Source organism: Cetorhinus maximus, chromosome 6 (assembly GCF_964194155.1).
Source record: "Cetorhinus maximus chromosome 6, sCetMax3.hap1.1, whole genome shotgun sequence".
Taxonomy (NCBI): domain Eukaryota; kingdom Metazoa; phylum Chordata; class Chondrichthyes; order Lamniformes; family Cetorhinidae; genus Cetorhinus; species Cetorhinus maximus.
Window position 1 is genome coordinate 104,191,361 of NC_135884.1, and position 239,877 is coordinate 104,431,237.

The following is a 239,877-nucleotide window of genomic DNA, read 5'->3' on the forward strand; positions in this document are numbered from 1 at the left end:
GATTTTACAGGGCTCCAGGGAGCTGGGAGGCTGTAGGGGAGAGAAAAGAAATCAGTTGGGATATTGGGGTGTAGCACACCCCGCTCCTTCCCACTGCCATTGTTACTTTACCAGCAGTCGGTAAGGTGGCAGGTGTCCCTCCTGCCCGGAGGCCAATTGAGAACCTTAAGTGGCCAATTAAGGGCGACTTTCTGTTTTTATTAGTATGTTACCAGTGGTGAGGGGGCCCTTCGGCACTTGGGAGACTGCCAGGTAAACTGTGGCATTCTCCTCACGAGCTTGGTCGTTGCCCCCAGATCCTGTGACACTCGGAGGACCTTCCGCAATGGCAAGGGCCTTCTCTTCAGTAGCACTCACCCCTATCTGGGGCCCCTTTATCCGAGTGCTGCAGCCTCCTCCATTGCTGCTGCTGCTGCCAGACTGCAGACCCAGCAGTGGCCACTGTTCCCAGCAGTGCTGCTGGGGCTAAAGAACTGCTGATCATCCAGTTCGCCAGCAGCTCTTGGGGAAAGACCTCATCCCTTAAAGAGATGGGAGCCCCGATGGAAGGCAGCCAATGCAGGGTTGCCGCTGGCTTTCCACCTGGGGACAGAGCCACCACTACCCTGTAAAATCCTGGCGCTTGAACTCAATACATCTGGAGATCAATTAGAGGGCAATTGTCTCTGTGTAAACTGGTAGCTGCTTCAAAATCTCCATCTCTTCCAGAAGAGAGTAGAAAAAGATAGGTTTAAAACTGGGGTCGGTGGATAGTTGAAGGAAGGGGTGAGGGGGATGAATCTGGGCTATTAAAGGGAAATAATAGGATGTGAAAACATTTTTTAACAAAGTTTGACTTTTACATGGATACAGATATCTGCTTGAGAATGGAGATTACTGCTGGAGCATGGGGTTGCTGCTCTTTAAAGAGAAAATTACATAGAGTGACAGACTTTTTAACTTAAAAATATAGCATGAACCCCTGAAATACTCAAGAAGGGAAAGTTATCTTAAACTATCCCCTATTGGCATTTCAAATGTAATATGGGTTGGATGTTACCTTGAATCATTCATAGCAGTGTTGACAGACAAGGCCAGCCTTAATATTATATAAATATCTCTCGCTATCTGCTGACTCACTAGCACCATATTTATCCTGCTGTGCTCTACACCATTTTATTTTGAGTAGCTGACACTGTCTTTCAGATCTTGGGAGTGGAAGTGTGGTATTATGTCCAGAGGTCCCAAAAAAGTGTTCCAATAGTCTCAGGGACTGCCACATAAGACTATAGGAAATAGGAGCAGGAGTAGGCCATTCGACCTGTCGAGCCTGCTTCGTCATTCAGCAAGATCATAGCTGATCTGATTGTGGGCTTAACTCCACTTTCCTGCCCGCTCCTCATAACCCTTGACTCCCTTTGTCAATCAAAAATCTGTCTAACTCAGCCTTGAATATTTTTAATGACCCAGCCTCCACTGCTTGCTGTGGAAGAGAACTCCAAGCTAACGACCCTCTCAAAAGAAATTCCTCCTCATTTCCACCTTAAATATGGAGACCACTTATTTTTAAACTGTGCCCCTTAGTTCTAGATTCCCCATTAGGAGGAACATCCTCTCAGCATCTACCCTGTCAAGCCCCTTCAGAATCATAGATGTTTTTATAAGATCACCTCTAATTCTCTTGAACTCCAATGATTATAGACCCAACCTGGTCAACGTTTAGCATAAAACAATCCCTTCATCCCAGGAACATAGTGAACCTTCTCTGAACTGCTTCCGATAGAAATATGTTCCTCCTTAAGTGACCAGAACTGTATACAGCACTCTATTTGTAGTCTCACCAATGCCTGACAGTTATAGAAAGACTTTCCTACTTTTATACTCCATCCCCCTTGTAATAAAGGCCAACATTCTATTTCCTCCCTAATGACTTACTGTACCCGCATGCTGACTTTTTGTGAATCATGTACAAGGACATCTCGGTTCTTCTGTACTGCAGCATTCTGCAGTCTCTCTCCATTCAAATAGTATTTTGCTTTTCTATTATTCTTGCCAAAGTGGGCAACCTCACATTTTCCCACATGATACTTTATCTATCAATTTTTTGCCCATTCACTTAACCTATCTTTATCCCTCTGCAATCTCGTTGTACCCTCTTCAATCACAACTTGCTTTCCAACTGATATTTGGATCATCAGCAAGCTTGGCTACAATATAGTCGGTTACTTAGTCCAAGTCATTAATATGGACCGTAAATAGTTGCGGCGCAGCACTGATCCCTATGGCACTCCACTAGTTACATTTTGCCATCTTGAAAATTATATTTTTATCCCGACTCTCCCTTTCCTGTTGGTTAGCCAGTCCTCTATCCATACTAATATATCACACTCAACACCATAAGCTCTTACCTTGTGTTGTAACCCACCTTATCGAATAAGGTTTTTGTACTGAAACAAAGAGCACAATCATCCGAGATTTATACTAAGAGCGTTAGCTGGCTGGTAAAGCGATGTTTTACCCGTCAGCTGCAGTGGTGGCTTTTCACATCATATTGTCCCAAACCTGCCGCATTATTTATGCATTCCCAGGAAACATGCAGTTTCCCTGATGGGCAGGATCTCATTTTCCTGCCATACCATTGTCTCACTGCTTCATCATGCCGAGTACCGTATTTAAAGTGCAGCCGTGCGCAAACCTCTCAATCCTTCCAGCCCACGACGGCTGCAAAGGAGACATGGCCCCGAAAGGCAAAAAAACTGCATCCCCCAGGTTCAATGACATGTCCCTTTTGGATGCTGTGGAGGCTCGCCGTGATGTTCTCTACCTCCCTCTGGCTGCAGGAAGGGCAGCAACATCACTAATCCAGCTTGGGAAGCAGTGGTCAGCGCCAACACCCTGCAAAAGAGGACAGCCACCCAGTTCCGCGAGGATGAATGATCTCCTCTGTTCTACCAGGGTAAGTCACTCTTCTCATCACTCTCAACTCACACACTCACAAACCCATCACACATCCACAGGGATCTCACTCACTGCCAGTGCAAGGGACATCACCATTCACTCTCTCACACACACCTTCATTGTCCTCATCCCGTCCGTGGGACTACTCACCACCCACACATGCCAGGCATACTTATCATCTGGCCTGGCCAGGTATCCTGCTTACGCTTTCTCCTTCTCTATCCGTGCAGGACAAGCTAGCACACAACAACAGGGAGAGGTCGCAGACCACTGGAGGAATGTCTGAAATCAAGGTCCTCATGGACTTTGAAAACAGAGCCATCCAGCTGTCCAGCAAGGATCTGGACCAGTCCTGTGCTGGCAGTGCTCAACCAGCAGTGCAACATCCATCAGACAGCCATGCTGTGAGTAACGTGTCCTCTTTCACAGGCCACTGCCATGCACTTTTTATCTCCCCTTGCTTTTGCAGGTACATCTGCCAAACAGCTGACAGAGTCCATGACCCAGGGCCTCCAATCAAGCCTCGAAGAAGCCTCTGAAGAGGAATTTGAAGGCACCCTCCTTGAAGTCCCATCACAACGCTCACCCACACCCTCCACCAGCCCAAAGAGACACACCTCAGTGAGGACCGAGCTTTAGAATAGCCTTGGGATCACAATCTGGTGAGCACATCACACTGTCTGATCCACAGCAGGCGGCGGCAGGGACTTCCCTGGTGTCCAGCACTTGGAGAGCTGCTGGGGGCCAGGAATTTGCTGAGTCAGAGTCATGTGATGAGCCTCTGGACTTGGTCATGTCTCAGTTGCTGCAGCTGCAAAGGCAAGCTCGGGAATATCAAGAAGGGATGTTCGCTGCACTCTTCAGATTGCAAGGCACGATGGAGGACCCCATCCGCCTTCAGGCTGTGGTGATAGCATTGACATACCAATGCACTGAGGTCAACTCTGGTAGGAATGCAGCCACCATGGACACCTTGGTCCAGGATATTGGTCCTGCACTACTCCACAGGCCGAACTCCATCGTGATGCCATAATTGGTCTCCAACAGTGTTTACGCAAGAGGAACATGGGGCAGCTCGATCTCACTCCATTTACCCTTTCTCCTCAAGGAATCAGCCAGGGGCCCGGGGAGGAGGATCAGCAGATGGACACCTGGGGGCATTCACCCATGTGACTCCGGGAGTGTCCGGCCCATCTGAATCCCCTCTTCCTGTGGCCCAAGCAGCTCCGGCTCTACAGGCCGAGGAGGGTGCCACTGCCACACAGCCGGACCCCAAGAGCAGGCTAGGGCCCTCCAGCTCGCGGCCCTTCAGAGGATGCTGGTCAAGGCCATCACTGATAGGCCGTAGCAGTCAGCAGGCTGCCTCCACCCCTGCTGTGGATATCCGGGGAGCACCAAGACATAGTGGCAGGTTTAGGAAGCTTAAGAAGATGTAACTCTTTTGAGTCAAAACAAATAAACTAAATTAACAAATCAAGGGACAAATTAAAAGGCAGCCCCTTAAAGGGAAACTGCAAAAACAAAAGACAAAATTTAAAGGAAACTTGCAAACATTAAACCAAAATGTGATTAAGAGGGTCAATAAAACACTGCAGTCCCTGTGGTGCTCACTGAGCATAGAAGGCCTCGACAGTGCCAGTGGACACTGTGTGCTCCCTTTCCAGGGACACCCGGCTGCGAACGTAGCTGCAGAAAAGGGGCAGACAGTCGGGTCGGACGACCCCCTCGATCACCCACTACCTGGATCTGTTAATAGCAACTTGCCCAGGTCCAGGAGCAGGTTCAAGAGGAGGTTCTCCTCCATCCTGGCCCCCTCCATATCGGGTACCCGTAGTTCAGGAGCGTGGGGCTGAAGTGCAAACAAAATAACAGTAAAAGATTTTTCAAATAACTAAAATGGGAGTGCAGCCTAGGACACCCTGTATAAACGTGGTCCATGGACTCCACAAGGCCGCAAAAACACAGGCATCTTGGGAGTCCGTGAACTGACACATCCTATGGTTGTATGGGACTACTGCGTGCAACACCTTCCATCCCAGGTCCCCAACGGAAAATGGGAGGAGGTCACACCCCCGTAGAACGCCATCGACAGGGCTGAGTGGACGATTGCAAATCGGTTTCACAACGTTATGAAAGCGATTTTTGTCCTTTTCACCATATTATCCGCTCACGCCAAAAAAACACGCCCGACGCCAGTGGGACCGGACATCAGTGACATGTTTTTGTACCAGGTATACCCAGAACCTATGATTGTATACATGTGCACTTTCTCATGAATTATAACTTCTCTAAGCTGCAGTTTAAATTCCATAGCCCATCCATCAATTGTGCTCTCCTCAATTCTTCATTGACTCTTCAAGATCACTGCTCATAATGGATATGGCCCCATTGGTGTTGGAAAACTATAGGTACCTGGTGGAATTCTCCACCCTTTATAGACAAATCCCAACCATAAGTTTAACAATTACTTGATCATTAGAGCAGTGAAATCTAGTTTATTCTATCATCGCTTGAAATCTGCAAATCATAACAGTTTCCAGCAGTTGGCGATCAGGAGCAAGAGCCCTGCTTGTGAAGGGCACTCGGGTCAATGGAACAACCCAAGCTGCCACCTGACCTCAGATCAGAAAATTTGGGGCAGAGTTAGTTCAATCCAGAGACCTTTTTAATCAACATGGGTCATTCCCACTATGGGCAGTGCACTTGTCAAACCAGGGAGATTCTTGTTCTGAAATTCTATGTGCAATTAAAAAATAAAGGTGCAAGAGAGAAACTGTCTTTGAGTGCTTTTTTAAAAATTCATTCATGGGATGTGGCTCTCGCTGGCTAGGCCAGCATTTATTGCCCATCCCTAACTGCCTTCGTTCAAAGGATTAAGAGTCAACCACATTGCTGTGGGTCACATGTAGGCCAGACCAGATGGGGACAGCAGATTTCCTTCCCAAAAGGACATTAGCGCACATGATAATCGACAATGGTTTTCTGGTCATTATCAGACTTTTATTGAATTTAAATTTCACCATTTGCCATGGTGGGACTTGAAGCCAGGCCCCCAGAGCATTACCCTGGCAATATAGATTATGAGTCCAGCAACAATACCACTTTGCCACCACCTCAGCAACACTTAAACGTTAATTTGAAAGTGATAGCAGGGAAGCTGGAAGTAGTTTTAAAGTAGGCACTAAGGCGGCAGAGATAATGGAAGCATTGGCTCAACGACTGAACCTTGAGGAAGAAGAAAAGTAATCCTGATAAAACACAGGTTGAGTTAGCCAGGATTCAGTTGCAAATGAAGCAACTTGAATTGGCAGGAGAAATACAAAAGAATCAAGTTTGAGAAAGAAGTGAAAAATTTTGAACTGGAAAGACAGGAAAAAGATAAAGAAAGAGAACAAGGAAGGGAAATGGCAAGACTTGAATTAGAATTCCAAGGAGCTTGAGAAAAGGAAAGCCTTGAACTGCAGAAAGGGAAGCCAGAAAATTTGAACTGGACAGAGCTTCAATTATGTGAACAGAGAGTAGCAGGCAGACATGATTGAGTCAGTTTTAACTCTTGGTTCTAATTCAATGAGGATTATTCACTTGGTGCCTAAATTCAATAAAGAAGTGATTCAATGGGCTGAAATATATTTTGTCTCATTTGAGAAAATTGCTACAAAGTTACAATGGTCTGGAGAAATTTGCACAATTTTATTACAAAGTATTTTGGTAGGGAATATGTTGGAGGTTTATTCGAGCCTTTCGGATGGACTGTCTGCAGATTACAATACAGTTAAAACTGCTGGGCTTAATGTGTACGAGTTAGTTCCAGAAGTTTACAGACAAAAATTTAGAAACCTGAGGAAGGGACCGAATCAGACTTTTGTGGAATTTGCTAGAGGAAAAATAAATGATATTTGATAGATAGTATAGAGCTATGAAGCTTGAGCAAGGTTTTGCAAACTGTTTAGGTATCAATGTTTATAAATTCTTCACACAGTTATTTCACCATATCCAAAGGAGAATCAATATATGCTACAGGCTGAGGTAACCAAGGTATACTTACTGAAACTCTTTGTATGCAGAAGTCTGTGTATGTCAGGACAATTTCCATCTCCACTTTCAGACAGGAACAGAACAGTAGTATCATTCCACTCACCACCATTTTGATTGAGGTCTAGATATGGGCAGCCAGAGTTGCTGCCTGTTTCAGATGAGAGCCTCATTAAAATATGTAAATCAGGGTTCCAAGATATCAGTAGGTTCCCAGTGCTATTTTCATTAACTTTTGCATGGGTGAATGTTCAGTCTAGTCACACCCAAGGAAATGGCAATTTCATATACCACTTAAAGAAATACTTTTCTGTAAGTGTGCAGGCCATTAGTTAAATAGGGCATTTTTGAGAAAACATTTATTGTTGAAATTGTGTATTTCTGCGCATTGTGTTATCACAAAGAGGGGTTTACTTTATTGGAAGATTGGGGTGACATCAGCCACCCTTTACTGGATGCATGGAAAGGAAGAACAAGAATGGAACAGCAACTGATAGCGGAGATTCAGAGAACAGCACTGGACCTGCATGGAGTCCAGGAAGGGGGAGGGCTACTCGTAGGTGACCTCCCCCATAGGATCAACTGGCCCAAACTGAGTTAGTGGAATCTGCATGACAAGCAGGATAGAAAGAGATTGCTCTTCTCACCAAAGGCCATCACAGAAATCTACAGAATGCTCTCTCTGGAGCTGCAGTTCACTACTACAGCTGGTACTGTATTGCCTGTTGCATTTATAGGGAGTATACAGTCCTGAATTTTAAAGCAGTCTGTAGCTGGAAACACACACATGGTAAATCAGGCTGCATAAAGCTGGACACAGACTCACTGTTTGCCAAGACTAATGAATTCATCTCATTACCATGCAGCCCAGGTGGAGGCGGAAGGGGCTCTGGGGTTTGCAGCCATTGGAGGATAACTTTGACTGCACACACGTAGCCATCAGGACTCCTGCCAACAACACTGTGACCTTCATGAACCATAAAGTGTTTAATTCCCTTAATGATCAGCTGGTCTTTATCACTAACAGATGTAAGTGTGCACCCGCTTTCTCAGCAGCCCTCATGAAGCCTACATTCTACAGCAGAGCAGCCCTCCCCCTCATTTTGATGATGAGTAACATGTTACATACTGGCTACCAGGAGAGCAGGGATATCCCCTCCAGACTTTATTCTAAAACACCAGGACATCTGTATATAATAAATACCATGGTAACCAGTACCATTATTGAGCAGTCATTAGGGTCCTTAATGTCTGGGCTAATCTGAAGGGAATGTAGAGAATCTTGGACGCAAGAGGGCCTGCCTGCTGATTGCAACAACTTGCTGCCGGGGCAGTCTGGCCCAGTTTACTGATGGGCGAGTAGGTGCGTGTTGGTTGAGGGGATGGGAATAGGCAATAAGTGTCACTGCTACTACTCTGGTGATGTGGCCCAACAGTCTCACTGATCTGCATGAGTGCAGACTGCAGGAGATCCATCTTGTGATTGAAGCCCCTACCAAAGTGTTGCCTTAGCCTTTCCAAGGCAGAGGAGGTGGTGGGTCCCAGTGCCGAAATGGCATCAGTTTGAGCTTAAATCAAAAACGCGAGAGCTGTTGGCACAGATTAAAGGCTGCAGCACTTGCCTAACATTCAGTGGGTTGAAATATATTTTGTCTCAGTTGAGAAAATTGCTGTAAAGTTACAATGGTCTGGAGAAATTTAGGCGGCTCCAGAGTTGAAATGGCATCAGTTCATGAATGAGAACCGTTTACTCTCTGTGGGGTAGAGGACCTGTTTCCAAATTCCCTCCTGCTATACTAGGACCTCCATCCCAATAAATATTCTAAAAGCAACTAACTAAAGGCACTCCTGCTTTAAATTGTTATCAGGTTGGGAGAGGGGAGAGTGATAAAGCAATAGGGAGTAATAATGGATCAAAAGCAGTCCACAGTATTTTTGTGAAGCCAGGAAGATTTAAACATGACCTCACCTTTTCAGAGTGGCCTCCCAGGGTACCTTTATGAACTGCGGGTTAGGCCGGTGACGGCCTGTAACAACCGAACATAGCGTGTGTGACACAAGCTCCGCCCATTGGATGACCAATTAGGACAGGCTTTAGGGGCACAGTTTGCAAATTGAGGGACCTGACACCCACGCCTGTTTCAGGTGGTCACCCTGTACACCTAAAAGTCATCAGCTTTCAATCTGACAGACAGTGGACCTTCTTTGGGAAATTTGGTACAGGTGATCGGGACCAAAACTTTCTCCCAAACCTCAAGATGTGAACAGTTTTGAAAAGGATAAACGGATTCACAAACTCAAGCGAGACAACAGGGGAGAATTAATAGATAATGAAAGCAAAAATTGTCAGAGCTATTTAAGATTTTTTGATGCCTAAAATATCGGAGCAGCAGTGTTCAATTTCTTCCCACAATCATTTAAAAAATTTAGTGGCTCTGATGAAGTGTAAAATTGTAGAAATATAGGATTTCCAACCAAATTTTCCTTCAGTCAATCAATACTCCTACCCTCATTTACTCTCCAGCATTCCATCACTCCAAGCATTGTGGATGGCTGCAATACCACGGTATTTTTAACATCTGGCGTTTCTGTAGCTGCAAATGATACATGAAATCATTCCATCATTACCGCTGTTATGCATGCAATATTTTGTAAGATAGTTGTGTTTCAAACTGCCTCCTTCAATTCAAGGTGAAATGGAATAATAGAGGGGCATGTGACCTCATACGATGTCTGACTGGAGACAAGCCCTTGTAACCTGGTTGCCATGGGGACTGGGGATCAGGTCTAAACCTTTTTAAGTTATAACACCTGAACACAAAGGAGAATGCAGCTTTTCTTGCTGCTTGCAGTCTTACATACTCTCAGAGACAGTCAGACTGAGAGTTTAGGGGAAGACGACCTACAATAGATGCTGCTATGCCAGGTAGAAGAAAAGGTCTGCTTTTGGGTTAGCCATCAAATGGGGGTTGGAGAGGATGGAACCCATGTTCGAGGAAATAAGCATTGTGGAGAATTAAAGATCGTGGAATCACCAGAGTGTACCTTGCGATAGGAAGCCCACTAAATTATGTTCAAAGGATTGAGTGAAGGGGACTGTTTAAAAAGGACACCAGAAGATTCACTCTGGTGAAGCAGGGAGAAGAAATCCTGTTAGAGCCAGGAGGAACTTTGGACTTTAATCTCAAGACTACATGTCTATGGAGAGTGCATGTAATGTATAAATGCGGTGTGGGTTTTCAGTAATTTTAAATAGCTAATTGGGGATACCTTTTCTGTAGTTTAGTCCATTAGTTGCTTATTAAATATAGTCTATGTTGATTTTTAATGTGTGTTACAATAAGAATCTTGAAATGTGAAATCTTGCGTGTTTCCTTGAGTCAGTCACTGGAAAATTCATATTTCTTTTTTAAAAGATCCTAACACCACCATATTAGGATACATCTGCCTATGTTTTCTCTGGTAGGGGTATTCTCTGCCACTTCTGCCTGAAAATATGGAGAATGCAAAATGAATAGAGGGCAGGCATAATGGCTTCAATATTTACAGGGAAGTGGGGAAAGAGAATGGGAATGCAGTTACAGGGGAAACCCAGGCAATTCGAGGGCCACAGAGGTCCTGCCAGATTTAATGGCAGGACCTCATTGTTATTTGATCAGATTATCAGATTGACCAGCTGGCCAGCTGCCAGGTGCGAAAACCAGTGGCAGGAGGGCACAGCCGGGAGCTGTTGGAATCATGGCGATGTGTTCAGACCAGCAATTGGGAAGGAGAGAGAGATGACAGCTGGGGTCAGGGCAGAAGGCTTGGGATCACTGGTTTTGATAGGGTCAGATGTTCACGGGAGGAGCTTTCGTTTTGGGATCAAGGGAAACTCTCCTGAGGCTCCTGGCTCATGAGCAGTGCTGTAAAAACCTGCTGGATCCAGTGGCTTGTGCCACCCATTCACTTGTGGCTTTCGCAAGCCCCAGGAAATCCAACCCACTGTCATTAGAGTTAAATCTAGCTCCCAGTTGTGGGGGCCTAATATAAATACTATAAGGAAGTATCCTGTGTATGTGGCTTGGTGTCATTTTTTGTTCCATAATGCTCCTGTGAAATGCTTCAGGATGTTTTATTACACTATAGGCATTGTAAAAATACAAGTTGTCATTGGGTGGAATTGTCCCAGATTTGCACTAAGTGCAGTAGTGGGCGGGTAAAACAATGTTTTACCTGCTAGCCACAATGGCAGGTTTTCATGCTGTATCATCCCAAACCTGCCGCATTAGCTATGCATTCCTGGGAAACACACCATTTCGGAGGCAGGCAGGCTCTCATTCACCCACCACACCATCACCTTGCCATTTCATCACGCTGGGCGCCATATTTAAAGTCCAGCCACGTGCTTCCACTCCATGACTACTACAGAGAAGATGTCCACGAAAGGCAAAAAGACCACAGTCCCCAGGTTTAGTGACGCATCACTGGAATGCCTTTTGAACACCGTGGGAGGTCTGCCACAATGCCCTCTACTCCCGCTCTGGCCGCAGGATGGGCCATGATGTGACCAACCAGACTTGGGAGGCGGTGGCAGTGGTGATCAGTGCCAATGCTGCACAGAAGAGGTTGGCCATCCAATACAGATAGAGGATGAATGATCTCAACCATGCAGCCAGGGTATGGCAACCATCTCATCACTCTGAACTCGCACACTCAAGCCCATCACACATTCATTGCATCTCACTCACTGCCAGCTCAAGGGGCATCACCACCCATTCTCACACACACCCTCACATGTCCATCTAGCCTCATCTCCTCTGGAGACTGCCTCCTCAGCCCTCACCATCTTGAGGCCACTTGCACAGATCAACATGTGCCCCCACACACACCCTGGGTTACCCTCTTTCCTCAGTAAAACCCCTGTCCTGCAGCCTCTTCCCTTGTCCGAGTCCACTTCTCCCATTTCGCCAAGCAAGACCTTTCCCTGCAGCAATTGAAAAGCCACCCACATATGGCTGACCTGGTAGGTAGAGACCTGCCGTGAGCCCCCCTAAAAGTAATGTGATGTTGCCTGTGAAGCCTGGCGCTGATGACTGAGAGCGCTACCCAATGCAAGGCAGTCAAACAAACTTTGTAGCCTCGAGCGAAGTGCAGGGGGGCACGATTCCAGCTGTAAGACCTAATAATGATATGCTGATGTATAACAATGAGGTTCCCGACGTCCGATGGGGGAGAACGCAGCCTGCCATAGGCAGGCTGAGTGGACAGTCGCGGACTAGTTTCACACTGTCATGAAACTGATCACGCCATATTGTCCACTCACACCACCAAACATACCTGACACCAGCGGGCATGGAAATTCCTGGCCCTTGTTTATCCAAGATGATGCTCAAGCACACCTCACAGTGAAAACGGCAGCAGGCGCATATGCAGCAAGTTGAGGCTGCCTTGTCCAATTTCTCATTTTTAATCTCCTCAACCCTCCACCACCCATTTGTAAGGGGATTAATATCAACTCCTGAGAGTTCCACCTGCTTTTGCACCATTGCCTGTTCCAGTATTGCTGCAAAATCAGAACTGCAAGAGAGAAATCCAGTCTTAGAAATCAGTCTCATGGCTCTTATACACATCAACACTCCCACCCACTAATTGCCATGGTGACCAGAACTGAGTACAGTACTCAGGATATGGTCTGACCATTGTATAGTTTAAATGTAACTTTAATCTGGTTTGCATCCCATATGTAAACAGAATTGTTAATTCTCTATTTGATTTAATAGTTGTGATACTCCTATGAATGGATGTATCACGTGCTAATTTCTTCAATCTTAACAAACCTAAACTCTTCATGTTGCAAGGTTTTCTTTAAGACAGCAATCCTGGGGTAAATAAAATGTTGAGATGCTATACTTTAAACATGAGATTATGCTAAGGACAGTAATACAAAGTGACAACATAATTGTTAGCACATTGCAGTGAGACCTATGTCACAGCTGGACAGAATGAAAAGCAATACAGCAATTGAGAATTGCAGGATGCAAACCATTTATTTTCAATGGTTTACATCCTTTGTTAAAACAACAGACAAAGGAACTTCATGCAAACCCATTCAGGGTTAGAAATTTGTCCACGCTGTTTTTCTCTTGGACATGGGTGTCACAGTTTACAACCTGCCCATGCTCGTTACAGTGGAGGTAGGCAGCACACAAGTTCCATGCTACCTCTTCAATTAAGTGATTGTAGCATCGGTTTGAGTGGGGCTCATGCTGCTGGCTGTCTGACTGCTCAGCAGGTGGGCCGAGCAACATTCGCAGACAACACATGATGCAGATAACACCCTCTTAAAGGCCCTCTTAAAGGGAAGCTGCACTGAATCAGAGGAGGTTGCTGCTAAATGCCATTGCTGCAATTAAAAACCAGGAAAATGGAGCATCTGGGCAGAGAGAAGGCTCCCATGGCCCATCAGTGTGGTGCTGTATGCCTTAGTGGTGGAGATGGGTAGGAGGAAGGAGGCCACAATTCTAGTGGGGAGTTGCGGGGTGGGGTCAGAAGTTCCTCAAGGACTACCCTCAGAAGGGACTAGGAGTAGGTGGCCAGGGAGACCAATTCACAAAATCTGGCCCAGAGAACTTGGCAACTACACAAAAGTGTAAAGACCTTCTGTAGGTGGTCAATTCAGTGGATACATCTTCAGATGACATCTCCTCCCTACTGCCACCACCAACCTCCCAAGCAGCTTAATGCACCACACACCCTCACCCACTCTACAGCACTGCCTGGCACTCAGCACTCATGCCTAACATCTAGATTCTCCACCTCACCCTCACACACATTGTAATCATGCCAATCTTACACTCAACACCTGATGCTCCATGTACCTTCAGCTTTTCAGCTGAAATGACGAGGTTTCATATTCCAGGAACCCAGGAGACTTTTAACTGAACTTCAAAGATAAAAAAACAAGCTTGGAGCTGAAATCACCCAAATACAGTGTAACAGAATCACTGATATTCTCGCCAGAACAGAACCAGCAGGTAATAAGGCCTGAGCCCTATGGAAGAGATTGTTTCCTGTATCATGAGTCCAGCAGCAAAAGTGTCCACAGCATCCGACATCACTGAGAAAATGAAAAATGACGGTATGATACTGCCATATTGCCCTCAACTCTGCAGTTCACCCTTATCTTGCTGTCTGGCATGCTGAACAAGTCACAGATGGTGTGACCACTTGTTTCCTCCCTACACTCCCCTTCCCACATCTCAATCCTCCCCTTCTGATTTCCTGCTTTCAGACACCCAAAAACTGCCACCTACAGCAGCCCAAGGAGGAATAGAGAGAGCAATGGCACAGCACTGATGAAGAGGCCTCGTCACTTGATGAGACGTCCGTAGCCACCAGCTCAGATACTAGCATATTGTACTTACCTTGGAAGCTAGTACAGAGTTGGGATCTGCACATGGGTGAGTGATCTGGGCATTAGTGGACAGCAGCAAGGTCAGGAGCCAGCTCACCGAAGATGAGGTTGAAGATGAGTTCAGTTATTCTGGGACGCAGATGAGGACTTCCATGGGGTGGCCTACAGAAGAAAGTTGATGGGGATACACACTGAGATGCTGGTCCCTGCACACAGCCTCCTGTCACTGTCAAGAGGTATGGAGGAGTGCAGCTGTAACTTGGCAGAGGACATGGCTTAGAGCATGGCCTTTCCACAGCCTCTGCTCCATCTCCTGGCTGTGCTGCAGACCCAGAGGCACTGCAGCTGCAGCCCCAATACATGTTGCAGCCTTCATGTGGATAGATTACTAAATCCTCTGCCCTCCCCTTGTGGAAGCAGCAGCATTTCTGCAAAAACCAAAACAACTCACCACAACACTTCCAAAAACACTCCACAGCACTTCAAGATTTTGCAGTAGTCTACCTGCAGGTTAGGTGCCTGGCCCTTTAAAAAATGGTAATTGCTGGATCCCTTTTGTAGCTGAATACTTGTTCCTTGGCACGTGACAAGCGAATACATCGAATGGACCTGCTTGGCCCAAGTGTGCAAATAGAGCATCCAATCAGCCAGTAGATCTATTTGACATCATGACAGCATCAGCTGGGAGGTTTCCAGCACATGCCTGGACCCCCACCCCCACCCCCATCCCCCATTCCTCCCCCCCCACCCCCCCAAGCCCCAAGTGCCCTTCTCAGCATTGGGCCACCACACGATCCATGCCAGAAGCAGCTAGAGGTGTATTCTGCCCCACTTAAAGGACTTCTGGCTTCCGTAGTGCCCTCTTCAATTGCACTACTGATCTGAGTTTTGCACCCTAGGCTTATGAAAGGACAAGTCCAGCAGTTACAGATAAAGAATAAAAACCAGAAGTTGGATCACACAGCTTGAAGGGAATCTGCTGGTAGCCAGTCCTTCAGCAAGAACGCATTAAATTTAAAGGGTTAGGGAACCGACATTAAAGGCCAAATGACTATACTGCAAAGGCAGTGTGTAAATGGACAATCATCAGAAATGGGCCAAATTTCAAATTCTAGGAACCCACAAGGCTTTTAACTGAACTTTTAATTAAAAAACCAGGCCAGGAGCTGAAATTAAATCAGAGGCACAGACATGATGATGTGACTTCATGAATATGTTAACCAAGAGATAGCTGATGCAATCAGAACTTGCAATAGCACCTGTTTCTCCAGGTTTAAGTGACTGTCTTGATCATTGAACTCCTGTGGCCAAGCGGTAAACCACACTTACAAGCTAACAGCTATAGTTCCAGCCTGGGTTGGCACCCACATCCCTTGGATGTGCTAATTCCAAAACTGCTTCAGAGGGTAAAACTTATTCACCAATCCAATGATACTGATAAACCCAGGATATTCCTCATTGAAATACCTTTATATGTTAATGGGCTATTTACCAACCCAGGATATGGAATGGATAAAAGATTTAAGATGTTGTGTTAGTCATTGGCACTGTTAGGGGGAAGGAAGTAAGTAAGAATTTATGGTAAGGGAGAATTTATTGAAAAGGAATGAATTACTTAAAATCTCCAGGCAACCAGGGCTACCAAGCACATTAACAGTTAACGGTTACCAGATGAACCTTGCACAGCCTTAGGGCCTGCAAACAACAGAAAGGCCTTGGGAGCCGGACTGCAGTCAGAGCATTGGCAATAACAACTAAGATTAAGTGTGCTCTTCAACAGATAGGGGAAGAACAGATGGTCCCAACTTAGATAGGAGGGAAGGTCTCTGCCTGGGTGAAAAATAGGGACATACGATGCATGTACCTGTTACGAGATGTCTGTTTAATGTAAACCTATATGTTGACGAGATCGGAATCTGGAAACTGTTCTTGTACATGACCAATAATGTATAAATATGTTGAACATTTGTAATTTAGCAGAGTGCTATCTCAAGCTGCATTGAGATGGTTCTCCCCTTGCAATTGCTCGAATAAACGATTGTGACCTGTACCTGAGACTCCTGTGGTCCGTTTGTCAAAGTGTCCGCAACAGCATGGGTGTGGTTTCTTTGTACTCTAAGGTGATTGTGTTTAGGGACAAGGGAGTGCCTTGCAAGGATAACTATGGGCAGGATTGAAATGGAAACATATGTCCCTGAGTGGCTCCTGTTTGAGATTAAGGAGAGTAAGAGAGAACAGTGTTTGCACGTATTGATTTGAAATTGAAGAGAGAAGGGTGCTGACATTTGTGTGTTACCAGTTAAAAGAATACACCGAGTTGGGAGCCTTGACCATTTTACCCAACCCAAACAGGCTCAGGTCGGACTCTGAAATTAGAGTGTAACAAGGGAGGTGCAGGTTCCTACAAGCCTTATCAATTAAGAATTTGCTGTGACCTTTATTGACAGAGTAGCTCAGTATTGACAATATAATTTGGGCTGAATGCCTTAAAACATTTAGCAGAATATAATATTGTCAAATATTGCAGAATCTCATTTTATATTTTAACTTGTCAACAAGCAAGCTAAATTGGTTGAGTCTAAAACTAACCATTGATTTGCACTGAGTTTTGGTATAGACAGAAATAACTTCAGTAATGAATGACTTTGATTCACCTACTTGTGTAATTACAGTGGTAAGCTCACTTCTTCCTTTTGACTGAGCTAGGTGATCATGATGATTTTGCACCTATGATTTAGAAACCTTTCACTGACATTTCTAAATGATGTAGTGAAAAAACAAAACATTGTTTTAACATGTGAGGCAGGGATAAGAGAATGACTGGCCAGAATTATTTTATTGGCACTATGGTTATAAGGAAGGAAATGTAATCTAACAGCCATCAAACAGGAGAAATAAAGTGTGTGGCACTCTGTGCTGTTGGAGGAATCATATGCAGCTTTCTGTCAAGAAATACGTCAAATCTTCACTCGTGAGTGAATATTTTCAGTTGGTCATATTTTTAATGACAGTAAATGTAGGTAATACTGCTTGAACCATATTCATCTGGGAAATAGAAGTCTAGTATCAGTATAAGAAGATATACTTTATTATTACAGTGTGCATATTGAACTACATCAGAGGTCCTTACTCACTTTAAACAGAACTTTGGAATGTACACAATAATATCTTAATATTCTATAATTCTGTATGATACAGTTCTAAACAGCTGATATTTACACTAAGCACAAAAACCAAATTTAACAGGTGTACATTAAAATAGATTTTACAAGCACATGTTTTATAAACACTCTTGATAAATACATTTGATTATTTAACATGAGAACATTTAACACAGAAACAAATCCAATGATCTTTTTAGAAAAGAGCATTGCTGTTACTTGAATATTACCAATTTTGATACAGGTAGATTAATATATCTTTTTAATATACTCTCAGACTTCATACAGCTGATTACAATTTAGAAACAATTATATACAAGATGTTTAAAAAATCTTAATGCTAATATTTTAATGATAAAGACCATCTAACCCAAATAAATCAAAGAATTATTTTAAAAATATACATCAACAGAGGAAGAAAACAGCTCAGTAATTTTTATCCTTGTGGCTTTTTGGTCATCAGTTTCCTTTGGAAAACATTTTGCTTACTGTATTTTTGTAACAGTCTCAAAGACAATGTTTAATTATGGGACAAAATGTATCTGTTAAGGATATTTGATGGGCTAAAGACTTCAAATACTTAATGAAGATTTCCATTGCTTAAGTAGGTGGTAAGTCGGCCATAGTGAAAGTGCAGTAATGGCTGCTCAGCAAATGTTGGTTGAGGCATTCTTGGACAAACAGTCATCACGAGTTATATAGGGTGGCCAAAAAAGCAACCAAGAGCCCATTACTGCTATTTCAATACAGTTAGGTGGACTGCTAGTGAATCCCAATTCTGGCCAATTATTGTCAGTTCTGATTTACTGTGAAAATTCCAACTTTTAATTCAATGCACTTTTTTTTTAAGGCAACACAATGAAGAACCCAATGCACCATTTTGAAAGCCACCATGCAGGGAGATTGCAAGCAGCGAATAACTAAAGTATACACACTGGAAATCTCCTCAGCATTCTATTGTAAATTTGATGGAAACACTAGCCAGGCTATGCAAATGGAATTTCCGCCAAAGTTATGGCGGCCGTTCCAGGAGAAACCCTCTGTCACCAACCCCACCCAAGCAAATTTCTGGATTTTTAGCAAATATGTAAGGCTAAATAGACGGATGGCAAATTTGCAGAGGGAAAACCTTTGTCCATTTATGTATCTTTAATATCTAATTCGATGGAGAAAACTGGTTTTCACGAGTGTTGCTCTTTAGTTTAATAACAGCTAAACAGTTCATTATTGACTAAGCACCTTTGATTGAATGTTTTCTGTGTGATTAATCACTACAGTGGCTGTAAATGATAAAAGTAGAAATCGCCTTTCCTTTCGTTTTTGGCCTGAGGTGTTGAATGGGAGCATTTTACAGTGATGCTAATCTACAAATTATAGATGGACTAGTTCTTGGGCTCTATTAATGGCATAGCTTTTGTTCAAGTTTGGGAAAAAAGGACAGCTCACTTCTCATTATTAAATGGCAAATTAAATTTAAATATTTTAATTTTGTTGATAATCTGCTACAAGTTAAGTACAATGGCCCAAATCTTCCAATCAAGGTTGGAATCCTTGTATCCAACCCTGATCAGACAAAAAAAAACTACCCACTTATCTTCCTCCAATTTTGCTGGTTAATCTTCCAATGGAGGATCCAGGAAAACTCACTCAGCACAGGAAACCACAGAGGGAGCACGGAGAGATTTTGCCACGCCCCTTTTTATGGCACTAGCTGCCGTATTCTGGTAAGTAAAGAGTCAAAATGTCCCAAAGCATCTCAATGCGTTAGTGAATGAATGTATGAGTGCACGGGTGAATGTGTAGGTGTGTAAGCAGGTAGCATGGGTGAGGTAAGTGGGTAAGGGAGTGGGGCGGCAGCTGGATAGGGTGGCAGCTGGGTAGGGTGGCGAGATCAGGTTAGGTTGCATGGGGGGGGTGTGTCGCGGAGGGAGTTGGGTGGTGGGGGCTCGTCAGGTTGGGCTGGGAGATCAGAGGGGTGGAGTTGGTGGTGAGGGCTGTTCAGATCAGGTTAGGGAAGAGTCAGGGGATCGGTGGGGGAGTGGTGGAAGTTGGATGGTTAGTTGGGGAGTCAGTTATATAGCTACCCATGAGTTAGATTAGGATTTTGCTGCCTAACATTTCCTGGGTAACTATCCAGGTAAGTAAGTTGGAACTGTCCGAAGTCTCTGACTCTAACTCCGAGTCAGAGACTTTTTCAGAGGGTCCTGATGAGCACGGGAATTGCCCATCAGAAGTTCAAACTTCCCAGGCAATTCCCAAGAAGCCAGTGCTTTAGAATTTCAGAGGGGTCCCGAAGTGCATCTTGAGGGCACGCCTGGTCTGCAAAAATCCAGTGGCTGGAAGATCTGGGCCAATACAATATTATACCTTGTAAATGATGCATTCAATATGGACTCATATTCAGTGGATAAATAATAATCACATTGTGAAAACCATTACACACATGCATTTGTTTTAAATAGCATGTTAAAATTGGGACAGTGAAACATAATGTGTAAAGAGGAAGTTTTCACTCTGACCATATAGGTGGCTTCACAGAATTTCCATTATTATTTATGACTTAGCAAGCCACTCAGTTCAGGAGCAATTAGGGATGGGTGACAAATGCTGGTCTTGCCAGCAACGTCCACATCCCTTGAAAGAATGAAAAAAAGAAACAAGATGGTAGAACTTTCAACTGGCAAAGTTCACTTGAATGTTTATTTTTGAACTATATCCTCTTGTACACTATTTTGACAGGATTTAAACGGGTGAACAGAGGCATAAAAGTGGTGCAAACAGCAATGGTTTAACATTTCAACATGAACTTTGCCAAAGGAAACCCTATTCTTAGAGGTGGAATTCTCTTCTCTCTGGTTATTAATGACGGAAATTATGGCCAAAATGTCTAATCAAAATGTTTATGTTGAAATGGCAGTAATTTATGGCTTTATAAGCAGTAGAAATTATGAAGAGACAAAATTCCAAGAGAAGTTTACATTTTACAAATGTATAAATTCAAAGCAAATGCGGGTATACTTATTGTTGAAAACAAGATTGATAAAAAAAGATTGATGCCTTTCTGTTAGTTAAGAGATGGGATGTGCAGTTTGCAGTATCGAATTTTTAAAAAAAATAGCATCATGCAGATTGTTTACTCTCTTCATTTTGGCATTGACAAGAAATTAGTCAGAAAACACTGCTGAATGATTTCAAATATCTAAGTGTTTTTTTTAAATGTATGCCTGTGGTGACAATAAAGGAAATAGTGATATTCCAGATTAAATAATCAATGCTATGTAGACAGCTGTAATTTGTCAAACCCAGTGAATGAAAAAAGTTGTTACAAAATAAATAATTTGCCTTTGCTGTTACCCAAAGGTCAGGAGTTCAGCCAGCCACATCATAGCATGATGGATATGGCACTGAACTTGAGCTGTAATGGAATCTGACATTTCTGAAACTTTCATAGAAATAACTTTCAAAGTCCAGGAATTTATTATTTCCACTGCACCTCGTATTGTATTGTAGTTGTTTTGGAAGTTTTCATATTGCAAGCCAGTGCTTGAGCTGTGAAGTGATCAAATGACAGTTCAAAAAGTTACAGATATAATATTCACTTGGCTCTTGGCCATGGCAAAATGCAGCATTTTAATGGATTTAGTAAGGATTGTTTTACTTACCTTAAACTGTTGCACTTTTCCTTGCTCCACAAGATAATGTTCATTTTCGGGGGTGATGCAGTATGCTATTCTCTAGAGAGGTACAAATATTGTACATAATCATTTGTAAAGTTACCCTCTAAAAATGTAACCACTTCACACTTCTAACCAATTCTGCTCTCCCCTCATTTTAGTTACGCTGTCCAGGTTTTCTCTGGACAACCTCTCTTTCAGATGGAAAGGTTTAGGATTTTGCTGCATATTCTGAATACCAACATCAATCCTTTTTAAAAAAGCAAAACATCTTCTCAGAAAAAACGCTATGTACCATAGCGTTCCAGTTCTAGGAACCATAACTTAAAAAAAGGGAACATCTTAAAAGTTAATATGCAAATTTTGTTCTCACTAACTAAACTTTCAAAATCCCACAGGTGACAGGGGTCTCGACCCTCAGTTGGAGACCTGTTGAGCGCTCCATATCATCTCCGTTGGGGAAGGCCGCTCTACAAGACACTTGACGGGCCAGCGGTGAGCTTCCCATGGGATTTAGGACCACAGGGCAGAAATTCTGCCCCCGAGTGTGGCTGGCCAATCAGGGGGCAGCAGCTCTCCATTCTTGTCAGTGCCACCGAGAGCAGTGCAATGCACCCGCCAGAGGTCTAGGGTCGTCCAGCGATCCAGCCCACAGCTGAGTTTTTTTTTATTCGTTCATGGGTTGTGGGCATCGCTGGCTCGGCCAGCATTTATTGCCCATCTCGAACTGCCCTTGAGAAGATGGTGGTGAGGTGCCTTCTTGAACCGCTGCAGCCCATGTGGTGTAGGTACATCCATTGTGATGTTAGGAAGGTGTGTTGCTTGGAGGGGAACTTGCAGAGGTTGGTGTTGCCATGCATTTGCTGCCCTTGTCCTTCTAGGTGGTAGAGGTCACGGGTTTGGAAGATGCCGTTGACGGAGCCTTGGTAAGTTGCTGCAATGCATCTGATATATATAGTGCATACTGCTGCCACCACTGTTCGTTGATGGGGGACGGAATGAATGTTTAAATTGCTGGATGGGGTGCTGATCAAGCGGGTTGCTTTGCCCTGGATGGTGTTGTGCTTCTAGAGTGTTGCTGAAGCTGCACTCATCCAGACAAGTGCAGAGTATTCCATCACACTTTTGACTTGTGCCTTGTAGATGGTGGACAGACTTTGGGAGTCAGGAGGTGAGCTACTTGCCTCAGAATTTCCAGCCTCTGATCTGCTTTTGTAGCCACAGCTCAGTTTCTGGTCAATGGTAACGTCCGGGACGCAGATATTGGTGGAATTCAGCAATGGTAATGTCATTGAATATCAAGGGGTGATGGTTAGATTCTCTCTTGTTGGAGATGGATATTGACTGGCGCAAATGTTACTTGCCACTTATCAGCCCAAGCCTGGATATTGTCCAGGACTTGCTGCATTTGGACATGGATTGCGTCAGTATCCGAGGAGTTGCGAATAGTGCTGAACATGTTCGCTGATGATTACACAATCTCCACTTCTGACCTTATGATGGAGAGAAGGTCATTGAAGCTGTTAAAGATGGTTGGGCACAGGACATCACCTGGTGGAACTCCTGCAGCAATGATTGGCCTCCAACAACCACAACCATATTCCTTTATGCTAGGTATGATTCGTACCAGTGGCAAGTTTTCCACTGACTCCCATTGACTTCAATTTTGCCAGGGCTCCTGACAATATGTCAAATGTTCCCTTGATGTCAAGGACAGACACTCTCACTTCCCCTCTTGGGTGCAGCTCTTTTGTCCATGTTTGGACCAAGACTGAAATGAGGTCAGGAGTCGAATGGCTCTGGAGAACTCAAATTGAGCACAGTGAGAAAGTTATTGCTGTGTAAGTGCCACTTGATAGCACTGTCAATTAGTGAGGGTAGGATGGGGGGGGTGGGGGGGCAGGGGAGGGGGGGGTTGCTGGCTGGATAAGGGATGAGGGTCAGAAGAAAGGGCAGGAGGAGTGGCTCTCAATGGGCCTGACCCCTCCTGAATGCCTTTGAATGAGGGGCTCCCTGGGCTTCCTGGACTTCCCACGTGGCAAGTTGAATACCAGCATTGCTGGGCAAGGCCCTAAAGTGAGCATTAATTTCCCACTTAATGGCCTCAATTAGCGTCCTGGTGAGAATGCCAACCCTGAGACTTCCCATCCTGGGCTTAATCAGGTGGAGGCGTGAAGGTGGTGGATGAAGAATCCTGCTTTGGACACCATAAAGCAGGCTTCGTAGTCTTGAGTATATTAACAGCAAGTCTTTATCAACAACTCATAACTATGTAAATATACGCAGTAGAGGTTACAGGTAAGGAGCTGATTCAATCCTAGGTCTATACACATCTGTGTCCATTTCTAGACTGACCCTGGCTCTGGGTCATGTGCTTTCTTATATCACCAGGTGGGCAGTATTATACTCAGTCCCACATTAACCCTATATATACAACAGGCCCTACAACTACAGTGCAGTATCCATCCCGCGCTGTGCTGCCTGATTAAGTGTTCCCCACCTCCAAACTAGCCTTCTGCGGCGGTGGGGTGGGGGCATCTGATTTTCACCTAAACTACCTATGGTTGATTATAGTTTATTAAATTAGGAGGCAATTCATCAAAAATATTTCAAGGTGAATTCCCCATTGCCGCAGGCAGAGCACCATCTTGATTCACTGGTGCCTCCTTCAATGTTTTTGAAATGTCAAAAATCAAAAATGGTTAGCGGATGCATATCACAGGAAAAAAAAAGTGGAAAACCACACCAAAATGCAGGAACATTCTCAGAACTTTTAAAGGATTGTTGTTTGACATTTGACAACGAACAGATGCTTTTATGATTCACAGCAAAAAGTACATGGCTTATGACCATCTTGAGTGCAGTTCCACAACTGCATTTCAAGTTAGTGAGCCTTCCTAAATAAACTGCATCAAAAACTCAACAACTGGAATCATAGTATAAGCTTCAAATTGAAACACTCAAATTGAGTGATTGGTAATTTGTTATATTATTAGAGACTTATTATGGGCCTTGTTATTGTCTAAAAATGGTAGACACTGTCATATCCAACAACAATGTGCATTTATATTGTGCCTTTAATGTAGTAAACTGTCCTAAGCTGCTGTTTAAGAGCAGAAATTGATAGTGAATCAAAGGAGGAGACATTAGGACAGGTGACCAAAAGCTTGATCAAAAAAATGGGTCAATTATTTTAACATTCTGTGCTCATGTAGGCTTAAGTGGACTTTAAGATAAAGATGCCTACATGAATAACAGCAGCAATTCCATTGCAAAAAACATTGCATCATAATGTGCTGTAACATCATCTGTCTTCAGTTGGAGTTTCCATTGCACATTTAGATTTATAAATTTTTGTGCGGCAACTTGCCGGAAGTATGAGCTAATAATGTCTCAGTGAGAGAGCTGAGCATCTGAGACCTGAGTGAGCAGAGAAAACAACTGCATATTTTACTTAACCAATCAGATTGAAGAATTGTGGAATTAACAGCACAAGGACTGAGAATAACGTGTAATTTAAAGGGGTGAGATCAATGCCAAACCAGATATAGAAAGGGAAAGGTGGAGAGAATAATTGCATTGAGAGAGAGAGAGAGGGGATGTAAAAGTAAAAAATAAAATTTGAATTTTATATTTGAAAGTTTTAAAATCTTTAATATCAAATAAAACCTGAAGGAATGAGCCTCCACACTTAATAAGTGCCAGAGAGATTTGTTGGCAATGACTAAGTTATCATATTGTTAAAAGGGTACTTGTGCTTGAAATGACAAGACATAACTTTCTGTAGTGAGTTTAATTTGTATCATGCCCATGCAAATAAAGCAATGTCACATCATTCAATGCATTTCAATGATGAGGCAGACAATGAGATTCTGTTTTCAAAAAGCTAACAGTGGAGTGGCACAAATTGGGTAGCAACTTCTGGAATTTCACATTTACCCCTCATCTGAAATTGCTGGGCCTCTATGCATAGGTTACAGCAAGCACCATTAGATTCATTGTAATTTTAACAGCAAAAGGTCCCAATCTTTCTGTAATCCAGTCAACTTCCTAAACTTCCTTTCATTTATTTTGCATGTCAGGAACATTTGTCTTAATCAGCAACAAGTGGAGGTTGGTGGACTCAAATTTATATTAACATGTCAACTGGAATTAATTTGCTACATGCACTATGCTGGGAGACTGTATTTATGCTGTTGTGCTGGTATGTATGCTCTGATATGGTGCATAAAGTAACATAATCACAGCACTGAAGATAAAAATCAACATAGCTCCAGCTCCTTCCAGGGATGCTGCAATACTGAGCTATGGGAATGGCAATATGGAGTAGCAAAAAGGGCCACCCTCCTTGCAACCACTTCATGTAACATCAGCTGCCATCAAACAACAGATGGATGTTGGCTTGAACATCACGTGCCTGCAACCTCATGTCTGCATCTTGCTAACTTCATTTTTGCCAGTCACTTCTCAGTCCTCTCACCCTACCAATTCAGCAAAGGCTGCCAATGGGTTCAGATGCCTTTTCAAAAGGCTTTCAGAACATTTTTCAGCCTATTGTGACACTGCCTCATTCATTGTTCTGATCCCTTTAAATTTCACTTGCATTTTCCTGATCCCCTAACAGTGTATTTCCTGTGTATGGCTGAATCCTTGCTGATGAGCTGACTTTGGAAGGTTTTGGGCAGACCCCATGGTTTGAAGTAGATTTTAGTCCAGAGATTTGGGCAGGTATAGCCAGCTCATGGTCAGCCTGACAGAGGCCACCTTCTTTAGCATTGGGCCAGCAGTCTGCGAGTGGGAAATGAATGCCTTAGAACAGCTCGCTCGTTCCAAGGCCATTGCAATATTCGGTGGCCTCAATAGTCTCAGGGCTGGAAGAAAGTGGATCTGGCAAAGGGAGGAGAATCCATTTTATGGAGGTGGGGAAATCAGGCCGTTTTATTTTTCATGGAACACAGAAGAGTGCTCTTGGCCCTTCAGACATAATTGAAAATGTATCTGCTGAGCTGCTGCTTGGCAGGACTACGCTCCTTTTTTGAGTTTTGTTAATGTTGACGCAGCTTTCAGTTCCAAAGAAGAAGTGCCAGGGGCTGGGTAACAGGTAAATTTGGTGGGAGGGGGCTTCTCAATGGAACCAGGGTAGGAGGCTCTGAGGGGTTTGAGGTGACTAGGGTGGGGACCAGGGTACACAGGCCATGGACGTGGAGTGGGGTGGTGCAGGGGACACCGGGATGGAGTTTCCAGTCAGAAAAGGGGGCCTGTGAAGGAGACCCCACCACTTTCTTTCCCATCCGAGTCCCAAGCAGGCTTAATTGCCGGCCTTCCAGCCTGTTGCCAACCTCCTCCCGCTGGCCAGGATACTGAATGGAGTGTGCATGGTACAGTAACATCTAGTACAGTTGGATGATGATAATTGGGGCTTTATGTAAATCTTTTTTTTCACATTAATAGGGCTGAGGCGAGTGCTTCAACTTTCTAGGTATAGGCCTCGAGGTGTGGAAGTTTCAATCTTCCATTAGGCAGGAGCAGGTTGGTAAATCATTCCCTGCCCTTTCAGGGTTCCACCAGGCAGGAGACCTTAGAATCTCCCACTTTAATCTGAGTCATTTAAATTCTACTCTGAACCACTTGGGTGCAAACGACACCCAGGCCACAAAAATCAAAGCTCTAGTCTCCTTACAAAACATATCCTTCCATTTTAATCCTTCATATGGTCCAAATGTTTTTAAAAATGATGAAAATAAACCAATACTAACCTCTTTTAAGGTCCCACGAATGGTAAAGAGTTTGTAGATGGCGTAGATTGGTACTAGTGACATTGAAGACACTGCTATTCCCCATCCGACAAGATTTGCCCAGTTTGGAAATACATATTCATCGTAGGTTAGAGGCTTGAACTTCACAATACTGACAATCACTACAAACTAATAGAAGAAAAGGAAACGCGTTATTTGAAACAGTAAAGATTCCCATGAAGGAGGGTAATGCAAAGAGCAGAAATTGATTCAATATGACGATTTTTTTTTAATAAATAAATATTCACTTTAAAGCTAAAGTAAAAGCTCGTAAATATTTCCAAGCCAATGTTAAAATAATTCAAAATTTCACATATTAAAACAAATATTTAAATAAATAAATAAACAAATAATTAAAACACACATTTTAAAAACCTTATTACTGTATCTTACCGACGGAGGTCACAACTTTCTACATCTAACCTAAAGCCAGGATACAAGGAAGACAGGTGAAAACAACATGGAGGCAAATATCAACTAAACAAATGAAGTGGTGGCATGAGGTGAAGTGGCTCAGGTGATTGAAGGGCAGGACGGATCTACACATGGCTTAAAAATGGAGGACTTATTACTCAGCCATCTGGATAATGAGTTGAGAGTAGATGCTTTAAGAAATTGTTTTGAGAGACAAAAGCAAAGCATATGTACCATAGAAGTGTCTAATTGGGTAATTTTGGGGAAGGTGTTTAGCACTCAGCCAGCTTTGATATTTCAAGGAGGGAAAAGGTTCATCATGGGGTGAAGGTTTGAGAAACTGACAAAACAACTTAAAGGTGTGGTGTCCAAAATAAAAATTAAAGAATGGAAAGGGATGTTAAACGTGTTGCTTTTGTACATGGAGAAACAAACAGGATAAGTATCAGAAAATTCTGGAAAAACTCAGCAGGTCCAGTGGCACCCATGAAGAGAGAAACAGAGTTAACATTTCACATCCATGTGACTCTTCTTCAGAGCTTTCGGACTCAAAACGTTAGCTCTGTTTCTCTCTTCACGGATGCTGCCGGACCTGCTGAGTTTTTCAACATTTTCTGTTTTTGGTTCAGATTTCCAGCTTTTGCAGTATTTTGCTTTCATCTGAGGATAAATATCAGCCTTGGCTCTGTTCTAGCACTCTTGCATCTAAGCTGGAACGTTGTGGATTCAAGAGACTCCAGAGACCCAAGCACATAAACTAGGCTGATACTTCAGTGCATTACCGAGGTGTTATTGCTGTTCACGGTGCCATCTTTCAGATAAGCTGTTAAACTAAGACCCTCAGCTGGACATAAAAGATCTTGCGGTATTATTTCAAAGAGCAGGAGACCTCCTGAACTGCGGCCAATATTTATCCCTCAGCTAACATCATTAAAACTTATTATCTGGTCATTTTCTTGTTGTTTGTGGACCTTGCTGTTCACAAATTGTCTATCATGTTACTCTACATTACAACTTTGACTACACTCCAAAAAAAAGACTTTATTGGCTACAAAGTGCTTTGGGCCATTCTGAGGTATTTTTTAAATAGCTTAATAGTTGTTTAGTAAACTATTTTACTAAAGTGGTAAAATTTAGTACTTTTACAAGGGAAAATTGCTTTTGTAAAAAATTGGAAAGCTTTCACAAGTGGAAAAATTTACACATTGCAGCTGGTCTCCACAGAACTAGATGGAAAACAAAGGTACTGTTACAAAGAGCGTGGGGTTCAATTGAACTAGATGTGAAGTGTGGCTAATATGGTGATCAGATATGAATAAATTTTGCACTTGATCAAAGCATGGTAAGAAATGATAGGGAAGGTTTTTTCCTTGGTCCGTACCAAGAAACACTGGGTCACCTGGATGCAGTAAATATTAAAAAAGTGAGTGGCTCGGAGCGACTTAGAAAGGAATCTACTCAATTATCATAGGTAGGCTACCTAACTTGAACTGTGTTCAATGAGCATGTGATTAACAAACCTCAACTGATTAACAAATCTCCTGCTCCCATGTCTTATGGTCTTACCTATGGGGAAAAGGCAGGAAACTGGAGTTGAGGATTATCAGATCAGCCATGATCTCATTTGAATGGCAGAGCAGACTCGATGGGCCAAATGGCCTACTTCTGCTCCTACATCTTATGGTCTCAATAAGAATTAGAAATGATTTTCCTCCCACATACATGGGACAAACACTGGGGAGAAACAATTACTGTTGTGTTGATGAATGAAAGAGAGTGATAAATATCTGCTTGGGAATGGGATTGAAGCTTCCAAGTGTAATCATTGAGATGAAGAAATACTGTCAATTGCACAGTATTTCCTGAGTTCCTCTGGCCCAAGAAAATGTGCATTGGAAAGAAACCCAAGGTGAACAAGTTAGTTAAATGTTCTGTAGTTTTTCCTGATTCACCTCTAGACACGAGAAGAAAGTTAGTGAAATCATCTTTTAGGAGATTAACAAATTATTTTGATTCCATGATAGGGAAAACTATTTTTGGTGAAATAGCCAAGTTGTCATTTCCTGTGTTATGATATCTTGCGTCACTTCAAAATCATTTTTATGGTCACCATCGCCTATCATTTCTTCAAATCCGATTTCCAGTCTGCACTCTCCCGACGCACAGCAGCAACTCACCCAGGCTTCTTCAACAGCATCTTCCAAACCCACGACCTCTACCACCTAGAAGGACAAGGGCAGCAGATGCATGGGAACACCACTACCTTCAAGGTCCCCTCCAAGTCACTCACCATCCTGACTTGAAACTACATCGCTGTTCCTTACCATCACTGGGTCAAAATCCTGGAACGCCCTCCCTAACAGCACTGTGGGTGTACCTACACTACATGGACTGCAGCAGTTCAAGGCAGCAGCTAACCATCACCTTCACAAGGACAATTAGGGATGGGCAATGAATGCTGGCCTAGCTAGTGACTTGCACGTCCTGTGAAAGAATATAAAAAAACTTTTATCCTTTTCTTTCTTCAACTGAAACTTTTAAATTTTCACAGGTTGTTTCCAAGAGTGCAGGATAGATGGTGTCTGTAATTACAGACTTCACTGTAACTGACAATTTATATTATATTGTTGTCCAGTAAGTGAGAGAGACAATTGAGTTGTCCTCTTGTGGGCTTATTTATCCCTCCCACTACAGCAGTTCACTTCAATGTGGAACTGCATTTAGAAGTCACGTGAAACACGGGTAGATTTATCAAATTGATAACCATGGTCCTCAAATCTACAACCTTCCAGTAGAGAGGTGAGTATTCTACTAGATAGTATGGGCAACATGATTTAAGGAGAATGGTCTATCTGGGGACTGATTTGCAACATCTGTTTAACAGCACATATTGTTTGCCAACTTTTCACAATGGCCACAACATCATTTCTGGTCCTGTCACATAAAATCTGTTACCTAACAGAAGACTTGCAGAACTGAATGTCAAAGGCTGCACGTATTCTCCTGCAAAGAGGCAAGGTGTAGCCAGGGAAATGCCAGTGCAGCTAAATTCAATAAGACACATGTTACCTTGTTTTACAATTTGTTTCTGACAACTACCAGCTGCACGCCCAGAGACCTGCCAAAAGCATACTACTGCTCCTAAAGTAAATGTGACTAATTGTATAACCTTAGGGAAAGGTCTTTGTAAGCTAGTTCTACTCGGCATACACTTTCCATTTGTTGTAGAGTGCAAATGTTTGGCCTAAAGTGTTCTGCTGATTTAATTAGATGTAATTGAATATCTCTCTTTATGTACTATACTTAATTAAGAATTCATTTACTTTCTGGAATAAAGCTGTTTCAAATATTTTATTATAGTGCCCTTTGACTCTGTTCAGTATTTCAACAACTGCTGGTCACTTTATGTCTTGTATTACATATTTTTTTCAATAAACACTAATTAGCACCTAATCTGCAACAACCTTTTATTTTGCCCTGAATATGAGCTGAAAAAAATTACATTTACTAAATCCGTGTCCAAGGAAGTAATTCTAACTTAATTAGTGAACTGTATGCAGCCACTACCGGAATTCTGTCCCATTAATAAGTCGCATGTCTCATAAAAGTAAAGTATATGCGATTGGTCATATTCCTACACATAACAATCATGTTAGGACTTTGAGGAGTTACTGCTCCTTCCTGCTAATTTTACACTCATAATTAACGGCCATTAAAAAGTAAAATTATTACTTTTTTTTAAAGCATCATTCTAAAATGTTCCAAATTGTTTTGTTCATCTTTTCCATTGTATTTTCTGTAGAATCATATGGCCCATTTAACACTGTGTAAGTGGATGGGTTTTGAGTGAGTTAGAATCTCACCCATTGAATCTTACAGAATAGAAGGTGATGATTTGGAGCATCATGTCGGCGCTTACACTTTGAAAGAGCTATCCAATTAATCCCATGCTCCTGCTTCCCCCCACCACCCCTCTCCTCGGTGTCTTTAAAGAAAACTAAAGCGATTCTTTTTTCACTGAAGAACAGGAATCTAAACCTTGAACCTTGATCAGATCACAAACTTAAGAGTGCTTTGTATAGTCCTGGTGACTATATTATGTAAAGGATAAATATGTGCTGGAAAGAGTGCAAGAAGATTTACAGTGGAGATACTATTGTATGGTTATACCTGTGAGATTATACCTATGAGATACCTGTGAGATTATACCTGTCTGGAAGGGATGAGCAGGCTGGGTCCCTTTTTTCCGGAAAAGAGAAGGCTAAGGGAGTGAGGTCTTTAAAATTATGGAAATTTCCATTTATGGGGATGAGTGAAACTAGAGGCCTTCAATATAAGATAGTCACCTAAAAACCCAAAACAGAGTTCAGAAGAAATTTCTTTCCCAAAGAGTGGTTAGAATGTGGAATTCGTTACCACAGGAAATAGTTGAGGTGAATAATATAGATGCATTTAAAGGGAGGCTGGATAAACACCCAAGGGAAAAGGGAATAGAGATTATGTTAATAGAGTTAGAAAAGGAAGGATTGAGGAGGTTTAGGTGCTGCATAAAGGCCAGTATGGACTGGTTGTGTGGAATGCCCTGTTTCTATGATATATATTCTACGTAATCATATGCATTCAGTTTGACTTATCAGGATCCATGTACCAAAGATATTCTATCATCTCAATGATTAGATGGAAATCAATGTCAGACAAACTTGTGGTGAGACTAAATTCCAGTTAACATACTGAAGGCAGTATTTGTTCCTTGAAGTTAAATTTCCACTGCGCACAAGTTCTGAACCCCTGCACATTGACAAATGCTAGGGTACTTGGCACAGAATTCTAGTGACTATTTGAAACAGAGGAAGATGCAAGATTATGGCGAGGGATGGAGCAGTGGGATTAGTTTTGGGTTGCTCTATTAAAGAGTCGGTGCAGCTATGATGGCCTCTTTCTGTGTAAAATTATTTTGCCCCTTGGTTCTATGAATAGATTGTTACTAAGTTGATTAACTCATGGCAAGGAGAAACCATCAAATGTTAGGATTTTTAGACATTGGAAAATTTGTAAATACTACAAGACTTGTATTTCAAACAAGGCTTCCCTCCCCCATATAAAAATATCCCTGAAACTTTCCCTAAAATATCCCAATTTTGAACTATGATGTTTAGCTTATGGCCCAATGCGCACTCTCTCTTAGGTCCTTACTCATAAAATGAGACAAAGGAACAGCTCCACAATCATAACTCATGATTGATAAGAGGTGCAATTATAGTGAAATGGGACAGGTATGTAAATGTCTTCTATTATCCCACTGTGATGACTTCTGTAGGAAATGTGGGAACTTCATCTGGGACTCCAGTAATTGGTAGGTGGGCATGAGGGGCAGGCACATCTGAGATTTAAACCATTTCCTGCACCACACCTTCTTATTATGCCATCTAAAATACAAAAATGACCATTAGTAAAGAAGCAAATAGTCTGCCATCTGGATTGACAGACTGTCTTAATGAAGTATCACAATTTATTAAGACATTGGGCCAACTTTACTACTGCTTGCTTACCAGTAAAAAGGCTGGGCTAACAAACTTCCAGCAGAGCCTCCAGTAGAGACCTGGTTTGAAGCCGGTCATTCGCTTGATATCTTCACTGAATCTGTCAACTCCTAGAGCAGAAGCAATTCCAAAACACATTAGAACATCAGCTAAATCGTGGGTGGGACACTTCACCATCCTTTTCAATTTAGTTGCCAAAGAAACAATGCCATTTTATTTCAAGTCACAAAAGAAATAGCAATCTAATTGCCCACTAGCAAGCGAACATTATAATTTCTGAACAGATTCTCTACATGTGAGAAACCAGTTTTACAAAGGATATATACTCTAAGCGAGAGCTGAGTTTCCTTGACTTCAAGACTGACTCAAGGACCAATTCAGGAAAAAAAACATGATATGTTGAAGGCAGCTTGGCAATTTAAAAAAAAATTTGCCACGAATAACCCTTAATGTCCCTCAGGGTACTTGCTTGAATTAAATAAAAGAGATAATTCATGTCAAGGAGATAGATTATTGAACTGCAATAAAGCAAAATGGTTCTTAAATTCAAACCAGATAGATACAACTAACAAGCAACATGACTAGCCCTTTGGCAAAGCGAGCGATGCATTTCAAACGAGAAATGAGTGGACAAATAATTTATGTAAACCCAACTCCACACTCCAAAACCAATGAGTTAGAGCCCCAATTATCAAAATGGCGAGAAAAAAATTGACCAACACTACTAGAACACTCAAGCAGAATAAATATTTGCAAAATGCACCTGCAAAGGTTAATATTTTACATGGCAGAACAAAAGGGTGTAAGGCAGTGACAACTTTTGAGAACTTCTGTCTCATTAATTTGAATTACACTCATGTTTAGAACTCAACTCATGGCATTGGTGACAACTATGAGAACTTCTGTCTCATTAATTTGAATTACGCTCATGTTTAGAACTCAACTCATGGCATTGGAATCAAATATCTAATTTTCACAAGAAATAACAGAAAAGTCAATTCACTGCTGAGATGAGACAGTTTACAAACCCATTGGAAAATGTTTGCTTTGCACCCGTTGTGATCATAGTGCAGTGCAGTAGTTGTAAAGCCAAAGCATTGTCAGACTGTCTCCTTTGGGTTTCATACCACTTGTCAAAATGTGTGATTAGCTTGAGGACTTCAATCCCCAGTTACATACAAAAAAGTATCAGCTTCAGATGCAGCAATTACACTGCAGTTTTTTCACTGATGTGAAGGAGCAGAAACAAGAGCATAACTAAGCCATTAAAATAAACGATGCAGCTGTGCACAATCCTATTAGTTCCTCATTAAAACAAGATTTTCTCTTCTGGGTTAGTTATGCAATACAATTAAATTAATTCAACTGGTTTAGCCTACTGCACATTAATTTATCACAAATGTGACAACTCCAGTTGACGAGAAATAATCGAATCCACAAATATGAAATTCAGGTAAGTGAAAAATCCATTGATGCAAATTCTTTAAAAGTATAACTTTCTGCCATTCAACAAACTTTAATCCATTATAATCTGAGGCTCCCTGAGCAGACATTTAGAAGGAATGAACTATACAAATCAGATAAGCAATCCAATTTTAACTGTAACTAAAGCAAGCTGCCATAGTGATCCTAAACTGACTCTTAAAACCCAGAAGCAAAATAGTAGAACTTATACCAAGACTGGTAATTATTTAAGCTTTTTAAATTCTAAATGGGATTGTATTGGGTCTATTCATTTAAGTAGATTTGAAAAACTTACCTTGCAGGTTGCTATGGTCCCAAGATCTGGTACTGGCTGCAGCTGCTTCAGGACAAACCTATCCTGAAGCGAGATGTCCAACAAGAGCTCAGCCTCTTTGTTAATGCAAGGATAACTAATGCCTCTTTCAGGCAAGGGCTCTGGACGTCTTTTATTTCCCATACCAGTATGGTTGGTGGTGCATTTCTGGCCAGAAATGTGCACACAGCTCCTGCCCAGCATATTGAAGGCATAGTAGGCTACGTTATTTAACTTCTAGTAAATACTAATGTTAACAGTACCACCGTCAGTTGGTCTCTAATCAGGTTTTAAAAACCCAATTCATTATATACCATTTTTCTATAAAAGAGGATTTCAAAGCTTTTTTTTAATAATCATTTATGGAGTTACAGTCTTATATTTTGCGATACAACAATTTATCATCATGGCACTCAAATAAAGAAAAGTATTTTAAAAGGCATTTTATTTACAATGGAATGGTAAAAGTTTATGAAACAGTAAGATTTATGATATTTACATTGGCTAGGCTAATAATGAATCGTGAATGATAAATTGGTATTTAGAAGACTAGGGACTGGATTATCATTTGTCAGACTGAGAATACAAACCTTAATCTGTTGCTTCAGCTGGTTCAGTGCAAATGAACTTCTAAAATATTTCAGTTAGATTAATATTCCCTTATTAAGGCAAGCCACAGGAAACAAGGTTCTGCAGCAATTAATAACACGTTTTGACTTTCAGAAAACTATTAATTTGAACAGGGTATAAAGTTGGAATAAACTATGCCCCAAAAGTGTAGCATCCAAACACTTAATGCTTTCATCTGTAATTCCACTCAATACTATTTTAACTTAGATCATAGTCTATTTATTTTAAGCCTATAAGATCAGAGATGGTTTTCGTGCAGTGAAGCCAGCACCCAGTAAGTATCGTGTAGAGCAATGAGACCTATGGAGCCTTAATGTGCTGTCTAGTGCATGTGGGTCCCAAATGCATTCTGCATTTTCAGCCTGCACATCAACTGCATAAGGGTCATTAAGGCATCAGACTTTATTGTAATTAGTGCAAAGTCCCCTTGTATTGCTGGACTGTCCAATGAAGTGCTCCAATCGCTTAGTGTATGTTTCCAGAGTGCACATCAAGAGAAACAAGAAATGCCCATTGAGTTTCCCGCTCCTGAGGTTACTATTCATTGCTAAATTTCCATTTTCTTGGCTTCCAAAGGGCGTTTTACACATTGGATCATTTTGTTCCAATCACTGAAGTCCTGCATAAACTGGCTGAATTTTGCTGCCAGACAGCAGCCCTCCTCCTGGTGCTCATTAATGTTACCTTGAACCCCTGGCACTCCTAATGCATCAAGCACCTAGCTCTTAAAAATTTAAAATTGGCTGACCTTGCATTATAGTGAAAAGTCATCTGCTTGACCCATTGCACAGTGATTGCAAGGTCTGCACTGTAACTGCATTATCAGCCCCAATCTTTATATATACCAATAGCTCAACTTACTATTCCAAGGTCTCCTTCACTCTATCAGCCTTTAAGACATTTCTCATCATAGGTATGACTGCTGCATTATCTCACAGCCTATTCCTTCCCACGCAGCTCAATTCCAACTGTAGTGGTGTCCGTCTTTTGTGCCAAAGCCAGTGGAAGTAAAAATCAGGAGAGATGTAAAATGGGCTGCAAACTTGTTTTATACCATAATGAAAAGTCCAAATTTCCCTGAAAAGTGAAGAATGTAACTCAAATGAAAATTGTCCCCTAAATTCTGGCCTCAAAGTCATTTTGTGCTCAAGTTGAGGAATATATTCGGCAATGGGACACTTTGAAGGGAATACCCTGGATCACCATCAAGCTCTTCTATACTACATATAGTATTACTAGATAAGTTCCTCTTCTGCCCAGCAATTTTCCCCAGTATAAAGCTCATAAGTGCATCTCCGAGACAGCCAGTATGACATTTTCCCATTTCCCACACCTGCCATCCTGTGGACACTGCAAGTCACTTAACTTGTAGGGAATGCTGTGCTTTAGTCACATCCACTAGGATCTGAACCATAAAAAGTACAAATGTATAGCCAGTATCACTGAGTTGGATATGAATCCAGGTTAATATTTGTATCTACTGATACCAATTCGGCATCCAATTAATTTCACAAAATGTCAACTACTACATTCCTTAATTATGATCTAACATTTCCCTTTAATTGTTCTGCTCTGTGAAAGGTGGTTGCAGTTAAATTAATTTCCTGGGTAGAAGTTGTAAATAATTTTGGTAATTTGGCACCATGGGATTTCTCTATTTAGCATTGATATGCTCCATATCAATTTAATGTTTGCACAGTTTGTGCTACAAACATGGTGATGTGACAGGAATAAAGACCTTTGTGACTGAACCTAATGAATCTTTGTTTGGGTGAGCATCTGAAACTGTTCTTTAGTATTTCTATAGTTTGTTTATAGGGGAGATTGTGCAAACTAAATTAAGTGCAAGCAGGTGCCAACAATATTATAAAGCTCCATTGTTAACCTAGTTTCCAGTTGTTTCCTGACTCCACAAAAGACCCAAATCTACACTGTAGATCTGGTTTGGTTAAAAAATATCTCGGGCTGAATTTGAAGATGGGGTGGAGCAGGGTGGCGGCGGGGTGGGGGTGTGGTGGGGGGGGTGTCGGGGGGGGTGGTGGGTGATTTTGCTCACCTCCCTCCCCACCCCACCACATTAGCAAAATCGGTCTTTGAACAAGGCTGCACTGCAGAAATATGTTGCCGGTGGCTTTAAAGAGCAGAGGGTGAGACTTCCGCCCCTCAGTGGATGGCCGGCAGCTCTTGCAGTCCCAACAGCGCCAGTGCTGCTGGAACTGCAAGAAGGCACATGAAGAAGATCATGGCTAGGATTTTTCAGTCGGCATTCGGGGGTGGGCCCGAGACGTTGGCACGTAAAACGACGCGCGTGGGACCTGACATCATCGCGACGTTTTGTTCGGCAGGCGCGTGCCAGAGTCGGCTGCATGCCCGCTGATACTTAAAAGGCCTATTAAGGCCATTAAGGAACTAATTAAGGTCAACTTTACACTGCCCGTCCAACCTTACGGTTGACGGGCAGGCGAAAAGGCCAAGCGGCCTTTACATTTTTTAGGAAACCTCATCCATGAGCGGGATGAGGTTTCCTAAAGCTTTTATGAATCCAATAAAAAATTTCTCTGAAATATAAAAACATGTCCCATCTCATGTGACATAGTAACATAAGGGGACATGTTTAATTAAATTTTCATGCCATTTATTTATTTATTTCCAAACACTTCAATCTCCCTGAGGCATCTCCATGCCTCAAGAAGATTGAAGCGCGCTTTTGTGCACATGTGCGAAAGATCGCTGGCCCCGACTCTCCCTCCTCCCCCCCCGCGCTCACATGTAGTGCTGAGCGCTACCACTCGCGTCTTACGCTGGGTGGGCCTTACGTGGCCCGCCTGCGTAAAATGACGGTGCAGAGCCGATCGCAGGTTGTGGTCTGCTCTGCGAGTGCCTCCGCCCGTGCAGGAAAAATTCTGGCCCATGGCAACTGGAACCAGATCTTTGCTTTTTGGGTAGGGGGGGGATCAGATAGAGGCACAAAGGTGAGGTACAATTTTAGGGGGGTGTCCCCGGGCGTCACCAACTTTGGTAAAAAAACAGCCTTCCCACTCTCGTCTACCTTCCTCTGCCCAGTGCATAATGGCAGTGGAGGCAGATTGAGGTCCTTAAATGTCCTTTAATTGGGATGCTTAAGGGCCTCAATAGGCCTAAGGGTGAGCGAGTTAGTAGGCGCCTTATCCACCTCTTGTATTATGGGGAATGGGTTGGAGTGGTTGGGAAGGCGGCGGGCTAGTCATCTGTCATATTTTACATGCCTCAGCCCACCAAAAACACACCCGGCAGGGGGCTGTAAAACCCAGCCATGGTATCATTCTTGTAGTGATTAGGTCACATGCAAGTGGTATGATTTACATTTTGATGATGGTTACATTCTGTGTTTGTGAAGAAACAAAAAGTGCTTAATCTTGCACTGTGTTCGTTTATATTTCATAGCTGGTTCCTGAAACAATTGTTATGTTACAATGATTTACTAAACTAAAGCAGTTAATAAAATAAAATGAAAGAGATCCAAACTGCTATTGACATGAGTTCTTCACAGGAATGAAGGCACCTTTCAAGCAATGGTCTTTCATAAAAAAATCTATGTAGTTTTTCTTTTCATCCTTTCTTCCACTAGTACTATGCTAGACAATGCATGTACTAATTAACAAATGGCAGTCATATAAATAAATAAATGCTGTAAAAGTGGGTAAAAATTCTACATATAGGTGCAGGGAGTATTTAATGAGAGAAAGCTATGGCTGAACAATCAATGTTTCAAATATTAAGCTTAACAAATTTTATGCGATGTTAATCATGGCCATTCCCGAAGTTATAACAACATCCTGTTGGGGCAACTGAAAAAAACACTGCATTGGGCTCACAATCTCTGCCTCTCTGTACACCAAAGTAACTTTCACTTTTGAAGAAGGGATGCATGCCTTTTCCGATATGTTAAATCATTTCAGAACTGCAACTACAAAGACTGGTTTCACAAGTAGAGGTGAAAATCTGCTTGCTGGACACAGAATGAAGATTAGACTGATTGCTAAAGTTCTTTTTTGGCTAATGTTCAACAAAGCAGTGGTTCATGTACAAGTGTTACATTGGTTATATACACATCATGCCCATACCTCACAAGCTACTGTACATTTGAAAATGTGCTGAGGGGGTGAACTTGAGGCAAAACTCCAACAAAGCTACTCAGAAGTAGGCCGAATACATAGAAATTAAACTGTTCTCAGTTATTAACATTTTAAATAAATAGAAAGAAAGAATGATTTGAAGAATATGTGCAGAGTTATGAATTTTTCAGAGTACTTGCTTGGATGAGCAGAAAATGTAAGCAAATTGAACTGTTAACATGTTTTCTATGAGTGTTTGGATGAATTTTCATTGACTATTGAACTTATGAGCTGTTTTTTAAGTTGAACTTCAAACAAGCTAAAAAGTATATTTGTTCAAGTGTTTTCATGGTGAAATGGAATACTATAAATTCTTCCCAACAATTTGTTTTAAAACTGTCAGGATTAAGATTTTACCCCAAATAACTTGAAACATGCATAAACATTACAAATATCTTGATGAATATAAATATATATTTGAACTTTATGGAGTATGAGCTTGTTTTCAAAGGACGTTGACAACACAGTTAATCATTTTCTTCTATGTTACAAAGACCAAGTTAGTGAATGTTCATAGTTATTGACTGTTTTAAACATGCATTAATCACTAATAACTATCAACTTTGTTTGGTGTAGGCGGCAGATAATTTATTCAGTGGAAAGAGCAAACTTCTGTTAAAGCACAAAATTAAGTTATTCTGATTATTTTACACACATTTGTTCAGATTTGCAAAAGGTAACATTGACACTTGTAATTGTATTGTGGTGGCATGAAATGCCACCACAATGCAATTATGTGACTTTTGTGATTATTCTCAAATCCAAATGCCTCAACAAAATTCACTTTCCTTAAATGTCATGAATGCCTTGAGGGACTTGACAATGATCCCATTGGGTCATTTGGACTACTGGAATCTTTTTCCAGTCCAGAGGTAGAGGATAAAATGCCAGATCACATTATCAGCAGACTTTAATTAAGGCTAAGGTCTACAATACGCTATCATCTTCCAAACATCAGGTCATCATTTTTCATTTGAAACATTAACCAACAACCTCAACTGGCCCTGGTACCCAACAGACAGCTACATGGCTACAAATGCAGTAAGCCTACTGGCATATGGAAACAGATCTAAATTTCAGGAACATCATTATAAACATTGGAATATTTATATAAATGGTCGAGTCCATTTTAATGAAAAATAGTTAACAGAATCAGTCTTGTTAAAAAAAAGGAAAAGAAAAAGCATCAATATTAATTATCAAAATCATCATAATCTATTTAAAAGCATCAGGATAATTATACAAATGGGTGATAATGCCCTGCTGTGAAAATCCCTGATGAAGACTCTGATTTTGGCAATATGTTTTGGATTTTTGGATGATGTATTACTGCATTGGTTTCAGCATGCACCAAATTATTTTTTTAATTTCGAAAGCCATCAATTTTTCTGTGATGATAAAAAATATAATTTTCTGCAACTAATTGAGGGAGTATTAAGATGTATGAACATTCCACATAAGACCACCAACAATAAGAAAAACACAAACCAGGAAAACTAGTTCTCCCACTTCAAGAATGACCAGTTAATGTTTAACACAGATTCCGGATACCAAAATCAATCAGTTAAAGAATAATATTGGTTTTACTTTTTATCGCTGTGTTATGCAATATTCTTACATTAGTATAAGCATATTGTGAATTATAGGAAATTCTACAATCTTCAGCAATGAAAAATTGTAATTATGAAGCCTTGATTATTCTCTTCACAGTGATTAAGATTGAGTTTTACCTTAATCCTATGGTTAGATTTGACAGTTTAATCAGTTTATCACAGCAAAATTAATTACAACACATAACAGTAGAAAGGTTACCTTCTCCAGATAGTGTTCACTTTTCACACAGAAGCCACTACCTAATGCAAGCTTGCTATGCAGAAGGAATTCAGAAAGTATGAGTAATTACAGCAAGGTATGGTTTTGCGCACTCTTTGATTCCGAATTATAATTGTATCCTTTACTTTTGATGGTGGAGAATTATTTCCAAGCTGAATTCTCTCTCATCAGGTGAGGAGAGGAAATCTTTATCTCTTCTGTAATACTGCAGAGCCGTGGAAAAGTGTTTACACTCCCTTTATAGATGGGAGTGGTTACGTTTTACTGGGATACAGGACAATCACATCATTTTCTACAGTTCTGGTTTATTCAGCAGGTAATAATGCGTAACTTTCACTCTGCAAGGGTGGAAAGGTGTGGTTGTAGGCTTCTCTAAGGGATGGACAACAAATGCTGACCTAGTCAGCGATGCCCACATCCTGTGAAAGAATTAAAAACTATTCAATAATAGAGTATTGGTGTTGTGTATTTTCAAAAAAATCATTGTGCCACTATATTAAAATGCATATTGCAGCATAAAAATTATATGTTATGAACACTAATGCAAAAGCAAAACACCGCAGCTGAAAATCAGATGGAAAGTCACAGATCTGAAATTTTAGCTCGCTTTCTTTGTCCACAGATGCTGCCAGGCCTGCTGATTATTTCAAGCATTTTCTGTTTTCACCTTATTTTTCAAATTTGATTTAAACCCTATAAGTGATAAAAGGTTAATGGACAACAATTACTGTACATACAAAGGGATAAGTGTTAGTGCTGCCCACTGCTGTCCTTGTGTTATATGTACATTAATATTATACCTATGCCAAACAGATGTCTAACACAATAGAATTAACTTAAGTCACATAACTGTCTACCATAAGCCTTTTAGATTGTATTCAGGTAGTTTCAAACTGAAAAGTGAAACTTACCATAAAACCAAGATACTCCAATGGCTTCTATTAATACCCCAAAGAGGATTGCTGTCCCTGCTGCAAATTGGTCTAGTAATGTGAGCACATAAATTCCACCCTACAAGAGGTTAAAAAAAATATAATTTACACAATTCATGTTTTCATTAGGTTGTTCGTGATAACAAATATTAAAAAATGCAAAGTCCAAGACAAAAGCTATTTTGACAATTTCCAGGATTATGAAAAAAACATTAGGATTGAAAACCTCTCAATTCATTCACCAACAAATACCATGTGTAATCTATAAGGCACTGGATTGATAGGCTAGGTTTATATAATGGGAATGTTTATATTTCGGGTTCTTTTATGTTATTATTGGCCTCCCTTCCACACAAGTCCTGAGCATTCCATGGGATTGATTTTTGTCGTTGTATGACAAATGTGTGATTTTATTTAAATTTTATTATTGTGCAGATAAGCTAAAATTATGTAACAAATAGATTTTCCTCAAGTGTGAAATGGGGAACTGTATTAGTCCACCAATCTGCAATGAAACATGGGGCAGGATTTCCAGGTCATTGGGTGGGCGCGCTGGGCGGGGCTGGGAAGCGGTCTACCACCCGCGATTGGCCCCGGACTGCGATTTCACGTTGGCTGGCCGATTAACGGCCAGCCTGCGTGAAACGTACGCTGAAAGGCTCAGCTCTGCCAGGGTGAGGGCGGGAGGAGGATGAGCGCTGAAGTCAGCGTAGCCATCGGGGACCGTGGAATGAAAGCTCCCTGAAGGCAGAGGGAGCTGAAGAATATAAAACCATCAAATAAAGATTTATAAATGCAGGAAAAAATGTCCACAATTTGGACTCACTCACCTAAGCTATGAATTATAAAAATTCAGCCTAAACATTTTTATTTTTTTAAATTTAATTACGGAAACCTCATCCCACCCTTGGATGAGGTTTCCTGAAAAATGCAAAGGCTGCCTGGCCGATTCACCCGCCCGCCAAACGTAAGGTTGGACAGGCAGCAAAAAAAAAAATTGCCGTTAATTAATACTTTGATGGCCTTAATCAGCCTCTTAATTGTCGGCGGGTGTGCTGCCAAATCTCGTGCACGCCCACTTATCACGCAAGAGCGCAATGACATGGGGATGCTCACCCAACACCATTGTACGCTATTTTATGCCCAATCGGGTCGGTCGCGCGTCTGCCCGCCCACAGAACGTAAAATTCTGCCCATAGACAAAAAGCCATGTGTATACAATCTTTTCACATATGGCTAGAAAACTCATGGTATGAAATGATCTTGTCTCAAAGAACTAGGTGGAATGAGGCTGAAGATTTAAGTAGTTTTAAGAGGTACCGATTTATGCATCAAGTAGGAAGATTTCCTTTTTAAAAAAAATGCTGATCACTTTATAACTTCAATACTAAGATGTGGGCACCAAATACTGACAGATGAATGCTGGCTTCATGCCAAAGCTCCTTGACAGATACATTGGTCAGTCATTGTAGTCCCACAGATTCTCCTCTGTTTGAACAAAGTGGAGTTGAGGATTATCAGATCAGCCATGATCTCATTGAATGGCAGAGCAGACTCGATGGGCTGAATGGCCTACTTCTGCTCCTATGTCTTATGATCTGCTCCATTATTTACCACATCATATCAGTCCATTGGAGACAATTTACCAAGTAAACTTTCAGGTTGAATGGTGCTCAAAGTGTAATTAGAAGTTAAATGTGTTCATTTACTCAGCCTTGTTGTATAGGGATGTAACAAAGGATGAACTTGCATTTGTATAGAGTGCTACAAATTGGAGGGGGGTGGTAAATATTAACCCCCACAATGGGTGAGACAAGGGTTGGGGGTGTTGAATTTAAAATCACAAAAGGCAACCACAATCTGCTGCCATTTTTACAATGGCAGGATGGTTGGCGTGGCTGTGTCCTGTCTTGAAGAGGCAGGATTCTTCATTATAATTAAATCAGGATCTCAATGTTCAATTTGGAGCATGATTTAAATTTAATAGTTGCTAGCTGGGTTTCCGAGTGTTTGGGAAAACTGGTGGCAAAATGGAGACATAGGTAATTGACTGGAAAAGGCAAGTGCTTTTTAAGCACTCCTTGCTTCCCCCAGCCCCTCAATGACCTTCTGTCATTCAAAGCATCTCCTTTCTTCCATTATCAGCCGATCTCCCTCCAACATCTGGACACGAGCCGCCTGCTCCTTGATTGGCTCACCACCCTTCCCCCAATCTCTGATCTTTCAGTCCTTTCCCATTGCCAGGCTCCAATAATCACACAACCCTCCTTTCATCAACCCCTAATCTCGAGCCACTTGCCCCTCAAAGCATTGAGAATGAGAGGGCACAGATTTAAAGTAGTTGAGAAAAGAAACAAAAGCAATATGAGAAAAAACTTTTTCACGTAGCATGGTTAAGATCTAGAATGCACTGTCTGAGAGTGTGGAGGAGGCCGGTTCAATCGAATCATTCAGAAGGGAATTAGACTACTGTCTGAAAAGGAAGAATGTGCAGCGTTATGGGGAGAAGGCAGGAAGATGGCACTAAGGGAATTGCTTAGAGAACCAGTGCAGACAGGATAGGCCTAATGGCCTCCTTCTGCACTGTACCAATACTGTGATTCAATCAGCTGCACCCTCACCCTCCACTCCCACCACCAATATTTGATTTTCCTTCCCTTCTAGTGGGAAATGGAAAAAAAATGAAGATATCCTACCCTTAACTTTGTTAAAATCTCCACATTCAGGTATCCTCCCCAATTTACATGCTCCCTGCTCTCCCATACATATTTGGTCTTTAATCTCAACAAGATTAGATATATAACATTGACTCAGTAACAGGATGAAACTACTTAATTAATAAAAGTTAGTGAGATTAGTGCAAATTTTGAACTGTCTACAATCTGTTTTTTCAACTGGAAATGGTGCCTCAACAGAAACATTTATTTATTTGGGAATACCTGAAAAATATAAAAATTATTTTTCAATATGGTGTTTGTCACTGACTGTGAAAATCAGAATATACTCTGGGACAACATCTGCTTTAAATATATCTCAATTATATATACAGTGTAGTTCAAAGCAAACTGAAAATATTCTTCAGTAATTAACTTTGATCAAGTTTCCAGGGGATGCCAAAACTGTTTCAAAGTAATTAAGAAATTGATGTTTGTCAAACAAACACTTTATTGCAGTTTAGGAATGTCTGACTTATGTTAGACCTGCAGAGTTGAATTGAACTATTGCATCTACCCTTGTTACTATTTAAAGATCTCATTTAGTTTCTTGGTTAGACGCCAACCTTTTGTTTGTTTAGTTGGACAGCTATTATATTCATTCCACTAATAGCAATCATAAATATGTTTTCAGAAGCAATCATTTAAAAGAGCTATGTGACTTATGGCTTTATTTTTAAAAATGTGATTGTTTAACATCCTGGTACTCCCTGAACACAGTTTGCTTAATTTAATATTTATGGATTCAGTCAGCCAGCTCTAGTCTCCATCCTTTCCATTTCCAAGTCATTTGGTGTGGCAGACATGATGTTCAGCCTTTTGTGTCAAGGATATGGGCCAAAGGCTGCAAGTGCGTGAAAGTGTGCAGCTGTAGACTGCTCATTATCCATATTGAATACAGCAGTCCTGGCAAACCTTGTGAAACTTTCACTAGACACTCCCTTGGGCTTTCTCCCAATTGGCTGCCGTACATCTCCTTCAGCAGAAACCATGGATACATGCATAAATGGGATTTCCATTGATCTTTTATTGAAGTTGAGAAACACAAAGGAAATTCCGAGTGTAGTTTTTTAAAAAAAAAAATTAGTTCTGTTAGTAATATTGACAAGCTTAAAATTTTATTTTCATCATTTGTCCTTGCTGGATTAAAGATAGCAAAATTGCAATATTAGAAATCGTATCACCAATGTTAATTTCTTCTTCCCTACATCAAATCACTGCTCATCTACTTTAACTCATTCTTTCCCAGAATTTCAAATCTATAGAATTCCTTACCTCCTTCAGTTTTTCTTTTCTCCTATAATCTTCAGTCTGTTAAAATCTAAATTTGGTATCATCTCATTACTACTTCCAGATTTATCTAATCTATTTTGCACTTTCCAACTTTGGGAGTAAGGCCTTATATGAGCCTTAGCTCTTTGATTTCTCGATGAAAGCAACATCACAAGCTGTGACTCGGTTGGTACCACTCGCAACTCTGAAGGTTGTGGGTTCAAGTCCCACGCCAGGACTTGAGTGCAAAAATCTAGGCTGACACTTCACTGCAATACCAAAGCACTACGTTGCTGTACTGTCGGAGGTGCGACCTTTCAGATGAGATGTTAAATCAAGGCTCCTTCTGCCTTCTCAGGTGAACGTAAGAGATCCTATGGCATCATTTTGAAAAACTGTGGAGGAGTTATCCCTGGTGTCTTGGCCAGTATATCTCCCTCAGTCGACATTATAAAAATGGATTATATGGTCATTATTTCATTGCTGTTTGTGGGACCTTGCTGGGAAATATTGGCTGCTGTATTTCCAACATTACAAGAGTAACGACATTTCAGAAGCACTTCATTGGCTGGAAATCACTTTGGGATGTCCTGAGGTTATGAAAGGCGCGATATAAAAGCAAGTCTGTCGTTCTTTTTGGGAATGCAGTTGTTATTATACATTTGGAGCTATCTGCAACTGATGGCATATGATAACCCTGATGTTAATAACATCCAATATTAAAATTACACAACTGTTACAGATCTGTTAATGCTAGATATTGTATTTTGTTGGTAAATTCTCCTGAAAGGACAGTTTCATCTTCCAACTTTTTACTATGTTCTCCCTCTCCTGCTGTGAGGCAACTGCTGCCAAAACAAACATTACACCCAGATGAAATATTGCTGCTGCTTGTTAATGTGGCTGATTTTAGTTTCCTTCCACCCACTGTTGGGCAGGGGCAGGTGGTAACACAATGAAAATTGCAGCATTTATCATGTTGTTCCCATTGACATCAGGGTGACCAACTTCACGGGGCCTTGATAAGGCACACTATGGGCTGCTCTAAGGAAACTTGATTTAACATCTCATCTGAAAGATTGCACCTCCGATAGTACAGCAATGTAGTGCTTTGGTACTGTAATGTAGTGTCAGTCAATTGGTGAAGGATAGAACTGGAGCCAATCTTTACTCAGTCTTATATTTATATACAAAATGAAACACAACAAGCCTATACCTCTTAACTCAACCACACCTCAGTTTAAATAAGAATATCTTTACATGTCCTCAAGTGAAACCCCAATTAATAACCTCCATCTGCATATAATTAAACACAATTGACATACAATTAACATGAGTCATAGAATCATATAGTCATGACACATCTGCAGGAGTCCATATTGGAGTCTCATTAGCCAATGCAAATTTGAACCCAATGAAGTTATTAGGACCCCAATGCAATTTTGAAAAATCAATGTGGGCAGAATGCTCTACCCACTTAGGCTTTGCATAGAACAACCTTTTAGGGGCTCCTGCAAGCCATTCATAAAAATTGAAAGTATTAATCTTCCTGTTACCCCATAAAATAATCCACCAACCTGATACATGAGCCTCCACAGCTCTTCTTCGTGATCACCTTCCCTGCTTTCATCTGCCAAGACTGGCTGGGCTCCAGAGAGGAGACACCAGACTTCCCACCCTCCACAATGAACAAGCTACTCCAAAAGCACTGGCACAGCTTACTGACAGAATTGAAAGTAGATGCAAACATGAAGTAGTTGGGGACGCTGGCTATTTTCATCACTGTACCCACCATCCTCCTGATGGAAGTGGTCATTTAAAAAAATGTGCAAATAGCGTTTTAAACTAATGCAATCTAAGTCATAGCCCACGTGTAACAATGCTGTTATTAGGTGTACAAATTGGCTTATTAGCTTACGTCAGCCAGATGCATCACTTAATAATTGGTTTAGATTTGTTTTTAATTTTTGTTGTTGACCAATAATCCATTACCACTTTAATTCATGAACTGTGAGCTTCACGCAAACAGAATTAACACCAATATATCCATGCTATACAACTAGTAGGATAACTCAGTGGTATATTCTCAACTTGCCACCTGGTTGAAAAACTGCTGTTGTGAATCAATCACCCATTATAGATATCAATAGAAATGAAAACCCAGTAGTTTATGGAACTGATTCCATACTGATTACGGCTGATTCACAATGTCAGTTTTGCATCCAGCTAACAAATTGACAATTTACTGGGTAGCCTTTTAACTGCTATTTTCCAAACCAATTTACACCACTTACATTGGTGATGCAGAACAGTGCAACCAGGAAAGTTCCACCTGCGGTTGCAAATGTGAAAAGCTTTCGGTGTTTCTTCAAAAATTTGAAGTCATCTGTAATTCCAGTAACAACGGCCTCCATACCACCCATCTGAGATAAAGAAACCGCATGAGTATAAATTAAAACTAGAACAAATGCGAAGACATTATGGCCTCAAAATAATTCAGATTTTTAAACAAAAAGGATCATAGATGATAAAAACCAATAATAACCACAGAAAATTCTGGAAATATACCGGATGTTCAAAAGCATCTTAAAGGGAAAGGATAGATTCATGTCTTGCCGAGGACCCTACATTAAAACTGCCCTTGCCTTGACGTCCCATGGGGGTAACTTGTAGTGATACTCTTCGTATCTCTGAGGATTAATTTTCTAGGTATTCCTAAAACTTGAATTTCTGATTAAAATTGTGCACTGAAGTGCTCCTGGCGCACTCTGGAAAAGTCCTCATGACCAGCACATTTTTGTGAGCGACATTGGCAAGACTCCATTTATTGCCCAGCTCTGGTTAGCCTGAGAAGAGAGGCTCAAAATGTTGCAACGCAGGGGAGTTAAGCTGTTTGAATCAAGCAAGGCAACTCAGTGAAGAGGAGCAGTGTATTCATGCTCATTATTGTTAAATTGTTACATGATGACAAGTTATGTTGGTGGAAACAATCAAATCCAATCAGAACCGTTGCTCTGTGCATTTCTCTTGCTGTGCAGTAAAGTAGCTTAACAATTTAACTAAGTCTTCCCTCATCTCATGTTAACTTAACCTGCCTTCGAAGAGCCTGAAGAAATTTTGTAAGGGTACATCCCTGGGCTATGTCATCATATGAGTAAATATAGGGGAGTAAATATAGGGCAGTGTGAGTAAACTGTTTTAAACACAAGACACTCGGACTGCTTAAGAGAGCGAATAATGCCATTGAACCCTAGGAGGTATTCATGGTAGACACAAACTTGTAACAAGGGTCAAGGAAAGCACAATTTTCTGAACACAACAGTCATTCTGTATTAGAACATGATGCAAATTGGCTATCAATGATTAATACATGTACCTTCCTCTTGGTGGTTACTTTATCAACCAGCTTCAAACAACAACTTATATTTATATAGCACCTTTGACATAATGAAACATCCCAAGACGCTTGACAGGAGCTTTATAAAACAAAATATGGCACCAAGCCACATAAGGAGATTACTAGGTCAGATGACTAAAAGTTTGGTCAAAGAGGCAGGTTTTAAGGACTGTCTTAAAGGGGGACAGCTAGAAGGAGAGAATTCCTGAACTTAGGACCTAGGGGCTGAAGGCACAGTCACCAATGAATGGCTTTGAAAACAAAGGTGAGAACTTTAAAATCCAATGTAGGTCAGGAATCAAAAGGGTGATAGGACATGGTGTGAGTTAAAACATAGGTAGCCAAGTTTTGGATGACCTCAAATTTAGAAAGGATAGAATGTGGGAGACCAGCCAGGACTGCATTGGAATAGTCAAGTCTAGAGTTAACCAAAGCATGAATGAGGATTTCAGCAGCAGATGAACTGAGGCAAGGGCAAAGTAAGGAAGTGTTATGGCAATGGAAATAGGTGTTCTTAGTGATTGTGAAGATGTGTAATTGGAAGCTTATCTTGGAGCCAAATATAACACCAAGGTTGCGAACAGTCCAATCTATTCTCAGACAGTTACTAAGGAGAGGGTTGGAGTTGGTAGCTAGGGAACAGAGTTAGGAGAAGGGGCTGAAAACAATGGCTTTGGTCTTCCTAATGTGTAATTGGGGGGAATTTCTGCTATTCTAGTACTGGATTTCATATAAACCGTCTGATTATTTAACAAGCATGGAGAATCGACAGAGGTGGTTGTGAGGTAAAGCTGGGTGTTGTCAGTGTACATCTAAGAACTAGCCCAGTGTTTTTGGATGATGTTGCTGAGAGCAGTATGTAAATGAGAAACAGGAAGGGGGTTCAAGGACAGATCCTTGGAGGATGCCAGAGGTAACAATGTGGGAGTAGGAAGAGAAGCCATTGCAAATGATACACTGGCTATGATTAGATAGATAAGAATTGAAGCCATGTAGGCAAGAGCATTCCCACCCAGCTGGATGTTAGTGGAGAGGTGTTTGATGAGGATGGCATGGTCAATCATCACAAAGGCTGCCGACAGATCAAAACGCTTGAGGAGAGATAATTTACTTTTATTACAGTCGCAATGGATGTCATCTGTGACTTTGATAAAGCTGTTTTGGTACAGTACCAGGGCAGAAACTTGTTTGGAGGGATTCAAACATCGAGTTCCAGGAAAGATGGCACAAATTTGGGAGGAAAGGGCTTCAGGTTCGGAAAGGAAAGGGCTGTAATTTGCATGATGGCAGTTTGCAAGGACGGAGGGGTCAAGGGTTTTGTTTTAAGGAGTGGGGTTGACATCAGGTTTAAAGTGGGGGTGACATCAGATTTAAAATGGGAGTGACATCAGATTTAAAGGAGAGATGGACAACACCTAAAGGGAGAAATAAAAACAGAAACTGTGGAGCATGAAACTGAGTTAATGTTTCAGGTCTGTGACCTTACATCAGAACTGGGTAAAGTTAGAAATGAAGAGAGAGAACCATTAACATTATCAATTAATGTGGAGAGCAGGAGGGAGAATTAAAATAAAAACAGAAAATACTAGGAAAACTCAGCAGGTCTGGCTGTATCTGTGGAGAGAGAAACAGGGTTAACATTTCGAGTCTGTTTGACTCTTCAGAGCTCTGAAGTCATACGGACTCGAAATGTTAACCCTGTTTCTCTCTCCGCAGATACAGCTAGACCTGCTGAGTTTTTCTAGCATTTTTTGTTTTTATTTCATATTTCCAGCATCAGCAATATTTTGCTTTTATTACTGGAGGGAAAGTTGTGCGGTCAGCAGTTTAGTGAGAATAGGGTCGAGGGAGGAGGAGATGGGTCTCATGAACAAAATGAACTCAGAGAGGGCATGAGGGAGATAGGAGAGAAACTAGAGAACAATACGTGTTCAGGGCCAAGGCAGGGCGGAAATTTGGAGGGCATTTGTCCAGGTGGGCTAGTGGAAGGGAAGGACGTGACAGAGGCAGCAGAGGCAGTGGGCGGACTCGATCTTAGTGAGAAGGAAGTCCATGAGCTTCTCTCATTTTTATTGGATGTGAGGATAGAAGAAACAAGGAGAGGGGTTTAAGAAGACGGTTATAACTGGGAATTATCTTTGCATTCCAGGATGATCCTGGAATAATGAGCAGTGTTAGCAGAGAAGAGCAGGATCTGATGGTGCTTTATGTAGTCCAGACAGATCTGGCAGTGGATGCTATATCCTTTCAAGCAAGCATAATAAGTGCAATAATTTCTCTGTTAGCTTTAATGAGTCACTGCTGAATGGGTGGAATCAGGTGATTGAGTGGGCAAATTTATACTCTAAAATTACTACCTAATTTTGCATTTCCAAATACTTGTACTCATCATTTTTCTCTGTAACTAGCCTGCCAAATCTAGGATGGAGTCCTGACCAGGGCAAGAAAGAAAACCAGTCATGCATTGAAATAACATTGGAAGGGAGTGAGTATAAGGGGTTGCAACAAAAAATGTAACTTGCTGCAAGCTTGTATCTTTATATTTGCTCAGCTGAACCCTCTCATCCCACTATTTCTTTACAGATTGCTAGAGAATGTCAACAGCAAGAGCAATCATTTCAACAAATTCGTCTGCTACAGGGCGGGTGCAAGACTATTCAGTGCCCTCAGCGAACCTTCAGCCTTGTGCCACCCACCACCATCCCCCATCCCACAATTAACTTTCAAAAATGAATACAGTAAAATAACGGCAAACACTTACTCTTGTAGTCCCATTCTCACACAACTGCTAAAAATTGAGAAACTCATGGGTAGTTGTTATTCACGGCCTGCCCTCGCCCCGACCTCAGCCTCCCACTGTTCTGCAGCATCATATTCCTTCACTAGATTTGTTCACTCCCACAACTCTTGTGAGACCTCAACACCCACATCACTTGTGAGACCACCCAAGAGCTTTTTGACTGGTTGAAAATGTGGAACTACATCGGACTTAGGAGCAAGTTTAGGCCATTCAGACCCTTGAGCTTGCTTCACCATTTGATAAGATCATGGCTGATCTGGTTGTGGTCTCAACTCCACTTTCCCGTCTGCCCCCATAACCCTTGACTCCATTGTCAATCAAAAATCTATCTAACAGCCTTGAATATATTCAATGGCCCAGTCTACACTTTTTCTTCTGGGGAAGAGAATTCCACAGACTAACAACCCTCAGAGAAAAAAATTCCACCCATCTTGGTCTTAAAAGGGAGACCTCTTATTTTTAAATTGTGTCCCCAAGTTCTAGTCTCTCCCATGAGGGGAAACATTTTCCTAGTATGCACCCTATCAAACCCCCTCAGGATCTTATGGGCAGGATTTTCCTGTCGGCGAGCAGGAGGCAGGGCCCGCTCGCCGACGTGTAAAATGACGCGCGGTGGCTCCAGGTGGAACTCTCGACGTCACCCCGCTCCATTTAAATTTTCAGATAGGAGGGGGCTCAGCAGAATCAGCTATGTGCCCGCCAACCTGTCAATGGCCAATTGAGGCCATTGACTGAGTCACTGAAGCAATTAATGGACCTGCCCGTCCAACCTTAAGGTTGGCGGGCAGGCCAGGAGCCCAGGCGGGCTTCGGAAGAACCATGAAACCTCATCCACGGGCTGGATGAGGTTTCATGTAGGTTTTTAAAATTTTAATTAAAGTTTTATAAAAAGTTATGGACATGTCCCAAGTCATGTGACAGTGTCACGCAAGGGGACATGTCAGGGATTTTTTGTTTTTCTATTTTTAATATTTTTAATTGTATAACCAATCTCCCTGAGGCAGCATTTAGCCTCAGGGAGATGAGTGCACTCTTTTGTGCGCATGCGTGACAGAGCGCACTCTCGAGTTTAGGGATTCCCCCCGCCCGCACAGGGAGCGGATAGCGCCTCCGTGCGGACATCACGCTGGGCAGGCCTTAATTGGCCCGCCCATGTAAAATGGCAGCGCGCCCCCAATCGGGAGCGCCGATCAGAGGCTTCAACTCCCCCTCCCGACGGGGGGATAATCCTGCCCTATGTGTTTCAATAAGATCACCTCTCATTCTTATAAACTTCAACGGGTATAGGCCCAACCTGTTCAACCTTTCTTCATAAGATAAGCCCTTCATCTCAGGAATGAGTCGAGTGAACCTGCTTTGAACTGCTTCAAATACAATTGTATCTTTTTTTAAATAAGGAGGCCAAAACTGTACCTAGTAGTCCAGATGTGGTCTCACCAGGGCCCTGTACAACTGCAGTAAAACTCCCATACTTGTATATTCCATTCCTCTTACAATAAACACCAATGGCCAAGACTTTCCAGCCCCACCAGGGGCGAGGCGGCGCCCCAGCCAGAAGCCCATTGGCTTGCGGCGGGACCAGAAGAGTATGGTGGGGATGGGGCCGGACAATCCTGCCCTACATTCCATTTGCCTTCCTAAACACTTGCTGTACCTACATCCTAAATTTGTGTGATTCATGTACCAGAACACCCAGATCCCTCTGTACCACCAAATTCTGCAATCTGTCTCCATTTAAATAGTATACTGCTTTTCTATTCTTCTTGCCAAAATGGGCCAGTTCACATTTTCCCACATTATAACCCAATTTTTTTCTCACTCACTTAACCTATTTATATCCCTTTGTAGACTCTTTACCTCCTGCTGACAATTTACTTCCCTACATATCTTGGTGTCATCAGTAAATTTAGCTACCATATATTTGGTCCCTTCATCTAAGTCATTGATATAGATTGTAAATAGTTGAGGCCCCAGCACTTATCCCTGTGGCACTCTGCTCTTGCCAACCAGAAAATAACCCATTTATCCCTGCTGTCTGCTTCCTCTTAGCTAACAAAACCTCTATCCATGTTAATATATTACCCCTTACACCATGAGCTCTTATTTTGTGTGGTTACTTATCAAATTCCTCTTTGAAATCCAAGTACACCACATCTATAGGTTCCCTTTTATCCACTTTGCTTGTGACTTCCTCAAAGAGCTCCAGCAAATTATTGAAACATGGTTTCCCTTTCACAAAACCATGTTGACATGTCTGATCCCATTATGATTTTCTAAATATCCTGCTATAATCTCCTTTAATAATGGATTCTAACAATTTCCCTATGACAGATGTTAAGCTAACTGACCTATAGTTTCCTGCTTTCTGTCTCCCTCCTTTCTTGAATAAAGGTGTTACATTTACTATTTTCCAATCCATTGGGATCCTTCCAGAATCTAAGGAATTTTGGAAGATTATAACCAGTTGCTCTATTATCTCTGCAGCCACTTCTTTTAAGACCCTAGGATGCAGGCCATCAGGCCCTGGGGACTTGTCAGCTTTTAGGTCTAATAGTTTTCCCAATATCTTTTCCCTGGTGGTATTGATTGTTCTGAGTTCCTTCCTCCCTTTCACTTCTTGATTTTCAAGTATCTTAGGGGAATTTTCAAAGTCTTCTGCAATGAAGACAGACACAAAATATCTGTTCAATGCTTCAGCCATATCCTTGTTTTCCATTATTAATTCCCCAGCCTCATCCTCTAGAGGACCAAAACTTGCTTTAGTTACTCTTTTCCTTTTTAAATACTTGTAGAAACTCTCACTATCTATTTTATATTTCTAGCTAGCTTTCTCTCATGCTCTAATTTCTCCCTCTTTATTATTTTTAGTCATTCTCTGCTGATCTTAAAATCTGTCCAATCTTCTGATCAACTACTAATTTTTGCAGAATTGTACAGAGTTCCTTTCAATATGAAACTATCTACAACTGCCTTATTTAGCCACAGGTGATGCACCCTCCTCTTTCTCACTAGGATAAATCTTTGCTGAGAATTATTTAATATCTCCATAAAAGTCTGCCACTGCATCTCTGTTTTCTTATCTTTAAAACTAGTTTCCCAGTTCAATTTAGCCAACTCTGACTTCATTCCCTTATAATTACCTTTATTTAGATCTAAAACACTAGTCTTTTACCCACATTTCTCACCTTCAAACTGAATGAGAAATGCTATCATGTTATGATCGCTGTCACCTAGAGGCTCCTTCACTATGAGCTTATCGATTAATCCTGTCTCATTGCACATTACCAGGTCTAGAATGGTTGGTGCTAGAATGTACTGCTCTAAGAAATTGTCCTGAAACATTCTATAAACTCATGTTCCAGCTTACCTTTGCCAATCTGATTGGGCCAATCTACATGTAGATTAAAGTCACTCATGATTACTGCATTACTTTTCTTACACACCCCATTTATTTCGTCCTCTAAAGTAAATCTTTGGGCAGAATTTTGCCCTTGATGGGCAGGCAGGCCCCACCGGCTTGGCGGCAGGCAGGCAGCCGATCGCCGTCGCCGAAACGGGCCCCGCCGACATTTTAAGTGGGCAAGCCAATTAAGGCCTGCCCAGCGGGCCACCCGACAGGAAGCGCTATGTGGTTCCTGTGTGCAGGGGGGGGGGGGGGGGGAATTCCCCATCTGTCAGATTGCACTCTTTCGCGCATGCGCACGAAAGACTAAGTGCTGCCTCAGGGAGATCGCTGACAGTGTTTGTAACATTAAAAATAGAAAAATAAAAAAATGATTAACATGTCCTCCTGATATGACAATGTCACACGAGATGGGACATGTTAATAAATATCACATAAACTTTATTAAAGTTTTTTAAAACAGACATGAAACCTCATCCCGCCGGTGGATGAGGTTTCATGTTTGTTCAGAAGCCTGCTGGGGCTCCTGGCCTGCCCGCCAGCCTTAAGGTTGGACGGGCAGGGCCTTTAATTGGCTTAATTATCCTGTCAATGGCCTCAATTGGCCATTGACAGGTCAGCGGGCGGACAGCTGATCGCGCTGTCCTCCCGCCTTCCTGAATATTTAAATGGGGCGGGATGACGTCGGGGGTTGCCCCCGATGTCATTCCGCATCATTTTCACGTCAGCGAGTGGGCCCCGCCCCCAACTCGATGACAGAAAAATTCTGCCCTTTGTAACTCTTAGGTAACCCGCATGAGCGAGTGCGGAGCCAGGAAAGGGGGAGCTGTCATTGGTAGATCGGCAAGCACAAAGGGGAGGTTGTGATTTGTGGGTCAGTGAGCATGGAGAAGGGGAGGTTGTGATTAATGGATCAGTGAGCATGGAGGAGATGGGGTTTCTGTCATTGAAGGTTTAACGAGCTTGAGCGAGGTTGGGTGTGACTGGGAAAGAGCTGCTTCAGAAAATTCCAGGGTTCTGTGGAAACTTATGGCACCCGTGGAAAGTTGCTCATATAATTTTCAAACTCTATGTCATTTCCGTTCAGTTTTTTTGCACCCCCACCATCCCCCCATCCCCAAAATTTTGCTGCCCTAGGCGAACACTTAGTTTGATTATTAGTTTAGTGGCTGCCCTGAACTGTTGGTTACCAGCAATAGTGCAAACGTTTGCAGGTGAAAGACCTGTGGGTTTGTTTCTATTGTATTCATTTTTGTACTGGAGGCATTGCTGGCAAAGGCCAGCAATTAGTGCCCACCCCTGCCATTGAGAAGGTGCTGGTGGATCTTCTCCATGAACAGTTAGGGATGTAATCTGTAATCATGTGGCGAAGGTGCTTTCACAATGTTGTTAGGTGGGGAGTTCTAGGATTTTGAGTCTGCAACAGTGGCTGATCAAAAAACCTATTCTGTTTCTGTCAAAATCCCACATCTACCCTCTGTGGTGTTGTTTCCTTGCTTCAAAATGTGAAGATCCTTTTCAGCACTCCCATCTAATGGTGCTGGTTACTGCAGGGCTTAAGAGACATTTCCCTTAGTTCTAAACCTTTCAAACTTGAACTCAATAAAATGAGTAACTCTGTGGTGTGGAAAGTGACCTAGTTGCACCCACCCAATTTCAGGGATCTTTGTCCTGTGCCCGAAATGATATCTGACCTGCTATTGAATTGGGACATTTTGGAGGTGTCCTGGTGTGTGCCTCAAGCATGCATTAGATCCCTACACATGTAGATGGCCGTCTCTGCCAAATTGGACATCATTCAAGTCACATCTGCTCCACTGAGGATACCTCAGTGGTTGCAGTGTCTTAAGCAGTGAACGCCACCAAAAAGCTAGTTTGTCAAGCTTTCCTGTGGAGCAGAGGCACTCCACCAACAGTACTCACAATGGACCCATCCCTAACTGTCATTGCTGCTACACTTTCCCATATCTTTTAAAAATGTGCACGCTGCCTCTGTAGGTCCAACAGATGCCAGGAACGCATCCTAATAATACTAATGAGGCCCGAGGTCCAATTTTGGGCCAATCTCAGCCTTTCTGGTAGGAGGATGGCTTCCACGTCAGACTCAAAATGGACCAAAAGCAATTTACAACCCTTCATGTCCAACAAGTCACTGTGTTCTGGATACATGAACGAGGAAGTTACTTTTTAGTGTTGGATTTAATTGTTACCCATTAAATTTGGTATACAGTCTAAAACATCAAACGGATGATGTGGTGGGTAATCTTCTGAGTTTGGTATTGAATTACATGGTTGGAGCATTGAAGGGTCTGACCTAGGAATATTTGACACTGATACTGGGTGACAAGAATAGTTCCATTCCCTAAAACTGACATCTTTAGCCTAGATAAGCACTTAAAATATAAATTAGAAAAAAATATTTATTACTATGTTCATAGTTTTCCATTTGAATTTCAGCTGGAGTGGCAACAGAATTGCCAAAGAGCATTTCATGGGTTTAAGCAAGCAGAAGTGAATAACAAATTACTTTGGATCTTATTCCAATAACTCCACTAACACATAGGTATGACATTGGATGAATTTAGCTGTGATAGTTTTCAAAACTAAATCGGTTTTCATTCGAGACCTATGAGGAAAAAGGGAATAGATGGTTACGATGGTAGATTTAGATGAGAAAAGATGGGAGGATGCTCAAGTGGAGCATAAACACCAGCATGGATTGGCTGGGTTGAAGGACCTGTTTCTATAGATCTTATGTAAAACTATGTAAGAAAGAAGAAAATTCAGGGAAAACATAATCCAGGGTTCGAAAATCATGGCCAGAATTCGACATCCCACAGGCGGGCGCGTGGTCGACCTGAACGGATGTGAACTAGCACGAGAAAACGTCAGGTGAGTGTCCCAACTAGGAAGTTACTTTTTAGTGTCAGATTTAATTGTTACCCATTAAATTTGGTAATCAATCTAAAACATCACACGGATGATGTGGTGGGTAATCTGAGTTTGGTATTGAATTACGTGGTTGGAGCAATGAAGGGTGTGACCTAGGAATATTTGATCCTGATACAAGGTCGCGCATTTGCACAATATTTCACTCGGCGGGCGCGCGCGGCAGTTGGGAGCGTGCCCACCGGCAACTAAGTGGGCAATTACGCCCATTAACGATGCAATCAACAGCAATTTCACGTGGCTCATCCACATTTACGGTTGGCAGATAGGCCATTCTCCCAGGCGGCATTCGCATTTTTGCTCGAACCTTGATCCAGGGCGAGATGAAATCTCCGTGGGGAAATAAAATAAAAAGCGATATCTGGGGACTGGCGTTTTATGAGGTATGCTTTCAGGTGCTTGTTTGTGCTGAGTGGACATACTTTGCAGCTTTTTTGTTTGTGTTCTTTATTCTGTGGAGGTCTGCAGCTCCCTGGGGCAGCTGTCTGCCTTCAGGGAGCTCATTGGAAGCGCTCGCCAGCACCTGCAGTGACATTGGTGCCCGCCCCCACCCCAGCAGCACTGAGCACTTCAGCGCGTGCTTCACACTGGTTGGCCATTCATTTCCCGTCTGCTCCCGGGCCCGTCGATCGCACGCACCAGATGACCGAAAAATTCAGGCCCATGAGTGGAATGTATCATGCAAATATAAACAGACTATTTGACAAATTGCAACACTGACACAGAACTAAAAAGAAACCTGAGTATAAAATTTAACAAGCTTTAATCAAGATTCGAGATTAGAAGTGGTCAATACGTGAAGAAAACTTCACTTTCCTAGGTGTACTTCTGGGATCTTTGCTGCTTTCTCAGTTACTAAACTACATCTCAGTTCATAATTCTAATTAATCTCAACCTAAATTGATGTTGGTCATGCACTGAATTATTCCAGGTTCTAGTTAATCAGCTTCATGAATATCTCATTAAAATGATATGGAGTTATGGGGATATATAGGGGTTAAAGTGATTCAATAAAATATGAAATATATGATTGCTGGACTCTGGAGTAGTGTTGCCAAGGAAGGCAATTAGTCATGGATAATGAATGTAGCTACAATACATACCCAGTGAGGGAATTCCTTTCCTTTATCTTTTATGACAGAAAAACTTTGCATTTTTCTCTAGGAGATGAAATGGCATGGGCAAAGTCAATGGATAAAAGTGGATTTCACATGGTCCATGGCTGAAGTGTGTTTGAAGAAGGAGTTGTTATTGCTTCATTTAACTTATGTTTTATGACTATGACTGCAATATGTAAGCTCGCACATAAAGAGCTATCACTTTGTCAAGACACTTATCATGAAACCTTCAAGACATTAGAAGTCAGGGGAGTTTAAATTGAGCAAATGGTTTTTCTAGTTTACGCTCATGTCACTGCGATAGTTGGACAGTACGTATTACAGATTGGAAACCTGGTGTAAAATTCTCCTCTTAGGTTTTAATATCACTAAAAGTGAACACCATTAAAACCAACAGGAGTTGAAGTATATTGCTGCAGTTCACAGTCACCATCTTTCAGGAGTGTTATGAAGAAATTGTCATGAGATGCACATTTCTTTTGCATCCCAACATTTTGTCTCTAAATATTCAAGTTGTACTCAGTTGCTCTTAAGAGAAGTGTTGTACTTGAATGGAACATAAACATGAGCACAGACTAGTTGGGCTGAATGGCCTGTTTCTTGCCGTACATTCCAAGGTTTGGATTTAATGCTGGTGATGAGGTGCTTACCCAAAGGTTGGAGAATGGTTGGGAAAACTGCGTTGCTTCCATGGGGGAGGCACAAGCAAATTAAATGCCAGAAACTTAAATAGCCAGCCTCGGGCCTTCCCCAGGATTTAGAACTCCAGGCAACGGAAAACCCACCAGCCAATCAGTGGCCAGCAGCTCTCCATTGCTGGAAGCAGTTACTGATGCTGGTTGTGCTTCAGGGACTTCACCAGGGATTGTTGTTGGATCCCTGGACTCAAATAAATGAGGGCGGGATGGGGGTTGCAATTGAGGGTCATGGGAGTGGGGGGGAAGGGAGGGTTGTAGGCAAGGGAAGTGGGGTAGCACCCTCCCTTCCCCATTTCAGGGTCCCTCGATTGAGCACTGAGTGCCTAGCAATGAGGCACACCTTAGGTAGGCCGCTGGAAAACCCAATAGGGTTTGCTGGGCAGCCTTTGGGAGGCACAGGAAAGCTGTGTGACTCCCATTTAATCCCTGAGCCACCACTAAATTCTGGTGGGCTCAGGGATAATTGGTGTCAATTGGCTTATTAATGAGCCAAATTGAAATCCCACAGCAAGCGGACTAGTTTCTCATATCAACACCTTCCTACCTCTAGCTTAACCGTGGGAGGATTCTCCCACCACCCCACCCCACCCCATCGGGAGACTAATTCGTGACCTGTCCCACGATTAAGTGGGCACAGCCGCCATGTGTTCTGCCAAGATGGGCTGCACTAAATTCCACCCTATGTAATTCTATGAGCTACTAATGTTTAGGATAATGAAAAACTAAAGATAACATCGTGCTTTACTTACTGAGCTGTCAATCCCCAATGTCAGCAGCATTATGAAGAACATAATTGCCCAAAATGTTGACCCTGGAAGTGTTGAGATTGCTTCAGGGTAGATAACAAAGACTAAGCCTGGACCTGAAAACAGAATAGCACATGGTGAATTAGCTTTTAAAATTACACAGGTTACACAAATTTGTCATCTATAAAGAACAAAGTGCCACATAATTTTAAAATAGTTCTAGGATAATTCTTAAATAATAATTGTATTCTATGATTTTAGGATTTATGCAAATAATTCTAGGAATTATGCTTTATTAGCCTTGCCAGAAGTTCCTGTATATAAATACAGACAGTTTGAATGATTGAAGATAGCACTGCTCTCTGAATGACTAGTTTGGAACTAGGTAATCTGGTTTCTGAGTGGTTTCTGAGTGGGCTGTCTGGAAATTCCTAAAACAGAAACCTGACAGCAACTTACTGTGTTTCATAAATAGAAGTCCAGTTTTCTTTCCCCTCGTCCCCACTAATTGCCAAACAATAGCTATTAAGGTGACTAAGGTTTTCGATTAATTTTCATCAATCTCAAAACAAACATCAAAACTTGACCCAAGATTCCATCTTCTGCTTAGTCTTTATCCTGGTTGCTGTCCAGGTTTGGGCTTGCCAAAAGGTGGCAACACTGACTGAAGTTTGAAATGAGAAACTCTAGTAAGTTTTACGATAACAAAGAAAGTTAAGGGAAATTCTGAAGTACAATCTCAAAAGAAAAGAAAACCTGATTTTCTTTTTAAATTGCAAATTATTCCTAATGTCTTTCTTGAACAATTGTTCCAATTTCATATTTCTGTTGCCCACACCATTACCTCAGATGTCTCCCAAAGATCCATCCTTGGCCAACTCCTCTTTCTTATTGGCATGCTGCCCCTTGGCAATATCATCTGGGGACATGGGGTCAGCCTTCATATGTATGTTCATATCTACACAGACGACACCACTTCTCTTAGCCCTTCAGCTGCATTTGGGTTGTCATACTGCTTATCCAACATTCAGTTTTGGATGAGCTATAACTTCCTCCGGTTAAACATTGGGAACACTAAAGTCCTGGCCTTCAGCCTCCTAGCCACCGATTGCATCCCTTTCCCAGGCCACCATCTCATGCTGAACTAGATGGTTTGCAACCTCAGTGGTCTGTTCAACCCTGAACTGTATTTCCAACCCCATGTCTTCTCCAACACTGTTCCCTACTTCCACTTTTGTACTGGTTCTGTCCCTGCCTCAGCCCATTTGCTGCTAACTACGACTTTTGTTATATGCAGCCCCAATTTTTCCAATGCTTCCCTCTCCAGCTGCCCATCTTCCACCTTCCATGAACTTCAGCTTTTCCAAAACATTGCTGCCCATATCCTATCCTACAGCAATTCCATTCCTCTGACTCAGGTCTCTTTTGCACCCCACATCTTCCACTCCATTATTGATTTTGCCTTTAGCTGCCTTGACCCACGGTTTGGAGTTCTCTCCCGAAACTCCACCTTCTGACCATTTTTAAGATGCTCCTTAAGAACCTAGCTCTGACCAAGCTTTCAGCCAACCTTCTAAAATCTCCTTCTTTAGCTCGCCATTCATTTTTTTGATTACACCATTGTGATGTACCTTGGGGAATTTTTCTACATTAAAGGTCCTGTCTAAGTAGAAGCTGTCAGGGCAGTAACATGAATGGATAATATCTAATTTGCCTGCAGCATTTTTATAGAAGATTTTTTTTTCTCTATTTGTTCGTGGGAAGTGAGTGCCGCTGGCAAGGGCAGCATTTATTGCTAATCTCTAAATGCCTTTGAGAAGGTGGTGGTGAGCTGCCTTCTTGAACCGCTGCAGTCCATTTGTTTCTACTTTTCAAGCTAAAGTGTGATTTTACCTGAAAATAAAATTACAAGCTGGATATAGAGTTGATCAGAAGACAAGATTCTAAAATCGCTTATTTTGTCTGTACAAAGTTGGCCAATTCCCATAATTTAAAAATCCAAAAGGTGTTCCCCAGATGAAGGGATCAGCAATGATGAATGAGACATGAATACACATTCGACAAGTAGGGGGAGCCAAGGCAAAGCTTTATTTCACTGAATTTACATCTTTTCACTCAAGCTGTGAAAAATAACTGTCAACGTCAACTGTTATAATAGATCGTATTCAGTCAAAGTGACCTTATTTGCATAAAGGCTGGTGTGATCAAACGCTGAGAAGGTATTAATACCTAAAATGGAGGGGAGGATGGTTAATTTTATGGTCTGATGACTGGACCTGCCACTTTTGATGAACAGATTGCTCCCATTTACACAGTAAACCAATTACCAAAGGCTTGAGCTAACTTAATTATTTTGTTCCAGGAGCCTATTAAATGATATTTGATATGAGCACTTTTGGAGAAACTGATAAAGAATTTAAAATTATAAATATCTTATCAAAGCCCATATTGCATCACATTGGTTTATTCTAACATCAAGAGGTCTGAACATTTTATCTGGTCTTTTATCACTGTGAGGAGAGGGGGTCATTTTGTGAGCTAAGATTTCCACTATAGAATCGCACTAGACAAAAGCATGGGTCGCGGCACAGATGCTGTAGAGTCCTTGTCCTCCTCGCAACCAGGGGACCCAGTTAGCAAGTTCTACTTAGAAAGCATATGGCTGGATTTTCATCCTAGAGGTGAATAATGGGAGTTGGGAAATTTCCTGGCTCGGCACGCCCACATCAGGAGAAAGTTCCTGCAAAGGCGGGATTTTCATTCCAGGGGAGGGGCTAGTAGGGCAGATGCATGGATTTGCACCCACCACCCTGGAAACAGTGCAGACGCAGTCATAGGGGCTGCTGGGTGTGGAGGCCGACTGTTTAGAAGGCCCATCTCGGTGCCCTGGGACTTTGTCCCAGTTGTAATAAAAACAATAAAACAGAAAATAGTCCTCTATCCCTCACCCTTCACATCCTGCCAACACCCCCTCACCCACCACATACACTCCCCATGGCCCCTATGGGGTTGGCATGGATGGGGCCATGGGGAGTGTGTGTGGGGTTGGGATTGAGGGGGTGTGGAGGGAATTTCCAGTATTCACACACCCACCCATGGCACCTCAAATGCTCCATGCCAACCAATGACCCTTTACTCACCCCCATGGCCCCTCAGATCCCCATGCCAACCTATATCTTTTCACCCACCCCATGGCCCCTCATGCCCCCATACCAATATATGCCCTGTCACCCAACCCCCGTGGCCCCTCATACCCTCTCTATAAACCTATGTCACTCTACCCACTCACCATGGTCCCTTACACACACCCCCATGCAAATCTATGGAACTTCCATTCCCATTCACCCAGTGCACACATTCTACAGAACCAATTAACCCTATAGGAACAACGTCATGTCTGGAAAAAGCTTTCTAAAAAGTTACTAATTCATTACTTTCTTTAAAAACTGCTTAATTACAACCCTATAAAAGCAGAAACGGCAAGCACTTGACACCTCTTTATCCTGTGTAAATAAACATTGAGCTATTGAGAAATTGATCTAAGAGAAGAAGCTATCAATCAAGCAATGTTTTCCTTTGGACTCAGCTGTTTCAACAGACTAATGGATGTCTGGGCTCCCAGCCAATAATGCATAATGAGACTTGCCTATCCCTGCAATAGAGCCAGCCAGGTCAGGAGTGGGACGCAATCTGCACCAGCCCACACCCTTATCCCACCTTGACAAAAACTGGGGGCACCGGAAATGGAGCTGGGAACACAGATTTGGGCCCCGAGTGCCATTTTTAAAGGTCCTGGAGTCAGCAAGAAACCACGAACATCCAGCCCATGGCCTCAATGGAATTAAAATGGGGCATTTTTTCCATGGTGTTTATGCCATTTTCACCGGGTTTTTGCTGCTCTTCCAGTCCATTTACAGTAGACTTGGCACACAATAAGATTTTAGATTCAAAATTCCAGCATTCACAGCTTTCTTTTTACTCTCACCAGTGATTGATCCTTATTCAGCTGTGAACTCATCTGTGATTTGCAATGGAACTTCATTCCAAAACATCTATACACTACATTAAAAATATGATATCTGTGCACACCATTATCTACAAACCCTACTTCCATTTGTCATGATTTTTGGCCATACATTTGTGTCAAGTTTTCCTAGTTTAAATTCTTATACATCCCATTTTTCCTTCGACTTTCTTTTGTCACTTTCACTGCCACAATTTGTTGCTGAAGAAATCAGACCATTTAAAATACATTTTCAATCTTTTTTCCATCATTCCAGCTCAAAATAAAGTTTTAAGAAAAACTCAAGTAGAAAATATTTCTCAATACCATGACAAAATATATTTGTTATTCAAAATCATTTGGAAAAGGGCTGGAAGACAAATTTGAAAAGTACAATTGTGGTCGCAGTTATACTGACTGGGCGCAATTTTCACTCCATTTTCAGGTACAAGGTGGTAGCAAGTTGAAAATGGCACCACTTATCACTTCATCCCCAACCCATGTGGTTTTGAAGTGAGCTGGAAAAGAGGCAAGTTACACTCCCATCCGGAAGGTGGTGGAAGACAACTTACATTTGCAAATTGGGGCCCTACACCTTTTGCAGATTTTCAATTATGAATGGATGGAGCGTACATGAATCAAATACTGGGATGAAGCTCAAAGGCATTCGACTGCAAGTTATTCTTGACCTATGGTAAAAGGCATTTATAACAGTGTGCGCAGCTTTGGATATCGAGGTGGTAATTTAAAAATTATTAATTTCTATGATGTAGCAACAGAAGCACATCCCTACAGTACACATCTCCTATTCAGAAAATATCCAGGTAAGAGCAAGGAAATTTTGGGGAAGTAGATTTTCTTTTTCTTTGCAAGAAGAGTCATCCTTTCCACTCACATTTTGCAGTAAGCGTTGTGTAACTTTACAGGAGTAACAAATATGCACTTTTTATTCAAAGTGCTGCATTTTTATACAGTGTTCCCGAGAAACTAATGTTGACTTGGGACCCTGTCCCATTGGATTAAAATACTGACATAGACGTTTTTCCTAAAATCCACAGTTCATTAAGCATGTTAGCTGCTTTCTCTCATTTTTTTTTCACATGGTTTGATAAAGGTTGTATTATTTGAATACACATCATAAACTGTATTCTAACCTTTATCATCACTTAAAAAAATATCTATTCTGAGCCCCTGAGCAGCTTATGTATTTTCAGTGGCCTGTAGGCTGACAATAGGACATGTTGAAAATGTAATGAAAACAGAAAATATTGGTAAAACTCTGGCAACATCCGTGAAGAGAGAAATGGGGTTAAGGTTTTACATCGTGGCCTCTCACCAGAACTGGTTCTGCTGAGCATTTCCAGTATTTCCTGTTTTTATTTCAGATTTTCAGAATCTGCAGTATTTTGCTTTTGCGGCTGAAAATGTATATTGAAATCCATATAAAGTGCTCACCATCTGTTGCCACTTCTGAAATATCAACTCCATGCTTGAATGCCATATAGCCCAACACAGAGAAAATCGCAAATCCTGAGAAGAAGCTCGTTACACAGTTGATGGAGCTAGTGAGAATAGCATCGCTGGGCAACAAAAGAGAAATCACATTTTAATATGAAACTCCATAGAAACTTCTTGTTACAATTTTTCAGATATTTACCCCCTGAAAAATAAAATTACAGAAACTCAATTCTATTTAGTCTGAACGACCAAATGCTTTTTTTTCCCATAATCATGAAGCACAATGGCTAATAGATAACAAGAAAGCAGGGGCGTGTACTGTGCCAGTACACTGACAATATATTACAAATAGGTCTGGGCATACTCCTTTTGTCAATGTTTTCCACCGTCAACTTCTTTGTCTGCATTTATAATGCTCAAATACCTTGTGAACTTGTCAAAATTATAATTATCTCACCTGTCAGTGGTGGCACCACAGTCCCTTCACATAGGGTAAAGGCAGTTTCTATTATAAGTTTGCAAATAGTAATTTGTAATGGAAATATGAAAAAAAGAACAGAATGTGGAGTGATCCTTCAACCCCACTTCACCTGCACTTGGGGATCTGCATTTCAAATTAGCACTAAGTGTGTCAAACTGGAGATGTAGATCAGCCATCAATTAGAGAAACTGACTACTTTTTTCCCTTTCCATTGAAATCAACTGAAATGAAGATCAAGCAGTTTCTATGATGGGTGGCCAATTGCAATGCCAGTTTTAACCCCGAGTGCCCAGTTGAAAACCGAACCATGATCAGGACGTTACGTGTGCAATGTCAGGGGTCATCATCTGGGAAGATGTTAAATTTGCCAACTTATTTTATCATTGCCATCCTGTGAGACAAATCACACCCATAATACATGCTCCTACCAATATACAAAATCTTCATATGCTCCATAAGCTGTTGCTTCTCATACCTATGTGTACAGCATCACTAATACATTTGCTTCCATGTGGGAAAAGCCAAAGGGACTCCACTAGTATTCAAAATATATTAGCAATCTTATGTCAATGTGGACTTCCTGTCGATTATTTCCTCCACTATCAATTCCTATGCCCCTATCTATTACATATTAGGAGTGGAGAGTAGGTCATACATTCCATCTTAAAATGCACTGAAATTTCCTGGGTCAGCCTTTGTCAGTGAGAAAACCCATTTTACAAATATAAACATTCACTTATAGCATCAATTGCACCTGTAAGTGACATTATGATTAGTCTTAGCAATGTTAACATTTCTGTCACATAACGTTAGCTTTAGCTTCTCACTTGGCCAGTATTGAGGTCCTGAAAGTCTGCATGTATATTTACCACTGAGGCACAGGGTGGCAGCACAGTTATGTCTAAGCTCTGATTACGAAGAGCAGAGTTAAGTGTTTGCTTGACGCTGTGAAAATGTTTTGTAAAAATTAAAATTTGAATGTAAGCATCTGTGTCAGAATTACCCCTTACTGCTTTCTGAAAGTGTAATTTAACCTGCCCACCCATCAATTTTGTATGTCATCTTGATGTTTGTCTTAATTACTACATAGTAGATATCCTAACCAAAGCTGCAGTTTTTAATCCCATGGATGTCGGCTCATTGGCATCTGAATTTCTCACCTGTTCAAGACATGTTGTCCATGTTGTCTCCCACTTGAGAAAAACAAACAATCCCTGTCCTCTCCAAAACATAATCCAGTGGGAAAAATCTGTTTTCTCCAGGTTGAGTTAGTTTACTAACTTATCAACATTCCAATTGATGATAGCTGTATTTATCGCAGTTTGTGGACTTATTTCCCTGCCCCAAGTAAGCATTTCCACAATGGTGCTCTGAAACTTTGATATTATTCATCCTGACACTAAGGGAAAGAATCCTAGAACACTATGCAGATATTTAAGGCCTCAGCTAAGGATACCAAATCCTGCCTCCCAATCACAACATAATTCTCTAGCCAGACAGAGAGATGAGTGAAAGCTGGACTATAAATCTTAATATCTTGACAAGCCCTGGTTGATTGGCCAATTACGTGTGGAGCTGTTGGAGATGTGGTACAGTGTTAATGAGAACTGGTAATGGAATCAAGTTAATCACTGCAACTGCATCATAAACGTTCATCCCCTTCCCATACTAAACAAAACATTGACAACAAAATTGACCACACTATAGTTCCCCCTCCCTTCCACGTAGCACAAAAATGAGACATTTCATTGACCAAAGTATCGGCCTTTCTCTCATCATCCAACCAAGGATAAAATCAGGGCCTTCACAACAACCTTGGGGAGAATTTTTCCTATGGCGGTCAGGTTGGGCGGGAGCGGGCAGGGGCAGGCGCGAAGCCGATTGCCGCCCGCGATTGGTTGCGCGCCGCCATTTTACGTTGGTGGGCCAATTAAGGCCCGCCCAGCATAACACACAGCCGGTAGCGCTCAGTGCTACCTGTGTGGGCGGGGGGAGGAGGGAGAGTCGGGGCCTGGCTCAGGAGTTGCCTCAGGAAGATTAAGTAGATAATAAACCTTCTTAATAAATAAAGTAAAAAGTTATTTAAATATGTCCTCTCATGTGACAGTGTCACATGAGCTGGGACATGTTTGTGAAGTTTGCAAAATTTATTTAATTATTTTATAAAACCTTCAGGAAACCTCATCCCTCCCATGGATGATGTTTCCTGAATAATGCGAAGGTCACTTGGACTCTTCGCCTGCCCGCTAACCTTAAGGTTGGACGGGCAGCATTCTTAACAAGGCTAATTGCTCTTTTAATGGCCTTGATAGGCCATTGACTGTTCGGCGTCAATTATTGAGGGCTCAATTTCCCAGGTGGAGTAAGGCAGTGGGGAGGGGGAAGATTTCTCCTGATCGTCTGTTGTTTATACCAGTTCTCTAGGATTTTCTTGGGTTCTTTATTGAAGTTAGAGCAGACAAATGAGAGAAACCCCAACTAAAATTAATAGCATTGGTTTTTGCCCCCCCTCCCCATGCAATGTCATTGGAAATCGTCAAGTATTTTTAAAATTATAGACAGCCTATTTTATAGAAAAGGAGTTTTTAACATTGTGAGATAACATTTCACAAAATCTGTTTAAGGTTATAATGGTTTTCTTATTCCACCTAATAATATCACACCAATGTTACTCTTTAATTACATCTGGCATTACTGTAGCACAGTCATTGCAACCATCTTATTTTAGATGATAGTTCTAAGCAGTGAAGAAGTTAATGACATTTATTAACCTAAAGGCTAAACGTATAAAAACGGATGGATTAAATTAGCTAATTAACCAGCAGTAATTTCTCCCATTTTTAGTACCCTTTCTGCATATTGTTTAGACAAAAAGTATTTGGGAAATCAACAAACTGAAAATGTGCAGCAATTGTATTTACTTCAGATGGCTCGATTTCTCAATGGAGCCTCGACAAGAAGATTAGGTGAATCAATGAAAGACAAGGGGAAATGTTCAATCCATCTTTCACTGTTCCATTTGTAAAACCTGTTGCAATTTTAACTATTTCTAAAACTGGTCAACATCTCTAACCATTTTTAAAACCTGTTCATAACTGGAGCAGAAAATGGCCAGACCAGAGTTATTCTGTAAAATTAACCTTTGTGAGGCTCAGACAGTTTACTGCTTCATTGGTTTAAAGTTACATTTTTGCTGAAAACTTTGGATGTCTCCAATTTCGTTTTGTTGGAAAATTACATTAAACTTCCTACACAAAGAGAAAACTTCCAGATTATGTTTCTTTAAATAGTCACGCTTGGCTTTTGCGCAGGAATGTGCAAGACTTGGTGTTACATTAGTTAAACTTTAACTTTCAGATTCATACTTTGCTCAGATGGTTCAATTAATTCGGAATAAATTTCATAACGCACATACCACCAACCGAGATGATTTGAAGATCAAAGTCTACAGAAGAGGGAACAACTCATGTAAATTCACTTCTATTACAAAATATATTTGCCATAGGCAAATGATTTATTAGAAATATAGTTAAAATGATAACAATGACAAACAAAAGTGTGTGATATATATTCATAACAGGGTACCCCAGTTACTTAATAAAATCTGAACCAGGATACATTCAAAATAAATTAAATTTCAATATACAACAAATTAAATGCAGTAAAATGTGCCAAGGTGCTTCACAGAAGTGCTTACAAACAAAATTTGACATCGAGCCACATAAGGAGATACTGTGGCAGATGAGCTAAAGCTTGGTCAAAGAGATAGATTTTAAGGTGTATCTTAAAGAAGGAGAGAGGTAAAGAGGTTTAGGAAGGGGACTTCAGAGCTTAGGGCCTTGGCAGGTGAAGGCATAGCCGCCAATTGTGGAGTGATTAAAATTAGGGATACTCAAACACCTAGAATTGTAGGAATGCAGATAACCTGGGAGGGTTGTAGCGCTGGAGGAGTTACTAAGATAGAGGGGGCCAGGCCATGGAGGGATTTTAAAACTCAGATGGAAATTTAAAAATTGAGGCATTATTTAACCAGGAGCCAGTATAAGTCAGCGAGCACATGGGTGATGGATGAATGAAGCCTGGTGTGAATTAAGACACAGACAGCAGTTTTAGATGACCTCAAGTCTACAGGGGCAGATCGAGGGAGGTCAGCCATGATTGCACTGAATGTCAAGTTTAGAGGTAGCAAAGGCACAGATGAGGGTTTCAACAGTAGATAGGCTCAGTCAGGCATGGAATCAGCAATGTTTTGGAGATGGAACTAGGTGGTGTTAGTGATGATATGTGGTCAGAAGCTCATCTTGGGGTCAAATGTGATACCATGGTTGTGAACACTTTGCTTCAGCTTCAGACTGTTGCCAGGGAGAGGGATAGAATTGGGTCTTGGAAACGGGGTTTGTGGTGAGGACCAAAAACGATGGCTTCAGAAATCCCAGTAATTTAGTTGGAAGTAATTTCTGCTCATCTAGCACTGGTTGTCAGCCAAGCAGCCTGGGAACTTAGAAACAGTGGAAGCACCGAGAGAGCTGGTGGAGAGGTAGAACTGGGGGTTGTCAGCATACATGTTGAAATGGATGATGATGAGAAACAGGAGGGGGTCAAGGGTAGATCCTCAGGGGACACAGGAGTTAATGGTGCAGGATCGGTAGTACTGAGGCAAACCAGATGATGTTTAGGTTACCTGGAACTGCAGTGTTACCGTGATGTAAAAAAGAAATTTTTCATTTCATGTTATAGTATGATGGAATCATGCAAAATATTCATAGCTGCCAGGATAAGCACCATTGTCCTGTATCACCTGTTGGTTTGGATGTGCATTTGACTATAATGTCATTAAGGCAAATTTGGAGCTAGAGCTCCAGCATACAGCTGATACTACAAGTTGTTGCCAAAAAGCACATTACAGGTTACACTTAAATAAAAAACATGGATTTTCTTAGATGGGCAGCTTCTGAAGCTCTATGTATGTTCATTAAAAGGCATAGAATGAAATGAATGAAAAATATTAGGTGCTTAGAATTCAATTTACAAATTTGTTGAAATAAAGGCCATGAAAAAAGGTCATTGTACACATTACCCTTCAAGCCTAGGTTACAAAGGCATAATAAGTTGGATTTTCCATTTGTTGCAAGGTAGCCTTTCAACTCGGTGCCCCCATAAATTTAATTTAGTATAATGAATGAACTCTGTGCAGCAATTTTTGCACAAGATTATTTTGCAGAGTGTAGAAATGAAACAGAAATGGAGTACTGATATTCGCCAGGGACACTGTACGCCTCAATCAGCTAACAGTGACAGCCAAAGATCCTGCACCAGGCACAATCAGATTGAATTCAACTGTCTGGATCATTTGCAAATCAACAGTGAACAAGTAAATTTTGAACAAAAAACAAAGCTAAAGTATTTACACATTAAACGTATTTAAGTTTTTGACCTAAAACTATGTTAGTATGATCCTTTCATTGTTAAGTGAACTAAAATGTCACAAAACAGTCACCATAACAAATACGGTGACCATGCTTTAAGGATTATGAACAAACTAACTTTTGAAGGTGGGGAGGGGATAGTATCTGGTACATGTTAATATGCACATACATATGAACACATATGAACTGATGCAAGTGTGAAGGAGAAACTAAACCTGACCTGCTACTGTTGTATTCATATTCAAACACATACACAAACTCTTACTGATATTCCACTGTGTTTTCTTCACAGTTGTAATGATTTATGTGTTTTTATTTTGAGTTTCACAAACTGAATAAGAGAAATTTCACAATTCTTCAAAATGATTAATGTGCACGATTTAACAGTTGAGTAGTTAAAGTGGAAAAAATAAACACACTTTGGACATACCAGCATGTGTCCACAGATTGGTATTCATTCAGTTTTCAAACCTTGGCTGAGTGGCCAGTATGTTATAAATTCAGATTATGCAAGTGAAAAATAAAGAAAGAACCAAAAAGGAAGAAATATACTGTGCACACATCAAGGAGAAACTGGAAACTTTATTCATGGAGCAAGTATTTTGAGAGCCTTACCGAAAGCAGTTGTTATCAAACTTGTTATAACTGGCAAATGCAATTATAACTCCAAAACCAGCACCGAGGGAATAAAAGATCTGAGTTGCTGCATCAATCCAGACCTACAGAAACAGGGAAAATATACTCATCATTCAACAAGCACATAAGATAGCCACATACAAAGAAAACTGTATATTCTTTTTTCAGGGATTTCTAAATCTTTTCATATCAACCTTGTTTCAAAAACATTTCCCTAGTTGTCAATGTTCACATATATTTATCAGTCCAATTCTGTTTGAGATGACAAGATTATTGTTGATCAACATTGCCAATTGCTTCATTTCTGTTGAAAGTTTAATTGAATTCTGGTAATGTGTAAAACAATTACTCATACTTAATGTGGTAAAATATGTCAAGGAATAAAAGATGACGCAGTGAGTTGGAAATTTGTCTTTCACATCTGGACCTGCATTTAATTCCGCCCCCTCCCCACCACACACACACACACACACAACCCCCCCTCCCCCCCTTCCCAACTTCCTTCCATCTCAGTGCGATGATGATAAGGGCCCTATGGGCAAAATTAGTTAGAGATGGTGGAAAGCTGGTTGATTTAGGAAATGAGAAAATGTCATATTGCTACTGTAGAGGGTGCTGTTCTGTCATGGGGCTGAGGCATACTCTTGGGGTATAAGCTTGATTCTGAATCTGGCTGTGGTATATATGATGTCATTGCTTGACATGTAAAGTGTGTTATTTCCCCCTTACCTTGATGGACACTCAAAAGAAAGATTAAACATCTCAAGGGACTTTCCATAAATTAATTGTCATTTCAGAGCTGTGGGAAAAGAGTTAGGATAGGTGACTGAGAGTGTGCTTGAAGAGGTAGGTTTCAATGAGGCTTTTGAAGAGAGAATGAGAGACAGCAAAATAAAGGGGAAGAGTTCTGGAACATGAGAGAGCTTTTAGATAGATGGAGGCTGTAGCACCAAAGGTGGAGTAGACGGAAGGGAGATGCAAAGAGGGCAAATGTTAGGAAAGCAGATGATGCATACAACATGGTTGAAGTAGTAAGGGGGGCAATGCCATCAAGGCATTTATAAACAAGGATGAGGATTTGGAATTTGATACATTTTGATGCATGGAGCCAATGGAGGTTGGTGAGGCAGACATGATAAGGGAATGGAACTTAATGCAGAATAGGATGCAGAGTTTTAGACAAGTTCTAATTTACATAGTATGGGGTTAGCTAAATGAGTTTGAGTTTGGAAGTGGAGAAAAGTCAGGGTGGGGTAAGGGTGGAAGCAGGCAGAATTGTGACATGAAAGTATAATAATTCTCATAATTTTGTGATTTAGTGTAAAACTAGGTTAATATTGGGGTTTAGATAGGTTCTCGGTGTGTGTGGGGGATTTAATTGAATTGGAGACAGCTGATCTGATTCATCAAAAGAAGCTAAGTTTGAAATGATAAATACGTAAACATGGCTGAAGCCTTAGAACGTAAAGTGAGGAGAATTTGCATTTTTAGATAAATCAGGGTAGTTTGAATTTTAAAGAGAAGCTAGGCCAAGCAGTGTGTTTATTTTTCCCAAAGATTACTGACAATATTAGCACCATGAAAAGATTTATATTATGAGAAAGGTAAAGTTTCAAAGACATGTGGGGTTAATGGAATTTACATTAAAAGGGGGAAACATGTATAAAGGAAAATGAGGCTGTGTGTCAGGGAGGCATTGTAAGGAGTGTGAAATGCCTCCAGTTTTTGTGCATTAAGCTGCTGTCTACAGAAACCAAAGCTGGGAAAAGCCACTTTTAATTCTACTGTCCAGGGTATTATGTTGATTTGCCTGGATCTGTTTAAAATTTATTTTGTTCACTGTTGCCTTAATGGGGGTGTAACTGGAAGTCAGGTTAATTAGGGGTTCTAGAAGTCATTATAGTAGTAATTTGTAGACCTATGTATGTGTTTGAAGTCTTTTCTTTTGTTAATAAATGTTTAATTTAGTTTTCTAAAAAATCCCTGAAGTCTTGGTGGACTTATTGCTTCTGAATTCAGGGTACGCACCTCGAAATAAATACAAATTGCAAAACCGTTGTGATAGCGCGACCAAGTTTCCCCTGTGGATTTGATCTGCCTGGCACACATCATCTGCCACGTCATTACAATTGCACAACTAGAATTCAACAGGCATGGCGATGAATAGGATACCAGAATCAAAGCTCAGCTCAGGACTAAAACAGAACACCAAGGTTGCACACCACTGGATTCTGTCTGAATGAGCACCAAAGGAGGATACTGACTAATCCATGAGTTGAGGTCTGAGAAACATTCAGAAAAGCTCAAAGTTGGTTGTACAGTGGAGGGTGCAGGTGTAGAAATATAACTGGATGTCATTAGCATTGACTGCTCTGGGGAAAATCACAATGAGTGACTGCTTCCCACATAGTGTGGGCTTCTGTCATTTGAGCCTGAATGTAGGGTTCAGGAGCCATTCAGGGAATGCCCATGTTTTCTAGATTATTAGTCCAGGCTTCTGGATTACCAGTCCAGTAACAAAACTACTACATTGCTGTACTCCAAGATGATCTGAGGCTGCATGATTCCGTTTACTGAAGAGATAGAAAGCAAACAACTTCCTTAATGCCAATATTCTATCTGTCCAGAGGAAATACTGCAACAGATTGAGGTTACAGACTTGTACTTGTCATCAGTCATATAAACTCCCTCCCACCACCTTAATATCTAAAACCAAATGCTTCAAGATAGAGGTGGATGCTGGAGGCAGAATTTTTATCTGGGTGCCGAGGCACACTTCGGTATGCAAATGGTCACATTTTGAATTTTTTTTGAGAGGGGGAATCAGTTTTCCACTGCATTCCCAACTCCACGCCATTTTCCTTAGGTATTCCTGATCCACAAAAAAGCCAAGGCCAGGATTCGGCTCTCATCGGTCGGGTGCAGGAGAGGCCGCGAAACCCATCCCCATCCACGATCGGGCCCCCGACTGCGATTTCACACTGGCGGGCCAATTACAGTCCACCCAGCGTGAAACGCAGCTCATAACTGGCCAGGGAGGGCCGAGCAGCACCTTCCTCCAGTGGGTCCCCGCTCAAGAGTGCCAGATTGTGGAGAGCATAGCATGCAACCACTATCAGTGACACCCGCTCTGGAGGGTATTGTCGTGCTCCCCCTGAATGGTCCAGGCATCGGAAGTGCATCTTGAGAAGACCTATGAGAAGACCTATGTCCTCTTTACCACTGCCCTTGTGCAGCCATGATTCGTATTGTAATGCTTCTTTGCCTCTGTTATTGGGTAACAGAGAGGCGTCATGAGCGACCTCTTCAACTGATAGCCCATGTCACCCAGCAGCCATCCATCCAGTCGGACTGGAGCACTGAAGAGCCTCAGCACCTGGGAGTGTCTGAGGATGTAAGCGTCATGGGAGCTGCCAGGGTACCTTGCACAAATTTGCAGAATCTGCATCCTGTGGACACACACTGCCTGCCCACTTTTGGAGTGGAATCCCTTCCTGTTGACAAAGGCACCCAGCTAACCTGCTGGTGACTTGATGGCCACGTGTGCAGTCGATTGCACCCTGGACGTGAGGAAAACCAGCATTCGCTGCAAAGCCTCTGGCTCACTCAGCTTGGCTGGCCTCGTCTGTACTGTAAAGAATAAAGGTCAGTACCTGCCTGCACAGAGCTTCTGTCACCTGCTTGATGCAACTGTGGACAGCTGATTGGGAGACTCCACACAGATCCCCCACTGACCCCTGGAAAGAGCCGGAGGCATAGAAGTTGAGGGCCACTGTGACCTTCAGAGCCACTGGCATGGGGTGTCCACCCACACAGTTGAAGCTGATCTCAGGCCCAATCATCTGGCAAATGGAGGTCATGGTCTCCCTTGAGAGGTGGAGCCTCCTTCGGCATTGCACCTCAGACATATTGAGGTAGCTGCATCGCCGCCTATAAACTCTGACAGCAGGATAGTATCTTCTGCGGCCCCTTCCACCTTGGACTTCCTGCTGGCCATGTGCCCCTTGTGCCTGTGCCTCTCCTCCCACAGGTCGCCCCCCCGGAAGCTGTATTGTGACACCTGACCAGCTCTCCATTCTGCCCCTCTCTTCCCCCTCAGAGGAGGTGCCTCCAGCGGAAACCATAGTCCCCATTGTCAGGGTAAGGGAAGTTCTGTCTGATACCTGGAAGGGTCCACACAGTCTGAATCCTGGCAGGCAGCAATGAGTCCAGAAATGAAGCCTAGAAATGCTAAGAATGAAGCTGCCACATACCAGTAAGCAGCCAGCTGCATACTATCTCCAAAACTCCTCATTACTCACATTGGCAATGCTGCTGAGCCTTTTTAGCTCACACTTGGATGAGGTTTGTGAGAATGTTGGCTGGCAGCCTGTCCATTTTGCCCATGCGATGTGCAGAAAAATTGCATGGGCAAGGAAATATCAGTCAATTGGATTGCTAATGGCCTTAAGTGGCCCGTTAATTAATGGTGGGCGCCGCTCCGGCACCCGCCGTGCGAAATATCGTGCGAGTGCGCGATGACATCAGGACGCTCACCTGACGTTATATGTTCTGCTGAAGGGTCATGAGGACTCGAAACGTCAACTCTTTTCTTCTCCGCCAATGCTGCCAGACCTGCTGAGTTTTTCCAGGTAATTCTGTTTTTGTTTTGACGTTATCATGCACTATTTTACTCCCATTCGGGTCGGGCGCGTGCCCACCCATGGGACGAAAAGTTCTGCCTCAAGTGTGCAAAACGGACACCCAACCCGCTGAGGTTGGTATTGTGATATTGTTTTGTAGTGCATGTAGTTTAACATGCTGATTGACATACTGCTGAATATGCAAGTTAACATTAGATATAGTAGTTGGAGCAGTATTGAGCAGCAGAAGAGTTCTCCTGGAATCCTGCTGTTCTTCAAGAAAAAAAACTCTTCATTTAGCTTACCAGTCATTGTCATAGTGGTTGGCATGTTTGTGTTAAGAACCAATAACACAACAGTCTGGTTTCCTGTTTTAAATGAGGGACGAAAATCATATTTCCTCCCTCACACTATTTTCACCTGGTAGTGCAGGCTTTTGAAAGCGCACTAAAACAGGTCAGGCTTCAGAGTTCGTGATGAAAATGGAAAGCCTGCTGAGGAGTCTGGGACATTCTGAAAGGTAAGTGTAAAATGTTTTCACACCATCAAATGTCACTATTAGGTGTTGCATTGTAATGTAGATGTACTTTAATGCAGTGATTCATCATAGGGTTCTATTCTACAAAGGTAAGTTGATCTTTACATTGACCAGAATTGTGTAATTGTTCACATGCATTACAGTTTTTTCCCATTGGAGAAAGTACCATAATGCAGTGAAAAAATGTTACAAAATGTCCTGTCAGCTTGTGCTGTGATTTTAATGGAGTTAGAGCTCTGGCTGATTAAAAAAGCACTGCTTTGACAGTTAAAATAATCAAACCACCCGCTCCTGTCCATTGATTGAGGGCACTCTGTTTTCAAATTGAAATGAGCACCTTCTGTTCTTTTGCTGTGGCTATTATGAATGCTTGACTGAATTTCAAGCATTAATTAATTTCAGCACAGTAGGTGTTGCATTCATTTGAGAATGGGTGACTGTTTTAAGAGGTTGTAATAACAGATTACCCCTTGAATTGGTTTCTAGTTTGTTGATAGGATTATTATAAGGAATTTCGTATGACAGAATGCAATTTTTCACAACATCAATGGTGTGTTTGATGGAGGCCTTTATTAGATGGTGAAAGGTTTATTTTTTCCTCAAAGAATGTAAAATATTTTCTATTGATATTGCATGGAATCTGAGGACTGTACATAGTGAATACAGTGTGAGTGGCTATGGAAGATACATGGCTTGGCAGCATGGAGTGAGGGGAGTGAGGAGTGTTAGGAGACATGCTGCTGATGCAGAGAACCCAGGCGAGCCTTCACAGCAGCCCGCCTCAGCACCAGCACTTCTCCTGCACTGGTTCGCTGCTCACAAAACTGCAGTGCAAACCCAAACCCTACAAGGAAAGAGATAAATCCCAGGCAAAGTAGCACATCAGTCAAGTATAGTACGTGAGCCACGAAGTGGTCTGACTCACGAAACGCTCTCCCAAGAGGAAAATCCAGTCCGAGATTTTTGCTATAAATATTCATAGTAGTTGATGACATGGACCTATCTTTTAACTTAATTAATCAGACAGATGGATTACATTACAAGTTCTGTGCACATGGTGAACAGGTTATATATTAGGGGCTATGCAAAGCTTTTAGCTGAAGTAGCCAAGCAAGTGTTTAAATTGAAATCATTGTGTATGAAAGGCCAGATAATACCCTGTTGCCTTCAAGTTTAATGAAACAAATAGGATGATTTATGTTTAAAATCCTGTGTGCCATGGATTACTGAACCTCTGAAGAACATTACCTTTACAGGCGGAGAGCATCAAAGATCTATGTTACAAAGACCAGATGCTCAGGAGCTATTCCATAACAAGTTGTTGTCATATTCATTCTTCTCTTTCATCAAAGTATTACTATTATGGCCGGAGCCTTTCGGTCATGATATTCCCCAAATGAGGCAATTTTCAATGTGCTGCCAAGAAACAAACCATCAAAGACAATCACAGCCAATTTGGTCAACCTCTGCAGAACAACCTCCTGGCCATCAAACAGTGACCATTATTGTCTAGCACATCGCTTATCATGGAAGCGGTTAGTGCCTTTTCCTCAATTCATGGTAAGAATTGTACTGCAGGACACAACCTCAGCGAACAGTTGAGCCAATGCCAAAGTTCACAAAGTCAAACTGAGTGAAAAAGTTAACAGATCCAACAATAACAGACAACAATAGATAACAGAATTACTCTGGCAGAGGCAATCATTACATTGGTGCAACATGGATTATGGACCAAGTACAGCAGTCTGCCTAATTAATTTCTCCACCCATCATATATGTGAAAATGTATTGGTCAAGAGGTTCTTTTGGTTTGTGTTGATTTCCCCAGTGCAAATCAAGGAAGTTTAAATACAATTTACCACAAGCATAAATTGTGTTTCACAATCTTTAACATTGATTTAAAAACATGGTTCTGGATACAAGCCACATCCACAAAACTGGTCACACCCCCAGAACAAATTAATGAACAAAAAAAAAAAACAGCTTTTCATTTACAAAGCACCTTTCTTTACCACCTGATATCCCAAAACGCTTTACAGCCAACGAAATACTTCACGAAGCGTAATTACTGTTTCAATGTAGGAAACATGACAGCCAATATGTGCACAGCAAGTTCCCAGAAACAGAAATGTGATAATGACCAGGTAATCTGTTTCTTGTGATGTTGATTGAGGGTATAAAAATTGGCCAGGACACCAGGGATAATGTCCTGCTCTTCTTTGGAATAGTGCTATAAGATCTTTTGCATCCACCTGAGAGGGCAGACCTTTTAAAATCTTATCCGAAAGTACAGCATTCCCTCGGAGTGTCAGCTTTGATTTTTATGCTCAAGTCTTGGAGTGAGACTCAAATCAACAACTTTCTGACTCAGATGCAAGATGCTACCAACTGAGCCAATGCTGAGACTGACTGAATGGTGAGTATCTGACAACTGTACCATATTTGAGGATATGGTTCTTCAAATTAAGTTTGTTTTTTTTTTAGGCACTAATCAGCACATTTTAAAAGACTTTTAACTTATGAAGAATCTGACCACAGTACACCAGTGAAATGGGTAAATGGTTTAGTATAGTTTTTTTAAAGTCACCTTTGGTAATTTAAAATTAGGTCACTCACAGTTTGTGAACAAGAGCCAGCATGGACAAGATGGGCTGAATGGCCTTCTTCTGTGCTGTAACAATTCTATCATTCTAAAAGACTCTTAATAAAAATATTTTTTGTGATTAACCATTTTAACTGTATCAATAAAACTGCACTAGGTTACTATTCTTAATCACATCAATGAATAACTTTTAATACAAGGGGGAAAAGAAACAATTGTGTTTCCCGATAGTGCTGGCTGACATTGCAGATTCAATGAGCCAAGCGGTCTCATTTTGTGCTGTGCTAAATATTGAGAAGACCAAAACCATTACCTTTAGTCCTTGCCACAATTTTTGTTCTTTGATCACGATTTCCACCTCTTTGCCTAGCAACTGGCTGAAGCTGAACTAAGTATTGTGTACCTTTCATCTGTTTGATCCGAAGACAAGCTTTCAACTACATATCCACTCCACCACCAAGATTGCGTACTTCCACGCCTTTAACACTGCCCAACTCTGACCCTCCCTCAACGCATTTGCATGAAACACTCATCCATGCTTTTGTGACCTCTCTGCTTGACTAAACCAATGCTCTCCTAACCGTTCTCCCATTTTTCATCCTACACGAACTTTTGCTCATCTAAAGCTGCTGCCCATATCTCAACTCACTCCTGCATTTGCTGTTTTACACTGGTTTACAATCCCACAATGCTTCAATTTTAAAATCCTCATCCTTGTTTTCAAATCTCTCCGTGTCCTCATCCCATCTCTGTAACATCCTACAAGGCTTTGAGATCTCTGTGCTCCTTCAATTCTGGTCTCTTGAGCATCTCATTTTAATTGCTCCCCTATATATGCCTTCGGCTGCCATGGTCCTCAGTTCTGGAATTCCCTCCCTAAACTCCTCTGCCTTTCCTCCTTTGAGATGCTCCTTAAAACCTCTCTCTTTTATCTTTGTTTTTCTGGCTTGATCCCCCCTTCGCGGTTTGGTCTCAAATCCTTTTCTCGATACCGCTCCTGTAATGCTTTTTGGGATGCTTGGCTGCATTAGATGAGCTATATAAATCTAAGTTGCTGCTGTTTTGTACTATTCAATAATTTTACATGTCATTATGCAAATTAATTTGAGTTGAAACTTGAACGTTAACTTCACTTTGGAAGAACAATGCAAAAACAAATGCCAATTGCGCCCAAAACACAAACATTATACCCCAGTTGCAGTCATTCAGCCTTCCCCATCACAGGCTGCATCAGAACATAGTGGGCCCACACCTAGCAGGTACTGGAAAAGGCTGGGTCTAGTCTCAATTTACACCCACTTTTTATATTTCATTGCAGTAAGTCACATGCAACACCAGCCTTAGAAGGGAAGGAATGTCACAGTATCCTCCACTGCATAGTGCTCCAAAACTATCACGTCTTGCAGTGCCTTCAGCCAAATGTGCACTGCACGATGCCATTCTACAATGTAGCTCAGCCAATGCTGGCTGTCCCCTTCCCTTGTCTTGCTAACCTATGGAAGTACAATTTAATACCAACTTGTGCAGCTCTGTACAATTGATTTTCTGGCAGGTCAGAAAGTTTCATTCCATGTGGGATCACTGAATTCTGCAGAAAAGATTTGGTGCATCTTCCTGGCATACATGCAACACATGTTCTAGCTAAGTGGAGAAAAATATGGAGATTCCAGTTTAATGATGTCATCTTATTGCCCCCTAAATACTCTGACGTGTGCAGCATTGTGACTAATGCCATCAACTCAAAATCATAAAAGGCTATGAAGTTAGGCAAATCATGTGATGTATGGAGTACTGAACTTTGGTTTTCACAATACATGTAGGAATAGGACTAGACCACTCAGCCTACTGAATCCCTTCCATCATTCAGTTAGATCATGGCTGATCTGTCTCTTAACTCTATTTACCCACCTTGGTCCCAGATCCCTTAATACCCTTAGTTAACAAAAATCTATCAGTCTCTTTTTTGAAGTTTTCAATTTATCTAGCCTCAACAGCTTTTATGGAGACTGTTCCAGATTTCCATGACCTTTTGTTCAAAGAAATACTTCTGACATCACCCCCTGAGCAGCCCAGCTTTCATTTTAAGCCTATGCCTCATATATCAATATAACCCATAGGCAACACAAGACTTATTGAGGTATATAAGTCTTATCAAGCCCACAGCAACAAAAAGCAGAGGATGGACAGAAAGTGTATGAAGGCTATTTTTAAGGTTACTTCCTTGCTAATTAGCCACAATTTCTAATGCAGAAGGACAACCACAGCTGCATCACCAAATTGCATGCAGTGTGTAGACTATGAACTAACCTAGCCACTTAAAATGCTGCTGTCCCTTCAACAAGAATTAATGTAAGCATAAATATTGCAGTTACGTTAATGCTCACTGACTTTCAGCATAGAAAGTGCCACCAGGTACATCTCATTTGCACATATTGCTCTGTTTTTGTATATCATCCTTAGTAAGTGAGGTGAATGTTCAGGTGTTCAAAAAACTTTACTAAAATATTGATAATTTGTAAAAGAATATGCCTTAGATCATTGACAGCACACAGAAACAAAGGATGTTCATCCAGACCTAGTCAGTCCACAATTCAACCAGTGAAAACCATTCACTTGGGCTTGAGCGTCTAAGTGCCCACTAGGTTATTAGTCCAGATTTTACATTAAGAATAATGGTGAAGCTATCGGTGTTTACCTTTATTATTGAGTAAATGGGACAGCAATTTTCACCATTCACACAAGCACATTCGAATGAGGAAATATGGAAGTTGCTGCCTGATTTGCTCTGCTCCTCTGGAAGCTGTGCTACACCAGTATTGAAATGCATGTAAGGGTGTGGAGTTGTTCTACTTACAAATTAGTTACATGCTAAAATGTCAGAAAAATATAATGTTGGTCCATTTGAGTGCAAATGGATTTTCAACAACGTGGTAAGCTATTATTGCCGCAATACAACCTCTCTGGCCCTGAAAATTTAATTTTAGAAGTGTCAAGTCTCATTCTTTTGGAATGTAATTATTGTTGGAGACTTTTTGAAAGGTGAATTTTTCTTTTAAACTTAATCTGCCTTTCTCTTGTATTTTTCTCTCTTTCTCACAACATCTCATCTTCTTTTCCTCTTTTTATTTTTCTGTACATGATTTCACAAATTAAAATTCTAATTCTAATACTTCCAGGTTTACACTCTGCATGTCGATGAGGATTCATCAATCTGATTGGTTGAAAAGCCACGCCATTGTTATCCCTGCTGTCATATGCCACAGATCCACTGTAGAGGGTGCTGCACAGGAAATGCTCTTGCATAATTGTAAATTGCAACTCAAAAGCCCATGGAAAGTCTGTAAGGCTATCAGTTTAATGAATGGCGAACACTGTTCATTCACTTCTGATCACAACTATCTGGGTTATTATAGTGAATATTATCAAAGTTATTGAAAGACTAACAACACAAAAGTGGGACTTTGTTCTTCAGCATTTTTGTCCAAGCTGTTTTTTTCTTTCACTTTATATAAATTATTAGATTAATGGAAGTCACTATGCTTTGATTTATATCAACTAGAAAAATGTTAAACTTGCATAGAATCTTGGTTAGACCACATTGTGAACAGTTTTAGTCTCCTTATTGTAAAAATATAGAAGCACTGGAGAAGGTGCAAAAACATTTACTAAAATGCTATAAGAACTGAGAGATTACAATTATTGGGAAAGATTGAACAGGCTGGGGATTTTCCCTCTTGAAAAAAGACTGAGGATTACCCAATAGATGTCTTCAGGATTATGAAAGGGTTTGATTGAGTGGATGAAGAGAAGATTTTTCCAAAAGGTAATTGAATGGGCACTTGAAGGAGATAAACTATATGAATACAGCAGAGGAATAGGCACTTCCTCTGCTGTATTCGTATAGTTTATCTCCTTCAAGTGCCCATTCAATTACCTTTTGGAAAAATCTTCTCTTCATCCACTCAATCAAACCCTTTCATAATCCTGAAGACATCTATTGGGTAATCCTCAGTCTTTTTTCAAGAGGGAAAATCCCCAGCCTGTTCAATCTTTCCCAATAATTGTAATCTCTCAGTTCTTATAGCATAAACTATACGAATACAGCAGAGGAATGGAACTGACTGGACTGCTCTATGGAGAGCCAGCATAGACTCAATGGACTGAATGACCTCCTTTTGTGGTGTAAATCACTCTATGATTTACGGGCAAAATGAGAACTAGAAGCCATAAATATACAATCGTCACTAATAAACCTAATAGAGAATTAAGGAGAAACATATTTGCCCAGGGACTGGTTAAAATGTGGAACTTGCCACCTCAGAAAGTTAAGATAAATAGCACTGATGCATTCAAGGGCAAGTTAGGTAAATGCATAGAGAGAAACGAATAGAAGGATTGGGTAATGGTGTTAGATGAAGAAGGATGGAAGGAGATTTGACTGCAGTATTAACACTGATATAGACCTGTTTGGCTAAATGGCGTGTTTCTATGTTACAAGTACTTTGAAATCCTGACTGGAACTATATCACCATTCCTTCACTGTCACTGGGTCAACATCCTGACACTCCCTTCCTAACAGCACTGTGGGTGTAGCTACATCTCATGGACTGCAGCGGTTCAAGAAGGCAGCTCACCACCACCTTCTCAAGAGCAATTAGGGATGGTCAATAAATGCTGGCCCAGCCAGCGAAGCCCACATCATGTGAAAGAATAATAATTAAAAAGTTAAAGCTTAATTCCTATTTGAAAAATAGACCTCTTGAAATAGCTTTATTTGGTATGGCAAATGCACATCCAAATAAACACTCCCTCCCCCCAAATAACTCCTGCCTGTGCCACTGACCACACTCAACTAAGTGGCAACAATGCATTGTCCAATTGCACAAGTTAACAGGACGCAGGGGACAAGTCACAAAGTAATAACAGCATCGATCGCTGTATTGTCCAGTGCCAGAATTATTAGAAGAATGAATCCTCACCATGGAGACAATAAATATTAATGGAGAATGTGGCATAATCTCAAAACACAACCAAAAATACATTGGAACTAGTACCAACTCCGCTAATAAATCAGCCCTGGGGAGGACGCTGATCAGTTTTACGCCAAAAGGTAAGAAGGCACAAGCTCCTCCATGGTAAATTCTCTCTTCTATTTCTGAAGTGAATATCATAGAGTTATGTTTTATTATGCTGAATTTTGTTATATGAAGCTGGATGATCTCAAACCACTATTACTTGGTAGTAAATTAAAATGCTGTAAGTGTACTAGATCATAATTGGATTGTTATGCAGATTTCAGAGTTCATTAAGACCTGACACATATAATGATTCTAATTAAAAATTAGCATTTCAAATAAAATCTATGTGTGGCACAATCAGAATTGTACATTAATGATGTATAGTTTGTAGACATTCCCACAAATGAGATCTGTGTTATTATAGAGTGGAAACTCATTTACATTGAAATGAGTCCTGTTTCCATTGGTGTAAATTTGTTATCTCTTACTGAAATATGCTGGGGATAATTTTTTCCAGCTGTTTCTTACCAAATTGATCTTTTCAAGAGATTACCTGAAGGCAGATTCTGTCATTCCCCTTTTCATGGTCTAGTTATAGACAGGGTGCTTTACAAAACTGTTGACAGTAAAATTGATAGAATAGGTACAAAAGCCACACCTGTCTTCAGAATGGTTCTCTGCTTAAAGAACAAAAACAGAATTACCTGGAAAAACTCAGCAGGTCTGGCAGCATCGGTGGAGAAGAAATCAGTTAACGTTTCGAGTCTTCATGACCCTTCGGCAGAACTGAGTATAGTTAGGAGAAAGGTGAAATATAAGCTGGTCTAAGGTGGGGGGGCGGGGGGAGAGAGAAGTTGAGGGTGTGGTGATTGTGGAGATAAGCAAGCAGTGATAGGAGCAGATAATCAAAAGATGTCACAGATAAAAGGATCAAAGAGGTGTTGAAGGTGGTGATATTGTCTAAGAAAAGTGCTAGTTAAGAATGGAAGACAGGATACTCAAGGTACAACTCTAGTGGGGGTGGGGTCACCATCATTTTCACATGGTCCATCTCTGACACTTCTCTTCCCTTCCTTGACCTCTCTGTCTCAATTTCTGATGATAGACTGTCCACCAATATCCATTACAAGCCTACCGACTCCCACAGCTACCTCGACTACAGCTCCTCACACCCCGCTTCCTGTAAGGACTCCATCCCATTCCCTCAGTTCCTTCGCCTCCGTCGCATCTGTTCTGATGACGCTACCTTCAAAAACAGCTCCTCTGACATGTCCTCCTTCTTCCTTAACCGAGGTTTTCCACCCACGGTCATTGACAGGGCCCTCAACTGTGTCCGGCCCATATCCCGCGCATCCTCCCTCACGCCTTCTCCTCCTTCCCAGAAACATGATAGGGTCCCCCTTGTCCTCACTTATCACCCCACCAGCCTCCGCATTCAAAGGATCATCCTCCGCCATTTCCACCAACTCCACCATGATGCCACCACCAAACACATCTTCCCTTCACCCCCCCTGACGGCATTCCGTAGGGATCGTTCCCTCCGGGACACCCTGGTCCACTCCTCCCTCACCCCCTACTCCTCAACCCCCACCTATGGCACCTCCCCATTCCCACGCAGAAGATGCAACACCTGCCCCTTCACTTCCTCTCTCCTCACCGTCCAAGGGCCCAAACACTCCTTTCAAGTGAAGCAGCATTTCACTTGCATTTCCCCTAACTTAGTCTACTGCATTCATTGCTCCCAATGCGGTCTCCTCTACATTGGAGAGACCAAACGCAAACTGGGCGACCGCTTTGCAGAACACCTGCGGTCTGTCCGCAAGAAAGACCCAAACCTCCCTGTCGCTTGCCATTTTAACACTCCACCCTGTTCTCTTGCCCACATGTCTGTCCTTGGCTTGCTGCATTGTTCCAGTGAAGCCCAACGCAAACTGGAGGAACAGCACCTCATCTTACGATTAGGCACTTTACAGCCTTCTGGGCTGAATATTGAATTCAACAACTTTAGATCTTAAACTCCCCCTCCCCCCATCCCCACCCCGTTTCTCCCCCTCCCTTTTTTTCAATAATTTATATAGATTCTTCTTTTCCCACCTATTTCCATTATTTTTAAATCTAAAACTAAAACTTTGTTAGTCTTTCCACCCCACCCCCACTAGAGCTGTACCTTGAGTATCCTGTCTTCCATTCTTAATTAGCACTTTTCTTAGACAATATCACCACCTTCAACACCTCTTTGATCCTTTTGTCTGTGACATCTTTTGATTATCTGCTCCTATCACTGCTTGCTTATCTGCACAATCACCACACCCTCAACTTCTCTCTCCCCCCGCCCCCCCACCTTAGACCAGCTTATATTTCACCTTTCTCCTAACTATACTCAGTCTCAGACTCGAAACGTTAACTGATTTCTTCTCCTCCGATGCTGCCAGACCTGCTGAGTTTTTCCAGGTAATTCTGTTTTTGTTTTGGATTTCCAGCATCCGTAGTAGCTTTTAGCTTTTTGTTTTTATCTCTGCTTAAAGAGCTACTTCCAGTGTAGGATCCTTACATTTAACAGAAAGCTTAAAATATAAGTCCAACATAAAAACAGAAATTATTGGAAATATGCAGCAATTTCACTAAAAGCGAACGAGTGGATAATTTTCCTAAGATTCGTCTCATTAAAGGTTTCACCTAAATTATAAGCTTTCGGATCCTGAATGGCCTAATGTGCACTTTATGTTTATTTAAGGTTTAAACGTATACTTGCTGATGATTCTAATGAGCATTAAGAGGACCAGAATGTAAGGTCATCTTCCTGTAATGGAATTCTGTGCAAGCCAGCAAACTTTCTCACTTGGTAGAGCTCAATTTAAATATCTTGTTCCCTCTCTGAACAGCAGGAACTGGTTTCCAAATGTAAACTGTGTACAGTACAAGGTGTTACAATATTTTATTAATGCAGAGTTGTCTTAGTGAGCCATTTGTAATTTGAGTTCTATGCTGGCTGGAAAAACTATCCTTTTTTCTTATGACTTTAGTTAAATAGATATTGCTCTGTCTGAAAACAGTTAAGGAATCTGCTTTAGGGACATTTGGAACACTGGCAAAGCAGAACCAGCCCCATTCTTGGAAGTGCCAGCAAATTATTTATTTTCTTAACTACATACTCACAGTTATGAAAATTTAATGAAACATCAAATGACAATGCAACTAAAGTCATGTGTATAACTATTAATAGGATGGGCAATGAAATATAACGGTAACATCCCAAATCTGAAGCAGGTAATCTTTCAGTTGCTGTTCATCTTCCACAAATTTTCCTAACAAAACATATAGGGCCAGGATTTGTTGACATAATAACGGCAAAGTTAATAGTGCTCATCATTTTTTATGGTAAATGGGACAGCAATGCCAGGCGAGGAGCAGATACACAGTGAAATGGAAATATCCAAGTTGCTTCAACTTTGTGAAAGCAGTATCTTACCCTTAGCTTCCACAGTTTTTTTAAGAACTTGCTGTATTTGTCTATTAATTGCCCATTAAACTGGTCATAGACAGTACGTCCTGTCTTACAAATGCAAGCACCAATTTAATGACATGGTAATTGCTAATTGCTGCCAATCTACCTCTGGTACTGAAAATTAACTATTACAAGTGTGGATCTCAGGGCTGGATTTGCTTGGTAGACTCAGGAATTGCAAATCAGATTCGAAGACGGTACCTTTCAAAGCAGGCCTGAGGTAAGAACCGAGGTGGGTAGATGTTGAGGCCAGCAGGTTAGAAGGCTCGCCTTTATTCACTGGGACATCGACCCAGTTCTATGGTTGACTGTTAGGTTCCCTAGCCCTCATCCCTCATACCCCCACCCATGCCCCCTTCATACCACCGATACTCTTCCATAGCCCCCATGCCCCCTCCATACCCAACATACATTCTCCATATCCCCCTCCATATCATCTCATCCAGTATCATGAGCCCTGTATTAACACTGGGAAGTCTTTGAAATGCTCATGAAATACGGAAATAATTATCCATTCAAACTCCACTTGAAAAAACCTCTCCAGGGAGCTCAAACACACTGCTATTCAAACACCCCTTGAAGAAAGCTCACACTTATTAAGTGCTCAGAAATCTGTCAAAACAAACAGTCATTCAAAAACCTTTCCAAAACACTTCAATCCTATTAACTGCTCATAAAACTGTGAAACAAAACTCACAGTCCCTTTCACAGCTGCGTCAACAAATCCTGGTGAGCTAAATCCCTTTGTGGGGTTTGGAACTCAACCAAGCATTTAGAATGGGATTCCATTACACAACTGTATAAACAAATCCTCCAGGGTTCAATACAATAGTACCTTTAAAGTTGCCTAAACAAATGGCCATCTGTTCACTTTTTCAAAGGCTGAACAGATAGGCTTCCAGCCAAAGAAGTCAGGCATTTGTTCAGTTTTTTCAAAGGCTCGGCAGATGTCTAGACTTTAAATCAATGTAAAAATTAAAGTTCAGGGTGCATATGACACATTAATATCTTTTCTTAATACAGTTGAATGCAGAAGAGCATTTTATCCACTATTCTAATGCAGCTGGACACTTACACAATACTGGTCAATTTAGTGGTCACTTACCTTCCAAGGACAGAGCCCTATGATCACTGTATTAAAAATATACTTAACTTTCATAAGTGTCAAATACTGTTCGTTAACAGTAGCTACATTAAAAACCAGCTGAAATGCAACATGAAGGGATAAAGAAAGAAATAATGTCAGACCAACCCAACAAAAAAAACACACAGAACACGATGAAGGCTACGATATGATCTAAAGCTGTTAAACTCGATGTTGAGCCAAAAGGCTGCATAGTGCCAAGTTGAGAGATAAAGCGCTGTTCCTCGAGCTTGCATTAAGCTTCACTGGAACATTGTAGCAGTAGAAAGAGAAAGAGAGAGGGACAAAGAGAGAGAGAGAGGGCCAGAGAGAGACACACAGAGAGAGGACAGAGAGAGGGGCAGAGAGAGAGAGACAGAGACAGACAGACAGAGAGAGTGAGGCAGACAGAGAAAAAAAGTGAGGGAGGGAATTAGAATTTACTTTTGCATGCCTCTATTTGTAAGACCCAAAATTCGGTAGGCTTTTTGAGGTCTTCATCTACCTGCACTCACATTTTCAGTTAATTATGTACTTAAACCCATAGGTCTCTCCCTTCACATACACATCCTTCAGCATACTATAATTGAGTGTATATTGTCATTCCTTGTTTTTCTTCCCAAATTGTATTCTCTTACTTATCTCCATTAAATTGTATCTTTTACTTGTGTGCACATTCTGTCTATGTCTTCCTTAAGTCTTCTTCAGTCATCCTTGTGATTTTCAAAACTTCCTACTATTATATCACCAGCAAGTTTTGAAATGTTATTCCTATAAGCAAGTCCAAATTGTCTTTACATATTGAGACTGAAAGCAGCTTACAACCATTACCCTCGGGCGTACACCAATTACAACCCTTCTGCATCCTGAGCAAAACCAACTTACCAAACTAATTTTTTCAGTCCAATCTTCCAACAATACTGTTACATGCCCTCTTATAATATATGTTGGAAATTTTTCTAAGCAATTTATGAGGCATCTTGTCAAACTACTTCTGGAAATCCATATAAAATACACCTAATAGATTTTCTTTATTATTTAATCAGAAAGCTCTATTTTACTGGACAAACAATTTGTTTTTAACAAACACGTAATGACTGAACCTTGACTGACCCATACATTTCTGAATGTTCATTACTGTTATCTCAATTTAAGAATTTTAAGAGTTTATGGATTCCGCTGTTCTTGGCCATTCTTGAACAAAAGCATGACATTGGCTACTCTCTACCCATTGGTGTAGCATGCATATTTAAAGAGGATATTAAAATTATGCCTACATCCACAGCTATACCTTCATCAATTTCTTTTAACTAGGGTACATACCATTGGGGCCCAGTTAATTATCCACCTCGAGTTCTCTGCTACTTTTTTCAAAACATTTTTTCTATAGTTATCTGTCACAGTTGTTCCATCTCCTCCTGCCATTAATCAATATTCTCACTCCCATGATCATTTGTACAAGAACTAAAAGTATTTAATACCTCTTCATCCTCCATCAGATTCTCCTTCATCCCAGCCACATTCCACTCTGACTGGTCTTTTATGTTTTATGTAAATTATAAAAGTCCTTGTTTTCTTTTTACATTCTCTGTTAGCCTTTTTCAAATTCCAATTTATTTCCTTTTTCAGTCCTCTACTACACTTTCCATATTTTGCATAATTATCTTCAGTAGTTTATATTCTGTCTTCTATTCAGTTTATTTGAACTGTATTTATCCACAAAATTCTGTTCTTGAAGCACTCCTTTTTGTTTTAAAGGGATATATTTGCTTTTCCTTTCTTCATTCCACATTTGTGAAGATTACCCACTGTTGATCTGTTAATTTATTTTCTAGTTTTCTTGCCCAGTTAATTTGGGCTAAATCACTTCTTGCCTCACTCCAGTCCAATCACCTTATTGTGACTCTTCACTATCCTTTTCTATTCCTAAATAGCATCCCATTATCGTGTTGTTGCTATTCCCCATTGTTTCTTACTCTTGCACCAATTATTTGCCTCACTTAATTTCCCAGAGCTAAGTTGTGCAATCCTTCCGCCCTTGTTTAACCATAAATATGGCATCTTGGATGAAGTCCTAACTGCATTCTATAAAGAGCTCTTTAGTTTGGCCACATACATTACCTCATTCCAGACAGTTAAGCCACCCAGCATTATCTTACTGTTCTTTCTTGTCTCTCCAAACTAACTGTAGATCTCCACTGCTACCTCAATGCCATTGTTTTGTTGCTACAATGCAAATCAAGAATTCTACCATTTCCCATATAATTTCTTAACTTGCTCCATATGGATTCCATCTTAATGTGACCTTCTTGTTCATCTTTAAATTCTTGCATTGTAATACAAATCTTTCATGAATGTGCCATGCCCCCACTTTCGCTCTTGAAAATGTTGCAACCGGAACATTAACTGGCTAGACCTTTTCAAGTTCAGCTATATCTCTGTTACAATTGTACATTAAAATGTAGCTTTTTTGCTCTAACTGTTTTTCCTTTTTGGAAACTGTTCCTGCCTCTTTAGGTCTCCTGCCAGGCTCCATTTCTCAATTGAGTGTGCAGGTGGCCAAGATGACAACCTGTTCCTAGGCATCTGCTGCTCTTCAAGTAAATACCTAAGAGATGTGCAAGACCACAACAGGTTCTGACTTCCATGGTCCCCAATGTTGATAATTTTTACTTGGCGCTTCTTCCAGATGGTCCCAATTAAACTGAAACATTACCAAGATGAAATCAATATCTGGTGTACCAAATTAATATCCTACATCTGTATCATATTAGTATTTCAAATATTTTAGAACATATGGCAGCTGCCTGGAGGTAGCCTCCTGGCAGCGGACATGGGGTGGGGGTGGAGGGGTGGGCCAATGTTCCAGGATCACCTTGAAGCCACCCCACCCCCCACCCCTACCATCTCCCTGCAGGCTGCCCTATGGAAAGCCTTTCCCCTTCACAATGGCGGCCCGGGAGCCGTGGACATTTTAAAATTTCAAGTTTGTTAAAATTGTTCAGCGTGCAATTCAAAATGGAGTTTCCCACTCTCTCCCTTACCTGCATTAGCAGGCCGAAGCTCCTCCCATGCTAGCAGGTTTCCTATTGGCCCTACAGCTTTGAAAACCCATTGGACGGTAATTAGCTAATTCAGGCGAAATCACTATTGGGTGATTGCCCCCAACACAGTGTGGGATGGGCAACCCCATTTGATCTCAACATCAGGGTCCTAATCCAAAATGCAAAATCCTACCCAAGGATACTGTCTGATCACTGTTCTACTTTGTAATCAAAAACATAGAATGGGAGAGTTTCACATTTAAGTGAGACGCCGTTCATGATTATATTGTGTATAATGAAGGTTCACAGAGCTCGCCAAATGGCAGTCCAAGTTGATCTGGATTCTTTAATGTATTTTTTTGAGTGATTCAGACCTCGATGGACCAAAATGCAGAGCTCCCTTGGTTTGTTTAAAATGGTTACATCTGTTGTGTATTGAAGGACTTGCAGAAACAGAAACTGCCAAGTGTTCAAGCATCAGTCTTTTCTCCTATTTTTTAAAAATAAACACATAATGCTACTGAAGGGATTCTGAGTCATCTGGAACTATTTGAATAGGACAAAAGGGAATATAGTTGATTACAGGGGAAATCTAGTGACAGTACCAATGTTAACTTAACATTATTATTAAGCCTGTCTAGGAAAAAGCGAATGATATATTTTGTTTTTAACTAACTAGCACAGTTACTGCAGCAACAAAATACAGTGCTCATCACTGCAGAGCTGCCAATTTCTAAAAATGCATTTCACCGAGACTAGCAAGCAGAGAACTAAAGACCGGCTTTCAGTTCTCCACCCAGCAATATCCTGTTCGGCCAACAAAACATTATCACCATTTCCATTTACTTATCAAGAACATTTTATTTCCAGTACAATTACATTTTATCTGAAATATTTTTGTTCTTCTCCAATGGATTGATGGATTGTTGTGACACTGAGCACTCTCGTCCTTAGCCTCTAGTCCTCTCACAGTTGCCCTTCAGCTTGATTTCCTCCATGCCCTCCATTGAGGTAATGAAGGTCTTATTTTAACAGAGAAAGTTTTAGGCAACTCCTAAATCCCCGTTCTTATTTACATCCCATCAGCTCAAAATATGCAATCCTACATGTTCTTCTGTAGGACATCTTGTGGCACAGTGGGTAACTCCAGACTACAACATGCGAGTAAAAGTTGTATGTTGCCGCAGCAACTCGGACTCCCTGAGCAAACTGTCACCTCATTATGTTTACATTAAATTGGATCCAGATTTGATGGCTTTTACCCTGTCTGGAGGCTGGCACAAAGAATAGTCACTTCAGTAGGTTATTAGAAGGCTGCCAATGCCCATGAGCCTGTGATCCAGCAAATGTTCTGCCTTTGGAAGTGATCGAATGAAGAGGAAAAAATTGGGGAAGAGTGAGAGAATTATTTTAATTTAAGATGTGGAAGTATAACTATGAGATGAGCTTGAAGGAACCATCTGAGCCTTGCGATGATCTGAATGAGATTTTGAGGACAATTCAAAATGATAAGATTGTCAGGTCTGCCAATGTAAAGCAGTTCAGCATGCAGAGACACACATACAATCAAATCAATCAGTGTACACAGGGCACAAGAATATCAGCCAAAACGATGACAGGGATCTGGAATCCCTTGAGTGTTTGTTGTGTCTCGAATGATTCTGTAAATCATCCACCCCTTAAAATCTTAAAGTAAGAATTGTAAAAGATGATTGAAGTAGCACGAGTGAAATAATTTTAATGGTTATTCAAATATACACAGAATACTAACCCATTTGTCCTTGTGCTGTATGTCCTCATATCCTTCACAGATCTGAGATTTTGTACCGAATTGAATCCAAAATCAGATATATAGAATTGTAGGGCATTGAATTAAATGAAAACGGGCAGAATTTTCCGTGCCCGCAGGCATCATGGTGGGCATGAGCGGACAACATGGCAAGAAGGCCAAAAATTGGTTTCACGATGTGTGAAACCAGTTTGCAATCGTCCCCTCCACCCATCAATGGCGGCCGCGCTTGCCGCTGCCGCTCGGGAACTTCATTGTAATATATCTGCATATCATTATAAGCCCAGCTCGCTAGAATCATCTCCCCACACTGAATCATTTCAGCACGTCAGTGTGAACAGCATTTATAAGGCGTGCATTTGGCAAGCTGCACTTTGAGGGGAACTCGGACGTGAGTGTACAGTAACATTACACAGTACTCGCCTGTTGGACCTCAAGGTTGAGGTGCTGTGCATTCAGGTGAGGGCATAGGCAAATCGCATTTTCCAGGCTGATAACGTGGTGCTGGGGCAAGGGCTGCACTGTGGTCGAGGCAGGTTGTGTGTATGGGGTGGGAGGGGAGGGGGCGGGGAGGAGCGTGCAAGGGCTCCATAGCTGTTGATGGCAGTGCACAAGCAGGTGCCAGGGGTGGCAATGCGGGGCAGTAGTGGGAGGAAAGCGGCCACGAATTAGGGAAATTTTGTATAAAGTGACGATTCTTCCACAGCTGAGACAGTTCAGGTGCAGCCACATTGACGGGCTTGGAATCAGGTCCCTAGCTTATCTGCCCACTCAAGCAACACAGAGGCTTGAAAGTACCACCAAATGCTCTGGAGCTTTTCACCGCTCAGGCACAGACTCCAAAATAATGAGCATTTTAGTGGACTGCAGGACAATTGGATGATTGGGCACGTTGCACAATCTCCTTGCGAGAGGTGGCCATGGAGCAGTCACTGGTGGAGGCTTTCACAGCCCCTTGCAATGTCAGCATCTCAGTTTGGACCAGCCTCCCCCATGGTTCAAGCTAACAGTGTAGCCTTGCAGTGTGGGTAAGGAGAATGCCTGAGAGCACAGCATGCAGTCCAATGGGCAAAGCTGCCGCCAATCGGTCAGGTGGAATGGGACGGAGGATGGTGGGGTTTCAGGTGGCTATGCAATGCACTAAACTCTGGCCATCCAAGTGCTGGCCAGCACTCTCGGGAATGTGTTAAGGGGCCTTCAGACTTAACCAAGAGAGGTTCTCAGTACACCCAAACATCTCTCTCTTTCATCCTGCAGGAGGAGTACACCGGGAGCATGGTGACCTAGATGTGTGCTGCATGGCATACAGAGAGCGGAGACAAAGGAGAAGAGAGTGAAGGAGGTGCCTGGCTGGGCAGAGGGAGGAGCAGCACCCTTAGAGAAAGGGGTAGCTGGGGCTCCCATGCATGCTCCTGAAGAGCCAGAGCGAGCTGTCGCTGGTTGGCGCCCAGCTAGACCCAAGGTCTATAGATGGTGCTTGTCATTTCTGCAGATGACCGAGAACCAGTGTCGCCGAAGACTGCAAATGTCCAGGGAATTGATCAATTGCATTTGCCACCTGCTGCAGGATTTCGGACCATGAGGATATGGATGGCATCCACTGCCAGTGGTCGTGAAAGTGACTGCCAGGCTCAATTTCTATGCCAGTGGCTCCTTTCAGGGCTCCACAGGTGACTTATGTGGGATATCACAAGCCTCCAGGCACAAATGCATCCACGAGGTCATAGGCGCCATCTTCACGAGGGCACACAACTTTGTGCATTTCGCCCCGGATCAGGAAAGCCAGGATGCAAGAGCGGTTGGATTTGCCCAGATCTCAGGTTTTCCATAGGGTGCCATCGACTGCACTCATGTGGCGTTCAGATCTCCATCGCAGTTGACGTAGTGGAACGTGTGTCGCAAGGGCTTCCATTCGCTGAATGTTCAGCTGGTGTGTGACCACCACAAACACATCCTGTAGGTCTGCACATGGTTTCCAGGGAGCGTCCACGACTGATACATTCTCAGTTGGTCACAGATCCCTGACATCTTCCAGGACCCACTGAGGCTGTAGGGTTAGCTCCTTGGGGACAAGGAGGCCGTGGCTGATGACACCTGTGTGTTGCCCTCAGACTGCAGCAGAGCGATGCTATAATGAGACTCATGCTGCAACTTGCAACTTGGTGGAGCAAACCATCAGGATGCTGAAAGTGAGGTTCCAGTGCTTGGTCGGGTCTGCTGGAGCCCTGTAATATAGCCCACAGAGGGTGTCACGCATCGTTGTCGCCTGTTGCGCCCTTTGCAACCTGGCACTGCAACAGGGAGAGGAGCTGGCTGGAGGAGGAGATTGAGAAGCGGCACATCCCCTCCAATGAGGAGGACGCCGACAGGGATGAAGGTGAGGTGGTCCTCGAACGCAAGGATAATGGCGATGAGAGCATTGCACGGGCCAGGTGAGGCAGGTGCGTTTGTGAGGCCCTCATAGCTGCTAGATTTGTGGAGGATGATGACAACATGCGGTGAGGAGACACCATAGATCCTCACATTGCATCTGTGAACATATGGTTCCTGTCTGGCTGATGGCAGCACACATACCCTCTGTAATAATGCTCCTGTCATGGAGACACAGCGGATGCCCGCGGTCCTGACGTTCAGGAGGATGATAACAACCTGCAGTGGGAACTCTCCACAGATCCTCACATAGCTTATGTGAATGTCTGACTCCTGTCTGGCTGATGGCACCTCACTTGTGCTCTGTAAATTGGTCATATCATGGAGATGCAGTGGAAAACATTACCTTGTCCTTATCTTATGGCATCCTTCATGTGGTCCCGAAGAGTTCAGCTCATGGTCACAGATGCTGCTGAGATGGGGGGCCAGCCGCACCTCAAAGGTGCTGGGAGCATGCAGAGAGAATGATGGCACCCTGTGCCATCGACCCAGGCCATTCCAGCAGCAATGATAAACCCCATCGAGGTGTAAGTATGAATGACATGTCCAGTGACAGTGAAAGCACACCATCAGTGTGCTGGGAAGGTTCCACAAAGCACAAGAGGCCCTGGACTGAGACACCTGCCTTTATCTTGTGCAGGGACCAAGGTTTCACATCTGAGTGACACGAACATTGCTCATCAGAACAAGGAGCCATAGACAAGAGGGTATTCTTGGGAGTTCTTTAACATTAATTAACGTTATGTACAAGTGATTAACTCTCTTGCTCACGCTGTGCAACTACATCTTCTTAACCTTCCTAACCTTGCCACTACATCTTGGTGCTCCCCCAACACCCACAGCGGAGGTGGAGGCAGCCTCCTGACTGCTATACCCTATCTGTGATGACCTTGATAGGTGTCCTCTAGAGGGTCGAGACCTGAAGGGCCTCGGCCTGCTTTCAGTGTCCTGCTGTGTGGCAGTGGCACCCTCCTTGGCCTGTGGAACTGGATTGCCTGAGGGTCCCTGGCTGACTCTTTAAGGAGCAGGGGAAGCTGGAGTGAGATCGAGATGCTATGCACCCCTCTCGTGTTGACACTGTTGGAGACCAACTATGACATCAGCAATGGAGTTCAGCCCATGTAGCAGTGCAGGATCGACGTCCTGGACCAAGGTCTCCATGGCAGCGCCATCCTACCAGTGTTGACCACGGTGCATTGGCATGCCATGTTATCACCTCAGACTGAAGACGACGGACTCCTCCATTGTCCCTTACAATCTGAGGAGGGCAGCGGTCATCCATTCCTGATGTTCCCAAGCTTGCCTTTGCAGCTCCAGCAACTGAGATATGACTAACTCCAGAGGATTGTCATCTGACTCAGCATATTTCCAGTTTCCAGCAGTCCTCTGAGTCCCTGCCTCCGCCTGCTGTGGATCAGACAGCGCAATGTGCTTACCAGATTGTGACCCCGAGGCTACTCTAAAGCTTAGTCCCACTAAGGTGTGTGTCTCTGCACTGGTGGAGGGTGTGGGCGAGCGCTGTGACAGATCTTCAATGAGGGTTTCAGCAAATTCCTCTTCTAAGGTTTATTCGGGGCTTGAGTCGAGGACTTGGGTTGTGGACAACCTCGGCTATTTCCCAGATGTGCCTGCGAAAGCAAGGAGAGATAATTAGTGCATGGCAGTGGCCTGTGAAACAGGACACATCACTCACAGAATGGTTGCCTGATGGATGTTGCACTGCTGGATCCTCACTTGGCTGAGCACCAGCTTCACCGTCAGCACAAGAACGGTCCAGGTCTTTGCCAGCCAGCTGGATGGCTCTGTTTTCAAAGTTGGTGAGGACCTTGATTTCAGGAATTCCTCCACCAGTCTGTGGCCTCTCCCTGTTGTTGTGTGCCAGCTTGTCGTGCATGAATAGAGATGGAGAGAGTGTGTAAGCAGACCCAGATGATAAGTATGTCTGGCATGTGTGGGTAGTGAGTGGTACCATGGATGGGATGAGAACAATGAAGGTGTGTGTGAGACATTGAATGGTGATGTGCCTTGAACTGGCAGTGAGTGAGGACCCTGTGGATGTGTGATGGGTTTGTGAGTGAGAGAGTTGGGAGTGACGAGAAGAGTGACTTACCTTGGCAGAACGGAAATCATCATTCATCCTCTTTCGGTACTGGGTGGCTGTCCTCTTTTCCAGGGCACTGACACCACCTCCCAAGCTGGATTGGTGATGTTGCTCCCCTCATGCGGACAGAGCGGGGGTAGAGAACATCATGGCGGGCCTCCACGGCCTCCATGGCGTTCCAGGGACACGTCACTGAATCGGGGTGTTGCAGTCTTCTTGCCTTTTGAGGCCATGACTTCTGTGCAGCAGTCTGGGCTGGAAGCACTGAGAGTTGTGCGCAGCTACACTTTAAATATGGCGCCCAGCGTGAGGAACCTGCGAGGTGATGGCGTGGCTGGCGACTGAGAGCCCGCCCGCCAGCAAAACCGCTTTTCCCGGGAATGCATGATTAATGAGGTGGGATTGGGATGATACAGCGTGAAGAGCCACCATCGTGGCCAACGGGTAAATCATTCTTGTTCAAGCCCGCTACCGCACTTAATGTGAATCTGGGACGATTCTGCCCAACATTAACGCAAGATCCTACTTAAAAATGAATTAATCACAAATCTAACCATTCTTTCAATCTACCCACTAAAAAAATGAACAGCAATCTACCTGAGCTTCCTTCAGGCGTTCAAAGTCAATGCTGAGGTAGGCCTTGATCCCATCTATTGCACCTGGCAGTGTGATCCCATGGATCAGCAGTACAAGTAGCACCATATAGGGCATGGTCGCTGTGATCCACACCACCTGCCAAAGAAACAGAAACAACAGATGTACTTTCATCCACATTCATCCCTGATCTAGCTTTGCAAAAACAGAAAAACTGAGCTAAAGCCATGACATTTCAAGCCTCCAGCTGTCCAGCCCTTCACAGAGATATTGTGAACCGAATATTTATTTTAAATTTGAAAATGGCTAGTTGAATCCAGACTATAACAACACTCCATATGTTACTCATCTTCTGATGAAGGCAGCCAAATACAATAAAAAATGATTAATAAATTGCTATTCAGCCGTCAGTTAAATAAGATGCATTGTTCATTCAGTAGTGCTGGTGACAAAATTATATCCAAACTTCAGAGCAACCTGGTGCAAAAGGGCTGCTGTACTGCAGCAACATAATAGTGACAACATACACTTGATTAGCATCAGAAGTTGTGTGTATGTCACAATGTGCATATACCTATTTTAACTTTATCACCATCATTTATTAGTTTCATGTACATTTGCTCTCCTCTTAAAGGTACAAAGTCATTAATAGTCATTGTGGTACTGGCTTAGAGTTCATCATTCCAGATAACAGGGACCTGGATTTTCTTTCACCATCTCACCCAATTCCGGTGGGATAGTGGAGTCTCATATCAGCATTTTCCACCACTGCTCCCAACAACCCCAGGGAGTGCCAGTGATGGAAGGCCTAGCAGAGGGAAAGGAGTCAGTAATGGGCCTTTCTTAGTCTGTTCAGTCTCTCAAAACTCATCAGATCGAGGCCTCAGCAGCACTGCCTATACTTTCCTTCCCTGTCAGTGGCCTGCACGCACTTGGTGATGGGGATCCTGATGGGAACTCATCCGACATAAATGACAACCTCCAACCAGTAAAATGGACTGGGTCACTGTCGATCAGTCAAAGAGGGTGAAGTTCCATCCAGACCCTCCACGGGTAGGCTGAGGAATATCCAAACCTATGTCTGCCAGACTTTTTAATGCAGATGTTTAGGAATACAACTGGAGGTTTATGAAAGTACTTTGCACATTGTCATTGCAAACAACTACAATGAGCGGGAATTTGATGATCTCTATTTGTTAGATTGCTTTTCAAATCAAGTTGACCAAATAGATCGAAAACACCATGTTCTTTAATTTGGTTCTTGTCTGCTATGGAATGGTTCGGAGTATTCTGCAACAATTTGAATGTTGACATCGTTCTCAAACAAGGAACAGGCGATACAGGCAGGGAGCGCTGTTGTTGATGATGAGTTTTCTTTATTCATTCATGGGATGGCGGTGTCGCTGGCTGGGCCAGCATTTATTGCCCATTCCTAATTGCCCTTGAGAAGGCAGTGGTGAACTGCCTTCTTGAACCGCTGCAGTCCCTGTGGTGTAGGTACACCCAAAGGGCTGTTCGGGGAGGGAGTTCCAGGGTTTTGACCCAGCGACAGTAAAGGAACAGCGATATATTTCCAAGTCAGGATGGTGAGTGGCTTGGAGGGGAACTTCCAGGTGGTGGTTTTCCTGTGTATCTGCTGCCCTTGTTCTTCTAGATAATAGAGGTCGTGGGTTTGGAAGGTGGTGTCTAAGGAGCCTTACTGAGTTCGGGCAGTGCATCTTGTAGTTGGTACACACTGTTGCTACAGTGCATTGGTGGTGGAGGGAGCGAATGTTTGTGAATGTGGTGCCAATCAAGCGGGCTGCTTTGTCCTGGATGGTGTCAAGCTTCTTCAGTGTTTTTGGAGCTGCACTCATCCAGGCAAGTGAATTCCTCACTCTGCTGACTTGTGACTTGTAGGTGTTGGGCAGACTTTGGGAAGTCAGGAGGTGAGTTACTCACCACAGGATTCCTAGCCTTTGACTTCCTCTTGTTGACACAGTATTTATATGGCTAGTTCAGCTCAGTTTCTAGTCAATGGTAACCCCCAGGACGTTGATAGTGGGGGATTCAGTGACAGTAATGCCAGTGAATATCAATTGGCAATGGTTAGATTCTCTCTTGTTGGAGATGGTCATTGTCTGGCACTTGTGTGATGTCAATATTACTTGCCACTTGTCACCCCAAGCTTGCACTTTACCCAGGTCTTTCTGCATTTGGACATGCACTGCTTCAGTGTCTGAGGAGTCGCGAATGGTGCTGAACATTGTGCAATCATCAGCGAATATCCTCACTTCTGACCTTACGATGGAAGGAAGGTCATTGATGAAGCAGCTGAAGATGGTTGGGCCTAGGACACTACCCTGAGGAACTCCTGCAGAGATGTCCTGGATCAGAGATGATTGACCTCCAACAACCACAACCATCTTCCTTTGTGCTAGGAATGACTCCAACGTGCGGAGAATTTTACCCTTGATTCCAGTTTTGCGAGGGCTCCTTGATGCCACACTCAGTCAAATGCTGCCTTGATGTCAAGGACAGTCACTCTCACCTCACCTCTAGAGTTCAGCTCTTTTGTCCATGTCTGAACCAAGGCTGTAATGAGGTCAGGAGCTGAGTGGCCCTGGTGAAACCCAAACTGAGTGTCAGTGAGCAGGTTATGGCTAAGCAAGTGCCGCTTGATAGCACTGTTGATGACCCTTTCCATTGAAAATAGATTAACTTTTAATTTCTTTTTAAAATAACAAAATTTGGCAGTGAAATTCAGCTCTCATTCTGAATTTCCCACTGAATTTGCAACAGGAGATCTGGAATTTGCTGGTGAAATTTAAGGGCCAATACTCCTATGCAGTGGACAAGCCAATGCAAGATACTCAGTGCCAGCTTTGTACTGTGGCAACCACAACAGTTTTGGAGAGATTTTGGAGCATTAGGTAAACATGGATTAAAAGTGCAGGTTCTGTTGGGACAATGACAAATAGTTTAGTTGTTTATTTGTTTCATGTGATTCTCTGATTCAAGGGGCCGAATTTTGAATTGGGGTTAAAGGTCCGGATTGAAGGTGGGTGGACATGCAATTTGGCACTGCTGGACATTGTGCTGATTCCCTACCACAATCCTGACCTTGAGCCATTTTCAAAGAGGCCAGCTCAAGGTCAGATTGGCTACCCTCCGCATGTAGCAGTTAGCCAATGATCTGCAAACTGATTTAATTAAAGGGCCTATTAAGGCTCCATTCCCATGCAGGCAACTCACATTGGCAATGTGGTGGGCTCAGGCTGGGAAGGGTAGGGGGCTGTGATTGTTCATGTGGGGGATCCGCAGTTGCCGCTAGGCCACAAAGGGGTTGCCCCTTTAGGATCACAGCCAGGCCACTGAGGTCATTTCAAAAATTAAAAATACTTTACTTGGTCTGCTCCCATGCTGCCTCCATCTTCAAATCAAAAACTCCCACCTCGGCTGGCAAGATTGCCGATCTGCAATTGCTGGAGGGCCTCCCATTGGCCCTCCAGTTCTGGGAGCCGGGAAGGAATCCCTGATTGAGCCCACTATGTGGCCTTTAATTGGCTCCCTATTTTAAAATAGCAGTGGGTGTGCCAAAACACACTGTGTAGAGTTGAGAACTGTAAATAACTCCCCTCGTCAGGCTCCTGGCCCTCGAATGAAAATTCATCCCAAGTCCATTCATTTTGGGCTTTAGACAAAGCCTTTCCCTGGGCCAACTTCAAAGGAACTTAAACCGGATCGCAAGCAAAGTTTTGGCCATATTGTAAAGAAAATTAGGCCTGGAAGTTTGATTATGCAGTGCCCATGTTTCAGGCACAAAACAACCTCCAATATGAAGAGCAGGAAGCACTCACTTTTGGGCAAAAGTAACGTTGATGTGTTTACTGCACGATAGCTGACTGACTTACACTGAGCCTTTCACTCTCTAGAAAACAGCATAAATATATTGACTGTAAAACTATTTCAAAGTAAACATACCTAGTTTCTTATTCCAGTTTTGAATATCTCCTTAACAGTCCCATTTAAATACCTGCACTGTTTCTGTTCTGCTTTTGTAAACAGAGCATGAAGTACACATTGTGTCAAACAGTGAATGACATACAAATGCCAGGGATATTGGATCTGTTTTGGCTTAATAAAATTATGAATTGCAGGGCATCTCATATGAAAATAGGTTACAATGGACCCTCTCACTGGGAACCAATTAGTTAACTACCGTTAGTATTGTCAGACTAAAGCAGATAATTCATTTGCCATTATTATTGTTTACAAATCAAAAGTGAAGCTATTCAGAAAGTTATTTCCCCACAATGCCAATCAGAATTCTTTTTTCTGCATGTTCTTCCCCAATTTGCTCAGGAACATAAGCATAGGCCATTTAGCCCACTGAGCCTATAGCCCCTATCAATTAGATCATAGCTGATCTGTATCTTAACTCCATTTAGCCACCATATTTTCCTATTCCTTAATACTCTTACCTAACAAAAACCTATGGATCTAAGCTGTGAAAGTTTAAGGCCAACTAATGACATTGACTCAGAATTAAATTTGAGACCCTTCTGGCTTGGAGATATCAATACCATAAGGGGTGGTGCATGTACCCACTGAGGCTCCATTGCTAACGTTAACTGTACTTCTTTTTTTTTATGTAGGGTAAAAAGTCAAAGAGCTTTCTGCTGAGCCACTACTAAATTAGCTCAGTCTGAATTGCAAACTCCTTTAAACTACAAACAATAGTTAAAAATACAGGTACAGTCATACTAATGACTGCAATCAATGTAGAAACAAAGCAATAGAACTGGGCTAAGTTGAGGAGGGGGATTATTGCAGTGGTGGTGAGGGGGGAATTGTTGTCACAAGTTTAGGCAGATCCGGTATTGGGTGGGTTCCCACTCTTCTTAATTCCTACCAACAAGCTGGGCTCTCCTGCAAATGTTTGACCAGAACAAGACTCATCTCAATAACAAGAGAAAAAAATTGATCTGGCACATTGTTCATCTGGTTATGGAGTCAAAAATAAAATTAAACAAATAACTTCCAATAGTGGTGAATTGTTAATTCCAATTGGATTTATAATGAAATGTTTCAGAACAGTATGATTCTTCGTGTGCTTGACGGTATCTATTTACCTGGTTCTGTCTGGAAAAAAAATAGTTTTCTCAATTAACACATTCTTGATCATGAGAAAAAGGACATTATACCTTTCCTGAAGTCTTTACCCCTTTCCAGAGACTGAAGTAGAGAATGATTACCACAACAAGCAGGCAGAGGGAAAGTTGCCACCTCGGCAATCCCAAGTTATGAATTCCAGTACTTTCATGGAGATGGAGAACTCCACGCCTACAGAAATAAAATAACAAATATGAGTAAGAGACAATAGAGAAATATGTCTATTTAAGTGGTACATTCAGCTGAAAATATCGTATTGAAATGACTGTTTATTTCAATCCAATTTCAATTGTAATCATTTCACTTATTTCAAACCCACTGATCATCTGCAGGAATATAATGGTAGAAATAAAACAGAACTAGATAATGCATCGAAATCTGAGTCTAAGGATGGGTGACATAGGAAGTGGAAGTCCCACTCCAATCAGGACCAATGTTCAGGGTTTGGGAGCGAGGCATGTTACCAGGGTGTGTAACTTTACTCTATGCCTAGCTGTGCTGTAGCTCTGTCAGTACTGCTTCATGCAGTAAATAAATGCCTGAAAAAAGCTTTATATATAAACATCCATGCACAATTTTAACTGTTCATACAATAACATCTCCAGCATCTTTGATCCTATGTTTAACATTTTCGTTTAACCTCAAGATTTTTATTACGGAAATAGGCTCCTAGCCAAGCTGTTCCAGTACAGCTACAGCACTGGCACCTTCCTGGCAATGTGGAAAATTGCCCAGGTATATCCTGTACACAAAAGCAGGACAAACCCAACAAAGCCAAATAGCGCCCCATCAGACTACTCTCAATCATCAGTAAAGCGATGGAAGGGGTCTTCAACAGTGCTATCAAGCAGCACTTGCTTAGTAATAACCTGCTCACTGACATTCAGTTTGGGCTCCGCCAGGGCAACTCAGATTCTGACCTCATTACAGCCTTGGTTCAAACATGGACATAAGAACTGAACACCAGAAGCGAGATGTGTGACTGCCCTTCACATAAAGGCAGCATTTGACTGAGTGTGGCATCAAACAGCCCTAGCAAAACTGGAGTCAATGGGAATCAGAGGTAAAATTCTCTGCTAGTTAGTCACACCTAGCAGAAAGGAAGATGGTTGTGGTTGAAGGAGGTCAATCATCTCAGTTCGAGGACATCACTGCAGGAGTTCCTCAGGGTAGTGTCCTTGGCCTAACCATCTTCAGCTGCTTCATCAATTACCTTCCTTCCATCATAAGGTCAGAAGTGGGAATGTTTGCTGATGATTGCACAATGTTCAGCACCATTCGTGACTCTTCAGATAGTGAAGCAGTCCATGTCCAAATGCAGCAAAGACCTGGACAATTTCCAGGCTTGAGCAGACAAGTGGCAAGTAACATTCATGCCACACAAGTGCCGGGCAATGACTATCTCCGGGAGAGAATTTAACCATTGCCCCTTGACATTCAATGGCTTTACCATCACTGAATCCCCCACTATCAACGTCCTGTGGGTTACCATTGACTAGAAACTGAAATGGACTAGCAATATAAATACTGTGGCTACAAGAGCAGGTCAGAGGCTAGGAATCCTGTGGCGGGTAATCCACCACTCAAGTCCCCAAAACCTGTCCACCATCTACAAGGCCAGGAGTGTGATGGAAAACTTCCCTCTTGCCTGGATGAGTGCAGCTCCAAAAACACTCATGAAGCTCAACACCATCCAGGACAAAGCAGCCTGCTTGATTGGCACCACATCCACAAACATTCACTCCCTCCACCACCGACACACAGTAGCAGCAGTGTGTACCATTTACAAGATGCACCGCAAGACCTCGGCAAGCCTCCTTAGGCAACACTTTCCAAGCCCATGACTGCTACTATCTAGAAAGACAAGGACAGCAGATAGATGGAAACACCACCACCTCAAAGCTCCCTTCAAACCCACCCACCATCCTGACTTGGAAATATATTGTCGTTCCTTTACTGTCGCTGGTGAAAATCCTGGAACTCCCTCCCTAAAAGCACTGTGGGTGTACCTACACCACATGGACTGCAGCCATTCAAGAAGGCCATCACCTTCATCACCATCAGCTTCTCAGCTGCAATTAGGAATGGGCAATAACTGATGGCCTAGCCAGCGATGCCCACACCCCATGAATAAAATAAAAGTGTGCACAGCTGTAAATGGAACACCCCAAAATTTGGGAAGATAGTTTACCTAAAAATATAAACCAAATCCTTTCCATACCATGCGCTCTTTCAAACTCTCAGAATAGATATTTCTTTGAAATGTAAATGGAACAAAGTTAAGTTTTCTGTTCAACTGCTCTCTTCAAGTTAGAATATTTCGTAAAATATGTTCAAGTTTGCTGAAAGCATTAACTAATAGCCACCGCTGCTGCACAGTCCCTTTAAATCCCATTTTATAATGTTGCTGACACATGGCCCTCGAATTAACCTCAGTGACAACAGTAAAGTAAATTCACAGGCAGCTCAGCACTGCTGCAAACCTTGAAATGGTGTTTAGGAGTAAATTGCTGCTTCAGCCTGCTACCTATGGCAGTGCAGTGCTCTTGCGATAATACACTGGTTTCAGTATCACCATTACAATATTCAGTTGGCAGTACTGAAAGCCTCCATGAGCCCCAAATAAAACAGACTTTCAAAATCATGGTGCAAAGATTCTACAAAGGGTAGAATTGTGCCATTTAAAAACAAAACCCAGGACTCAAAAAGTTCACTGGTAGTGATTTCATTCCAGTCTGCAGGATCTGACAATAGAGGAGACGGAGGAGGAGGAGGATAGTGGCAATATTATTGGACTAGTAACCTAGGGACAAGGCTAATGCTCTAGGGTCATGTGTTCAAATCCCACCAGAATAGCTGATGGAATTTAAATTCAGTTAATAAAAAATCTGGAATCAAAAACTAGTCTCAGTGATGGTGACCACAATGACAATCATTGTTTGTTGTAAAAACTAGTCTGGTTCACTAATGTCCTTTAGGAAAGGAAATTTGCCATCCTTACCTGGTCTGGCCTACATGTGATTCCAAACCCACAGTAATGTGGTTGGCTCTTAATTGCCCTCAAATGGTATAGCAAGCCACTCAGTTCAAGGGCAATTGGGGTTGGGCAACAAACGCTGGTCTTCCTAGTGATGCCCACCTCCCGTGAAAGAGTAAAGAAAAATAAATATTGTGTTATTTAAATGCAGAACCCCTGCATCATTTACATGATTGTTCTAATAGTAACTCAATGACTTAAATTTTGAGGCTTCCCACCTGGCAAGAAATGGACAGAAGCATCACATGTGTAGACAAAATGGACTTATCCTCCCCATTCCTGCTGTGGCCGAGCTATTATGACATCAGGAACAGATAGCAATTTTAACTCTGGCCTGAATGACAGTTATCCAGCCAGGCTGAAGTCAGTCAGAAGAGGGTTAGGATATGAGGAAGCCCTAAAAGGTAAGTTCTCAGGAGTGGTCCTCAGGTCACCACAAAGAAAGTTTAGGCTTTCCCAGTCATTCCTATTCCCTCCTGTCAGATTCTTCCAGAACTCCCTTCCCCACAACTACCAGCATGGCAGCAGAAAGCCTCTAATTAGAGCCAACTCAAATGAGTGTCAGCTAGCTATCTGACCATATGGGAATTGGTTAGATGGAGGAGTAGCATCACAGCTGATGCCAACCATGTCTTTACCCAGTCATGGAATGACATCACAGAAGGAGGCCATTAGGCCCATTGTGTCTATGCTGGACAATATACTCACCATGAACACTTATCAGGAGTAAATTGTTTATAGAGAGGAATAATTACTCAGGCTCTCTATAGACCAGGAACATTGACACCAATTGTAATTACATCTGGGATCTGCTACCTCTCATTACATAGAGAACAATCCAGAAATTTGTGGTTTTTTTATGACTACGTACCGTATCAGGTGGAGAGGTTATCTGCTGAAAGATTGGGAGAACTCGAGTTAAGATTCCTCCTCTCTGCATTCATTGATAGCTTAAATAATTCAAATCAGTTTAAATAATGCCTATGTAAATTCAATGTAGTATATATAGTATAGAATATCTGAATTTAACTACAATCCAGTTATATCACTTCCAAGGCCCCAAAAGGTGACATAATAGCTGATCAATATGTTGGCAGCAGTGAAGCAGCTCGAGCTAACCAGGTACAATGTGGTTATGACACACATCGAAACTGCTCGAACATAAGTTCTAACTTTCAGGCAAATAGAGAAGTACCAGTAAGTTTAACATGCATGTGACTGGGAGAGACAGCAGGGCACACTTATTGGAATGCTCTCAGGACCTTGCAACATTACTGCTCATCTACAGGTAGACACGCATGATCCTGAATATATAATACCCATGTACATAGTTTTGAAGGCAACTGGGTCGGATGGTATTCTGGCCAATGGAAATGAGCTTATCACCTAGTGGATCTCACCCAAACCAGCCAGGTAAGTGAAAGGAGGGCACTGGCTTCACTTTTAGAACTGATACCAATAACATGCCTGAAATCACACCGAACAGCAGTACAATATTTCCATTTCTATTTCTCACATTTGTTTTATGTCTCAGCCCAGTTGCCTTTGGGTTTTGAAATGAAAAAAAAATTGTCCCGTGATTTCCACTCCTGATTGCTACCCACTAACGACTAGAAAATGTATTGTACAGGTTCAAGATTTTGCCAAACCATTACACACATACAGAAACCAGATAAGGAGAATTGCAGACACTGTGGTGATGCCTTCCTTGATTGGATTACCATCCAATATTCACTCATCAGGGTTCACACATGGATAATGAAGAGTGTACCTGAGGGCTGCTGACTCCAAAACCAATCCAGCTGTCAAAAATGCTCAGGTGAAGAGGAGGGAGAAGGTTGGTGGAGAAGGGCGAAGAACAATCAGAGCTCTAGGGTTATCCCAGACTCTCAGTGGATAAAATGCACTATGTGGTATTCTATTGGCCCATAGAGGCAGGGTAATCTGTATACACAGGGAAGGGCATAGGTTTAGAATCTGGTTCACATCATGTTAGCTGATTTAAAAGGTGGGGAATTTATTAAAAAAGGAGAGTTTAATCTAGAAATAAAGAGAAAACTTATGATGCACACCAAAAGGAATAAAATTATTCTAAGAAGAACGCTGAGAAAAAGAGCACATTTTCCACTGCTGCATCCATTTTTTCAATGACATATTTTTGAAAGTTGACTTGTCCACCAGCATTATCAGCCCTTTGAAGATAACTCTTCAGTAGCTCAAAATCACATAGCATTGCTTACCAGACACATAATGAGGCATTTCTCAAACAGACTACAAATAGTATGTTCAGTACATCAACTCCGCTAATTAGCGCTTAGATATTATCAGAACAGCTTGGCGCTAGAAAATGTTAGAATGTTAAACGAGTTTAAAATATCAGAAAGAGAACACAAGTAATTTTTTTTTTTCTTGTGTTGCATGAGATTCCACCAAACTCTCACTGAAAAAATACCACAGGGAAGAAAAAGAACAGTGTGTATCTAAATAAAAACAGAACAAAATTCTTTTATGGAACGTCAAATAAGCAACAGATAGCATGCTTTGCACTTTTTTGGTCTCCTTGGGTACAATAAAGTTGTTAATAAATATTCAGTTAAGTACTTAAAACAAACAATTCACTAAATGGAATTTATTAGCATACTTTCAGAACTGACACATTTAAGTAGACTTTGGTCACGCATTGATGCTGGAACCAGTGTACTATTGTTGGAGTACTGGCAAAGGGTGGCCATAGGTCGCAGGCAGAAAACAGCACTGAACCTTTTGGGGTTGTGAGGGGGCATAGTTCCTATTTATACAAAGTGGGGGAGAAGATAGACTCCAGTCTGGATTCTGCCCTATACGGATCAAACCTTTAAATTCCAGCCAGGGGACCATGAGCCTGTCTACTACCTACCCCAACCCATTTCAAGCGCATGTAATGGAGGGAGTTTCTGGCTTCCTCAGGAATTTCCTCTCTTTAGGCCCTTGAAAGGCCTAAAGGGCAGAATCCACAACAATTGAAATCAGACAGCCAAATTGTTTTAAAAAGATGCTTTTCATTTTTGACTACCTTAGGCTTCCGAAAGACTCGGAGAAGCTGGTATGGCTGCTGCACCTTTACAGATGCCAGCAACCTGCTCCAGCATTGCCTATAGCCCTGCCCCAGAATGTAGGTTCCACTACCCTTCACTTGTAGGCTGCAACCTTTAAGACATGTTTCTTTGTATTACATTGGATAAGGGTAACTTCTCAAAACTTGATTTACAGCCATACAGCAACGTACATTTTCAACAGCCACTGAATGGATTAACTATGCTCACTGGCACATTGCCAAACCATTGGTTTATTTCAAGGAAAAGAATCCGTTTTCATTGTTGATGAATTTCGTATACATCTGTACACCATAGTGCTCTGAATTATACTGACTTTCTATTTTTATTCCTCAGATTTTTGTTGGCAACCCACCAGTTTCTAAGAAAAATTGTTCCAGAGATTTGTCTTAACCCATGCCCTTGGTGATTTGACACTTAAATTGTATAATTAATCTTTGACATGCACAATACCATTTCACGTATTTAATCATTATCTACTGAAGTCAGATACAAAAGTATTGGGGTTTGTACAGAAAGGTTGCTCCCCGATGGTATATTGGAAAACGGCTATGACTATGCGAACAGTTTTTATGCAGCTGTGTAAGATTACAAGGTATCCTCCATCAGGGTTACAAGAAGTGCAGGCGAGGTCGACTCAGAGTCACCTTGCAGCCCAAAATGCTTAGGGAAGCTATTCATCTGAACTGCAACACAATTCAAAAAGTTGCAAAGGCAAATATTTATGCACACAATGAGGCTTGTCAGTCTACACTGAATCCTCTCTTTTCTACTTTAGAATTCATTTAGGCTTCCTTTGCAGCTTGGAAGTACCTGGACAATACAGTGCCACTCATTTAAGAACAGCATTAATTTGCTAGTGTAATTCAGTATTTATTAATAATTGGTTTCTTCCCATCTCCTGACATCAAGCACCTCTGCTTCTGTGCTATTACTTCAGGTTGTGGGGGGCAGGAGGGTAATTAATGACCACTGCCTCCCCCTTCATGGAGGTACTGGAATATCCGTCTGCCTCAGCTCCACAACATCAAGATTCTTCTGTCCTGCACCATAACATTGCCCATACAAAAGGAGCGAGAAAGAGAAGGAACATAGGGATGTTGAACAAGAGAGCTCAGTAAAACTAAAGGGAAGAAGGTGAAGAAGGTAAAGAGACAGGTGCATCAATGCTGTGTAATACTGTTCCTTGCCTGCTCCCTTGAAGTCAGTGCTTCCAAAGTTTTTCCCGGTGATCCCATTATAATGCCTCAGACTTCATGTCACCCTAGGGTGAAAATTGAGGGGTTGGAAGAGTTGTTGACCAGGGGGAGGGTTGGTTAGGGGGTTAGAGGCTGTGGTTGCAGCAGCAATCGAGCCCCAGAAAGCAGACAATTAAGCCACGACAATGGCCTTGCAGCTGTCAATACTCAGTCTGAGCTCCACGACACCATTGCTGCCTCAGAGCTCATGACCCCAAAATCTCATCCTGCCACCCCACTGGTATTCATGGCCCACATTTTGGGAACGTCTGCCTTAAGTGCCTGTATACTTAACAGTGGCATGTAGTTAGTTAAGATTACTGAGTAATAACTAACACATCAAGTCTTTTCTCCTTCTAAGGGCAGGCAGTGGTGTAGTGGTACTGTCACTATGCTAATGATCCAAAGGCCCAGGCTAAAGCACTGAAGTCATGGGTTCAAATCCCACACAGCAGCTAGTGGAACATCAAGCTAACCAGAGTAATGATGACCATGGCAATTATCGTTGATTGTTGTAAACTAATGCCCCTCAGAGAAGGAAATCTGACATCCTTACCTGGGCTGGCCTGTATGTGGTTGACTCTTAACTGCTCTCCGAAATGGTAAGTATGGGCATCAAATGCTGGTGATACCAGCAATGCCTACATCCCATGAAAGAATAAAAAATACTTGACAAATGTTTCCTGCATTAGAATTGGAAGTAATTCACTAAAATATTTTAAAAAGAGACACAAAATGGAAAAAATGTAATTTAAATTTAGATTCCTATAACTTTACTTTTCAGCTAATTATTAAAAATTAATTCTAACCTCTTAACTAGACCAGCCATATAAATACTGTGGCTACAAGAACAGATCAGAGGTTAGAAGTTCTGCAGTGCGTGTTTTTCTTCCTGATTCCCCATCTGCTAGACACAAGTCAGGAGTGTGAAAGAATACTCCCCACTTGCCTCAAAAAGCTCTAAACCATCCAGGATGACACAGCTTAACTGATTGGTACCCCATCCACCATCTTAAACCTTTACTCCATCCACCACCAATACCCAGTGGCAGCAGTGTGTACCATATACAAGGTGCACTGCAGCAAATCGCCAAGGCTCCTTCAACAGCTCCTTCCAAACCTGCGACCTCTACCACCTAGAAGGACAAGGGCAGCAGGCACCTGTAAGTTCCCCTCCAAGCCACACACCAACCTGACTTGAAATATATCGCCGTTCCTCCAATGTCGCTGGGTCAAAATCCTGGGACTCCCTTCTTAACAGCACTATGGGCGTACCTACACCACATGGACTGCAATGTTTCAAGAAGGTGGCTCACCACCACCTTCTCAAGGGCAATTAGGGATGGGCAACTAATGCTGGCCCAAATTCCCCAAAATACTACTGATCCAATGCTGTTTATCTAGAGTGAAATTTTGGAAAGTTTTGGATAGGCCATATTTAACTTGTTGCATGGTTCAGTTGTTCCATTTTGCTGAAAATAAGAGATATACTTTTGAATAAATGTAAATTGCAGTATAAATTGTTGTTCCCTTTAGCGTTGGTTTATCTTGTGAGCTGTCCTGACAAATGCAGGGCGAAAAGCTTCAATAGCATGTTTCTTTTTTCAGCAATACTTACGTTCTGTACTACCAAATGACTATTTGTTCCATTTTCACTCCGTATTTATCAAATATAGTGTGGAGACCAAACACTCCATTTGAGGTTTTTATGTCAAAACGATGTGAAATGTTTTGAATAAGAATTAGTAACTGAAAGAATCGTATATAGAGAAAGAACTGAACAATTTCTCAGAAAGGAGAAATATAGAGTTAGATCATGGCTCAGCTGAATGGTGGATCAGGCTCCAGGAATGAAATGGCATATTCCTGTTCCTATGTTCTTATATTCTTCCGAGGACAAAGACAAATAACAGCCATATCTTTAAATGAAGCCAATGAAGCCACTTGTCACTCATATTAAGGTCACATTTTGAGGGTGAGTTGTTGGATCCCATTACAGAGTTTCTAGCCAGAAACGTGCCTCTAGGTATAAGGGACTTTGTCAAGAAATACATTGAAAAGTTGGTTGAGATGAATGTTCCCACACCAAGCAGTGTTCTAGCTGGCTGATTCTCTTCAAAAGAAAGGCAAAGAGACATTTCTTGTGGATGCAACAGAAAACACCTACTTCCTATGAGCAGAAAGGTTGAGAATAAAAAATTGATTTAATTTCAGAACAGGAAAGGAGATCAAAATTATCATACACTTTAATACTGATCCCATTTAAGAATGAAATTGGGTTAAGAAAGCTACTGGAAATGAAGATCTGAAATTGTTGAGAATGACAATTAGAGAGCAATTCTGGCCTGACACAAGTGACAAATAAGATCACATGATTGCTCTGTATTTTTAACACTGAAGATGAATAGCAAAACCAAGAAGCTATGCCTTTTTTTTGAGAGAAAAGATGAAGCACATAGTTCACTCAGGCACTTCAGAATCCAAGACGATCTTTGAAGTACTAGAGAACAGATTTACTAGCCTCTAAGAAACAAGACAGATCAGGGTGTGATATAAGCAGTTCCAATCAAAGGGCAAAAGAATGGCCATTCAATAGTCATCAAATATTAGAAAGGCCCTGAGAGAAAACAGGGTGTGGTCTGCTTGAATTGAATGGAAGAAATCCATATGTATTGCCGATTACTTTGATTTTTCTAAATAAATGAAAAAAGCAACATTTAAGATGAAGAAAGCTCATTTTCCATACCATGGTATTTCAAATTAGATTCTCACAGACAATGGATCACCATTTAACTCAAATCAATTCCAAAACTCTGTACAAATATTAATTCAGTTATGTCAACGAGTTGAGAAAGGGATCCACAGTCAAATGTCAAGGCAGGTGGCCAGGTCACAATCACGAAGGATTCCTAGAAAAAATATACACAAATCTGGCACAGACTCTTATCTCTCTCTTGTTGACTGGAAGAATAAACCAAGCAAGACGCCAGATTGCTGACCAGCTCAAAGAACATTTGGCACATGAGCCAAGACAATTGTGCTTACAGGAAAGCTGACTTTTGAAAATGAAGATAGGAGCTAAAGTAAAAGAGAAACTATATTTCATAAAACCAAAACAGGCCCAGTTCTTTAATAAAGGTAACAAAGTGCTTAGTAAGTGGCCGGAATTCAGCCAGCAGGAAAAAAGAAATGAATGGCATGAACAAAAAAAATAAACTTTTAACTTTACTGTACAAGTACTAAAGGTATTTAGGAAAAACTTGAGGTATCTGAGTGTTCAGTTGCACAACTCCAGAACATAAATTGAGTCATCCCACTCAGCTACAAAACAGAGCACTACAAATGAAAGGACGATAACCTATGACCAAAGAGGTGGTCTCCACACAAATTGAAAACAATGCTGATGCATGTGCCTATTAACAGTACAAATACAAAAGCCCAGACTTTTCACCATGATGGAGAGTCTCTCTGTTGTGGTGAAAACAGCGGACGTGCCTGGAAATTCTAAGTCCTGCCCACGAAGTCCTATTTTCGTGGGGGCGGGACTGGAGCCAGGCCAGGGTTTGCACACAGTTGGTTTACAGAGGCAGCTGGTCATTTAAATCATCAGCTGCCTTCACTGACGTGGGATTTTGGTAGGCCAGTGTGTGAAACCCAGAGTGTGCAGATTTGACTGGGCAAGAGCTGGCCTGAACTTAGTGGAATTGTTTGGGTAGCCATGGTGCCCCTTTGGATATGGTCCCAGGACATCTTTGTAAAAAGGTTAGGCACCCTTTGAGAGAGGTAAGGCACCCTTTGGGGTTATTAAAAATAAACATGATTGTGCGTAAAAAGTGCATAAACTCATTGCAACTATCAAAGTTCTCCAAGAACTGCCAAAGCTGTCAAAGAACTGTCAAAGCACTATCAAATGACCAACTACTAGGTGAGTTGGCATGGGGGGTAAGGAACAAGAGTGACAAGTGGGATGTAGGGGGGATAGGAAGTATGAGGGCCCTTGGGGGGGCCGAGTAGAGGGGCATAGGTTGACACAGGATGAATGAGCGGCCATGGGGAGTGGGTAGAGGGGCATGGGTTAGCATAGGGGTATGAGGGGGCATGGGGTTGTCAGGGAGGGGTGGCAAGAGAGGGATGAAGGCTGGTGGGCTACCTTTTGTTCACCAAAAAAAAATTTAAACTAAAGTGCCAGAGCACAGGGGCAGGCCCTCTGTCCAGCCAGCCTCTGCCCTTGTTCTGGGATGGTAGGTCTAATTTCCAGTCCAGCCTTCCACCTCACCACACCAATCCACACGCCACCGCCCCAGAATGAAAAGCAGAACTGCCGGTGGCCATTTTTAAGAGGCAGGCTCACAGTCCCAGGAATTCTCCCATCTCTGCTCACCTGACCAGGGAGCGAAAATCTGGGTCTAAGTTTGTCAGTCTGATAAAAAGTAGCAATTCGTTGCATGACCATGTGACAATTTTGAGGGAAGGCTTAATACTGGAATGTTTAATGTTATAACTAAGATATCAATTTTGTGGTAACATTATATGCATAGTTAAGCACAGGAAATCCCTTGTCCTTTTAAGAGTTTACATATTTGACAACAGTATATGGGTAGTCAAGATTTCTAAGCTATAAAGAGCAATTGTTTAAGCTCCATGGTCTTTTCTAGCTTGTGATGTAGTGACTTAAAAAAACTAATGCTGCAAGAAGGAGAAAAGCATTTGCATCCTGTCCTGGCAACCTGTGATTCCAAATCACACTGAGACAACTGTGTTGAGACCTATCATCATACAAAATCAAATGGGCTCATTTAAAGCTGCACCTCCACCGATGAGTCAAATGGATATCAGTTTGTAGAGGTCTGTCCGATTCCTAGCAGCAAGAATTCAATTGGATTAAACGAGTCCTTCATGAAAAGGGTCTAGAGCATGTCATGGTTTACCCTATGTGATGCAGGTTATCCATGTTCATGTAATCCCTTGATTCTCTCCAAACTCTGCAAAATATTTCTTGATCATGAGTGCCATCCCCCTTAGTCAGCTTTACTTTCCACTATATATGCTCTGGACGAACAACCACTTGCAACAGGCAAAGCACTCACAACATTTCCATCTGCAATGCCCCATTTTAGGTTCCTGTGACAATTAAAGCTCCAATGGGAAACTCCAAGAGTCACAAATGTGTTCACACAATGGACACCTTTCAGGAAAACCGAGTCAACTTAGCATGGAGCTTTATTTAGACTTATACACGGAAAACTCATGTATCAACACTTCCAGTGAGGAGCTATCCCAGAAGGAGCATGGATGGGAGATACGTCTGGAAAATTGCCACACAACTCCCAGCTCGAAGTGTGAATGCAACTTGATGTTTCTGAAAATATCTGGCTGCTCAGTTACAATAAGATTCAGGAATCAGAGCCCAAACGTTTCAGAGCCATGGGGCAGAATTTTGCCGTCGACAAGCAGGGGGCGGGTCCCGCTCACCAACGCATAAAATGACGCGGGATGATGTCAGGCGGAACCCCCGACGTCATCCCAGTCCATTTAAATTTTCAGGAAAGCGGGGACGCAGCAAAATCAGCTGCGGGCCCGCCGACCTGTCAATGGCCAATTGAGGCCATTGACAGGATCATTAAAACAATTAAAGGACCTGCCCGTCCAACCTTAAGGTTGGTGGGCAGGCCAGGAGCCCCAGCGGCAAATAGATAAAACATGAAACCTCATCCACTGGCGGGATGAGGTTTCATGCAGGGTTTTAAATGTTTTAATAAAGTTAGTTTGTAAATTATGAACATGTCCCATCTCATGTGACAAGGGGGACATGTTAGGGGTTTTTTTTTCTATTTTTAATATTTTTATAAGTGTCAGCGATCTCCCTGTGGCAGCACTTTGCCTCAGGGAGATGTGTGCTCTTTCGTGCGCATGCGTGAAAGAGCGCACTCTTGCTTTTGGGGAATCCCCCTGCCCTCACAGGAAATGCATAGTGCTTCCTAGCGGAAGTCACGCTTTGCGGGCCTTAATTGGCCCGCCCACGTAAAATGGCGGCAGAGCCCGCTTCTCCGGCGGGGATCAGCTCCCCGCCTGCCGGAGATTGGGCCGGGCCTGTCCACCTGACAGGCAGAAAATTCTGCCCATGGTAACCTCAATCACACCAAAAACCTCAATCCATTATTCATTTGAAAAGTTATACTTACCATATTGCCTCCAGGTCCTACTTGTCAATTAGGACAGGAAGCATGTAGATCAATTTAGATTTTTGGGGAGAAACTGGTAGATCGGAGAAAAGTAATCATCAACACACATGGAAACAAGATGCAGGGACTAACTTCCAGAGTGAACTTTAAATAACCAGACGCCTGAGTCTTGTATTCTCAATCATCACCCTCAGTGTACCTGGAGGGGAGGCTCAGGCCTTGCCAATTGGGTCCTTGCGAATGCTGATTCAATGCAATCCCCCTGCATCAAGGCCTAGCCAAGGGCTGGAGGCCATCAGTGTGACATTTTCTAATAGTTCAGCCTTTTCCTCTCCTTCCCCTGGCCAACGAGCAGCATTTAAACTGGAGGTCCAGCCAATGCTGTAGAGTAATGAGTTACCTCTAAGGATAGCTACTGAGCATGTGTGTAGGCAGCTCTGTCACAGTGATGTCACTCACTGAGAGATGACAACTGAGAAGCATCATGCAGAGTAGCTCCAGCCAGGTCTTGTTCTTGGTCTTGTTTAACCTTTGTAAATAGTTAGTATGTAAACAGACATCTTTTCAACAAAAGGCCATTGCCTCCAGCAAGATCTCTTCTAGAGTAAGAAGTTAATAAATCTTGAGATAAACCCACAATGACAGATGGTGGCAACAGTGACTACACCCACAGAGAAACAGTAGAAAATGGCAGGAAAAAGCCTCAAGTGAAACCCAGCAACAGTGCAGCTCAGCAGGCCACAGACTTCGAGGCCAACCCAGCAGCCACATCAGAGATGACAAAATATCAAGGGCAGCCCAGCGACTGGCGAGACAAGCAGTGCGGGAAAAGATAACCTCGAATCAGGGTGTGAAATGACTAGTACTTTGCCCCTACCAGAATCATTTCAAAATATTGAGGACTCCAGACAGGCTGAGCAATGGCAAAATTGGTGAAGATGTTTTATCTAGTGCCGCAGTGCCTCAGGTCTTGAGAGTAAGGAGAACAAATATCAAGTTAGCACTTTGATATATGCTGTTGGGAAGATAGCAGACAATGTACTGGCCGGACAGGGTGTGAACAAAGAGACAGCCTCCTACGAGAATATCATCGGAGCCTTTGACTCATACTTCAGTCCTCGTAAAAATATTTTCATTGAGAGGGCGAAATTTAATTGGCGCAGTCAAAAAACAGGGTGAAGAGATTGACCCATTCATCAATGAATTATACATGAGTATAGAACACTAAAAAACAGTGATCAGTGATAGAATAGTCATTGGCGTTTTACCTGACTTCTTACAATCTCGAAGATTTAAATTTAAGTAAAACTGTACAACTGGCCAGGATGGCCGAAGACCAGAGGCAGAATAAAGCTTTTGTCAGAGATGCAAGGGAAATTTCCCAAGAACAGCCCAATGAAGTCATTCAGTTTGTGGGTTGTACAACCAAAAAGGTAGCAAGACACCAACCGCCATTTTCCAATGTCCCCGCTGTGGCGGGAAGGAGGTCCGCAGGAGGGAAGGATGCCCACCTCCTCATCCTCCTACCCTCGAGTTGCACAATGCCATAGTGTGGTAAGTTAGGCTATTTTAAAGTGGTCTGCCATTCCAGGAAATCTGTATTTACAAGACAGAAGGAGAACCCTGCTAAAGGAAACGCTTGCAGCGACTTGGGCATGTGAGAAATTCTCTGATTATGTACTGAGCCTGCACCTTAAAATGAAGACCAATCACAATCCATTAGTAACATTGTTGAACACAAAGGAAATTGCAAAGATGCCACCCAGGACTCAGCGAGACTGATTTCAACTCGTGCGATACGAAGCCACTATGCCATATGTGCAGGGTCAATATCAGACTACGGCTAATACACTGTCCAGGATACCCGCCATTTACCCAGTACAGGGAGACAAAACCTTCATTGTGGCAGTTGAAGCTTTTGCAGCTTTTACTACCAAATGTTTGCCAGCAACAGACCAGAAGTTGTCTGAATTTCGTATAGCCCAAAGACAAGATGAAAAGGACATCCAGATTCGCATGTGCTGCCTGGACAGATGGCCACAGTACATCCCAAACAACCCTGTCGAGGCAATATTTCAAACAGTGGCACCACTGTAACATCACAGACGACTTTCTGCTATACGATGCAAGGGTGGTGGTACCAGGGCGATCTCCACCTGGATGTCCTCCAGAACAGCCACCAACAGCATCTTGGCATAACAAAGTATTGAGTCAGGGCACAGCAGTCTGTATGGTGGCCAGGGATTTCAGACTCAATTGGACAGATGGTCTCCAGCTGTGTTACCTGATCCCTTGATAGGCAGGAGCAGAAAGAGCCACTTCTGCCCTCTTCTTTCCCATCAAGGCCTTGGAAGCACCTGGGGTGGATTGTAATTAGAAAGGGAAATAATTTCTTAAAGTGGTACACTATTATTCCCATCAGATAGAAGTACAAAAAGCTACATGGCCTCACTTCTGAAGCTGTTATTACCTCCTTGAAGACAACGTTCTCTACATGTGGCATTCCTGACATTGTCATCTCCGATAATCTCCAACGAGTGCTTTCAATCCTTTGTATAGTCATATGGATTTGTACATGCCACAAGCTCCCCAAAATACCCACAGTCTAACAGAGAGCCTGAGCGAGTCAAAGACCATTTGAAGAAGAATGATGACTTTGAGCTCGCTCTGCTTATTTATCATTCAACACTATTACATAATGAGCTTGTCCCATGCGAGCTTCTGATGGGCCCCAAGCTAAAGACCCAACTTCCTTTCCTGCCCCACGCCTTACTACCAAATATCACAGTGGAAGACCATCGTCAAGCTAGGAAGAAGGAAGAAGCCTACAGAATGAGTCAAGCTTGTACATTTAACCAGAGACATAGGGCTCAAGACCTTCCAATTCTTGGAAGGGGAGAGAGGATATGAACCAGGGACCAGAGCTGTGCTGGAACAGTAAATGAGAAACCACAACAATCAAGATCTTATCTGGTAAAGATACAGTCATGCAATTCAAAGGAATAGATATGCCCTAATCTTAATGGATAGAACACCATTAACAGCATGGACAGAGTACCCTGAACCTCAAGAGAGCAACACACCTACTGAACTACAAGTGTGGGAAACCAGGAGTGACAACCCCCACAAACTGACCTCAGAGCAACAGGATTCCCATCTACCTCAGAAAGAGCCCCACATCTGTTCAGGATGACTGGTGGAACCATCAAAGAGACTTTCCCTTTTAAGAGAGGAGACTTTGGGAGGAGATGTAGGGGAATGTGTGCATAATAATGTGGGGATAAAGACTCAGGGGAAATGTACAGCTAAAGGTTAAATATAATGATAGCTCCTTATGCACATGCTCAGTAGCTATGTCACAGTGCTGTCACTCACTGAGAGATGCCTGTGAATCTTAGAGAGTAGCTCCAGCTAGGTCTTGGTCTTGTTTAACCATTGTAAATAGTTAGTATGTAAATAAATGTGTTTTCAACAAAAGACCATTGTCTCCAGTGAGATCTCTTCTAGCTTAAGAAGTTAACAAATCCTGAGATGAAACCACAATAACAGAAATGTGGCCACTTCATCTCCCAGGGGATGAGCCAGAATGGCTCGTGAATGACCTTCCCACCCCGCCGCCAATTGAGACCCTTAAGTGGGCAATTAATGTGAACTTAAGGGCATCATTCCTGCCACCACTGGTACTCACCCAGTGGCAGATGGGGAAGCCCCAAAAGCAAACCATGTCAAGGTTGTTTATGGGCTTTTGGGCTGCGCGGGGTAAGGGGTGGGGGGGGGGGGGCGGAAGAGGGGGGTGCGGTCTCCCTTGTTCAAAGGGGTGATCGAGACCCCCAACATTGGTAAGGGGGTGGAGGTGGGGGCCTGCTGAGGGCCACCCCCTTAACTCTGCCAACCACCCCCCACAACTCCCACCCTGTGACCGCCCCCCCCCCACCCCACCCAGTCATCTGTGGCCAGGAGATCCTGGGCCTTGAGTGGATGCATTCCCAGCAGCAGCCACCACTTCCCAGATGGAGCTGTCTGCTTGCACAGTTGACAGCCTCTGATTTGCTGACAGCTCTGGGGAGGTGGGATTTCCACTCCCAGGGTCCTTGATCCCAAGAAAGGCCTGCAAATACCCAGGTAAGTGCTTGATTGACACTTAATTTAGCAGGTCTTCCCAAAAGGAGAGGACACGTGCTCTCACCGGCTCTTCAGTCAGCAGGCAAGACCCCGGTTCCCTCCATTAAATACCTCCTTGTGTCTTCAGTCAGGATAGTTATTTGCCTCTGAAAGAGTAGGACCAGCATTATAGAGGATGGATCACTCTCAGTGCCTTTCTGAAGGAGCAGGGACTCAGTTTAGCGAGGTCTTACCAGATTTATTTGAGAATACCTTTGAGGATGAAAAGGACTGGTTACTGACTGGTGTCTGTCCATGCAGCTGGTGCACCAAAAGCTTTAGAGCCCCAACACTGAGTCTCATACTATCTACCACAATTATAGTCAGAAATTTCAACTGTATTCATTGGCTTCAAGTGCACCTTATGTCATAGAAAGTAAAATTTTCAGCTGCTGAGTTAGTCTCATCATTGCAAGTCCTACTCAAAGATCAAATTACCTCTATTATTGAGCTACTGAAGGCTGAACTATATAGTTATAAAATTGACTTGATCCACCTTTTAGATGACACTTTAGTGATTCTAACCATGAAAGTGTCAGGTGTGTCGGAAATGTTGAACGCTATCTCCATGACTTTCTGCAGTAGCTTTCCATCCCTTCTCAGTTACAGAACTGTTTGAAAAAAAATCACACCATCACACTGCCCAGAACAAAGTGTACTCTGCTCCGACAGGTAGTCAGGGCAATTTCTAATTTTATTAAGTGGTGATGATGATAATGGTAAGTTCAGCCAGTTTTATTTCAGGTTTACTCATAACCCCTTTAATGTATGTAAATGAAGCGGTTTATACAGTTTTTGAATGAACCCATCATTATGAATGAAGTAATCTAAGCTACAAGTGTTCTTCAAGTTACCTGGCCCAGATGATTAGGAAAACCATGGGATTGGCTCCCCTACTCTTGGCAATGTTTCATGAAATTGCTAATACTGATCCCACCCAAAAATTTGGAGTACCACTTCAATCCCTCCCATACTCAAAAAGGCCTTCAATCCCTCCCAAAATTCTTACAGCAATCTGGAATAATCTGGTTTCTAAATTAATTCATCCTGATTGCACAAATATTATTTTATTTATGTGGAAGTCACCTTTACTGTATTGTCTAGGGACTTTAAACATAAAATACTCTGCAACTGTATCCAATGAATTTAGTCTCTCTCTTTAGGTGCTGAGAAGGCCTTTGGCAGTTGGAATGGTCCTTCTTCAAGGGGTGTAAGAGGTAATGAAGTTTGGAAAAATCTTTACCTGATGGATGATCTTGTTATTGTCTTACCCTTGCTCATTAGATGGCCCTAATGGGATTGTATCTTCTTCATTTGAACTGTTCTGAGAAACTCCATGAGCATGTCCTCCATCACTCCTGTTATTTTTGCCTTGACTGTTGAACTGCTGATGGGTAACATTCATATCACTCTGGACATTCAAGAGCTTTGAGTAATGAATAAAAAAACATATGAGGGTGATGTTCTTTTGTACACCTCTAACCCCAGCTCTCCCTGCCCTGTGTAACGAAGGGTGTCCAACACAATCACAGAAATTTCCTTTCATGAGTGCTCTGCCTGAAGGCAGGTTCTTGGCTCATTGTCTGCTGATGTTTCATCCCGAACTGTTTCCCTTGGCAGTTTTTGTCAATGGTGGTTTGCCCTTGCCTTCTACTCTCGGGGGCAGGGTGAGGAGGCAGGCCCCAAGTCTGCCTTAGCCGGAATGGAAATTAGACCCACGCTGTTGGTATTACTCTGAACCTCACACCAGCCATTTGAGATAACTGGCTCCCCAATCACAGGAATACACATGCTGATAATGTTGTGCTAACAAGCTCTACATGTAGAGGGATGCTCTGAGGTTTGAAGGAAACTGGAATCCCGCTGTCTTAAACGATGAGTATGAGTGAGGTGATATTCAAAATGTGCTACACTTGCATTAGTGCCGGTGTCCATTACCATAACAACTTGAACTGTGGCCTTAAATCGATTTACTAACAGTCTAGTTGTGTGTGTAGACATAGGGCAGGGGGACTCCCTCTATATTCTCCTTAAATCTACAAAGCCTCATTTCATCTGAATCAAAGGTCTCTTGACTTGACAAATATCCACATTTTACACTTTCCAAAGCTAACGTCCCAATTATTTATTTTCAAAGCAAAACATCACCCACAGATGGTAAATACAGGTTCCTTGTACAATGTCCATGCAGTTAAAAAGGATCAAAAGCTAATTCTGTGATGTGTGCTCTTAGCAGGGAAACTGCACTTGAAGAGATTATAGGTTAAAGATGTAGCTAAAATATTGCAGCTCAGATTCCTCTGCTCTCACTCCCTATCAGCAAGGCATCCCACTGGGAGCATGGGATCACTGAATTAACCTCCTATTAACTGCTTATTACTGCACCTTCAGAGGATAACAAGATATTTTGTTTAACAATTGGTGCTATTCTCATGGAGACACATCCTTTGATTTCCTCATACACTCCAAAAGAAACAATGTACCAGGAGGCTTACCACCTGTAAATCGTTTTAAAAAGCACCAGTGTTTACTCTTGTATTATATTTACATTCAATACATTGTATTTGGTCCCAGCAACACCTGCACTGCAGACATTCATGGGATGATGTCTGTACATGACTCATTCACTTCAAGGTACAATTAACGAATCAAGCAATATTGCCTTTAGTAAGCAGCCCACAAGCAGAGGCATTTCTAAATAAAAACAAAACTCCATGTGAAAAAATTTAAAACAGCTGATTAATCAAACGAATAATATCCATTTGGCAGAAGAATTACAATTTCTGTTTATTGAGTGGAACAAAATGACTATTACAGATGCAAGTGATTTATTCAGGTGTAAGAAATGGAACTACAAAAGGTGAGATTCCACTCCTGGCCATTTATTTTCCAGTTCATTATAAAAATACTTGTTGGATTTAAAGCCCTTGTAACCAGGTTTTCCTTTAACACTTCAGGCAAAAAGAAAAAGTAGACACGGAATAATCCAATAGGCCAGCAAAGCTGAGCTTTCTGAATTTTATCTGTCATTTTCATAAGCATTTCAGAACTTTTTAAACATATATTAGCAGTGAGCCCCATAGGTTCAATGGACCTTTAATAAATAGATATATGAAGTGGAAATACCTTAAACAGTAATAATTAAGCAATTGATTCATTCAGGAATAAAATAATTCCAATTTACTTTTGGGTTCAAGAGTCCAATATTTTGTTGGTATCATGTCGGACAGCAAGTAAGTCACGCCTCGTAACGACCGCTGACCCTTTCATTGATTAAGTGTAGGCTTCCTCCGGGCGTTCGGGGAATCTTTGTTTTAACATCAGATTTTCAAGTCTAGTATCACATCCTACAGCTACATGGTGCCACATTGAGAGTTTTGCTGTGACCCTCATTTACTGAAGCCTCATACAGCGCAGAAAAGAGGAACTGCAACTTTAGTTTCAAGAATTTAGAAAGTTTGACCCAATCACATTGGAAACTGACCACACTTCAGAAAACCCCTACAACTCCCTGCACTTCTGGTGGGCAGAAAGTTCAGGCTGTACTGCACAGCAAGACCCTCAGTTAAATAGGGAAATGATTAACATGGGACCACACTAAGGTTACCAACTGTGATTAAATGTATCCCTGGAAGTTTCATCACATGACTTGTGCCACACTCCAGCCATTTGTCAGCCAACACATCCATCCTTTTGACGTGCTATCTTCCTACGCCAATCGGAAATCAAAAACTCCTTAATTGGATGATGCTTAACCGTCAGTCGAACAGCCTTTTTTCCCCCGCTTTCAATATTTTTATATCTGGTAAAGAGAAATATTCAAAGAAAATGACAAAAAAAAAACCTTTTTTAATGTCCTGAGGATTTTTCTCCAGGGTTGCACACAACCCCTTTAATGGTGAGCTGAGACCCTTAAGAGTTGCTCAGGTTCATGGTCAATTGCTCTGAGTTAAGCTTTTTACAAGGCAAGGTTTTCACTTGTTCTTAGTCTGTTTAAATTATGGGAGGGACTTCCATACAAAACTTGGTTAGCGCAGGCAAACTGACAGCTGAGCACCAAAATCGGAGACACAGTAATGTAGAAATGTAGATCAGGTGGTTTTCAACAAGTGCCTGGTTGTCTAGAATGATGATCAAAATTAATAAAGAGCTGAGCACAGTCAAATAATCAAATGCTGTTTTTCTTTTACATAATTCTTCCAATTCAGGCTGATGTTAACAGCTGTGGAAAATGGTCTGGTACAAAACATTTGTGCTCCATAACTGTTTTCTCCGAAACTCCATTTTCAACTCTATAATAAGGACTAATTTGCAGGCCAAACACCAGTTGGAGCTTTACTGAAACAGAAGAAAATATCCTAAATTGCTCAATTTGATTATCCATTTACTATTGGCTCCATTTTAAAATGAGTCAACTTCAGATAAAGCCGTAATTTGTTACGTTGGAGTGAGAGATTCATAGCTTTATCTACCACACTCTACCAAGGAGACTTAGCGGGGGAGGGGGGTGCGGGAAGGTCCGTTTCTGAACTTTGATTGAAATAATTTTTTTATTTAAAACTTCTGTAAAAGGATTGACAACCTGTCCACTCATGCCAAAATATGTTTTTTTTTAGTATGATAAATTGCTGACAATGCTCGCTCAGATATACACCGAGGACAAATTCTATGAGATTGCAGTTCTAGTCTTTCCCTTTGGAAGAGGCATTCTGGAACTCATGCACAACTCCCCATGACTTTACATGCGTTACAGAGGTGTGCTTTGATTAAATGTGTACCAAATGTTTATGCTGCATAAAATGGTGTTTTTACCGCGCCCCTTTTATGTAAGAGCACTGAATTCAGCAGAATTACTTGGTTCTCTAGTACACCTTTCATTCTTGCCCATATCTCCTCCATTGCTCTTATACATCATTGCTGCTATCCTCTTTTTCATTGGTTAGCATCACCGCCGCTCCTATTTTCACTTCATCATCTCTTTCATTTTTCCCCCTTTTCTTCATTTGACTGTCAAATAGGTTACACTAATAACAGGACTCACCTTATTTAAACAGAATGACTATAATTACTAATGGATGAGATAATTGTACAATCAAATATGCAGATGCACCAGGAGTATGATTCCACTATGTATGGACATGCAATTGACAGTGACTATTCAACCTGAATTTCACAGTGTACCAAGGTGTTGTTTCATGATCCAGGATAATCAATCAATCGCATTGTTTGAATGATATGTGCAGGTCAGGAGCTCACAAAGTTTTGAGTGAAGGCCTGTTGCCTCTGAAGGGGAAGGTAGGGGAATCAGGACACAAGTTAATTCTGGACTTGTCTGAAACAACTCCCAGCAATCAGCTCAGGAGCTATATTAGCAGCAGCCTGCAAGCATTTCACTACCTTTACCTTTTATTCTAGAAATATTACACAGCAGTGAAGAAAACAGAAACATTTTTTGCCCTTAACGCTAATAAGCTGGTGTGAAAAGGGTAAACTGAATTAAGATGGATACCTTGTTCCTTGCCAGCCTCTAATCCTACAGCCACCTATGAAATACAACCTATTTAAACCTCAGCAACCTGTATCCTATCCCCAAACTTAAATTTGCTTCTCCGCCATCCTCCTCCTCCTTGCTAGCCGACATGGTTACCTGACCACAACACGTTGAATTTAAAATCCTACCTCAAATCTTTCCAGGGTCTTACTGACCACACCTATCTCTGTAAACTCCTCCTTATGTCACTACCTTCTGCTTTCGGTTCCCCAGCTAGCATTTTGAGCACCCTCCCTCCCTTTGCCTCAGCTGCCTTGATCCTACTCTTGGGAACTTCCTCCCTACACCATGTTTCTACTTCTCTCTTCAACCTTAAAAAACTTCTCAATTCCTATCACCTCTCATTGTTCTTCTATCAGGATTCAGCATCCATTCCCTTATTCCTCTTCACTCTTCCTTCCCTCAGTAAAGTGCCATAGGACATTTCCACATTGTAACGTAGCATATAAAAATGCAAAAGGATCTTGTTCACATGATTAAAGATTAGAAAAAGGATGTTTTATCCGCCGGCCGCAGCGGCGGCTTTTCACACCGTATTGTCCACTTCCCACCTCATTAATTATGCAGCCACTGGAAACACGCCCTCTTGCTGGCGGGCAGCCTCTGAATCACCTGCCACACCATTATCTCACTGTTTCCTCACTCTGGGTGCCATATCTAAATCACAGATGTGCACACAGTTCTCAATGCTTGCAGCCCAGCACTGCTCCAGTGAAGACATGGCCCTGAAAGCCAGGAAGAGTTCAGTGATCTGTCACTGGAATGTCTTTTGGAAGCTCTCCATGATGTCCTCCAGCCCCGCTCTGGCCACAGGAGGTCCAGCAATCTCACCATTTCGGCTTGAGAGACAATGGCAGTGGTGGTCAGTGCCAATGCTGCACAGAAGAGGTTGGCCATCCAGTGCAGAAAGAGGATGAATGATCTCATCCATGCCGTCAGGGTAAAGCAACCATCTCATCACTCTAACCTCACACACTCACAAGGCCATCACACATTCACTGGCATCTCACTCACTGCCAGCTCAAGGAACTCTCTCACACACCCTCATATCTCCACCTGGCTTCATCTCCTCTGGAGACTACCTCCTCAGCCCTCATCACCTTGAGGCCACTTACACAGGTCAACATTTGTCCCCACACATACCTGGAAAACCCTCTTCCCCAGAACAGCCCTCGCCCTGCAGCCTCTTCCCTTCCCTGAGGCCACTCCTCCCCCTTCCCCAAGCAAGCCCTAGCACTGCAGCTGTTGAAAAGCCACCCCCATTTTACGGCTGGTCTGGTGGGTAGAGACTTGCCCGTGGGCCCCTCCTAAAAGTGAAGTCGTGCTGCCTGCGAAGCCTGGCACTGATGACCACAAGTGCCGCCCGAAGCAAGGTAGACAAACAACCCTCGAAATCTCGAGCAAAGTGCAGCTCGCCAGGTGCATATCACTTACGTATAGTTGTGAAACACATTGGCGTGATTGCCCGGATGATCCAGCGTGGGGAGATGATTCCGGCGAGCAGGGCTTATAACGACATGCAGATGGATTAAAATGAAGTTCCCAACATCTGGCACGGGAAAGGCGGCCGGCCATTGACGGGTTGAGCAGACAATCGCAAACTGGTTTCACAACAGCGTGAAAATGATTTTTGGCCATCCCACCATATTGTCCGCTCATGCCCGCCATGACGCCTGACACCAACCTGCACAGAAAATTCCAGCCTATTTCTGTGATACCTGGTATGGTATCACTCCGCAGGGACCCTACAACTGGCAAGGCTCTGTCTCAGTATTTGTGGTGAATTTTTAACATGGAAAAATACATTGACATTGGGCTAATAAAAAGTATTCAGGAAACATGCTGGTTATTAAAAACTGAAACAAATTTGACATGACAAAGTTATTTAATGCTGAAGTATATTGTCGCGCTGAACCATCACTAAGAAAATAATAAGTGGCTTTACTGGCTTCTCTCCCACACAGCACAAAAATTACAAACTACAACTGAAAGAAGAAAGAATCAAAGTTGGCAAATATTGCTCTGCAGGGGGGCCTGGCATGATTCTCTACTTGTCAGCGTCATGCTCCAGTGGTGAACCCAAGATCAAAAGTTCTTATTTCTATTCTATAATGATCCTCTTGGTCTCTGTAAAAACACCACACATCCACAAAGGAAAACAATTCACTTGAGTCTTACAATCTAATCATTAACTGAAATAGCTACATTATTTCAAGCTATGCCTTTTTTTTGTCCTTTGTCTTCAACTGGAGCTGGAATATTCCATTGAAATTCCTGCCCTTCTTTAAGATTATACTCCACATAATCTAGAGAAAGGCGGCTGGTTTGCTCAGTTAATTAGACGGCTAGTGTGTGGTTAGGAATGATGCCAACAGCATTGTGTTTGATCCCTGTTCTGACTGAGGTAGATTTGGGGCCTGTCTCCTCACCCTGCACCGTAGCAAAAATCACTGTATACGCTGTGGTTCGACGACCCTCAAATGTTCAGGTATGTTACCTGAAGAATCTAGAGAAAGTCAATTTATAAAAATATCTGTTTCTTAGAGCATTAAGATTTTGGCAGCTACACATTATTGCCCCCCACAGTTTGCACTAAAACCAGATTTCGTCAGCCAAGGTTCCCTTCTGCTTTCAGTGAGGTTACATATTCTCTTGTGTTCTTTTAATGTACTGCAGCCGTATGACATTCGGGTAAACCCTAATTACAATCCTTAATAATTTAAGCAGATACAATTACTTTTCCCTTGCCAAAAGTGACGTGATTTTCTTCTCTGAAAATTATAGCCTATCTTTCTCCAAGATAAGTTGTCGCCTGCTGGGAAGAACTTTGAATTTATAGTATGTAAAATTAGCTCTTTTATTCAACCAGTCACTTCATTTTTTTATATTAATCTCTAGAGTTGGTGTATAATATTTTTCTGTATTTTCACTTTCAAAATTGGACTTATCCTTTATGAAGTCTGGCTCTTGCATTGTATACTGGCTTACTGAAGATAAGCATTTCTCCTGTTAAGAACCTGGCTGTGAGGTGTTATTTTATTATAAGATTGTAGAATTATAAAGTGGATACTGTGGTAATTTTCACTTGAGGGTACAGCACATGTCTGTATCTTCTGGAACCATAAATAGCAGATTAATTGCCACGTTAATTAACTTTTTCATTTAACTAGTCCTATTTTATAGTGTTTCAAACAGTCCAATTATGCCTTTGTGACTGCAGTTTGAAGATTTAAGTGTGAAAGTCATGATTCAGGCCAAACTTCCCAACTCATGCAATTTTATGTAGTGATTCACTTGGGCAGAGTGCGTAAAGGAAAATTGGGCAGGGAGAGTCGTTTGCTCTGAACAGAGCCTGCCCATTTTCTGGCCAGTTTATTTAAATTGGCAAAAATGCAGGCAAACTCCACAATGAAAGTGCAATTGTACCAGTCTAATTTTCTTCAACATGCTCTACACAGTTATGTGCCCAAGGGCAATTCGAAAATCTGCTCCAGATACTGCTGAAATGGTAGAACATTGGAACTTATTATAAGAGTCCAGGATCAGTTCAAATCTAGTTCACTTTTGCACCTTTCTATTCCTAATGAGTCATTCACTGAGCTGCAATGGAGACAGTAGCCTTGTCGTTGTAGGTTCAGAAAGTGGGTGGAAGAGAGGCAGTATCGAAGGAAACAGTGATATAATTTGCAAACAATTTCTGGGCCAAATACTTCTGTAACAAAATTTTAGTATACTAAGAAACAGAATTGTATTTCCATTGCTTAATCCTTTTCCCTCACCTTACGCTTTTACATTACATCTAGTTAGAATAACACTGAGCCTCTCCATGAGTTCTGGGAGATGGCCATACGCAGTGAAATGAATTTGAAAGCCTCCACCTAGCATGCACTGGACTGAAATGGTCTGAAAATGGTATTGGGCACATTACCACCACATTCAGGCTGGTGTAGTCACTGCCATATGAGGTGCAGTCTAGAGATGGGAGTGCTTTACCTGCTCCACGCCCCACCCCCCTTAAACAGTATAAATTCCATCACATTTCCACTTCTCTTTAGAGACTCTTCTGAAGAAGAGTGGTGCGGACTCGAAACGTTAACTCTGTTTATCTCTCTGCAGATGCTGTCAGACTGCTGAGTTTATCCAGCATATTTTGTTTTTATTTCATATTTCCAGCATCCGCAGTATTTTGCTTTTAAGTTAGGGTGCCTGTCTGTTTCAGGGACATATGACTCCAACCACAATTGTGGAGCACAAAGCAAAGGTGAGCACCATGCATGCTGCAGCCATTTATACTGGCATTGATAGCCTGCTCAGGTGATCTGGGGACTGCTTAGAAAACAGCTGAAATTCTTTTCTTTTTGTTGGGGTGGAAAACCTCTTCCCCCAGGCTATGACTGTCAACTGGCTCTACATACGATTTCCATTCTCCCACACTAATAAGATGCTTTGCAGAGCCAGTGTGACACCAGCAGCACTCAAAATGGTTCGGACCCCACAGTGGGAGCAATGGACAACTGGCAGACAATGCTCACCTGCTTTCACCCATTATAAAGTCAGAGTCATAATGGTGCAGAAGGTCAATCAACCGATCGAGTCCTTCCCTGCTCTCTATACAGCAATCCAGCCAGTCCCATTCCCCTAATCTATCCCCATAGCCCTGCAACTTTATTTACATAAAATGCCCATCCAATTTTCTTTTGAAATCATTGATTGTTTCTCCTTTCACCACGTTCATGGGCAGCAAGTATCATTCACTACGTAAAATGTTCTTCCTCACATCCCCTCAAATCTTTTGCCCAAAACTTTTAAATCTGTGCCCCCAAGTCCTATGGGAATAACTTTCCTTTGTTTGCCTTATCTAAACCTGCTATAATCCTGTACACCTCTATCAAATCTCCCCTCAATCTCTTTTGGTCCGAGAACAACCCCCATTTCTCCAACCTAACCTTGTAGCCAAATTCCCTCATCCCTGAAACCATTCTGGTAAATCTCCTCTGCACCCTCTCAAGGACGCTGACATCCTTCCTAGAGTGTGCTAATTTTTCCCTCAAACTGAAATCAGCTCTGCAAGCCTATGATTTTGACTCGTATTAATTTGTGATTTGCCTAGTATCTCCTCCCAATCCCCAAAGTAACATGTGGTGCCTCATCCAAAATGGTAACACACAGCAAAGAGCTCAATAAAAATGTGCAGAACATAATATATACCCAATAATTTAGCAACAATCAACCAATCTGCCTCTGCCAAATGAATACTACTCCAGATGCATCTTTAGGTCAAACATTGAGATGAACGTTTTTTGTATTCTAAGGGTATATATTGCGGAATCAATGATGACAATACATTCCTGTTCATGGTAATTTACAAATACATAAATCTATGTATTGAGCTGAGTTATTGGCACCATTGTATTTGTTGAAGGCTATTACCCAGTTAGCTAAACCATGCCAGTCACCTAATAAGCAAGGGACTGTCAATTTGATCATTGTTATTTGATGGCGATGTTTTTTAATAGTGGTATGGGTCACTTTTATGTCACTGGCCAACCGAACTCTAACTGCACGCCTTCCTATAGTCTCCTCAATTGCTGCTTGCAATCAATAATAGGGACAGACTGATGTAAGAATAAACAGTGATGGTTTATTGAGACATAAGGCAGAGCACCAGATCATACGTGCTCACTCAGAAACCTCTAGAACTAGGCTTACAATTCCCAGTTGCCTGTGCTGTACAGTGATTTGTCAGTGCTGTCACATGATCAGTAGACTTGCATTCTCTTAAAGAGACAGGGACCCTCACTTTACCACAGTCACACTGCAAGATTTGATTGGTAGGAGGAGGTCAATATGATTTTCCATGATGATGCTTTCAATGCCATGCAACAGTTGGCTTCTGACATTACTGGAATAACTTATTAAATTATAACTTTGTAACTCAGTCCCATTTGCCACTGATCACATACTTATATATTAATGAAAGATTCTTATTTTACCTAATTTTGGGAAAACACTTTATTGCCATATACAAAAAAAAAATCAACACAGCAATGTTTTCAAAAGGATCCCAAAGAACTAGAAGAACTGATAATAATCAGCCCAGGCTATTCCACTGAAATTATCCTCCCCGGGTGTTACATCACTATTTCCTTCCCTACTTTCCCTATAAACAACAATGATCAATATCTAAAAAGGAGCTATTTGGGTGTTTGGGATAGTTACACACACAACAACTATAAATCAAAGTTATTTTTGAATCTGCACTTAAATATTATAAAACCTAAAATGACCCCCTGAAGGTTATTCCCAGTCTGGAATATGATACTTTTTGTGTTTGCATGCACCAAGATAATACTGTCCTGTACGTGTGATTCAAAGTTCTGGCTGCAATTTCCTCCAACTTACATTGCAAGATATTTCCATCACTGCTTTTTATAAATGGAAACAATTATTTCAAGATTTCGGAAGTGGAAGTTTAATGAACTTTCAAAATGTTTTTAACACTTCAACAGTGCCATTATCATACATCCCAATCATCAGTTTTTTTTATATAAACAAAAAGCGGACAGTCAGCATTTCAAGCCATGTGTCAAGTTGTCAGAATTTAAGAAGAAATATCAGCATTTTTCACTGGGATCAGTTTGACAGCAGGAATGGAGGTCCTCTGAACCAATCAAATTGGTTGGTTAGCACCTCTACTACAATAAAAGAAAGACTTGCAATTGTATAGTGCTTTTCATGACCATAGGATGTCCCAAAGCACTTTACAGCCAATTAAGTACTTTTTGAACTCTGGTCGCTTTTGTCATTTAGGTTGTGCAGTCAAATGACATACCAACAAATTAAGCTTTCCCTGTTTCAACCAGTAGTTATTTCTGACCTCATGCTCTTTAATTCTTAAAAATCAAAAAAAAAATTGAAACAAAACAGGTTGATTGATCGCTAGAAAAGAGATTAAATTTTGGGTGTGTCTCTTCATCAGAACTCAGTTCAATAGCTTTGTTTTGATAATGCTGACTCATCTGTACTTTAGTAAAATGACTTTAAAATAAAAGTCATTTATTTAAAACAGTAAAATCAACAGTTTCAAGCTCAGTATTCTCCCATCACATTTAGGCTGCCACTGGGTTGGCAATAAGGACAGATGTAATGTGAGAAACCTTTGTTCTGTGTATGAAAAATAAACCTTTAGTTGCAATCGTTGTGTAATGTTTCAGTTCATAAAGTAATATATGATGGCCTGGATTTTCACCAAGTCAGGATGACTCAGGAGCCTTTAAAAATGGTGAGCAGGTCCAGATTCCGGGATTCCTGACCCCATTCCCGGGCTTTCTAATTTTCTAATGTGCCTTTAAAGGGTGCTGGTTTGTTCCTGTCAAAAGCCCGCATCCGGCACCCCCAGCCTGGCCGGCTCCATTGCGGAGTGAGGCATCTACTACTCCTCTGCAACTTTCATGGACTCAGGCCAGGAGTCATAACCCCTAGTCTGCATGAGGGGATCTTTTAAGAGGTCTTCTTCTTGCCCCCTATGCCAAGCTCTGCCCTTCCACCCACCCCCTATGGCTCCTCATGCCCGCCCCCCCCCCCCCCCCCCCCCCCACCCCCAACCCCCGACCATTCCATGAACAGGCTGTGGAACTCCCAGGTACAGTGGGCTAGATTTCAACTTGCTGCTCAGGGGTAGAGCTAGCATTGCTGATTGGCTGACCATGATAGAAACTGTCCAATTTTTTGGCTTAGGATCCTGAAGAGGAGTCAGGCAGACTCGAAACATTAACTTTGTTTCTCCCTCCAAAGATGCTGCCAGACGTGCTGAGTTTTTCCAGCATTTCCTGGTTTTTATTTCAGATTTCCAGCATAGGCAGTATTTTGCTTTTATTTTAGATTTCGGGAGGTATTGCCAGAAAGGCTTAGGCAGCTAAATGCATGGAAATTGGAGAAGCAGAATATCATCTACTGCTACTATTCAAATAAATCCCTTTTCCAAAAAATGTACTGATGGCAAACATCCTGTGAACATTTTTATTAAAAAACTGACCTGACCAGAGAACAAAATCAATTAAATCAGTGAGTTATAAGCAGTAGTTGTTTAGTAGCTATTGAAGTCTTTGAAGCACAATCCATAGTTAATAGGTTTGAAAATTCTTTAAACAGTATAACGGAATTCAATGAATTGCAGCCACCGATGTTGGCCCCAATTACCATAGTTGCTTTACCAGTGATCTAAGACTTTATTTTGAGAACCAAAGATTCTATACTTTGTGTTGAAGCAAATTTTATGTTCATCTTGGGTCTTGTATTGTAGACGGAATTGACAAGATTTTTCCCTAAATAAATGCTGGCTTTGCCACAGATGTCCACATGCCAAGAATGAAAAAGCAAATTCTTAAAACACAGAAACATTTAATTAAAGCTAAAAATACTGTTGAGTGCCGAAAATCTAAAATCAAAACAGAAAATGCTGAAAATACCCAACAGGTCTGGTAGCAACTGTAGAAGAAACAGTTAACACTTCAGGTCGACGGCCATCTGTCAAAACTGATGAAAGGTCATGCGAGCACAAGTAGGCCACTCAGCCCATCAAGCATGCTCCACCATTCAATACGATCATAGCTGATCATCCACTTCAATGCCTTTCCCCCACACTATCCCCATAGCCCTTTATGTCATTGGTATTTAGAAATCTGTCAATCTCTACTTGAAACATACTGGATGACTGAGCTTCCACGGCCCTCTGGGGTAGAGAATTCCAAAGGTTCACAACCCTGAGTAAAAACATTTCTCCTCATCTTGGTCTTAAGTGGCTTCCCCCTTATTTTGAAATTGTGTTCCCTGGTTCTAAACTCCCCAGCCAAGGGAAACATCTTGCCTTCATCTACCCTGTCTATCCCTTTAAAATATTTTCATTGAGATCACCTCTCATTCTTCGAAAAACTCTATAGAGAACCATTGATCTGAAACTTAGTGCAAAATTTGGGAAAATTCTGCCCAAAGTGCAGTAGTGGCTGGCACGAAACCACGTTCTACCTGCCAGACGCGATGGTGGGTTTTCACGCCATATCTTCCCAAACCCGCCTCATTATTTATGCATTCCTGGGAAACACGCCATTTCCATGGTAGGTGGGCTCTCATTCGCCTGCCTGCCACCAACCCCGATGCTGTATCAGACCGGGCGCCATGTTTAAACTCCAGCCGCAAGCACACATCTCAGTGCTTCCAGCTCACCACTGCTCACCGAAGACATGGCCTTGAAACTGAAGAAGCCTGCAGCCCCCCAGTTTAATGACAGGTCTCTCGAGTGACTGCTGGATTCCGTGGAAGCCCGCCAGGATGTCCTGTACCCCCGCTGCCCGCAGGATGGGCAACGTGACCAATCTGGCTTGGGAGGTGGTGGCAGCAGTGGTCAGCGCCAACACCCTTCAGAAGAGGACAGCCACCCAGAGCTGCAAGAGGATGAATGACGTCATCTGTTCCACCAGGTTAAGTCAGTCTTTTCATCACTCCCAACTCTCACACTCACAAACCCGTCACACATCCACAGGGCCCTCACTCAGTGCCAGTTCAAGGCACTTCATCATTCACACTGTCACACTCATCATCATTGTCCTCATCTGGTCCATGGGACCATTCACCACCCACACAGGCCAGGCATATTTATCTGGCCTGGCAGGCATCCTGCTTACACTTTCTCAATTTGTATCCATGCAAGGCAAGCTGGCACACAACAAGAGAGAGAGAGAGGTCACAGACCGGTGGCAGAATGCCCAAAATCAAGCTCCTCACAGACTTTGAAAACAGAGCCATCCAGCTGGCCAGCGAGGATCTGGACCTGTCCTGTGCTGACAGTGAGGTCGGCGCTGCTCTACCAAATGAGGGTTCAGCAGTGCAACATCCATCAGACGACCATGCTGTGAGTGATGTGTCCTGTTTCACAGGCCACTGCCTTGCACTAATTACCCCTCCTCACTTTCGCAGGCAAACCTGCCAAACAGCCGAGACAGCCCATGACCCAGGGCCTCCAATCAAACCCTAAAGAAACCTCGGAAGAAAAATCTACTGAAATCCCAATTGAAGATCCATCACAGCACTCACCCACACCCTCCACTAGTGCAGAGACACACACCTCGATGGGACCTAGCTTTAGAGTAGACTCGGGATCACAATCTGGTGAGCACATCGCACTTCCTGATCCACAGTAGGCGGCGGCAGGGACTTCCCAGGTGGAGGCCAGAACATTGCTGAGTCCGAGTCAGATGATGAGCCTCTGGACTCAGTCATGTCTCAGTTGCTGGAGCTGCAAAGGCAAGCTCGGGAACATCAGGAAGGGATGTCAGCTGCACTCCTCAGATTGCAAGGCATAATGGAGTTGTCCGTCCACCTGCAGTCTGAGGTGATAATGCCAGCATGCCAACACACCGAGGTCAACACTGGTAGGGTGGCGGCCGCTATGGAGACCTTGGTCCAGGATGTCACTCCTGCACTGCTGCGCGGGCTTAACTCCATCGCTGATATCGTAGTTGGCCTCCAACAGTGTGTACACAAGAGGGGTGCCGGGCACCTCAATTTCACTCCAGCTACCCCTTCTGCTCATGGAGTCAGCCAGGGGACCTTGGGCACCCATAGGGAGGAGGATCCACAGGTGCATAATCCGGGCCCATCCATCCAGGTGACTCCAAGAGTGTCCGGCCCATCCGAATCCCTTCTTCCTGTGACCTCAGCAGCTCCAGCTTCACGGGCTGAGGAGGGTGCCACTGCCACACAGCAGGACCCTGAAAGCAGGCCGGGGCCCTCCAAGTCTCAGCCCTCCAGAGGCCGCCCATTAAAGTCATCACAGACAGGGCGTTGCAGTCAGCAGGCTACCTCCATCTCCACTGTGGATCTCCGGGGTGCACCAAGATGTAGCAGCAGGGTTAGGACAGTTAAGGAGAATTAGTTTCACAGACTGGACACGGGTGTTAATCACTTGTACATACTGTTCACTATTGTCAATAAACTCACAAGAATGTCTCCCTGCCTAAGGCTCCTTGTTCTAATGAGCAGTGTTCTTGTCACTCAGATGTGAAACTTTTCTGCATATGATAAAAGGCAGGTGTCTCAGTCCAGGGCCTCTTCCCTCTGCTCTGTGCTTTAGACCAAAGTGATGGTCCGGCCTCACACTCCCTGGAAACATTACTGATTTCTGCAACTGGGTGGTGCTGGTCATTGCTGCCAGAATGTAGTGGGCAGGCAACACAGAGCTCTCTCATTCTCTCGATGTGCTCTCAGCATCTTTAAGAAGGGTCTAGCCCCCATCTCTTCAGCATCTGTGACCACTGATGCTGCGCACCAGCTCCTGAAGGGCTCAGGTGCTGAAGGCAGACAAAGCATCAGATGCTTTTAAAGTTTCATAGCTGCATCTCTATGATATGATCCTGATCATGCAGTGCAAGCAAGCTGCCCTCAGCCAGACAGGAGTCAGATATTCTCAGAGGCTATGTGAAGATCTATGGAGTGTCCTCACTGCATGTTTTCATCATCCTCCTGCGATCGAGCAACCATTAGGGCCTCCATTGCATCTCCATGACAGGAGCATTCTCACAGAGGGTATTCGTGCTGCCATAAGCCAGACTGGAGTCAAATGTTCACAAATGTGACGTGAGGAACTATGGGGTCACCTCACTGCATGTCGTCATCATCCTCCTCAAATCTGGCTGCTACGAGGGCCTCCTGAGTGCACCTGCCTTGTCTAGCCTGTGCAAGGGCCTCATCCCCGTGATTGTCGCCTCTGAGGTCATCCTCAGTCTCATCCCCATCGGCGTCCTCCTCATCAGATGAGACGTGCAGCTCCTCCATCTCCTCCTCAGTAAGCTCGTTTCCCCGTTGCAGTGCCAGGCTGTAAAGGGCGCAGCAGATGACGATGTGTGACACCCTCTGCAGACTGTATTGCAGGGCTCCACCAGACCGGTCCAGGCACTGGAACTTCATCTTCAGCATCCTGATGGTCTGCTCTACCAAGTTGCAAACTTATTATAACGTCGCTCTGCTGCAGTCTGAGGCCGCCACACGGGTGTCATCAGCCACGGCCTCTGTGGGAAAGCCCTTGTCTCCAAGGAGCCATCCCTGCAGCTTCTGTGGAACCTGGAAGACTCCAGGGATCTGTGACCAATTGAGGATGTAGACATCATGCATACTCCCTGGAAACCGTGCGCACACCTGCAGGATGTGTTTCTGGTGGTCGCACGTCAACTGCACATTCAGCGAATGGAAGCCCTTGTGGTTGATGAATTCCACCGTGTGTTGCGATGGAGATCTGAGCACAACATGAGTGCAGTCAATCGCATCCTGTACCTGTGGAAAACCCAAGATCTAGGCGAATCCAATCGCTCCTGCATCCTGGCTGTCCTGGTCACGGGCAGAATGCACAAAGTTGTGTGCCCTCGCAAATATGGCATCTGTGACCTCATGGATGCATTTGTGGGTGGAGGCTTGAGAGATCCCACAGAGGTCACCTGTGGAGCCCTGAAAGGAGCCACTGGCATAGAAATTGAGCATCGTGGTCACTTTCACAGCCACTGGCAGTGGATGCACTCCATGTCCTCATAGCGCCTGCAGTAACTGGCAGATGTGAACAACCAGTTCCCTCGACATTCGCAGCGTCTTCAGCAACACTGGTTCTCTGTCATCTGCAGGAATGAAAGGAGACATCTATAGACCCTGGGTATCAGCCTACGATGGTTCGCTGTGGCACTTTGGCGTGTGTGCAGAAGCCCCAGACGCCCCTTTTTCCTGAGATTGCTGCTCCTCCCTCTGCGCAGCCAGGAGCCTTAGTCACTTTCTGCTCTGTCGTCTTTGCTTTCTGTAGGCCATCAGGCATACAGCTAGTTCATCAGGCTCCATGATCCTGATGTACTCCTCCTGCAGGATGAAAGAGAGACACACGTGGTTAGCACGGGTGTACTAAGAACCTGTCCTGGTTAAGCGTGAAGGCCCCTTAACACTTCCCAGAGAGTGCTGGCCACCACTTGGATAGCCAGAGATTAGTGCGCCGCATGGCTGCCCTGTTAGCTTAAACATGGGGGAGACAGGTCGAAACCAGGATGCTGACATTGCAAGGGGCTGTGAGCGCCTCCTGCAGTGACTACTACATGACCAGCTTTAGCAAGGAGATTGTACAATGTGTGCAGTCATCCAACTGTTCTGCAGCCCACTAAAGTGCTCATGACTTTGCAAGCTGTGGCTGGGGTTTGGGGGTTGGTGGGGGGAAACTTGGTGAAGCTCTGGAGAACTTGGTGGCACTTTGATGCCTCTGCATTGCTTGAGTGGGCAGATAAGCTAGGAACCCGATCTCAATCGTATCAATGTGGCTGTGGCTGAACTGTCTCAGTTGCAGAGGAATGGTCACCTTATACAGGTTTCCCGAATGTGTGGCCACCTCCCTCGCCCACCCTAACTCCACCACCCCGATGCTTGTGCGCTATATTCAATGGCAAAACTGCCTTGCTCCCCCCCGCCCCCACTACCGTTACCACTCACCTCAGAGGCAGCACTGCTCTTAACCACCAGCCCACACCACCCCCACCCCACGCCCCTGCCACCAGTTGCCTCAATGGCAAGGCTGCACTTGCCACCCCTCACAAGTCACCTCCGAGGCAGGGCGGCACTTAATCCCAACCCCACCCAGCGCCCGTGAAGCCTGCAAGGCAACAGGCAACCCTGGCGAGCTCTCCAGAACGTTGCTGCTCACTCACCTCCAGTTCACCCAAAGTGAAGGCCGCCAAGTGCACGACACCTCTGCGCTGTTGTGAAACATGTTGGCGTGCTTTCCCACCGACGTGGATGGATGATCCAGTGGGGGTGCAAGATCCTGGCGGGATGGCCTGATAATGATATGCTGATGTGTTACAATGAGGTTCCTGACGACAAATGGCAGGAAACGCGGCCCACCATCGGCGGGCTGAGCGGACAATCACGACCTGCCTTCCCGCCGTCGTGAGACCGACAGTGCCATATTGTCCGCTCATACCACCTATCATGCCAGCGGGCATGGAAAATTCTGCCCATTGTTTCTCTCTAAATAATGCTGCCTGACCAGCTGAGTATTTCCAGCATTTTCTGTTTCTATTACACAGTGACATGTATCCTTTTGTTAATTGTTATGGCAATTAATTAAGTGTTTTTGAAATTCTAACTAGGCAAGACTTTTTAAGAATATAGAAACAATATTCATCCTTCGAGGAATTTAACGGCACATTCTTTCATTAACAGGCTGACAGCTTAAATCCGAAGGCGTGAGAGAAAATCAAAGTGGACGTTTGAGTAAACACACCCACTCAGCAGCATTACAAGGGCTCTTTGCTTTACACAATCAGACTCAGCTGGTCAGGGTGTTGGGAGCAACATCTGTGGGATCATCACACTAAACATTGCTAATGGAGCACCCAGTGATAATTATGGTTCAGCACGAGTTCCAATTTATATTGGCAAGCAGCAAATAAAATATTGGATTTATGAATGGTTGATGATTCAAGTGTGTGCTGCACTAAATATTAGTAATTTTCAAAACAGAACATTCATCACAATTCTGGTATCTAGCAAACAGGGGCTAGAGCATTTTGGTGTGGTTTTAGCAGAAATAGGACCTTTTTGCTGATTCTATGGGGAGGGGGCGGGATTTTATGCCATCCCCACAAGTGTATTTGAAGACAGGGGGCACATAAAATAAATAGCAGTTTTAATGAAAAAGTTCACTTGTTTGAAGTAATAGGTGCAACCTAAAACTGTTGCGAAAATCGTAGACAAAGGAATTTTATGGGCATTCATTCTTGTGATTGCACAGAGTAGTTTCAACTTCTGAGTATTTATATAAAAAAATTTGTTTAGAAAATTAGGAAATTGGCCGGTAGAGAGAACTTGATGTTTCAAAGAGAGGTTCTTACATGAAGGCCCCATTTTTTTCCTCGAGGTTTCTGCTGGACTCCCACTGTAATTCCAATGAGAGTCCAGCAGAAGACATGGTAAATGACAATGATTCAGCTGGGTCCAGTCTCTGTCTGGATTATGGTGGTCAGTTTTGTAAGGAATAGAATCTTTGCTCAGCCCTCCCAAGGCCAGTGTTGTCAGGGATAAGCCAGGGAGACAGAGACAGGTTTGGGACCCATTACACCAGGACATTCAATGTGGAGGACACTGGAATGGCAACGCCTGCCATTGTAGTCTAAAGCTGAGTCAGATGATCATGCATCACTGCAGTGATGTGGATTGCAGACTCCTCTGTAGACACTCCCAAACTGTACAGGTTGTTTGGCACACTCTCAAATGATTCACTGCTCACTGACACTGAACTCCCAAACTGATTTTGTGGCCTGTAGGTTGCTGTCTCTCCAATCCACCTGCACTTGTCCCTTAAGAAATAGGAGCAGGAGTAGACCACATGGCTCTGCCATTCAATATGATCATGGCTGGTCTTAGGTTTCAATTCCACTTTGCTGCCTATTCCTCATATCCCTTGATTACCTAAGGGACCAAAATCTGTCTATCTCAGTCTTAAATATATTTAATGATGCAGCATCCACAGCCCTCTGGCATTGAGAATTCCAAAGATTTACAACTCTTTGAGTGAAGTAAGTTCTCCTCATCTCAGTCCTAAATGATTGGGCTTTTATCCCAAGACTGTGCCCCTGTGTTTTAGGCTCCTTGACCAGCGGAAACAATCCTTCAGCATCTACCCTATCAAGCCCCTTCAGAATCAATAAGATTGCCTGTCATCCTTCTAAACTCCAGAGAATAGAAGCCCAATTCACTCAGTCTCTCATCATAGGATAACCCCCTCATCCTAGGGACCAATTTAATAAACCTTTGCTGTACCATCTTCAATGCAAGTATTTTCTTTCTTAAATGTGGAGACCCAAAACTGCACACAGTACTTCAGATGTGGTCTCACTAGATTGTAGCAAGACTTCTTTATTCCTGTATTCCAATCCACTTGCAAAAGGCCAACATGCCATTTGCCTTCCTAATTGCTTGCTGTACTTGCATGCTAACTTTGTGTGTTCTTTGTACAAGCACACCCATGACTCTTTGAACATCAACACTTACAAGTTTCTCACCTTTTAAAAAAAGGTCTGCTTGTCTATTCTCATGACCAAAGTGAATAACTTCACACATCTCTACATTACACCCCATCTGCCATCTTGCTGCCCATTCGTTTAACCTGCCTATATCTCTTTGCAGCCTCCATGTGTCCTCCCCACAGCTTACTTTTTCACGTAGCTCTGTATCATCAGCAAACTTAGATACATTACTCTCTACCTTTTCATCTAAGTCATTAATATAGATTGTAAATAGCTGAGGCCGCAGCACTGATCTTTGTGTCACTACGCTATTCACTGCCTGCCAACTTGAAAAAGACCCATTAATGCCCACTCTCTGCTTCCTGTCCATTAATTAATCCTCTATCCATGCTAATATATTACTCCCAACTCCATGAGCTCTTATCTTGCTTATTAACCTTTTATGTAGTACCTTATCGAATACCTTTTGGAAATCTGAATACCTTACATCTACTGGTTTCCTACTCAGAGCACTCATGCTCTGTGCTTCATTAAATATTTTTTAAAAGCACAGAATGATACTTGCCCTGAGCTAGGGATGGCCTCTAATCTCACTGTCATCATTTCTTCAATTGCCTCAATGTTCAGAATTTCGAGGGCCTTCTCCTAGTTAAGCATCAAGAGTTGCAAGTTCCTGGCAGAACATGGAGAAGCTAGTTCTAAGCATATTACTTGAACACACATTAAAATAAGGAATATGAGAAAAGATGTGTATCACACAAATGCCCATATGAGAAACTAATGCCTGTGAAACTAATGCATGTGAGAGTGCAGCTTGCAAATACCTGTGAAATAACATTTTTGAATGCTGCAAAGTGTGAGCACACTTAACAAAAATAGAAATACCTGGAAAAACTCAGCAGGTCTGGCAGCATCTGCGGAGAGGAACACAGTTAACGTTTCGAGTCCGTATGACTCTTCAACAGAACTAAGTAAAAATAGAAAAGAGATGAAATATAAGCTGGTTTAAGGGGGGGGGGCGGGGGGAGGACAAGTAGAGCTGGATAGAGGGCCAGTGATAGGTGGAGATAACCAAAAGATGTCATAGACAAAAGAAGAAAGAGGTGTTGAAGGTGGTGATGTTATCTAAGGAATGTGCTAATTAAGGGTAGAAAGCAGGACAAGCAAGGTACAGATAGCCCTAGTGGGGGTGGGGTAGGGTGAAAGGAAGGGATCGAAATAGGCTAAAAGGTAGAGATAAAACAGTGAATGGAAATACATTTTAAAATAATGGAAATAGGTGGGAAAAGAAAAATCTATATAAATTATTGGGAAAAAAAAGGGGGATCGGAAAGGGGATGGGAATGGAGGAGAGAGTTCATGATCTAAAATTGTTGAACTCAATATTCAGCCCGGAAGGCTGTAAAGTGCCTAGTCGGAAGATGAGGTGCTGTTCCTCCGGTTTGCGTTGAGCTTCACTGGAACAATGCAGCAAGCCAAGGACAGACATGTGGGCATGAGAGCAGGGTGGAGTGTTGAAATGGCAAGCAACAGGGAGGTCTGGGTAATGCTTGCGGACAGACCGAAGGTGTTCTGCAAAGCGGTCACCCAGTCTGCATTTGGTCTCTCCAATGTAGAGGAAACCGCATTGGGAGCAACGAAAGCAGTAGACTAAATTGAGGGAAGTGCAAGTGAAATGCTGCTTCACTTGAAAGGAGTGTTTGGGCCCTTGGACGGTGAGGAGAGGGGAAGTAAAGGGGCAGGTGTTGCACCTTCTGCAGGTGCATGGGAAGGTGCCGTGGGAGGGGGTTGAGGTGTAGGGAGTGATGGAGGAGTGGAGCAGGGTGTCCCAGAGGGAACGATCCCTGCGGAATGCCGCCGGGGGCGGTGATGGGAAGATGTGTTTGGTGGTGGCATCATGCTGGAGTTGGCGGAAATGGCGGAGGATGATCCTTTGAATGCGGAGGCTGGTGGGGTGATAAGTGAGGACAAGGGGGACCCTATCATGGTTCTGGGAGGGACAGGAAGGTGTGAGGGCGGATGCGCGGGAGATGGGCCGGACACGGTTGAGGGCCCTGTCAACCGCCGTGGGTGGAAAACCTCGGTTAAGGAAGAACGAAGACATGTCAGAGGAACTGCTTTTGAAAGTGGCATCATCAGAACAGATGCGACAGAGGCAAAGGAACTGAGAGAATGGGATGGAGTCCTTACAGGAAGCGGGGTGTGAGGAGCTGTAGTCGAGGTAGCTGTGGGAGTCGGTAGGCTTGTAATGGATATTGGTGGACAGTCTATCACCAGAAATTGAGACAGAGAGTCAAGGAAGGGAAGGGAAGTGTCAGAGATGGACCATGTGAAAATGATGGAGGGGTGGAAATTGGAAGCAAAATTAATAAATTTTTCCAGGTCCAGGCAAGAGCATGAAGCAGCACCAAAGCTATCATTGATGTGCCGGAGAAAGAGTTGTGGGAGGGGGCCGGAGTAGGACTGGAACAAGGAATGTTCCACATACCCCATAAAGAGACAGGCATAACTGGGGCCCATGCGGGTATCCATAGCCACATCTTTTATTTGGAGGAAGTGAGAGGAGTTTAAGGAGAAATTGTTCAGTGTGAGAACAAGTTCAGCCAGACGGAGGAGAGTAGTAGTGGATGGGGATTGTACAGGCCTCTGTTCAGGTAAGAAGCGGAGAGCCATCAGACCATCCCGGTGGGGGTTGGAGGTGTAGAGGGATTGGACGTCCATGGTGAAGAGGAGGCGTTTGGGGCCAGGGAGCTGGAAATTGTTGATATGATGTAGGGTGTCAGAGGAATCACGGATGTAGGTGGGAAGAGACTGGACAAGGGGAGAGAGAATGGAGTCAAGATAGCGAGAAATGAGTTCTGTGGGGCAGGAACAGGCTGACACGATCGGTCTGCCGGGACAGTCCTGTTTGTGGAATTTGGGTAGGAGGTAGAAACGGGCCGTCCGAGGTTGGGAGACTATGAGGTTGGAAGCTGTGGAAGGAAGATCTCCAGAGGAGATGAGGTCAGTAACAATCCTGGAAACAATGGCTTGATATTCAGTGGTACACTTAGTTGGGCAACCTTCTGTAGCCAAACAAACTTCTTCCTCACCTGCTCCTAGGTTTGGGCCACAGGTAACACAGCATTTACTCTTTCAATACTCTGTTTTCTGGCTGCACTGATGCTAGGCCTGAGGTGTCGCTGCTCCAAAAAGCTCTACTTTACTATGTAGCACCTCCTAGTGCTGCATGCCTGAAGAATTACCTTGAGGTGATTCTCTTCTGCATCTGTGCCACGCTTCTGTCATTTAAACAAGTTGCATCTAGTTCCCTTTTAAGGGCAACAGAAATTCTTTGAAAACTACTAATACTAGGTGTTCTGCCCCAAGACATCGTGTAGTAGGAGCGACCAAATCTATTTAAATAACCTGACCTCCTTTTATTATTTTTATGGCTCAGTAAATCACAGACATACACAATACTCAGGGACCAATGGTTGGAGGGTCTTCAAGATAAAAGTGGCTTAGCTTCAGTATTCTTTTATATAAATGATAAACTTCTAATATTCTTGACTATTGAATACAATACTTTTGAAAGAGTTATAAGTGCCTTCTGTACTGATGGATTTGTGGTTTATGATATGACAGGATGGTACGTATGAGAATTATTCAGTACAACCACAATTTATGGCTCTTTTCAACTTGGCCAAATCTGAGACAGGGATAGGCTGGGGTGCGGGTGGAAAAGAAGCTTAGTTGTGACTTGTGACAGGGTAAGTCAAAAATAAATTTATATGCAACAGATCTTGCTGAGGTTTCTATTTTTCTCACTTCCCTCAGGCTTTTGTTTTTGAATTAATTTCTCACAAAATAGATTTTAGAAAATATTTTTAAGCAAACACTGAAGAATCACCAAAAAGTGCAATTGTGTGCAGGAACCCAAAGGAGTCCTTTAAGATAATGGACAGAAAGGATTTTATATAAATGCATCAAATGCCATTCTCCACCCCATCACTCTGAAATTACGGTTTACTTAAAAGAGGTTTAAATCACTGTGTAATATTTAGTAACTTCAGCTGAAGGTCAGCAAAAATATCTTGCAGAAGCAGTTTAAATATGCTTTTTCTTTGGGGTTTTCACTGATTTTCTTTCTACCTTGTGGGAGAAATGCTGTCCCGACTAAATGCTTTTCTTTACTTGTAACTGGGTTTTCTTGCTCAGACACCTGTCCCATTTATTAGGATCTGCAACACCCTGAAGCCTTTCCACTTTAATGATGCACAGACACAAGGCAGAATGACGTGGAACACTGGACCAAACTTCAAAAACTGCTTAATTAAAACAAAACTGAGTTTAACCACTTACTGTCCTTCCAGTCAACAGCTAGTTGCTATGTTGACTTCACAAGTAACACCTGGCAGCCTTCATCATTCTGAGCTCTGTGGCACTGCAGGAATGAACACAGTAGTTTCAGAGCCAATTGTGCCAGATAACCATTGTGCTGAGAACATTTCAAGCACGATTGTTAGCTTCAATTTTGGCTCAAGGAACTTGGTTTAGGCTCATGAAAAATTTCTCCAAATGTTCAATGGATTACTAATATTTCTTTAATAAATCATATCTGACATAATCAATAATATAAAATTAAAACAAAACATTGGTCAATTTGAAATCTAAAAAACCAAATACTTAAAGCGCACTGAATTATTAATACAATTATCAATTATTGTTGAGTTTGATAGTTGGAGTGAAGGGTTCAGGTGAACATCGGAAATAACAAAATCCAATAGAATATTGATGGAGGATTGTAGTATGGTGATGGAAGATATTAAAGTCTAAACCGGAGATGTAAAGCAAGCCAACAGCAGCAATGATGCATCTTCCACGTCTATATGTTTCTACTTTCAGACTCTGATGGATATAAATACCCCAACCAACCATCTAAAACTATAAGAAGTTTCATTAGTTTATAACCTAGCAGGGTTATGTCTCAACGGTTAAAATACATTTTCTATATAAAAGAACAGCGCGATGAGGGAGTCTATATAGACTATAACAGATTTTACAGTCAAGTATGCTTGGAGTTGATGTAAAGATTTTTTTTAAGATGACCCGAAGGCTACAATTCCTTTAGAATAATGCTATGGCTGTTGCTGGCAATCTGGCTTTGGCGTTATCAAGATGCTCATCCAACATCACTTATTAAACAACTTTTCCATCAGTTCCCAGCTTTACGAACATACATATATGAACAAGGAGTAGGAGGCCACTCAACCCCTCGAGCCTGCTCCACCATTCAATCAAATCACGGCTGATCTGACTGTAACCTCAACTCCACATTCCCACCTACCCCCGATAATCTTGCATCCTCCTGCTTATCAAGAATCTCTCAAGCTCAGCCTTAAAAATGTTCAAAGACTCAGCTTCCACAGCCTTTTGGGGAAGAGAGTTCCAAAGACTCGCAACCCTCAGAAAAAATTCCTCCTCATCTCAGTCTTCAATGGGCGACCCCTTATTTTTAAACAGTGAAACAGTGACTTCTAGTTCTAGATTCTCCCGCAAGAGGAAACATTCTCTCCACATCCACCCTGTCAAGGCCCCTATGGATCTTATTGAAACATATATGTTTCTGGATTTTTTTGGGAAAGGGAAGATTGCGTTGTGATGAGTTTTGGGAAAATCAGGACTTTTATTTTATGGTCCACATTTGAGCTCTGGAGCTAATATCAAAATATACCAGACAAGATGCACAACTCAAAATGCTTTATCAAATTACAAAACATATTTAAATCAACAAAATCCTCTACACAGGTTGATAGAATTTTTTAAACCTCTACAAGGTATAAGAAAAATATTTATATTTTTATGTAGGATGTTCCAAAGATCTCTATAACCAATTAATTACATTTGAAGTGCAGTCTCTGATGTTACCTAAGCATTTAAACTAAGCATTATTTGGGTTCACAAGAACCATGTGTGTAACTGCATACAGATCATCAGAATCAAGTTAATCAAACAGTATCATTGATGTTAATATTTTATCCCACTTTAGAAGTAGATAATATATTTTTCTAAAGACGATTTAAAAATAAACAGTGGCTCTATTTACATTTGTTAAAACTTAAGATGAAAGGAAACAAGCTGGAGGCTTTGGGCTTAATTCAAAAACAAGTGTCAGTTAGAAAAATCTGAAGATCTGAACCTGGTCCATTACTAGTCTGAATTTTATTTGTAGACATCAACATGGGGAAATGAAATGCTTTTAATTATCAGGCAACAGGGTAAATTATGATAAGTTATGGTAATAAAATAATAAATTTTAACCAAAATCAATGCACATTGTTTTTCTACTTGTACAATTTGAAGTGGAACTTTTTTAAACAGTGAAAATTCCAGAGTTAGTTTGGAACTGCAGAAGCTTGTGGAAGGACAGATGAATATTTAACTTTATTTTAATGCTGTCTGGCCACCAAACTCTTAGATTTCAAAGGAAAGTTCCCGTACCCAAAGGTTGAGTGCACACAGCTGAAACTGTAAGAAGAAAGTGCTCAACAAACTGTGTCTTAGGGTGCTTGGATATGGGTTTGGCTAGCAATGAAACAATTTAATATTACGTGTTTTCTCCAATATAAAAACTGCAGCTGAAATATGCAGGTCAGAGCTCCCTCATTCTCCAGATGGCTTTTTATGGAAAAATGTTTTAACACTGGAGATAAATCACTTTGTATAAAGTAGTAGGCAGATAGTAGTACAATACCCAGAGAGATTTTATCCAATATGAATTCCTTGCCTGTCCGGTGTTCTCACAGATTGAGAAAATTATAAAAGGGAAGATTATAATTATTGCTTGCAGTTGCTGGTATGCATAAGATTATGCAGTATGATTATATGCTTCAGGTATGAACAACACCAAATTCGCAGAGATGACTATGTATGGTAAATGCGGACTAAAAGGAATACCGCTGAATTTGAAATTGAGCTGCAACTCAATTTAATAGGTTGCCAAAAGGATTAATAGAGCTAATTGATACAGAGCAACATACTCAGTGGAGAAGAATCAATTATAGTCTCAGATTTGGGACTTCTCGAAGTGTCATTTAAATCTAAACTACTACAAGTTATCCACGGTTTATTAACGTGCATTACAAACAATCTCAAGCAGTTGTTACTCAAATTAATGGAACAGAAACATAAACAGAAAAAGATCACAAATGTGAATGCACAGGGCAGCAAACAATTCAATTTGAGTTTTCACATTGAACATACCATGCTACATTTGAAGGGAAAGGTATTTTGGTGACAATTTGAAGACAATAGAAACCTAATGTATGCGCCTAAAAAATCAAATGCACGCAAAAACAATCCTCATAGCTATCATATTAAAGTATGAACCTTCACTGGAAAACGCATGCCACAATATCCAGGGGACCTTAACAACATATTACAGAACATTGTAACATATTACTAATAATAAAAGCCAGGAGAAAAAGGATTAATGAAGCAAAAAGACTGATATCATCAGTTGGATTTAGTTGCCTTGTAAAGCGATTGTTCAACAGATAATCCCTCAATAGTATAAAAGCCACCTTGCAGAGTTTCTTCCAAATGGAGTTAAACGATTTTAATTGCACTTCTCAGCTTGGCATGCTTATGTGCTTTGCTATAGGTGCTAATTAAAATCACCAATTGCTTTACACACTTTGGGGTTGATAAACATGCATTTTTTAAAATCACAATTATTGTTGGGGTTCACCTTTTTGCCTGCAATCATTTTCAAGTGTGACCATACTGAAAAAAACTCTCCTAAGCAAAAAGGTGCTTCATGCTATTTCCCAAAGGGCCTCATCTGTTTAGACCTGCTATCATTTGCATTGTCATAAATCATACATTTGGTGTCTCTCATTATTCTTCTGAGAAAAGGAACTCCATTAAAAAGACACCATCATCTGGCAAATCCACAGTCCCAACTCTAAGTTAAACAGTGTGCAGTGATACAACTGGTGGTGTGATCATGCCACTGAATGTGCTGGGTGCTACAACGTGCAAATGCACATGAAAATAAGGGTCACAAAAGTCTGTTTTACAGCAGATATGTCAGGATGTAATTTGAATCTCATTCCCCAGCTGTAAAACAAACTCAAGGTTAAATTTCAAGGGTCAACATCTTGTGCCCATAGGACAACTGAAAAATGCACCTAGGGCAGGTGTTAGGTACCTTACATGTGTAAATGAAAAGCCTAAAGTCTGTTTTATACCCACTCACCGAGATGGGTCGGTGGTGAGTTGGGCAGAAGTTTGGCCTGCCCAGCTCGAGATCTATATATGTTCCTCACGATCCATGAAAAGCATTAGTGCTCCTTACCAACTTTATAGACTGCATAAGGGCTATTGTTGTCCTGCAATCAGCCTCTCCCACCATCCCCCCTCCTCTTTTCACTCATTCTCCCCCACACTTACCAGAGCCACCAGCAGTGAGGCAGATGGTCCATAACTCAAACCAGTAAGGTGAACTGTCTGTGGAGGTATGAAAGACTCAGGCTGCTCACCCACATTATTTAGATAAGGTCCAATCTTAGGTCTTGGACCTTCAGGTTTGGACACATGTTGGTCCCCCAGGATGCAGGATCATATCAACTATTTAGTGGTCAGTGTGGCTATTTTTGAACTGAATATTTGATGTTTGATCATTAAGCATTTTTAATCTGAAGCAGCAATATCTCTTTTATGTAATGGCTATATGTATTTGGAAACTACTAAGAAATGTGCAAGCAGCAACAGTTAAGAGTGAAGCACATTAACTAATCTCCAAATGCTTAATTTTCCTGTTTGGATTATGGAACAACACAAGATCAAATATTTGTTCTCCATGGTTAATATCATTGACTACTCTTGTGTACACCTCTTGAAACTAGAAATTACCACTGGATGGCTGAAAACAGTAAAATAAAAAGTTGTCCAGTTAGTCTACATTAAGCCCATTTCTAAGAAATTAAGAATTTATCTAGCTGAACACATCAAGCCATTGCAACATTTCTATTTGTTTTGTTAACTATCAGACCAGGTCATTTACAGGGAATTTTCTACAAATTACATTCAGTGAAACCATTTCCAATGATTGTAAATCAATTTCTTTAAATTAAAAACATTTTAGAAAACTCAAAATATTAGATCAAATTAAAATAATGACAAAGATATCAGCACTGACTGCCATTTATGTGTAAATTACACAGCAACTTACAGCAAGCACTGAGTGCAGTCAATTAAACGCAAAAATCCAGAACTTGCCATCTAAGCTGTCAACTGCAGGGAAAGGCATCTCACTGGCTGGCTCATAATTCAAATGCTTTGAACGGTGTGAAGTTCTTGTACTTCCATTATAAATACAAATCAAACTTGCTGCAGACCTTTGGGCTCATCCATCCTAGTCTAAGTACCCTTTTAAATGGAGTGGTAAGTCTTGTTTACTGTCAAGCAACCTCTCATTCCTTCACAACCTGCTGGTGTGGAGTCTCATTCCTTCAGCTTTTAATCATTGTTGGAGATTTTAAAACATTTAGTTTACTTTTTTCTTTTCGTCTGTTAAACCAATCTTTCTTTTCCTCTCTTTATTTTATCTTCTGTACCTGAACTGACATTGAATTCACTATTCTAACTTACTTCACCTGGTTCAGACTGTCTGCTCATTAACAGTTCATCAATCTGAAAGCTTAAGAAGATACACAGTTACTTACCTTGTTCACACAGGTCCAAGATAGCCTGTAGGGGCCACAATGGTGTTTGGATATCCTGCCTACTGTAACTTGTTGTGCAAAACCCCATAGAAAGTATATAGGCAAGTACAAGTCTAACAAATGCTGATCACAGCAAAATCAAGCCCATTATATTCATTGATCATCATATGTTTAACTTTACTAAATTATGTCTGACAACATAAAAATAAGTTTTAAAGTGAAAGAAATAAAGTAAAGCATTGCATTTCTCAACTAATAAACATGCATTTGTGTCTGTATTTCAAATAAATGGGGAATTAACTTATTCCCATCAGTGTGATCTCATTCTGCAGGAAGTTCACAGGGTTATCACAACAAATGTTGCCACTAATGCTTCTTGACTTAACTTTCTTGCAATTTTAAAACCCATCAAGAATTATGAGTACTTTTACAGGGCAATCTAAAACAGGAGATTAAATGTGATGCAAGTGATGTTTGGCAGTTTTCACTTATAATCAGAATGCCCTTTTGAAAATATGAATAACTGTAATGCAATGTTAGAAAGAGAGATTCTTTATGCCAGCAGTAAAATAAGTGACCACAAACTTTATTATTTCCAAAGATTCAATGAACTTTAAGTTATGTTGTGCTGGATTGAAATGCTAGCTAACAATGTACAGTGGCTTTATCAAGGTATTTTTCAAATATCTGATCTCTACAACCAAATTATTCAAGAGCAAATAAATGCAAAGATGTCAACTTACTCATAGTACTCCGCAGCTGGTGTGATTTTATATTTTGAATATTTGGTTCCATTTCCCAGGACTGAGGCATTGAGTACCTTTGGGTCAGTACAGTTGCGACTGTTCCAATGGTTATTGCAGTGTACCCATGGGAGGTCGGATGTAAATGAAGAGAAGAGATAGTACAAGGACCAGGCTATGATGACGTTATAGTAGAAGCCAACATATAGTGCTATTAGTATCACAGCGTAGCCCACACCTAAAAGAAAAATTAGTAATTTATTTAAATCAATACTATTACAGTTCATAATCCACCACATGATATGAAAAGGGAAACTAGGTTTCCCTTCCCCTTTCTCCAGAAAGCCAACAAAGGACCTACAAATACTTTAGGGTTACTTAGAACCAACTCCTAATTGCTGGGAAAAAATTGCATAATAGTTCATATTTTTCAACAGTAATAATATTGTTGTTAAACTTACTTTCTACCACTGAATGTTGCTGGTTCATTTTGAAATGTTTGTGATGTAGGTTATTTTAAGATGTCCTAAAGACTTTTGGGCCACAAAATTTCCCAGTGAGCAAACCAATTGCAACTAAGGAAAACATTTTTTTCTCCGTGAGAAATCTAACATAAGTCTTCTGCCTGCTGTAGGTCCTATGTTGAAAGGTATTTTGCTTGTCTGTATGCATTACAAATGGTTTCTGGTTTCTGTTCAAAATGTACTAATTTCATTTTGTGAATCAATAAGGGATACTTACTGAAATAATAGAACTAACCTTGGGATTACTTAATGAGTTCTTATGCACCAGAAATCAAAATGTATGCAATGAGCCACAATCAGTGCTCTAGCACCTCATTTGCATATTAATTTCACATTATCTCCTCCTCAGGCCAACATCAAAAAGACAAGTTTGTTTTAGTGAACAATGAAAGAACAAAGGCCCAAATTCTGAAATGGCGCTGCAGCAACATTCTTTTTGTAATGTAATCACTGCTTGAGCAATAGCCTAAACGTTCAGGGAATAAGGGGCACAACATACGCAATTTGCACGGCACCTTTTGTGCCAAAGGGCTGTTCTCCAGCCTACAGTTCTGTTGTGCAGCTGTTGAAAAAGTGGCACTGTCATAACAATGAAACATAAATAACAAGAGTTGGAGGAGTGTTTCTTTGGCATCATTCCCTCAATCGTCTAAACTTTAAACAGTACCGTGCAAGCTGCAAATACCACAGCTCATCACATCTCTGAAAATTTCCTTTTCCTAAAATACTTTATTTTTATCTCTCAATCATTTTCTTCCTCTCCTCTCCTGCAGGCTTTAGGATATGGCTCTGCAGCATTCACCAAAATGAACTAGCTCAGCACAGACTGAGGATAGGATCCATCTGATCCGCACAGCTCAAGGAGTCAATCGACCTGAAATGTTTACTTTGTTTCTCTCTCCACCGATGCTGCCTGACCTGAATAATTGCAGCATTTCCTGTTTATGTTATTATAATTGGATACACTTGCTTATTCATTGAGATATTCAAGCTTTACGTTTATTAACAGGAAGGTCAGATGTTGATGGAACGTGAAGATTCCTCTAATTTGTGCTAACAATATGTCCTAACTCTTAGGTTCTGAGGAGAACTCTACTGTAATTGACATGGATGTTTCTATTCCCAAGAGTTAGCATGCAATCCTTTTCTCAAAATTGCTTAACTGTATCAAAATTTCCTGGGCCATCTCTGTGCCCTTTTCAAGGTCTCACACAGAGAGAGTTATGGGTTCACTATGCTTTAGCGAAAAAATAACTTTATACGGTTTCTGCTGTAGTCCATTGGCTGAATGCAAATGACTGGAGGTTCACCAGCAAGAAATGTGTTCATAACACTCCTTGTAAGAGGTTTATATCTTCTCATAACTACTTAGCGTCTTCAGCCCTTGTAGAAATCTATACATGAACAGTCATTATTCGGTTTCAACGATTTAAAGAGTTACAGGCTTGATTTGCAGCCATGAAGGCCCATATAGCTACAGCAGGGAAAGAATGGTAATAATATGAATATGGTGATATCACACTTGGAATACTCTGTACAGTTTCGGCTCCCTACCGAAGAAAGGATATACTTGCTTGAGAGGGTGTGCAATGAAGGTTCACTAAGTTGATTCATGGGATGTGGGGATCATCCTATGAAGAGAGATTGAGTAGACCAGGCCTATATTCCCTAGAGTTTAGAAGAATGAGAGGTGATCTTATTGAAACATAAAAGTTTCTTAAGAGACTTGACAGGGTTAATGCTTGGATGCCGTTTCCCCTGGCACAGAGTCTAGAGCTAGCAGTAACATTCTCAGAATAAGGGGTCAGTCATTTAAGACTTGGATGAGGAGAAATTTCTTCACTCTAAGGGTTTTAAATCTTTGGAATTCTCTACCCTCAAGGGCTGTGGATGCTTAGTTCTTGAATATATTCAAGCCAAAGGTCGTTAGATTTTTGGATACTAGGAGAATCAAGGGAAATAGGGATAATGCAGGAAAGTAGAGTGGAGGTAGAAGATCAGCTATGATCTCATGAATGGCATGCAGGCTTGAAGTGCTAAATGGCCTACTGTTACCCCTATTTTTTTATGTTCTTATATTATGATCGGGCACTTTAATTATACTGTCAGAATCTTAAAAAGGATATTTAATGTTTTAATTTAAAAATCTGCAATGAAAAATGATATTTATCTATCGCAGTTGCGCTAAAATAGACTTCACTCCAACATATTTTTGTTCAAATTCATCAGTTCTTCTAAAAAAAGGGACATAAAAGAAATTATAGAATCTTAGAATAATTCTATATATGCCAATTAATATCTAACCAATGTGATTAATTTCAAAAATATCAAAGACTCTTTTCCTATTGAACTTTTACAAAGATGTATCAAAGCATTGATTTTCAGTGTCTTTATAACTTTTAATATTGAAAATAGCACAGAGGAATGCAAGTGTTACAATCTAGTTGTGAAACACCATTTTCGACCTAATTTTCTTCCCTTTGTCTCTTGGACGTACTCACTGGCTCTTCCGAAGGTATAATTCCAGGGACATATGCAACCTTTTGGCTATTCTTTGTGTGTGATCTTACAAATTGAATGTTGGCAAGCTGGTTAATTGTGGACTGCATTATAGCTGGTGTTGATCCTATCACCACCAGCATTTTTCAGTATGGGCTTATTAGATAGCAAGAATCCTGGCTGATTTCTTTGCTGTATGCCAAGAAATAGTGAGGCCAAATGCAATGCCCCCACTGAGGCCAATGCCAGCGATTAGCTAATTCAGCAGATACTATAATCCTTATCTGGGATTTCATGGGCTGGACGGCCTGAATTTTTCCACATAAAATTCCCATTGTTTTCACGTAGTTTTTGGGCCAGTGGGAGCACAAAACCTGGCTGGGGCCTGATCTCCAGAGCCACTTATGGAGCTAATTTTGCTGGTTGTGATTGGGAATTGCTGTATACTGCCATTCATATTTGGGCAGCAAATTCAACTAAAATGTTTTTGACTAAATGCCTCAGCACATCGGACATCAGGTATGTGCATCATTGTGGGTCCTATCATCCAGCAGAGGTGGGTCTTAAAGTGAAATGGTCACATCGTTTTAAATTTCTCACTTTCCCAATGCAATCAAAGTTTACAAATACAGTTCAACCTCCCCTACCCCCATGCCCATCTCCCCCAAAATAAGCCAACTTTTTTCCATGTAGAAGTAGCAGGCAAATGGTGAAATGAGGCAGTGGATGTCCAAAGAGGTTCAAGGGTCCATGTACAACAATCACGAAAAGGTTGTAGTCAAGTATTCAAAATTAATCAAAAAGGAAATTAATCAAAAATGCTATTGAAATGTTAACCCTTATAACTAGAGGGCCAGAAAAAAGGATAAAAAGTTTTCGTACAACCATTCGAAACCTTGGTTAGACCCCGTATGGTGTACTCGGTACAGTTCTGGGCACCACACCTTAGAAGGGATATACTGACCTTGGAAGACATGCAGTGCAGATTCAGGTCTCCAAGGGCAAATTTATGAGGAGATGTTACATAAACTATGCTTTTATTCCCTGGAATATAAATGGTTAAGAGATGATTTGATTGAGGTTTTTAGGATTTGCAAGGGTAGCTGGAGAGAAACATTTTTGAGCTGGTATCTAGGACAAGGGGGCATTACCTCAAAATCAGAGCCAGGCTATTCAGGAGAAGTTAAGAAACATATCTTCATTCAAAGATAGTAGTAGCATGAACCTTTCTCCCACAAAAAGCAATAGATGCCAGCTCAATTCATAATTTAAAATCTGAGACTGATAGATCTTTGTTAGAAAAGGGTTTTGAGGGATATGGAGCTACAGCAGATAGATGGAGCTAGGCATAGATCAGGCATGATCCCACAGAACAGGCTCAAAGGGCTGAACGGCCTAATCCTGCTCCTATGCCTCAGGTACTGAAGTGGTTTCCCTCCAGTGGATGAACAGAGAAAAATACTTCCACAAAATTAAAGTAAGTCTAACCTTACAATATCTACTGGGGTCAAGGCATTGAAGGATGGATAGGTTGCAAAGGCTGCCTGTACCTATCTGAAATAATTCCTGTCAGATTGAATTGTTTCGAAGGCTGTGACTCAGTGTTGCACCCTACAGGGCTTTTACCTGCCAAATCATCAGGGGGTAAAATTTAAGCAGGGAAGACCATCCTTTCACTGAAATGAGAGTTTGCCATCGGTTCATTGCTGAATATTTTCATAATATTCTGTTTCAACAGAACAGTTAATGGGAATGAAGACTTTTTAAAAAAAAAAAGATTTACTTTGACTACAGCTAACGTACACTTAAGACCATGGTATAATAGAATTTCTGCTGCATAACTTCCACCCCCAATTAAAAAAACCAACGTAGTGCCCCTAAATACTTGAACCATGGGTTTGTGCAAAGTCTCATTGCTCTGATTGACATGTATGTTAATAAATGATGGATAATTTTCTAATTAACTGAAGGAATGTCCCCACAAACTAAACAGCCATTCAAATGTCATGTTCTGTTGAAGAGTCATATGGATTCGAAACGTTAACTGTGTTCCTCTCCACAGATGCTGCCAGAGCTGCTGAGTTTTTCCAGGTATTTTTATTTTTGATTCAAATGTCATTGTCTGCTTTGAACACAATTCAATTACACTAGAAATGCACATGCTTAAATGTGTATTTTTAGTTATAAAAATAAACACTCCAAACAAGATCTGTTGAACAGGCCTTTGGCTGAGTGATAGCATTCACATTCTACATCACAAGGCATAGGGTGTTAAACCCTTGCCCTGGCGAGGAGAGACCAGTTCTGACTTCTGGATTGACATCCAGTGGGATATTCTGACTGTGGCTGTTAAGATGGCCATTCATCCAGTTTTATATGGTTTGGTTTTCAGCTGGTCTCTCCACTGTCTGATATCGGACTCCTTTATGTCCAGTATTTTAGCAGAAAACCAAATCTTTTGTCTTAAAAAAATGATCTCCAGACCAGGAAGCCTAATTGCTGGTCCCAGCTTTGTGCATCTAAAATACTACTTTGAATTCAAATCTTGTCTTTAGTTGTAAACTGTTTAATAGCTTGATTTTCTTGTGGTAAAATGATCCATACAATTAATGACTCTATACACTATCCCTTAAATCAGCGTAGAGGTAATATGCTGTGGGTGTGTATGTGTGAGCGAGAGGAGGTGTGGTTGGAGTGGGGTGGCAAAAGTAACAGCAGACTTCCAACCCTATGTGTTGGCTTTGTCTGAAGGGTTTTTTAAGGTTGGTCTTTGAATGGTTGTTTGAAAATTATTTAGCTTTAATATTGAATTTCTAAAAATTGTTTCAGTAAAAAATCAAAGTCAAAAACGTGCTTCACCAAAAAGGAATGAAACAGGGCAGACCACCCAGCATCAACCTAGGCACCAAAAATGACAATGGCATGCCCAGCCATGTCAGCCCTACAAAGTCCTCCTCACTAACATCTGGGAGTCTGTGCCAAAATTGGGAGAGCTGTCCCACAGACTAGTCAATCAACAACCTGACATAGTCATACCCACTAAATACCTCACATACATTGTTTCAGACACCACCATCACCATCCCTGGGCATGTCCTGTCCCACTAGAAGTGGTGGCGCACTGGTATATGATTAGGCGTGAGTTGCCTTGGGAGTCCTCAACTTTGCATCTGGACCCCATGAAGTCTCATGGCATCAGGTCAAACATGGGCAAGGAAACCTCCTGCTGATTACCACCTATCACCCCCTCCATCTCAGCTGGGGAATCAGTACCCCCCCATGTTGAACAATAATTGGAAGAAGCACTGAGACAACTGCACAGAATGTACTCTATATGAAGGACTTCCATGCCCATCACCAAGGTTGGCTCAGTCATACCACAGCTGACAGAACTGGTTGAGTTCTGAAACACATTACTGCTTGACTGGGCCTGTGGTACATGGTGAGGGAACCAGAAAGAGCCAATCTACCCTCACAGGTGCATCTGTCCATGACAGTATTGGTAGAAGTGACCACCGCTCAGTCCTTGTGGAGACAAAGTCCCGACACCAATTGAGGATACGCTCCATCGTGTTGTGTTGCATTACCATCATGATAGATGAGATAGATTTCCAATAGATCTAGCAACTCAAAATTGGGCATCCATGATGCACTGTGGCCTTCAGCTGTAGCAGAATTGTATTCTAACCTCATGGCCTGGCATATCCCCCACTCTAACAAGAAGCTTGGCATCATCCAGGACAAAGCAGCCTACTTGATTGGCACGCCATCTACCACCTTAAACATTCACTCCCTCCAACACTGACATACAACGGCAGCATTGTGTACCTTATATAAGATGCACCGCAGCAACTCACCAAGGCTCCTTCGACAGCACCTTCATAATACCTTACAAAAATATTCAGCAGTTCAATAAGACAGCTCACCCACCACCTTCTCATGGGAAATTAGGGATGGGCAATAAATGCTGGCCTAGCCAGTGATGCCCAAATACCATGAAAGAATGAAAGAGGTTTAACCGGAACAATGTTTATTATTTTTGTGCATAATATTATCAAGATGTATGAAATATTTAGATTAATTGAATATATGATTTTTATTTTAACATCCAAAGCTATATTTGATTTACTATTTTATTTAAAGTAATTTAATCCATATTAACAGTCAAGAAAGCATAATACTGATTATCAGGAATCTGCATTGTAATTACAGAATTCAAAAAGAGAGAAAATGGGTTATTGATTTGATTTTTTTAATAGAAGCCAGTTATTGGCCCAAGAGAATCCTGCTCTGTACTGGAACAAGCTTGCAAAATTCGGTGTTAGTGGAAATTGAGTCCGAGGCTTTGAAATTGGGGCAAGGACCACTATGTCTGGAAGTCATTCAGGGACCTCAGTCAAATGTTTAGTGCAGAACAATTGACTTACTGCGGCACTTACACTGGTCTTCTGTTCCCTTTGATAAAGGTGGTAAAATTGATTTCATTCCATTGACTTTACTACTTAGAGATCAGTGTGAATTCTCCCATACTGTATTTTTAAGGAGAAAGGATGAGAGAGATAAAGCAACCTCAAGTGTTATATTATTTATCTTAATTTATTCACTTTAGCTCTTCGAAGGAAGGTCTTTTAATTTGGGCAGAGCTGAGCTTTAACCGTGTGTATCTTAGCCAAAGCGTGTAGGGCAGGGTCATTCAGCACCTGTGTACAGCTTTTGTTCTGACCACTGAGTTCTGGGATTGTTTACCAACAAGGTCAAGAATGCCAGCAGTTTGAATGCAAAGGGGGCTGCTGTTTCTAAAGCCAATTGCTTTCTTCATCTGTTACAAAGCGATGTATACATTGGCTTTAATTCTTGATATTCTTTATAGTTATTAATTCAATTTAATCAAAAATGCACAAATGCAAGTGCATTGCTAGTTTTTAAATTATATCCACCTGGCCGTAACATCCTCAATTTTGGGGTGTGTGCCTGGGGATTCGCAGGAGTGTGTTAAATATAAAATATCAACAGAAAATGCTGGAAAAAACTCTTCAGAGCAAGAAGCATTAGAAACGTTAACTCTGTTTCTCTCTCCACAGATGCTGCCAGACCTGCTGAGCCTTTCCAGCATTTTCTGCTTTTATTTCAGATTTCCAGCAGCTGCAGTATTTTGCTTTTATCTCAGTGTGCTCAGTATTCTTGCGCTGTCAGTGGCCACCCTGGTGGGTGTCTCTCATCAGATGGGATGTGGGAGCCCATGAAGCCCTCCTGCCCTATCAGTCGATACGAAGAATCCACAGACATGGAAGGCAACCTGCCAGACTTAATCAGCCCTAATGGCAAATCTGCCCATTACTTCCTACCATTCTCTCAGGGAGGAGTGTGGAAATACAAAAATAATACCAAGACCTGTGACTAATCGAAACTTCGTGGCCAGGGCCAGCCCTAATAACATATCCTTTCTTTGCTTTCAGTGTTGGATTTATATGTCTGTCACATGTTTTAGTGCAATTCACATATTGTGTGCAAAAAAAAATCTGCAGTGTGTTATCAAGAACAAGAACTTCAGTTTTTTTCCCCCCAGTGATCTCACTAAGTTCCACGTGAACACAAGCAGACATACGCGTGTAAATTAACGTCTGACAGCATCAGTGGAGAGAAAGACAGAGTTAACTTTCCAGTCCGTATGACTCTTGTTCAGAGCTTGAAGAGTCATGCGGACTCGAAACGTTAACGCTGTCTTTCTCTCCACAGACGCTGTCAGACCTGCTGAGTTTTCTCAGCATTTTTTGTTTTTGTTTCAGATTTCCAGCATCCGCAGTATTTTGCCTTTATGCAAATTAATGTGTCTTCCTTCATTGATAGAAGATGAATAACTACCCACCTTTGAAGATGGGGCAAATTTTCCAGACGGTAGCTGCACCCTCTCGGTTGTATTGGCCCAATGCTAACTCCATGTAAAACAAAGGCATTCCGGCGATTAACAGAAAGAACAAGTAAGGGATAAGGAATGCACCTACAAACAGGAAGAATACAAGTCCTTTAGTTATTGAGTAGGGAGGAAAATGGCACACAGTGTCAAGAGGCGCAGTCTTAAATCAGGGATTCCTGAACTAACCGCCGCTTCGCCCAGGTCAGGTATGTTCTTAAGATTTCACCAATGAAAAGTTAGAATCATCACTTCAAATGAAACGTCAGCCAGTATTTCCATTTTCCGCATGCCCCTGAAGTGAGGAGCAATTGGCCCGGGGCAGCCGGTGTTGCGTGAAGCCCCCCCGGAGACTAGGCTGAGACGATGGGAATTGTATATGAACTTTCGTTAACCATTCCGGAGAGACAGTTACCGCAGCATCGTAGCGAGCAGAGCATTTTTACCACTAGAAACTCCAGAAATTACTGATCCTCATTATGTTAGAAAGACGAATCCGAGCACAGTTCTCTCCTCTGCACTTGCTCCAGAGAAGTGACGGCTAAATCACGAGAACGTACATGCCCTTAAATAAAACCGGTACAATTTACTTAGGTTTGCAATGGAATGGTCAGGTAGTCGAACTGGATCTTGGTTGGGTCCCTATCTCGCTGTATTGTCTGTGGATGCGGAGGGGAGGTGCACTAAGATTCAATCTAACATTTCACAAAAACGTACAATGGTTTTCATTTAAACCTACAGCGCATAACCCGGGAATCTCAGCTTGCTTAATATGATCCGAATTTCAATTTAAAATAAAAGAGATGGTGGTTTCAATTTGAATCTATGATTGTGATTGAAGCAGACATTTCAAAGTAAAAGCGAGGGAAGTCTCACTCACCGCCTCCGTTCTTGTAACAGAGAAAGGGGAATCTCCACACGTTCGCCAGGTCTACAGCAAAGCCGATAACCGAGAGTAAGAAGTCGATTTTCTTGCCCCATGTCTCCCTCTCTTCTGTCTCCCCCTCGGCGGCTGTGAACTGGGGGGAATTGTTGATGATGGCAGTGTTGGTGTACTGAACCCCATTCAGCTCCTTCACCAGAACCAGCTCCGTGTCCTTCCTGTCCACACTGCTGTACTCTTTCAATGGAGCAACAGATGCCAGCCTCCCATCAGAAAGGACTTGCTTATTCATCATTCCTCGCGGATAAAGTGTGGTAAGTGTTCAGGGGCAAACAGATTAAAACACACACACACATATATACACACACACACACACACAGCCAAATATTAACCCACCTCCCCACCCCCACCCCCAAAAATAAACCCCCAGTAATGGCAACCCTCACTGATGGAGCCTGACTTAGCGGCAGCCAGCTGAAGAGGTAGAGGAGAAAATGACAACAGTTGCTTTATTACTTAATAGAAACATCGTGCAAAACAAAATGGTCAGCGAAATAAACCGAAGCACCAGTACTTCGACCGAGAGGAGCGAAGGACGAACTACACGATCGCCATCCATCCAGGCTGGTATCCCGACACAATCTGGAAAAGTCTTTTGCTTCCGACCGAAGTTTGAGAGACACTGAGCTGCAGGCGATGTTAAATGTCAGGTTTTAAATCAGGCTCCACTCGCTTCACGTGGTCCGAAGTCAGTATTTTTGCCAAACAGTGCCACCACTTGACTTCTGCAAGTTCTGAACCCATCCCGATCCGACCCATGAATCTGCAGACATCATTTAAAAACGCGTCTGTTCTTCCCCCGCCCCCCCGGTGTTTACATTAAATTTAACAACACCCTCTTTTTTTAAAAAAAAACTCGCACACTAAGATTTAACCACTCGATGCCTGTTTTACATACCGGGATGTTCCATTTGATTTTTAACCACGGCCAATTCCATTCCTTTCTACCTCTCATACCTGCCAGCCTTTCACCGTTTACACAACCTCCAGTCATATGTACCTTTCCTTGTGGGAGGTAATTTGTAGGAGGCGGCTTAAATTAACAGCTTTCCCGAAATTTTAAATGTGCCTCTGTCTCTGGATGGATAAAGGATTTTACTTTCCGATGGAGAAGTCCAGTTAGCCGACAGGGTGTGTAATAAATCTGCCCGCATTGAGGTCACAGCGAGTAGAATTACACCTCCTAGCTTCACCTGAACCCGTTTATAGCATTGCAACCTGTGTTAAAATGGTCTTCCGTCACTAAACTATGATGTTTCAATCATTAAATAATCGCACACGCAGCGAGCTAATCCCAGTTATTGGGAAAGTTTTTTTACGCATCAATTGCCTTCTACGAAAATCTCGCCTACAATGCAGAATGGCTCTGAACAGGGATTGTGAACGCAGGCATCGTACAACATTGACTCCAATAAAACTCAGCAGCTGGCTTTTTAGGGACGCAGGAAGTTGCTTTAAGTAACTTAGCCGCCCAGCAAAACTATTTGTCTGATACTCTTCTGAAAATTAAACTAACAAAAAAAACCCACTAAAACTGAGGGGATTTTGTTGGTATTAAGGTTTTGTCATGGAATGCTTTCATTGCATTGTAACTTGCTGTCGTTTTTGAGTTGAGTTGTACTTCATAACTAAGGCAATACGGTCAAAAAAAAGTTTACCGTTTTTCCTACTTGTAAATGACTTGACAAATGTTGCTTTAGGGGCATTGACATTTGTATCTTGTTGAAAATCCGAAACACATTCAATACAGCCCATCTCTGAATGTGGGAATAGTCAGCAAATAGATATGTGTTTTTGGTTACAAACTGCTTCGACACACGTTCCAGACAAATCAGATCGTGGACAAAAGCGAAACATTGACTTCTCTTTTGCTGAGCAATAGACACTGTTTTCCAGCTTTCTGGCAACACAAGTGCTGCATCTTCCTGGAAAAGGCAGGAAGACATTATATAATGTCCATAGTTCAATATTGAACTCTTTTGCACGTTAAAGGGTCATCTCCGCTATTTGGGCCTGAAGTTAAAAATGGTGGTTTTATTTTAACTGCTATTTTCAGTGTCATATTTGTGGAGGTAAAACTTGATCATAGAGTTCCCACATAGTCCTGCTTTCCACTAGGTCTATACATTAAAGATGTGCTTACATGGGAGTTATCTTTTTGAGGTCAGTACTTATACAAAATAGAACCAGTCGACCCAAATTATACCAACAGTTCAGCACCACTCTCAGGTCAGGAAAAAAAAATGCATACGTGCAAAATTCCAGTCATTGATATCCAAATTCTGGTTACATTTTAATGTTATTTAAAAAATCAGTGAAACAGTCTATTCTCTGCAAAGATTAAGAAATGAGAAAAATGTGTGGCAGTTGCCAGGTGATCAGTTGAATTTTTTTCCCCTCAGCAATTTTGTCTCCACCGATCCTCTCTTGATAACATTAATCCCTCATTAGGGTAAGATTCCACGGATGGTGTTTGCCCTCTGGTATCTTCCCCAAGTTGATACTATTTGCGTACATTGGATGCTTGCAGACTATTTTACAGTGGGGTCATTACAGTCGAGTCCAATAATCCATACATTCACAGAATTGGATATGAGAACAGCAACAACAGACAATTTTCTTCCCTCCCTGCGCCCAATTAAGATGTGCCGAGTTTGAGGGCAAGTGCAGCACATTTACTGCAGCCCTGATTGAAAGCAGCTAGTTGAGTCCAGACTAGGGATTGAATCAGCATTTCATTGGTCGGTATGGTCCGCTTGCCAATGTGAATGGGCTGAGAACAAACTTGTCTCAATAGTTATATCCCACCCACCCAATACATCTTCTCAAGATGATCTCACACTGTTCACCTAATGCTGATTTGGCACCAGAGTTACCCTTCAATAGTTATGTTGACATGAAGCAGAAACCAGTTTGCAGCAATATGGCTGGTATAACTAGTGTAAAATAAAAGGAGTCAAAACAATGCCTAGAAACCACTGCCTATCAAGTACCCCGCCTGAAGCAATGACATTGCAGCTAATATAATTGCCTCCTGGCACAATTCAGAATCCTAATTAAAGGAGGAAAGAGAAGTGGAGAGATTTAGGGAAGGAGTTCCAGATCTTTGGGCCTTGGCAGCTGAAGGCACAACTGCCAATGGTGGAGTGATTAAAATTGGAAATGTTCAAGAGGAGAGAATTGGAAGAGTGCAAATAGCCCAGAGGAATGGAGAGTTAGAGGAGATTACAGAGACAGGGATGGGTGAGGCCATGAAGGGATTTGAAAACAGATGAGAATTTTAAAATCAAGGTAACGTAGACCAACAATGCTGATGGGTTAGTGGATATTGGTGTGAGTTAGGACACGGGCAACGTTTTGGATGATCTCAGATTTATGTAGGGTAGAATCTGGATGGCCGGCCAGGAGTGCATTGGAATAGTCAAGTCTAGAGGTAACAGGCAGGAAACCAACTGAAGCAGCATGATGGTTGGGAATGTGTGGTCTCAGTGATAGCACAGATATGTTGTCAGAAGCTCATCTTGTGACACCAAGGCTGCAAAAGTCTGGTTATGCCTCAGTTGCCAGGGAGAGGGATGGAGTTGGTGGTGATGGAACTGGGATTGTGGCCAAGACCAGACAATGGCTTCAGTCTTTCCAGTATTTAGTTGGAGGAAATTTCTGCTCACCCAGTCCTAGATATCAATAAGCAGCCCAACAAGCCAGAGGTCAAGCAGGGGTCCAGAGAAGTGGGAGTGGGATGGAGTTCGGTTAGGTCAGTTGGCTGGATGGCTGGTTTGTGATGCAGAGTAACACCAACAAGGTGGGTTCAATTCCTGTATTAGCTGAGGTCATCCATGAAGGCCCCACTATCTCTACCTCACCCCTCACCTGAGGTGTGGTGGCCCTCAGGTTAAACTCACCACCAGTTGTCCCACTCTAATGAGAGAGCAGCCTATGGCCCTGTAGGAATACGTCCACTTTCAGTGGGGTAGAACTGGCAGTTCAGTGTACATGTGGAAATTGGCACTATGTTTTCAGATGATGTTGCCAAGCGACAGCATGTAGATGAGCAAAAGGTAATTGAACAAGAAGTGAAGCTGTTGCAGGTGATTTTCTGGCTGCAATTAGATTAAAAACAGAACCAGGGGAGAGCTGCACCACCCAGCTGGATGATAGAGGAGAGGTGTTGGAGGATAATGATGTGGCCAACCATGTCAAAAAAGGCAGACAGGTCAGGAAGGAAAAGGAGATATAGTTTACCTTTGCTGTAGTCACATCAGATGTTTTTTTGTGACTTTGATGAGAGCCGTTTGGTACTGTCACACAAATGGAAACCTATTTGGAAGATCAAATATGGAGCTCTGAGGAAAATGGGCATAGATTTGGGAGGTGGCAGCCATTTCAAAGACTTTGGAGAGGAAAAGGAGGTTGAAGATGGTATATTGCAAGAACAGAGGGGTCAGGGTTAATCTTTGGATTCCAACCCAGTTACCCAAAACGTTGTGTGTGTTGAAAGACATCCATCTCCATAAATACTTGGCCGAAATATTTAATTTTAAGCCATCATCACAGTGCATTAAGTAAAGTTTTTAAGCTTTAAAACATTTTACATTGTCGTGCACTTTTTTCTCCAGACCAGTGTTCACGTACAGATCAGAGAAATGTAGCAATTTAAAATCTCCCAATGTAGTAGTGTCAGTCCAAAGCATACTACAGGAATTTTAAAACAGCCTCACTCTGGGGGTTGATAGAGTCTTGTTTCTCTGTTTGTTGTAAAGATAATAAGGAATTAAGTTTAAATAGTATCAGCCCAGGTCCTGGTCTAATGGCATTAAATTACAATATAAAATTGAGAATAGTTCAATTTAATTGGTACTGGTGTTCTCATAAGAACTAGGAGCAGGAGTAGGCAATTCAGCCCCTCGAGCCTGCCCTGCCATTCAATACAATCATGGCTGATCTCATTTCGGCCTTAACTCCAATTTTTCGCCCTCTCCCCATAACCTTTCAACCCGTTACTAATTTAAAATATGTCTATCTCCTCCTTAAATTTATTCAGCGTCCCGGCATCCACTGCTCTCTGAGGTAGTGAATTCCACAGATTCACAACCCTTTGAGAAAAGTAATTCCTCCTCATCTCTGATTTAAATCTACCACCCCTTAGCCTAAAACTATGGCCTCTCATTCTAGAATGCCCACAAGGGGAAACAACCACTCCACGGCTACTTTGTCTGTCCCCTTTAGCATCTTATATACCTCAATTAGATCTCCTCTCATCCTTCTAAACTCTAGCGAGTATAGGCCTAAACTGTTCAATCTCTCCTCATAAGACAAGCCCCGCATCTCTGGAATCAATCTAGTCAACCTCCTCTGAACCACCTCCAATGCAACTATACCCTTCCCCAAGTAAGGGGACCAAAACTGTGCACAGTACTCCACATTTCTCACTCAGTTTGTCCATCTAAGAGGCCAGTAGAATGCAGGCAATTGCCATGCCAAACATGCCTCAAGGTTTTGCGATAGTGCAGTTGGTAGTTTTACCCTGAATCTAACCCATATCTCCCTGAAGTGCTTGATATGGATAACCAAAATAAGAAATGAATAACCATTGCATTCCTGAGCACTGACATCTTTCACGTTGGCAAGATTCATTAAAGACTTCAATATAATAATTCAGACTCAAATTCCCTTAAATTATTGGAATAATATAAATTATATATTTCATTTTCAAAGCTGTCATACAACCATGCAGGCAGGATCAGAAATCCAGCTGACTACAATTTCTGAAGTAAAAGAAATAATATCCTTTTTAAGAATCTATGAGAGATTAATTGCTTTAGTCATTACAGTAGCAACATCATTCATGTTTTCAAAAAGAACAGAATAACAATTTTCCAAAACAGTAATTCTAGAGTTTAGTATATATTGCATTATAATATAAATTATGTGTAGTCCAGGTCTGTGGAAGGGGATTGGTGTGCAATGATTTTTTGTGAATGAGCATCAATGCACCAAATGGTTACCTTCATTGAATGTTCTGATATTTCATAAGCATTTTGGAAGGATCTACTGGCATAAAATATATGGACATGGATAAATACAACTCACCATCACTAAATTCTGACGAAGAATCACAACTGCTATGTTAACCTACCTTTCTCTTCTAGATGCTGATGAAGCTACTGCCTGTTTCCAACATCATCTGCTTTTATTTAATACTAATATTGAATTGAACTGTGCTTGGGTTATATAATATTGTGAGGTAAAACGTAAACTGCTGGCAATTATTACACAATTATTTCTAAATAACTGTTACAGTTACAGTTGTTGCATTACTTGTCATGCCTAAAATCAGGGGATTATGAAATATTCTACAGCTAAATCATCCCCTTAAAAAGGCAATTGGTTCCTTATTTATTTTTTCTTTATATTTTTCTAAACATAAAGGTGAAGGATGTTAGTATTGGTGAATGGAATTTTTCCTATTTCATGTACTGAGGACAGCTTTTGCACAACACTGCCATACCTTTTTTGGCAGTGTCTGGAGGAATGGATGGGGGTTGGTCAAAGACAGGAACGGGTTGGACAACCAGATTTGAATGGACAGCGGATATTTAATATATCCAACCCATGTGTTAGCAGAAATATTTAAATCAGATTTTAATGACAAGAAAGCATCATCCAATGGATGTCTCATTATTCATGCTCTGGCAATGGTGGTCTGTGCCTGGTATCCATCATTGCTAAATCAGAAGAGAAAAGGGGGTTAAAACTGAAAGTACCATTTTTCCAATGGCAATCAAGTAAAGAGTAAGACAACATTTTTTTTTTAAATCTTCAGTCAGCAACTTCCCTCTCTCTCACCTGAGGTGGGCAACTCAACAATGACACAAATATTGCAACACATAAATGGATCATACCCCTGGACGCTTCATCCAGCATCTGTGCTCATAAGAATGGAAGGGCGTAATACTCCAGCCATTAGTTTGAGCTGCAATTGAACCCAGGTCAGGTGTAAAGTAGCCTAATGCAGAGTAAATCCCCCTCTATTCAGCCACACCCCAGATGATCCCTTTCTACATCAGTGTGACAGATTTTTTTTCATTTTACACATTACCCATTCTGAGGTCCTTCTGAATTAGATTACCAATTACTGCCAATTTAGGGACAGTTTTGTGCTGTAAGTCCATGTTTGCTAGGACCTGATCAGATACTGTGCAAGCTTATTTCACAGAAGCCCCTTATAGTCAGCAGAGAGGGGGAAATCAGTCTGGGCTGGATATAATGCACAGCAGTTACAGACCCTTTGGTCCAAATAATTGATATCAATGTTTACTCACTATGCAAGCAATTGTCCTAATGACATTTACCTGCCTTTTCCCCAAAACCCTTTATCCCCCTGTTCTTTATTCACCTAGCATTCCTGCCTTTGAGCCAGAAGGTTGTGGGTACAAGTCCAACTCCAGGACACAGGCATAAAAAATCTAGGCTGACATTCCAGTGTAGTACCGAGGGGGTACAACACTTTGCCACCTTTGGGTTGAGATGTTAAACTGAAGCCCTGCCTTTTACACGGGTGGATGTGCAAAGATCCCATTGTATTATTTTGAAGAAGAGCAGGGAGTTATTTATCACCTGGCCAGTATTTATCCCTGGACCTAAAATAGGTTAACTGGTAAATATCACATCGCTGTTTGTGGGAGTTTGCTGTGTGCAAATTGGCTGCCATATTTCCTACATTACAACAGAGACTACACATCAGAAGTACTTGATTGGCTGTAGTGAACTTTGAGACATCCTGAGGCCATAAAAGGTGCTACATAAATGTAAGTCTTTTTCTTATAGCCAAACTAATATTGAACCAGGGCCTAACATGACTTGCCCTGGTTCAACTCACAGTACCATCTAGTTTTCAAGGTTTGTTTCTTTATAGGTATTGTAGGTATTGTATCCCCAAAGGCTGATTTTTAGACCTGCTTTTATATGATCCTGACCTTGCCTCCCTCTCTCCAATCTTCTCCCAGCTTTCAGCAGTAGCTTGTCTCAGTCCATAGCTTGACTCTTGCAGTGAGCAGTGAAGCAAAGGTGCTTGCCACTGACCTTGAAGAAAGCTGCCCACAGAGATCTCTGAGGCATGGTTTTCCCGCTTCCCAACATAATTTTCAACCTGGCGTTATTTTTAGCAAATGTCTTGGCACGCAGCAGTGGTGATGTCCGCAAACAGGTAACCAAATAATCATATTGAAGTATTCTCTCACACTGTAAACCAGGATGTTAAAAGCAGTTAATATCCTTTAGGTTGAAATTTTCAGACAGCAAAATACATGATTGTGAATGGATTAAAATTGAAGCTAAAATAAAGAGAAACAATTTTTTAAAAAAAATAGATGTTCAAAAATGTGGATGTTGTTATGATAGAGAAATTTGACATTCCACAAATATAAAATTAGCTTCCAAGGCCAGTAAGGGCATTTAGCAGTAATTATGGAGTTAGTAACTTATTAAAAACTCAGTTTCACCTCATTCAACAAGATGTTTTTACGGTGAGGCTATCAATATAAAATTGGCAGTTCACACCAATTCATAAGATTTCCCATTGATTACAGTCTGGAGGACACCTTAACAATACATCCTCTTGGAGAAGTGCACACTCACTGACAGCAACTTCTGGATTTCCAAGTTATTCTTTGCATGTCCAGACTCCTGAAGTTGCAGTTTCAGTGGACTAATGGCAGTGAATGATGGTCATTTTGCTATCATTACCACTGCAAAATCCTGGCCTCATTCTTTTCTTGAACAAGCCTGCTTGCTGCTCACCTGGCAATTTACCTTATGTTGTCTCAGCAGCTTCCCAATGTTCTCTTAGTCCCATATCTCATCATGGTACTCTGGCAGTGTTTCTGCAACATAATGCCTAGTGTTTTATTTCAACCTTTCTGCAGCAAACTTGTCTTTGATTTATATTTTGCTCTTGCCTTCTGAACGAGCAGAAAAAGCAGCTACACTCTCTAGTTTGAAGATCAAGTCAACTTGTTGCCTGTGGTTTCAAGTATACCTGATGAAAATGAATAACTCTGTGATATATTCTCTCTCTATACTTACTTTCCTGAGTTCTAGGTGGTGAAGGTGCTGTTCTGGATGCATGCAACTTGTGCAAACATGAATATACTGACTATGTAGGCATTCCTTAATTCTGTAGCATTGCAACACTATCCAGTGCAAGACATAATGATATCATGCTCTATATACCTATTGGCGTGTAGGACTGATCACACTCTGAAATTTGGAGGAAACAAATCTATGCAGCATATATAGAACAATTACTGCATAGCAAAGGAGGTATTTCTCTATTGGTACATCACAGTCCATCTAATCAAGGGATTTAAACATGAATGTCTTGGTTTTACTGATTTCAAGTGATATTTATGAGGTTTGCTGTTGGTTTCTAGCATTAGGCTTGAGCTGACACATTGCAAATTCATCTCAAATTCACTAGCTTTGGGGATTTTTTCTAGAAGCAGAAAAATGCAAGTGCCTCTCTGTTAAGGTTTGGTTCTGCATTTTTGTTCATAGTGACGTGAATACAGCAGCAAAATCTAGCTATAAAAGGCTCAAACATTTAATCTGTTCTAAAGGAACAACAGTGAAAACAGCTTGACTGGTCAAATAATTTTAATGCTCCTATTTCTTTGTGTGAAATTTTAAGTGCTGTGGAATGGATTATTTTTCCAATGCTGTCATTCACAGTTGTTTTCTTCTCTGCGACAACCAGGGAAATTTCCTCTGCATTATGATGTGTTAGCAATATTATACACAGCAGGAAGATTTCCTATGTTTTTTATGATTTCATACAGGTAATGAACATACAAACTCCTCTGAGAATGTTTTCAATGTTGCTAACACATAACAACCCAAGGAAATTTTACCTCAATCTTCCATCATTCCAACTTCAGAAGGGCAACTCCTGACTGCATAAATATAATTTTAACTTCCATCATTAACAGCTTTCAGGAGACATTGGCAGCCTTGTGTCATTTAGGAAGAGTTGTGGGTTCACATTGGGAATTTGTTTAAGACTGAACAAAATCACTCCATATAGAGCTTTCATAGTTAACAGAGGAAGCAAACTCCTATCCCACAAATCTGGACTAGATTCAAACCCAGAATTAGAAATTACAATGCAGTGTGTAACCCATTGCATCACTCATTCCTCTTAACCTTTTTATTTTAACCAGTTAAGGCACTGTGTCAAAACTACATTTAAAATTTTCTAAATTCTCCTGCCTGAAGATACCATTTCTCAACAGGCACTAATAGTTCAGTCAAGAATAAACAAATTATAAAATTAAATGTATACAACCTAAGAAACTGAAAAAAATGAAATTATACAAGATTTCCATGATAAAGGAAATAAAGCAAAATTATATTTCCGGTACTTTTCATTGTAATCAAATGATTACAAGCATTAATAAATGGTTTGACACATGATGGACCCAAGGTCGATTTGGTTTATTTGCACAAAGTTTTTTCGGGATAGGCAAAAGTTCTTTCCCGAAGATGGCCTATATCTAAATAAACAAGTCTGGGAGACCACAAAATAACATAGTCGATCTCATATGAGGTAACTTCGGCCAGGGGTAAATAAGAAAGGAATTCATAGACAGGGTTTGCATGTATTTGAAAATGATGCAACAATCTAGAATAGATGAACTAAAGGCCCAGTGGTACTGTACAACCGTTTCCATTTTTATGACAATCATGCAAAAACACCATCTGTGTGCCAGCCACTCATCAATTATAGAATTAATTAAATAAGCAGGACCACATTTACAAAAAGAATAATCAAAGGTAGATTTGATCTATTTAGAAATAAATTGACTTATATATTAATTAATTGTAGACCTAAATAAATGGCTTAGGATATGATGGATGCAAGAATGAGTTTGTTTATTTGCAAAAAGTTTTCTGGGCTGGGCGAACTTTCTTTTCAAAATGGTAGCAGATAGACAAATAGAAGAATTAATCACATAAGGCTCGTACTGGACTGCTTCTTGAAGCAGTGAATTGAATAAATCGCCCACGTTCTGTACTGGAAGTTTCACTTTGAAAAGTATAGGATGCAGTTAACAACCTAAAAATGAAGGAATACTAAATACAAGTGATTGCTTCAAATTCAACAATTCTTTTGCAAAGGGCAAATAATTTGTAAGGCTGATATTCTGGGTGAACAAAGAACAAACTTTATCATTGCAAAGAAATAATCGAGAAATCACATCAGAAACATTTTAAGATTCATCACAAGAAACAAAAAAAAAACTCTGGAGATAAAGATTGTCACCACCACATACATATGGAAAATATTAGTAACACACAAGATGTTATTTTTTCCCCTATAAGATCAGTTCATCTGCCTCCAAGAATGCTCTTGCTGAGCCAATGGGTGACGTGCTCTATCAACAGACTAACCTTTGTCCACTAAAAGCTGGACTTCAAACCTGACTAAACTGAAGAGATGGGTATCTGCTTTCTTTACTGACACTACATGAAATGATTTGGTTCATTTTCAAGTCATTTCCTAATAGGCTTCAGTTCACAAGACAAAACTGCCTGCATTCAATTACAAATTTGTGACTTCATAGGCCACAGAAAAGGTTGGAGTGGTAAGTGAAAGAAAAATCACACTGATGCAGCATTTCAGTTTAACTCTAAACTTGTGTAAAACCTGACATTAAAAACAGAACGCTGAAACCACTAAGCAAATCAAGCAGCATCGGGGCGGCGGGGGGAGGAGAAACATCACTTGCCCTTAAACAGAGTCAAAGACGGTTCACAGATCGACACCTTATATCAGAAACAAAACAAAAACAGAATTACCTGGAAAAACTCAGCAAGTCTGGCAGCATCGTCGGAGAAGAAATCAGTTAACGTTTCGAGCCTTCATGGCCCTTCGGCAGAACTGCAGCATAGTTTCAACAAGGGAGAAATATAAATTGGTTTAAGGTGGGTGGGGGGGGGGGAAGAGACACATTGGGGGTGTGGTGTGAGCAGATAAACAAAAGATGTCACAGACAAAAGGGTCAAAGAGGTGTTGAAGGTGGTGGTCTTTGTCTGAGAAAAGTGCTAATTAAGAATGGAAAACAGGATATTTAAAGTACAGCTCTAGTGGGGGTGGGGTGGAAAGACTAAAGGTTTTAGTTTTAGATTTAAAAATAATGGAAATAGGTGGGGAAAGAAGAATCTATATAAATTATTGAAAAAAAAAAGGGGGTGGGGGGGAAAAGAAACGGGGTGGGGATGGGGGGAGGGGGAGTTTAAGATCTAAAGTTGTTGAATTCAATATTCAGCCCAGAGGGTTGTAAAGTGCCTAGTCGGAAGATGAGGTGCTGTTCCTCCAGTTTGCGTTGGGCTTCACTGGAACAATGCAGCAAGCCAAGGACAGACATGTTGGCAAGAGAACAGGGTGGAGTGTTAAAATGGCAAGCGACAGGGAGGTTTGGGTCTTTCTTGCGGACAGACCGCAGGTGTTCCGCAAAACGGTCGCCCAGTTTGCGTTTGGTCTCTCCAATGTAGAGGAGACCGCATTGGGAGCAACGAATGCAGTAGACTAAGTTAGGGGAAATGCAAGTGAAATGCTGCTTCACTTGAAAGGAGTGTTTGGGCCCTTGGATGGTGAGGAGAGAGGAAGTGAAGGGGCAGGTGTTGCATCTTCTGCGTGGGCATGGGGAGGTGCCATAAGTGGGGGTTGAGGAGTAGGGGGTGATGGGGGTGATGTTTTGGATTTCCAGCATCCGCAGTAGCTTTTAGCTTTTTGTTTTTAACCTTATATCAGAACACAGCCGAGGGCTAGATTTGATCACCAGTGGTGTTGAATGTTCCATTGCCCAGGGCTGGTATTGCTGAGTTTGACCAGCACACGCACAAAAAAAGCCAAAAAAATTATTTGAAAAAAAAACTGATCACTGTCACCTAGACACTAGGAGGGTACCGGGGCAAATTAGTTCTTGCTTTCAGCCTTATCAACAATAAAAGTAGATTCGCGTCTCCTCCACTAGGCTAAAAAAGCAGCGGTGTTTGGGATACAAGTATATTTAAAAAGAGGGGACATTAAAGCCTTGATATCATTACATCTTTATAAATATTGCAAAGAGCCGAACAAGCAAATACAACTGGAGGTCGTTAGGAAAAGAATTTCCAAGAACTGGAAGTTGACATTCTTCTTAGAAATTAACAGTGCGCTCTTTGTCAGCGGGTTATAAATATTTCTTAGAAGGATGAGGGCTGGAAGCCAACTATTTGAAGGGATGAGACACGTCTGGTGCATAAATGCACTTCCAACCATAAGGAGAAACCAAAAATGCCGCAGAAAAAGACAATCATTTTGCAGAAGTAAACAGAACAGGGAAAACTAAAAGTCAAAGGCCGGGAAACGGGGCAGATGCGGCGAGTGAATTTTTAGTCGAATCCAAAGAGCCCTCGCCGATTCCTTTTTGTTCGAAAACGTTGTAACTGGCAAATTGTCGCCAAGCGCTTCATTAACGTTGGCACGGGGCTCCCAGATTTGTACATGTGTATGTATGTGTTATGGGTGTTGAAGGGCCTTAACTGAGCGTGCTAATAGCATCAAACTGTCAGAGAAACGCTGGCATTACTGCTTATTAATGAGGTTTAAGCTGCGAACTGCTATTCCAACCCTCAGCATTTAACCGAAACCCTAACCATGGTCTGAAGTGCACAATTCATTTGAAACTGGGCTATAACTAAAAGCTCACCCTCAATTTAATAATTTTGAATCAGCATTCTAACACCCGCCCTGCAAACAATAACACAGCCATTTTTTTAAAAAAAACACACCCGCTTTCCTAACTTCTCCCGAGGAAAAACTTTCAGGTTTGAAAGATGTTACCGATTATTCTTGCAATAACATGGCCAGTTTTTTTTATAACACAAACATGGGACACCTTCGCAATGTAGCGGGGTTGAGAAAAGGCAGGCGCCTGTGTCGGTGTACATTGTAACAGGACAGGGACATCCTTCAAATCAGAACTAAGCTGACATCCTTCGAGTGCCAGGGAGCTCTCATGTTCCCCACACGCACAAACTGAATTAATCCTGAAAAATGCTCAATGGGTTTTGACATCTCCAAGTCAATTCTGCACTTATAGCTAATTAGACTTGAACCGGAGCCTTTCATGAACAATTTCCCAGTCGCACCTCAGGATTAAATGCAAATCAAGCGCGGCTTCTAATTGACAATATTTACAAATCACCCATACTTATAATATAATTTTACAAGGAATACATATCAAAATAAAGTCATAATTTTGTTTTGGTTTGGGCCATGGTTAAATTAAACATTTAGCTCGCTCCCAGTGAGAGACGTTGACTAGACATAGCCCCTCAGGCGCAGTTGAAATTGATATATCAAGCTTTCAAATGGCACAGAAAAACACGGGGTATTTTAATTGATCGTTAGTAACCTGATCAGTGTAGATTAAATCAAACGATACCGATACTCTGTTTTCAGTGGAAAATTTAGAACAATTTGAAGTTTACAATATCCTTCATTTGGAAATGTCAGGGTAAAGTTAAGTAAATGACAAAATAAACTTCCCAGCTTTTGGAACAAGGCGAGTATCAGTTTCTGATTTCTCCGAACTGTTCACACTTGTGGTTTTGCGCGATACATAGCCCAGATGTAAGCTCAGATTTACACTCCAATTTACCTGTAAAATAGTTTACCGGGTAGTGTTCTTTATCGTTCGGATGGTATAATTGTTTCAATCTGCCCAGTTTTTTAATCGAAAAGGATTTTTAAATCAAAAGTGATTTTGAGTAAATAGCAATTGCAGACCAGTCAGTTTAACTTCGGTGGTGGGGAAACTTCTAGAAACAATTATTCGGGATAGAATTACTAGTCACATGGAAAAATGTGGATTGATTTGGAAGAGTCAGCATAGATTTGTTAAAGGAAAATCGTGTCTAACTTGCTGGAGTTTTTTGAAGAGGTATCAGAGGTGGCTGATGATGGCAAGGCCGTTGATGTGGCGTATATGGACTTCCAAAAGGCATTCTATACAGTGCCACACAACAGGCTTGTGAGGAAAGTTGTTGGTCATGGAATAAAAGGGGCAGTAGCAATGTGGATACAAAATTGGCTGAGGGATAGGAAATAGAGAGTAATGGGTATTTTTCGGGCTGGAAGAAGGTTTATAGTGGAGTTCCCCAGGGGTCGGTATTGGGACCCTTGCTTTCCCTGCTTTATATAAATGATCTAGATCTTGGTGTGCAGGGGACAATTTCAAAGTTTGTGGACGACACAAAACTTGGGAGAATTGTAAGAAGAGGACAGTATAAAACTTCAAAAGGACAGTGTAAAACTTCAAAAGGACTTTGACACATTGGTGGAGTGGGCAGATAGGTGGCAGATGAAGTTCAATGTGGAGAAGTGTGAGGTGATGCATTTTGGTATAAAGAACATGGAGAGACAATATAAAATAAAGGATTCTATTCTAAAGAGTGTGCAGGAGCAGAGAGACTTGAGTGTATATGTACATAACCTATTAAAGGTGGCAGGATAGGTAGAGAGACATGTTTCTAAAGCATACAGTATTTTAGGTTTCATTAATAGGGGCATAGAGTACAAGAGCAGGGAGGTTATGCTGAACTTATATAAGAGTGAGACTCCTACTGGCATATTGTGTACAGTTCTGGGAACCACACTATAGGAAGGATGTGAACGCATTGGAGAGAGTGCAGAAGAGGTTTACAAGAATAGTTCCTGGGGTGAGACATTTAAGTTTTGAGGAAAGATTGGAGAAGTTGGGACTGTTTTCCTTGGAGAAGAGAAGGTTAAGAGGAGACTTGTTAGAAGTTTTCAAAATCATGAGGGGTCTGGACAAAGTAGATAGGGAGAAACTGTTCCAGCTTGTAAACGAATCGAGAACCAGAAAGGACAATTTTAAAGTGTTTTGCAAAAGAAGCAAATGCGAGGTGAGAGAAAACTTTTTCACACAGCGAGTAGTTAGGGTTTGGAATGCGCTGCCTGGAAGTGTGGTAGAGGCAGGTTCAACTGAGGCATTCAAGAGGGCATTGGATGATTATCTAAATAGAAACAAAGTGCAGAGTTACAGGGAAAAGGCAGGGGATTGGTACTAAGTTACAATGCTCAGAGAGCCGGTGCAGACTTGATGGGCTGAATGGCCTCCTTCCACACTGTAATGATTCTGTGATCCTATTGGCCTATCAGTGCCAGGTTGCAGCAGAGCATTTTTACCTCCCAGTCCGAAATTGTGGGTTCAAGTCCCACTCCAGACACTTGAGCACAAAATCAAGGCGGGCACTCCAGTGCAGTGTTGAGGGAGGACTGCATTAGCGCAAATACCCTTCGGAATAAGATGTTAAACTGAAGCCACACCTGCCCTCTCCCAGGGTGTAAAAGATCCCATGGCACCAGGTGAGGTGCGAGAGGACTGAAGGACTGCTAACATTGTCCCATTATTAAAAAAGGGAAGAAGGAAATTACAGGCCAGTCTAACCTCAGTGATGGGGAAGTTACTAAAAAGAATTCTGAGGGACAGAATATATCTACACTTGGCGAGACATGGATTAATCAGATAGTCAGCATGGATTTGTTAAGAGAAGATTGTGCTTGACAAATTTGATGGAGTTTTTTGAGGAAGTTAGCAGGTTGTTGATGAGGGTTTTGTATTTGATGTGGACTACATGGACTTTAGCAAGGCCTTTGATAAGGTCCATCCCCCATTGTAGACTGGTCAAGAAAGTAAGAGTTCATGCGGACCAAGGCAAAATGGCACATTGGATCCAAAATTGGCTGAGAGGCAGGAAGCAAAGGTTGATGGTAGAGGGATGTTTCTGTGACTTGAAGTCTGTTTCCAGTGGGGTTCCAAAGGGCTTGGTGCTGGGGCCCTTGCTGTTTGTGCTGTACCTTAATGATTTGGACTTAAATATAAGGAGTATGATCAAGAAGTTTGCGGATGACACGAAAGTTGGTAGGATGGTAAATAGTGAGGAGGATAGCCGTAAACTGCAGGAGGATGTCAATGGACGGGTCAGGTGGGCAGAGCAGTGGCAAATAGAATTCAACCCAGAAAAGTGTGAGGTAATGCACTTGGGGAGGGCTAACAAGGCAAGGGATTACACTGTGAATGGTAGGACCCTGGAAAGTACTAAAGATTAGAGGGACCTTGGCTTATCCACAGATCCCTGAAGGTAGCAGAGCAGGTAGATAAGGTGGTTAAGAAGGCATATGTGTTACTTGCATTTATTAGCCAATGCGTAGAATGCAAGATCATGGAGATTATGCTGGAACTATATAAAACGCTGGTTAGGCCACAACTGGAGTACTGTGTGCAGTTCTGGTCACCACATTATAGGATGTGATTGCATTGGAGAGGGTGCTAGGAGATTTAGCAGGATGCTGCCTGGGCTGGAGGGTCTGAGCTATGAGGAAAAATTGGATAGGCTGGGGTTGTTTTGCTTGGAGCAGCGAAGGTTGAGAGGGGACCTGATAGAGGTGTATAAGATTATGAGGGACATAGATAGGGTGGGTAGGAAGGTATTTTTTCCTTTTAGTGGAGGGGTTAATAACCAGTTGGCATAGATTTAAGGTAAGACTTGGAAGGCTAAGAGGGGAGTTGAGGAGAAATCTTTTCACCCAGAGGGTGGTGGGAGTCTGGAACTCACTGCCTGAAAGGATGGTTGAGTCAGAAACTCTTGTAACATTTATGAAGTATTTAGATATTCACTTGCATGCCATAGCCTCCAGGGCTATGGGCCAAGCGCTGGAAAGTGGGATTAGTGTAGTCAGATCTTAGTTGACCGGCACAGACACGATGGCCGAATGGCCTCCTTCTGTGCTGTAAGTGCCTGAGTCAGTTCGGACAAAGAGCCTAACTCTTCTGGCCTATATTTATCCCACCACTAACATCACTAATGTTATGATCCCAGCTGATGTTACTACTGGACAAGTCTGATCCCTGGGTGGAACCCAGCTTAATAGATCCTAACTTTCATTTTTTTTAGATAGGTGGAGAGTGGCTACTGAACAGAGTCACAAGAGTCAGCTGATAAATTTTTTACTCTTTTGTTAAAAGTTAATTAAACAAGAAAAGATGAACTATATTACAATACCCCTTCACCCACAACTATATCTTTATAGATATATACAGATTTTTAAGATAACACAAGGTACAAAAGTGATCTTATACTTTAATGTCCACAGTAAGTATACAGTCCACGTAAACCAATAGGTTAACTCCCCCCCAGACACTTATTACACAGTGAGCCAACTGGTCCCACTGAACACTATCTTTCACACAAGGGTTTCCAATCTCCACTCTCGAAGAACTCACTCTGGAATCTTCTCCCAAACAACGATTTCTCTCAGATACCTTCCACAAGGGTCCACCTCCAGGGTTTCAAACTCTCCCTCCAATATTCCTGTCCCCTGGATTGCCACATGCATTCAAGCTTTCTTCCACGCACTCTCTCTCTCATTGATTCAGCCGTGTCAACAAATCATCACTGCTTTACATGCCCATAGTAAAGAATTACAGACCTTGGGCCTTCTGGCTTCTCACACACCTATACCTCTTTAAATCTGTGTCCTGCAGCTTTCTTCTCTTTAAGCTTGGAGCCTTCCTCTCTGCTCCTTACTTTCACTTCTACAGAACAGGACCTTGTCCAGACTCCTGTTCTTCCTTTGACTAGAAGGTCATCTTGGGGCCTTTCCTTTCTGTCTCCCTTCTTGGCCTTGGGACCTTTCAGTTCTTTTGGGAAATCTGCTCTCTCTGCAGTTCCCTCTCCCAGTATCCAGTCTCTGTGGAATCCTGGCTTCAACTTAAGTTTGGGATTTGCTATCTGTCCCTCTCCTGCCTAATCTCTCTGGCAGCTGCTTCCAACTGAACTCAAACTGCTTTTTAAAAAGTTTTTTTCTGTGCATTTGTGTGTCTGTGTGCGTGTGTGTGGATGGGGCCTCACTCTCTGGGCCCCTGTTGCTAGGCAACAGCACAGTTTTTTTCTACTCTTGTTTGCCTTAACTCTACTTCAAGAGTCATAAAAATCACATTAGACATGTAGGTATACAAACAGAGCTTTAGATCTGCTGTTTCCACTCAAAAATGAAACTAGATCCCAGCATTCACCCTTTAACCCACAAATAGAAAAAAATATAAATTGAACTTAAACTTAAAGATACACCTTATTCCTAACACATTCAAATACACATATAGCTTACTTAAACTATCTCTATTTCCAAACACTAAAAACAAATGATCTAATCATTATTGTAGTATAAGGGTCTGGCACATGCAGGGTTAATATGGGACTGAGTACTGTACCACCCACACAGTGATGTAAGAAGGCACATGATCCAGACCCAGGGGTCAGTGTGGCATTGAGCAGAGGCATGTAAAGACTTAAGCATGGAGGTAGCTCCTAGCCTGTACCCATTACATGTGTAAATAGCTCTGGTAGTTAATAAAGACTTACAGTTAACCTACTGAAGACTATGAAGACTTCTTTAAGACACACCGTTCTGTCACCAACACCCTCCCAACAATAATGATATTGCTGTTTGTGAGACTGTGCCAATGCAGCAAAGTTCCCTTATACAACACTTGAAGAAATTAGTTGGCTGCAAGGCATTTTGAGATGTCCTGAGCACATAGAGGAGATATATAAATGAAGGTGTTTCTTTATCAGTGATTTGATGAATGGTCATTTCCATGAATAAAGAAGTCTTTCTTTCTCCCAGACAAGATGGCAAATTTATAGGCATTCTGACACAGGACCACCAGAACTGTATTACTGGAGGATGTATTCCCTCTTTGGGTAGGAATCACTGTGAATTTATGATAGGAGATTGGGTTTGCAGATGGTACTGGAAGTTGCTTCTTTATTATTTCCATTATACATTATTCCTTAAAACTTCTGGGAGGAAGGAGCATGAACAACAACACACAGTAGATAACAAAACACAAAAATACACAGAGAAGGTTGTATTTGGAACTCGTTTATCCTCCTATATTTGTCATTGGTTTCAATGTATCCACTCAGTCTGTAGTTACACTTCTAGCAAATCAACATTATTTGGTAGTTTTCGATGGGTGTATTCATCATCAAGGAAGAGTCATGGGTAGTTACTGCAATGGATGATAACGCAATTTTCTCATGAGCATAGCTAGAAAGTTAGATCAGAAAATAAATAAAAAAGGCTTGCATTTATGCAGCATCTTTCAAAAGCTCAAGATGCCCCAGAGCACTTCACAGCTGATTAAGTACTTTTGAAGTGCAGTCACAATTGCAGTGTGAGAAATATGGCAACCAATTTGCATACACCAAACTCTGACAACCAGCAATGTGATAGTAACAAGATAACCTGTTTTTAGTGATGTTGGTTGAGGGATGAATATTGGCCAAAATCAACTTGCATTTATAATAGCACCTTTAACACTAGAAACATCACAAAGCCCTTTGCATGAGCATTATCGAACAAAACTCGACATCAAGCCACATAAGGAGATATTAGGACAAGTGAGCAAAAGCTTGATCAAAGAGGTAAGTTTAAAAACATTCTTAAAGGAGGAGGGGAAGATAAAGAGATGGAGAGGTCTAGGGAAGAATTTCAGAGTTGAGGGTCTAAGTAGCTGAAGGCACGGTTGCCAATGATGGAGAGATTAAAATTGGAGATGCGCAAGAGGTCAGAACTGGAAGAGTCCTGTGACCTTGGACGGTTGTGGGGCTGGAGCTTGTACCTGAGATAGGGAGAGGCTAGATCATGGAAGGATCTAGGAACAAGGATAAGAATTTTAAAAATCAAGGTGTTGCTGGATTGTGAGCCAGTGTAATTCACTGAGCACAGAGATGAAAGGAACTTGGTGCAAATTAGGCTCGAGGCAGCAGAGTTTTGGATGAACTGAAGTATATGGAGGGTGAAAGATGGGAGGCTGGCCAGCAGAGCATTGGGAAAGTTAAGTTTAGTGGTAACAAAGACATGGATGAGAGTTTAGGTGGTAAATGAACTAAGCAATGTTATGGAGATGAAAGCAGGGAGACTTGGTGATTGAAGTTCAGCTCAGGCTTCAGTGAGTGGCCAGAGACAGTGATGGAGTCAATAGCTAGGGAATGGTGTTTGTGGTGAAACCAAAAGGTAATGGCTTTGGTCTTCCCAGTATTTAATTGGAGGAAATTTTTTTCCACCAAGTACTGGATGTTGGACAAGCAGTGTGACAACTAATAGGCATTGGAGGAATAAAGAGAGGTGGTGGTGGGGTAGAGATGGGTGTTGTCAGTGTACAAGTGGAACCTAACATTGTATTTTTGGATGATGTTACAGCGGGACTGCATGCTGGTAAGAAAGAGGATGTGACCGGCAATAGCTCCTTTGGGACGCCATAGGTAACAATGCAAGAGCAGGGGGAGAAGTCATTGCAGGTGATTCTTTGGCTACAATTTGATAGATAGGTATGGGACCAGGTGACAGCAGTCCAATCCAGCTGGATGATGGAGGAGAAGCGTTGGAGGAGGATGATGTGGACAACCATGTTGAAAGCTGCAGACAAGTTGAAAAAGGCAAGAAAGGATAGTTTAGGGTGGCCACAAAAACATAAAAGTTATTATGACTTTGATTAGGGTTGTCACAGCATTGTGGCAGGGAGAACAGCCCTGCTCTTCTTTGAAACAATGGGCAGAATTCTCTGGTCGGCGAGCAGTGGTGGGGCCCACTCACCGACGTGTAAAATGACGCGCAGTGACGTCGGGCAGGCGTCCCAACGTCATTACGTGTTATTTAGATTTTCAGTTCGGCGGGTGCGCAGCCGACTTGGCTGCGTGTCCGCCGAGCTGTCAAAGACCTATTAAGGCCATTTAAATAATCATTAATTCAATTAGCTGAGCTGCCCATCCAACCTTAAGGTTGGTGGGCAGGCGAAGAGCCCAGGCGGCCTTTGCGTTTTTCATGAAACTTCATCCACAGGCGGGATGAGGTTTCATGAAGTGTTTTAAAAGTCAATAAAAATTTTAAAATTAATTCTTCCACATGTCCCAGCTCATGTGACAGTGTCACATGAGGGGACATGTTTTTAACATTTTTATTTCCCTTTATTTAAACTTACACATGTCAAACCGATCTCCCTGAGGCAAGATCTCTGCGCTCCTAAGCGCACATGCTCAGGGAATCCACCCCGCCCACACAGGGAGCACACAGCACTTCTGGGCGAGCGCCATTCTGGGCGGGCCTTAATTGGCATGCCCACGTAAAATGGCAGCAGGTCCCTGATCGGGGGCGCTAATCGGGTTCGCGCCCGCCCCCGCACCACCCCCCCAACGCGGGAAGAATTCAGCCCAATGTCTTTTATATCCATCTGAGCAGGCACATAGGGCCCTGGTTCAATGTCTCATCCAAATGACGACACCTCTAACAGCAATGTGATCATCTGACCAGAATACCTGCTGGTTGAGAGATAAATATCTTCCACAGCAGTGGGGAGAATACCCCAGTTTTTCTTCAAATAGTGCGAAATATATTCAGCCGAGAGGGCAGACAGAGCCTCGGTTTAAAGTCCTTTCTGAAAAGTGCCACTTGCAACAATGCAGCACTCACTCAGTACTGCAATGGAGTGTCAATTAGATTGTGTGCATTAGTCTCTGGAGTGGAATTTTATGAGCCCATTCAGGCAAGATCAAGCTGTGCTCCAGTTTACTCTGAATATCATTGGAATTGTCTGTTTATAAGATGGGAGTATTGGGTCTAAATCAGCATAAAGGGAAGCATTCGTAAGGGCTAGAAGATTGGGAACAGATGAAGCCCGTGGAGAATATAAAGAAAGTAGGAAGAAACTTAAGCAAGGAGTCAGGAGGGCTAAAAGGGGTCATGAAAAGTCACTGGCAACTAGGATTAAGGAAAATCCCAAGGCCTTTTATACATATGTAAAGGGCAAGAGGGTAGCCAGGGAAAGGGTGGGCTCACTCAGGGACAGAGGTGGGAATCTGTGTGTGGAGCCAGAAGAAATGGGAGAGATACTGAATGAATACTTCTCATCAGTCTTCACCAAAGAGAAGGACTTAGCGGTCGATTTGTCTAGGGAAGAGTGTGTAGATAGCCTGGATCATGTTGTGATCAAAAAAGAGGAGGTGTTAGGCGTCTTGAAGAATATTAAGGTGGGTAAGTCCCCAGGGCCAGATGGGATCTACCCCAGAGTACTGAGGGAGGCAAGGGAGGAGATTGCTGGGGCCTTGACAGAAATCTTTGTATCCTCACTGGCTACGGATGAGGTCCCAGAGGACTGGAGAATGGCCAATGTTGTTCCATTGTTTAAGAAGGGTAGCAGGGATAATCCAGGAAATTACAGGCCGGTGAGCCTTATGTTAGTGGTAGGGAAATTATTGGAGAAGATTCTTCGTGACAGGATTTACTACCATTTGGAAGCAAATGGGCGTATTAGTGAGAGGCAGCATGGTTTTGTGAAGGGGAGGTCGTGTCTCACCAATTTGCTCGAGTTTTTCGAGGAAGTGACAAAGATGATCGACGATGGAAGGGCAGTGGATGTTATATACATGGATTTCAGTTAGGCCTTTGACAAGGTGCCTCATGGCAGACTGGTACAGAAGGTAAAGTCGCATGGAATCAGAGGTGAGCTGGCAAGATGGATACAGAATTGGCTTAGTCATAGAAGACAGAGGGTAGCAGTGGAAGGGTGCTTTTCTGAATGGAGAGCTGTGACTAGTGGAGTTCCGCAGGGATCAGTGCTGGGACCTTTGCTGTTTGTGGTATACATAAATGATTTGGAGGAAAATGTAACTGGGCTAATTAGTAAGTTTGCAGACGACACCAAGGTTGGAGGAGTTGCAGATAGTGAAGAGGATTGTCAAAGGATATAACGGGATATAGATCGGTTGGAGACTTGGGTGGAGAAATGGCAGATAGAGTTTAATCCGGACAAATGCAAGGTAATGCATTTCGGAAGGTCTAATACAGGCAGGAATTACACAGTAAATGGCAGAACCCTTAAGTGCATCGACGGGCAGAGGGATCTGGGTGTACAGGTCCACAGGTCACTGAAAGTGGCAACGCATGTGGATAAGGTAGTCAGGAAGGCATATGGCATGCTTGCCTTCATTGGCAGGGGTATTGAGTATAAAAGCTGGGAAGTCATGCTGCAGCTGTATAGAACCTTGGTTAGGCCACACTTGGAATATTGCGTGCAATTCTGGTCACCACATTACCAGAAGGATATGGAGGCATTGGAGAGGGTGCAGAGGAGGTTTTCCAGGATGCTGCCTGGTCTGGAGGTTATTAGCTATGAGGAGAGGTTGGAGAAACTCGGATTGTTCTCACTAGAGTGACGGAGATTGAGGGGCGACTTGATAGAAGTTTACAAAATTATGAGTGGCATGGACAGAGTAGATAGAAGCTTTTTCCCCAGGGTGGAAGAGTCAATTACTAGGGGACATAGATTTAAGGTGAGAGGAGAAAACTATAAAGGTGATGTGCGGGGCAAGTGTTTTACGCAGAGGGTAGTGAGTGTCTGGAATTCGCTGCCAGAGGAGGTGGTGGAAGCAGGTATGATAGTGGGGTTTAAGAGGCAGCTTGACAATTACATGAATAGGATGGGAATAGAGGGATATGGACCCCGGAAGTGCAAAATGTTTTAGTTGACAGGCAATATGATCGGCATAGGATTGGAGGGCCGCAGGGCCTGTTCCTGTGCTGTACTTTTCTTTGTTCTTTGTTCAAAACAATCTGGGCCCAAGAAAAGTGCAGAACTCACACAATGGCCATAGTTTTTTTGGAGGGGTGGTTCTGCCCTTTGACTGAAAGGTTAGGGGCATCCCTCCTGGGCTAGGGAGCCATGATCTGATTTTATGGCCACCTGGCTGTTAAGTGGCACAGGACGTGGAATGTACCACGTCCCAGAGCTGCCAGCCAATCAGATGGCTGACAGGCCTCCAGTCCCATCAGCTCCAGCAGGAGCAGTGGCCCCTACTGGAAATGCTCAAGAGGAACAGGGATGGAGGCTAGGCCACAAGCTAAGCGGAGTGGTTTCACCACGGCTGGTTAGGCAGGCCCTGCAAGGTGGGTGGGTGTCTGCGATTGGGAGGCTGGGGTGCAAGGGTTTGGGTGCAGAGGGAACAAGTGAGAATGGCAATTACCGTGATTGGGTGCGGGGCTTCTGTTGAGCATAGGGTGCCCATTAAGAGGGACTCCTCCCACCCTGCAGCCATATGGCCTCACTATATGGCATGGGCATCCCCATCACTGATAAAATTCCACCAGCAGAGGGAGGAGGCCCTTATATGGCCATTAATTGGTCACTTGAAGGCTTCAAATGGCCTAAAGGTGGACAGGACACCCAACTCGAGCCAGGGGAGAGGTTTGGTGTGTGCTTAAAATTCTGGCCTATATTATTCTTACCAGTGAAAATTAAAGTTTCAAGCCATCTAACTATTATTTATATACATCAGATAGGTTTAAGAACTTGCAATCAAAAATAAGGGAAGTTATTCAATTTTAAATACACCATAACTATTCCATAAAAATGCATTCAAAAGAAAGAGAAAATACAGAGCAGGTCTCCCTTCACACTAGAAAATCTGGCCATAATTTGAAGAGCATCTTTGAGCAACTATAAGTTGCAAAACAGATTGAGGGGATTTCATATATTTTAATTAGCCCAAAATTTCATGACCTTTGAAGTTGTGTTTTTGATTTCTGCCCAGATTGCACAAGATACCTAACAGGAGTTGGGGGAAAAAAAGTTAGAGAAGTAACCAAGTAAGTCTTTTGGAGGGCTTTTGAAGCTGGAGAGAGCGAAAGCAATGTAGGGGGCATGAGGAAGAGAATTCGAGTGCAGTGGCATAGCAGCCAAAGATTTTTACCATCAAAGATGGTGCTGGTAGGAAGGCGATACACTGTATTTCAGGAGTGCGGCTGCTGTTTCAGGAGTGCGGCTGCTGTTTCAGGAGTGCGGCTGCTGTTTCAGGAGTGCGGCTGCTGTTTCAGGAGTGCGGCTGCTGTTTCAGGAGTGCGGCTGCTGTTTCAGGAGTGCGGCTGCTGTTTCAGGAGTGCGGCTGCTGTTTCAGGAGTGCGGCTGCTGTTTCAGGAGTGCGGCTGCTGTTTCAGGAGTGCGGCTGCTGTTTCAGGAGTGCGGCTGCTGTTTCAGGAGTGCGGCTGCTGTTTCAGGAGTGCGGCTGCTGTTTCAGGAGTGCGGCTGCTGTTTCAGGAGTGCGGCTGCTGTTTCAGGAGTGCGGCTGCTGTTTCAGGAGTGCGGCTGCTGTTTCAGGAGTGCGGCTGCTGTTTCAGGAGTGCGAAGCTAGAAGTAAAGCTCAGGTTGGTTGATTTGATTTAGGAGGCTTCAGCATTTATTATAGAACATATATACAGAATACAGGCGTTACTGAATTTCCTGAAGAGAATTGTAAACAAGGAGTTTGGAATTTGTGCAGAGCTGCAGTTTATTCAAGCTGGAGTTGGAGAGGTTGATGGAAAGAGCATTGCAGAAGCTGAGCTAGGAGATCAGGAAGAGTAGGCCAAGGCTTCTTTACACGGGAAGAGAGGAGATGAAGTGGCAAACTCATAAAGATTGTCAAGCTTATAAAGGGGTTTAAGATGATAGATGTGGAGAAATAGTTTGCACTTGTAGGTGAGTCCAAAATAAAGAGCCATAAACATGAGGTAGCCACTAATAAATCAAATAAAAGTGGTTAGAGAGCAATTTCTTCACACAGAAGGCAAAGTGACTGTGGTGTTCATTGACACATGGCATGGTCGAAATAGATAGCATGATGCATCATGAGGGAGAAGGGAATAGAGGGATATGCAGGAAGGGTAGGAAGAGATAATTAGAGTGGGAGAAAGCTTGTGTGGAGGGTAAACATCAACCTTGACCAGCTGGGCTGTAGATTATGTGTAATTCTATGAGTGAGAATTTGTTTTGGTAGTGGAAATAGATGGTTTTGGGAATGGATCTGATGTGTGGTTTGAAAATCATGATCAACCAGATTCAGTTTCAGTAAGCAACCATGAAGGGCAGGGAATCAGGAACTTCAATTTCTGTAGAGACCCAAATAGGATAGGTTTGGCCTTTCCCATGTTGATTTGCAGAAAGTTCAGCTTCATTCACAACTTGATGATGGATAGAAATTTAAGCAGCACAGTGAGAGACATAGTGCCAAGGGTGCTATTGTGGTGGCCTGGGCAACTGCAGGGAGCCCATTTGGTGCTGGAAGGGTTAATGAGAAGTTGATTGTACCCCTCGGCCTAAAAGAAAAATACTACAACCTCGAGAAGAATTCAATCTTGTCTGACCACAGTTGCAGGATGAGCCTTGAGACATTCCATTTTGTTTTTCTCAGGCCGAATGTAATCAGGGTTGTGACAAGCAACTGCGTAACCAAACATCTGTTGTGAGGAAAATGGAAATTTACTGGAACATGGATTGGTCAGTTAACTTATGCAAATAAATGGATAGGTTTGTTGCAAAACTTACTGATTGGCTGTAAAAATGCTTTTAACATGTCTGCGTGTATTCTGCTACGAGACTGTACAGCAGCTCTCATTGTGCTTCCTCCCTTGTGCACAAGTAATAAATGGGGTTTGTACGTACGAAATGATGCCTTGGTGTGATTAATCTCCGACAGTTTCTGGAGGATCCACCAAGACGACTAACCCCTAGGGTTGGGCCACAGAGCGCCAGCGTTAGGACCTCGCGGTTCAAGGACTCTTCAGTCCGCGGCAGCCCGATTTGGGCTTCTGGGGTTCGTTGATCCACGAACTGTCTTCGCCTGCCTGTGGCTGACTCTTAGGGTAAGTCATCAACTTGAGTAATTAGGAGATTAATTTGTAGTGGTCTGGGACCGCTCTGGCCAGGATATACTCGGGGTCAAAACAAAAACAGAATTACCTGGAAAAACTCAGCAGGTCTGGCATCATCGGCGGAGAAGAATAAAGTTGACGTTTGGAGTCCTCATGACCTTTCAACAGAACTGAGTAAAATTAGGAGAGGGGTGAAATATAAGCTGGTTTAAGGTGGGGGGTGGGGGGAGAGAAGTGGGGGTGGGGTGGGGTGGTTGTAGGGACAAGCAAGCAGTGATAGGAGCAGATAATCAAAAGCCAACTGCCTCCTCTTCACCATGGACGTCCAATCCCTCTACATCTTCATCCCCCACCAGAATGGTCTGAGGGCCCTTAGCTTCTTCCTCGAACAGAGGCCCGAACAATCCCCATCCACCACTACTCTCCTTCGTCTGGCTGAACTTGTTCTCACACTGAACAATTTCTCCTTTAACTCCTCTCACTTCCTCCAAATAAAAGGTGTGGCTATAGGTACCCGCATGGGCCCCAGCTATACATGTCTCTTTATGGGGTATGTGGAACATTCCTTGTTCCAGTCCTACTCCGGCCCCCTCCCACAACTCTTTCTCCGGTACATCGATGATTACTTCGGTGCTGCTTCATGCTCTCGTCGAGACCTGGAAACATTTATTAATTTTGCTTCCAATCTCCACCACTCCATCATTTTCACATGGTCCATCTCTGACACTTCCCTTCCCTTCCTTGACCTCTCTGTCTCAATTTCTGGTGATAGACTGTCCACCAATATCCATTACAAGCCTACTGACTCCCACAGCTACCTCGACTACAGCTCCTTTCACCCCGCTTCCTGTAAGGGCTCCATCCCATTCTCTCAGTTCCTTCGCCTCCGTTGCATCTGTTCTGATGATGCTATCTTCAAAAACAGTTCCTCTGACATGTCCTCCTTCTTCCTTAACCGAGGTTTTCCATCCACGGTGGTTGACAGGGCCCTCAACCGTGTCCGGCCCATCTCCCACGCATCCGCCCTCACGCCTTCTCCTCCCTCCCAGAAACATGATGGGGTCCCTCTTGTCCTCACTTATCACCCCACCAGCCTCCGCATTCAAAGGATCATCCTCCGCCATTTCCGCCAACTCCAGCATGATGCCACCACCAAACACATCTTCCCTTCACCCTCCCTGGCGGCATTCCGTAGGGATCATTCTCTCCGGGATACCCTGGTCTACTCCTCCATCACCCCCTACACCTCAACCCCCACCTACGGCATCTCCCCATGCATACGCAAAAGATGCAACACCTGCCCCTTCACTTCCTCTCTCCTCACCGTCCAAGGGCCCAAACACTCCTTTCAAGTGAAGCAGCATTTCACTTGCATTTCCCCCAACTTAGTCCACTGCATTTGTTGCTCCCAATGCGGTCTCCTCTACATTGGAGAGACCAAACGCAAACTGGGCGACCGCTTTGCAGAACACCTGCGGTCTGTCCGCAAGAAAGACCCAAACCTCCCTGTCGCTTGCCATTTTAACACTCCACCCTGCTCTCTTGCCCACATGTCTGTCCTTGGCTTGCTGCATTGTTCCAGTGAAGCTCAACACAAACTGGAGGAACAGCACCTCATCTTCCGACTAGGCACTTTACAGCCTTCCGGGCTGAATATTGAATTCAACAACTTTAGATCATGAACTCCCTCCTCCATCCCCACCCCCTTTCTGTTTCTTCCCCCTCCCTTTTGTTTTTTCCAATAATTTATATAGATTTTTATTTTCCCATCTATTTCCATTATTTTTAAATTTATACCTTTTATGCCCTGTTATTCTTATTTCACCCCACCCCCACTAGAGCTGAACCTTGAGTGTCCTGCCATCCATTCTTAATTAGCACATTCATTTAGATAATATCACCACCTTCAACACCTCTTTGATCTTTTGTCTGTGACATCTTTTGATTATCTGCTCCTATCACTGCTTGCTTGTCCCTACAACCACCCCCCCCAGCTTCTCTCCCCCCCACCCCCCACCTTAAACCAGCTTATATTTCACCCCTCTCCTAATATTACTCAGTTCTGTTGAAGGGTCATGAGGACTCGAAACGTCAACTTTATTCTTCGCCGATGCTGCCAGACCTGTTGAGTTTTTCCAGGTAATTCTGTTTTTGTTTTGGATTTCCAGCATCCGCAGTTTTTTGTTTTTATATACTCGGGGTCAGTAGCCCCTGGAGTTGGAACGGTGTGTGTGTCTGTGTGACTGCGGCTTGGGGTCCGGGACCCCTCGAGCGCATGAGTGGGCTGATTGATGAAAGTAGATTGCTGGTCGCCGACCCGCCAAGGACTGGCCTTTCTTAGTTATTGAATAGAGGATGGGCAATTCGGCATCAAAGAAACCTCAGGTTCCCCTTCCGAAGGGTGTATAATGTCCCGTGCGGGATGACGAGATTTTCCTGAAAATGTGGAAGGATGATTGGAACCTGAAAGGTCTGCTACTGAATTTTCTGTAACTTAAAAAATGAAATGATCTAAGTTACAAGAGCTGTTTGTGCTGAAGAGAGAGAGAAAGAGAGAAAAGGGCGTTAATAAACACTGACAGGCAGTAGCAGGGGAAATGTGAGCTTTTGTCAGTTTGATTGTCCCTATAGGTGGAGCCTTCAAGATCCCTTTATTCCCCTCACTGCTACTTCGTTTTGAGTTAAGTTCAATATTATAGGAATATAAATACATACCTTTATATATGTGTTTGTTTGTGTGCAAGGAAGCATTTGTATGTGAGCTTTAATGTGTTTTCGTCCCTAAATTGTCTTTTGTGTGTGTGGTTGAGCACTTTAGAGTTGAAAGCCCCATATTAGATTAAAGGAAAAGTTTATTCAAACATTCCAAAGTTTTGAGTATAAGGTTTGAGTTGAGATTTCTGGCAAAAATCGCAATTTGAAGGTAGTGTAAAGATAAAACAGGGCTTGCCTTTGTTTGAGATGAACCAATCCTTGTACCACCCCCTTGCAGACTAGTAAGGAATAACTCTCATCATCAGCTTCCAAGCTGATTGGGATTGATACATACGAGTTGGTATTCCAAAATTCTGAGGGGAAAAAATTACTTGAAATTCAGAAGGATTCTCGGAAAACCGAAAGACATAAACACATGGTCTAGATGGCTCCAATGGATAAAAAGGGGTTTCTTTTGAAGAGATGAATTAGATATGAAAGGAAATCTGCATCCCAACAGCACTGTAATTTGAATTTGGGACAATCTTGAGATGTAAAGTGCAGTGTAATTTAACAGGTTACTTTTGAATCACTGGGATGCTATCTAAGATAAAGAATGTGTCGATAAACATACCGAAATTACAACTTGGATACAAATCAACACAAATAAGAAAGAGGTAGTTTTAATTTTTATAGTGTAAATTACAGTTCTTACAAAGTTTAAAATTTGAGGTTTGGTTCCTGATAATTTCTCAAAATGGAATTTTCATTTTAAAAGGTTTGACAACAATTGGCACAAAATCAAATGCTGCAAGCTTTTGTATTTGTAAAGTCTGTTCCCAAAATATGAAGCTAAGGTCAAGACCTTGACAACGTTTGGCAGAAATCCAATTTTTGGCCGAGTTAATGAATCCGGGATAATTCTAAAAGAAACGGGTCAGGCACAATTTAGTGGGTTACTTTTGAGACAATAAAATGTTTGAGAAGAAAATAAAGAAGCAAAACATGTCAATGCCTGATTTCTGTTTTTAAAACTGTTATGAGAATATTTTATTTATTTTAAAGTCTCTCCAGGCAACCTGAACAAGATAAGAAGTTGCATGTGTAAAATGGTATGAGGCAAGTAGGAGAATGAGTTAGGGAAAGAGGACACAATGTACAAACTTTTTAAGGGAAGCAAATTTGATAATCTGGCCATCAACTGAGACATTGGAAATGCACAGGGGAGATAAGCAAAGATCTAGAGACAGAGTTCCTCGTTGACAATAGAGAAACTGAACTCAAGAGAATCTTAGGATGATCATGGTCAGAAAAAAAAAACTTAGAGGTAAATATGTGGAATCTGTAGTTCAGGAATTGAAATGTAAGGAGAAATAATACTTAACAACAATTTACCGCAAGATGGATACAGGTAAAGGGAAAGCTGGAAAAAGGCTAAATAGATGCATTACTGATTGTATTAATGTGCCTGTGAGCTACAAAAAGTAAGACCACAGGATTAACACTATGATGACAGACAGAGTTAAGCAGCTTGCAGAGAGAACCATCACTGGAAGTGAAGATCCTGAGCCATTGAAAGATAGGATAAGAAGGTGCACGGTAGAGTTGTGTTGGCAGTTTAAGGAATTGAGGCCCGAAGTGGGACAGCAGCAGGAGACAGTAGACTGGAAGGAGCGGAGGGTGCTTATCCAGATGGATTCAGATCAGGGAACTCATTTCACAGGGAGAGTCATTAAAGAAATGTATAAATTTAAATTTAAACAGACATTCCACATTCCCTACCAGCCACAGAGCTCAGGGATGGTGGAAAGGATGGACTGAACTTAAAAAAACCATAAATCACAAAAGCAATTCAAAAGACAGGGAACAGCCCAATATTCTAATGTGCCTTAGGGGCGACCCCAAGCAGGACCACCAGGTTCACCCCATTTGAAATAATGACAAGGAGAGCAATGCAGTTACCCAAGGGAATCATTGTAGGAGTGGGAGATGTAGGACCACTAAAAGGAAGGATGCGAGACTATGTGAGGGAAATAAGTAAGCAATTGCATGAGTTAAGGAAGGAAGTCAGAGACCGACAGGTGATTAAGGATATGGAAACAGGCAAATCCAAAGAGCAACAATGGACCAAGTGGGGAATAAGGTGATGGTCAAGGTGAGCTCGGAGAGAACAGGCATGGACCATACGAGGTAATTATGACAGGTAATACTTGTGCACTTGTAGATTTGAGAATGGGAAGTAAATGGAGGCATTACACACAGTTAGAGATACATGACAATTGACCAAGCGGTAACCCGGAGAACGGGAGCCGATGTTAATGTCTCCACAGATCTGGCAACAAGGTTGGGGATCATCACTGCTCATCCCGCACCGCAGGAGGAACTTTGGTACAGCATGGACAGTGCTGAATGCGACACGCAACGGGGAATGATAAATGTAACAGTAGGAAAACAAGTGCTTTCGAATTGTAGTAAGGGTTTGCTTCAGATCGGGCATGGGAGGTCTGCCACTACCCAGCCACCTTCCACATCTACTTCCACAGTCCGAGTAGAGATAATTGAAGCCCCTCAAACCACACCGACTGACCCATCTTGTCCAAATATGCATCCAGGACCGACGAATGGTTTGGTACTGGTTAATCAGAAGTTTTGTATGATAATGTACACCACGAGCTGGTACCCGTAGTCTTGAACATATCCGGAATTGCCCCGCCCCAGTGGTGCTCAACCCATATTCGAGCACTATATACGGCTCTAGTGGGCCAGCTGATAACTGAAGCATCTCAGTTCAACGGCGAGATGCGATCAGGCTTGGGAGGGAACTGCGTTAAGCGCAGCCTGATAAATGACGCTGCCACGTTATTCAATACAGGGACATCAATAGTTAATTCCATCGACCTAGCAACTGTAGATCAGAAGGTCCGTACCCTGAGCTTTAAGCTTAAGGAGATTTTAGGGCAGGGACAGGGGATCCAGGATACCCAATTAGATACAGACCAGGACGTGACACGGTTAATTCAAAGCCTGGCTACCGTGCCTGAAAGTCATGCGGGGACTATCAATAAATTAATTGAAATAGGGAAAGATATTTCAGACGAAGTGAGCAGAAATGATGTTTGCAGCACCTATGGATCTTGGGCACTGGAACAAGCCTGAGAGAATTTAAGACAGATTAATGAAGGGGTAGTTCCTTTATGGGTAACTAAGGAGCATTTATTGAATCTCTCATGACACAAGAATCATGACTTGACCGGTTGCCAGCTCAGAGGTTTAACACACATATATAGAATGAATGTTGAATGTATAGTGAATAGCAATATGCTAATAGGCATTGTATTAGTAATACCTGTCATACCTATGTCAACAACCGGCAGGACGTTATATAGAGTAGAAAATATTGGGGCAAAGGCGGGATGAACAGAATGACACAACAGATGTGGTTGCGCCTGGGTTTTTTTGCCATGGCAGCTAAAATAGCTTCACAATGTCTGCTTTGTCAACGGTATAACCCAGGCAAGACGCCCACAGTGACTGCTGGTACGGGACCCCAGCCATGGGGCCCATTTGTACACCTACAAATGGACTTTATACAAATGCCTAAATGTATGGGATATAATTATGTTTTAGTTATAGTATGTTTGTTCTCGCAATGGGTGGAGGCGTATCCCACCCGACGAAATGATGCTGTTATTGTTGCAAAATTGTTGTTGCGTGAATACATACCCAGATTTGGGATATCAGAGATTTCATCAAGTGATAATGGGCCTCATTTTACTGCTAAAGTGATAAAGGAACTGCTGAAGGACTTACAATGCAAACATCACCTTTCCTGCCCATACCACCCCCAGTCTACTGGGGCGGTGGAAAGACAAAAAGCTCAGAAAAAGCCCACCATTGAACATTGCCATCAATACCAGCCCGGAGACCTAGTCCTGGTTAAGACCTTCAGGAGAAAGAACTGTTTGGAACCTTGATGGGAAGGACCTTTCCAAGTCCTGCTCACCACCAACACGGCGGTGAAGGTTGAAGGACGACCTTTATGGATCCACACCTCGCACGTCAAGCGGACACTGGCCTCGGACGAAAGTGCTTGAGCAGGAACCTTGACTGAGCCATCAAAATGTGGACTCTGATCTGGATCCTGTCCTGCGCGGGGGCATGGACTACCAATTCCACAGTTCAACGAATGCAGGCCGTCACCTCGCAAGGCAACTGAACTAAATGTTGGATTTATACTTATTTTCCCATCCTTTGACCGGTGAGGGTGGTTCCCTAACATCGGCGGGTGGTTTGGGGGCCTTTTTAAAACTCTCCTCAAATGCCTTGTCATTGGTCTTGCCCTACTCATTGTTCTGTATGTTGTTATCCAGCTCGTCCTCTGTTGCATCCACTCTGTCTGCCAACTACAGAACCTCCGGAGTCCTGGTGGCAAGCCGGCTATCCATTCCCTCCCTCTCCTCAGGAATCAGGACCCCACTGAGGAGGAAGCCCGGCGACTAGGAGACATAGAACTTGGCTGAGGGCGGTGGATTGCCCTTTTAGGACAAAAGGAGGGAAGTGTGGTGGCCTGGGCAACTGCAGGGAGCCCATTTGGTGCTGGAAGGGTTAATGAGAAGTTGATTGTACGCCTCAGCCTAAAAGAAAAATACTACAACCTTGAGAAGAATTCAATCTTGTCTGACCGCAGTTGCAGGATGAGCCTTGAGACATTCCATTTTGTTTTTCTCAGGCCGAATGTAATCAGGGTTGTGACAAGCAACTGTGTAACCAAACATCTGTTGTGAGGAAAATGGAAATTTACTGGAACATGGATTGGTCAGTTAACTTATGCAAATAAACGGATAGGTTTGTTGCAAAACTTACTGATTGGTTGTAAAAATGCTTTTAACAAGTCTGCATGTATTCTGCTATGAGACTGTACAGCAGCTCTCATTGTGCTTCCTCCCTTGTGCACAAGTAATAAATGGGGTTTCTACGCACAAAATGATGCCTCGGTGTGATTAATCTCTGACACTATGGCCATCTGCTCTCTCATACCACAAAAAATTGAGTGCAATCCTGAGCGCATGCCTGTGCACACTTGGTGCTACTGAACTTATTGGACTCGTTAGCTATATGTAGCCAAGAGGGTGACTGTTGATTATACATCACAAGTCACCAATATATGGGCAGGATTTGTGGAGGGCGATGGGTTTGGGAACAGAGGCGGACAGGCATTTAATTTCATGCTGCCTTCTGGCATGCCAGTTTACTGACACTGTCCTGTCCCTGAGCGGTTTTTGGGAAGGCTAGATGGAGGGAAGAATGGCTACTTGTGCTCAAGTAGCTTAAGATAATTAAAAGGCCACTGATCAGAGGGTGACTGGAATTTCCTAGTTGACCTGCAGGTCCCCCACACTGTTAGGTGCACAGCAGATGCCTGGGTCAGCCTCCCAGTGACAGACCAGCACTCTAGGAAGATTTTGAGGCCCTCCTGTTGACCTAGACCAGCTGCGGGCACAGGCCATTCCATGGAGGTGAACACTTTCCAAGGTGGAAGCATTCTCTTCCTCCATTACTTGTAGTGGTAGGCTGCAGCTCCTTCCATGCTGGAGGGTCCTCCACCTTTCAGACCCTGCCTGCTATCCATAATTAGATGCAAGTGCACTTTCTGGTCACTAATTGGCTAATCCAGAGGAAATCGATGTCGGGCGACTGTTTCTGACATGGTCTGGGATCCTGACCCAAAATGGAAAATCCTGGCCATGGTCACACGCAGGTGTTACACCTTGAAAATACAGCTTACAATAAGGGTGCATTCCTGATCCCACTCCATTATTCCAGGGTAAAGGTGATTTATATTTTTTGAATGTATTGCTGAAGAATCTGCTTCAAAGGGGCATGGAGCAGACCCTGGGGATTTTGAACAATATAGAGTGGCCTCCTGGATGATGTGTAATTGAAAGTAGATGTTATTTATTTTTTATTTAAAAAGTGCCTTGATATTCAGTTCCTTAAATATGTTAAGCTTGCCTCATGTGCCTTTTGCAGCATTTTATGTGGTCAAAGCACAAGGCACTTCTTGTCCAGCATTGCTAGAGTGAAAAAGACATTAGATAATACACTTCCATCTTTTGCATGTTCTTTCAATAGACCCAACCACATCCCCACCATTGAAAGAAAATCACAGAAGTGGCAAATGGGGAACCTGTGTAATTATACTGAAAAATCTAGGCTACAGACTCTGTAGTCTCATTGATATCTGCAGGATCATTATACTCATAGGCCTTTTTTCTGGGTTTTCAAACTTTTTAAACTGTATTTTTAAATTTCAAAAGGTTCACTTGACCTAATGGTGTCATCAGTGCTGTGAGGCTGTCATTATATAATCAATCTGTTGTTAATGAGAAATATTTTTTGAAATGCAATGTAAAAATATTAATGTCATTCAAGAACCAGGTCCTGGTCTGGCTCCACAATGCGTTGCAATTGTGAGACCAAATGTACTCAGTAATCACACCACTGGGACAATAGACCAGGTGTCCACAAGTCAAAACTGCATTTTAATCATGTCCAGACAGTCCAATGGACCACCCTGAAATTGAGTTATGCTGCTAGCTGTATGTCACTGGGCCACACACTGAGCTCAGTGACAAAGGAATTATGTACAGGAACGTTTGGAAGCACATGTAGAGTTCAATTCACCACAAGATTCATTTTTTATTATGACTGAGTTATGAGGCAGTCAGCTATAAAGTGTACCTCATGGCACTCCTAATTCCGCATGATAACCAACATGACAAGTTTACATCAGAAAAGAGCGTCTACCATATATGCCTGCATAATCTTGGTTCATCCAATGTTCATTGGTAGATGATTATTTTTTATGTGAAAGAATTTTAGCTGCTGGCATTTGGATCACAAGTACCCCAAAACACAAAAGAAGTTTTTTTTTTGCCTTTAGCACTGCTCTTAGGCTGTGTTTGAAGAAGTACATCCTGGAATGGCAGGCATGCACTGCCTATGGTATTCCATCCCTTAAAATGAATAGGTGGAAATTGTGGACAGCACATGCCCAGTTTTTCCATATGCATTCCTGGCATGCGATGTTTGGCAATAGGAGTGTCGAAGGCTCAGTTATTCTCTTTGCTAGCATGAAACAATGAAAGGCAACTGGAGTAGACTGCCTATAATCTTTTTAAACTGTATTTTTAAATTTAAAAAGGTTTACTTGGTGTCAGTGGTCTAATAGTATCATCTGTGCTGTGAGGCTGTCATTACATGATCGCTGCCTGGTTACTGTAAAGCGTTTTCTTACAAGCAACATAAAAACCTCAATATAATTCAAAAAGCAGGTCCTGGTCTGGGTCTGTGATGTGTTGCAACTGTGAGACCAACTGTACTCAGTAATCACACCTCTGGGGCATTAGACCAGGTGTCCACAACTCAAAACTGCATTTTAGTCATGTCCAGCCAGACCACCCTGAAAACTTTAATATCTAGATGAAGTGTTGCTCTATACAAATATTAAAACATAGCTTCAGAGAAGCAAAACTGTACTCATGCCATTTACAAAGCAGGTAACCGTGTAGAGTGAGGAAGGGTTAGTAACTCCAAGTTGCTGCACGCTTCCTTATCACTTCCTACCAAAGGGCAGTGGAATTGATGGTTGAATCAAATCTTAACAAGAACAACCAAAGAGCCTCTTGCATCCAAATTACACTGCACCAGAATCCTAGACATCAAGTATATTCCTAACTTCTCTAAAGCCAACTCTTTGATTTTTTTCTCCATCCCAGAAACTTATTGTAACTATTTGAAGCCTTTCCTCCCTGTTTGTGAGATTTTCTTCATGTTAGGAGGTAATTGGAATAAGAAAAATCATGGCTCAGGCCAAGTGGTAAAGATTTTTTTTTAAATTGATGAACAGATATATTGCCACTGTATGATCCAGAACAATATTGAATAGACTTGAGGGAACATAATATCCCAGGGCTGAAATCATTCCTTTAACTGCATTAGTGATACAACACACTATTTAATCACAGTTCTAATTAATCACAGTCTCAGCTGTTTCATGCTGATCCATCTCAGCCTCTTCCAGAGGTCCCCAGCATCACAGATGTCAGTCTTCAGCCAATTCGATTCACTCCACGTGATATCAAGAAACGGCTGAAGGTACTGGATACTGCAAGGCTATGGACTGTGATAACATTCTGGCATTAGTAATGAAGACTTGTGCTCCAGAACTAGCTGCACCCCCAGCCAAGTTTTCCAGTACAGCTACAACACTGGCACCTATGCGACAATGTGGAAAATTGCCCAGGTATGCCCTGTACACAAAAAGCAGGACAAATCCAACCTTCCAAATACAGCCCCATCTGTCTACTCTCGATCATCAGTAAGTAATGGAAGGGGTCATCAACAGTGCTATCAAGCAGCACTTGCTTAGCAATAATCTGCTCACCCACACCCAGTTTGGGTTCAGCCAGGGCCACTCAACTCTTGACTTCATTATGCCCTCAGTTCAAACATGGACAAAGGAACTGAAATCAAGAGGAGAGGTGATAGTGACTGCCCTTGACATCAAGGCAGCATTTGACCAAGTGTAGCATCAAGGAGCCCCAGCAAAACTGAGTCAATAGGAATAAGGGGAAAAACTCTCCACTGGCTGGAGTCATACCTAGCACAAAGGAAGATGGTTGTGGTTGTTGGAGGCCAGTCATCCTTGTCCATATGCAACAAGCCCTTGACAACTTTCAGGCTTGGGCTGATAAGTGGCAAGTAACATTCGTGCCACACAAGTGTCAGGCAATGACCAAATCCAGCAAGAGTCATTCAATGACATTCCTGTTGACATTCAATGGTGTTACTATCACTGAATCTCCCACTATCAACATCCTGGGGATTACCATCCATGAACTGGACCAGTCATATAAATACTGTGGCTACGAGAGAAGCCCAAAGGCTGGGAATTCTGCAGCGAGGAACTCACCTCCTGACTCTCCAAAGCCTGTCCACCATCTACAAGGCACAAGTCAGGAGTGTGGTGTAATACTTTCCACTTGCCTGGATGAATGCAGCTCCAACAACGCTCAAGGAGCTCGACACCACTTGATTGGCACCCCATCCACCACTTTCAACATTCACTCTCTCCACCACCGATGCACAGTAGCAGCAGTGTGTACCATCTACAAGATGCACTGCAGGAACTCACCAAGGCTCCTTAGACAGCACCTTCCAAACCCATCACCACTGCCATCTAGAAGGACAAGGGCAGCAAACAGATGGGAACACCACCACCTGGAAGTTCCCCTCCAAGCCACTCACCATCCTGGCTTGGAAATATATCGCCATTCCTTCACTGTCGCTGGGTAAAAGTCCTGGAGCTCCCTCCCTAACAGCACTGTGGATGTACCTACACCACATGGGCCACAGTCGTTCAAGAAGGAAGCTCACTACCACCTTCTCAAGGGCAAGTAAGGATGGGCAATAAATGTAGGCCTAGCCAACGATGCCCACATCCCATGAATAAATGAAAGAAAGCACCAGACTCTCATCCCACCTTTTCCAGTGGTCGTACTTTTATCACTTTCCGCTTCTTCACTTCAGCTAGAAGCCCATGAGTTGCTGGGACTCTGATTTTCCTGCAGACAAATTGATAGGTTATTCGCTTTGTCCAGCAGATTCTAAGGGCCTTTCAGCAGACTCACATTTCAAATTGTTGTTTATGTCTTACTAAGAAAAAAAATGACGCAATTAAGGACTCATAAGCCAGAATTTACCCGAACGAACGCAAAATGACACATGGTGACGTCGGGCGAGCATCCTGGCGTCATCGCACACGCACAATATTTCAGTCGGCAGGCACACGCGGGAGTCGGCGATTGGTGAGCAGGTGAAAAAGCAAAGCGGCCTTTGCATTTTTTAGATTAAAAATAAAATAAAATAAAAATGTTAACTTTTCATTAATAACATGACCCTGCTCCTGTGACAGAGTCACATGAGAGGACATGTTTTGTAACATTTTTAAAATCTTTACCTTTGATTTTTTTACATATCTTCAGCTGCCTGAACCAGCTCTGTGCCTCAGGGAGCTTTCCCTGTGTGCGCACACGTGTACATGCGTGAAGACCCTGCTCGCCCTTCTCCCCCCCCACTCCAAACCAGCAGTGCTGAGCGCTGGCGCTCAGATTTTATGCTGGGCAGGCCTTAATTGGCCTGCCAGCGTGAAATCGCTGTCCGACCCCAATCGTGGGCAGAGGTCAACTTTCTGACGGCATCTGCCCACCCCTGCCGAGCCCGCCCGAGGGGAGCAAAATCCTGGCCATAGTTCAGCTACAAAATTATCCAGAGACTATGTGTATTAAGGGAGGCTAGTGTTTTAATGTAAAAGCAAAAAACTGCGGATGCTGGAAATCCAAAACAAAAATAAAAATACCTGGAAAAACTCAGCAGGTCTGGCAGCATCTGCGGAGAGGAACACAGTTCCATAGTGTTATAATGTAGCTTCTTTATGGGCAGAACTTTCCACTCGTCGGCGGGTGCGTGCCAGTCCCGAACAAGCGTACAATAATGCACGTTGACATCAGGCGAGGGTTGCGATGTAATCGCGCACTTGTGCGCTATTTCGGCCGGTGGGTGCGCACAGGACTAGGCAGCATGCCCGCCGACAATTAACGGGCTTATTAAAGCCATTAAAGTACCAACTGAATTAAATTTTTGGCTGCCCGTCTAACTTTACGGTTGGTGGGCAGGTGATAAGGCCAAGTAGCCTTTGGATTTTTTAGGAAACTTCATCCACGGGCGGGATGAGGTTTCCAACAGCAATTAAAAATTAAATAAAAATTTTATCATTTCATTCATAACATGCCCCTGCTCATGTGACGGAGTCACATTAGGGGACGTGTTTTTAAACATTTTAAAATTCTTTATTTATCATATTTAAAATCTTCAACTCCCTGAGACAGCTCTGTGCCTCAGGGAGCTTTCAATGCAGGCACTCGCGCTCATGCGCAAACGTCTGTGCTCGCCCTCCCCCCCCTCCCCCCTCCCCCCGCTACACCTCCCCGCACACAGGCAGCACTGAGCGCAGCAGCGCGTGTATATATAGCAAAGAACTAACTTTACCAATGGAAGGCATAGGAATTCCTGCTAAGTCAAGTGGTTTTTGTTCGCCTGTTGCTACTGCGATAGTAGTATAAAATACATTATGGATATTAATGTAACAAAGCTCAATGGATTGCTTGGACTCTACTGAGTTGTTCCAACATCAAAAGCTAAAAATTAAAGTAACATTTAGTCGACTCATGTTATAACCTATATTACCTTTATTATAAACATAAGTTGTACAATTTATGAAACAGTGACAGTAGCAGAGGACAGGTGATACTGTGGCATTTTCCATGGTAAACCTCTTTCATGCTTCCTTAGTAATGTTATAGCCAGTGCCACGCAATGGCTAGGATTTTTTTCTTGTGACATGGGTCCTCCACTACTGATTGAAGAGCGATTGGAGCCCCGCGTTGCTTTCCTGGGGGAGCCCTGATGCGATGAGTGACATCATGGCCAGTATCTGGTCTTCTGGTGGATTTAGGACCCTGGGACCAGATATTCTGCCTCCTACCACCACTCCCCCCACCACTGCCTCCCCCCCACCACCACCTAGCCACTGGCCAATCAGATGCTGCCAACTCTCCATTGCCGGCAGTGCCACTGGGGGTTGTGGTTGCTGCAGTAATGGTCCCAGGTCCACCCTGAAGCTTGGCGCTGGATCCCAGAACACAATTGAATAGGGTGGGATGGGGGTCACAGGGAGGGGATCATGGGAGAGGGTGGGGTAGAGCGCCAGAGAAAAAGTCAGAGGGTGGCTTTCAGCAGCTTCCCTTCCTGATGCACAGTCCCTTGGTTGGGCACTGTACCTGACAATGAGGGACCACCGCCCACCACCTCCCATGAGACCACAGGCAAACTCGACAGAGGCATGGGAGAGCTATGCAACTCCCATTAAACCTCTGAGCTACCAATGAATTCCATGGAGCTCAGGGATAATTGGTGTCAAGTCGTTCACTAATGAGTCCAATTGACATCCCATCACTTCCCTCCCCCAATTCAAATGGGGCAGTTTTCACGATACCAGGAATCTGATGTAGGTATTCCTGCCCAATTCTCCTGGCCCCCCTGCCATTATATCCACTCTGGAGGGCTCAAATAAATTCTACCTCATATATCTTATCTTCATACTACACACATACTGCCTCTTGAGCAAGTTTTTGGTCACCTACCCTAATATGTGTCTTTCACATTTTGTTTAATAATTGCTCCTGTGTGTCTTGGAACATTTTGCTACATTAAAGATACAATAAAAATTCAAGCATTTGTTTTTGTTGTACATATTTTACATAAATTAAAATTAAGTGTAAATATTAATGACATACTAAATTAATGAGTGCATTATGAAGTGGATCACTGTTTAACCCTCAGTATTTATATGTTCTCAACTGACAATCTCCATGAGTAAGGAAATAATTTGTAGATATTTCATGGCACAGTACAAAAATACTTCTATCACAAGACTGCACATCTGTAGTTAATTTTCAATGAATCCTTTTCTGTATGTCTCACATTTCTCCCCTCCAAAGATTCATGCCCCACTCACCACAGCAGTCAATGCTTATTTGCTTTGGGACTGTCAAGACATAAACATTAGCCAGAGAGAGGAGCAAGAAAGAATCAAGTTTAACAAAACATTAAATCCAATCTTTCCTAGAAATGATGTTTTAATAAAATTTCCTGTTACATATTTTGTTTTCTATTAGAAAGTCTAAGTATAGGGTTAAGACACATAGTACAAGTCACAGCTGTGGTTAAAAGTAATGAAATTTAAAATAAATGATTATTAGGTTGCACCAGAATTGAATTTTTTAAAAAAATCTATACATTTTAGGTGCCGTGGTAGCATCCCTACCTCTGGGCCGGAAGCTCTGGGTTCAAGTCCCACTTTAGGACTTGATGGCCATGAAAGGTGTGTTCATAACTTGGCCAAAGAGGTTGATTATCAGCCTGTAAATCATTCCAATACACCTGATTGCAGGCAGTAAATGCGGGTGAGTTTCCTGATCAGCCACACTGCAGAAGGCAACAGAAAACCAAAGCAGTACTTTGCCAAGAATAATCATGAACCAATCCAATGGAAGTCCATGGTCGTCAATGCTATCGTAGGACATGGTACCTGAAGGAGGAGGAGGATAAGATTTAGGAGGAGAGGTAGACTAAAGACAAATGTTGGATTTCATGGTTTGCCGGTTCTATTAAAAGAGAATTTTGAATAGGAGATAGGATAGTCCTGATCTCAAATTAGAGAGGGTTCAGGTGAATGGTTTTATACAGAGTTAAGAATTGTTGAGAGGAAATAAATGTAACCACAAAAGAAATTAAGTATCTTGGTGATAGGTTTAACAAAGATTTATAAATGGAAATAGTTAAGCCACAATGTCAAAGGATGATGAATGACTAAGGATTGTCAAAGGTAAGAGGTGATAGCAGCTGTTTGGATTCATGGCACACACAAAATTATTGTCTCTTTAAGGAAATGAGAGAAACGAGAAATTATATTTTTCATTATATCTTTCATGCCCTTTGATGGTATGAAGTTGTAAAATTCAACCATTGTATTATCACAGGAATAAAGGGCATTGATAGCATTTCAACTGAAACCACCATTCATTGAGGAGCAGAGGAGTTCATTGATCGGGAGAAGGGCTAGAATGGGAAAGGAAACCTTGCAGAATTCTAGAGTTGATGGAAGAATTATTGGCAAGCCATTATCTACGGGAGATAGAGTAATCTTACAGGAAACAAAATATTTATGAATGTAACTTTAATAAATGACAACTTGTTTAGAAGTGTACAATGCCAAAACCTGTCAAAGGTTTTGGAGATGTCAAAATTGAAGGTAAATGAACAACTTATATGTTCAAGTGTACAGTTCCAAAGGTCTGTGTAACAAAAGCAGGATTATCACTGAAAGAATTGCCATTGTAATCACAGATGATTTGAGAGCAAACATTACTTTCTATAACTTTAACAAGTAAAATGATAGTATTAGGGAGGACAATATATATCATCTTCCTTTAGAAAGGAGGAGCACAAGCAAATTTCCAAAATAAAAGAAACTTAGGCTGAGTGTAAATGAGAATGAAGAAAAGTCTTAGGATCAGTGTTGGTTGAGAGGAATACTTATACAGAATACTAGAAGGCTTACCACATCAGGACCAAAAGTATTATTGGACTTCCAAAGTGTGGACTGTCCAGCAAAAATTGGGCGGACAAAACTTAGATGGCAAAACAGAATAAAGCAATAGAGGAGAGTCGGAAAAGCTAGGACTATCCTCCTTGGATCAGAGAAGGTTGAGAGATGACCTAAGATGGGTTTAAGATGTTGAGAGGTTTTGATAGTTTTTCTCTTTCTACTCTGTTCCCTCTGGCGAATGCCCCAGAGGTCATAGATTTAAAATGATTGGCCTAGTTGGACTAATGGCCCAGACTAAGGCCCTGGAGAGGAGATGAGGACAATGTTTTTTTCCCACTCAGGTGTTGGGATCTGGAACGCCTTATCTGAAAAGATGGCGGAAACTGACTCCATCAATAATTTTAAAAGGGAGTAGGACAGGCGTTCGAGAATGAGGAACTTACAGGGTTATTGACAAAACGTGGGGGTGTGGAACTAAGCACCAGTCCTCCAACAAAGGACCAGTGTAGACATGATGGAACGAATAGCCTCCTGTGAGATGCAAGTTTCTATTATTCTTTCATGATGAGTCAATACCTTTAAGATTAGAGTTGGGAGTGAAAAGCGAGTTCAGATCAGTTGCTGATTCGATTGCTATTTCTCCTAATTATCCTAATCAGGGTAAAGGAAAGAATGTCGGAAAATTTGCAGGAGTCACAGGAGACAACTCAGAAAGAATGACTCCTGGATCAATATACCGCAGTTGATGGTGGGTGTAAGAGTGAGCGGACAGAGTTTGCACGTTGGAAAAGGTAGCCAGAGTGGTAGAGATTTCTAATCAAAGGGCAGGACGATTGAACGGAAATATAGCTCCATATCCGAGCATCAGGAAAAGAGAATAAGAAACTTCTATCCCAGGTGGATTATCAGTTACTTCACTAGTACAGACAGAAGAACCAGAAGTGGAAAATGAGCTGTTGGACAACAGTAAAGGCAGTAAATATAAAGATTGTCTCAGTTTGCCCTATCGACCGCCGACACCACATCAAAATAAACTCTTTCCCTTTCTGTCCTTCTTAATGTTCTACCTTTCCTATCTTTGATGTCTCCGCCGCCCCATTTCTTCTCGCTATCTGCCACTCAATCTCCATAACTACTTCCCATGTTATCTTTGATTTCCCTTGTTGACATTCTGTAACTCTTCACTGTCCGCCGGGTTAGTCACAGCCTCATTGATACTCATTAGCATCAAGGTTGCTTCTCCATGGAAGTGCTTCATCGCTAGTACATAACACTTACCATTTCGAAAAAAAAGATACATCGATCCCACATAATGTGCGGGATAAACAAGTTAGCCAGCAGAAGTTCGTAAAGAAACACACTTAGCAAGTGCAGTTTACATAGTCATTCTCTCTTTTGCACTCATTACTAAACACCCAGTGCTCCATCGGATATTCTCTAAATCGGCAAGAAACAGATGAGGGCTTAAACTTTCTTCAGTACCACTGTACAATGTGTGATTAAATATACACGCGAGAATAAAGCACATTCAAACAAGGGAGCAATTTCACTCAAGTAAATATTATTTGGCTGTTAGAGCATTTAGCTAAATTGAAGGGAGCAGGTTCTTTAGAGTTAGTGCTTTGGGGAGTTTTGTTTCCTGCTTATTTCCACGTTACTAGATTAACTTTAACCACCTGCCCCTTTAGGCGGGTTTAAATGCAAATCATTATAACTCAACTCCAATTTTAACAACCCTAGGGATATTTGTATGTCGTTAGTGTTCTTGTGTTCCTTTTCCGATCGATTGAAATTGAATGAATGCGACAGGTTCCGACACAAATGAAAGGATTTTCCTAAAGGCGTTTATGAAGCCGAGGTAGGCTTCGTTAGTACGGAAATATAATCCGAGGTCACTGTTCGTGCACAATCTGCATTGGATCAGTAGGTCAGCCGATTACAACATAAAATAGCTCTTGGTGATTAATTCGATATGTTATAATAAATATTTTTAATAAATTGATGGAGGGACCACCATGAATAGGTGTCTTCTCAAAAAGCTAGTGTCACTCACATCCGTTATATTAAGGCGACATTTAGCATCAGCCCCGAAGTAATCCGGGCCATCTGTAAATATGTCTCAACTAGATGTAATGTTAGGTGGGTCATCAAAACAACAGCTTGAAATAAAGCTTTCCGTCTGTCAAAATGGGTTTCAAATGTAAGGTAAAGTAAGATTAAATGTAAAATAATTGTCATTCGAGCAAGCGTTTCAAAATACAGGTTCGTGAATTTGGTATAGTTGAACTGTTTTAGCAGTTTGGGACACTTTCACTTTTATTACAGGTGATTTTCAATGTACAATCAGTTCATGGCTAAATACAACATTGCTTAAGGAAATTGCGGGTAAAGTCGGCCCAGACTTTCACATACGAAATTCTGCACTGACTACCTTCCAGGCCAGGATGTACCCGCCTCAGAAAGATAGCAGGGCAATCCTCTCAAATCCATGCCCAATCAGCGTAAAAGCGGCTCAAAAGTGTTGTCATATTAACTTCGAAATGATAGCTGGATCCAGAATCAGGATTAAAACAAAATGCTGGCAAGATAGCGCAACTCATTGTATATTTGCGATGACACGGCCTGAACCGTATGTCTTTTGCCGTTTTCTGGGGAAAGCGCGTTGAGTTTGCTGTATCTTCTCAAATGAGACTTTTGCCCCTCCAAGTGGAAGAGTTTACCAACTACAACTCTGCACAGAAAATCTTCAACACAAGGCAATGCGCACGAAATGGTTCATTGATTCAAATCCTTTTATATCGATTTCCAGTATGAGGTATTTCACTTCCGGCTCTTAAACCAGACAAAAACAGGAAATATTGGTCAAACGTAGGTTATCGTCGTATTTGACAGCCCTAAATTCTATTCAAAACGACATCAACTGAAACATATGATTGTATAAATTCTGCATAGTTAGTATTTCCAGTGGATTGGTTCGCTTTTGAAGTTAACATAAAAAATAAATCCGATTAAAATGTAACTAGCCCAAACATGGAGAAATGTTGTTGAACTAGTGTCCATTTGGTTCATTGATGTTTTTCAGTAAAATCTACTGTCCTTACCTGGCCAGACCCACAACAATATGGTTTACAGTTCAGTGAGCCACTAAATTCTATCAAACAGCCACTAAAAAGTCACATAAGAGTAAAATCGGATGAAGCACCATGCATTGTCCTAGTCATCAGACATAACAAAGGTGCACACTGATCAATTGACCCTACAAAGTCTTCTCTAACCTCTGGTGGGGAGGGGAGGCTTGTGCCAAAATTGGGGAGCTGTCCCACAGACTAACTAAGCAACAACCTGACATAATCATACTCACCAAATCATATCTTACAGCCAATATCAACACTCCTCCATCACCATCCCACCAGAGGTGGCGGCACAGTGGTATACAGTCAAGAGGGAATAGCCCTAGGAGTCCTCAACATTGACTCTGGACGCCACGATATCAGACCAAACATGGGCAAGGAAGCTTTCTGCTGATACCACTTACCGCCCTCCCTCAGCTGATGAATCAGTGCTCCTCCATGTTGAACACCACTTGGACGAACCATTGAGGATGGCAAGGGCGCAGAATGAACTCTGGGTGGAGGGCTTCAATATCTATCACCAAGAGTGGTGCAGTAGCTGGGTCCTATCAGATTGCACCTGTTGTAGGTGGTGAGAAAACCATGGCAAGAGAACCAACAAGAGGGAAAAACCTATTTGATCTCACCCTTACCAATCTACCTGTCAGATTTATCCATGATAGTATGTTAGGAGTGACCACTGCACAATTCTTATGGAGATGAGGTCCTGTCTTCATATTGAAGGTGCCCTCCATCATGTTAGAATCACAGAATGGTTACAGCACAGGAGGCTGCCATTCAGGCCTTCATGCTTGTACTGGCTCTCAGCAAGAGCAACTCACCTGGTTCCATTCCCTCAGCTTTTCTCCATAGTCCTGCATTTTTTTCTCTTCAGATAATAAACAAATTCTCTTTTGAAGGTCACGATTGAATCCATCACATTCCCAGGCAGTGCATTCTAGATCCTAACCACACACTGCATTAAAATAATTTTCTTCATGTCACCGTTGCTTCTCCTGCCAATCCCCTTAAGCTGGTGTTCTGAAAGGGCTGTCAACTCATCCACCAATGGGAAGTTTCTCCCCATCTATTCTGTCCAGATGCATGCCCCACCTGATTTTGAACAACTCTATCAAGTCTCTTCCTAATCTTCTGTTCTTCAAGGAAAGCTTGACCAGTTTCTCCAATCTATCCACATAACTGAAATTCCTAATCCATGGAACCATTCTTATAAATCTTTTCTGTGTTCTCTTTATGCCTTCACATCCTTCTTAAAGTGTGGTACCCAGCAGTGGACACAATACTCCAGTTGAAGTCAAACCGGTGTTTTACACAGGTTTAATCACAACTCCCTTGCTTTTCTATTCTATGCCTCTATTTAAAAAGCCTAGGATTCCATACGCTTTATTAAACAATTTTTCAACCTTCAATGATTTGTGCACACATACACCAGGTCCCTCTGCTCCTGCATCCTCTTTAGAATTGTGCCCTTAATTTTATATTGCCTCTCCTCGTTCTTCCTACTGAAACAAATCACTTCATACTTTGCTACATTAAATTTCAACTGCCTCTTGCCCACCCATTCCATCAGGCTATCTATGTCCCTTTGAAGTTTTACACAGTCTTCCCATCAGTTTACAATACTTCCAAGTTTTGTGTCATCCACAAATTTTGAAATTATGCTCTGGAGACCCATTTCTAGGTCATTAATATTTATCAAGAAAAGCAGGGGTCCTAAAACCAACCCCTGGTGAACTCCAATATACATCTTTCTCCAGGCCACAAAACAACCATTCACTAGTGCTCTCTGTTTCCTGTCACTCAGCCAACTTTGTATCTATGCAGCTACTGTCACTTTTATTCCATGGGCTTGAATTTTGCTGACAAGCCTGCTATGTGACACTTTATCAAATGCCTTTGGAGGTCTATCTACATCATCCACATTACCCTAAACAACTCTCTCTGTTACCACATTAAAAAACTCAAGTAAGTTAGTTAAAGACGTTTTTCTCCTAACAAATCAATGCTGGCTTTCCTTAATTAATCCACATTTGCCCAAACTAATTTTGTTCTTAATTATTGTTTTAAAAGCTTCCCCATCACTGAGGTTAAACCAAAAGGCCTGTAGTTGCTGGGCTTATATTTACATTCTTTTTTGAACAAAGGGTGTCATGTTTGCTATTCTCCATGTCCTTTGGCATCACCTCTGAATATAAGGAGGATTGAAAAATGATGTCCAATACCTCTGCAATTTCCATCCTTACTTCCCTCAATCTCCTTGGATGCATCTCATCCAGTCCTGGTGATTTATAAACATTAATTACCCCCAGCCTATCCAATACCTCCTCGTTATTAATTTTTAGCCCATCCAATATCTCAACTACCTCCTCTTTCACTTGGGCAGCATCTTCTCCCTTGGTAAAGGCAGGTGGAAAGTATTCATTTAGCACCTGAGTCATATCCCCTGCTTCCATGCCTAAATCCCCTTTATGGTCTCTAATTGGCCCCACTCCTCCTCTTACTACTCCTTTATTATTTATATGTGTATAGAAGACTTTTGGATTCCCTTTTGTGTCAGTTTCCCGTCTCTTCTCAGACTCTGTTTGTTCCCTTATTTGCTTTTTCCCTTTGCCTCTGACCTTTCTATAATCAGCCTGGTTCTCAATTGCATGATCCACCTAATGTGTCAAATGCACCATGTTTCTATCTCTTTCGTCATTCAAGGATCTATATGCCCTACCTTTGCCCCTCGTGGGAATGTACCTTTGACTGTACCTGAACTATCTCCTGTTTAAAGGCAGCCTATGTTGTTCCAATATAGATTTGCCTGCCAATCTTTGATTCCAATTTATCTAGGATAGATCCATTCTCACCCCATTGATGTTCCTTCTCCTCCCAATTAATTATTTTTAATCTGAATTGCTCCTTGTCCTTTTCCAGGGCCATCCTAAACCTTATGATACCATGCTTCCTGTCCCTTAAATATTCCCCGACTGACACTTGATCTACTTGACCCACCTCATTTCCCAGACCAGATCCAGCAATACCTCATTCCTTGTTGGACTGGAAATATACGGATGTAGAAAATCCTCTTGAGCATATTATTAGAAATTCTTGTCCCTCTCTGCCCTATACATTACTGCTTTCCCAGTATATATTTGGATAATTAAAGTCCCCCATTATAACTACTCTGTAATTCTTGCTGCCACAATGCTGCCATTGTGCTTTGGTGGTGGAGGGAGTGAATGTTTGTGGATGGGGTGCTAATCAAGCAGGCTGCTTTGTCCTGGATGATGTCAAGCTTCGAGTGTTGTTGAAGTTGCATTCATCCAAGCAAGTGGACAGTATTCCATCACATACCTGACTTGTGACTTGTAGATGGTGGACAGGCTTTGGGGAGTCAGGAAGTGAGTTATTTGCTGCAGGATTCCAAGCCACTGACCTGCTCTTGTAGCCACAGTATTTACATGGCTAGTCCAGTTCAGTTTCTGGTCAATGGTAACCCCCAGGATGTTGATAGTGGTTGATTCAGTGATGATAATGCCATTGAATGTCAAGGGGTGATGGTTAGATTATTTTTGTTGGAGATGGTGATTGCCTGGCATTTGTGTGACATAAGTGTTACTTGCCACTTATCAGCACAAGCCTGGATATTGCCATGTCTTGCTGCATTTGGACATGGACTGCTTCAGTATCTGAGGAGTCGTGAATGGTGCTGAGCATTGTGCAATCATCAGTGAGCATTCCCACTTCTGACCTTAGGATGGAAGGAAGGTTACTGATGAAGCAGCTGAAGATGGTTGGGCCTAGGGCACTACCCTGAGGAACTCCTGCAGTGATGTCTTGTAACTGAGATGGTTGACCTCCAACACCCACAGTGCTGTTAGGGAGCAACCATCTTCCATTGTGCTAGGTATGATTCCAACCAGCGGAGAGATTTTCCCCTGATTCACATTGACTCCAGCCTTGCTAGGACTCCTTGATGCCACAGGGTGCTCTGTAACTGTTCAATGACATCCTTGACCCTGGCACCAGGGGGGCAACACACCATCCTGGATTCACGGTTTCAGCTGCAGAAGAGCCTCTCTATTCCCTAAGTATTGGATCTCCTATTACTATTCCCCCCCTGTACAGCTCATCCCCCTGCTGTGCCATGGACCTGGCTCTAGCTACACTCTCCAGATGACCCATCACTTTCATCAGTATTCAGAAGTGAATACTGGTTGGAGAATGGGATGCACTGAGGGGATTCCTGTGCTACCTGCCTGATTCTTCTTGGCTATTTGGTGGTCACCCATTCCCTCTTTGCCTGCATACTCTTAAGCTGTGGGGTGATCACTACTATAAACATGCTATCCAGGAACCTCTCAACCTCAGAGATGAACCACAGAGATGCCAGCTGTTGCTCAAGGTCCGAAACCCAAAGCTCAAGCTGGTGCAACTGGCGACACTTCCTGCCCAAATGGTTATCCAGAGCACAGGGAGCATCCTGGAGTTCCCACCTAGCATAGGATATGTACTCTAGAGGTCAGAGCAGCCCTGCCATTACTATTAGATAATGAACTACGACTAATAAGTCTTATTACTGCTAATAAACTTTACTGTTGCTAATAATACTTATTAATATTCATAAATTTACTATTGTAGTAACCTGATTTAAATTCTTAATTTCACAGCTCCTAATTTGAAACAAATATCTGAGTTTCAATAAAAAAGTGAAAAAATATTCAATAAATAATCACTCTCCCGGTTTCCTGTGACGTCATACTTTGATTTTTTTTCGGGGAACTTCCGCTGGTCTTTTAGTGACTCTGTCGCTACTCCTTTTATCCCCGCTGTGCTCTCCCCTCTCCCATTGGTCTCACAGTGACTCTCTCACTCTCGCTTACCACTCCTTTTATCCTCACTGTGCTCTCGCCTCTCCCGCTGGTCTTGCGGTCTCCCTGAATTTTATGGGATATCTTGGTTCTTATCCCACAAGTAGTTACTATGTTTATTATATTCATTGCCTATTATATTCATTCTCAGAATGGGGCAGCACTTGAAGATATTGGAGTTTTGAACACTACGTGCATGCTCCCACAACTCATTATTTATGCAAAATGAGATAGAGGCAGAGTTTAACTTAAGGTGGGAATCTCACATATGGAGCCCTTTTTTTACAAAAGACTCATGGTTAAATTTAATATTTTGACCCCTTATTCATTCATGGGATGTGGGTGTCACTGGCCCATTCCTAATTGCCCTTGTTCAGAGAGCATTTAAGAGTCAACCACATTGCTGTGGGTCTGGGGTCACATATAGGCTGGACCAGGTAAGGACAGATTTCCTCCCCTAAAGGATATTAGTGAGCCAGATGATTTTTATGACAATCTGCAATAGCTTTGTGGTCATCGTCAGGCTTCTAATTCCAGATTTTTATTGAATTTGTGATGGGATTCGAACCCGAGTCCCAAGAGCATTACCCTGGGTATCTGAAATACTAGTCCAGTGACAATGCCACTATGTCACCACTTTCCCCCTGTTATTTTTGATGATTACCTTTAAATATTTAAATACCATCAGGAGCAATGCCATGGACAATTTTCTGATTTGGGCAGCGCATGGGAGCTAAATAGTCAGCAGCTGATAACACAATTATCTTTAATTAATTTATCTTTAATTTAATTTACTCTGCTGAAAATTTTTCTCACTTACCCAAGTAGTTCATCGATATTCATTCTTTAACAGTTATGAATGACTAAAAGTAAAGGGTGCAAAACTTGAATGTATTTCTTGTTTTAACAGGTTGATTTTTTAAAAGAAAGGTTTTGATGGTGAGATTTTCCTTATACATTGATGTAAGTTAGAATTGAACATTAGATAATAAATATTTCTACAACAAATGCCATTTCCACAAAATACTGTGTGATAATTATATTTTTTCAAAAACGCTGGTGAACCATGTCCTTAATATAACTTTCCTGCAGGATTAACCACTCCTTAGCTGCCCCCCAAAAAATCAGTTATCATCTTTTTGCACTGGACTGATTAAAAAAAAAAATCATGTGGCTTATTTTACTGATGTCATACTAAAGCATCCTTACTGACCACAGTATCTTTCGGAAAGGTTTGATACTGCAAAAACCAAATCAAATTCAACAAAATACTGTGACTAGCACCATCTTCTGGACAATTTGTAAGTTGAAGTAATTTTTTAAAACATAATTACAAATGTAGGCACAAGATAATACTCAGTCATGGTACGTCATATTTACATATTTGTAGGAATAGCTATATAATGTATCAGCTTTTCCATTATAAATTAATATGTCCTTCTTGTTCGTTCTTTGAGGCGAAGATGACCAAGTTCATCATCAGGGGTGTTTGGTAGGAATCTGGTGAGTACATAGACAACTGCTTATGCCAATCTGCACCTGGAGGGTCCTGCTGCAAGTAGAACAAAATCCTGCAGATAATTGAGTTTTGGATGAGTTGTTGGCTTGGGATTTCCTCTCCTTGTGTTTTCTCTCTGCCTCAGATATGTGCTTGCTTTGAAAGGAGGCCGTACCATTTTTTATTTGATGCGCCAGGTGCAGTAACCCTGGGCGAGCTTCTCCCAGGACACAAAATCGATATTGCCTTCAGAGTGTCCTTGCAGTGCATCCTTGGACTGCCGCGAGAGCGCACCCGAGACGCCAAATCTCCACAGAAGATTTGCTTTGGTAATTAAGTCTCAGGCACTCTGGCTACATGACCAGCCCAACTCAGTTGTGACTGTCTCAAAATGGTGTGAATGTTTGGCATGCCAGCTCAGGTGAGCACCTCAGTGTCTGGTATTTTGTCCTGCCATCTGATCTTCAGAAGCCTCTGAAGATAGCTCAAGTGAAAGTGGTTGAGCTTCTTGGACGATGTACCAGTGCCATGCCAAGTCCAGCATACATGCCCACAGTTATAATGAAAATTGTCCATGTAAACTTGTCACACTTTAATTACACCCTCCAAACAGCGGTGACCCGTCCTCTTTTTTTCATTTCCTAACTCGGCAATCTACAGACAGAGAAACGCCAATGATCAGCCATCTCTATTTCTCTGTTTCTCAAAATGTCATTAAGTTATGCTATTTAGCTATAAATAATAAAATCAATTTGATGCATTTTATGAAAATAAGAAGAGAATATATGATTTGAGAAAGGGGACTCAATTCAGAGTCAGCTGGAGATGGAATATTATAGAAATAGAGTGAAAGTAATTTTTTAGTTATGGGAATTTGGAACAGAAAAAGAGAGGTTTCATTGAAATTTAAGTAAAGAATAAGATTAAAACTCAACTTTGATGTTCCATTTATAGGAAGAATGGTAATACAGGAAGGAACAGTGATGTGTAGCTCCTGCAGGATGTGGTAATTTTGAATAGCAGATGTTAACTTGAACACAGACATCTGAAATTACAGAACTCCAGATCCCGGAACTTGGTGTAGGGGTCAATCTGATTCATCAGAGAGCAAATGTTTCAGAACTGGCACTCCATTGAGAGATAGGGAGCAGTGGTATAGGGGGCAGTGTTGACTATTCACAGGTCAGGGTAAGTAAGGAGGGATAGGCAAAAACAAGAATATCCAGAGCAAATTACCTTATCCAATCAGTATGAAGCATTGGCTTCCTGTGTGGAGAATGAGAGCTCTGGGCAGGACCAACAAATGGATTGCAATGACACTGAAAACCATGAGATGGCTGAAGTGGACATGTGGGATTAGCAATTTATTTAGGAATACAGTAATGATAGGAGACTTGATAGAGAAGTGAGCACTATCTTTTACAGTACAGATGAAGATGCTAGGTGCAAGGGTAAAGAGCATTTTTGAAATACTGGGAAAAAATAAAGAAAGTAAACATATTTGTTTTCAGCTTCTATTTATTTTATATATATATATTATATAGCTTCATGAACATATGAGCAATAATGGAGGGGTAAAAGTCACCTGGTTCATTCAACTGTCCCACACAATTGTGACACCTTGTGCACTGTAATTGCAGTAATTGAAGATATAGCCTCTCCTCCTGCCTATCAGGGGTCACGTGATTGTTTTTGGAGACTATGATCAATGAGCCCGAAGCATGGGTAATCCGGGGCGGGGGGTGCGGTTTGGGGCTTTCCTTGTTCAGGACCTGGCTCAAGCATGTAGCATCTGAAAAGCTCTCTGTAATAACGTTTTCTGTTTCTGGTAGAAACTTGTCCATTACGTCAATTCATTACATTTGGCGATGGGGGTGAAATAGCTCCGATGTTACTGTGTGTACATCAAACCTTAGGAAAAAGAGAAAACAATACTCACCAGTCATGCCAGAATCGGCAGAATCTATCCTTACATTGCGACTATGGAGGACTGGAGCCAGAATGTCGAGCGCCTTGTTTTTTTTTCGTAGCGAACAAAATTACCGTGGAGGAGAAGCAGAAAGCAAACCTTTTGAATGTATGTGGTAGCAGGACGTGCAATCTGATCTGCAGTCAGATGGCCCCGAACATGCACAATTTCAAGTCCTTTAATGAATTACTGGACCTCGTGAAAATGCATTTCCAGCTGAAGCCATCTGTAATAATGCAAAGGTTTAAGTTTAATTTCAGAGTAAGGGCCTGGGAAAGTCCATCGCAACCTATATAGCAAAGTTGAAGCAGCTGACTGAACACTGTGACTTTGGGGACACAGTCAATGATATGTTGTGGGACCAGTTAGTTTGTGGAGTTCACTACGATGTCATTCAGCGCCATTTACTTGTAGAAGTCAACATCGGTTTGACGTCCACCATGGAAATAGCAGCAGCCATGGAAAGTGCTGTGAAAGACTCACAGGCTTCACAATGCGTACAGCATGGCGCTGTTCTTCAGGCAGGGTGGGAACCTACCAACAGGCATGGCGTGAAAACCAGATCCACAGCTTTGAAGCGAGAGGTAATGTCCGCTGTTCGAAAAATGAAATGGCCTAGTAGAAACATTTCAGCAGCAACTCCAAGGTTAATCTGTTATAGATGTGGAGGTGACCACGTACCGGACACCTGCAGATTCAAGGAGGCAGGATGCCTTTACTGCCATAAGAAAGGTCACATAATAAAGCAATGCAGGGCAAAATTGAAACAGCCCTTCAGGCAGCAGACCAATATGATTGAATTGAAAATACGACAGAACCTGAAGCTGCCAATACTGACATCCATTCCCTGTACAATGTCACCACGGTAAAAACCAAACCTATTACTGTCACAATCCAAGTGAATGTGAAGCCGCTAATAATAGAGGTAGATATGGGAGCCTCAGCCGCAGTGGTGGGAGAGCACACATTTAAATACCTAAATGAAGGTACCCAACCACTGAATCTGGAGCAAACAATGGCTCAATTGAAGACATACACTGGAGAATCCATACAGGTAAAGGGCATCACCACAGTACCTGTGTCCTACAGGCAACAGACAGCCCAGCTTCCAGTGATCATAGTGACAGGTGAAGGACCTCGACTTCTGGGCCAAGACTGGTTACAAAAAATCAAGCTCAACTGGTCTGAAATATTTCACTTGAGGACAGGAGGATTTCCTGAACTGTTAAGGAAATACGACAGGGTATTTCAGAATGAGTTAGGAGAATTGAAGGACCTTCACATGCTGCAAACATCCCTCAGGTCAGAGTTGTTTCCTCTGGAAAATCATGAAGAGAAACAAAATGAATTTAGTGCCACTCTGAACAAACTGAAGAAACATTTGGCAGGGGAGATTCAACAAAGTTCAATATTCCAGGAGGAAACCAAGAGATACAAGAAAGAGACAGAAAAGCTAAAGAAACAGCTAAATGAAACAAAAGAGGCATTAGAAGGAAAAGTCGTAGAACTTTCCAAGATGCGAATGGATAATGAAGCCATGAGTAGCTCAACTACTGAACTGAACCAAGTTAAGATTTGACCAGAGAAACTTGGCCGACTTTAAAATCAAAATGAAGGATGGGACAAAACTCTGGTGGCACACAGAAAAAGAAAAGACAGAAATCAGATCAGAAAGGCCAATAGGCTATGTATCCAGAGCCCTCTTCACAGCCGAGAAGGGTTATTCCCAACTGGAAAAGGAAGATTTATTGGTGATACCCAGAGTGAAGAAATTCCACTAGTACCTACATGGATGACATTTCACCATTGTGTCGGACCATAAACCATTAATGGATTTATTCAGTGAGGATAAGGCCATTCCGCCAATAGCATCAGCAAAAATACAATGTTGGGCTTCGATATTATCTGCTTGGCAGTATACCTTTATGTACTGTCCTGGCTTGCATAATGCAAATGTGGCAGAGAAATGTGGACACACTCAGTTGTCTCCCGTTACCAGATAGCATTGTGCATGTTCCTGTGCTACAAGAAGCTGTGCTTGTACTGAATTTCTTGGATTCTTCGCCTGTGTGTGCAAAGCAAATTAGAAATTGGATGAACAGAGATTCAATTTTGTTGGAAGTCAAAGACCTTGTATTGCAAGGGTAGTCAAATTTACCAGTGTCTGAAGAGATGAGACCATTCCATGCCAGAAACACAGAGTTAAGCTGTCAAGATGGAATCTTGTTGTGGGGATCAGGAGTTGTCGTCCCTTCGCAAGGAAGAGAACCACTTTTGTCAGAGCTTCACAGTGCGCATTCAGGCATATCGAAGATGAAAATGGTTGCATGAAGCTATATCTGTTGGCCAGGCATTGACAGTGACATTGAAAGCATGATCAAACACTGTCTCCATTGTCAGCAACAACAGAAGTTGCCTGTTTCAGCTCCACTGCAACCATGAAGTGGTCTGGTCGACCCTGGGTTAGACTACATATAGACTTTGTAGGTCAATTCTTAGGTACTATGTTTTTATTGATCATAGATGTGCATTCTACATAGATGGATGTATATGAAGTCAGATCACGGACATTGAGCGCAACTATCGAAAAGCTGCGTCGATGTTTTAGTATACATGGCCTACCGGAAGTCATCGTTTTGGATGACGGTACAGTCTTTACCAGTACAGAGTTTCAGAGATTCACGAGTTTAAATGGGATCAGGCATTTTAAAACAGCACCATATTATCCCCCATCAAATGGTTTAGCAGAAGGAGCTGTGTAACATTTCAAATCTGGAATGAAGAGGTTATCAGAAGGTAGTCTGGAAACTCGACTTTCCCGCTTTCTTCTCAATTATCGTACAATGCCTCATTCAACTACGGGTTCAGCACCGTCTGAATTATTGATGAAACACCACCTATGTACAGGACTAAGTATGGTGTTTCCAAACTTAGAGGGGAAGGTAGAGAAGAATCAGAGTGAGCAAAAATTGAATCACAATATTCATTGCAAGCTCGAAGGTTCAATGTAGGAGATAGTTTTCATGCAGGATTTTGGAAGTGGACCTTGTTGGGTTCCTGGTACAATTGTCTCAGAAATTGGTCCCTTGTCCTTCCAGGTGGAAGTGGAAGACCGAATTGTTAGAAAACATGTGAATCATCTTAGGAATAGAGAGACATTCCAACAACCAGCTATTCCGCCTGTGATTAACGTCAAACCATCAATCCCTGAGGTTACAGGTCGACCTAGAATAGGCATGCCCGATGTCTCTGTAAAGTTGCCAAACCCTGAACTGCCACTTTCTCATGGTGTACCTGGTGCTGCAGTTCCTGGTCATGTTGATCCAGCGGAAGAACCCTAAGCGGTAGAGCTGTGCCGCTCTGACCGAATATGGAAAGCACCTCAGAGACTTAATCTTTAATCGCCTGAGTTGTATACATGTATATGTTGTGGGATATTCAAATGCTCTCTCATACTATTTTGTAGTATGCCTTGTCTAATAATTAATTTTCCTATGAGTACACCTCAATACCCTATTTGCTCCAGCTATCGCTTCATGTACAAGAACATCCAGTTCTTTTTCTTTCTCTGTCTTCTTCTGTGAAGGAATCCATGTAAAGAAATATGGTCATAATGAAGGGTTATAAGGGTAACAGAGCTATTTTCCTATAAATAAGATCTTGAAAAATTTAAAATGGTCAATTTTTAGAAAAAGGACAAATGCAGCTCCTAAGTCTAACTACACGTCTTGACCACTTATGACTTCTGCTTTCTTAATAGTAATGAAGGTCCACTGATAAGAAAAGACACACCCTCAGGAAATTGCACACAGGCACGTCTCTTCTAATGTCAGGAAGACAGCGTAATGTAGGAGTTAATAGGAAGTTTTTTACAACCTAGAACCATGTTTCATCTTAAAACACAGACTTGATAATAGAACTAAGGGACACTGTTTATGAATAAGAGGTCTCCCTTTTAAAGACAGAGATGAGGAGAATTTTTTTCTTTCAGAGGGTCATTGATATGTGGAATTCTCTTCACCAGAAAGCAGTGGAGGCTGGGTCATTGAATTTATTCAAGGCTGAGTTAGATAGATGTTTGATTGACAAGGGAGTCAAGGGTTATGGGGGCAGGCAGGAAAGTGGAGTTGAGACTACAACAGATCTGCTATGATCTTAATGAATGGTTGAGCAGGCTCAAAGGGCCAAGTGGCCTACTCCTGCTCTTAAGTCCTATGTTCCTGACTAACGTAAAAAATTAACTATCATGAGATCTGGCAAGTGTGGCTTCCCTATAATCAATAACAGCCAGGCCTTCCGTGGAATTTAACAGTCATATAAATTTCCTGAGAATTAACAGGACTATCTTTCAGTGGAAATTAAATGATCAAAACCAAATTTAGATCATAAAATAAGGAAATTAATTACAATTAATCTCTACAATCTCTAGATATAAGAAATTAATTATGCAGCCCAAGACACACCATAAGTATTGAAAGTGCACAGAAAGTCAGATTCGCTTAAGCGTCTCTCACTAACTCAGGGATAAGGTAAATGTTACTTTAATAGTTGATTGTTATCCTACTTAAAATATTTCACAGTAACAATAATTGAAATTTAAAACTTGGATTCTCTACTAGGAATAAAATTTTACCATCTTGCCTTTTCCTAACACCTGTTTAACATTGTGATTGATTGTTTCAACCAGACTTTGAATTGCAAGTTCGGTTTTTTAATAAACTTCTATATGTTTTCAAATTTATATTGTCTCACATAGTCTTCTTTATCATTAATTCGACAAGCTGATCATATACTACCTGTGGTGGGGGAATACATTCCTGAGGTATTTTTACCTGGACCCTAATAATATCTGGGAAAATTATAATCTGGTTTTAATTTACTAAAAGGGCTGTCTGGAGGACGGTAACAACATCAGCTGGCTTCTCTCTTTTGGGGAGAGATGGATCTGTCCTTCAGACCCATTTAAGTGTCTGTGAGATCTGTCTTCCTCCACCTAAAGTTGAGAGGAATCATCTGAGAGGTACGCCTGATCTGGGATTGTCTCAAAAAAGGGCTAGGATTATAATACACCACATTTTAATGCTTTTCCATGAAGGGTATATATGTGTGAGCATTCACCCTGCCCACATGCATAACATTGTACATTGCCAAATTAAACACCATTTACCTGTCATGGGCCCAATCTCTTAATAGCTATACATATATGAACATGAGGGAAGGACAAGGTCTGGTCTCAGCTGTGATGTCCCTCTAGTGACTTGATATGCTAGATAGGTTTATTAATGATTTATAAAGTAAAGCAACAGGGAAAATCCAACATCTGTGGAAGCATGTGGTGGTGTAGTGGTAATGTCACTGGACTAGTAATACAGAGGCCCAAGCTCTGGGGTATGGGTTTAAATCCCACCATGGCAGCTGATGCAATTAATTAAATCTGCAATGGTGGTAATGGTGTAGTAATGGTGGCCATGACAACTATCATCAATTGTTGCAAAAACCTATCTGGTTCACTAATGCACTTTAGGGAAGGAAATCTACCATCTTTATCTGGTCTACATGTGACTCCAGACCCACAGCAATGTGATTGACTCTTAACTGCCCCCTGAAATGGCGTAGCATGCTATTCAGTTGAAGGGCAATTAGGGAAACCCACATCCCATGAAAGAATAAATTTAAAAAAACATAACTGAAGAAGGTTATCTAGGCAGATATTTCTTTTGCGAGTGTGCGGGGAGAATAGAATAATAAGTGAAAAGAGAACCATTTTCATGGCTGTCACTGTAGAGCTTAGTTTCTGCCATTTGTAACCAAAAACCATTTTATTTGATTAAACATTTACTATCCCCACAGTCTGAGTGCAGGATTGTGCTGGGCTGCTTATGTCCACAGCTAAGTAACCTGTCAGTGTCTATTGTCAAGGCTCACACATGAAGAATGTTAAATTGTACTCTAGCAGAAGTCACACTTTCAGGAGCAGGAAGAAAGAAATAGGGGGAAAAAGCATGAAAAATGATACATGTAGAAAATGTCACTGTAACAGAATTGCCATGTTACTTACGGGGTATCAGAATTGCTAATTTTTGTCTGGTTATGCCCCTCTGAAGTTTCTTGGGCCATTTTACTATGTTTAAGATGCTGCATAAATGCACATTGTTGCTGTTGTTGTTGTAGTGCCATGAAGCTGGCGAGCCAGTGCTGAACAGATACAATCACTTTTGTTCCACCTCTGATGTCACATTAATAGCGTGCCTAATCCATCTATAACAACAACCTCATTTACATAATGGCTTTCATGTGTTAAAACACCCCAAGGCTCTTTACAAGATTATTATCAAACAAAATATGACTCAATGATATTTTTCTACCAAAGTCCCGTATGGACTTTAATGGAGAGAATAAAAATGGTCATAGGATATGCATGTTGTTTTGCTGCGTCAGACTACCATAAGGCAATTAGCTCACTAGTCTTGAAGCTTTGCTCAGAGCCTTTGAATGGTGGTGTTTGAAAAATTGTAAGCTTATCTTTAAGAACTTAAATTTGAGATAATAGCATGATTAAAAATTAAGAAACTGGGTGGAACAAATACCCTAGTCATGATAAATAGTAATTTATATTTTTAAAGTACTAGTTAAAGAAATTTTGAAAAGAAATCTCGTATCTATCAAGCAGGTGGCCATGTGGGTGGGTTAATGCCCAGGGCACCGCAGTCAGGGCTTAGATCTCATCTTGTCCCCATGTAGCTGCTCAGGATCACCCACCACTGCATAAGACACTGAGTTTTTTGGTTAAAAGCCCCGCAGAGTAATATGACAAACATTAATGGAGTCTGCAACCCTTTTGCTTGAGAAGATGCACAAAGCTAGTCTCAGACCATCTTTTCGCTGGTTTCCCAGTGCTCTGCAAGGGCACTGCTTTACCAGCCTGAATTCATCAAGTTCATTTTCAATTAGATGGGATTTTTACATATGTTTTGGAGATCACATTTTGCCAAACAATCTACTTTTCCCTGAAAAACAAGTAAAATGGCTTTTATACAGAATGAGTTATGAGTGTCATTGCCAAACATCACACGAAGGATAGACAGATTTGACAGTCAGAAGCTGGCACACCCATCTCACTGATTTCTTGAAACAAATACCTGCTTTATTAAAACACTTATGTGCAGCACTTTCATAATATCAATATTATATAGATTTATAATTTAAATGTGGGTGTCAGATAACCAATCCATTTGAAAGGGGTTCCTTTGAGCGAGACAGTTTGAGAACCACTGGATTAGACTGCAAACATGACATTGGTACTAAATTAAGCAAAGCAATATTATTTCAAGGTACATAGAAAGCAATCTTAATTACAATTGAGCACTAAAATCAATGTTAAAATTGTACACTGTAAAATAGCAAATGAGTTATTATTTCAAACTCTTTAATCTTTCAGTAATTATTTTAGATTGAAATTTGAAGAACATTATTGTAGAGGAACAAAATTAGATTGAATGTGTCATCCTCATCTGCTGTTTTGCTTGCAATTTTCTCAGTTTCTGGAAGTGATGATAAAAAGTACTTTCTATGCAGAAAAACAGGCAATTAATGAAAATGCCTCCATAAGGTTGAACAGGCTGGTGATGGAGGACTAGAAGTAATAAAGCATAAGAAAAACAATTAAGGAGGAAGGAGGGAATTCTCTACATTGAAGGATCTAGTTAGAACAAAGACTTAGATTAAAATGTATTTGCTTTAACATTATAGACTTAAATTACATAGGGAACTTGAGAGTTTAACTTCAGGATTTATGAAAATATAATTGTGACAAGCATGTGCAAATAATCGAGCAGGATTAGTGACCTGTTCCCAAGGTATTGTGGAATTCACTGAATGTTCTTCCTGACAAACTTAACCAGTTTTCAAGCAGATATTAATTCTGAGTGACTGATGTAAGGTTTAAAGCATTATTTTTTAAAAATCTCTTTTCTCTCATTTAATTCCTTTTTCCCAGCACATTCTCATCCCTCATTCAGCGCTCTTCAGGCTTCCACAAATGGCAATAACAGAGCATAGGAAAGCACTGAATGTGTGGGAGGGGAAATTGCATTTTTAGTGAGGGTCATTAAGAGATGTTTCTTTTGATTTTCGATTTGAGGTGCTAATCATATTTCTTTTAAATTTTGTTTCTGTATGGGGCATGAGTTTTTATTAAAAAGCTGCAAAATGTCATGAGGAAGGTTCTTTCAGGACAAAACACTCCTCCACATCAAACCTTTCAAGAAATATCAATTCATGTACATAGTTTTGAACTGCACAGTAAGCTACATTGAAGTCTCCCCCCCACCCCGACACTCCCCCGACCCCCGACCTCCGACCCCCGACCCCCATCCCTCCACCCCCCCACCCGACCCCCGCCACCCCCTTGAGCTCATCTATTGATCTATGGTGTAGGCTCAGCTTGTGTACATCTCAGAGCAGCTCCACTGAGCACATACCCCTTTATTATTCTAAATCCTAACTTTGTCATGTAAATGGTTAGAACTTGCTTTTTCAAAGGCTTGTGGGCATTAGAGTTGGGGGCAGAGACTGTCTGGCCACAAATGTAGCATCAAAACATGGTACTTTGGGAACACAGACTTAGTGTGGGGCTCTCTTAGTTTGCTGTCTGGTTTTTATGGCAAGATTGATGAAGATGTTTGTCCTGACAAAGAAATTATTTATTACTTGGTTGATGCAGTGGTGCACAGCTGTCTACAAAGGAGTCAGTGGCTTAAAAGTTCCAGATAAAGATCACCTTGCTACAAACTGGGAGTTCCATTCTTGAGCTGAGAGACATCATTAATTGATACACTGTCGGTTAGATTTTGATGAGCAAAGATAAGGAAGTGGGTTTGGCCTGAATCAATGTTTGGCATCAAGAAAAAGTGGATGACTAGGCAGCAATAAAAACAGAACATACTCTAATTTAGAAATAAACTGGATATACTATCAGGTTTTTACAACACTTTTCCTTTGAAACTAGGCTATTTGAAGCTAGGTTCGTCAATCAAGCTCAATTCAACTTAGCATCCAAATGACAATGCTATTTTGCGTACACTGAAAACCGTGTACACTTAACATTCCCCAAGATTAAATCAAATGACAGGAGCTAACTAAATTTGGCTGCAGAAATGGATGCTATTGCAATAAACTATTGAGATGAAACTATGCACGGGAGAAGGATGAAGACAGAGAAGGGAAAGGGAGGGTCAGGTAAAAAAGGCATCCACCCATAACTTAGTAAATTGATTGTTGAGAATTATGCTTAATTGAAGAATAAAAGGTGTTAAAAAAAGAATATCATTTTGTCCACCATTTTTGGAATGTAATTGGCCAGGATTGAACAATAGAGAAACAAAAATAGCTGGAAAAACTCAGCAGGTCTGACAGCATCTGCGGAGAGGAATACAGTTAACGTTTCAAGTCCGTATGACTCTTCATCAGAACTAAGGAAAAATAGAAATGGGGTGAAATATAAGCTGGTTGAGGGGGGTGGGACAGGTAGAGCTGGATAGAGGGCCAGTGATAGGTGGAAGCAAAGAAGAGATTGCCAAAAATGTCATAGACAAAGGGACAAAGGGGTGTTGACGGTGGTGATATAATATTGAATAATAGAGATGTAGCTGGGTATAGATATTGCAGAACTTTACTCAATCAACCCTGGGAATTGGAATTAAAAAATTACCAAATGTTTCATCTAGCAAATTAAATGTTGGGTAAAATCCATAATACGCCACGTTTTTGACATTTTACAATTTCATTGTAAGTTTGATTTTTATTTCTAAAAGCATGCATAATCAATAAAAGAAAAATAAATAGTTGTTTGGGGGTACAGAACTTGAAAAAAGAGACATGTCTAAGCTTTTTGTCTTGCACTCATCAGAACACTTGCAAGAATATCAATATGGGGAGTTGATGGCATAGTGTTATTGTCGTTGGACTGATAATCCAGAAACCCAGGGTAATGCTCTGGGGACCTGGGCTCGAATCCCACCAAGGCATATGGTGGAACTTGAGTTCAATAAAAATCTGGAATCAAAATTCTAACAATGACCATGGAATCAGTGTTGATTGTTGTAAAAATCCATCTGGTTCACTACAGAAAGGAAATCTGTCGTCCTTACCTGGTCTGGCCCACACATGAATCCAGACCCCCACAGCAATGTGGTTGACCCCACCACAGAACATCAAGCCATTGTTTCCAGGACTGTCACTGACCTCATCTCCTCTGGAGATCTTCCTCCCACAGCTTCCAACTTGATAGTCGCCCAACCTCGGACGGCCCGCTTCTACCTCCTACCCAAAATCCACAAACAGAACTGTCCTGGCAGACCGATCGTGTCAGCCTGTTCCTGCCCCACGGAACTCATTTCTCGTTATCTTGACTCCCTTCTCTCTCCCCTTGTCCAGTCCCTTCCCACCTACATCCTTGATTCCTCTGACACCTTACGTCACATCAACAATTTCCAGTTCCCTGGCCCCAACCGCTTCCTCTTCACCATGGATGTCCAATCCCTCTACACCTCCATCCCCCAACAGGATGGTCTGAGGGCCCTTAGCTTCTTCCTTGAACAGAGGCCCGAACAATCCCCATCCACCACTACTCTCCTCCGTCTGGCTGAACTTGTTCTCACACTGAACAATTTCTCCTTTAACTCCTCTCACTTCCTCCAAATAAAAGGTGTGGCTATGGGTAACCGCATGGGCCCCAGCTACGCTTGTCTCTTTATGGGGTATGTGGAACATTCCTTGTTCCAGTCCTACTCCGGCCCCGTCCCACAACTCTTTCTCCGGTACATCGATGATTACTTCGGTGCTGCTTCATGCTCTCGTCGGGACCTGGAAAAATGTATTAATTTTGCTTCCAATCTCCACCCATCCATCATTTTCACATGGTCCATCTCTGACGCTTCTCTTCCCTTCCTTGACCTCTCTGTCTCAATTTCTGATGATAGACTGTCCACCAATATCCATTACAAGCCTACCGACTCCCACAGCTACCTCGACTACAGCTCCTCACACCCTGCTTCCTGTAAGGACTCCATCCCATTCTCTCAGTTCCTTCGCCTCCGTCGCATCTGTTCTGATGATGCTACCTTCAAAAACAGCTCCTCTGACATGTCGTCCTTCTTCCTTAACCGAGGTTTTCCACCCACGAGCGTTGACAGGGCCCTCAACCGTGTCCGGCCCATATCCCGCGCATCCTCCCTCACGCCTTCTCCTCCTTCCCAGAAACATGATAGGGTCCCCCTTGTCCTCACTTATCACCCCACCAGCCTCCGCATTCAAAGGATCATCCTCCGCCATTTCCGCCAACTCCAGCATGATGCCACCACCAAACACATCTTCCCTTCACCCCCCCTGACGGCATTCCGTAGGGATCGTTCCATCCGGGACGCCCTGGTCCACTCCTCCATTACCCCCTACTCCTCAACCCCCACCTATGGCACCTCCCCATGCCCATGCAGAAGATGCAACACCTGCCCCTTCACTTCCTCTCTCCTCACCGTCCAAGGGCCCAAACACTCCTTTCAAGTGAAGCAGCATTTCACTTGCATTTCCCCTAACTTAGTCTACTGCATTCGTTGCTCCCAATGCGGTCTCCTCTACATTGGAGAGACCAAACGCAAACTGGGCGACCGCTTTGCAGAACACCTGCGGTCTGTCCGCAAGAAAGACCCAAACCTCCCTGTCGCTTGCCATTTTAACACTCCACCCTGTTCTCTTGCCCACATGTCTGTCCTTGGCTTGCTGCATTGTTCTAGTGAAGCCCAACGCAAACTGGAGGAACAGCACCTCATCTTCCGACTAGGCACTTTACAGCCTTCCGGGCTGAATATTGAATTCAACAACTTTAGATCTTAAACTCCCCCTCCCCCCATCCCCACCCCGTTTCTCCCCCCTCCCTTTTTTTTCAATAATTTATATAGATTCTTCTTTTCCCACCTATTTCCATTATTTTTAAATCTAAAACTAAAACCTTGTTAGTCTTTCCACCCCACCCCCACTAGAGCTGTACCTTGTGTGTCCTGTCTTCCATTCTTAATTAGCACTTTTCTTAGACAAATATCACCACCTTCAACACCTCTTTGATCCTTTTGTCTGTGACATCTTTTGATTATTTGCTCCTATCACTGCTTGCTTATCTCCACAATCACCACACCCTCAAATTCTCTCTCCCCCCGCCCCCCCACCTTAAACCAGCTTATATTTCTCCTTTCTCCTAACTATGCTTCAGTTCTGCCGAAGGGTCGTGAAGACTCGAAACGTTAACTGATTTCTTCTCCACCGATGCTGCCAGACCTGCTGAGTTTTTCCAGGTAATTCTGTTTTTGTTCTAGTCAAACTACAGCCTGACATAGCCATCCTCATGGAATCACGCTTCACAGATAATGTCCCAGACACCACCATCACCATCCCTGGGTATATCCTATCCCACTGGCAGGACAGGCCCAGCAGAGGTGGCAACACAGTGGTATACACTCCGGAGGGAGTTACCCTGGGAATCCTCAACATTGACTCTGGACCACATGAAGTCTCATGGCATCAGTTCAAACATTGGCAAGGAAATCTCCTACTGGTTACCACGTACCGCCCTACCTCAGCTAATGAATCTGTGCCCCTCCATGTTGAACATCACTTGGAGGAAGCATTGAGGGTGGCAAGGGAACAGAATGTACTTTGGTTAAGGGACTTCAATGTACATCACCAAGCACTGCTCAGTAGCATCACGGCTGACCGAGCTGGCCAAGTCTGAAAGGACATAGCTGCTGGATTGGGTCTGCAGCAGGTGGTGAGGGAAAAACACACTTGACCTCATCCTCACCAACCTGCCTGCCACAAATGCATCTGTCCATGACAGTATCGGTAGGAGTGAGCACCGCACTGTCATTATGGAGATGAACTCCTGCCTTCACATTTAGGATACCCTCCATCGTGTTGTGTGGCACTGCCACTGTGCTAAATGGGATAGATTTGGAACAGATCGAGCAACTCAAGACCGGGCATCCATGAGGCACTGTGGGCCATCAGCAGTAGCAGAATTGTACCTAAACACAATCTATAACTTCATGGCCCGGCATATCCCCCACTCTACCATTACCATCAAGCCAGGGGATCAACACTGGTTCAATGAAAAGTGCATGAGGGCATGACAGGAGCAGCACCAGGCATACTTAAAAATGGGGTGTCAACCCCTGGTGAAGCTATAACACAGGACTACTTGCGTGCCAAACAGCATAAGCAGCAGGGCTAAGTGATTCCACAACCAACAGATCAGATCTAAGCTCTGCAGTTCTGACACATCCAGTCCTGAATGGTGGTGGACAATTAAACAACTCAATGGAGGAGGAGGCTCCACAAATATCCCCATCCTCAATGTTGGAGGTGCCCAGCACATCAGTGCAAAAGATAAGGCTGAAGCATTTGCTACAATCTTCAGCCAGAAGTGCCGAGTGTATGATCCATCTCGGCCTCCTCCAGAGGTCCCCAGCGTCACAGATGCTAGTCTTCAGCCAATTTGATTCACTCCATGTGATATCAAGAAATGGCTAAAGGCACTGGACACTGCAAAGGCTATGGGCTCTGACAATATTCCGGCAATAGTACTGAAGACTTGTGCTCCAGAACTTGCTACACCCCTAGCCAAGCTGTTCCAGTACAGCTACAACACTGGCATCTACCCGGCTATGTGGAAAATTGCCCAGGAATGTCCTGTACACAGAAAGCAGGACAAATCCAATCCGGCCAATTACTGCCCCATCAGTATACTCTCCATCATCAGTAAAGTAATGGAAGTGTCATCAACAGAGCTATCAAGCGGCACTTACTTAGCAATAACCTGCTCACTGACGCTCAGTTTGGATTCTGCCAGAGCCACTCAGCTCCTGACCTCATTACGCCCTTGATTCAAACATGGACAAAGGATCTGAACTCAAGAAGAGAGGTGGGAGTGACTGCCCTTGACATCAAGGCGGCATTTGGCAGAATATGGCATCAAGGAGCCTTAGCAAAACTGGAGTCAATGGGAATCAGGGGGAAAACTCTCCACTGGTTGGAATCATATCCAGCACAAAGGACAATGGTTGTGGCTGCTGGAGGCCAGTCATCTCAGCTCCAGGACATCACTGCAGGAGTTCCTCAGGGTAGTGTCCTCAGCCCAATCATCTGCAGCTGCTTCAATGAACTTCCTTTCATCATAAGGTCAGAAGTGGGGATGTTCTCTGATGATTGCACAATGTTCAGCACCATTCACAACTCCTCAGATACTGAAGCAGTCAATGTCCAAACGCAGCAATACCTGGACACTATCCAGGCTTGGGCTGACAAGTGGTAAGTAACATTCGCGCCACGCAACTGTCAGGCAATGACCATCTCCAACAAGAGAGAATCCAACCATCGCCCCTTGATGTTCAATGGCATTACCATCACCAAGTGCCCCACTATCAACATCCTGATACCATTGACCAGAAACTGAACTGGGTTAGCCATATAAATACTGTGGCTACAATAGCAGGTCAGAGGCTAAGAATTGTGTGACGAGTAACCCACCTCCTGATTCCCCAAAGCTTGCCCACAATCTACAAGGCACAATTCAGGAACGTGATGGAATACTCCCCACTTGCCTGGATGAGTGCAGCTCCCACAACACTCAAGAAGCTTGACACCATCCAGGACAAAGCAGCCCGCTTGAATGGCACCACATCCACAAACATTCCCTCCCTCCACCACTGACGCACTGAGCAGCAGTGTGTACCATCTACAAAATGCAATGTAGGAATTCACCAAGGCTGCTTAGACAGCACCTTACAAACCCATGACCACTGCCATCTAGAAGGATAAGGGCAGCAGATAGATGGGAGCACCACCACTTGGAAGATCCCCTCCAAGTCACTCACCACCCTAACTTAGAAATACATCGCCGCTCCTTCACTGTTGCTGGGCTGAAATCCTGGAACTCTCTTCCTAACAGCACTGTGGGTGCTACAGCGGTTCAAGAAGGCAGCTCACCACCACCTTCTCAAGGGCAACTAGGGATGGGCAATAAATGCTGGCCCAGCCAGCGAAGCCCATATCCCGTGAATGAATAATAAAAATAAGGGGAAAACAACAATTTATAATGTATGTGAAGAATTTGCTGGTTGGCAAGTGGTGTTGCCATGGAGAATGCACCACTGATGGTGACTGATAGTTAACTGTCAAGCAGTTTGAAATTTCAACTGGGTAGCTTGATCCTGATTGGTCAAGGTATTGCCCTGAGGAATGAGTCAGCAAATGACTGTCATTTATTTTGTTTAGCTGAAACAAGCGCAATGTATGTTCATGTTCTTTCTGTCTGCAAAATACAGGGCCCTGTGTATCAATGTATGTAGCTTCCAGTACACACAAATGCACCACATTGCGAGCCTGACTAACAATCTTAAATTGGTTGTGAGCCTAATTCTTAGCGCATTGAGGATCATTTAGCAAATGTAGACTAATTGCAGAATCACATCTAAAGTTGGACACTGTGTTTTGAGTTTTGCAAGCACGGGCTGGTTGAGTACGGTCTGTGCCCTACCCATTTGTGAACAGCATTACCTGAGCAGAATGTCCCAGCCATTGTTTTTTTTCAAACAATGCTTGGCAGTTAACTGTCAGTCACTATCAGTGGTGCATTCTCCATGGCAATGCCACCTGCGAACCAATCAGCATTCTCTTCACATACAGTATAAATTGTTTTCCCCCTTAATTGATATTCCTGCCAGTGTCATGAGTGCAAGATGAAAAGCTTGGACATGTCTCTATTTTCAACAAAAGGAAAACAATCCTAACATTTTCATACTTTCAGTGAGTATAATGGCATCTGGGTTGTTCAAGAATAACGTGACTAGTGATCTTAACTACTTTTTAATTCGGGTGCATGGGCAAGAATTTAACAGAGATGTAAAATGCTATTATTTATGTAATATAACACACTGATATAAATACAAAGACAAAGTGTTTGTAGAAGACATAGGCCAGGATTTTGAAGTCAGCAATGGAGCAAAAGAGCTTGCTGCTGACCTCAAAGAAAATTACTCAAAGATCTAGTATTCTCTGAGGAGGGAATTTCCTCTTTTCCTAAGACAATTTAAAACTGGCGCTAAGTTAAGTGGATACCTTAGCATATAACAGCAGTGATGTCAGCAAATAGGACAACCAATCAAATTGAATTATTCACACCCAGCAAGGAAGTTAAAAGAACTTAAAACCTTAACTTTTAAGTTTTCAGATAGCAATATAAATCTATGACTGTGTTTGGAAGCTAAAATAAACAAGTTTATATAAAAAGAAAAACACTCATCTCTAACAATGTGGATTTAAAAAAAATCATTGTGGAGAAATTTGGCATTCTGTAAATATAGAATTAGTCTTTCCAGGGATAGTGAGGGTATTTAGCAGTTAATTATATATGCTGTTAAAAACCTAGTTACACCTCATTCAACAAGATGTAACTTTTACAAGGGGTTTTACAGCTAGATTAACTACAATGGACATAGCAGCATGTAGGAACCTCTATAATGCAGCCTATAGAGGAACTTACTCACTGACACAACTTCTGGATTTCCACAAATGCTTGGATTCCCAAAGTTACTATCAGTTTCAGTGGAGTAATTGCAGTGGACACTGACGATTTCACCATCACTCTCGTAGCAAAACCTGGGTCATTTACTTTTATGTATAATTGGAATTAGTTTATCATCTCTCTTACAACTGTGGTATTATGAGAAATCAGGTGACAACCTAGAGCAGTGATCAAGGAATTATTGAGCTTCAATTTTCATAAACGCTCTTTGCTTTCAAAAAAAAGGTGTTTAAAAAAAGGCTTTATCCTGTTTCTTAAAGTTCTTGGGCTCCCAATAAAGAGGCAAGGTGGCACTTGGGTTACAGGCTATGATTCTGAGATCTCTCTGCAACCTTTAAGAGGTTTATTTCATCAGGTAGATTGATCTTGCCAGAATGTTTAAAAAAATAAAACTAACAGCATCTTAAAGAACCTGCTGATTCTTGAATTCAGTGCAGTTAAAAGAAAAACGCAAATATTCACAGAGAAACCATATTTATTTTCACCGAGAAATTCTGAATTTCTAGTTCTATTAGCCAGGGAATGTAGCACTAAACACTAGATTAGCTGGGTTTCCAACTACTGTTTGTATCCATAAGAGCTACATTATAGGAAACCAAAAAAATGACATGCCTTGAGGAAAGAAATGACACAAGAGAAATAAGATTTTAAAAAGTTATCATTTATTCAACATTGGGGCAAAAGAGAAAACTCAGGTTCCAACACAGGCTAGTGGTAAAGACACTGTGGTGCAGTGCTACTTCAGGCTGACCAGTCAGTTCCAGGCAAAATTCCCAGTCTGTGCTGAGTTAACCTATCTCAACATGGGCAGCAATTTACTCTGGCAACCCTTTTGGGCTTGTGAGGGGAATAAGAAAAAATTTAAAAATCAACCAGAGTTCCCACTATTGATTGCTATCCAGTAACCTTGCTGGAAGCGTGCACAACTGTAGATGTCTGGCTAGCACTGGGTTTGGCTGTGCTGTCCTCCAGGGTTGAATAGGCACTCTGGCAGCCAAGGCCTTCTCCCTCGACCCTCTTGACTGGGTTTGGTCACCCAGGTGGAGTTAGGACTACTGTCTGCCCTCAGGATGCCCCACTTCTGGTCATATTTAGCTTTGGAAGGGCATCAAGTGGTGTCATTGCACTGCACCTTAGCAAGAGAGTACTTTCAGGATGTAGGGAGAAAGCTGGCCAATAGGAAAATGGCAGTCACCGACCAGTCGCTGTTTGTTTAACACAGAAAAATATGTGGCAGAACTCAAAACAAATGTGACTGCTGAGCTGTTATATTTTATGATGACCAAGAAATAATGTAAGTTAAAAACTATTTTATGCATTGACCTTCAGAAATGACTTTGAAAATAAATGTAAACTTGCATTTCTAGAGACTGATCCTGTCTAATGGATATTAGTTTATTGCTCATTTATGTTGTTTACCTGCCTTAATCTGATTATATGTTTTTGCATAGTGGAAGGCACAATATCATTACAGCTGAAACACTAAATAGCAAATTAAAAACCAGACATAAAGTATATTTATC

At 42.2% G+C, this 239,877-nt stretch overlaps 1 protein-coding gene across 2 annotated transcripts; it reads right to left on the reverse strand.

Moving 5' to 3' along the window:
* Positions 1–20,264: 20,264 nt before the first annotated feature.
* Positions 20,265–165,821, reverse strand: slc6a2 (solute carrier family 6 member 2). Of its 2 annotated transcripts, XM_078544242.1 has the most exons (14): positions 165,470–165,821; positions 164,545–164,676; positions 155,657–155,894; positions 105,929–106,067; positions 100,746–100,880; positions 73,356–73,459; positions 66,831–66,955; positions 61,376–61,488; positions 48,556–48,684; positions 42,255–42,354; positions 32,959–33,059; positions 26,957–27,124; positions 21,189–21,260; positions 20,265–21,075 (listed from the first exon to the last, which is right to left on the reverse strand). In XM_078544242.1, exons 1-14 carry the CDS (start codon positions 165,765–165,767, stop codon positions 21,052–21,054), a joined length of 1,878 nt encoding a protein of 625 aa, XP_078400368.1. In that variant the 5' UTR covers positions 165,768–165,821; the 3' UTR covers positions 20,265–21,051. The 2 variants fall into 2 exon arrangements, with proteins under 2 accessions (XP_078400368.1, XP_078400369.1); XM_078544243.1 differs by lacking the exon at positions 48,556–48,684.
* Between the last annotated feature and the right edge of the window lie 74,056 nt (positions 165,822–239,877).

What these genes read in the sequence shown, in the direction of transcription:
- slc6a2 (XM_078544242.1), bottom strand. Translation starts at nt 165,767, where the DNA reads ATGATGAATAAGCAAGTCCTTTCTGATGGGAGGCTGGCATCTGTTGCT. An exon ending in AACGCCTGAAGGAAGCTCAG is followed by an intron (nt 73,460 to 100,745) that starts GTAGATTGCTGT and finishes CTGTTTCTGTAG; the next exon opens with GTCTGGATTGATGCAGCAAC. An exon ending in TTCAGAAGTGGCAACAGATG is followed by an intron (nt 61,489 to 66,830) that starts GTGAGCACTTTA and finishes TTCTGTTTTCAG; the next exon opens with GTCCAGGCTTAGTCTTTGTT.